The 257,205-nt window shown below is 36.6% G+C and overlaps 23 protein-coding genes and 2 long non-coding RNA genes across 51 annotated transcripts; 12 read left to right on the top strand and 13 right to left on the bottom strand.

Moving 5' to 3' along the window:
* Positions 1 to 25,492: 25,492 nt before the first annotated feature.
* Positions 25,493 to 31,494, bottom strand: LOC117236888. The gene is made up of 6 exons (XM_033500263.1): positions 30,765 to 31,494; positions 27,998 to 30,695; positions 27,751 to 27,858; positions 27,378 to 27,593; positions 26,754 to 27,074; positions 25,493 to 26,547 (listed from the first exon to the last, which is right to left on the bottom strand). Exons 1-6 carry the CDS (start codon positions 30,833 to 30,835, stop codon positions 26,392 to 26,394), a joined length of 3,570 nt encoding a protein of 1,189 aa, XP_033356154.1. The 5' UTR covers positions 30,836 to 31,494; the 3' UTR covers positions 25,493 to 26,391.
* Positions 31,495 to 31,515: 21 nt separating this feature from the next.
* On the top strand, positions 31,516 to 33,099 carry LOC117236893. Its single transcript, XM_033500285.1, has 4 exons — positions 31,516 to 32,041; positions 32,113 to 32,278; positions 32,356 to 32,559; positions 32,628 to 33,099. The coding sequence occupies exons 1-4, from the start codon at positions 31,858 to 31,860 to the stop codon at positions 32,833 to 32,835; spliced, it is 762 nt and encodes a 253-aa protein (XP_033356176.1). The 5' UTR covers positions 31,516 to 31,857; the 3' UTR covers positions 32,836 to 33,099.
* Positions 33,100 to 35,522: 2,423 nt separating this feature from the next.
* Positions 35,523 to 37,949, bottom strand: LOC117236894. The gene is made up of 2 exons (XR_004493916.1): positions 37,684 to 37,949; positions 35,523 to 36,821 (listed from the first exon to the last, which is right to left on the bottom strand). It is a non-coding gene; the product is annotated as an uncharacterized LOC117236894 (long non-coding RNA).
* Positions 37,950 to 38,184: 235 nt separating this feature from the next.
* LOC117236891 (casein kinase I) lies at positions 38,185 to 96,872 on the bottom strand. Of its 15 annotated transcripts, none has more exons than XM_033500271.1 (11): positions 95,448 to 96,871; positions 47,013 to 47,053; positions 46,684 to 46,753; positions 46,454 to 46,602; positions 46,017 to 46,251; positions 45,160 to 45,479; positions 44,543 to 44,617; positions 43,436 to 43,510; positions 42,966 to 43,037; positions 41,037 to 41,143; positions 38,185 to 40,133 (listed from the first exon to the last, which is right to left on the bottom strand). In XM_033500271.1, exons 1-11 carry the CDS (start codon positions 95,671 to 95,673, stop codon positions 40,064 to 40,066), a joined length of 1,440 nt encoding a protein of 479 aa, XP_033356162.1. In that variant the 5' UTR covers positions 95,674 to 96,871; the 3' UTR covers positions 38,185 to 40,063. The 15 variants fall into 15 exon arrangements, with proteins under 15 accessions (XP_033356162.1, XP_033356163.1, XP_033356159.1 ...); XM_033500272.1 differs by having other exon boundaries at positions 38,185 to 40,115; positions 95,448 to 96,870; XM_033500268.1 differs by lacking the exon at positions 42,966 to 43,037 and adding an exon at positions 42,172 to 42,297 and having other exon boundaries at positions 95,448 to 96,870.
* A 215-nt stretch (positions 96,873 to 97,087) lies between these two features.
* LOC117236890 (centrosomal protein of 120 kDa) lies at positions 97,088 to 101,353 on the top strand. Of its 2 annotated transcripts, XM_033500266.1 has the most exons (11): positions 97,088 to 97,487; positions 97,794 to 97,941; positions 98,016 to 98,271; positions 98,342 to 99,016; positions 99,094 to 99,395; positions 99,493 to 99,736; positions 99,793 to 99,913; positions 100,002 to 100,105; positions 100,186 to 100,467; positions 100,531 to 100,859; positions 100,937 to 101,353. In XM_033500266.1, the coding sequence occupies exons 1-11, from the start codon at positions 97,436 to 97,438 to the stop codon at positions 101,265 to 101,267; spliced, it is 2,844 nt and encodes a 947-aa protein (XP_033356157.1). In that variant the 5' UTR covers positions 97,088 to 97,435; the 3' UTR covers positions 101,268 to 101,353. The 2 variants fall into 2 exon arrangements, with proteins under 2 accessions (XP_033356157.1, XP_033356158.1); XM_033500267.1 differs by lacking the exon at positions 98,342 to 99,016 and having other exon boundaries at positions 97,097 to 97,487; positions 100,937 to 101,267.
* A 160-nt stretch (positions 101,354 to 101,513) lies between these two features.
* LOC117236889 (nucleolar protein 6) lies at positions 101,514 to 106,147 on the bottom strand. Of its 2 annotated transcripts, none has more exons than XM_033500264.1 (12): positions 105,958 to 106,146; positions 105,385 to 105,834; positions 104,846 to 105,314; positions 104,490 to 104,774; positions 104,136 to 104,409; positions 103,771 to 104,065; positions 103,465 to 103,689; positions 102,970 to 103,404; positions 102,722 to 102,885; positions 102,400 to 102,653; positions 101,919 to 102,328; positions 101,514 to 101,821 (listed from the first exon to the last, which is right to left on the bottom strand). In XM_033500264.1, exons 1-12 carry the CDS (start codon positions 105,973 to 105,975, stop codon positions 101,576 to 101,578), a joined length of 3,525 nt encoding a protein of 1,174 aa, XP_033356155.1. In that variant the 5' UTR covers positions 105,976 to 106,146; the 3' UTR covers positions 101,514 to 101,575. The 2 variants fall into 2 exon arrangements, with proteins under 2 accessions (XP_033356155.1, XP_033356156.1); XM_033500265.1 differs by lacking the exon at positions 101,514 to 101,821 and having other exon boundaries at positions 101,950 to 102,091; positions 102,170 to 102,328; positions 105,958 to 106,147.
* Positions 106,148 to 108,261: 2,114 nt separating this feature from the next.
* LOC117236887 (putative leucine-rich repeat-containing protein DDB_G0290503) lies at positions 108,262 to 115,327 on the bottom strand. Of its 2 annotated transcripts, XM_033500262.1 has the most exons (15): positions 114,614 to 115,327; positions 114,384 to 114,537; positions 113,167 to 113,795; positions 112,912 to 113,088; positions 112,466 to 112,827; positions 112,123 to 112,389; positions 111,705 to 112,052; positions 111,375 to 111,618; positions 111,038 to 111,249; positions 110,815 to 110,953; positions 110,492 to 110,748; positions 110,264 to 110,426; positions 110,011 to 110,183; positions 109,867 to 109,918; positions 108,262 to 108,980 (listed from the first exon to the last, which is right to left on the bottom strand). In XM_033500262.1, exons 1-14 carry the CDS (start codon positions 115,115 to 115,117, stop codon positions 109,900 to 109,902), a joined length of 3,648 nt encoding a protein of 1,215 aa, XP_033356153.1. In that variant the 5' UTR covers positions 115,118 to 115,327; the 3' UTR covers positions 108,262 to 108,980; positions 109,867 to 109,899. The 2 variants fall into 2 exon arrangements, with proteins under 2 accessions (XP_033356153.1, XP_033356151.1); XM_033500260.1 differs by lacking the exon at positions 109,867 to 109,918.
* A 518-nt stretch (positions 115,328 to 115,845) lies between these two features.
* LOC117236982 (RNA polymerase-associated protein Rtf1-like) lies at positions 115,846 to 119,499 on the top strand. Its single transcript, XM_033500471.1, has 7 exons — positions 115,846 to 116,066; positions 116,485 to 116,743; positions 116,832 to 117,236; positions 117,306 to 117,546; positions 117,626 to 118,352; positions 118,438 to 118,705; positions 118,806 to 119,499. Exons 1-7 carry the CDS (start codon positions 115,986 to 115,988, stop codon positions 118,910 to 118,912), a joined length of 2,088 nt encoding a protein of 695 aa, XP_033356362.1. The 5' UTR covers positions 115,846 to 115,985; the 3' UTR covers positions 118,913 to 119,499.
* A 2,248-nt stretch (positions 119,500 to 121,747) lies between these two features.
* LOC117236984 (cofilin/actin-depolymerizing factor homolog) lies at positions 121,748 to 126,955 on the top strand. Of its 2 annotated transcripts, none has more exons than XM_033500473.1 (3): positions 121,748 to 121,980; positions 125,840 to 126,082; positions 126,170 to 126,955. In XM_033500473.1, exons 1-3 carry the CDS (start codon positions 121,978 to 121,980, stop codon positions 126,368 to 126,370), a joined length of 447 nt encoding a protein of 148 aa, XP_033356364.1. In that variant the 5' UTR covers positions 121,748 to 121,977; the 3' UTR covers positions 126,371 to 126,955. The 2 variants fall into 2 exon arrangements, with proteins under 2 accessions (XP_033356364.1, XP_033356365.1); XM_033500474.1 differs by lacking the exon at positions 121,748 to 121,980 and adding an exon at positions 125,078 to 125,102.
* Positions 126,956 to 127,989: 1,034 nt separating this feature from the next.
* Positions 127,990 to 131,938, top strand: LOC117236980 (WD repeat-containing protein CG11141). Of its 3 annotated transcripts, none has more exons than XM_033500469.1 (8): positions 127,990 to 128,259; positions 128,527 to 128,759; positions 128,832 to 129,119; positions 129,197 to 129,357; positions 129,442 to 129,881; positions 129,949 to 130,108; positions 130,196 to 131,016; positions 131,126 to 131,938. In XM_033500469.1, the coding sequence occupies exons 2-8, from the start codon at positions 128,535 to 128,537 to the stop codon at positions 131,212 to 131,214; spliced, it is 2,184 nt and encodes a 727-aa protein (XP_033356360.1). In that variant the 5' UTR covers positions 127,990 to 128,259; positions 128,527 to 128,534; the 3' UTR covers positions 131,215 to 131,938. The 3 variants fall into 3 exon arrangements, with proteins under 3 accessions (XP_033356360.1, XP_033356359.1, XP_033356361.1); XM_033500468.1 differs by having other exon boundaries at positions 130,196 to 131,052; XM_033500470.1 differs by lacking the exon at positions 127,990 to 128,259 and having other exon boundaries at positions 128,625 to 128,754; positions 130,196 to 131,052.
* A 151-nt stretch (positions 131,939 to 132,089) lies between these two features.
* LOC117236983 (ATP synthase subunit O, mitochondrial) lies at positions 132,090 to 133,398 on the bottom strand. The gene is made up of 4 exons (XM_033500472.1): positions 133,270 to 133,398; positions 133,041 to 133,085; positions 132,736 to 132,846; positions 132,090 to 132,653 (listed from the first exon to the last, which is right to left on the bottom strand). Exons 1-4 carry the CDS (start codon positions 133,396 to 133,398, stop codon positions 132,207 to 132,209), a joined length of 732 nt encoding a protein of 243 aa, XP_033356363.1. The 3' UTR covers positions 132,090 to 132,206.
* Positions 133,399 to 133,898: 500 nt separating this feature from the next.
* LOC117236871 lies at positions 133,899 to 145,700 on the bottom strand. The gene is made up of 5 exons (XM_033500237.1): positions 144,542 to 145,700; positions 144,062 to 144,228; positions 139,620 to 139,756; positions 138,784 to 138,960; positions 133,899 to 135,641 (listed from the first exon to the last, which is right to left on the bottom strand). Exons 1-5 carry the CDS (start codon positions 144,665 to 144,667, stop codon positions 135,469 to 135,471), a joined length of 780 nt encoding a protein of 259 aa, XP_033356128.1. The 5' UTR covers positions 144,668 to 145,700; the 3' UTR covers positions 133,899 to 135,468.
* Positions 145,701 to 166,713: 21,013 nt separating this feature from the next.
* LOC117236820 (limbic system-associated membrane protein-like) lies at positions 166,714 to 174,969 on the top strand. The gene is made up of 10 exons (XM_033500121.1): positions 166,714 to 166,886; positions 168,760 to 168,861; positions 170,073 to 170,291; positions 171,459 to 171,580; positions 171,693 to 171,834; positions 172,990 to 173,087; positions 173,772 to 174,074; positions 174,197 to 174,389; positions 174,480 to 174,533; positions 174,627 to 174,969. The coding sequence occupies exons 1-10, from the start codon at positions 166,847 to 166,849 to the stop codon at positions 174,767 to 174,769; spliced, it is 1,416 nt and encodes a 471-aa protein (XP_033356012.1). The 5' UTR covers positions 166,714 to 166,846; the 3' UTR covers positions 174,770 to 174,969.
* A 1,664-nt stretch (positions 174,970 to 176,633) lies between these two features.
* Positions 176,634 to 178,661, top strand: LOC117236754 (probable asparagine--tRNA ligase, mitochondrial). Its single transcript, XM_033499970.1, has 4 exons — positions 176,634 to 176,875; positions 177,040 to 177,611; positions 177,692 to 178,139; positions 178,232 to 178,661. The coding sequence occupies exons 1-4, from the start codon at positions 176,747 to 176,749 to the stop codon at positions 178,490 to 178,492; spliced, it is 1,410 nt and encodes a 469-aa protein (XP_033355861.1). The 5' UTR covers positions 176,634 to 176,746; the 3' UTR covers positions 178,493 to 178,661.
* A 363-nt stretch (positions 178,662 to 179,024) lies between these two features.
* On the bottom strand, positions 179,025 to 189,592 carry LOC117236753. 3 transcript variants are annotated; one of them, XM_033499967.1, is made up of 17 exons: positions 189,447 to 189,592; positions 188,236 to 188,462; positions 187,702 to 187,827; positions 187,204 to 187,389; positions 186,856 to 187,095; positions 186,676 to 186,780; positions 185,364 to 186,573; positions 184,865 to 184,979; positions 183,400 to 184,785; positions 183,078 to 183,320; positions 182,653 to 183,002; positions 182,266 to 182,530; positions 181,954 to 182,180; positions 181,637 to 181,878; positions 181,490 to 181,504; positions 180,494 to 180,983; positions 179,025 to 180,125 (listed from the first exon to the last, which is right to left on the bottom strand). In XM_033499967.1, exons 2-17 carry the CDS (start codon positions 188,398 to 188,400, stop codon positions 179,785 to 179,787), a joined length of 5,706 nt encoding a protein of 1,901 aa, XP_033355858.1. In that variant the 5' UTR covers positions 188,401 to 188,462; positions 189,447 to 189,592; the 3' UTR covers positions 179,025 to 179,784. The 3 variants fall into 3 exon arrangements, with proteins under 3 accessions (XP_033355858.1, XP_033355859.1, XP_033355860.1); XM_033499968.1 differs by lacking the exon at positions 189,447 to 189,592 and adding an exon at positions 189,304 to 189,440 and having other exon boundaries at positions 179,785 to 180,125; XM_033499969.1 differs by lacking the exon at positions 181,490 to 181,504 and having other exon boundaries at positions 179,785 to 180,125.
* A 575-nt stretch (positions 189,593 to 190,167) lies between these two features.
* Positions 190,168 to 192,938, top strand: LOC117236729 (ras-related protein Rab-30-like). Its single transcript, XM_033499922.1, has 5 exons — positions 190,168 to 190,602; positions 190,828 to 190,911; positions 191,014 to 191,197; positions 191,624 to 191,775; positions 191,855 to 192,938. The coding sequence occupies exons 1-5, from the start codon at positions 190,516 to 190,518 to the stop codon at positions 191,963 to 191,965; spliced, it is 618 nt and encodes a 205-aa protein (XP_033355813.1). The 5' UTR covers positions 190,168 to 190,515; the 3' UTR covers positions 191,966 to 192,938.
* A 787-nt stretch (positions 192,939 to 193,725) lies between these two features.
* LOC117236723 (retinol dehydrogenase 12) lies at positions 193,726 to 196,995 on the bottom strand. Its single transcript, XM_033499916.1, has 7 exons — positions 196,866 to 196,995; positions 195,899 to 196,074; positions 195,483 to 195,590; positions 195,219 to 195,392; positions 194,932 to 195,139; positions 194,644 to 194,842; positions 193,726 to 194,281 (listed from the first exon to the last, which is right to left on the bottom strand). The coding sequence occupies exons 1-7, from the start codon at positions 196,892 to 196,894 to the stop codon at positions 194,087 to 194,089; spliced, it is 1,089 nt and encodes a 362-aa protein (XP_033355807.1). The 5' UTR covers positions 196,895 to 196,995; the 3' UTR covers positions 193,726 to 194,086.
* Positions 196,996 to 197,067: 72 nt separating this feature from the next.
* On the top strand, positions 197,068 to 199,064 carry LOC117236726 (Krueppel homolog 2). The gene is made up of 6 exons (XM_033499918.1): positions 197,068 to 197,238; positions 197,628 to 197,795; positions 197,861 to 198,042; positions 198,146 to 198,213; positions 198,327 to 198,460; positions 198,531 to 199,064. The coding sequence occupies exons 2-6, from the start codon at positions 197,629 to 197,631 to the stop codon at positions 198,742 to 198,744; spliced, it is 765 nt and encodes a 254-aa protein (XP_033355809.1). The 5' UTR covers positions 197,068 to 197,238; position 197,628; the 3' UTR covers positions 198,745 to 199,064.
* A 479-nt stretch (positions 199,065 to 199,543) lies between these two features.
* On the bottom strand, positions 199,544 to 201,105 carry LOC117236727 (40S ribosomal protein S3-like). The gene is made up of 5 exons (XM_033499919.1): positions 201,006 to 201,105; positions 200,323 to 200,645; positions 200,063 to 200,250; positions 199,808 to 199,999; positions 199,544 to 199,725 (listed from the first exon to the last, which is right to left on the bottom strand). Exons 1-4 carry the CDS (start codon positions 201,036 to 201,038, stop codon positions 199,815 to 199,817), a joined length of 729 nt encoding a protein of 242 aa, XP_033355810.1. The 5' UTR covers positions 201,039 to 201,105; the 3' UTR covers positions 199,544 to 199,725; positions 199,808 to 199,814.
* Positions 201,106 to 201,667: 562 nt separating this feature from the next.
* On the bottom strand, positions 201,668 to 203,319 carry LOC117236728 (40S ribosomal protein S3-like). The gene is made up of 5 exons (XM_033499921.1): positions 203,216 to 203,319; positions 202,534 to 202,856; positions 202,274 to 202,461; positions 202,019 to 202,210; positions 201,668 to 201,935 (listed from the first exon to the last, which is right to left on the bottom strand). Exons 1-4 carry the CDS (start codon positions 203,246 to 203,248, stop codon positions 202,026 to 202,028), a joined length of 729 nt encoding a protein of 242 aa, XP_033355812.1. The 5' UTR covers positions 203,249 to 203,319; the 3' UTR covers positions 201,668 to 201,935; positions 202,019 to 202,025.
* Positions 203,320 to 203,978: 659 nt separating this feature from the next.
* Positions 203,979 to 206,578, top strand: LOC117236725 (cathepsin O-like). The gene is made up of 7 exons (XM_033499917.1): positions 203,979 to 204,222; positions 204,668 to 204,806; positions 204,988 to 205,223; positions 205,299 to 205,447; positions 205,531 to 205,581; positions 205,983 to 206,251; positions 206,328 to 206,578. Exons 1-7 carry the CDS (start codon positions 204,037 to 204,039, stop codon positions 206,363 to 206,365), a joined length of 1,068 nt encoding a protein of 355 aa, XP_033355808.1. The 5' UTR covers positions 203,979 to 204,036; the 3' UTR covers positions 206,366 to 206,578.
* LOC117236722 (tryptophan 2,3-dioxygenase) lies at positions 206,454 to 210,656 on the bottom strand. Its single transcript, XM_033499915.1, has 7 exons — positions 210,279 to 210,656; positions 209,831 to 210,000; positions 209,144 to 209,346; positions 207,414 to 207,773; positions 207,087 to 207,336; positions 206,918 to 207,011; positions 206,454 to 206,835 (listed from the first exon to the last, which is right to left on the bottom strand). Exons 1-7 carry the CDS (start codon positions 210,305 to 210,307, stop codon positions 206,667 to 206,669), a joined length of 1,275 nt encoding a protein of 424 aa, XP_033355806.1. The 5' UTR covers positions 210,308 to 210,656; the 3' UTR covers positions 206,454 to 206,666.
* Positions 210,657 to 211,859: 1,203 nt separating this feature from the next.
* On the top strand, positions 211,860 to 222,098 carry LOC117236837 (glutathione S-transferase 1-like). 5 transcript variants are annotated; one of them, XM_033500155.1, is made up of 8 exons: positions 212,571 to 212,587; positions 213,678 to 213,710; positions 219,376 to 219,458; positions 219,624 to 219,770; positions 219,853 to 219,911; positions 219,986 to 220,130; positions 221,523 to 221,690; positions 221,771 to 222,098. In XM_033500155.1, exons 3-8 carry the CDS (start codon positions 219,450 to 219,452, stop codon positions 221,912 to 221,914), a joined length of 672 nt encoding a protein of 223 aa, XP_033356046.1. In that variant the 5' UTR covers positions 212,571 to 212,587; positions 213,678 to 213,710; positions 219,376 to 219,449; the 3' UTR covers positions 221,915 to 222,098. The 5 variants fall into 5 exon arrangements, with proteins under 5 accessions (XP_033356049.1, XP_033356045.1, XP_033356046.1 ...); XM_033500158.1 differs by lacking the exons at positions 212,571 to 212,587; positions 213,678 to 213,710 and adding an exon at positions 211,860 to 211,976; XM_033500154.1 differs by lacking the exon at positions 213,678 to 213,710 and having other exon boundaries at positions 212,546 to 212,587.
* Positions 222,018 to 225,413, bottom strand: LOC117236838. The gene is made up of 2 exons (XR_004493910.1): positions 224,013 to 225,413; positions 222,018 to 223,847 (listed from the first exon to the last, which is right to left on the bottom strand). It is a non-coding gene; the product is annotated as an uncharacterized LOC117236838 (long non-coding RNA).
* A 5,736-nt stretch (positions 225,414 to 231,149) lies between these two features.
* LOC117236721 (ATP-binding cassette sub-family A member 13) lies at positions 231,150 to 255,913 on the top strand. The gene is made up of 49 exons (XM_033499914.1): positions 231,150 to 231,212; positions 231,311 to 231,534; positions 231,765 to 231,907; positions 231,993 to 232,123; positions 232,217 to 232,602; positions 232,715 to 233,029; positions 233,123 to 233,378; positions 233,458 to 233,655; positions 233,734 to 233,948; positions 234,047 to 234,257; positions 234,427 to 234,827; positions 234,923 to 235,205; positions 235,289 to 235,483; positions 235,553 to 235,770; positions 235,845 to 236,029; positions 236,109 to 236,653; positions 236,730 to 237,110; positions 237,190 to 237,837; positions 237,930 to 238,118; positions 238,193 to 238,275; positions 238,354 to 238,516; positions 238,607 to 238,788; positions 238,895 to 239,518; positions 239,671 to 239,801; positions 239,885 to 240,207; positions 240,277 to 240,466; positions 240,541 to 240,681; positions 240,838 to 241,161; positions 241,308 to 241,803; positions 241,883 to 242,003; positions 242,080 to 242,270; positions 242,332 to 242,470; positions 242,642 to 242,849; positions 243,668 to 243,808; positions 244,714 to 244,903; positions 245,050 to 245,244; positions 245,376 to 245,894; positions 245,968 to 246,143; positions 246,242 to 246,506; positions 246,565 to 246,664; positions 246,756 to 246,898; positions 246,976 to 247,176; positions 247,544 to 247,724; positions 247,800 to 247,912; positions 247,985 to 248,810; positions 249,137 to 249,285; positions 249,567 to 249,749; positions 251,631 to 251,874; positions 255,788 to 255,913. The coding sequence occupies exons 1-49, from the start codon at positions 231,150 to 231,152 to the stop codon at positions 255,911 to 255,913; spliced, it is 12,255 nt and encodes a 4,084-aa protein (XP_033355805.1).
* Positions 255,914 to 257,205: the final 1,292 nt, after the last annotated feature.

Genomic DNA, 257,205 nt, shown 5'->3' with positions numbered 1-257,205 from the left:
CAGCGTCGAACGTTTATTTGAATTCCTCGCATAACTATGCACGTTTATGTATCCGTTACGTTACGGAAACCGCTTGCGGCTGAAGTTCTTATCGATCGATAGCAACGCAACAGCAGCGTAAAAGAAAAAGGAAATAAAACGTGCACATGGCATAAATATCCCATATAACAACGCGTTAATCTTTCGCGTTGAACGATCGACGAACAATTTCTACTTAGTCGATTATCCTGGCATCCATCTTCCCACGCTCTCCTTCAATTTTCCTCTTCTTCTTTTTCTTCTTCTTTTTCTTCTTCTTCTTCTTCTTCTTCTTCTTCTTCTTCTTCTTCTTCTTTGTCATTCTTATTCTTCTTCCAGCTTCGCTCAACATTTCCTCGTTGTTACCTTCCTCCTCTGTTTCTCTCTCGTCGTCGGCCGAACAAAAGGTCCTTCCAAGTTTCTTATTTAATTAAACTTCGCGAAACAACCGGTAATGAATTTAGATATCCTGATGCGTTTCGTCCGCGGCAAAGAGATACGTCCTGACCGTCTCCTCGGCGGGAGTTTGCGTTTCCACTGTCCTGACATACCGTGAGACGTCGACCCCGTGATTAAACTGGTCGCAGTAGCGCGAGTCAACCATGGAACAGGCACGTTCCGTCAGATACGCACGGTTACGTAAATGGAAACGGACGATTATTTCTTTCGATTTACACGTTAAATATTATTTCTTACGGCAGAATTAAGATAATATAAATTATTAATTATCCTTAGGTCACGAATATCGTAAATAGTTTCGAATTCGAATATTCTAATCGATGGTCTTTATATAAATTAAAGTTCCTTCGGTATTCCCATATAGATGTCTCAAGTTCGACGATTGTTTTCCGCGGCACGCATGAACACGTATCGACGTCAACTCGTGTCTCGTCGCAAGTTTCAGTTTGTCTTGCGGCTGATTGCCAGGCGTATCGCAATTATTGGATGAGCAAAGAGCCGTGGGCGTAAGGCGGTATCATCGAGTTTCACGCAACACGCTGTTTCGTCTGATCTCTCAGGGCACGAATCGATCTGACCCGATTTCTGGCTTCCCCTTCGAGATACTCCAACACCTTCGATAAAGCTAAAATCGTTGTCGGTTATCGACGTGTATTTGGAAATATTTCGATGGGACAGTAATTTTAAAGTCGCGATTTCGCAATAGTGATATCTGCTAGATTTTCTTTCGAGTCTCAGGCTTTTGTATCTGTGCGTAAATATTCTCTTTGAGTTCATCGGATTATTACGTTGAAACGAATGTTACCGAGAACGGTATCGTATCGTTTTAATATTACGATGCAGAATCAGTTAAATCTTCGGCATAAAAAGGAATTTACATAATTCTATGAGAACGTTTCACGTATAATACGTCAGAAAATCGTACGGCTAAAAGAAAAGTGTCTAGACAAGCACAATTATTATAATAACGCGAGGTATTGACAGTTTATAGCTACGCTTTTATTAGCGAAATTAATTTCGCTAATATACAATTAGTACCGTAATTGAGTGATTTAATACGGTTTGATTATTGAATGCGTTAATAATGAATTTCATTTGATTATAATATCGTATCGGCGAAGATCGAAGAGATTATAACACAGATTGCAAAAAGACGGGAGGAAATAACGTCGAAAGACTTTTCGTACTCGAACTGTTCAACAAATTTTTACCAAAGTGAGAACGAGGATCGATTTCCATTTCCGGCTTCATTGCGTTTTCCAATTAAAGGTCGCGTCAAAGTTTCTTAAGCGGCGGACGTCAATTTCCTCGCACTTACTCCGCAAAGAGAGTGACTAGGGACGGAATTCTCTCTAAATTAAGTTCTCGATGACTTTGAGTATGGGCTGCGTTGGATACCGTTGACAGGGGACTAAAGGAGAAACTGCAGGACGCGAGCAGAACGTTAAATACCCGCGCTCTATTCTTCGTTGTTAATACTTTCTCGATTAATCGGAATCGCGTGTCACGTTTAACGTTGAAAAATTCCAATCACAAAGTCACCGTGTGCGGCGGACATCGCGAAAACGAACAATTTTTCCGGCAATTAACTTTCGAAGCCTCTGGAATCGCGTAACGACGAAACATTACTCTCGGATAATTATCGATTCGCGGCAGGTGGCTCGTTCGAATTCGAGTCGGTCGTTTTGGCCGAAACGCGAAACACGCCATGTTAATTTTCGTTGCTTTTGCGTAAATAGGCGTTAAGTTTAACTACCCGTGAAGGCGGCGCGACGCAGCCATCAATTCCCTCGCATCGACCGGCCGTTTTCCTGTTTTCGTGACTTCACAGAGCCTAGCGCTGATCCTGTAAACCGTTTCGCGAAAAACTCTCCGCCCAAGCAGTTAGAGATCGCTTCCGTTAAGCCCGTTAACTGAAATATCACCCCGATAACGAGAACGTACTGGAAGAATGGAAAAAGAGATGGAGCCCTGGAGAAAGGAGAAAAAAAAAACGAGAAATAGTAGGGTATACATATATACATATATATATATATATACGAGATATATATACATATACGAGAGAAAAAAGAAAAGAGAGATGCAGGAGATCGAGCAATTGTATCTATTTGTTCGAGAGTACCAGATCCTGCTAAAGCATAGAGTGGGCTGTACATAAACTGGTATATACCACCGGATACACATACAGGCGCATAGTACAGGCTACGGGTAGAGAGCTTAACGGGATCAACGGTCGTTTAGTATCATTTTATCCGTGGGCTTAAGCGCTAATTTTTGCGAATAAACTAGGTAAATTGTACACACAGTTCAACCATCGTACGTGCGGCTATTTAACGAATTTACAGCGGGTACCGATCTGTTTCGGATTTGCCCGCGAACTACGACCTCGAAAATTCGATTGCGGCTCTCTCGATGATTCATTTATAGTACCGGTCACCTGGACCGCGATCCCACGTTAATTACGAACATCCAGTGAACTATCGCGAGTTTCAAGCGCGAGAGGGAAAAAAAAGATAAAAAAGAGTGTTCGATAGGGAATTTTCGAATCGCGCTACGGCTCGTTCGTTTCCGTTTAACTTGATCGGTTGGGAATCGTCACGTTTTAAGGGTATCGTTCCGATTTGGACGCGATTCAAGGGAGTAGTACCTATTTCGGAACAACGACGGGAATACTATCGTCCATTCGGTCGATCAGCGAATCCGGGACGGCGCGTGCCGGAAACGCGGTTAATTGTTTATACGATGCAGATTGAATACTCGCTTAATGATTCATTGGATCCAATAGATCTTGAAATTGGATACAAACGATAATGGAACCGTGACAGGACAGTTCGATGCGATTGATGAAACCGTCCGCGGCCACGTTGCGCACCGTTCCGTTTAATATAAATCCGATTTCGAGCATCGATTTATACAGCTGGAAAATAGTTCTCCGCACTCTGGAGGATTATCGTCGTTCCTCGAGCGGCAACGTTATAACACCTATAAATTTCGAAACGCTTTACTCATCGCCCGGATTAAACCGTAATTAAATTGACGATCGTGGCTGGCGAAGATTTCGTAACCTCCCGGATGCAGACATCGTCGCGATCATCTTTTTAACATCTACCTTACCTCCGTGGAAGGGCTTCGTCGCGCAAACCACCATTAAGACTCTCTCTCTCTCTCTCGCTCTTTATGTCTGTCTGTCTGTCTGTCTGTCTCTCTTTCTCTCGTTGAAACCTTAAACCTTCGAATCCTCAAAGGAAGAGACCAAGAAAGCGGTTACTCGGCAAATGATACCAATTACCAGGTCCAATCGGATAACTTAATCCCGAAGCGATTTGCCGAGTTGGCGCAGGTGGTTTGCGGTTTAATCGTGACTGGTAGCAACCATGCACAAGGCAACGTCGAGACCAAAAAACACGATGCTGCACCATCCAGGCTGGCAGGCTTACCTACTCGAACGGTCAGACGAGCTTAGTATGCATTGCATGAAGGCACCGCGTATATCCATTATATTACGATCCCTTCCTCCCATGCTACCTACTCTTCCTCCCTGCAACTCCGTTCTTCCTTGCAGCTCCCCGTGCTGCTATATCCACTGGAAGAGATTTTCTGGCGGATGGTTCTCCGCTATTATCCGGGCGCTATCTGCTTCACTCCTCTCTTCATACCCCATGTACCCACTCCTTTATGTGCACCCGTTATATGGAGAGGTATTTACCTGAATACGATCCCTGCAGTGTAGCTCACGTGCGTCTGCAGCCTAGGCTCACACAGAATACCCGCGCCTATTCGCGTTACCGCCAGATATATTCGAGCAGTCTGTGCCACGAGCCAAGCACCTATGCCCTGCTTCAACCGCAATCCAATGCTAGAGAGCGTTGAAATGCACGAGCTTCGTCTGTGTGCGGCTGCGTGTACGTATACGTGTTACTGTGCATGTCCCTGCGCGTATGTAGAACGCACGGTAAAACGGGGAAGCATAGAATGCCGGTAAGAGGTGGCGGTACGCGTCAACGCGTAGACAGTATTCTACCGTGGTGCGACGAGATCAAACTACCAAGCTCGGGGTAAATCGGTCGAGCGTGGTAGAGGTGCAACAGCAGAATCAAACCTAGTTTAACGTCAAACGTCTGGCAAACGTATTTACATTGTCGTTAATACCAGGTCCACTCTGTGAACTTAGCCCAGCAATTTCGCTATTTCGCGCTGTTCAACCACATTTTCAGCCACTAACGGTATCTGCAGATGTGCACGCAGCACCACCACCACCCCTCGTTCAAGCCGCGCCACCTCCTGTAAGGACGAGATGCCGTGCCCATGGACTCGGTCGTATTGCCTTCCGGGGTGTAAAATAAAATTTTACAACATTTCGAGGCTTCGTCTCTAATTTGATCGTAACCGGTTTTCCCACGGACCGCTATCACGGCCCATTACCAAGAAATTTCATTTTTTTCTTGCTCAATTTCACTTCTCCTCCCCCCGCCCACTCTCTCTCTCTCTCCCTCTTTCTCTTTCTCTCTCTCGTTGTGTCTTTTTCCATCTCTCCGTACGTCTGGTATTAACCGTTACTACGATCACTATTTCGACCGCTTTTCGTAAACGATCCTCGTAGCGTTTCGTTGCGATCGCCAGGAGAATGAGGATTCGTGGGTCGGCCCAATGTCTGGAGATCGTTTCCCCTAAGTCCAGATATCGTTATATCGTATTCGTTGGCCGCTATCGAAACGATCTCCGGAAACTTTAATTGCGACAGAGTTTGGAATTCGACGAAAGATGGAAGGCATTAAATCGTACTGCGATTTCCTTTCTTCTCTCCATCGTTCCTCCTTTTTTGTTCTCCTTTTTTTTTTTTTCGGGATATTTCACTTAAAACCGTATAACGTTACGTCGAACGTAACAGCTCCGGAAACGGTTTCTTTTCATTACGTTAATAGACCAGGCGAGAGTTAATTCCCTTTTTCTAGCCGCAGACGCATCGTCTCGTCACGGTTCGCTTTTCCCCCGATTCCTTCATTTATCTCAGTTTCTCTCGATCGATCGGATGTGTCGGGACTGCCGGCGGCGTGTACACGATACGAAAACTTGCAAGTCCGTACAAACAGCGGCAAGTTCATTGCCTCGATCCGTATACACGGCGCGGAAGTTCCGCGAGAAATCCGCGCTCGCGGTTTTATTGCTCGTTTCGCGTCGCCATCGAATCACGAACCGCTTGTCCGATACCTGGATTCTCTTCGTTTTCGCGGCTACGACCGGGAGAAAGCGGGAGAGAAGGGAAACGTTAATGTCCGTCGAAAAAAAACCTGCGCTGCCGGTAGTTTCCCACGGCAAATTGATTTAATATACGCGCGGGCAAGTGGGTGACGCCGGCGATGAGAGCCGCGTCGCCTGTACGCATCTCGATTTTCGCATTTCATGAGCATAACAAATCCGGTAAATCCGATTTCGCCTTCGCGGATGGAACCTCTCGTATTGGACAACGTTATTTCGAACGGAAATTCGCGTCGCGTTCAGCGTTGATTTCGCGCCTTCTCCTTTTGATCCCTGTTTTCCTCTTCGCCTCTATACGCGTCTTAATTGCGAACGAACGCCTCTCGACTGTGTGTGTGTGTGTGTGCGTGTGTTATTTATCTAGACGGAAAAGAAATACGCCGTTGCAATCGACCACGGAATTCCATAGACTGAAATCAATCATTCTCTGAATTCAACGTTGATCCCGTATTCGAAAGAGACCTCAGACCGTCTTCACGGGCCTTTCACGGTTCCTTTCACGACTCTGCCAATCCCCTTTCCATCGGCAGGAAAATACGTAAACGAAGATAGACGCGCGTATTCCCAGATAGGATCGGGGAATATGTGCATCCTCGGAGGCAACGAATCGTTGGATGTTTGCCGACTGTACGATATAAGGTGAACCGCTGGATGTCGCGCCGCATCTTGTCAACGATATTTCGCCAAATGTTATTAGGGATCGTTTCTTTGAACGTTTCCACGGGAGAAAATATCCCGTGACATCTCGGCGTATTACCAAATTCGCAAACATTTGCGTGACTGAGATCGAGAAATCTCGCAAGTCCTTCGACCGTGTAAGTGGTGTGTAAACGGTCGTACGAAGTCGCGATAAAAATGACTTATATTTCGTTGCTTCACGAGGCTAGAGGATCGTCGTTAAATGGAATACGGTGTACGTTTATAAACATATCGTAGCAGGTGGGACAATTGGAAATGCAGGTTGGAAACGACGTTTTATCTCGGCGAAACTTTTTTTCCACAGAGCCCCGCGGATACGTACGTCACACGGAATATCGGGGATCTTGTTTAATTTGTTTTCGGGATCAATGAATTTTTATTAACGAACTGAAATATTTGAATTGGAAATGTAAACTGAAATAATTTATATTTACCAAAGCCGTTCGTTCGAATGACAATAATATTTGTACGAAGCGGTGGTATCTGCCGAATTAAAACATCCGTGATTTATGCACGAAACTACGTGCAACAAAACTTTCTAAATGAAATCCAATAAAGCGAGCTTTAACGAAAGGTAGATACACGCCCCTGTTCAATCGGTTTTAAAATCAGGTTCGTTTGCAAAAGCGTACCTTGTAATGGAAACATTCTCTCCACTGCTATTTTATTTTAATTCACCCTCGGCGAAAAATCGCGGCGTTTCGAACGGTATCACCATGCCGCGTGTCGTAAATAGTTTAAGACGTGAAAAATATGAAACTCGTCATATCCTCGCCAACCCTCGACGAATCTTCCTCCCCTGTATAAATCGTTCCAGCGACCGATTCGTAACGACCTCGACGCTTAAACGCGTCGTTGCATCTGCTCGCGGAAAATTAGGGGCGTCGGCGCGATCCTCCGCTTCACTCCGTTTGATTATCGATCCAAACCACCGAATCGTCCGAGTATCCAAGTATCCACGCTCCAGCCACGTCGGTGTGTACCTTTGCTCTTCCTCCGTCGTCTATTTGCCTTCGACTTTCCATTCTCTTTCCACCCCTTTCCACCCGCCTGTGCTTCCTTGTCCCCTAACCCTGCTGACTAGTGAACCATGTAAGAGGCTGCTTGCTTTTTCTAATCTAGCTGAGGGATTGACGGGCAGGATCGAGCTTTAAGCATCAATTTACATGTAAGTTTCCGGCCGGTGCCTCGTTCGTACCGTAATTACGTTCGCACCAGGGGTAATCGTTGCCTGTCTTTACCAGAAAATATAGGAGGCGCGAGTCGCGTCCGATGATCGCGTCTACATCGCCCGAGAGACGCGTCCTCCGAGCCCCTGTCGAGGGGATTTTATCGATTCTCGGTCTCGCCACCCTCTCTTCCCTTTAACGCGCGTTTCGACGCGGCCGTGTCTAAAACCTGATATAGAGCTCGTTCTTTCGCTTCGAAGAAATCGTTCGCAGTACGTAACTTATCGGCTCGATTCGTCCAACAGTCGAAGGGGAATCGAAGACGAATATTTTGATTTTAACGACCCAGCTTGAGTGCCACCGTTTCAGTGAGATCGAAGTTGCAAAATTTCAGAATGTTTACCGTTTGCGAATACGATACTAACGAATTATATACATTATCGTGACTAATCTTGTTGCTAGTTTTGTAACTAGAATATACCGATATATTGTACCGTTAGGTTCAGCTGTAATTCATGCCGATGGTTACGACGTGACCGTTGAAAGTTCCTACGTAACGCTCGTTCTTTAAAGAATCATACCGTAGGGTTAATTGATCACAAGATACAGGCGCGGTCTATTTGCTCTTCCTCTTCTATCGCTACTCTTGCGTCCACACTTCGTCCATCGCTATTACAGCTTAATAACCGAACGTCTCGAAATCGACACTGTCGTAGCTTTCGCCCCGAGCTTCTCAAGCTGTAAAAATCGATCCGAATCCATATTGCATTCCCGTCGGATTTCTCTTTCCATTCGAACGAACGTTGTAACAATCTTCTCGCATCCCTATCCACGACGAAGAACGTTAGCAAAGGTCCAACCGTGACAACGTCGAAATCTCCTCGGGATTCACATTCACCGCGATTAAAATATTCTTTTCTTGTCGCACTTTCGATGATTTCGTTCGTGATTCGCGCTCACGCATCACTCACTCGCCATCCTACGAGTAGTTCGAGTATTTCGTGCAAATATCCAGTGGTCAGAGGAGCGTTTTGTTACAAAGCGAAAATAAAGGAGAACGACAACAAACCGCCGCGTCGTGACATCGGATATCCTTGCAAATTAATTTCTATGGCGGATTTCTGGATGGTATTGGTGCAACCCGACCGATTCAAGATAATATCGGTCGAACGGAAACGGAAAAAACTGTTCACCGTGGTTCGTGGGCTGCTCTATTAGAATAGGTATCCGTTCCTTTTCATTTCGTTCTTTCCACTGTCTCTGATTTGTAGCTCGTGTTTCCATCGAACGAACTACGAGGCCAGGTTGCCTCTCACGGTGGAAATCATTCGTGCATCTCGCACGAGCCAGACCCTTCCTATCGGTTTCCAATTTTTCTACGTGCGCGTGACTCTCTATACGTCCTGTCCTTCCTTTTTTCGTCGTTTTTTTTTTTACGTATGCGCCTCGCTTCCACTTTGTTTGCTCCCGTTTGTTTCTCGCGAAAAAGACAACTCCGGCTGTCTAATCGTCGATGGCCGGCGCGACATCGGCAGCGTCATCGAGACAAATTAGACGGATCGCGGAAACGTATTACGCGAACAATGGATTCGTTAGCGAGCACGCTTTAGTTTTTTGGTCGATTCCCTTGGCCGGAACGCACGAAAATTTGACCGGAATATTGAAAAGTATCTCGGTCGTACTCCAGCGGGTACGTTCTAACGAAAACAAAAAGACGAGATAGGAAGGAAAAAAATAAACAAGAAAAAAGGAAGAAACGAACCCCGACGCTGGTACAACGAAACGTTTCGCTGGAGAGAAACGGTAACTTCGTGAAATATCATGCACGCTCAATTTCACTTTGTCGAAAGTTTCTTCGTAGTCCCGGTCATTATAACGACGCTTTGTTATCCATCGTCTCGTCGTACTATAGCTCTCTTACTCGTAGCTCGCTTGCTCGCTTGCACGCGTGCGAGTGCGTTCGCTCGACCACGCTCGAAACTCTAACTTTGTGAAACAGCTCGCGGATGCGTGGCTCTGGCTCGGCGCGACTCGGCGATCGGGCTTGCGTCGCGTCGTTTCGCAAAAAAGAAACCTGGAAACCGAAGGTAGTGTAAATTGAGCTTACAATCCAATCAGCCGCCCCTGCCACGCCGCCTCTGCCACTTCCCTCCCGCCCCCCGCCTCCCCCTCCTCCTCCCGCTGGTATCTCGGGCTCTGCTCGAGGTTCGTCAGCTCGAGAGGCGTAAAATAGAAGCAAAAGGAGGCGGGAAAAAAAAAGTGGAAGGGAAAAAAGGGAAGAACGAAGGAAGATCGCGCGATGAGGAGCTGAAGAGAAGAGAAACGACGAAAGAAGGGGGATGGTCAGGATCAAGGAAAAGGGTGGCTGAGAAAGTGGGAGCGTAGGGCCGCAGAAATAGCCCCGGAGGGTTGATACAGTGTCAGCGAGCGAAGAGAGAGAGAGAAAGAGATGGAGAGGATCGAGAGAACTCGGCAGCACACAGATATTTCCAAGTACATTTTTGATGGGATTTTTAAATGAGCCCCAATTGCGTTAAACGTTACGGTGCTCGACTTAAGGCAAGATTTCCTTAAACGATGTTTCAGATTCTGGTTGGTCTGCCTCGTTAAGGGGTGAAGATTAAGCCGGCGACGTCTTGTACTTCTTTTTTCGTCGCGGCCTGCTTGTGGATCGTATTAATCGTATCGTACGACATCCTGTACCGTATCCTGCCCATCGAGTATCGATTCACTGCCGTTGGAAAATTGGTCGACGTAGTTGCGAAACAGGAATATACAGCTTCGACACGACCGTCGCGTAATTCGCTAAGCTAGTTTCTCGTAGAAAAAATCAAGCTCGAGTAAAGCGAGAAGTGTAAAAGCGTGTAACGAGGGGACGAACAGCGTTGTTGTATGAGATTCGTAGAGGAAAGTTGCAGTGTAAATCGCTAGATGGTCAACTAGTTGATACTTGGTTGTGTGCCACGAAATCGCCGGTATACTTCGTACTTTACGCGCTGGCCGAGAGGGCAAAGGAAAACCTTGAAAAAGAGACGGAAGATAGGAGAGACGGCAGGGCGGAAGGGTGACGGGCTGTACGCGAAATGACGTAAAATAAATTACGCCGAGTTTAAATGTACTTTTACAGCTGCGATGGCGCGGGTTTTACACCGGAAACTTTGAGACCGACAGTCGTAGAAAACACGGTGATACGAAGAATGAAACGAGGAGCATCGTTTTATCCTGATGAGCGCGGAAATTGACGCGTCTCGCGGGGACTGTCGGGCTGCACGCTGATGCTTTCATCGTTAATTTAATCGCAAAATTCTGTTCCAAGTAAACACGAACAACATTTTTCCTTCCATTTCTCAAACAGAACGAACACGACGTTGTTTCTTTCGCGATGTACTACTACCGGTACGTAGTTGAATCCGTCGAGATCCATTTAAATTCGTGTCCTTATTTATTTCCGTCTCTCGATAAGCGGGATTTCCAGTTAAATTCGATTTCCATTACCAGATTCGATCCCGTTGCAACGTATACTCTCGGTATCTTCTAGAATTGCGTCAGACACTCGCTGGATCATGGTTCTTTGGCTGTGAAAACGGATTTCGTTCGACTTTACCGTATCATTCAACCGCCTGTTCTCCTCTCGGGGATAAAAGGGATACGGAAAATTTGATCCGTCGCTATGTTTTCCGTGTGATACGATAGTTCCACGTGGTAATCGATCATTCGTGGCATTTGAAACGACCACTAGATCCTATTTACTAGGCGTTATAGATTCCCCACGACTCTCGTCAATATATTATACTTGTTACCCGAGTTCGATTATCGCGTCTCTCTTTCTCCGTTGCTCGTTCTTCGGTTCCCTGTCTGGTCCGGTCGTTAATGGATACTTATCGAATTAAAAGTTCGGCGTGCCATGCAATCTCGCGGTGCTAAGAACCTAATTGGCATTTAATCCCGTTAGCGGGGACGTTAACACCCTCGGACGATCTGGCCAGTCCCCCGGCGTTCGAGTCCGATCGAGAAGCGTTCGTAACCTTTCCGGTAGGGTACGGTCGCGGCAAACTATATCTCGTTGTAGCCAGAGTATTTTACGAAGTAATTAATTCCCGGAAAACAAGTATACGTACGCGTGAACAACACATCGATGAAATTGTTTAACGATGCTTGGCGACAGCAAGCTCCGTGCTTCCGGCGTCGTGAACCAATACACCGATGAGACATAATTATGTTTGACGAACGTCAATGACATCGTGTTGCGCAATTTACGCGGCAACACACGTCCAAATATGATACATACACGTTGATGTCTAGACATGTACTCATAATTTCCCGGATGATATGCCAATATTCTATCTGTGTCAACAAGAATATCGTTAGCTTACTGTTTACGAGATAGATACAGATTATCGCTAGAGGTAGAGAGAGAGAGAGAGAGAAAGAGAGAGAAAGAGAGAGGGGGGAAGGGAGGGAGAGAGAGAGGGAGAGAGAGAGAGAGTTTCAACAGGCCAGGCTCTCTGCATTCCTCCACGAAGGCTCCGACATAATAAAATGGAAATATGTTGCACGAGTATACACGGAGAAGGCTTTTCGCTGAACGCGTTGAACTTGCCTTGTTCAGTGGAACGCAATAATTATTCGCTGCTTAACCGCTGTGCATCGTCAAACCGACCCTGCCGTATCGGATTATTTTACGGTTACAACGAGCGCGCATTGTAAGCGCCCGTTCATTGTAACCTCCCTCTCTCGTATTTTTTTTTTCTTTTTTTTCGTCTGTTTTTCATCCGTTCTACTCTTTTTCCCCCTCTCTTTTATTTTTGTTCGAAGCGGGAGGTTGCTCGATAAATATTAAATCCGACGATAGACGATTAAACGCGCGTCAAAGCCGATCGAACGGAAAAGAAGCAAGCATTCGATGGAATTGATCAACCGAACAATGTCAACTATTTTCTCTCTCGTTTATTATCTGCCGTACGTTCACGATCGAAAAAAGGTCTCACACGGCTGCGGGCGACAAAGCTCGGAATTAAAGTTTTATCCGAACGATGCCGCCGAATCTGTCGATTCCAATTTCAAACTATTCCACATCAAACGATGTGCTTGTTAATAGCGCTATCGGAAAAGATCGATATCGGGTGACCACACGCAGCTTTATGCGAAATTTCGTGTCTCTGTTATGGATATCGATAAATATTCACGCGAAAGGAGTACCATTTATTGGCAAACAAAGAGATGTTTCAATCGGCCAGATTGCAACATTCACGGTATACAAATTGTTATTTGCTTATCGAGAGAAAGCGTTCATTTACGTTCGATTGGACGACGGGCCATTACGTACTAGTGTGACTAGTTCGCGTTTATTTATAAACACCGTATCGACTTCCGTTTCCGAGACAATCGAAACAGCAAGGGCGCATGGTATCTGTTAATTCGAAGGAGTAAAAACAATCGTCAACCGAGCGTTTTCGAGTTTTCGTACTGTAATATCGTAGAATAGATTTGAATTAGAGATCGGTTGAAAATAGAAAAAATACCGTGTACGTCGTCCTTCTGTGGTTCGTTTACATTTAAGAGCGCCTATGTGACTAAAGTCACCTAGTTCTTACAGAGATATGAGAAAAACAATAAACAACGTTAGAGCAGAAGGACGGTTTCGTGTTTCAAGGGCGGACGACCGAGAGGTCAGAGTATGCGAGTCGAAAAGCGAGTGTGTTAGAGGTTTCGAGTCGTCGAAGAGTAGAGTCGTGAGAATTGATAGAGTTGTTAGAGAGAGAGAGAGAGTGTGTGTGTGTTAGATTCGTTGTGACGAGAGTGATCAAATAACTGTAAAGTTATTTGATATAGATACGAGTATTGCATTTAGTTTCCGTTAAATAAATATCGTTCTCTGTCCAATTTATATCTGTATATTCAGTTTAATATTAATAAATTGTAAGTAATCGGAAAAAATTTTCTATCCTTATTTTTCGATATTACAGTACGATGCTACTACGACCATTGTGATTCGACGAACGATTACATACTTTGGTGGTACTATCATCGACCAACTTACGTCATATCGATAATACGGAAAAGGAGAATTACCTGGTAGTGGTGTTCGTTGATCCCCCGGTGTTAGTCGTTTCGATCGGCAAGCAATTGGTCGGCAGACGTCGTCATTTGGTTGATCTTCGATCGGTCTCATCGGTTTATCGACAGTCACAGGCTGAAGTATCGCGCGTGGATTGGACCAGAAATCGGTGATGAGTAAGATACTGGCTGGTTTGCTGGATCGTGAGATGCCTTGGAGAGGTTAAGCGGAAGATGAGCAGGGTAAAGTACGCGTAGGTGGCGAGAGCGAGGGAACGGGGGAAAAAATCTGGCTGGAAGGTAGTAGGTGCGGAAGCGCGTTGAACCGAGTACGTGCTTTCCTTCGAGAGTTTGGCGCGCGACTGTGCTACTGAGGCCAACCCGGGCCACCATCAACCCTCTTATGGCTCTGTCCCTTCGTTCAAACCCCTCTTTACACCCCTCTCCCTTCGCGCCACTCGTCTGTCCCACCCCGGTTCGCGCTCCCACCAGAATTCTGAGCGTCACATACTCCTCCGTTTCCCTCTCTCAACCCCTACCGTTCACCCTCTTTCTCCTTCCGGCTGGTTCTCGCATTGCCAGCCTCTCTTTCCGTTCTACGGCCCGTCCTTCACCCCTTCTCTTCATCGACCTCTCTCCAGCGTCCACCTCTCCCGCGCAGCTTCATTATACCCTTTCCTCCATGAGCAGCTTCATCCCCCTTGTCTCTCTATACCACCGACTATCCTACTCTCTCACCTCTGGCCACTTGCTGGGTTACCTACCCCTACCAGCTAATCTCTCTTTCTTTCTACCCCACCCTTCGCTTCTCTTCCACTCTTTCCTCCTTCCCTTCCTTCCCCATTATCCTTTGTTCTTGCTCTTTTTCACCAACTCGTTATGTCTTTATTTCACTCTGTCGGCTTTCTTCTACCCCCGATGTTTCGTGTCGCGTTCGCTTCTTCTCTGGCGTTCGCCCGACGATCCTTCTCCCTCCGCGTCCTCCCACCCCCCCCCCTTTTCGTCCTTTTCGTCCGTTCGTCCTCCGTCTCGATGTCTCGATCTTCGTCCGTTCTCGCGACCTCCCCGCGTTCACCTGTCCTCTATCCTGCTTCCCTATAACTTGTCATCCTTCAGTCCCGTATACCTGTCTCCGTCGTACGAGCAACCCCTTCCTTCGACCCCATCGTGAAATCACCAGCGATGTGGACCGGCGGTTAGCGACGGTGCGCGCGCCGCAATTCAAAACTGCGGTTAGAAGGGGTCGTCGAAGATAAGGATGAGCCCTAAATATAGCGACATGGTGCTTAAAAGATCCTCATCCCAGGCCCTCGGCTGCTTACCTCGCCTTACGTGCTCCTTTTAGCGCCGCCACGAATTCTCCGCACTTCCCGCTCCAATGCCCGAAAGCCAATAACCCGTTCGACATGCGTCATACGTCGTTTAGAAACGCCGAACTCCCTTCGTACGTGTGTGCTCGTTAATTTTTCCATCGATTGCTAATGGTCCTGCGTTGACGTGCAATTTGGAAAATTCTAGCGAAACCTTCGTACAATTGGCAGACTCACAGGATCCTTGCGACTCTTTGTAAGATCGATGTTGATCCATAACGACACGAAGATCCACGTCTGCTATTACAAATATATCGACTTTACCTTTTCTAATTGCCGACGGACTTTAATAAAAATTCCAGTCCGATGATACAACCGAGTTAGTCGCGAGAAATTGCGAAAGTTGCGAGAAAGTTTGCAGATGCGTCTTTATGGAGTAGAAATCGCTTTGGAGCAAAGAATATTTCGAGGTGAATATACGATCTCGTTGCTTGATGCGTAATTTCAACGATTCATAGGCGATCTCCGTGATCAAGCAACGATTCCGTTGTAACGATTCCATCGATGAACGAACGATAAACGTTTCCGACTACGTTAGATGTGTCGACGGTGTAACGCGAATCGCAGCGTGACGCGTGTATAAATAAAGATCGGCTAAGCCTCGTCCCGCTCTGTAATTACGATGGAACTAAGCTGGGTATTCTGCGGATCGGTGATCCTTGCGTCCTGGGCGCAACGCCGCCGTGGTATCTCCGCTCGGACGAAACCAATTTGGAATTAATGTAACGTCCTGCGAAATTAGCGTGACGTCCTTTCGGATAGAAACAGCCAACCTCCCGATCTTTTGGCGCAGAGTCGAAAAATGATCATCGTTCGTTCGTCGATATCGTAGTCGATCGTGAACATATCTGCCTTTGAGACTTTGAATCGAGACTTTGAATCGTCATCGTCGTAAATTTATATCTACTGTCGTATTTCTCTATGCGATAAGTATTCGTGTCAAGTGTACAAACGCGAAGTTATTAAATCGTTGGAAATACATATTGCTACGTATTATTTAAATTTCCATTTTTTTATCGATATTTGTAAAGATCCGAATTTGTATAAAAATTCCCGATTACGTCACAAGTAATTAAAACGAATGGAAAATCGTTTCAGTAGTCGCGAACGATCTTTCAGGGACCATGACAACTGTATCCTCTCTCGTCCAAAAAATACTTTCATCCGAGTAATATCAGGGTACCGTAGAAGCGAAGCTAAGCTCTATTATTAAATCTAATCTACCATCGTCCCATTGCATTTCGAATATCAAACGGTAAATTAGGAAGAAGGTTGCCGATTATCCATTCGCGTTGCCTGCTAAAAATCTGCGAGAACCTTCGTTTCGACCAATAACACGTTAATACGATTAAGCTACCATTCTTTCCGACGAGGCTGCTAGCGAATGCGAATCACGTGAGCGGGCTGATTCAACGCGGTAGTAGTAAGGTCAAGCCCGTGTCCACGGACAGAGGGATTACTCGCGCGAGATTAGATACTGGATCGCAATGCGTTAAATGAAAGGCGACATCAGAACAATAAGTACTCGGTACTGCTTCGCGTACGTGTGCTGGACACCAAACACTCCGGCTGCTCGTTCTATCTCTTCTCGTTAGTCCCGATGGTCGGCGTGTTTCATGTGCCATGCGCGACGATACACCTATCCGCGTGCACGAATTAATAATCCGGCGAATCGAGGAAGATTTATGTTCGACTGGGCGATGTGTGTGTTTGTGCGTGTCACCTCGAAACGAAAAAAAAAAAAAAAAAGGAGAGAAATCGCGGTGAACGGGAGCAACCGGCGACCATCGTCCCCGTTGCACGATGGGAAGGTGTAAACGAAGATATCGGCGACGAACGAACGAAATAATTAAATAAGTAGCGTTACGGATTTTCTGTTTTACCGTAGCGTTTCCTGTTTTTCGTAAATCTAAAAGAAACTTGTAAATTAGCATTTCGAAAGAAGAAGAACGATCGTAACGAATAGAAGCGATCAGTGATCGTCGTCCTTGTTGCGTAATGTAAAAATGTAAACGAAGATTTCAATGACCTATCAGTGAGTAAGTAGATGGATAATATTTTTATATTCGATATTGTAATCTTTTGTGCTTCCGATTGAATCCAAATGGAGGTTTCTAGGTCCTTGGAAAAAAAGAAGAGAAACGAGAGCGAAGAGAAACAACAACAGGCTGTTATTGTCCTCGTTAGTCGATAGAAAAGCGTAAAAGAAGATACGAATAACGTATGGGCAAAATAAATCGATAAATAGATTACGGTTTAATAAAATTTCCCTCTGTTATCGTTATCTTTTATCTTTTGATCAACCGAAAAGAAAGTTGCAGTAGGACGAATCGCGACTCAGAAATCGTCAGTGGGATGTCTAACGAGATGCATTAGGGACTCGACTGGAACGTCAAACTGTACCGGATTCCGAACATCGAGCAAGCAACACGGCAGAATGAAGCCAGTTCGCGGAAACGCAAGAGGCTGGCATCCTATTTCGCATTAGATAGCTATTGTTTCGAGGACGATTGTCTGTAGCAAAGCGTCGACAGTAGGGGGATGAGAAAACGCATTTTAAATATTCACCGATATCCAACGTGCTCGCTTGGTGCTGTTCTTCGTTCCACGGAATTGCGAAGCATCGATCGGTTCGCGATGCCCGCTGCGTTTGGAAGAAGCGAGCTATCCGATTATGCGACTCGCCGATCGAACGCTCGTGTCCACCATTCAGTGGTATAGCTAGAGCGATGAATATCTGGTTCGATGCATGAATTTTAATTAAAATTGTTCGCGTTTCGCGTTAGAATCTCTTTCGATGACAAATGAAGGCTGCGGTCTGGACTACGATCAAGAATCTGACTTTCGTTTTTAATTTCCCATACCCGAGGATTATTTGCTCTAATTATATGGAATTTGGTTTATTTAATTGATCCAACGAAGACAGAATAAATTATACAGTTACGGCGTATTATCAAGGAACAGGATCGTCGACGACTACGACTGACATGAAATTAGGAATACAAAAAGGAAAAGGATGGACGCGCTAAATGGACGAGGTCGAGCGTCGATGGTCTGGGTTGGGCATGGAGAAAGAGAAGAAAGTGAGACGAAAAGAGAGCTGGCACCGGCTACACAACCCTTGCCGATAAACCGACACATACCAAACCCTTTCCCCCCGGTTGACAGTTTACTCGCGGTTCACTTGTCATCGGCAAAGATACAAAGATAATTGGTCATTGGGGTATATCGTGGCGCGGGTCGGAGCGAGATAGACGTAACCAAGTACTTTGAAGAGGACAAGCACTTTGAACAGATTTGCTTTGGCCGTTGTTTCGGCCTGGTATTTTAGTTTAGATCAAAAGACTGACGATACTAGCCAATTCAGCCGTATCTAAGCTGCCGACTCTCGCTGTCTCTCTTTCATCAACGGTGTCGCCCCGCGTCCCACTGTCTATTTATCTCTAACTACGTTTCTCGGGATTTCCACTTGCATTCGCGCCATGCCTATTCGAATCCTGTTGCATATATGGAATATGCACTTTGCGTCCCTTGGCTTTGATGCCACGTATAATACCTGGCTGGTTGCGGCTGCGAAAGAGACACATCGAAATCGAGCGAAATTAATTCCCAACCAGACCTGTTACTACCTAACCGTTAATAAGATTTTCTTGTTGTCTGATTAATAGCCTGGCTTCCGGCTAATGCCAGCATTTGTCTCGTTTTCTTGGTTCGCTGGTTGGTTGGACGAGACAACCAAAGAGAAGGGGAAACGAGTCTCGCGAAAACGTAAGTGAGATAAATTCGATTCTCTCTCGTAACCGGAGTATCAGCGAGTTGTCCTTGAATTCTACGTACGTCTGGCTTTGTACGCTTTTTCATCAGGCAAGTTCCAAAGTTCGTTCACCTTCTCGATGATATCGTCGGACGATCGAGCTCGACTTTTCAGTACCGAATATAATGCCGAGGACAGAAAAGACGCGAAGAAGTGGGAGGCAGGCAGGTAGACAGAGAGGGGAACCGATGAAAATGGTGCTACGAATGACGACGAGGTACGGGAGGCGGAGAAACGCCACTGTCGAGCCTAGGACCGACATGCATGGTTCGCAGATTTGCATCTCAATGGCAAGTAATATAAATTACACGTAATTACCACCTGGCCGTTCGAGAGAGCAGCGAATTTTATTCCGCGCTATTTCGAGCCATAGTCACTTGCTCGGAACCGTGACTGCGAGCCTCCTGGGCAAAGATCGTTTCGATTCACGCGCCAAACCAAAATTTAGTCCTTGCAAAAGACTCGCGACTTTCCGCTCTTGCTTTTCGAAAATCACGATTCGCTAATTACAAATTCTTGTCCGTGAAACGGTTTCCTCAACGGATACAAGCGAATAAGTCTGATGGTAATGCGACGTCGTCTTTATTATTTAACGCATCGATTTACGATTACAATCGCGGCGACGTCCACGCCTCTCTGAGTTACAAGAAAGTTTTTCAACGAATTAAACCATCCAATTATTGTCCCCGCTTTCCAACTCAAGTAATAAACATCGAGTGCGATAACGACCCCATTCCCAGACACCGAGTAGCTAGAGGGGTTGAACGTCTTCCGCCAGTAACGTATCTAGACTGTGCGCTACTCGTTTATCGTTCTTTCCCTTCGTGTCTTGTGCAATCCAGCGGCACGTCATTATTTATTAAATAGCAGCGATAAAGAAGGAACATCGTCCTTTAATCCCGGGCTGTTGAGACACTCGTTTGACACGGTTTATCGTTATCGGATTTCACCTATCTTAGCTCGTAGACGCTAAATTAGCTAACGAGATTTGTATCCTCGCGTCTCGTACGCTCGAATCGAAGCTTAAACGGACCTTTCTCGTAGCCTATTTCGACGCAACGTTTGGAATTAGCGAAAGAAAAGCGCCTCTCCGCAACACTGTACGTTGTTGGCCGTCCGTTTCGCGTCCTGGCGATAACATCGCGTGGCGTTTAATCTTTCAACTTTTTCCTCGAAATGCTCGACGATGGAAGTTTTCCAGTTTGCCGGGAGGAAGTAAGCCGGCTGAGCGGCCGCTAACTTCGATGCCCCGGCTCTTTTTAATGTTTATGCTTTCGAGGCGCTTAACGCGCCGCCCTCTCGCCCGCCCCCTCCCCATGAATATGGCGCTACGAACAGCTAGGCGCGCTGAGTTTTACTCGCCACGGGCCGCGACTCAGATAATTAGAGAAATATCGCTTAATAAAGTTCACTCGATGTTCGAGCAGCCCGTGTTGCTTCGAGGTAGTTGGAGAAACTCGGGGGTTGCACCTGATCCTCCACCCTCGAACGCTGTTCCAGCCGAAGCTGCCGCGGCCTGTGCGCACCTTGCCTCTCTTATTTTCCTGCTCTGCGCTTCCGAGCCCACGACGATGGGTTTACGCTGAAAACATGCACGCTGAGCACAATCGAAACTTCGCTAAGTGCCTGCCAACGGTTCGGATTAGTCGAGCCCGGTTACCTTCTCCGGCAGGAAACACTTGTAATTACACGAAACTCCAAGTTTCTCTTACTTTGATTTCAATCTAGCCCGCGTGCAGCGACGCGTAAGGTGTCGTTTAGCAACTTCCAAACGAATAATCCATTCTCGGCCTCGTTGCGAAATTATTCAGTTGCTGCTCGGATTGTTCGTTAGCTGCGTGAATCGTTCATATTTTCTCAATCCCCTCCCTCGCCCGTCGTTCTCCCTCTATCCCCATGCTGTTTCTTATTTTTTTTTTTTTTTTTTGTCTCGTTTGCCGGTTCGTCGTTTCTAGATCAACGCATAACGCGTTTAAACGACGAGATTTTAATGAGAGTTCACGATGGCGCGGAGGAGGAACAGGACGAAGAAAGGCGACGACGAAACAAGGATTTCGAATGGAGACGCTACCGATTTTAGAAGCTATAAGTCAACCCCGACGCGCAATTATCCCTCCTTCAGGCGTCAGGGACCCTTTCTATCATCGTTCGCCACGGGATTCCTGCCGTGATTCGACCCCGCAGGGTTATAACTTCTGAAAATGACAAAAAAAAAAAAAAAAAAAAAGGGCAGGGGGAAGAAAAAGACGGGGAGAAGGCAAAGGCGGAGATAGGAAGAGGAAGAGAAGCTTACCGGGACCATCGATTCACGGACTTTCAAAAAGATTATTTATCCTTTGGAACATGCGGAAATACCGCGACCATTCTACGTTCTTCAGCCGTAAATAAAAAGGCATCTACGCAGCAATAACTGTAAAAACTTCAAAATTGTTCACCGTCGACAACTTCTCGTTTCCCTATTCAACAGGTATTCAAGATTCAACATCCTATTTATCGATCATCCTTATAGCGTATTACTTGAGACGTCGGAAAGCCTTTAACCAAGCAACTTCTAAACAAACTTCTCGTACAGCGGCACGACAAACCGTTGGAAAATGAATCGCGGATGAAAATCGTGGGAAATCAAACGATGTACAGAGTAGCCTACGTATATCGTCCTCTGGAAGAGAACGATTTACGTAGCGTGGTCTAACGAACGTTCTAACAGATGATACATCCTTGCTCGCAGCTGGAAGTTCCTGCAACGTTCGCCCCTGACCATTGTCCCGGTTAAAAGCGGGGTTGCGCGACGCGAAAGGGTCATCTCCAATTCGGTCGACATCTCGACGAAAAGGGGGTATCCCGTAGACGCGTGCTAGCGTGACTCCTACGACTGATATCGGTTGGCAAAGTAAAGGCTTTGACCGAGGTTTCGTGTATGTAAATATATATATTGCGGCCTGCTCTGCGACGATGTCTACGACACCGTGCCCGGACTAGGGTTCCCTATCGATCTAGCAGCTTGTCCGAGTCGCTGCAATCCTAGAAGAAGAGGAAAGAAAGAAGCTGCCGGCTCCGTCGAGGATTGAACGCGGAACAAGGCGACGAATGTGCATCGGGGTTATCCGGATTTCCTTCCAGTGGATAACGAAATCGTTCTCCCTATATACATTTTTCTTTTCGTCTGTAATTTCTTGCGAGTGACTCGTCCGGTTGTGTTATATCTTCGTTCGTTCTCCTTTTTTCCAAGTTCGACTGGTTTACACACAGTCCAATTACGAGAGATTGCCAACTTTTCAAGTAAAATGAAACAACGTTCTGGTCGAACGGTGGAAGCGGTGCTCGATTAAAATTAAACGAGGCCGACCGATCGATCCTTGGTTTTTCGTGTAGATACAACTCGGCCTATGTGTCGATGAATCGCGTTCTATTTACGGTCAGTTTGGAGGCAACGAGGACGAGGGTCCGGCGCAAAGGGCTAAAAAAAATAGGAGATGACGATGATGATGACGACGACGACGACGACGACGACGACGGCGACAACGAGCAACTACACATTCGTCCGTGGACGAACGGAGGGGTTTGGTGTATCCATCTGGAAACACTTGGACGGCCACGCTCTACCCTGCTTGCGTCATTACGCTCGCGCACCTTTTCTTTCGCACTTCCGTCTAATTGCTTTGCTTACGTGCCAAGAGAAGGGGGACACGGTGTCACGTGCCGCGGCTGCACGACAAGCAGTTCTATTACTTAAAACCGGATCTCTGGAAAATTTTTCTCGCTCCCTTTCGAGGCGAACGCGTAATCCTACAGACGTACCTTTAATTTCGTTCCGTGCAATTCCGTTTCTTCTTCGTTCTTCGTCCGTAAACGGTCGTCGACCACGATAACCAACGTAAGAGGCGAGAATTTTGTTCGGTTCGTTCCTATCGACGAGCGAAACTTTGTACCTTCAGACCTGACACGATAGGTTCGATGCGTGAAAAGTTCAAAGTCAGAATACGAAGGGCAGGCGTGTCGCGAAGTTCTCGCAACGATTAATCGTACGATTGATCGCGGATGACCGTGTCTGCGTAGCACGAAACAGCCGATGTGTCATCGGGTCAAAGGACAACGAGAGACTGGCCGATGCAGCAGTGCTGGCCGTCGTCGACGATACGCCGTCCTTTGGCAATAAAACGTGACGCACTGTCGAAACAGAAGAAGAATCGCGTTATGCCAGCGTGCCTCGGCTCTGTAACTATGCCGGGAGTAACCGTGACGGGTGCGGCCTTCCGGGTGAAACCGGATGTTCGTTGAAGTCTATTACGCGTTACTGTTCAACATTGTGCAATGTCACCGTTCGAAGAGTTTGTTGAAATTTAACTGGAACTCGAAGAATGGAAGACACTCGAGATTCATCGAACCGTAGTTAATGCAAAATATTACTCTTGTCTAATTTTCAAGCATCGATTTCACGCTAGGCTTGTACCAGTCGTTGCGAGCAAGCATCTTCCTCTGTTTTCATCTAGCCCGACCGAATTCGCTTTCCTTCTTTTTCTTTTAGGTATATCGTGGATTTTCGTTCGCTCGGCGTGTTATCCAATCTACAGCTGGCCAATCTGTTTATTATACGAAGCCAGCACCGTCTCGCGTCTTAGCGATTCAATCAGGAAGCGTGGAAGCTGGTTTTTGCCCTGGAAATTCGTTAAACCCGTCGGAGGGTGCTCTCTCGTTACAGGTATACAGAAACTTTTGCCTACAGTAATTTCCTGATTTTCGCTGGGCGCAAGGTGTACTAATCTATCGATGTAACTTAATATACGTGATAATCCACTTGAACGCCGGTTGTAACTATTTTTTCTCGATCGTAGGGAAACGGCTGGAATTGGTCGAACGAACGAGAAAGATATCGCGATAGAGCCGGGCACACCAGTAGCCGTGCGCCACCGTTATATACACTGTCACAAACTTACTCGACAATAGATCGAACTGACTCGAACGATCAGCAGGAAGCGCTTCCCATTTCGTTTGTGAATAGCTACGCGCTCACACGTTTCGAGTTCTTGTGTTATACGTCGAATGAACGTAGCGAACCGGATCGCCCTAGAACCACGCTTCTCCGGGGCCTATGTTGCGGAACAAAAAAAAAAAAAAAAAAAAAAGAGAGAGAGAAAAGAAAAAAAAAGACGGTCGTTCGATTTGATCATCCGCCATCGGTGCGGACGCCTTTCATAATCGTAAGTGTCGCGTACCAATATAGAGTACTGCTGTCCCAGACAGCCACGAATCGAATCGACGACGAACGAGATGAAAGTGGAAATTGATCGATTTATCCCAATTTGCGGTTAAAAGTTGCAATCGCGGGGAAATCGTGGCCGCGATGTCGCGCCGCCGTAGATTTGCATAACGTCTGCTCGTACGTGCGGCGCGCGAACTGAATCTCGATCTTTCCGGGAATAGTCAGGGTTGAAAGGTACCCGTTGAAAAGTAGCGATTCGAAGTGCCGCCACGGTCGAGAGGACGGAGTTTTTAAATGCAAACTTGATAGCATGAATAAAAGATTTTGGCGAGGCATCCAAGTGCGCGAATGCCAATGCGATCTGACAGTAACCTAACCGTATTACGAACGGTAATTGCCGATGTAGAACGACGCTGATTGTCGTGTACGATTGTGTACGGGTAGCTAGAGCCAATCACCCTGAATAACGTAGGTTTGCTTCTGTCGCCTCGCAATTACTTTCTGTCTTATTTTTTTCTTCCTTTCCTTTTTCTACTTCTTAGCTTTTTTCGGTTGCGATCTGCTCCAAGAGCAACACAATGCACAGAGTTCGATCACCTTGCGGTGATCCTTTGCCGTGAGTCTGTATGACAGGAAAGCCGAAGATTTAAATTGAAGTAATTAAAACCCAGGCATAAGAGGGGGAGTGAGAAAGTTGGGTATTGTCAGTAGGGAGCGTGCGCCTTGTTAAATTTCTCGGTCGAGCGCAAGTCTCTATTCCAAGTGGAGCGAAACGGATGGCCAATGGCCAATGATGGCGCGGTGTCCTTCTTCCGCTTCCGCGGTTTCCTCCTCGTTTCCCTTCGTCGACTTTTTCGGTACCCTTTCTGCTTCTTTTTTAAGGTCTTCTTCGCTCGCTTTCTTGTCGTCGTCGTCGTCGTCGTCGTCGTCGTCGTCGTCGTTGTCGTCGTCTTTTCCTTCTCACCCCCTCTTCTTCTCCCGTGGATACTATCTCATGGGAAATCCCTTGAAAAGGAAGCATAAAGAATCACGCAACTAACGTATGAAAAGCAACGTGATACGGTAATTTCTAAAAAAAAAAATCTGGCCGGAGAGCAGTTCGAATTTTTAAGGCTCGATCGACGAGGCATTGAGAAACCAGAGACTTCGTTTCGTAGCGATTCGTCAAAGGAAAAAGCAACGACGAGGGGATAAATCGCGAAAGAGGCGACATATAGAACTTCGTAGCTTCTTTGCCGGTTTCGATTTTAAGTAGCTTCGGCGTTAAGCTGATGATTCTATGCCGTGTCCCTGCTGTCGTTGGCAGACGGCAACAGGACGCCCGGCTTCTGCGATACATTTCCAATATTCCTCGACGCCTCGTTTGTATTATGTCGCTCGCGGAACTATTGACATCGACAACGAGGACGATTCGTTCGTGGTCAAAGGAATCGGTTGGATTGACATCGGATCGTGTTATTTGCTATTTATTATCGTCGCGCTGAAAGCATCGTTCGTTTTCATTTTGCCAGCGCAAAGTAGGCGAACAGAACACCCGTTAATCATCAGTTTCTCGAATGGAAATCGCTTTCGAATCCTATTTTCATCCCTCGACATATTTTTTATCTCTCCGCCGTTCTTGTTTTTCAAAATTCTATTTGCTGTGGCAATATTTTATATTAAATACGCGAGAGTTTATTTGCAACCGTAGGAGATGATGAAAATAACCAGCCGCCCCCACCCCCTGCACCTCGCCTCCAATATTATAACTCTTCGGATATTTCATTTTCCAGTACGATTGCAATCGCTGCTCACTGCCCGATATTCGTGCAAATAATGATATCGAACGGCGCGCTGCGAAATTTCTCGCTGGACGCTACTGATCGCTCCGTAGCTTCGCAGGTTAACCCTTCGTTTCGTACGCAAAAAGGGGATAGACAGAGGTGGGGGATAGGCTTTTGACGTCGTGTCATCGGCTGGCCGTATCGGTTACACACAGACATTTCGTTCATTTATAAGCGTAACGGAGACGAGAAATTCTGAAATGCGGGCCAGTTTCGGATACTCATTTTGTATTCGCCCGACATTTACTGCCACACAATCATATGCAATTAAAATATTCATGCGTCGGTTCGATTTAAACCACCGGCGCACACAGCGACAGTTGGAAGGCTATGAAAATTTCACGGAAATTGAAATAATTCGTTTCGATGCATCGGTATAAAAGGGAAAATCCCGCACAGATACTTGTATGCATATACATCGGTAAGAGCGGTATATTTGTGTGACACAGTGAAAACGAAGAGCAGCAGCGATATAAAGAACGAGGCACACACGCGTGCACACACATATGCGCGCGCGCGCGCAGCGTTACGTCGAGACATCGTCACCGTTGATCGCCACTCTCAGACTCTTAATTTGATTAATATCCAGTTCGAGATGCGCGAACTTCTCGTCGTCTTCGATTAGTCTTAAAGAGCTAATATCCATTGATGCGATTTTCTTCAAAGCTTGCGGCCGTGGTACCTATAACGATAAGTAAGAGGATTCAGATACATCCGTTAGGAATGTTACGGTATATCCTCGTGCAAACAATGGCTTTCATTATCCGCTGTCTTTAGCACAGCGTCGTGGGTTACGGTACAAGAGTTAATTGGAGAACGAACACCTGACGACGATTTCGTTGATCTATGGAAATTTTATCGTACGATTAATAACGCGGATGCTGTTACCTCCGGATGCTGTTGTAGCCATTCCACGAATCCTCGTACGCTTCTCAAATCCAATATATCTTTCCAAACGACTTCCATCGTTTCGATATCCTTGGGCACGTTCTCGCATTGCAGCCATTTCTTTCGCACCTGATTATTAGGCGGCACGAATCGAAGCTTCCAAGGCATAGCGGTGCCAAAAGCTTTTACTTTCGCCGGTGTTTCTTCCGCTTTCGCGTCTTTCATTACATGCTTCTTCGTCATCGTGAGCTTGCTCGCACCGGGTGTGTTTCTCGTTAAAGCTACCTCTGCAGGTACCACCGGCATTTCCTGGATCGACATCTGTTTGAAAGAAAAAAGAGAACAGATGAAAACAAGGAATAAAGTGTTCAGACGCAATTAAACGAGACAGCTGAGCAAACTTCTCGCGAGATTCAAATGGAAGAGGATGCTTGCTTCCGAAACGTGCTGTTCAAAGTAATTAGAGTCTCGTTGCCGATATTTAACAGGAATTAAATATTCTCCGACTGTACGATCGTTCGTCGCTGTGAATAATCGTTTGCAGGAAGCGAGTAAATATTAGAAAGATTAAAAGCTGTCTCAAGAGCATACGTATAAAGGACATGAACGATATTTCTCTTTAACCTGCATCGCTCTGCAAGCTTCGGCGCTGAAATCGATTTCAAACATATCCCTGAGAACCTCCTCGTTGATGACGTTATCCGTCCCGCCTAAAGTTTCGACCCATTGGCAAAAATCCTTGCATATCTTTCTCATCGAGTTTTCGGCTCTCATTTCCAGCGTAGCGTCCGGATCGTAGCCTTCGAGATCGCGTTCCGTCAAAGGACGCCACGTAACCACCTGACGCGTAAAGAGATTATTTGTCTTTTTCTCTTCCCTTTCGACCGACATTTTCTATTTCATTTTCTTTCCCTTTTCTTTTTTTCCTTTTTTTTTTTTTTCTTTTTCTCCCTGGCCGTTAGGAGATTACTCTATCGCTATCAGTCCGATATCGCACCTTACGTCTTGGTTTCATCAGAAATAGAGCGTAAGGATTGTATCTACGACGACCCACTTTCTCCTTGTCAGCGAGCGATTCGGTGTCTCTCGGTGTCGGTGGATGCACCTTGATAATTATAAAAAAAAGGCTATCTTTAAAAAGACGAACCAAAGTGGAGCAACTTGTTAAACTAAAAATAGTGAGCGCACGATACGAGGACGTTTGCTTTCTGCTTTAAAAGAACAGACGGTAATATCAAACGTACTTCTAAACTATCATGCGTGGACAACGTGTCTTCGGTAATTTGCGTTTTACCGATGTCGAACGGATCTTCGAACACAGCTTCCCTCTTCTTTGGAAGCTGTTCCGGCATTCCCAGCAAAGGTGCGACGAGATTGTAAGTCTTTCGAGGTAGGACACGTCTGAGGAGACGGGAATTACACACGGGTGGCTGATTGACGGACAAGGATAAGTTAGAGGGGAATTTATCAGGATACAAATAACGTTTAGAATCGACTAATAACCTTGTCAAATTCGTAATCATCTTATTACGTTCTTTCACGTTCGAATCGGCGTTCTCGTTGTCGTTCTTTAATCGTTCCGAAAATTCTTTGCACAATATTTCCAACATATCTATCGACGAAACGTTCTCATCGAGATTTTTCAAAATTTCTACGATCTCGTGCGGTTGCGTAAGCGGCAATTTCGTCCGGGCTCTCGCGAAATCCGTAGCGGATAATGTTTTCAAAAGGCTGTCGTCACGAGTAGCGTCCAATTCTCGTAATGCGGCGTTCGACGCGTCCCGATGTATTTCCGAGCTATTGGACGCGGTATCCATTGATACAGAAAAACCAGCGAAACTGGTTTCCTTTCTGAGAACGTGTCGTTGCTTTGCCGTACTTGCTTCGCCATTTCCAAGCATCAGTTTGTCCAGCACGGATTTTGCTTTCGTTAAAGGAGGCGGAGGTGGCTTCTCGTCCTCGCCTGTTTCGCCCTTCTCAAGGACTTCTCCAGGCACGGCTCTTGATCTTGCCGAAATGTCGCCGTAAATATCGATAGAAACGCTTTTCTTCAATGGCATCGACTCGAGCAAGGCAATTCGATCTTGCAAAGTCGTCGGTTTTCTGCTTCTTAAAGCTCGCAGGGGCTCTAAGCTCGGCCTGAAATTCGTGGGGGCATGACAGGGTACTAAGTATTTCGGCTTAGGTAGATCGTCGCTGACCGAAACTACAATCGAATCGTCTTCGTCGGAGCTTATGCTGCGAGACGAAGAGGGAACCTTCGTTCGTTCCAGAGACGTAACACGCGTAACATCTATCGTAGCTTCGTTTAAATTCGTCAAAGTCGTGTCATCGTCTTGTCGATCCTCTTTGGCTTCCTTCGCGATCACATTAGACGAAGGCTCTGACTCTGAGATACTTTTTCCCTCCTCTTCGTCCGTTAGTCCTTTCCCTACTTGGTCTTCTTCGAGAGAGTAAGTGGCATCCGCAATCTCGACCACGTTTTCAAAGTCATCAGATTCGACGAATGCAACGTCGCATTCAAATCCAAGGTCCGCCTTATCAACTTGGTCGGTCAAAACTCTTTCCACTTGGTCCTCGAAGTTTGGTATGTTCAGAGAACTCGAGTCGCTATCTTCTAACGAATCCGTGGGTGATACCACTTTCGTGTCTTCTGCGATGATTCGTCGCAAAGCGGTTCTAGGTAGAGATACTTTTCGTTGCACCGGAGTTTCGAACAATTTATACATACACGGTAGACATCTGTCGCGATTCCTCCTTGGGAAACTGGATAATTTTGGAATTGACGAAAGAATACGACTCGATGGATTTTCCCGGTCCTCCGGGTAGACGAATTCTGGACTTGGCCCCGATGTGTAACGCGATCCCGTAGAAATGGTTCTTGAAATTGTCTCGTCGGATTTCAAAGATGGACATTGGACGTCGGTGCGCGTGAATTCTGAATCCTCGAGCGACTTCTCTTCAGAAATCGTCTGCAAATCGTGAACATTTGAAGATTCTTCGCTTTGCTTATCTTTCTCGATGCGTTTAATCCTTGGGAGCTCTCGTTTTCCATCGTCACTCGCGAAAGAACCGTCTCCTAATTTCAAAACTTGTTCTTCTTGCAGATTGTCGAAAGGTTTGAATTTGAAATCCAGATCTTTGTTCTTCGTTAAACGCTTCAACGCCTTGTAGGCAAAACGAGCGGAATACTTTAAGTAATCTTCATCCGTTAATGTGTCTTCATTTTCTTCTTTGATTTGATTCGTCGTAGATCGAAAATCTGCCACAAGTTTCTTATCTTCTGCTTTGACAATTTTGTGGCGTGTTCGATCCCTCGTCTCGCGGTCTTCTTCGTCCAGTAATCTTAAATGTTTCTGTAATTTTTTCAGTTTCAATCGGAGATCAGACGTCGTGGGGTATGCACCGAGAATTGGTAGAGTCGGGAAATTTTCTCCTTGTACCTTCCGTTCATTTTGGACACTGAAAGAAGTCCGAATATGATCCATTTTACCTGGGCGAATTTTCCGGAAACTAGGTTGAGGATCGTGGCTATCTAATTTTGGAATTCGTACAACTTTAGACGATGTGGTAAGGCGAGCCGTTGTATCCAAACTTTTTGGAGCAGCTCGAAACGATCCCTTTAGTATCGATTTTGGATACGATTTCGTGGCGTCGCAATTCCAATATCTATTCGACTTAAAGTTTGACCTTATGGGAAGCAATTTGTGCAAAGAATTATCGGATGTATCGCAATCGTCTGAATAAGAGTTAGAAAAAAAATTCCGATTAGATATTTTATCCTGAATATCCGAATTAAGATCAATAAGTTGTGAATCGTTTTTGGAAAAGGTACGATAGGATAATTGAAGGGAAGGGTTTCTTACTGTGATCAGTCTCTTCTCTTCGTCGTCGCAGAATTTCTCCCAGTATTCCTTCGATTTTGCAATCGGATATTCCCATCTGCCAATAAATGAAATTTTTGTCAAATCTATTCACACTAACGTAGAAGTAGTTCCGTAAGTTACGCACCTTTTTCCAGTGATCTTCTTACTTCTGCAATCGTTCTGCTTCTTAGATTCCCGTCTGCACGAGCCACTCATGTTGCGAAAATCTCGAATATATTTAAACGTGTACACGTTCACTATCTATTTACAAGGAATATTTTTAAACCTAACCATTAACCTTACGTCTACGAAGTTTCTTCAAATATTTGATTTCAACTATCGATCAAACAAATTTTGACCAAATTCAGGACATACATACACATGTCGAGAATGTGACGATGTTCTACAGGGTTTACATTGTATACTAATTGTATAGAGAATACCGTACGAAGATATGTCATCGAGTTTCTAACCGATCGACAGTCGTAGAGTATTGTTAGACGTAGTAACAGCAGTTTTCTTCTTTTAATTCGTTACCTCTTAACGTGGCCTTTTCTGATTGTGACAGGGTCAGCACCGTCACAAATTCCATGTGGATCATACATATATTTATACTTATTATACTACGTGCATATGGTTTGAGATTCTATCTATTTCAGTCACTGATTGTATCATACAATAACCTGATAAAAGACTTAATTCAAATCGGTACTATACTCAATCGATAATATCGCATGTGACATGAAAATGATAAGGATGTCAGGCGACACCCGACACATGAGACACGAGAAAGTATTGCAGGTCACATCTATTCTGTGTCGCGTTTGTCATTCTGTCAGTGATTCTAGTACTCTACTGGATCGATAACATCGCATGTGACACGAAAATGGTAAGTTCAGGTAAACCCCAAAACGTCGTACTCGAAAAAGCATTGCATGTCACGTTTATTCTGTACCTCGTCTATTATATTACAAAAAAATAACTATGTAGACCAAATTTTTCATAATTCTATCCTTTTATATATTAGGCCATAGTAATGTAGAAATAACTTTTTTTTTAAATAAATGTAACTCTTCTTAGAAACCCTGTCTTATTACAAACTAAAACTTACCAGTTACAGAAATCTAGGAACTTTTTGATATTTGATGGTTGTGGCAGAATGGTTGTAACCATAAAGAAATGCTCATTACAAACTAATATGTAATAATAATTACCTTGTTTTTTATTTATATTACAAAATGTCAGAATTCCGTGATTTAATAAATGCTGTTGCATGCTTGAATAAAAGTGTTTCCAATTTTCCAATTGGAGCGATATCGATAGAAGATTTTAAACCAATTGAAGAAAAAATTACAGCCACACGAGAATTATTGAAGTGTCTAAATGCCAAGTTATTGATACTTAAAGCACAACATGATTTTTGTATGCCATAAAATTATTACATACCAACCAGACCTTGATGGTGTAAACATTATGTCCTACCATAATTTTAGATACAGCAACTGAAGAACCAGTGGAAGATCTAAGAGACACAGTAACAAATTTGCACGAAGCAACAGCAAGTTCTCTTATAACTAATACAGCGATTAAACTATGTCTTCATTCCCATAGCATTCAAGCTATTTTGGAAGGCAAAGAAGGTAACAGTGATATGCAAAGGTATAAAGAATCAAACAATCTAAACTTGAAAATTTAAAATTGAAAGAAAATATTTAACTGTTCTAATATGTTTCTAGAAAAATTTATGCATATATGCGTAAGCTTTTTAGTTTGAACGACAATATTTTAATAATACAAAAGGAAATAGACAATGCGATAAAGGAGCAGTTAGAATTAAAAATTCAATGTCGCAATGCATTGTTTGAGCACAAACAATTTTTGAAGGAACAGGAGGAAATATGCAACAAAAAACTAAAAGAAATGAACCCTGAGTTAGCAATGTAAGTACATATGCGCTTAATAATACATTAGTGAGATTTTTAACTCAAATTTTACTAAATGTTTTCAGAAATAAGGAAAAAATAAATAGAACTATAAGAAATATTAATATAATGCAAAAATTAATTGTAAATTTTATTGCTGCTTCTAATCATATGTTATATAAAGATCCATTTTTTGTACAAATGCTAGAAGAACACAGAGAGCTAATTAATATTGAAACAGTGCTAAAAATGTCTCAAAATAATTTTAAGAGCAAAGAAGATAAAAGCAGCTAAATATTTAAAAGAATAATATTTATGTAACATTTTATATCATTTATTACTTTTGTACTTTAGCTTGTACTATATTTTTTATGCAACAATATTTCAATTAAGAACAAGATTTCAAATAAAACATACTACAGTACTTTTTAAATAAAACACTTTTGCTATTATTAGGTACAAACTTTTTTGTTAATGTAATGTAAATACTAAGATCATTGTAAAGGATGAAGAAACTTTAAAGCACATCATGTATCATTTTCTTTTGTTTTATAGAAGAAATGTATATGAAATGAAAATTCTTAAAACAAAATAAAAAAAACTTAAAAATTAGATCTTTTGTATTCTCTCTATTTACCGCATACTAATATAACTTGAAGCTTTGGAAACAAGTTCTTTTTCTACAATATGCGTTGAAAAAGAGAATAAAAGAAGCTCCAAATGTATAGTCAAGTAGTCAATTTGCATAGTCAAAATAAAAACATACAAGAAATCCAGTAAGAACTTCTTTTGTTTGACTAAGTGCGCAGGCACAACGCTTATTTACAGGAAAAAATTTTCGCGCAATTTCAATGTCTTTTTCAAATTCTATTAAAGCGATTTTTATCAGACGGTTTTATGTGTACATATATATATATATATATATATACACACACATATACATATACATATATATATACATAAATATATATGGTATATATATATATTAATCGATAAATAACAATTCGTAAGCCAGTGATTACGAATTAAAAGATAGGATTTCAATCACAGCTTACAAGTACGATAGAAATGTATTATGTAGGGGAGAGAGGTGCACATTTGTTGACAAAACTAATGAGGACATGATCCATCTTGTAAATTACATTATATCATCTATATTACGTGAATTTAACGCGTGAAATTTTTATGGTCCGGTGTGTCTTTCAGTCTCGTGTTTTTTCACCATTAGGATGCAAACCGCTCTCCACCCCTCGTATTCCAACGCTTGCTGGCGTAAACACAGAATCCATCGGAATAGTACTCAAACAATTTAATTTCTATGTACATTAATCTTCTTTTTTTTTTTTATCTTTAATAGATTATTAGTTTCGTAAGTGGAAAGAAAACGAATCCACTAATAGAATAACAAAAGCACGTTAAAAGTGAACAATGTCGTTCCATTAATATAATAGAATATTCTCGCTCAAAAACTTCAGACGTCATTGTCTTTGTGTTTGTAGACATGTACGAAATGGACAAAATATCTTCGAAAAGCATCTTCGATACTTTTAAATTGTCTCTATAAATTAGAAAATGGAATAATTCATTAGCAATTTCCATACTCTTCTTCGTTCGATTTCGTCACAAAGAACACATTCACTTCTCACTGGCATCATTTATGATTACGCGGTAATAAAATTAGTCGATCACTGCCGTTGCGAGACAGTGGTAATTACTGTAGTAACAATACAGCTTAGTAATCGCCATTATTGATATTGTTTATGCATATATGTATATGTATATATAATCTGAAGCTGATACATGTCCGGATATCCGACATTTCACATATTTTAACTTTTCGTGTTTCCGTGTGCGTACTTCTATATCCATTCCAATAATTCTTATTTACAAAAATGAATCGTCGCCCGATTTTTATTTTTTCTTTCCATAGCATAACGTCTCCTCACTATATCGATAAACTTCTCAAAATTTCTATAACGTCATCAATCACACTCATTACATGGGCATACTATCATAATGCACATGAGCTGCCAATTCCATATAAATGGCAAATAATCATCGAACACAAGCTGCAGAATGCTTTAACAACGAATACATGCTACACAAACTTTTATAATAATAATTAAAACGCACACTGACCGTACATTATCTAGATCATGTTCGCAGAGCGAAATGTATCACGTGAAAAATTCACTAAAAAAAAAAAAAAAAAAAAAAACGCGACACATTGATTAACATATTAGCTAGAATTGAATGCGCTTTTTTTTCTTTTTAAATAAATGTTACTAACATTCCAAGGCAAATATTTTAAAGACAGATCAAAATTTAATAATAGCTTTACAAACTTTAGCCCTTGCCTTACAATGAAAACGAATTGGAAATACATGTAATGGAACAATTAAAGAAGATACCAGTTCCATGCACAGAATGCACGCAAAAAATAGTCAGGATTAAAGAAATAATTAAGGAACAGGTCTTGTATAATCGATACAAGAAAAGAAAATATCAAGTAAATTTTTCAACACATGAATAAAATTAATAAATTTCACTTTGTATTAATTACAAAACAAACGATTGAAAAAAGAAACGCAACGGAAATCACGTATCCTCTACGGATTGATTTGCGATCAGCTCGAGTCTTGCTGGAACATGACCGCCTGTCGTTCTCATAATTGAAAAACAAACGATAAGTCGCGAGTTGTAGCAACTCATTAAAAGCGAGGAAATGAAAGACACATACATACATTGATCTCGGTCCGATCTATTCGCACCATTTTACAAATATACAAATAATCGTTTTCAAACTCAATCATTGTTCTATCATTAGTAATGGACGATCGGATTCGTCATTGGGACGAGCATAACAACCTTTTCTATACGAAGTACAAGAATGAATAAGAAAACAAAAATATCGTTAAGAAAAGGGGACATATATCCCGAATAAGATAAGGAAACATTTTCTTAATCGCTCACAACCATACTTAACCAGCAGTCAGTCGTGTTGTATTTAAAAACTGGTGACACATGAAAAATCGACTAAAAAAAAGACTACAAGCTAAATTGCAACATAGTTGCAGCATAATCACGCCAACGATATGTGGCTGGATAGCGATATAAATACGGAGACTCTCTCGTTTCCACAAGATTCACTCGCGCAGTTTTCTTTCTTTCTTTCTTTCTTTCTTTCACACGTTCTCACTTTCATTCTCTTGCGTGTGCTCCCTTCCTCTCTCCTCTCACGGAGATAACTCCGTTCCTTAATTTTGGAATTCATTACTAATATATACCCTAATCGCGAAATTTGGTGTGTGTGCATATGTTTGTATGTGTATGTTTGTGTCGTATATGTTCCATCGAGAGATCATGCTTACAAACGATACTAGTAACGAAAAAGTAAGAAAACGTAAGAGGCATTAGCTTCTTAAGCGTTCGAGTAACACGAAGATTCGTTCTCTTTCCACATGAAAGCATACACACTGGAGGACAACGGGATCTCCTTCCTCTTCTCTTTGTCTTTCCATCACTCTGGTACTCTGAATTTGTTCTCTTTCATTCCGCCAATCGATACCTCTTTTCTATGTTTTCTCTAGGTCTTACATTACCGCGCTCATTCTCTCCTCTCTTCCGTCGTAGCATTTGCATTCGCACTCTTTCGCTGTATACAAATCTACCGTCCGATTGTTCGACATTTACTTGCGCTGGCAAGCTTATAAAAGGAACAATATTCTCGGTACATACTCAGTGGGAAGATACAGATAATAACGAGAAAGGAAATCCACAAAGTTAATAGGTTTAGTTCTCATCTCCATTTAAGCGTATTACTTCAAGACATCCGACGGCCAATAACAGCGTAATACATACAGGTGTGAAGAAGCTAGCGACATAACGTTTCTTTGTTAGTTTCTCTTTTTTTTTTTTTTTGTTTTTTCGTTTTTACATAAATCGTGATACATTCTCTCCTTTCCTTTAGTTTGCAATCTCTCTCTCTCTCTCTCTCTCTCTCTCTCTCTCTCTCTCTCTAGTGCACCGCGCTCTCGCTTTCGTTCTAAGTACATCGAACGTTTCGTCGTCGGATGTGCTTGGCCAATAATTAATGGATACAACGTGTACGGGCACTCACGGTACGCTAACACGGTACATCGGTATGGCTCGGCAGTGGTACGCAATCGTTGGCCAGACTAGTAGAAGTTCGGACCTTCAGACACGGTAAAGTTAGTACTCGCCGTCTTCACGCGCAGACAAGTGACAGTCTGTCGATTACATCGCCTCTTAAAATATTCCTGTAAGAAGAAAAACATCTTTGCTAGTCAGCCGATTAAACAACTGTCGATGTTGTTTAACAATTCTCTCTAGTTGATCAATCGATTGCGTTTTGTTACAAATTCATTTGGCGAAGTACTGCCCGAATAGACAAGATTTTACTGTGGAAGAAAATTATGGAAAAGACACGTCACAAAGACATCTAATCTGCCCTTTCTTTACTTTCTTTATCAGTCAACAATTATCTAACGAGATGTAATGACATTACAGCAATAGTTTCATTTTTCACTATCATTATTGCCTTTATCAGTTAAATGGTGTATTTGCTTCTGCCTTTACTACTATACTTATAACGATACATGTGTTTACTTTCAAATAGCAATCTTTTGTACATCTATGAAGTAATACTAAGTTATTGGGAATATTTATAGATAATAATATTTTTAGAAAATCTATCGCTCCTTATATAACTTCTTTGTATAACTCCACTTTGTCATACAAACAATTAGTAAAAAATAAAAGGACATATTTTTCCGCGACCACGGTACATACTTTTCGAGAATTTTATAACTTCTCAAAAAGGATTTTATTATCTTAATATCTACGTCCCGTATGTCGTAACATGTATCGTCAGGGAATCCTCCAGGAAAATTTAATATCAAGATATACAGAAAACTCGAGACCAAGAAGTAATTCAATTTTTTATTATTAATCAGCCTGCAAATAAACGAACAATACAAGTTTCTCAATTCATAATATGGTCTGCTCGAGTAAAACGAATAAATTCGTTAGAAACGTATAATTTCCTTCAACGACGTACTTAACGATGTTGAAAATTTGTAACAAAACAACCGGTACTATCAACACATCAAATGTTCTTACTTGCTCGTTTAATCGGCAAGGCTGACAAGATCCTTTTCCCCTTCGCCATCGCGCGCATATTTTCACGTTAAGTAATCTCTTCACTGCTTGGGTGCATTTTCAGAACATCCACGAGAATTTGCATATATCACATCGTAACGCTCTTCTTCTCGTAACTTCGTGGCACAAACATATTAAATAAGCTCTCGAGAAAGTTTTCCACAAAGTAAGTGCACAGTACTGTATAACTATGTCACGTACAGTTTTATATTCCTTTTTCTGTCTCTCTCTCTCTCTCTCCCTCCCTCTCTCTCTCTCTCTCTCTCCCTCTCTCTTTATTTTCTTTTGGTTTTAAATCCAGTTGTGTTCGCGTTGATCTAGCAGACAACGATTCGTTCCAAGGAAATTCTGTTTTATTTTCTTTTGTAGAGTTAAACAGAGACGGTAAAAGTTTGTATTTTTATTGCTTTAAAATCAAACCTATATTGATGTATATTCAATTACAAGCATACTTTGGTTCTCTTTTTTTTGTTACATTTCTAATAATTATCTTTGTTTAAACACGTGTGTTTCAAGAATAAAAAAATTACTCCGAAATGAACGAGTCCTTTTATAGACGCTAAGATACGATTCAAGAAAGTTTCCCGAATCTTCGTGTTTTGGGTAGAACACGGATCAACTGTGTCGAATACATGTGTATAATTTGTTGATCTACGTCCTATTCAATTTTCACGGTAGATATTAGAATCTACAGAGGAAAATTTGTAATTTCTCTTTTCTTTGTGTTTCGATATGTTATGTAAAATGTAATTTGAATGATTTCTGCGACGTATAGCTTTTACGTGATAAATTCACGGAAGGCATGAAACCGAAATCGAACTGCTTTGAATTACGATCACTTTTATATCGCTCCATTTCCAGGATATATATTGATAATTTGAACAGTCACTTTGTTATACGAAGCTCGGTAAATGATATGCGACTAACTAAAACAATCGATATAAAGCATATGCAGCTCCGTAGCAAAATAGTTCTCGATATATTTTATGTACAGTCAGTGTAATGTTTTCACGTATAATCGTGTACTTATATAGAATAACGACAGGCAGTGTAGGCGTAAAATAAAATTAGTTAAAAATTGTTAACTAAAATACGGTGAGTGCAATTTAGCACGTATCCGTTGCTACCTACAGATAGCGTTAATACTGTTATACCTCGTGTACCGTACAAGATGAACTTAAAAGGATATAATCTTCCATTAAACAAGAAACTACTTGTCAAACTCTCAGCGTCGGCGAAAAGACAGAACGTTCGGAAGATTCGAATGTGAAACGATGAAATCGAAAGATACGCGCGAAAATGATACGTGAATTTCAATCCTACTCGATCGTCTGCTTCTCGTGATCGTTGAAGGGAAAATAAGAAAAAGTTAACTGAAACGATCACGAACTTGAAAAACGTTGTCCTACTGAACGTGCTCGTAACTGATCGGAGTTAAGCATACGCGAACGCGTTTACCTTTTCAGTTTCATGCCTTTCCAGTCGATCAGACTTCACAAGTAATTTGTTTATAAAGTTCGATACAAGCAGGAGTACGCTACGCTCGTTATCCGGGACTTTGAGTAAAATGAGATCTCAGCTTCAATTTTTTTTTTTTTTTTTTTTTTACGATTTAATACACGTATCGTAACACATTTTTGCAATGACGGCGTGTTGAAAAGTGCGCCACCGCGGTACAAGATGAAGGAGTCGTAGGCACAAAACGCGTTCTTTCACCATCGGCACGTCAATTCCTTACTGTTATACGCGTAGAGTAACGTAGGTGGAGCGATTTACCAGTACTAAACGGTTGGGATCGACGGTTAAAATTATCCTCAGTCAGCAGTGACAAGTTTACAGTGTATTCGGTAACATCGACATTAATAAACGATGTTTGATTCGTTTTAAACGATGATCGTAGACGAAGTGACAATAATAATCAGCTAAACGATAATAATAATAAAATAATAAAATAATATAATAATAATATAATATTAATAATAATCGTAATAATAATTGTAAGAACGAAAAGAAGAAGAGCAAAGTTAATCGTGGTAATAATAACGATAATAATAGCAATAATAATAGCAGTAATAATGATGGCTGTGTGGTGGTTTTAATTTGATAACAACGGCGGCATGACATCGTGACGATGGTGTGCAGCACCGAATCTTGAGAAGCGGGTCGACTTCCGGCATGTAGCAAGGTAACGGCCTCCCTCATTCCGGATCAACTGCAGCTTTTTCTTGTCCACGGGTTTCTTCGCGCACTGCCGCAACACGTTTCCCAAAAAAAAACTTTATCTGCACTTCTGTTACACGCGCACTGTATTGTCCCCCCCAAGACTGACGATAACAGACAGTCACTTTTGTCTTCCACTTTTCTTCTTCTTCCGCTTGAAGAAACAACAGCATCTGCAAATAAACCAAACACTAATAGGACTTAGAGTCGTCTTCTTTTGATCGCCTTACTCTATGACACCAACATGCAGCACGACAAGGCATTCTAAAGCGGCGACAAACCGAGTTCTTTTCTCAAATCAATTTGCTACAGTATTAAATTCCAAACGAACAATCGACACACAGGCCACTCGTCAAATAAAAGAACATACAAGAACAAAAAGGCAAACAATGGATCTAGGATTACGGTTACGGCTGGTCATAGAGTTTGATTAGAATCGAAATCGTCATGTGTAAAGTCCGTATTCTCTTCTTGACTTTAAAGTACATCCGTTACATCGTATATTATTATGAAACAAAGCAAAGATCATCGAAGTAAAAAAGAAATGAATATTGCAAATAACGTATAACAAGATTAGATAGATAAGGAAAGTCATCGAATATTATATTTTGCCTTTATGTTGCACAAAAGAAAATTCTTTAATGGCCACTTATATCGTGATATTGAAGCAAGTTCAGGAATCGGTCTAGGATCGGCAGTGGACGTAGGAGGGTATAAACTTCGACGTATCATCTTTCCGCATCCACGACAATGCATTTTTGTCGTCGAACATTTCTTTCTGAAATAGGACAGAGAGGACATTTAACACGTATCATGCAAAAAATACTGGTAATACCAAGATTAAAACTGTACAACGAGACAAGGATGTAACTTTTCTATTAATTATCTATCGTATTAGTGTACTCTGTTCAACGTTGGCTTATATTTTTTTTTTCTAATACAGTCTTATGCTTCTAATACGTCACATATTCATGCACTAGTTATAGAAGCGTTATTGCCTCAATCGTAATTTATCTTTCGCTTATCAAGGAGAGTTAGCAATCTACTAGTCATACAAAAAGAAAGAAAATATATAAAGCAATCGCAATACTAACTTGGTTTCGTCGACCATGTCCACTTCTTGAGGTGCTGTGATTGGCGTATTAGAATGTCCTGCAGTAGGATCATCATTGGCTAGTTCTCCATTCGTCGAGGACACCACCTAAATACATAACAACGTTATCACCCGAAAGATCGGTTCTACATACATAGACTACTAAAGGATAATCAATTAGTTAAAACAAAAATCTATATCCTCGATATCGATATCTCAAATATGAAATCTTACGATTCCTACCATAAGTTTGAAATATAAAATGCACAGAAAAATACTCTACCAAGCTAATACGAAATACGTGACAAAGATATCTTTATAAACATATACACGTGTATAGATAAAGTTCTACGTCGAAGGTCCAAGCCCATCATTTACATCAATCAACAAATATTTGTAAGGCGTCGTTAATTAAACTCTAAAAATATGGTATAGCTGATCAACTTGGTTAACAAATTACTTGTTTTTACTCGCGTCAATTATGTTCTCTCGAACTTCGGGAAAACATGGGAATAAAGAACAAGAGAAAGAGAAGACACGATTATGGAAATGAAGTGAAGACTGGATTAGTGAAGTAGTAACTGAATTAGAAGTGAATCGATCAACGAAACAAACGTTCGCATGCGGCAACAAACCAATTTGCATAAACTTCTAACTGACCATAATCCGGCGTTGCTTTGTCTAGAAATAGAGCGAACGGTTTACTTCGTGGACGCGTCTGCACGTCACCTTCTCGGGCTAAGAAAATGGGGGAACAAAGGCGACAGATGGATAACACGGGCAGGAGGTGCGCTGTCTCTTCCTATTCAAACGTAAACTTACGCTTAAGAGTTCATCGCACGAGATGAATGACATTACAGACACAAGGCGTGATGTTACTTTCTTTTTTTACTGCTACAAAATCAACACACTTTTGTTTGGCTAAAAATATTGCGCAAAAAGACAAAGTCATGTTCGAATAACTGTAATAACATTACTAAAATTATTTATCAATGAAATGGAAATTATAGATCAAACGGATGAAAAACACATAACAGAAGGGAAGAAGAAGAAAGAAAAAGAAAGTGGCTTTTGGATAGGTAAGTGAAATAGATGGGCACAATGGATTGTACAAAGGATTGGCAGGGTTCACTCACCTGTACAGAACCGTGCCTATCAGCGGGTGTCAATGTACCACCAGCTCCTGATTGCTTCGCAGTATCTGTCCTCGAGGTTCCCACCCATTTACCGCCCCCGCCTCCCACCCCTGGCTCTGTCACATCCTAAAGGAATAAGCACTAAAGACCACTTTTCAACGGCAATAAAAAAAAAAAAATTAATAAACTTTATGCCACTCGAAGCTGCACCCAAATGTGAAGATCATCAATGACGTGAGTTTTATCGTTGCCTGTCGCCCGTTTAGCATGGTATAATTTTCACGATTGTTTGATATTTATAACTAAGATACTAATAGAATACTATGCGAAATTTATTGATAGAATTTTGTGAATGAGATTAAGTGATCTTTAATTTACTCGATACTCGCCAACTAAATACGTGACTAACTACGTTTAAATTTATCGTCGATAATAGAAACAATACTAGAAGGATTGCCAACAGGGATTTCAGATACGGCATGTCCTAAGTCGCTTCTTCACACATGTATTTAAATGTGAAATATAAAAGTTTGCATATTTAACGAAAAAATTAATGAAATTCAAATTGCTCTTAGTACCGTTACTTCAAATCAAGCTGTGTCATTGGAAATCGTCATGACTGCTTCGAAGCAGAAGAAAGAAAGAAAGAAAAAAAAAAACGCTGGTTTATCTGATATGATAACCGGCCATTGCATACATTCACGTAACTACAATTTTATCCCGAATCATCTACGATAAGATAGAACATGCATGAAGAAGTAAGACCAGCGCATTACAAGATTTTGGTGGCTTACGTAGTTGCCTTGCATTTCGATGTGAACCTCATCCAACGTGAGGACTACATTTTCCTCAAAATCATCGCATTCCTACACATCGATGATTTCCATGTTTCGCAAAGAAACAAAATCGTATATGTAATACTTTTTTTTTTTTTTTAGAAAGTCCAACTATCTTCGAATATGCTTCGAACGTTTTCGGCAAAAGTCCTAACTCAAATTTCTACTTTTGTATCTTAACATTTATTATCTCAAGAACGTTCCCTTTTCGACAACTCAATTGCAAACAGCTTTCGTGAAATTTGTTTAAAAATATATGTATATATATATATTTGTATTTTTATTTACTTATATATATATATATACTGACGAGGTGTATACTCATGCTGTTATTTAAGATAGGTAAGCTTCACACAACCATGCTTGTTTCTTGTTTCAAAAGAAAAAAAAAAGAAAAATAGAATATCGAAATGAAAGCGTATACGTACCTTGTACGGGTGCCGATCACGATTCGGAGATACAATAATCTCTTGTCCAGTCTGCAGGGATCCAACAGGTGTGGACTGAAAACGAAACACAAATATTACATTCAGTGGAGTGTATTGTTTATCAGACGATGTTTACAGATAGATCAATTTCGTATAACATACTTGAAGACAGAAATGAAATAATAATTGACGGTAACATTGGACATTATTATTTCGTACATTGCTCTTCGAACTGGAGAAGATAAAACGGACATCCATATTCAAATAAAAATACGACATTACCATGACTAATATTATCTGCAAACGTGAAGCATTCTAAATTAACTGGTAGAAACATGCTATACCATTCATTCACTGTAAGGATGAAAAGAGTATTACCATAGAGAAGATAGTTCCCATACAGATTAGAAATCTAATCTACGTTACAGTACTGGCATTCAATGTTCTACAAAGGAATAAAAAGTTTTTTAACCTGTTTACCGGTTCGTTTATTAATACGAAACTATATTCTACAATTATATGCTCTATAATTATAAAATTCTAAAATTAAAGATCGATGGTAAAGACAAATCAATTTCAATCGGATTATTTTCCCCTGTAGATGTAAATATAATTTCCTCGGTTAACAAATTAAAGAAAAATGGCAAGGTAAACGACGCACTTACCATACTATTTAAATATAAATACTATATGTATATAAATATTGCGAAAGAATCTTGGTACAAGCATAAAATAAATAATTGAACATAGGGGCAGGGAAGGAAATATGCATGCTTAAGTGGTGAATGCAACTCTTGCGGACGTAAATGCGAATCTCGGTCAGAACGAGATATCGTGTCTCTAAGGAGGAATAACATTTTCATGCTCAACGAAATAAAAGTCGATAAGCTCCCAGTATCGTTCCATGCGCTTTACGAGCGATTCTCTCCGAGCAGGAATACACGCTTCTTTGACAAACTATCTTGGTACAGCGTCGTCCTTTTTGCATACATTAATAGAAAGTCGGTGTACTTTTTTCAAATAATTTCGATATTCAAGCTGTCGAACACGCACACGTCTGCGTACAGGTAATAAAAACGTGAACTTCGCGTACAGTTTATCACCCACCTTATCAGATTTAGTCTTTCCAATGTGAGAGGGAGGAGCCGTCCTCAGAGCTCTAAGTTGATCGAAGTTGTGTGGCTAGAGGTTTATTGGGAGCAGCATGCAAACGTTAAAAATCAGTGAAACATGTTTTTCACCAAAAATAAAGACGTAGGGCCGATGTAAAGAAGGAATTCCTCAGGACGACCTACTTACCCAGAAGAGACGATATCTCGAAGTTTCTACGCGATTATCGCTAAAACTACTATGTACAATATAATAAATACGCTCGACGAGCCGCACGAATGAAACAGATATAATCAAGAGGTATCATTGATAAAAAGATCTTTTAATTTACGTAATCAAATAAATAAATGTGAACATTATTGTACATTGCGTTAATCGTAAATTGGCAATCGTTCGAATATGTAAACAGAAAGAAAAAAAGAAGGAAAAGAAAAAAAGAGAACTCCACTATAGGTTTTGATATCGACTCTTGCGATACGTGCTTCGTCCCTGGACATAATCGACCATCATGTAACTCTCCTGTTATTCTGTCTTCCTTTCTTGCATGCATTGCGAAGGGGTAAAAGAGAAAGTGACGTATACAGGGATCACTTGTTCGTCAATGGATCACGTACCATCGTCTTGCCAGTCCAGTCGAATTCTCCGTCGTCGACAAAACCTCGTTTCTCATACAGGTCGTGGAAAAGGTTTCTCAGGTACTCGTAGTCGGGCGTCTCGAAGAAATCCAATCTACGCACATACCGCAAGTACGTAGCCATTTCCTCGGGATGTCCATCGCAGAGAACCTCGATCGGCGTGTTCCGCTTCGTATCGCCGATCTTTTGATATCGTTCTTTCAACGTGTCCGCTTTCAGCCCTTGCCACGGAAGGCTACCGCGCAGGAAGTACATCAGCATGTTCCCTAACGCTTCTAGGTCGTCTCTTCTACTCTGCTCTAATTACAAAAATACGAAAATTAAAAATTTTGCATCGGTGGTGTTCGTATAAATTTTTGCCTCGGTCTATGGTTACAGCGAAGGCGTTTTCTGACGAGCTGGCGTTCTAAAAGATACGTCAAAACAATTTTATGAGAATACAACATATATATTCTATCGTATATGATGTACATTGTTCTTCAAATGTTTCATTCGTCCGAGCATATATCCGCTATAACCATAGTATAATACCAAAAGTCTATATGACGCACGAGAACCAGGACTCATTTTTTTCTCGAAATATAATCAAGAGATATAAACGACGTAACAATTGTCCGCGAGCAAAGCAGAAACGTTGCCGCGAACGTTGCGAAGAAACATTCTTGGTGGATTTAATATAGCGTAGCGCGGCGCGTGCTCGCTTACAAACTTTCTCCGGGTCTGTGAAGAACGAGCAAGCGGCGAAGTTTGAAAAGTTTGTGCAGATGGGCCGGCGGCCAGGTTGTTGTTGTAGCCGTCGTCTTATGCACGGATATCTAAACCGAGGTAAAAGTTACCTTTTCCAAGATGCGTGTTGATGCTCATATAACGCGCTGTGCCCGTCAGACTCTTGTGTTCCCGGTACGGTATGTGTTTGTTCGTCTCCAGGTCTATGTACTCTTTGGCCAGTCCGAAATCGATGATGTGGATAATCTTTTCTCGTTTGGTTGTGCATCGTCCTATCAGGAAGTTTTCCGGCTTGATATCACGGTAGATCAAATGCCGACTATGAACGTATTCTATCCTATGAAGCTGTGGAGAAGCAATATTTCAATTAATACAAACAAACTTATTATCTAGTATACCTATATCAAAATTAATTATCGCTTTAAACGGGAAATCTACGTTAGCAACGTCATAACGTAGCAAAATCGTTGATTTAATTTAGACGAGACGATTCTTCGACAATTTAAAATTCGAACAAACATAAAATTGATACATTAATATCACTTACGATCTGTGTGGCGATTTTGAGAACGGTCTTTAGGGTAAACCTCCTACCGCAGAGGTCGAATAGGTCCTCTAGACTCGGTCCGAGAAGTTCCATTACCAGAGCGTTGTACTTCCCACAAGGACCGAAGTAGTATACTTCTGGTATACCCTCTGTGCACGATTAATCACATTGATCGATCAGAATATTAATTATTTCAATAGAACTTCAACGTTTAGATTACAGATACTCACCATGTGTACCTAATAATTTGTAAAACCTATATTCTAAATGTAGCTGCGGCGCCTTTGACCTCATTGGTTCCTGAAAAGTCCAAAAGAGACGTCGTTTTAAAATAAAAGTTCACGACCAGAAAATCGTATGAAGTTAATGGGTTCTTATTTTTATATATCCACGAACTGAACGAGATTTCTCTCGGAGGTTGTTAGAATCGACGGAAAGACAAATTGTTAAAAGCAATTAAGCAACTTCCACGTATCTTTCTCTATCGTTAAAATGGAATTACACTAACGGGAGGACTCTAGACAAAAGTCGTGACTGTCTCAAATTTTAATGAACTCACCAATTTAATCGCTACATGCTCGTTATTGTAGAGGTTCTTCCCTGAAACAAAACCAAAGGTAAAAGGTTTACGTATGCATTCTACGATTGTACCAATTACACGGATTATGCACGCGCTATCGATTTCATTAATACCTTTTTAGCGTCGTAAATACATACTGTTACAATATTTCATGGATTGCGCGGACTTATATATGTATATGCATATAAGTATAATGCATACGTATATGTATATATTAATTATGCTCGTTTTACGCAATAAGAAATATCAATTCGAGTGTATCTCATTCGTGTTTATTAACTTTTTGCTTTATCTGTGTATTAATAAATATGAAACTGATAGACATGAGCTGCGATTAATTACGAGAAAAAAGAAGCGCGAGAAACAGCATCGTACACGTCGTATTAATTCTGTCACGTTCGTCTCCGCCTCCATTTCGACAGCACCGTAATCGCGCAATAATTCTCCATCGAGGGACGACCTCCTCCGTTGATTGCACCTCGCGTGAGAAATTGGATTGACCAGATTTGTGGGCTAACGTGTGCGGTTGTTGTGGTATCATGGTTACTGGATTATTAATGCACACAAAGCTTTCTCGCTGCTTTTGAATTTATAATAATTCAATTTACACGCAAACAAAACGAAATTCATTAGACTGTATCTACAGTGAATCCGTGTTTTAACCAATTATCGTCCTGGCGAGTGAAATATTTTAGTACGAAGTGCACCTATCCTATGTTTTAAAATCCAATCGTGGACTTTGCATAGAATAGCGAAATCCGATGGATATTACGAGGCACAATTAGTCTCTGATATAATAACGAAAGAAAGAGAAAATACCTGAGAGCTAGTAAGAACAAATCTAAGAAACGAGTTATTTGAATCAGCGCAGATGTATTGTGTAAGAAGTAATACAATAAGGAACAAATAACTCTCAGAGATAGCGTAATATGTATGAATTGCGATTGAATTGAATTGACAATACCAACACTGAACATACTTCTTTTGTTTTGACGAGTGCAAGTTATTTCACTGTCTATCGCGATTAAAAACTGATGAAATAGTTTTGTTTCTAAACGTAGATCGCTTAAAATTTTGGCCAATTACAAAACAAATGACCTATCTAGATTTAAATAAGCCTACCTTACCCTACCCATAGGAATCTATATTTTTCACTGTCCTGGCATATTCGTTGAAACGACAACTCGTCAGAACACATTGCGATCGTAGCCTTACGCGAACAAAATTCTGTCGATGCATCAACGAGGATCGTGACACGAAAGTGGTTTCCAAAACATTCACCAACGAATAAAATCTCGTCGTCCGTCGAATTCGTATGCGCCAGGACAAAGATACTCCCTCGGTGACCTTATGAACGCCAACTTCGTGACGAGAATCTTTGTACGGCGAGGCAAAGTCTCCAACAACTTCGCTTTGCAAACTATTGTTCAGTTATATCGTCGGGGAATAAGGAAACGGAGACGTTCGAGAACGAAAGTACTTTTCCTACTTCTGAATAGCGATTGAGAAGTTGTTTGGTAGTTAAACAAGCGTATATCAAGCCACGACAGTCGGTAACACGCGTTTCATCAACACACGAGCATTTGACATTGCAAAGAGATTCTTCGGTATACGGGACGACTTCACAGGGGAACGTAATTTTGTGAGCTCTCCAATTATTCACTGACATTAACCGCTAAAGTCGTTTAGTCGAGGACCTATACAGTTCGAAATTCGAACCATTGTACTGATTCGAACGACGCAGAGTTTCCAGGCGCCACTCTAATCGCAGTCGATACAACTCGCAACGACAGCATGAAAATCGATCGTAAGCGGACCAAGTCGTTGGTTAAGACCTTCGTTTTTTCAGACTCCAAGTGTAAATCTACATATATATATATATATATATTCAACAAATTTGTACAAGATTTGAAAATTTAAATAGAAAAGATCTTTGTTCGTGCCAGGTATTTTCTCTACCGATCCACGTTAAGTAGCGTCGATCGTTTGTGCTTGATTCTTAGAATCTACGATTTAAAGAGTCTTACGTGAGATCACGATATCTACAAGTCACGAACCTCGACATACTGTCGGTCAAAAGTTTTAAAGAAGCCCCACATGTATTTTATACGTGTAGAATCTGCGAATTTATTTGTTGAACTATTTCAATTTAATATCCCAGAAGGATCCTTCGGAAGTAATTCTCCCGTACAAGATTGCTCTAGGTGAACTTGAATGCTCAATGGCGAGCCAGATTTGCAAAAGTGTATTTTTCTCGTGGCTCTACAACGACCAATTATATGTTCAGCGATAATACATTGTAATTATTGTAATCGTGTTATTCGTTTAGCTGCTTTCGTCGTGCATGAAATCAAAGACTCGATGTATCTTAATATACAAATAAATAAATTTTATTGAAAGATAACTGTAGGATTAGCTATCACCGTGTACAATTCTTTATTCGAAAATCTATCGATGTGAAGGAAATTACTATCGATATCCACAGTTTTAATTTTTCAATTGAAAATTGTACTGGCAGAAAATGCAGACAGATAGGAGCAAGTTAAGTATAAGAGTCAGGATTAAACATTTGTTATCGTGTTATTAACAGTCACCTAGTCTGACGTAGACCTACATATTATATCTATTTATTGCTCTTATCAAATATTATTCCGTTTTATAAAATTGTAATTTTTTAACCTTTCCTCTGTCCACCATTAATTTCAGATACAACTGGAACTTAGATACAAAGTAGACCCAAATTTTTGACCGATAATGTATGCGATAAGTCGCGTAAGCCTACTCAAGAAACCGACACGGTTCAACTTCGCCAAAAGAGGAACTTAGACTAAACCTGCGATTCTTACGATAGCACCATCAGGCTCACGCGAATCCGGCCGATTAAGGAGGACAATTGGAATCTCGATCTGGAATCAGAGTCTCGCGGATCGCGAATGAATTACACGCGAATGTAATTGACGAGTATGTCACGACGTTGAATCAGTACCGGATCTCACGTGCCGACCGAGACGAGCTTAATTCATGCGCGTGAACACGAATAGACGTGTGGTTCTCATCTAGCATTAGCACGTGACGATTCTAACAGAGTGAATACGCGGTAAGGATTCTCGATTACCAGCTACAAATCGTACCGATTGAAAAGAAAATATACTCAGCTGATTAATGCTATCGAAGATCTAACGACACGTAGAATATATTTCCTAACGCGTATCCATCCGGTCGAGCTTCCGTTCTGATTTGTGTCGATCCATTGAGTGAAGACGCTGAAACGTGCATGGTCATACGAAATGCAACGACTAGAGAGATTTCTCTCGTTGCGAAAACGTGGCCATAATCACAGACAAGGAAACCGGATGCAAACGGACAGTCACGTATGCTTAATTAAACAATTAATCGAACCGAGACGTTATCTCGGGATTTCATACAGTAGATAATCTCTCGTTGAATTATCGGCAATGATTAAGTTTGATAGTTTGATCGGAATGTAAACGATGATCGATGAGTTTCCGGAGCAGATTGTTACGAAATAAACGAGATTAGAACGAGCGTACAGCAACCTTGGTCAAGTCTTGGTCTACGACAAATCACCGACCAAAGTAAAATAAAGAAAGATAAATGTTCATCCAGCTGAAAAAGACATGCTCTTGTTTCCGCCAAAGCTTTTCCTACACAGAGCAGCTACACATTGATCCAATTTCACTAAGAAGATAGTCGACAATGGAAAATATGTCACCAGGAAACCGCAAGACCCGCGGAAATTATTACAGCTCCGAATACCGTGGAAAAATTGATTTGTCCTCAAAAATAGGCCGACTCCCGCAGAGCCGCCGCGATAAACTCTCCGAAATATTCCGAGCGTCTTTATAACTAAAACGATGTCTACGATGTCTGAACGAACGTTCTTCTATTCGAAGCTCTCCTCTCCTAATTTTCTCTTTGATTAACCAATTAATTATGAATCATACTTTTACGGTGTAAACACATATAGCTAGAAAACTCGATGCTGGTAAGGTCAATAAAATTAATTCAATTAAATAAAATCTTAAATATACGAATAGAAGATCTGTGCATTAAAAAATGCAATAAAATGATCTTTGAAAAATACACTCATGCTCTAATTAATGAAAACTACGCACATAATTAATTTTAGATTCTCCTTTGGAAAACGAAAAAAAAAAAAAAGTGAAAGCGTGTATAAACGCGAAATGCACGATAGGTTTTCGAAACGAAACGCGACTCGCGAGATGGTTCAACACCGAGGAGGTACGACTGCCGTGTTGTGCTCGTCTCAAAACCGAATCGCCGTAACTCGCGATCGCTTTCTCCCGCTTTCATTCCGAGCTTCCACGATCGATGCCAATTACATAAAGCAGAAATTACGAAACGATCCCGGCCCGTACAGTTTGTTTTTCGCAAGGTTTAGTGATCGGTCGCGTATAATGCGTGGAACTCGCTTAAAATTCGCGCCTACGACCGACCGCGCGTTTTACATGCCGACAATTAACGCGTCCGTAGCTCGTGCTCACTCGCATGCCTACTAATTGCAAATTAATATTCGGATATTATCGACAGCAGCTGTATTTTACAACGCGGCTCTCGTTCTTTCCCTGCTCGTCTATACGTGTGATTCAATTTAACCATTTACTCGCGTGAAAACCTGCCGACCCCGAGGGCGAAACTCGATTAACGATAATAATGAAACGGTTCCAGGGCAAAGAGAGCATATTTTATTTTTCGCTTTTAAACATTTTTTTCATTTTCTTTTTAACGGCAGCGATCTCTCGGACCAGCAGCCTTTTACTTGTCGCACGATCGAGCAACGATGAAACACACGGTTACAACGGGTCACCATACTGCCTCTGGTCGACGTTTCGAAATTTTCTCGACGATCGATCAATTACGATGCAAGATTCAATCGCTGCAGGCCACAAAATCGATTCCGTGATGTCCACGATGTCGTGATTATCGAGTTTTCAGGCTTCCGCAACCTTGATGACGGAGTAGTAGTTCATTCCGGGGGAACAGCTTTTTGGCTTGAAAATGATGACGCCATTGAATTGCATCGAGATATTGGTAAGAAAATTGGATGAGAAGGGTGCTTGTCAACAAATCTTAATTCGAAGAGTTAACTAGGAATTTAATCTCTCGTTTCGATCGAATTTGAACCGGATGAAATCAGAAAGCTCTTGCGCAATCTTACTAATACAGCCAACCCACCTATAACACATTAAACAGAAGCAAAACAGTACGATGGAAACATATACGTACTATATGAATCACCAATTGACAATGATCGTTCAAGTTTATTAAGTCGTGCTATATAGAACCGTATCGCAATTTTTGCACCGTGTATCGAAACCATGCTTTTTGAGTATCGTGTTATAAGAGGGTTGAATGTATATATCCGAGTACAAAATTGTTTCTAAAGTTCAATTTCTTTTATTACCAAATTTATTAGTGCGATAGAAAGGACTCTATCTGTCAGTATTGGTAACGTGCAATTTGCAACTTGTATAATATATATTTTATACTTTACAAGCGATATTTTACAATTTAAAAAAATATATATTTTATACTTTACAAGTGATATTTTACAAGTTACAAATTACACGTTACCAATACCGACAGAGTCCCTTCTATCGCACTAATAAATTTGGTAATAAAAGAAATTGAATTTTAGAAACAATTTTTACACAGAAACAATTTTAAGTAACCGTCACTTGATTATTCTAAGTGATGTAAAATTGCAGAATTACAGAGAAGCCCGCGACATACAACATGCAACTTGTCAATTTGCTAATATTACCGGTTAGTAAATTATCATGCGACAGAGGCCAGGTTGGTTTATTCTCACCATTTAACATTATTCACAAAAGAGGATGACCAATGATTCGGGAATGAGCAAACGTTTGTGGCAGAGTATCGATAACGAGTTAGAAACCATTCGGAGAATAGCTCGTATATCGCTTTAAACACATTAGAAAATAACGTGAAAAAAATAAGTTTTTCTAAAAGCTAGTAAAATACATGGCAAATTTGTAGACACTGTGTAGCAAATATAATAATACATAAAAGAGAACGAATTTATATTGCAGTTCAATATCTGCACCATCTACTACGGCATTATCTTTGCGATGCCAATCTCAATTTTGTCGATATTTCAATTAATAACAAGTACCAATAACATTCACTAATAACGATTCGTATAAAGATATCGGCGAGAAAACAATCGAAAAAACAGTGGAACAGTCACAACACAAGCAACAGATATGTAGATACGAAACGAAGGATCGAACAATCCGTGTCAACAAACAAGAATGGTGTATAGCCTCGACTTCGTTCATCAAGCAAGCATTTGAAATTAATACGCGCTTACGTAAAGCATCGAGGTCAAGTAATAACGCTGAAAGAGCTATTGTTTCTAGTGTTTTAGCAACGAACCGAGATTTTTAGCCGCAGACACTCTGTCTATCCTAAGTTTGATAGCCAGTAGCAACGACTCTGGGACCCTGTCCTGGGTCTACGTATAGGAAATGCCACTCGTAGATTTGTATGGTATGCACTTGACGCCTTTGACCCAATCCGTATAAACGGAGAACGTGCATACACCGAACCCTCTTTGTGACGTTTACCAGACCGATAATTAGAGCCAGAGTTAAGTGTACACGCTTGATAATTAGACTCCGAGTAAGCCTATTACGCGCTTTGCGTCTTCGATTGTACCAGCGAACCACAATCGACGAATTACTCCGCAGCATTAAGGTGTACGATATCTCGGCCTGGGAAATTCCCATGACGTGGCAATATCACGAAAACTTGTAATTTCAAGGGTTGGAAGCCTGTTTATTTTTATTTCATATATAATAGCTTAAGAAAGTATTTGGTCATCTATAGAAACTTTTTTTGGTGCTTAATATAGAAATAAAATACGATGACCTTGATATCCGTTAATCGCGTGTGTTATGAGGAAAAATAAATTACACTCTATTTTTAAGATTCCATTAAAGCTTGCGTTTGAAGATTAGCAAGTATCAACTTATGAACGGAAGTACACACTTGTACTATCTGGAATCTATGAAAATCAAATGCAAGAAAAAATGAAAAGCAAATGAGTTTATTAGATTGTTGAATTACCTTCCTTTCGTGTACGTAAGGTATTAATTTCATAATAAATATAACATTGCTGAATAAACCGTACTTCTACAATTTAAAGAAGATAGAAGTAAGACATTTTCATTAATTCTTTATAATCAGGTATCGAGAAAGGTTTTTATAACGACGAATCCGATACCGATAAATTTCCATTTCTTTCGAGCAAAACAGTTTTACGAATCCTTTTTTGTACTGGACGCTTTTTATGCATAAAGAATTTAAAAAAAAAAGACGATATCCGAAGAGATACGGACGTGAAGAAACGTGGAGAGCAGTAGAATTAAAATTGTCTGTTAAAATCGGCCGTAAAGTGTTCGAGATCCTTCCTTAGATTCAGAAGTAGCAATATTTAAATTAAATTTATTTTGGTGGTGTTCAACCTGTTGCGTTTATCTTGTTTCGCATGATTCTTGTTTGGCAACAAGATTTTTCTCTGGAATAATCTGTTTACCCGAGTGAAGGCAAGGGCGGAAGCGATAATACGACGACGAAATCTCAAGATCCAATTACGGAGAGAGTGGATATCGCGGAAAGGATTCGGCGGAAAATCGAATCCAGTTTGGCCGGTTCGCAACAAGCGATTCTTGACGGAAACGACGACCGACCAATTTGTTCGACTGGGTAATTTTGCATGATCGGCCCACGACCGGATTCCCCACTGACTTTGACGACTCTTCTTTTCTTCGCCTCGACACTGGGTGATAACAGAAAGTATAAAAGGAGCAGCGAAGCGTCGAATAAATGCTCGAGGCGAGAAAATTTCCTTACGCTCTCGTCTGCTTGAACTGCTCGTGCGAGAAAACTGATCGATCCAGTGCCCCTTGTAAATAACGACACAATCTCGAGACCCGCCTTGCAACGACAATTTTTCTCAAGAATCTCATTCACAATGAAATACTTTTCCTCGCGGTGCTTCTCTCGAAGATCGTTTCCATCGAGAAAAGGAAAATCAATGATATAAATTATCGTAGCCTGGTATCGTGACTTCTTTGAGAATTACCTCAACTAAATCCTATTTTTATACAGTTTATACGTGTGCTATATATGGTAGTGCAGCATTAAAATTATTAACTAGGCAGAATGAGTTGATCCATCATTCGAATTGTCAATCTCTTGGACACGATAATCTTTTTTATTTAGAAATTTCCTATAGGTACTGATTTAAGTAAAATATCAAGTTTTATCATTTCCTTTGTACCATGTTTATTTCTTTTCTCGTTTAATTTAAAACATATAGTTGTTTGTTCCGTAATTATTGTATAATGTGATTTTATTTGATGCGATAAACTTCATATAACACTGCTGTTCTCGTTTATCTTTCACGTTTGTATTACTAACGACAACCTTCCTCCAAACTTAGAAATGAAAGATATAGAATACACAAATAAAATTTGTACGTCTATATAAAACGTTTAACGAAAACCAAATATTTAAGTAAGGTTAAACATTTAAACGCTACTGGTAGCTTAATGATATGTATTAAAACGTAACTTTTATTTTCGGTTATATCGATCCGAGAACAGCGAAGTTGAAGGACACAGAAAAATGCAAATGTTTCAACGTATCTTAAGAATTGCAAAAATTCCAGACAGAACGTTTTGATGAAAGAGAACAGTATAGATAAATAAAGTTCCAACTCATAGTCAATTAGAGAAGCATCGCCGTGTTTCTAAAGCAGACGCGATTTAGAAGTTTCACGCGAAATCACGCAGATTCAAACAAAACTTGCGCCACGTACGTTCGTGTTTTCGTCCCTCTTTTCGAGCGAATTTATTTTTTCCTTGCTTTATTCCTGGCTATATTTTCGGAGAAGTTCCTGGGTGCGTTAGTTCGCGGCATTCTCCGCATACCAGACACATGAGTTGTGACGAAATGTCGGACAAACTGGACCACCGTGAACAACACAGAAGCCGGATAACATATAAAGCCTTGTGTTTGGTTCGTTTGCAAAAGGTTTCCCAGTCGCACGCGGAAAATCTAATAAATCGACCACCAGAGGTAACAAATAGTTCCTTTCCTAGCCTGTTGATTTTTATCTTCGTCATCGTGTAAGTGCCTTAAGGAATCGGCGAAGAAAATGGTCGAGTTCTATATTATTATAGAATAACAATTATTCGATTATACTCGTTACGACGGCGATTCAATTAAACAGACGGTACTTTCTATGACTGCATTTATCACGGGGATGTTTTTCCCCGGCGAGAAAATATACCAAGTACGAAATCAAATAAAAAATTTTACCGTATCACTGCCAATTCATAAAATATAGTATCTCAAGCAGATGTTCCCTTTCGTACGATTCTGTTTGCCGGAAAAATTGAAATCTCTCTTTCTCCATCGTCGTTTGTGTCTATCTCCGGGTTTAACAAGATACGATTACGATCTGTGAATAGAGGTGGAACAAAGAATACCCCGATTAACAGTCAGATCATCTTTACGTTTATCTATCATCATCAACTAACGTGTTGCAAATGTTGAAATTCTTATTCATCGGTTCGTTCGCGTTAAGAACGACGAACAGAAATTTTCCCGAAAGCGGTGCGCTTCCATAATAACTGATTTCCTTCTAGGAGTTCTTGATCGCTCAAAGATTCCACGGAAAGTTTGTAAATGTATATACAGCGGAATACTCGATAATTCTATTACGATATTAACATTTCCACGGAATACTCGAACACGATGCGCTAAGATATCGGTGTTACGGACGAAAGTGAACGCGTCACCGGAAGTTTGAAAGAAGTTCTGGCGTTCGGCCAGGAAGTTCTGAATAAGATATTCCCTACGATCGAAGTCGTTATTCGGCGACCGCTTCGTTGGGTCGAGAAGCGAGAAAAATTGGCGAAGTGATGAAAAAAAGGAAAAAAGAAAAAAAGATTTCGAAGAGAGACAACGCGCAGAGAGGCACATCGTGACATACATATGGATATTAAAGTTGAAAATGACAGCGCGAAATCGCGTGAACTTTGAAATTTTCAGCGATTCGCGATATGGAACTCGATATGGCATGAAACCTGTGCCATGTTCTATATCGTTTGCAAAACGTTTTTTCGTGCATCAAATCGTTTCTGTATGGCCGTGCATGCTATCTAACGGGAATCCGAGTTGAAATGAATCGGCGGTTAACGAAGACGAATGCGCCGGAGCAGAAATCAAAAGACGGATGCACACACGGCAGGAGAATTTTTCTACGCGCGAGAACATCCGGAACGGAGACATTAGATGCGTTAGAGACGTTCGAATCATTAAGGCGAACTTTCATTTCGTCATTTCGTATTCACAATGAAAGGTCATTGGGGGGGTCAATGATATGCACGGTGCAAAGAGATAATTTGAAATATTGGGGGAAGGCTGTTGCAAAGCGGCAGGCAAAGATATTCGACGGGTGTAGAACGTATCGTACGGTCGTGTGCGTGACGTGATCGTGCGCACAAAATGCAGTCATGGTTTAACGTTATATTCTGCTCAAAACGCTGTATCGATCGTAACTCTTCCGCTCGCGTAGATCTCCATCAGCGAGATATCGTACACGACTCTCTCACGCGATCGCTGTGCCGCTCAGAAATCGTGTCTGTAATTCCATGTAATTTCCTCGCGACGATTACCAATATTTCGTCCTCTTCATCCGACTTTTATCAAGGAAACGTATTGAATCTAGCGGAAATATTATCCACGACAGTCTTTTTTTCTTCCGCTTCCTCTCCTCGTCCTCTATTCCGGAGGGGGCTTTGACAAAACGCTTTGAACACAGTTCCGTGCTGCAAGAGGTAAAAAAAGAGAAAAAAAAAGAGGTAGACATCGACGATGCCTCTTTTTCATCTTTCATCGTTATTCGTCTTTTTACCAGGCAGACATATTTTCCACGGTCATGACAAGACTTTGTAAAACGTGACAAATTTTATATTTATATTTCGCTGCAAGTGCCTTTAGTCGCGCCGACTACGGATCATTCAACGATCGGAAGAGGTGTCCATTTTCAAGTTCTTAGAACGACGAATGCGATGCGGGTCGGTTGCACCGTGATTGCGCAAAGCCGAAGCTCTAATTCGTCGAAAGTATCATCGGCACGACGACTGCTTGACGCCGTAAGTGCGCATTCCTGCATTCACTCGCGACACTTAACAGTGCCACAAAACCAGATTCACCGAATGACTCGGACGTCTTCCAGAGGCGAAGGTCATTGACTCGGGCCCGCAATTAATCAGTGCTTTCGCATAATTAATCCGGCGCCTCGCCATGTCGCCTGCAATTTGCGACAAGACAACGATTTCTAATAAAGAAGCCACGCCCTTGTCGGATCATCGGTTCCTCCGCGACCTTAACGGAGATTTTATCGCGTCGTTTATACGTCAGCATGTTATTTTTCGCTGGCCGTTTCGTGCAAAATCCAACACGTGTCGTGTTGTATTTTTTTAAGTATTTGAATTACAAAATTTCCGAGTTTGAAATAAATATCATTAGCTTCGATTGTGCAGTAGCAAATAGTAATATATGGATCGTGGATTTGCATGAATTTGATTATCTAGATTTTAACGCTGATCTTACCAAGCCCGGTCAAATGACCGGTTTCAAAATTTAACTTAAAGTTGCACATTCATTGTTATCTCTTTCGTCCATCTAGCTTTACGTAAATTCTTATATTATCTGATCAATCGATTTCTCAATTTTTGTTAATATAAGAATTAATATAAGCGAGTTAAATAAATTTCGATAATATTACCACGTAGTAATAGTTAATGTGTAAATTATGAATCTTCGCGAACTTGATTCAACGCGATAAGTCATATTTCTTATTCTTTATCGGGAAGTAGCTTTAGAAATGTAGTACGTTATCCGATCAACCCAGAAAATAGTTGTTGAAAGCAATCCTTTCGATGCAACATCACCTTTTATTATTTCATATTAGTGAGATATCATAAGCGAGGATGTTTGCAACGCATTGAACATAATGAAGCGAAATGACGTTATCAAGGATTCAGTGAAATGTGAAAATACATGCATTCCGTATGTGAAAATAGTAATTTGAGACGATTTTAGACAGCTTGTATGGAGTTAGCTGAATGAGCCTGATTTCGGTGACATGAATCGGCATAGATATCGGTATTAATGCGATAATTTTCGAGTACTATTATCGTCTCAAGTTACTTTGATATACGGAACGCATGTTTTTTCATGCTTGACTTCCGAGATAACGCTATTTCCATTTTTATGACACCGAATACTAATAAATAATAAAAGTTGATTTTACATCGAAAGAATTACTTTTACGATCTATGTTGATTAGCCCCTTGTTATTAGACCTACGTCTATTTGGCTATACATTTACTCTTATCTTACTTCTTTCGGCGAATACTACAAGGTTTTTAGTTCAAGTAAAAACATAAAACCAGAAGGAGAAAAACGTTGAAACTGAATCATTCTACGTTTATTATTAGATGCAAAGAAAAACTACGTTTTTACATCTAATTCCCCAGTATTAAAATCATAATCATAATCTCATTAATCTAGGAAAATACATCAATATTCATAAACTCATACAACTTTACACTTTAATGATTGCATAATTTGACGCGTATATAGCCACAGAGTCGCAATCAATCAATAACATAATATGCTAATCAAGATCCGTGTCAAAGATCGCGTAGACGAACAGAGAAAAAGGAGGAATAAAAAACAGATGATAAGTGTGTTTTTCTAACTTGAAAACGTGGCAACGAAACTGGATCGAAAATTTCCGTGCTCTTAACGTGGTTCTTCGTGCGCAATCCACGAATTACGTAGACATAACGAGATTGCGGGTCGATGGTTTGTTACAGAGCGTTGACTGTGTCGTTACGGGCTTGAAAGCGAAATATCCGGAAAACTCGCACGCGTTACACACTAGGAAAACCTCGATGAATTGTATCGCGCGTAGCTTGAACAAGCTGGGTTAATTACGCGAATGGATAAAAGCATTAGCCAAAGTGGAAAGTGTCGCAGGTTAAACGTCGCCGTTGCTCTTGGCGACGATGCGGCTATTAAATGGAACACGTGAAATCGATGTGAAGGAAGAGAAGGATAGAGAAAAAGAGAAGAAGAGAGGAAAAATTTTCTCGATTCACGGTGAATCGATGAAGAAATACGAGGTGACCGAGACTACAGCGTTAGGAACCGGCATATTCCATGTGCGAGCACGTTATTCTATTCGCATCGAAGAAATGACCGATCGAAGCAGAAAGCTACTGGGAAGATTTTATCAAGCCGCTGCTCTGAGTAGATATAACCTGTCTTACCGGTGCAAACGAGACTCCGGGAAGACAAAAATCACGACGACAAGCTGGAAGAGTATCGAGCTGACGTTGCACAGCCAGCCAGTTCTAAAGTGGGAAGAGCAACGTGGCGGTTTTGCATTTAACTATTCAGAACGCAGCTCTACTTATTTACCTGTTTCGTTGAAAAACAAGATCACGGCGCATAACAATGACGCGGATGGTATCGAGATTATACAGAAGAAAAGGGTAGCCGGCGCGGGGCAAAAGTAGGCCACTCGAGAGTCTAACAGTCGCGTATACGATTCCCATTCTAAAGGTGTGCGCGCTGTCCTCGTTAAGAGGTAGAGGGTTGCGTCGTTAAACGCAAGAAATATATTCCCAATGCGAGATAACGGTATGGAGAAGGAAGAATGGAAAGAGAAGGGAAGGAAATAATCGACAAGGAGTCGATGTTTTCGATTACGATCGTCCGACTGACGTCGTTGAAACGAAAGAGTGCCGCTGCTTCATTTCGAATTTCAAGCTGACCGTGTTCCAGAAAATCGATATCCCGAGCCCTCGACGACAGTAATGCTATTTTAAAGCGCAACGCGAAAGCGTAATAATAACAACGAGAGTTGCGAAGAGGCCGTGATACGGTGCGCCACCAGCCGATCGAGGGATAATTAAGAGAAGCCAAACGAACGATATCGAGAGAAACCGGATGAACAAAGCGGAACGCGACGGCGCTGCGAGACGGAGACACGACATCGCTGATGGTATATGTACCTTGTACATAGAGCACACAAGTAGGCGGTGAAAGGGAAAATTATGCTCTGGCGTGACTCGACGCGGCCAAAGCAAAGATGCACGTGTTAGAGATACATTCGATTTTCCAGGCGCCCGATAACCTCGTCGAACGAAACGTCAACGGAGAATCGCGCGCACAGTTTGCACGATAGACCGTTTGCAATGCAGAGTAGGTGGTCGAACGTAAGTAGAAGTAGGTAGGTAGATATTGGTAGATAATGTTAGAATAGGGTGGTGGCACGGGCGGACGATAAAAAGTGGGCCGCAACGCATGTTCACCATGGAGAAAAGGAAAAGCATCTCTAGGTCCACGTGTTGAGAACTCGTGCGCGGACACTTTTAACCCTCTAACCTAGTCGAGGAGAGCTGCTTTATACAAGCCATCAACCAACCAGCGTACCGACTGGTCGACCGAGCAACCGAGTCGGCCCAGCCTTCCGACGACTAGAAAATCGAAGCAGAACGTACGAGAAGCGGAGGCAACATCGCTCCCATCGATCGTGACCTACCAGAGAGAGCCTATTCCACCCTCGGTGCCCCTCTCTTTCACCCTATTTCTCGATCCTTACCCTTCTTTTTTCCTCCCCACCCTTCTTTTAATCTCATCTTTCTCCTCGTATCACCCTTACCCCGTTCTTTAACCTTACCTGTGCGTGAATATATCTATCTTCTTTCTATGCAACATCTCCCTCTCTCTATTATCATCCCTTTGCTTCTGCATCTCTTTTCAACGTGTCTTCGCTCGTTCTCCATCGCATCGATAGCCCCTCCGTGCGTTTCGAGTCGCCTCTCTATCGGGCTGTTCCCGCAATAACGACGCACGCGTGCCACTCCATATCGGACGTTGGTCACACTTCGGCCGTACTGTCTCTGTTTCGCCGGCCTCCTCTTTCCGGCTCTTTTCTCCCCTTTTTTCATAACCCACTCCCTTTCCCCCTATCAGCGCTTTTTCTCCGCTGCCATCAGCCACGAGCGCGTGCCGTTTATTCCGTTGCGTTACACAACGAGTTGGGAACTGTATACACCATGCAAATCGAATTCCCTCTTCACAGTCATCCAACGATGAGCTACCCTTTGTATTCGGATGTCGCCACTGTTGGCGGTATTTGAAATTTATTTTCCAAATCGATCGGTACGGTAAATATTCATTAAGTCAAAGTCGCATCGACTAGTCGGCTGCGCCATCAGAAAAATATGTCGACCGCGAAGGGTTAAATCTTGGTCGAATTTTGTCGAGTATGTTGTTAAAAAAAAGAGTATTTTTCCCCCTTTCGTTCTGTACGATTTTGAGGCAAATATCTACGCGATACAGGAGTTCGCGAAATGAATTCACACAGATGACCATCGACCGTGAAACACTGCGATGCTTTCATTTCGAGTTCCGTAGAGTAAGACACAGTCGACGTGTTTTCCTTTTGCAAATTTCAGAGCAAGATATCCTGTGACAGTCTAATTATTTTGGGGCTATAGGTTGGTTATTAGGTCGGGTAAAAAATTTTCTCGTTCATTTTAGAGAACTTCGGATCCAATTTTCGCGGAAGCGAAACTTCATTAAGCAAATGGAGGGCTTGTAAGAAAACGAGCCACGTTACATCTTTTGGCTTCTTTCGTAATATCATTTAGTCATCGTTTTGTTAAAAAACGAGACTCGCAACATGGAGGAATCGATAATACAAAAAATGATCGGTATTTTGACTTATTCGTAAATATGTACTCGGGAATTACGTAATACTCGTGAATTGACACAAGAAATTCTCGCGTTTCGCTTGTTATCAGCTATCGACAACGATACGCGTACATGTGTGATATAAGTATGTACTCTCTTGAAAAATAATTGAAGTTGAGAAAGCCTGGCGCAACGCAACGATGCGTACCAAGTTCGTTTCAAGGTGCCAACAAGTTCTCCCTTTGACATTACATCCCCTAAGAAACTAACACGATTTCATTCGTCGGTTTTTTTTTAACTAAAGAAAAATTAACAAGACCTCGGGTTGACCCAATAACATTCGAATCCTCCCACTAACGTTATTCAGCATTGCAGAAAAAGGTCATTCGAAGGAAAAGTATAGGAGATCTACGAGTATTTCATTTATTTAATAAAGTTATCTGTAATTTATTTTACAAGCTTACGTCGCCTGACAAAGGGATTTATCACTATTTTCGAGTAGAATTAAAAGAAAGGCTTCCCCACGAACTCGATAGTTTAGAGGGAAAAATCCTAAACAGTTCGATTGCAAATCTATCGTACAATTGAACTTTGCTTCATTGTGTTACGAACAGTTAGCGGTAAAAAAAAAAAAAAAAAAACAAATATCCCGCGACTATTCTATTCGTTACTAGGAAAAACTCGATACGAGTGAAACGAGCAGTCTTCCGTCAAATTTGTGACGAATGTTAATCCAATTTCGAGCGAACGTCACTGTTGAACGATTAACGCGGTATGTGTTTAATCGAATTCGCGATTAGGTGCATGGATACTTCTATTGAAAATAGCTTCGTTCGATTGTTTCAAATTCAATTAACGTATATATACGTCATTACATAGTTGACTGCGATAATTCGTGGAATCACGTGAAATTAATTTTCGTCGTTCAAACTATTCAAAGTATCATATATTGAAAAAGTGTATGCTGGATTTTCTTGAAATATTAAAATGACAGAAAATAACGTGATATTTTATTTATGAGACAAATTAACATGAATAATTTAAAGAAGGCGCGTTAGCTAGGACATTTTAATTAAAGAGTATCGTATAGCACTGTGTCATCATCAAACGTAACGCCTGTTGGCAACTAGCAAAGGTTATTCAAAGTAATAGCACGAAAACCAATTCGTAAATTGATTCATTGCAAAGTTAACGTCGACTGATAAAATAATACCGGCGCGTCTATGCACAAAATAATTAAAAATCGTTTATTCACCTCAGATCTCAAATGCCGAGCGTTCGATGGAAAGAGCTACTCGCAATCGCCAATATGCGTAAATATATCCGCTATTATACTTATTTCCTGACAATTGAGTGAAAGCGAAACTGTTTACTAACTATGAACAACTCGATTCGTAAAATAATTAAAAATTATCTACTCACAGAACGCAGATACTGCAACTAAAAAGTCTTAACAACGGCCTATACTCCACAATCGATATACAAAATACAATCGTTTGATTTCTCAATGTTTCTCAAACATCAGCTACGAAACAAAAACTGTCTGCACATGGTAGCAGCGGGCCTGCGCGTTTCCATAGTTCGTTGCACGAAGCGGGAGAAAATCGGTTCCTAGAATCTATCTCACAACGACGACGCCAAGACTACGCGAACGAAAGGAGGAATTTCGAAAGTGTGGCAGCCGACGAAGGACCTTGAGGATCCCTCGTCGAGGATCCCTTCGACCGTTACCAGGGACAGCTGTCTGCGAGCAATGCCGCGAACCAGCATAAAGTGCGGCTTGGCCGACGATTCACGACGCGGATGGTAACAAATGAACGAAAGAACCGACGACAGAGAGCAAGGAGGAAGGAGAGAGAAGGTGGAAAGCCGCGCAGGTGTCACGATCGAGACGAGTCTCCGGTGCACGTTGTAGCCTGGCTTGCACTTTGTGCGTTGCACATTTCCCCTTCTCTCTCTTCTATATTCTCTCTTTCTTTCTCTTTCTCTTTACCTCAGTGGTCTTTTTCACTGTATCGCGTTGTCTTGTTTTAGACGCCATTCCCTACCTTCTAGCGTTTCTTCCTACACCACATGAAGCCCCGTTCACACGGTACCTCGACCTCCAGGCTTCCTAGGCTGCATCCTCCCGAACCAATTGCCACCGGGTCAGGGATGAAAAGAACGTTCCCCGAGTTTAAATCCCCTAAGGATTCTACAGTTTGATTTTCCGAGTTTTCCTGGATATAAACGTCTGAAGTAAAAATGATATTTAATACTGTTTTTGTGTTGTTGGATGGCAAGGACTATCAGCGTGAAGACAGAAAGATCTAATAATAGAATGCACGAATGGCAAACACAAAGCGAAGATAGTCGCTAGAGACTAGATTTTGTTGCAGAAGCGTCTAAAGTTTGATAACTGGAATTGATATATAAGTTATTCGGGAATTAAACTCATCAACTTTGTTTTATGGAACGCTCGTTAACTTTACTGCCAATGTACACGAGTAGTGTTTACCGTTTGGATAGAAATAGCCTTTGTTATAACTGGAGTATAGATTTCTATGCATTTATGGGAAATTCGAAGATGCAGAAAAATGCATAGAGCGCAAACAATACACAGGAATATGTAAAGTAACCAAAGTACGTAAAACGAATCGCTTCTCAGGTCCTGCTCTTTCAATATCATTTTCATACAATTTGCCTAAATATTTACATTTTCTAGATAGAAGCTCGTTCGTTTATCCCACCAGTCGTATAGAATATCTAGCAATTCTGACTATAGTCACTCACAGGCCACAGGATGTGATCTTAGAAAGGAAACTGGCAATCATTGGACGACGGGACACCGAACGAGCTCTCATACCGAAAAATATGCCAGAACACGTGTTGGCGAAGCCCCAGAACATCTTCGAACCGAATCCTTAGGATATTGTAGTTCAATGCGCCTCGAATGCGTCACGATATGTTGCGCGTGAAAAGTTTCTCGGACGCGAGTTGCCGGTCGTGAAACAGGTAGAAATTCACGATCTTCATTGAGCATCGAGTGAAAAACGTCCTGACGTTTTCCGCGAATAACGGGCTCGGCAGTTCGCGCGGAAGCTGTTTCTGTCGCGACGTGAATTCGAATGATCTGACTGTCCTCGTGCAAATCTGGAATGCGCAATAACGCTGGAGACGACGTTAGCTATCCGTGACGGAAACGAATTCCAGCCGAATCGCGCAGCGAATCATCGCGAACCGAAGCGCCGAATGGAAAAGCACCGAGACGATAATAAAATTTCATTAGGGATATCGCGCTGATAGGATCTAAGCATCGATATGCCAGTACGCGGTAATGATCTTAAAATTTTGTTTAACGTCATCTTGTCCTAATCGCGTTTTGCATCAAGCTAACAAGATCTGCGGAGCTGAGTAAAGACTTTTTGCTCGATATAATCTCATTGATGACGAAGCACTTGCTAGAGTGTCTCTTTATGACTATATGACAAATTCGGACTGATGACTTGTAGGATGGATTGTTCAAAGACTAATAAATTGAGAAGGAATCGTGAAAAACAGAAGATTTGCAAGGGTTTTGTCGTTTAAATTTTAATTTAATTTAATTTATATTAGAGAAGCGCGGCGAAAACAGACTGTGGCCTATGCCAATCGAAATAAGTTAAGACAATCGAATTACAAATTAGCTTGATGAAGGCAGTACCCGGTTTAAATAGAAACGAATTTAATTCGATGACCGAAACCATGCAAGTCGTTAGGTTAACTAATTTAGTAGAAAGTTGCGAGACTTTATCCCGCTAAGCAGATATCTATAGATAATACCATGGCGCGATAATTGAAATGGTCTGATGCAAGTTACGCGCAGATTCTGAGTTGAAACAGAGGGATACATAATCGCGTACGAGGCCATTACAAAGATCAAAATACAAAGCGCGCTTTGTGAAACGCGCTCCTAGATAGTATGGAATCACTAACACGTGGCCGGTTAATTAAACCGATCCAATTAGCAATAGTAGTAACTTGTTTATACTAAGGCAATTAGTCGTTGATATCACGTATCCAACTATATTTTATCACGAGACGAGACGAACGAGAACGAGAGACGAACAACACGACGGAATTGCAGACATGTAATTTCCACTTAATCCAACGAGAAGGGGGAAAAAGCAATCTTCGTTTCGTGTTAATTGATATCGAAACTGAGTAACGAACCTGTCGGTTGATGAAGTTCGTCGTTCAGTCCGCAGCAGTTAAGAAGAAACAACGTTCATCGGTTACATATCGAACGAAAACGTCCAACTACCGAGCTTTCATCCCCAAGTTTTAGTTGAAACGTAATTTACCCACTAAATTTCCGCGCAACCCTAAACTAAATCCGCAACGAAACTCGTCAAAGTCTCTAGCTATCAATGCACAATGGATAACTAACTAAATTTCCTAACATCCACGTATCGTGATAGAGAAAGGGACAGCCGATATTTCTTTCCCCTAACGTACAAGATACTACACGATCAACGAGATTATGCTTAACTACGGATGATGCACCCTACGAGATCGAGTTCGTCGTTAATGCACATGGGGCGGACCCGAGGTGCTAATTAAGCCCAATCTGTGCCCATTCTGCCGATACTACTACGGTGAACGACGTGTCAGTTTAATGTTTGGCGCCATCCAGGCTGATGTACTATCACGGAATCTACGTTCCTGGTTCTACAAATTTACAATTGAGTCGAATCAGTTGAGTTAAATTATAAACGCAGCAAGGGGGATTTCAAGATCAAAGCTAAATAGAGGTCGGATCAACGTTAGATCAAGGTTAAATTGAAACTAAATAGAAGCAACAAAGGAGGCATAAACCTAGAGGAAACTATTTTTTTCTAACCACTACCTTCGATTTTCTTTGTATTACATAGTTTACTGAGATGATTATTGAAAATAATCAAGTTAAATTTTATTACTAAACCCAGCATACTTATACATTTATGGCAAATTTAAACGTATAGAAATGAACAAAATGCAGAGATATTTAAAATAAGACATATACATATAGACATTAGGTATAACATATCAAAATATGAATCTGTAACAATATACGCAATGTATTTATTACCATGCAACCTGTCTTTGTTAAATCGAAACCATTACGTATCAATATCGTGATCGTGTTACTTGATCAAAAGTTATCTTGATCAAAAGGCAGATAAATCAAAATGAAAATACGCGATTGAAGGTAATAAAGATATATAAAAATGAACATAAAAAATAGACGTATTATTTGCGATATCATGCTCGTTTCGGTCGAAAAACGCGAAGAGCATAAAAGTTTCAATCGGTCTGTGTCGTCAAAACGATAATCGATGTCTGAAAGATGGGAAATATACATACGTGGAAACATGTATCGCAGCATAATCTAAACCACAAAACGAACGCCTCAATGAATACAGCATTACTTTAATTATTCGTTGCATCAACAAAGCCTGCAACCTGAGGGCTCGACGATACACGAGGGCTTCTCGAGGTTCGATTTATCGATCTTCCATGGCCTCTTTTAACGTTCAAAAGTCAATTTCAATGTCGCGATGTGACGTTGCTGGGACGATGCGACAGAGCCTATCCACGAATTTTTTTTGTCGAACGAAATGGGTAGTAATTATGAAATGTCGAGACTTTAAAGGAGGAACCAGTGTGTAATTAAATTCGAGATAATTACATTTTTCAAATTTATGATCAGACAATGAATAATCAAGAAGAAAAGTTTCAGCGTTTCACAATTCTGTGGCAATAACGAGACCTATATTCTCATTTTTCATGCCTTTTTCCCTTCTCTCTTCTCCCTGATACGTTTCAAGAAAATATGCTTGGAAAACATACGGAAGCGCAATGTTAAAACATCTCAGATATTCCAGCGGTTTCCGTTGGTAACTGTATTAATTGAAACGCGTATTTTAATGATGCTGTTATTGTCGGTCGACACGAGCGAAGATAAAAGACGACAAACTGGAAAGAGGAGGTGCGTTATCGATTTACCTTCTCCCCTTTTTCTTTACGGTCACTCTTTGCATCGCAAGCCTTTGATCTACACCACGGATCTGCGCTAGCTTGACGTAATTAATGAGAATAATGGTGGAGTAGAGAGGTGCAAGTATAGTTCCGTGTCCAGTTCGAATAATGATTAGCAATTACAAAGTAGAGCTACTTCCGGTTAAGATACTATCGGAACGTCATATCGAAGAACAATCGTCTCAAAATTGTCGAGAAACTTCAAAGAGTACCAAAACGAATGCTTCCGACAGTTAAAAAAATTCTACTCGATCTAAACTGATCCGGACGACGAATCCAGACGAAACACGTCTACAGTAACGTGAATGTAACAGCGAACAGGAATAAAAACGCGAGCGACTCGACCTGGATATAGACTCAAGTGTGAAACACACTCCTCTATAAATGGCTAATGAAACAGTTAATTAAAAAAGACGGAACGTCTGACCACGATTTAACGGCTATCTTCTTCCTCCTACACCAAACGTAGCTTAATGTCTAGCAACACGGAAAGTTGCCGCCGCTAAATGAAAACTCGGAAGCGAGTAGAAAATATATCGTTTCATCGAGACTATTAGCGCTTAAGCAGGAAAAAAGTCCTTCTGAAAACGCGGTCGCGAACTCGCTGCTTTTTTACGTGCAGATAATAAAAAAAATCGCTGCTATCTCCGCAACTTATCAACGAGTAACGAATCGACCCGCAAACAAATTTTCAGTCGTGACGTAAAATCACGGTGATCGCGTATAACTTGGTCGTCAGTTCATTCCATCAATATAATCCCGATCGTCCATTGTCCTACTCTCTTTCGATCTCTCTTCTATTCTTTATTTTTATTATCATTATTATCGTTGTTGTTTTCACTGATTTTCCTTTTTTTATTCGTTTTCACCGTTGATATAACGGAAGCAACAGGTTCGACACTACGAACTGCGGCGTAAACTGCACCGACGACAGAAATACGCTTTTTCAAGGGGGAGGGGGCCGGTAGGTTCGCGTCGGTTCGCAACGCGCGCGCCACACGGAGCCGAGAATGTAGGCCAGAGTGCGGAGGTAATTTCGAAAATATTAAATCAGACCGGCCAGTTGCCAGGCAATCGGCGCGGGACGGTCAGACGATCGACCGCCGTAGACATAGGTTTAGACGTAGGATGTGTGAATGTAGGTCAGGGTACCAGCACGTGCAGCCGGCCCGCGAACAAGCAAAAGAATACACGTCATAAATGGGAAGTTCGTTCACGAGAGCCACTTTCGGCCCACCTCCTGCCGCCTTCTCACCACCCTCAGCTGCCCTCGAGTGTTTTCCCTTCGACCTCGGAGAATTTCGCGGTGCCGTCCGCGTCGAAACCTTGATGAAATTCACGCTTCATTTCAAGGACCTCACCGACAGCGCTCTTGGATTGCAAAACTAATCCCACCCTTGCGGGAACAACAGGGATCGATAATACCTAGCGGCACAGGGATAAAACGTAATTCGACGTTTCGATCAACCAACAGCTTGTTTTGTTACTAGGGAGAGCTGTACGTGTGTTTAAGTCTATCCCAAAATCTCTCCTCTCCTAGCTATCCTGCTCGATAAAGGCTGACGTGTATCCGGAAGGGTTCCCCAGGGGTCTGACTGTTGCGAATTCTCAACTAGGTGACGATCAATCAGGTTGCGACTGATCGGCTAATATCGCGAACTTGTGAACGCTATTAACGCTCAAGGTGCAGGTAGATTAAGGATACCGAATAATGTTATGTTTAGTTGATTTATTTGCACATTGTAGCATACACAAGGAATATGACGGTCCGATGAAGACTCTTTGAAGGCTGGTTAAAGAAGCCGCGCCTGGTCCTTATACGCTAACTCTCCGTTCCGGGGTTGTTCTTTTCACCATGGTTTTTATGGGGGTGGGAAACTATTCCTTCCAATCTTGTAATTGTGTACCCTCATGGCCGCGTCCCCTCTAGTGTTGCTGATTGATACCAAATGTTTACTTCAGAGTGGGATCATCGTGTACTGAGGCTGCTAATTACCCTCTCGATGAGATCCGCATCGTAAAGTTTACAATTTACGAGGTAGGAAATTCGGATTTTCCCAAAAAAGTCAGATGAGCTGTCCGTATCATACACTGACGACATATTAACAACTTTATTTAAGTATTTTCAGAAATCGTAGGTGGTTAAGGTGTTTGGGTATTTTAAGAACATAATACTGCCGAAGAAATTAATTGCCATTGAAGACTTGATCGATAAATTGTTCAACAAAAATGGAGCATATTGTACGAAGTACTTTATTAGGGTCTTCTCAACGAAGAGAACTTTCAATACTAAACATCAAACTTACAAAGGCAATAGAAGAATATTTTAATAATAAAAATGAAGAACCTTTTCCAGATAGGCGGAAGATAATTATAAGCAGAAATGGATATTGTATCGATATTTAATTGAAATTGCAGTTACAAAACGGTCGATCTCTTTCTTTTTAAAAGATAATAGCAAAAGAATCTTTCGAATAACCCAATAATTTATGCTCGATGAAACGTAAAGGGCAAGAAAGGTGACGTTAAAATACGAGGTAACTGTGGCCACGCAGTTTAACAGAAATTGCAAATTGTAGATCCGCGTAAATCTATTCGTTTACGAGTAATTGAAAAGGGTCTGCGAGATTAAGAAATACGACTCTATGATTATTATACCGATTAACGACATATACTCCTGGTAACCTACAATATTATTTTTCTCATAAATTTCAGGAAGGAAGGTTTAGATGTCGTTAGAAAGAAAATTTGAAGCTACCACGATTATACTTAAATGTCAGACGCTGCTGCAATCCAGGCGCCACGTTCAATTATCAAATGAAATTACCAACCCAGCGTAAACCTTTTTAACGAGTAATCTTCTTTCGTCAACTCTTTCCTCGTACAATCTACGACCAAGGCTAATTCAAATATCTCGAACTTCATAATTGGCAATTTTCTCTGGAAAAAGTTATAACCGATTTCCTATCTCTGTTTTCATTTATATTTCGGATTTTACACTAACAACTGTAAATCGCAAGGACAACCATAAATCAGCAGATCTAATATCGCGGATACAGTGGCTGACGAAAATATTACAATTGATCAACGAGGCTTCTTTTAGCCTCGGTTAAAAATCGAATCGTTTGGGTCATTGTCCTCGATAGCTTATTCGCAGACGGAAATCGGTTCAGATAAAATTAACAGCGAACCAATACGTCGTTTCCCGATCGAATATGCTAAGAAAGTTTCTTAACGTCAACGTGATCGACATACAACTCCAAAATAACAGCGTAATTCACGATGGAACGGTTATCGATCGTTCGGTAATTTTTCTTCTTAAACTTCCCGTGATAATGTTGCTAGGTCACAGCCATTACTCTAAATAAAAATATATGCTAAAAACATAGCGTTCGATGGAATAATCGATGCGCCTACAGGATTTTCACCTTTCCTCGACTCTGGGCCAGTTAAATTTTCATAAACTTCACCGAAGAGCTAGAAACACGATTGTTCTCAGTATCTTCGACTCGCAATGTGGAATACATACATCTTTCAAAAGCCAGTATTGAATTCCACAGGGCTTAAGATCCTGTTAGACGATCGTATTTGTTACTCGACCATCGTCGGATTGGCATGCCAGCGAAACGCCTTCGTGGTAATGTAACCTTCGAATGTACGTGAATCAAATTTCGAAGGGACCTGTATCTGCTTTTTCATCTTCGTCGTTGTAACCAAGACGAATTGAAATTTCTCCCATCGATTCATCTTCCTAGCTTAGCAACTGTTAGATCGTCACTCGTAGGTACATATAAAACGTAGCTATTGAATTTGACTGATTAAATTTTGCCACGTCGTTGATTATCAGGCCGATTTAAGAATAAAAGTAAAAATACATACGAATAAAAGATGAAAGAAAAAGAAGAAATTTGCTATACGTAACATATTGAATGTTAAGAAGATTTACGATCAAAAATAAGAAGAAATATCAAAACCTCGTTGAAAGACATCGTGAAGAATTTCGAATGAGGAAAGTGATGTAAATGTTGCTGGAAATATAAATTCAGCAAAGTTTAAAGGCGTCGTCTATTTCAGCCAGACAACCTTTCGATGTATGAATTATTCTGAAAGAAACTGTGAACAAGGAAATGATAACGGCTGCGTTCTATAAATTTTGAATTCTAGAACTGATAATCCTTAGAAATCTCGAACAATGAAGCTGCAGACGTGTACTGAATCATGAGCAAGCTCCTTTGATTAAATACAATATTCTCTGAACAAGCTACATACAGTCAAAGTCTTATCTAAGAAAACGACGTTTCGTATTCGACATTCACCTCGATCTACCAACAATCAGATGTCGTTTACGCGATCTGAATTATTCCGGTTATGAATGTTGTAAGAATTCGATTTTTCAATTTGAAAATCCAAAAACGATACGTAGTCGATGTGGACGATCGCGTTGCACGGAAACAAAATCGTCATTCCCTTTCTAACAGGCGGTTCACTTCGTTAAGTTAAATTGTCCACGGGACGAATTTAAGCGGTGTTTTTTCTCAGATACTTTTAATTATGTTTACGATGGAACGGCAGTGACGCTAATTAAATGCAGATTGATAAGACGAATGGATATTCGAATAACAGGATGAGATCCAATTAGAGAGAAGTCTCCAGGCCGTTCAATTGCACGTGAATCTGCGAGAAGCAACTCTTATTCGACGATAGCTAATGTTTGACGTTATAATATCATCTGACGTATTAAATTAACAGCAATTATTAGCCACGAAACAATTGCTTCAAGCTACACGTTTCCACGTTAATTGAACCGAGGTTCATCACGTTCACCTTTTATCAACCATCGATAAATTTCCCTTTTTCTTTTTCGATGTCGAAACGATGAACTTTAAGCCGTCAAGGTTTAATGTTGCGTTAACGCAATATTTCATTCTTTAAATTTCGTAATTATAGAAATTTTCACTTAAGGGATGCGCCAGTTAGCAAGTTAACAGCGCGAGCAATTATAGAGAATTACAGGAGAATTTTTATTCGCGAAAACATACCAGAGAACGTACGGGAAAGCGGATTATACGGACACTTATGATACTTCACATTTTTCCTTGGTCGACAAAGCGTAGCGTGATGCTAGCACGAAAAATATCTTTCTCGTGTTGACATTTTGATCTCGAATGCACGGTGCGCGCAGGGCCGACCCTCTTTCTCGAGATAAAATTTCAGTGGAAGAACCAGCTCTTGCAACAAACGTTAGGTTCGTGAAGTGGCTCTCGATGTTACGTTTTAGGGAATAAAAATGTTGTACGTTTTCATCGTTTTAACTTGTCGCGTGTAACAAAGAAAAATACGAGGGAAGGAGAAACGAAGGCAAGATAAAGGTAAAAATAAATAATACAGACAGTCGGATTTTATTTCGTCGAAATACTTAGGTAACCGAAGTAATAAAATTAGGAGAAACGAGGCAGAAGGAAATTGTATAAAGTTTCCTGTACGCGCCCTTAATAAATTTCCATGAAAATTAGTTTCTAAGTGGCGAAGGAAACTTGGCCGTGTTCAACTGACCCTGTTAGAGGCGAAGGCAATGAGGTACAATGAGAAAGAAGGTGCTAAAAAGAAACCCGGTTTTATTCGGTCCAACATTATTAGTTCCCGGAAGAAAAACAATAGGAAAGAAAAAATGAATTTTAGAATCTTAACGAGGTACGGATAGATGGTCGAGTTCGTTCCACTCGAAAGTGAGAGAAGAAAAAAAAAACGGTTCGACGTTGATGAATTTAACGACCGAACGATACAGCGAAAGTAAGAGCAGAGAAAACGGAGGATTTTCAGGATGGAGAATTAACAAAAGAGAAAGTATAAGGTAGATATTAATTCCATAGACTTCTAACTGCTGCTATAATCTAATCGGAAGGAAGTGATCAACGTGTCCTCGTTTTCTAGATACGTACACTTTTTTCCACTTCCTGTATTTCTATCTTGTCTATCGAAACTAAAACTCGAATAAAACCAAACGAATCACAGTCTAGAGTTCACGTATTATCGATCCCCGAACAAGACTCGTAGAATGGCAATTGTTCTGCAAGAAGATTCCAACATTTCCAACGGAATTTAGCTGCCGAGACATTTGCTCGAGTAATAAGGCGAGATACAGAGAGTACCGGGAAATGAGACACAGCGTGAAAAGCGTCGAAGCGAAAACGCCGCCAGTTGAAAGGAAAATAAAATTCAACGTCGTTGTTCGTAAACAGCGAGGTAGCCGAGAAACGACAGAAATCCGTCGAACTCGTGAAAATTAGAACACCGACAACGAGATCGTAAACACAATAGCATGCTTGACCTTACGCTAGAACCGTACGCTGCGTCTTTCTAACGAAGTTCTTGACCTCGATGGACCTTCAAGAATCGATACAAGTAGAATTTGCATTGAATTTGAAAAAGAAGAAGATAAGACGATCTATAGTTAAATCCTAGCGACTTGCAAATGACTGATACGATATTGTAATGTGTACGTATTTTGCGTTAGCCAAGGACATATGCAATTTCTCTGTCCATCGAATTCGAACCACTTAAAACTTTCAATGGTTTCCATTTTTATGATAATATTGAGAAGCATAAGCGGATTTTACTAACAAAGTTTATCTTTCCATTCTTTCTCCTCGTTTCGCCTCTCATATCCATCCACGATATTTCGTATGCGCTACTTTCATATCCTCGTTATTTTACTAAATGTTCTGAATTTTAGTCTCGAAATCGGCTAACGAGATGATCAAGGATAAACAGATTCGAGACGCTTTCAATAACATTCGAGTACTAATTATAGAAATACGGAGATATGATGTACGTGGTGATCATTTCTACTAGTATTATATAATATCTAATATCTAATAATAATTTGGATAACCAAGGACAATTTGCAATTCATGTAAAATAATATAGCGTGTTATAATCGGAGGAGCAATATTTCTGTGATTCTAATTCGATAATCGGAAACTGTATAAGCTCCGATGGCCATGGAAACGATCGAATATCGTTTATTTAGTTTAATTCGATTGGATATACGGTGGATTGAAGAATTTAATAATAGCAAAGGGGATCGCGCTATCGTCGAGTCATCGACGGCTTCTTCGCATTTCACCAAGGATTCTACTTCCATGACATTAATCGAAGGTCACGAGATGCGTACAACATGCCTGAATCAACGAAAGGTAAAGTTTACATCGCGTACACCGGTCTGTATATCCTCGTCTCACATTAAGCATCAGCTGGATAGTGTAAACTACTCGTAACGACCTGTGTACAGGACGTTCCAGTGACTCTGTCACCAACCAGCTGTGCTCGCCTCTATTCATAATACAAGCGTCCATTTCTTCTTCTCTTTTTTTTTTCCAATTCCATTGTTCGACGACGCGTGCCTCGACATATGTATGTATTATGATTCGTTTGTATACAGATTTTAAAGCTTTCTTGATCCGTGTAAACCGTATTCGAAGCTATACGCGGATCAATCGCTGCAACAGCGTTGGGGTTACAAAGATCGATGGAACATGAACGAGAAAAATTTGAAGAAATATTCGCAGACTCGTCGAATGAAACGAAGTTCCAACGAAAAAATTTATATTAATTTAGTAGGCTCTAATTAATAGACTCTTCGCAAATACGATACTACGTAGATATTTCTAAATACATACTTGTGATTCTAAAGTCATATTCATAAAATCTTCCATTCTAGCTAAGGATTGAAACTCTCGTCCCATTTAACCTTTTCGTGGGCGCAGCATTTTTTTGTGAAAAAGCAAAAATTTCAACGCAATGCATATTAAGTAGAATATATTTTTATTTCACTAAGATAAACCGTTCTATGACTTGCACCATCCGCGTTGAGAATATTTTATGAAACTAATTTGTAATATAAATTAAACTTTACTTAGATAAAATTCGATAGATAACAATAAATTTACGTTTTTAATCTAATCTTTCTCTCTTATGGCTACCTATACATGTATATGGGCACACTCTAGAAATAGGAATATATTTCCACGTTAATTAACAGGAGGCATAATTCCCACCACCTATGAAGGGGCTAAAATTCACCCTGTCGTATTTGTTTTGCATATCGTCTGTATTCTACTATACCAAAATTGCACGAACATTTCCTTCACGCAATTATCCCTGCAGAAGTTTATCGCTCGAACCCGGAACTATGAATAGCCCTTTACACCGTGATAAAGTTCGAAACACAAGCGCTACCAGTGTCACGACATCATAATCAGCGTAAGGGAACACGAGTGGAACACCCTGTATGCAGTTAGCAACTTCGACAGCCAGAATTCTGTGCGTGCGCGTTCACGTTTAGAAGCCGAGGCCGACTTTGGCTAAAGAGGCCATCGACGAAGACCTCGGTATTATGTACTCTCCGAGACGTGTGCGTGCGCGTGCAAAAAGCTATTCGCTCGTTGACAAAGCGAGTACAACGGGGCCCCAACGAAAGAGTGAACGAACCAGTCGAGCAACGATACGCTTTGTTCGCTTGGCTTTTCCCTCGAAATCTCTGCCTCTTCGAGCGAAAGTACTTGCTACGAACGCGTGAGTTTAATTCTTCTATCGAAACCCATGGTGTTTATTTCACGAGAGAATGAAATTTAATAATGCCAGAATTGAATCGTTGGTTCGATGGTGTATTCAAATGAAGATCACTGGCGACGAATTTGATAAATCATATTTTAAAAGTTAGTTAGGTCGATATGATATCTCATCTTGCGAAAACTGTCGTTTTATTTAAATTCGGGATAAAATACGTACATTTTTGCCACTCTCTTCACTATTAATTGTGCAGAATTGGTTATATATTTATACATATTTAAAAGACGTATCTTTGGACCTGAAGTAATCCAATAGTGAGATAGTTTCTTTTAATAAAAGTGAAAAAATCAAGATGAAGAAATTCTCGTGCAGTTTCGAAACGATAAAATGTTCTCTTAGAAACGGATCTTTTTCTATCCCATCTAGTTTAAGCCTGTTTTATCAAGCACGAATGACGAAATAGTCATTGTAGCGACAAATTAAATGCAAGGTGTATCCGGAACGGTACAAGAAAGGAAGAATAAAAGACAAAGAACGCGAAGATGCCTCTGTTATTGCGACCCAATAATAGCGACGGTTGGTTTGTAGTTTCGCGACGCGGAATACGAAAATATTTCAAATCGCGTGATATTTTTAGATCGTGGCTAGCTTCTGCATATACGCACAGGTGCATCGAGCGAGTGCAACAAAAATCAGGAGGAAATTGCTTCTCATGAGTCAGAGGGGCGTTAAAAATATCGCTGCTCTTTTTCCTTTCTTTTTGCTCCTTTTTCTTCTCCCCTCTTTTTTAAAAGGTCGTTTCGCAACATATAAAAGAAGGAATAAGCGAGGAATTGTGTTGAACTTTTAATTCGAAACACTCGTTCCGAATGGTAAAAGTACCTGTGAGAATCGACTAAACAAGCTCCGCATCGAATAAGAAGGAAAAGGTTCGATAAAACATTTAAGTAACGGCTACACTTTATTAACAAGCTTTACAATGTGCCTGCTTGAAAATATTTAGAGAAGTACTTCCCATGTAACTGATAAAAATAATTAACACAGGAACATTGTAAAGATATTTGATATTTGAAACAGTTCCTTTCCTTCTCTTTCTTTTGTTTTTTCTACTTCGTCCGTTCCTTTCTTCCTTTCCTTCAATATTCTCTCCTATTCTTCCTTTCTTATTCTGTATTCTCATTTCCCATTCATCGTTCTTCTTTTCTTCTCCCTCTCTCCCTCTCTCTCTCTTATTCCTGTTGCAAAATATAAGAATTCCTCCCATTCGCAAAAATATGCACGATATTATGCCCGGCATTGCATATATCGAATATCCACCGAAAACTTACAAGAATTATAAATATATTTAATATATGTTTAAAATATATTTAAATATATTTAAAAAAAGTATCAGTCGTTTAAAGTCGTCGCGAATGTTGCCGATCCACTGTATGTGACCAATGAAGATAGCTTTACCACAAGTCTATTAAAAATTATTTATAGTAAAATCTCGCGTATATCTGTTAATTCAACCTTAATCTCTTAAACGAGGCGCCATCCCTAAACGTTTTTGCAATATCCCTTTTGCTTCCTTACTAAGCTCCAAGAACCACCGGCCGTAGAAAACCGATATCACCGTGCCAAGGATCTTAGAGTGGCGCCAAGATAACGATCGTTTCATCGTATCATCTTATGAATTATTCTACAAAAATTCCATGACCTACGTTCATCAATATCCGATACTTTATATGCATACATATATTATCAGAGAATCACGAGAAAGAGGTCACGATAATCCGATGCAACAAATGAAAGAACAGCGTAACAAGCGCATAGGAGCAACGAACATTTTTTTCTCCCTCAATTTCTTCCTTTTCTTTCTTTGTTTTTCTTTCTTTTCGCTTTTTTTTCTCGTTTGAAACGCGATAGTCCCGTTAATCAGAGCTAAACGCACGAACGACCTAGTTTTTTTCCTCTGCGATCAAACGTTTTACCACGATGCTTGGGTAGAAATTTAAACAATAGAGGGAATATCAAAGCCGTCTGGCGGACACAGATAACCGACCTCGAACGCGGCTCTACCCGATACACGTAAGAGGATAAACCGATCTTAATTTTTCGTAACAATAAATCCGCCAGGCTTAATTGTTTTCCTATCTGTACGTTCCACATAGTGCGATTATTTGTTTTTTTTTTTTTTGCAAAACATCGCAATAGATAGATCGACAGATAGAAAGAAAGCATATTGTTACTAGGATCGACGACTCTTTCCTTCGTTCTTTGAGCGTTCTGTTTCTCCGTAACGCACACCTTCTCCGCGAAACGCATTCCCATCACGTTCCGCCACTTGGCTTCCCGAGATGATTACGGATGTAATCGTTTCTATAACGTTATGTATTTGCAACGACCTCTGCACAATAAATCCACCGACGACGCGCATTCTCCCCCGATTATGTCATAAAGTAGAAGACTCGGTGTGCCAAGTAGTCTGCGGTAATAGCGAGAATTCTTGGAATGTATTTAAACATAACCAACTGACGAGAACAAACGATTAGCTTAAACAAGATTTTATGCCTTCCGGTTGCTGTTTGTATAATTTCTTTATTCCATAAATCGCGAAATAAGAGTGAAATTAACAAGCGCCGACTTCCGCTTGTTTCTTCGCTCTTTTATGATTCATCGAAAACCTGGTCTTTCCAAAAAAAACCAAACATTCGAGAGAATTACCGAAAATACCGAAAATCACATCCTTGCGGATTAATTAGAAAAAAATAAGTGCGAATTTTACGTGACAATCGTGAAACGGACCTACGTTATACGTAGGTATATGTGGTACATGTACACATGGTAGGTACATGTATAATGATACATGTAAAACCACGTTCAGAGATATTAATAAAGCTAAGAGACGTTAATAAAATCTTTATAAGTCCAATCCGCTTTCTTTTTCATAACGCCTTGTATGATATATCTGACGGTAGAGTGGGGATGCGTTAAACAGAGAAACGTTGGTGCTCGAAGAATAACATTTTCGTATAGAAGCAACTTGCCTCGGTGAAACTGTGGAATCTCTGCCAGTACGCACGGCCAGACGTAAATCATTGTCAGCAGCATAACTCGATAAAGGGGCACAAGTTAACATCGGCGGAACCAAACGACGACGAGCAAAAGGGAAAGAACTGATCGCCGCGCGGTTCCACCGCATAGCTTCTGACGCCACGCGATGTTTGCTGACGCCTTTCGTTTCACACGTGCACGATAATACGCAACCAGGATTCGAAGAAAATATGGAAGGCCGCGATAGTCGCGAAGGAAAACAGGAATGGATGGTTCGATGCCTGGTCAATATCGACCGCGATCTCCTCGAGTTTTCCGCCAGAAAGCATTTTCTATCGCGAACCTATGCTCTCTGCTAGTCATTCGATCGATTTGCGTACGTATTATCGTAAATTTTACATAACATTCCTCTCTTTCTTATAGCGGTTTCTTTAGCTTTATAGTATAAATAGCGACTCACGAGTGAAAAAGAACAGATTTCTTAGACTGTTTATAGTTGTTGTTTAGCAAGATGAAAACCGGTGAAACAAATAACTAAAAAATATACTGGAGATCTGATCGTGTTTTAATATATTTGCATTTCTGCACATTGTAAGATATCGTTATCTTCTTTTCTTTCTTCTGCAAAAATCAAATGTGGACATTTCACAGTCAGTTTAATTGTATTCATTATACGAATTATTATTAACAAATTAAGAGCTAACATTGCTATAACGCAACATTTCATTTGCAATTTTCTTTCATCCAAATTGCACAATGGAATTCTATCTTTTTAACATCGTGGCTGTGAAAAGGAATTTCACAATTACATATCATTATTTCTTCCACTTAGATTTTATAATTTTATGAAATTTAAAAAGAACGAAATATACGTAACATTCTGATAAACAATCGTTTGGTACTTAAAGCTTCAAGCCAAGCCTTTCTTATCGATTTGAATTTGCTATCAATTCCAATATTTATACGCGATAAATAATTGATCGATTCGTTATATAAATGTATAAAAAAATAAAAGCTTCAAATAAATAAAACACTGGTATTTTCATTATCTCGTCGTTTAGCGAATGATGAAGTGCTTTCAAGGAAAGGGTGGCTGAGAGGGCGTCGAACGGAATATAAATAAGGTAGGTAATATCATCGCGATCCTCGAATTGCTTTGATGCTTCTAAAGAGGCAGTTAATTAACAGAAGATGATTCGTCGCGTCGAGAACAGCGTCTTCGAGCCTCGCCACCAATTACCAACCTGAATCTCCTGAACAATACAACCGGGCAAGTGCGTAATCGTGGCAAACCACGAGACATATCAGGCCAGACGAAGTAAATACGAACGCGTTTGAAGAGCACGAGAACGTTAATCCACTAATCGAGCTGACCAAATACAGTGTAACCGATCGTTGTTTGTGAAATCGTCCGCCTCGAAATGCTTCATAAACAAGCGTTTCTCTTCTTTCTGAATTTTTCCTCGAACATATACACACATCTAGCATGAAAAAGAGAAGCAAATACATGGCAAAACGCAATAGCATCGCGTGTCGTTGAACCTTGAAGTAGCAACGAATAGCCTGATGAATCAACGATAACTTTGATTCGTTGTTTAACCCTGCTACTACTCAATTCTCTTATTTTTACATTACGAGCATTTACATTCACTCTTGTTTCAATAAACAAAAGTTCTTTCAATGTTTCAAGAACAATGTTACCATAAAATTGAGGCGATATATTATGCTATCGACAAACACTCTGTCGTATTTTTCTCAAAGCCAAAGAATAGATGGGTACTTTTAATAATACAAAAACACGATCGGCTCGTGTATAATCCAAAGTATATGCTACAGGGTTAACAATACGATACTTGCCAGTCCCGTTTCAACCGTCCTATCGGTTACGTAACGATCAGCCAAGCATCGACTATCATCCGGTACTTTATCGCCTGTTTCGCGCTTCCTATATCCCCTAGCCAAAGAACGTCTTGGCTGATCACGAGGCAATTAACGAGCTGCAACAGCGAACAGGTAGACGATTCGAGCCACGGACACGCGTGTGACACTGTTAACATCTCGCGTGGGTCAAGTCCGAGTAGTAGCCGAAGAAGTGGCTGTCTAAAAATATATCGCGTTTCCGTTGCCGAGTTGGCGAAGAACACAGCCAACCCACACGGGCGTAAAGAGAAGGGAGAAACAGAAAAGAGAGGAGAGACAGCCAGGCAGGCAGGCAGCGACAAGGCAGCGTTAAAAGGACGTTACACGGTGTGCGGCTAGTCTAGCCGGATCCGGGGCCGAGTTCATTTCACTTTGCAGTCATCAGGTTCTCCTGAGTCACTCGAGCCAGCGAGTCGGCCAACCAGACAGGTTGCTACCTGCCCTCCAACGTTTCGTACGGCAGTGTGCGTGCTATTCGAGTTTGTGAACGTGTGCGTTTCCTTTGGCACACGGCTGCAAGAATTCATCGATGCCACCGGCCGATCAGGACCGGTCGTTCGACCGAACGGACACTAGAAAATTGCAACCGTGACGACACGACGCGAAACGAAACGACACGAACCAACGAGACACGACACGACACGACACGAAGCGACGAGGCGACGAAGCAGCGCTCCTTGTTCGCCGACGCCATAAGGGAAATTAAGAGTCAGCTGTGTCGCCGGTGTGAATCAGCTGACCGAGATGACTCGGGAATGTTACCGTGTTCGGAAAGTGGATCGCCGGAGGATCGGTTCGTCTCGATATCCCCCTCCTTCCCCGACGTACTTCCTTGTCACTCGAAACTGCCTAAAGACACGGTCTATACCGTAGAGAAGCTTCAAGGAGAACCGACCGAGTTTCCTTTGGCTTCTATTTACCGGTTTCGAGATAAACACTCGCTCTACTCCGCACAGAAGTTTCGGAGAGTTACGTAATTATAACGTCATGCGCCGTAATTGCTAGAGCGTCGGGTAAATCGAAGAGAGTTCGTGTAAAACAGCTTTGTCAAATGAAAAGAAAATATGAAATGAAAAATATGTATATACAGCGTGTCCTATAACATATATAGGATCTACTTAGACAATTGATTATACATCTGAAAAATAGAATGTATATTTACATGTCGCATTTGTACATTAACGTGTATAGTAATATGTATATTAGTAAAATTAAGAAATTAAGAAAAAGAGAAGCCGATCAGTTTGGCTTCTCAGAGTATATCGTATTATTATCAAAAGAAAGATACGTATTCTAATCTCAAGCCCGAATCAAGCTCTTTGTGCTTCTAACACGAAAAGTAAAGGTGGCAGGGTGTGGATTTACGCAAATGTCGCACCCTCGAGAGCGATCGATCAATTTTTCGAGAACATGACCGTGGGAACAACAGGCACGATCGACCCCCTCAGGTATAACCGGAAGGTCGGTTTTACGTACACCGCTCTGTAGTCTACAGTTTGGAATTTCGTACTTCCTGTCCCCGAACGAGCACCAAGGTTCCGGCCAAATAAAGGACAACCAGCTTGTTCAACGAACGCGAGAAGCCTATTTGAAACGCTTCGTACGAACTCTCGTTCGACCGGTTTCACATTGACGTTTCGTGAACCAAGGAAAATGGAGTATCGTAACGAGCAATTAATGCGATACGCGTTCACTAGGAAAATTAAAAATAAGAATCGAGGCTAAATGATTTGTTCGCAGGAACGTGTGTATATACGAATATATGGGTCAAGTCATAACTAAAAATTATGGAAGATACAGAAAACTTTCATTAGTCAAAATTAAATGGTTTCGAATAGCGCAGCACGTAGTGTATTACGTCTAAGATATATGATACACAATATGATAGATATAAGAGATATAATGGAAGAGATATTTCAAAGGTTTTAAGGTCACTTCTACGATACACTTTTAAATAGGTCTGGATGTTCTAACTTTAGATATTTTAATTTTAGTTTAACTTAATTCTGTAAGGTATAATAAACGAAGAGAGACGAAGGTAAATCATGTTTTCCATTCTTTGTACAAGAACAGTTGTGAAATTCAATACACCTACGTTGTCGAATAATTCCACCGTCGTCATAACTTTAAAAATATTACTCGTCATAATATTAAGATATTGTACGTCTCAGCGGTTATATCTTTGGCTTCTACAAAACTTCATCAACTACGTCGTTAGATCTAACAGATTCTTTCCACTCTTAGCTACGTACTTTATACATTAAGATAATTCTTTTTTTTTTTTTTTCAAAAAGAGTGACATTCTTGTAATCTTCGTATAATTAGACTCGATGTTTCTCCTACCTCTTGTACGATAAATTTTACAAAATTAATATCAAAGTATCTTTTAACCTGATTCGTCCTCCAACATAGATACCTTTCTTTCATCTTGATAAAACAACAAGTTACTTTATTTGAATCTACCAACGCTACCGCATCTATGCAACTTCGACGAATTATTTCTCTGCTCGATCCTTGCTGGATTAATCCAAATACAAGGGATATCCTGTATAACGGTTCGTCGATTGCATTCTATATAATAGTTGTGATAAAATTGGCAAACAAAGTTTCCAAGAAGAAGTTAAGAAACGATAGCAGCTCGTTCGACTTTGCTAAGATTTCGAAAGCTTCCCGAGATATACACCGTGATCGTTTCAACGGCTTTACACCGCAATGACGTCAGCGCATCAGCTGATCGAGTTTTCCAACAGCGGTATATTATTACGACGAAAAGAAAGAAACAAGTTTCGTCGGGTCGTGCGCTTCTGTAAGTTCAGAGGTAGAGAGTGATTACCACGGCTGTACGACTGTTACGACACGTATAACACGAACACACATGCGGAGCCCGCAAATAACTGCCGTTATAGCTGGCTCTCGTTTCTCCGACACGCCGAAAGCGGAAATCAATTCAACGGTCGTGTTAAAGAGAACCACATGGCGCCTGAAAAAAGTAGTAGGACTTCCTATTCTAAACGGGCCGAATCTTCAAGAAACTGTAAACGTTCTCCGATAACAGCAGAAACCAAAAGTATTCGTTTTATGAGTATCTATCAACGTCGCTCATATATTCGTAATGTTACGTGAGAACGATAGAATTCGTATGGATAACGAGTGAATGAGAAGAATGTTTATGTTAGAATATTAACAACGAGTGAAAAGATATTTGGAGAAGACGCGTGGGAAGAATGTATTTTGTGCTTGCGAAAGCACGCTTAAGCTCTTTAGATATGAATTTTTCTTTCATCAAGGAAGACGTTAATATAACAGGTTGTTCGCGTATCTGGTAGAAAGTTTGAATAAAATTTCGTACAATTTGAATGAATTTGAATAATACGGGTGGAGAATTCTCAACTTTTTCATAACATCGAAATAGACATGAAAATATTTCTGTACCGCTAAGAAAGACCGTGTCTCGTACGTAGGAATTTAAGACTATACATTTAATTAGGTTACCGTCATATGATCTCTAGCATCGGTTACTCAGAATTGAGACGACCGCACACGTTAACATCGACAATACTCGAACTATCGGATGATGAAATTGTTATAGTACCTATACATTGTACAAATTATCCACGTACCATTGGTTGAGAACTACCAATACAGATCATAGGTCAAGCAAAATAGTAATAAAGCAGTGCAATATATGAAAAAAGCTAGACATTCTTAGAACGATGTATAAATCTACTTATAATAGAAGAACGATCCTATGTCCCAATATATAATATGTATATCTCATCGAAAGTAACATCAAAAAAGTTATATAATCATCGAGCGATCTTTCTAAAAGTAAAGCACCTTGGGATGTAGCTATAGTTCCGTTAGTTTCGAAAGGATTAAAGATTGCAGAGAAAACTAGCAGAGAGTTGCAAAGTTGTTAGAATCAGCGCGAAGCAGCATAACCGATTATACACTTATTTATTCATTTAAGTGTGTACTTCGCCAAGAATCGCTTTTCATATTAACCAACATCGAAAACGTCACAGGCTAAGATCACTAGCGAATACACCAGGGCCGAGCGTTAACAGAAATTTCTTTCCTGTCGCGCATCGCCTCTTGAATCAATAAACGCCATTCTCGACGAGTTATTCCACGCGAACAGTCCACTGAGCGATGTGGAAGCCAATGCGGCAGAATATACATCGCGGAAGATAGCTCGAGGCAGTGTGCACGTTCTCGCGAACAACCGCAAGCCAGTTTCCCTGGTCGTAGCATAGGCAACACGCTCCTGGATCACTTTGGAAAGCAATTTACCGCGGCGTACACGACCGATACGCCTCTTGGCCGAACTCTGCACGGGCCACGCGATACGAGAAACGTCAGCGAAGGCACAATGACCACATCGTAGACCAATCATGATCCCTCGCTAAATGCATTTACGGCTTGTCCATACCGACGAGCTACGGTACTGACTACTAAAGCAAGATAATAAACTGATAATCGCTGTATAAGGGACAGAGAGAACACGCCAACTACGCCACGTGGCATATGGTTTTTCAAGACGGTCGTTCTTGCGTGTAATAACAACTAGACTGCGAACTTTTTGTCCATTTATTATTTCGAATATATATAAAAATATATAAAATATCCAAAGTATGCTTAAAGTATACAGAATTAGTCAAAATGTCTTATCTATTATTTAGCGTTTTTCCGTTTTCCCAAACACGTTGAAATATTTCAAGTTAGTCGTGTACTTTGTATCTTTCGTGTAAAAGTACATAATAAAAGCTGTTATCAAATAATAGTTAAATATTTTTTATTGAACAGAGAAAGCGATAAAACTTGGGTTTTCTTCAGTTTTGAATCGATAGATAGGACATTTTAACCAGAAGGGACATCGTAGTATTCGTTATAATATTTAGTACATGAAACAGAACTGTCTTAGATCCGAATCTTTTAATCGTATTTGTAAAAATTTACGTTTGTATAAATGTCCGCATAATATAGTGATAAAAGAAACGAAAACAGAAAGGTTGCTGGAGATTTTATAATCATTGGAAGTTACGTAAATTGCTGATAGGATGATCGTATCCTAACGATATAAGTGTTTGTCGTATAACTGATAAAACGTAGTCGAGTTTCGCACTTCCTTTTTGATACACGTTCTACGCTTGAAGATTAAAAACCGTTGCCTCATTGAGTAGATTATAAATCTCTTTCTTTCACGAATAAATCAATCATTGAGCAATCATTGAGAAATTAGAAGGATACAATCGGCGTGGAGGATCATTTCAGTGAGATTATGACGACAGACGATAAAAAGAGGTGTAGTTAATTATTCTGCAAATTCGAAACATCGGATTGGAGAATGACTATTGTTGGGAAATAAAAAAAAACAAATGATCGGTAAAAGTAATCGGTATTCGATAAGATCGAATACTGTACCGATGTTGGCCAATCTATCGTTCCAGCTAGTTACGTTTTCGTTGATGGATTTTCAAATAAACTCGTATAACGAATGGATATAAGATATGAGAACGAACGTTTCGCGTAAAGTGGTAGACTCGTTCTTTTAAATTGCGTTAAATCTTGTGCGAAGTAGCACGATATAGCTTTTCATAAATACACGTAGTGCTAGCCAATTAATCTTTATCGAGCATTGCATCGCGATAAAGCAATCTGGTTCTTCGAAGAACGATATGATCGAACATCATTCGATGCGTCGAGTATCCGACAGGTAACAGTGGAATTAACAAATTTTTGGTTTCGCCAAAAGAATTTTAACGACGACGTGATAATCACAACGGCAAACTTTTTATGGTCACGCGACTGCATCGTGCTTATTAGCTAACTTTGTTCCTGCTCGAATGAAACGGGCAACGAACTAATCTCCGAAGAATACCCGATGGTTCGATGCATCAATGGAAGGCGGAACATGCAACGCTGAATTCAAAGTACGAATCTACGATTAGTATCAATGGGCTAGAGGAAAAGCTGATGGCGTGCTCCTCGGCACGACCATTGCATTAAGATAATGGACGATATCGTTCGTCAACCGTTTGTGATTTAAGTACAACAGAGCGAGATTAATTTCGCAGAAAATGTATTAACACATTCGAGAACTGTATAAGAATTCTAACGCAAAACAAATGACAAGTTGCTGCGATTAAGGCAAAGACGAGGACTTCTGATAATTTCCATTTAGTTTGTATTTATTCCTCTTTTCATTTCCACGTTCCAACGGTAACAATATATTTGTCTTTCACTTGTAAACAAAGTCTAAAGTTAAGAAGAGAAAATTAAAACAGAGATAGAGAAGAACAGCTACACCGAAAAATAGAGCTACTGCCGGTATAAATCGAACGATCGCTATGTGACGGCGCGATTGTTAGACACGTTCGATAATATCGACGGGAAAGGAACGCTTCACACTTCGATGACTTAATCGGACGATGAATGTCCGCGAATAATACCGACGGTATTAATGTACCTTTATCGCTACCTATGAAATCAGTCAAATGTAAAGCAACGCCGACTCCAGACGGTTAACCCGATCGATGCAATTGACGATTTTACGATACTGCAAAATATCTTCTGGTATAATGGTATTATTCAGAACGCTGGAACGAAAAGCCTTTTCAATCGGCCAAGTACATAGATCCTAAGACGAATCGACTAGGGAATCAAGCGGAGACTCGACTTTGCGAACTCGGTATTCGCGTCTGCGAGGACGATGATACTTTCCTCGGGACGTTATTAAGGTCACCGTTTGAATCCGTACAAGACTATAAATTATGGAAGTTCTAAATCACGGATTATTTATATCGGCCACTTGGCCCGTGCACAAATCGATACGAAGTTTCACCAGCGGAAGGGAAACGAATCGGAATGTCAGACCCTGGCAAAAAAAAGCGTCGACGACAAACACACAGGGAACGCGTAGTTACGATGCGTTCGGTAAAGTGCAACCGTCGAACGAGAACGCAACCACGCGACAAACGCTTTAATATTAAGAATGAGTCATACGCCTTCGACAAGCATCGTTTTAAATGCAACCGAACCGAATCGAATCGAGCCGAGCCGAACCGAACCGAACGTGCTTATATACTAGCGCTAACTTATCAAAAGATAATGTCGCTAAATCGTTACTATAGCGTGTTTACGAGTTTGATTGATAACAATCAGGATCGCTTTTTTAATGCTTAAATATCGCTAACCAATACGTTCGACGTCATTCTATTATCATATTACCATGCGTGTATAATAGATACTGTAATTGTGGTCGATCATTCATGAATCAACTTTAATTTCTTCGTAAATTACTTACTGGGTTATAAGGCAAAAGCATGTACGTTAATACCGCTTTTGTAAACAGCGGAAAAATACGGAGTGTGATTGAAACAGTGAATGAAGGTCTATTTAAAACCAGCTGCGCTTGCACTTTTTTCAGTCCGTTCAACTAATTTCACGATATAATTTATTCGAAACTCATATCTCATTTCTCATATTATCAGCTGATCGGTCAGAAAAAAAGAAAAAAGAAGCTACTGATTCCCAAGAGGAGGATCGAATAACGCCAACGAGACGCACAAATGATTTTTTCAAAAGGGAGAACTACTGAAAACCGGAATCTTCGGACAGTAATAACCGCAACAAGAGACCGAGCAAGCAATCGAGTACAAGGCGAGGGACTTGAGGGAACCATCCAGGCAGAAGAACTAAATGGGGAATTCACACGCGGCTGATCTTTCAGGGATGAATCACAGGAAGAGCCTAAAATTTTTCAGCCCCGATAACACTCGCACATTGTGTTCTCGATACAAGATACATATACTTGTGGGACACGTTTCGAAATTACAGCGTTACTCGGGGAAAGGCGCGCTAACGAGAAGCTCATCGTGCGTCCATAGAAAAATAATATCTTCGAATAGGCGACTATTCGCTAATTCGTAACGCCGACGAAGGAACGTTTGCTCTAAACATTCTTGTCTATTCGCGATGTCGCGTCAGCGGTTCTCGAATGCAGGCTTCGACCATTTCACGCGATTACACGGTATGCTTGAATCATACTTTGTAACGAAACCTTACAACGCGCGCTCTATTTTTCCTTTCTTTCCCTCTTCTGTTCTCGTAAGAACACGAGCAAAACAATTCCTGAAAATCACCTACTAACTTCTAACGTTGGAGATTCGTAGTTCGAGTCCTTGTCACGAGAAATCTACGATGTTTCGTAACAAACGAATAATATTACTTTAGTTAGTTATGTTAGTTTAACTTATTTAGCGTTAGTCTATATACAGATATGTATAAGTAACGTTATTAAATATTTTATAAACGACAAGAATTTAATTCCGAAATCGAGTGAAAAGACAAGTTTAACGTGAAATTGATCGACAACGTATATCGAATCCTTAAATTGCTCTTGCATAGAGAACGAGAAACGTGACTTATCAAGTTCTTCACCTATGGCCTTCGTATTCAAAAGTGAACTATGAATTTATAGCACGTCGCAAAAGGTGATTTGACTTTGATTGATTTCGAATTGCTTTCTGTTGTGCTTTACTCGAATTACTAGAAATTGGAGCCACCGCCTGATCGCGGCAGTCCCTTTAATTATAAAAACGACTCGTAAACTGAAATTTCATATTGGAATCTCTGAGAGATATCGAAACAGCGCACGAAACTTAAACGATACGATGGAATTGTAAATTCCATATACATCGAATAACTGTGCACGATACGGCGATAAGGCCAGCGCGAGGGACCACTTCCAGCTGAGCAATAATTCAGCTGATAATGCGTAAACACGTCCTAATGCAACGCAAGAGAAGACGGTTATTTGTCGAAGCGCTTAGTGATTTCCGAAAGACAACAGGAAAAGAGTCAGGAAGACGCCCTTTTGTCTCTGTTCCCTGAACACGCAATATCCCCTTTGAAGTTTCGAGAAGCGTATACTTTGATGACACAGACCCTATTCCTTTTGCAATATTTACACAGTTAATATCGTCTAAGTTTTATAGGCGTAAGTCACGTCTTTTACAAATCCCGTTGAAGAACGACCGGATATTCCTATCGAGACACAATCAGTAAGTAGATCTATTTATCTAAATTACATTTATATCTACCGCAACTCGTGAAAATATTTGAACATTTCCCATAAACTTTGCACGCATCGCATACAACATTTATATATATATGTATATATGTATATGTATATGTTTAGCAAAAACTTACATTAGTATCTTAAACATATAATGAGTATGAAAGATGACCTCACTGATTATCGAGGTTTATTAATATACTAGATAATTGACTGTTTAAATATTTTTCTTATGCCAAATATCTTGCAATTCTTATATTACATTCCCAGATTTGTTTCCAACTTTACCAATATAATCATGATAGTCGGGTCTCATAAGAGTGCTAATGAAATTTCAAAATGTTTTGTACGATACATATAATAATTTGTACGTATATCATAAAAGATTTCTACAAGTGTTCGAATACTTTTGTGAACTGTCGTATATATTACGATAGTTCATAAAGTACATGTAAGAAAAATAGAAAGTGCACAACGTTCTTATCGATTTGAAACTCTAATCAGAATTGATAGATAGCAAAGAAGCAAAGAAGAGTGCATTTTCGCATGATGAATCACGATTTTAATTATTGTTCGTGCGATCCTATTGTGTTTGAACACCGATCCTCGAAGCTCAATATTCCTAATCTCTCAGGTTAGTAGCTTAGAGGTTTACCTAATTCGTTCTCTTTGAAAACACGAAGCTTTGTGCCAACCAGGGCCACGTGTGTTTCCATTAGAGCAAAGGATATTCGATTTGCCCGTAGAATTTGTGGAACACTCAATTCTTTCCACTTTTTAAACACAATCCTCTTTCCAATTCAAAACTAACTCGCCACTCATATACATAACATGTTCTAAAAAAAGATCTATCATTTTGTGACTTTATAACTGATGCAATATTTAGTAGATGAAACAAATGTCTACCTAGGTTCCGTTTCTTTAACACGTTGAATGCCATGGGGGTCACCTATGACCAGCGCATCAAGATTAGTAGAAATACATAATTTGAACAAATGTTAATAGTTATAAATTTGTTATTATTGCCATCGTTATTACAATGGTGAGACGAAATTAACGCAGTATAAAACATATAAAAATAATATTATTTATACATGCAATATAGATCCATTATGTGCGTTCTTCACCAATGGCTGTCGAACATGGGAAAAACCCGCTTTTTCCGTGTCTTATCTTAGTGAACGACAACCCTAAGGAACGTTTTGACCTAAAAGATGTTTAATGGCAGTTAAGGGCCTTGACGGTAAAATAAAACTAAATTTTGTAACAGTTCCTTAGGATTATTGCGGGTCCGAATAAGTATGACCGAGAGATGGATTATGGTGTATGGTAGGTTCCGGAACGCGAAGAAACACTATGAAATAATTGATAATCGCAAAAAATAAGTGAATCGAGCGAAATTGCACTACAGCGCCGTGAGGGTCACCTCAGTTAAATAAATTCATTAATGATGATTATACACCGTAACATATCTCTTGTAGGTAATATTTCAACATTATATGTATCGCATAATAAAAAATTCATCGTGGCGCCACGGCCAAATCTTGTAAAACTGGCGTGGCACTCAACGTGTTAATTGTATCCGTACAAATGTAGATTTACATAAACATTCACGATATGTAGAATAATATCAACATGGACTGCCTCTTTGTATATAATTATTCACGTGAGATCCGAATCAAATCTAATTCTCAAAATTCGTTCGCTATATCATTTGTCAAATATGTATTTGATCTTCACAAGTGGGTTTCAAATTGCAGAACAAGTAGTCACAAGTTTGGAAAATCTACTTCGAACTATGTACGTACTTCGACATTTGAACGAGTCGAACGCCTTAGAAATTGCAATCGAATCGCATGAGTCAGAAAGGTATTGGCATTCCGTTGAATTCTTCTAGCAAATTTTAAAAAATCAGATAGAACAGAATTCCTAGAAATTCTATTTTTATGTTTGCGTTCGTCACTGGATAATTAAAACCCATAGCCGTGAAAAAGGATTCTAACGGAGAAGGGAGGATTTGTAGTAAAACGCTCGAACCTATTTGACCTCTGTACACATAACTGCATAGGTACATTTCCTTCTCATTTCCCAAAGTACTGATAGAAAATTCAAGATTTAGGTCCTAATTTACTTGAAAGTGCCTCTTCTTTCTTTGTTTCAAGATATTTATAGAAGCTACGAATTTGATTCGACCGACCGATTTAATTCAATTGGGTAAATTTTCGTACCTGCTTGCGACGTATTTCAGTCCATCACTAGCGGTAGCTATCATGAATGCGTGCGAAACGAAAGACAATGAGCAAAAAGTTTATACAAGTTGTTGGAGTTGCAAGCATCGCGACGCACAGTTGGCTCGTCGCGAGGTTATACATAAAACATTTGTACCTGGTAAAATTCAATGTTTATCGAAGGAGCTCGTTTAACCCGAGTCACGTGGCGGAATAGCAAACAAATCGACAAGTCGATTGTTTAACTTCGCACCATCGATAATACTCGATATTTTTTTATAGTTAAAAGCGTGCGAAGATGCATATGCGCATGGTGCGTTAATTGGTATGTTAAAGTTCGACCGTTTCGCGGAACGTGCGAGCCGAGCACGTAATAAAATCGTCAGGGAAGCCATGGCGGACATAAACATCTTTATATTCGATGCACACTCTCTTTTAGCATAGATAAAAGATATAAATTTATCGTCGGAGAATTACGTCACGCAGTAAGACCTGAACTTCGGACGATACCGATGCAAGTCGACATTGTCATTGTTGTTAACGCGTTCGCGATAATTTTACGAAAATAAAGTATTGTATAGAAGATGGCAAGTCTGCGCGATTGAGACAAAAATTTGGTGAATTTGCTTTCGAACGTCATGTTTCGTATTATGTGTTATTTGTAATTCACACAAGCGGGAATATTTGTGTTTTCGTTGAAATTATTGGTAAGTGGCTAACCTGGGCATTCTTGTACAATTAAATTATTACATTATTAACAAAAATTTTATAAATTACGAGTTATAAAATTTGATATTGTATTGATAAATTAATAAATTGTTTTGCTTGATGATAATACATTTGACAATAAAGCGAATGGAATTTTAGAAATAAATTTTATAAATTACAAGATATTCTATTACAAAAGAAAAATCTATCGAGCAAAAGGCCCTTGGTCATACTTTAGTTATAAAAAAACATATTATTACGTTAGAGACTCTGAATGTGTTACTGAAGTAAACAAAATGGAAGATATACGGAAAATGACGTAATAAGGGAAGAAAGCAAATCTACGTCTATATATTTTGTAAAAAAAAAATGATCATTAAAAAGTCCTGAAAAATGTAATTTTATATTTATTTTCTCTGTAACTTTATAAAACTTCTGTGAAAAATTGCAAATTGGACAGTTTAACCGCTGCAAAATAATTCTAGTATTAATTTAAACGATGGCTTTGCACTCGTGGCGTACGCGATTTTTCGAGAACGTAAATATCGAAAAGATAGAAAGAATACGCGGCGATAGTGCACCGAACAGGATGAAAGATCTCGCGGGCGAGTCGAAGCGAGATCAGCTGAAACGAATTCCATTAAGATCGATCGGAATGAAATGTTGCTTCAAGGTTCCGTTCATTCCCGTAACGCGAACCGCTCCGGAAAGGTTAGGAAGGATTTCTTTCTTGCTTACTAACGACAGCACACGGGGTGTTCTTTTACGTGGCTCCATTTTGTTCGATGCCATTGAAAAAGTCACTTTCACGCGCGAATATTATCATTGACGGAGACGAACGTTTTAACATGACGTGTATTATTTATGATCATATATGTAGAACGTACATCGAAAAATAAACGAAAAAAATACATATAGAAAGATATGTAATAATAAAGAATATAAAAAAAGAAGAAAGGAAAAGACAATCAAACTCACCGAGTCGAAGTTCTCCAAAGTTGCCAGATCCAATTTTCTTGCCGACACGGAAGTTGGGACCGACCATGAGTACATTAGAGGAGGAGGTGACACTATACCTTGAGGAATACGCGTTGAATCTGGTAGCATTACCGCTACCACGAGAGATCCTCTTGGTCGTTTCCTGTTCGCGTTCAGAGCTACGCGCGAGCTGTAGCTGTGTGTCTCTACCGTCTCTTTTCTGCATGGTGCGAGTGTCCTCTGTCGTGGCAGAGTAATCTGCGACAGTCTGTTTAAACGTGACAGAAAAGGTCGATTGTACGGTAAAAAAAAAAAACGTTGCCGATGTTAGTCTTGTATTAGTCGAATTAATTATGTAAACGATGCACGGCGTTTAATCGTCGGGGATCGATCCCCATTCTTGACATATTTTCTTCTTTGGTCGTCCCGTTGGATGGCCGCCGATGGAAAATAATAACTCCCAGCGGTTTCCTAAGGAGGAATACACACACGCACGCACACACAAAAGCACACACCGCGTACACGACGCGAGTCGCAGGTGTCACGGTTCGTCGGTCGATGCCTTCAGGGGATCAATCCCCATGCTATCCTAACCTCGAAACGGATTTCGAGAAATGTTTACACTTAAAGACGTAATGAAGAGGGCAGACGAGGAGAACACACACGCGCAAAATACACAACAGCTTTCTATCTCTCTTTCTTTCCTTTTTCTCCCTTCTTCTATCTCTTTCTAAGCGGCTAGTGGTTATCACAGACGGGAGCGAGTGTTCGTCGTGTCGAGGACCCTGGACGATTCCATACCAATTTCGACCTGCCTCTCTTGCCCGGCCGGTCGGGGGGAATAGTCAACGATAAATATCGCGTCTCAGTCAATACGGCGTGCATCGCCGTGACTGTTCTGTCGCACAGGAATACACTCGGAAACCTCCTCCATTACAAACGGCCCTGCCGCGTGCGATCGTGATCGTACTCAATCGTGGCCCGATAGTACCGCGGCCTCACCACCACAGACTCAATTCTGCAGTTAGATTTGGGAGCGCCGCCGAAGCGGCTCTGAACTCTTTTATAGTGACACGCACACTAGCACATGCACTTTGCGAGCTTCGTATGTTCCTTCCTTCTTGCCGAAGGAAAAATCCGCAGCCGTGTCACCAGTATGCCCGATCGGCTATTATATGCCCACACACAAGCCCCGTATTAACTGCAGTCCCCTCCGCAGTCCTTTCGCTCCCCAGGCCTTCCAACAAACTTTTATTTCGAAACTGGTTATACGAATACAATTTATATCCCTACGCTCTACCGTCCACCGATTACACGCACGCTATTTGAAAGACCTGTCGAACGCGGACAAACGATCGCGGACAAGCTTACGCTCCTGTCTCTCGCGCTCGACTCGACATAGGTGAGATTTGTTACGAGGCTGACAGTGCTGCCAACTTGAAACGAAATAACGCCGCGTTCCCAACAGTATCGACGCCAACGCCCTCTTTTCCAAACTATCTCCATTCTTATACGTCAATAATTTTTTAGCTTTTTCTTTACATCTTGCAACTCTTTCACGATTATGACTAATTTTTCTATGTTATGTATTTTTCTGTATGATTTTGATAAAACAAATTAAAAATTAATATTTAGTCGGTGTTCAATTTTGTTACCAGACCAATTTGGGCGACTAATTATTTATCTATATTCATATTCAGTGATACTTATATGGCGTTTATTTGAATTTTGAAATAAATTCAAGAGAGCTTTAGCGAATCTAATTTTATGAAGATTTCAATGTTGTTAATTGTGTAAATAATACATATTATATAGTCCTGTGTAATTTATAAGCCGTCCGTGAAACATTGACATGATAAATAAAATGTTATGCCATTAAATACCTACGTATCCATAGTAACCAATTCGAATTTTACGGATTCCATTAATTTTCATTAAATATTTGCTCACTTTATACTAATTATTTTTATTTATTATATTATGATGCAATGGAGGAATTAGCAAATTCTGATGTTCGAGTTGTACTGAATATAAAAGAAGGTAAATCTTACGACTGATTACTTGTTAACCTTTTATTTATAAAATCTTTCTTGTGCGAAATAATGTAACATAAAATAATATACAAATATAGTAGAAAAACTAATTGTTTAATATATTTACTTAAGAATGACTTGTAGTGGATAAAATTCTATAATTTCGCATTATATATCTGCTTTTTTAATATTAATAAATGTATTTCTCTCTGAATTTCAACTTTGTTTTAATTTCAATAATTCCATGATATGACCTAAGCACGTTACTTAATAAAAGTTAGAGGAACTTAACGTTTAATGTTAATAATCTTAGGTAAAGGTTTTGAACAAATTCTGCTACCTACATTAATTGTTGCAACTCTAAATGGACATTCCTTGGAAACTGATATAATAGAGCCAAATTCAAATCCTGAATATGATCATGATTTAGTTTGGGAAGTAGATAAAAACAGACTACGAAAGTATGTATCATATATGATGTTTATTACAAAATACTTTGTAATGTTTGTTATTAAAACAATTTTTAACTTTATAGGATGAGGTCAGGACAAGTTCCATTAAAAATAGAATGCTTTGCTGTTAAAAGTAATAATATCAAAGAAAAATTAGGGTATCTTCTACTTAGTTTAAGATCTGCCCAAGTTTTTGCTAAAAGTGGTATTGATAATGTAAAAGCTAATTGGCATAAACTATTAGGATTAAAAAGTGAACTCAAAATACATAAACCTGAGTTACTTCTTGCTTTAAGTATCCACGATCTAGAAGCCACATCAGTAAATGCTCAATTAGAGGTAAATCATTTGTTACTTTTAAATAAATGCTTAATAATGATAATACAAAAATTATGGTATGAAATTACAGTTAAAAAATTTGGAAGAATGTCAGCAAGCAAATGTTCAATCTAATAAAGTAACACCAATTTTGTTACGTGATGAACGTCTTATACAATTAGGTCCATTAGATATTTGTCATGAATTCTTTTTAATGAATATCACTGCTATATCTGCAGCATATGTAGATTCTTTGCTACCAATGAGATATTATACAGATATGAAAAACAATTTATATTTTTGGTGTAAGATATTAGAAAATGATGTATATTTTAATCAAAGTAAAAAAGAGTATGGAGATATTTGGACACTTAATGAAAAAATTGTTATAAGGATCAGAAGTTCATTAAAAGTTTTCAAAGAATATTTACAACTAAAGCCATTTCTGTTTATATATTTAAAATATAAAGATCATATATTAGGTCAATCGGAAGTAAATTTGCAACCATTAATCCCTACTGATAATATTGAAGAATTTCTTAAAATCACTGAAAATAATAGTAGTATTTTAAATCAGCGGTGTTGTTTATGTAAAGCAGATTTCAATGAAAATAATAAAATAGAATGTAGAGACTCGTATCTCGATTTACAGCTAAAATTGCAATATGTAGGTAAAACAAGTGTAGCAATGGATACTTCAAATGTAATGATCAATGATTTCATCACTCCTAATTCTGTGGAATTAAAGAATATCTTAAGACAAGTAGTAAGCTTTGTTTGGAATAGATGGTAAAGTAGCAACATTTAGAACTAATATTCATTGTATTTAATTGTAATTTTCAGAATTATAGTGAAATAGATTGTCATAGAAATCCTGCTGGTGATTTTAGAAAATATGGAATTCAAATGTTCAATCCCCCAAATGGATGCAATAATATAAATAAACACACTTTAAATTCTGATCTTGTAAGAGATCAACTTGTTAAGGCTACTTATTCACATTCAGTTGACACACTGCTGTGTCAGTCTAATATTGATAATTCCTCTAAAAGTGTAGAGGCTTATCACTGTTATTATTTAAATATTTTGTTGATAGCAATAAAGGCAATATCTTCAAAATTAATTATTCCAAATATGGAAATTCGGTACTAATTACTAATTACTAATGTAACAGTTAAAATTAATATTTTATACTATGAAGGGGATTTTTTTATTTAAATATATATCTTTTCTTTAATATAGGTTCCATCATCCAAAAACTGAAGTTACTTCAGCATTTCATCCAAAAATACTAGCTTCATTAGGAGAAAAAGTAAAATTACAAAATATAGGGTGCAAATTACAATTTATATCAGCAACAGATGAAATTAAACAATTATTGCTAAATTTCCCACCAAAAATTAGTATATATAAAGTGGAAGGAAGTACTAAGACTTGTATATCTGAAAGTAAAATTAATACAAAAGAATTATTTTGTCAAAATAAGGTAATATATTAGAAATTATATTTTACGCTTACATACATTAAATAAATGTATTTTAGATGGAGTACCAATACAATATACCATTGTATGATATAGAACATAATAATATTGGCAACTTGGATGTTATGCTAAATTTACAAGATTATGGTCCATATTATAAGATTAAAAAAACCATTCCTAGTAAGTCTTTAATGTACATGATTTTTTATTTATTTGTTTCATCTATACATGAGGATATAACATTACAAAATATTTGGTTTGGAATTAGATGAAAACTTAGGGCCACCAATCTTAGATGACAGTTTAGCATATAAAATAGTGGATGAGTTAGAGACTTGGAAAGAACGACAGATGGAAATATTTAAAGTTGAGGTAAAATTACATCTAACTATAGAAAAGAAGGTACTTTTATTTTAGATATATATGATCTATCATTCATTTTTATAATTTAGTTAAAAAGGAAGGAAGATCGTCATTTAAATTTACTAAGTCAAGAATGGCAAAAACATAGAGAAAATTTAGAAACAAAACTTGCGTGTAGCGTTGAACAATGTAAAATGCTAGCAAATAGTTTAAATAATGCTACAGAAGACTTAAGAACACGAAGATTGAAAAGCCTCGAAAAAGAAACTAGGTTAATTAAAGCAAATGAAGATTTGCAATGGAGATATGATACAAAATTACACGAGCTTAAAGAATCATTTCAAATGGTTCAAGAAGAACTTATGACGAAGGTTTATAAACACACTTGCGCCCTTATAAATAAGAATTAAATTATACAATCTTAATATTTTTAGATTGATGCTCTTGAAAAGAGGAAAACAGCTTTAGAAACACAAACTGAACAATTAAGTACTGAAAATGAAAAATTACAATTGCTTGTATCAAAACAGTCTGAAGAGTTGGAAACTTATCAAAAAGGTTCTTTGACGCAGGATCAAACAGCAAATTTATTGCAAGAGTTAAAGACACTTGAAAAAAAATTACAAAATGCACAGGAAAGTAAATCTTTTTTCAAAGAACAATGGGCAAAAGCAGTTCGTGAGATACATCGTATGAAAATGGAACATCAACAAGCTATACAAGTTCAAATTAAAAATAGTAAAGAAGAATTACAAAACTTAGAGTATGTGCAATATGTATATTGGTACAACATGAGTGACATTTAATATGTTCTAAAAATATCTTATTTTTTTTCTTTAGCCTAGAAGAAATATTATCTGCAGATTCTACTGCCTTGACAAATGATCAAATATTGTTAAATGAAATTCAGAAAGAAATTGATGTAATCAAGCCAAAAGCATATCTCATTGAAAAAGACGTTTATTCTCAAGTATTTACACCAAGTTCTGTAGGCTCTAAAATTTCGCAAAATGCTAATAAAGGCATATTAAAAAGATCAGATGAACAGGATGAAAGATTGCAAGCATTAGTTGAAGAACGTGATTCCCTATTAAAAACAGGGAGTTATACAATTGACGATACAGTTATTATGAAATTAAATAATGAAATCAGATCTTTAATGATGAAGTAATTCTTTTATATAAACTATACCTTAAAATATTTCAATATCATAGTACAATATAAAATACTTTATAATCATTTTTATATGTATATATATACACATATATATTTATTGAAATAAATGTATTTTATATAATTGGTTTTTATCTATATTCATGTTTAATTATGGTTTCATAATTAAATTATTTTGTACGCAAAATAGTTATTTTTATACAAGATAAGAAAGTTGATACTAGACAATTATATCATAAAACAATAATATAAAAAACAAAGTTTTACTTTAAAATGTATATTACAATTTATTTATACTAGAAGAAATCAAGTTAAAGAAAACTTTTTAGATCGAACATCTATCGCTTCTACAAGACCCTTTCCAAGAACATAAAAATCTTGTATGATTGCCGAAATATTTAAAGCTAGTTCATTATTATTATTACATTTTCTGCCACTTATATTTGAAACCTTGAGATCCTTAATTTCTAGCGCAGAGGGTCTCAATAAAACTCCAATTACTGTGCCACCATAGGTATCATGGAAAAATAAGGCAAATTCATCATAACCATTCTAAAAAAAAAAATATGAAAAGAAAAATATTGATGATTAAAAAATCAAACTATATAGTAAATATTAATATTATATGAAATATCACTTAAAAACTTACCCTAAGATCTTCTAGAAAATGTTGTACAGGATCAAAACCTACAATTGGTACCTTTTGGGCTGAATGATGTTTATATGGGTGCCATTCAACAATTGGACATGCATCATCAACATCAATTGCTTGTAACCTTCTAGGTACCATACACGGTTTTAGGTAAATCAAACAATCATATTCTGTAAGTGGTGGCCTAAATAAGGGCTTGAAATCTAACAGAACTTTTGTAAAATATTGTTGTTCATATAACTTTATACATTGTCTAGCCAGCATTGTAATACGATTTAAAATTAAAGTAGATGGTGCTTTTTTAGTCCATAATGATCTCTGATGATCATAAGGAGTAGAGATAAATAGTGGTGGTAAAGAATCACGAGATGATCCAAAAAGCGTTTCCACGGCAATTATTTCGTCTTCTATATTTAAAAATGATATTATAAGCAGGGATAATACATTGACAATTTTTAGTATCAAAATAAGTACTTACTAGACATTTCATTGTTGAAATTTACTATAACAGGATCTGTATTCCAATGACCTCTTGCAAAACTTTCTAAGAGTCTCAAGAATGCTATTTGAGGCATTTGAGGAGGTCTGTATGGTGCAGGCATTAAATACATTGAAGCTACAAGTAGTTCAACTACTATATCTGGCATATGAGAATTATCTAATAGCTGAGCGGATAACCAACGTTTTGCCAAACAACATGCGAGTCCAAAGGATGGTTGTTGATTATGTAAGCTACCATATAAATAATATCATATTACTAAATTAAAGCATAATAATTTTTTAAGATAAATTAACCTTACCCATGTAAAGCACTAGTTAGCTTTGGTAATTCAAATAGCTTATTTTCTAATTCGATTGATTTTTCGTTATCTTTATATTGTATAACTCCATTCTCAGTTATTTGCTGTTTCAAGCAACTAACTTCTTTTGAATGTGCCACTCTTAACCGAAACACAAATCCATCCTAACAGAAAATTACTTTTTAATGAATCATCTATGTTTAATATTACTTTTCTTTGTTGAAGAAATAATATTTAAAAATAATAACCTTATATACATTGATATGTGAAAAGTTTGCTTCTGTCGTTAACTTATATTGTTTTCTGAGGCATTCTGCAATTTGTATGTGAAAAGCAGCTTTTGTATTTCTAAGAGCTTCTAACTCATCTGGCCACTTTCCACTAGTTGATAATTGCAAGCTCACATCAAGTGGACAAACATATTTAGGTGCTGCAGTTATATTTCTTGATAGTGTCAAACCCTTTTTAGATTTCTTAATAAGTTGATTATCAGGTTGATAAACCGTTGCAAGTGGTGGGAAAACGTCCGTATATCGAAAAACTGCGCTAGATCCTTGTACCCCATGTATTGATAAGGGAATGTCTGTAAGAGACATTAAATCTTTCTCAAGTTGATTGAATACGTTTATTGCTCTCAGTGCTGCTTCTTCTCCCGTTCCATAAGCGAAATGCGTTATTTTTACCTAAATGAAACAAAATATTTAATATATTTTTATAAATAAAAATGTACTGAAAATGATTACCTTTTGCAATTGTAAAAGTTCTTCCATTTCACTCGCAATATATATAAATTTTTTTTTAAATATACCTAATTTTTTTTTTAGTAAAAATGTTACGATTTTTTTACATATTAATCTTTTTCCTGATAATGTTTTGCCTTTCGACCAAACTACTGCTTCACGAGTAGTTCCATCTTGAAATCGCCGTAACTCTGATTTTTCACCCCAAAAATTTCTAAATTCAATGGCCTAGAATATGAAACTTATCATATCATACACACATAGAAAAAGAAGTGATAATATCCATTAATATTTAAAAAGCTTACATACTTCTGGTAAATTTGCTTCAGGTCCTTTGTCAACAATATTAAAACAATACTCTGGGTTTAATTCTAACCCAATAAAAATCTTCCCAATATTATCATGATTATTCTCTGTACATTCCCATTCTGAACTTTCATTTGGTAATACACAAATTTGATGTACTCTATTTGCCAGTCCTTCTTTAAGAGTATTACAAAGAATTTTTATTGCTTGGGCTCGATAATTGGGACCATAATCTAGTTTATCTTTATCACTTGAATTAACATTTACTAGATTTCTTAACATTTTATCATCTTTAAACCTATACATTTTTTTAATTTTATTGTTTAATTAATCAATTACATATTTTGATAAGCTGTAAAAATAATTACCATATAAAATGATCAAATGCCATATAAAATGGTACTTTTCTCATGAAAAGTGATTGAAAACTGTTTGCATGTGCATTGTCCAAATGATTTAAGGAAAGTTCTGCTTCTTTTTGTACCCATCTATATGTAGCTTTAGACAGATCTGTAGTAATATTGTAATAACCAGTGCTATCCAAAAATACACAATCATAATACTCATGATATTTCAAAATTCTATCTTTACTCTCTTCATTTTGATTCATACTTACTCCAGATTCACACCAATCAATGTGTACTGATAAAATAAGTGATGTCAGTTAATAACAATAAAAGTATCAAACCTACCAATATTTATACTTAAAGAATGTTACATACTTAAATAATTCCACACATTTCTGACTATTTGATAACTGCTCATAAATGTGTTTAACTTTTTTATGGATAACAAATATAGAATAAGCATTGTTATGATATGTCCATTAAAAGCTGCATAGCCTTTTAATAATTCACGTTGAGTTAACCATATTTTCAATAAAATAATGCCATCTCTTATATTTGGATATTCTCTTATTACTTTCATATTCTCTGCATGTATTTTCATAATTACATCATGAAGAATTATTGAATTATAATGTGGTGTTGGCACAAAATTCTCTGCAACTATAATTATAAAAATATGATTATTGTCCAGTATAAGTAAAAAAAGTAAGAAAAGAAAATCAGAAACATACTATTTTTGGTCTCTTCAAAAAACCATTGAGGTCTAACATTATTCTTTTCTGGTAAAAATCTACTTAGTCTAAAACTTCCTTCTTGAGCTGATATATGTATCAATACATTAATTTTGGTACCTAATTTTCCACTTGGTACAATTTTTAAAACTGGCTTTAAAGTGTCATTCATAAATCTCTTGCTTTCTGCAATATCATCAGTAATATTAGATGCTATGTATGCTAAATATATCATTTTCTTTTTTATATATCTGTAGTTTAGGTAATCTTGTTTTTGGAACATCTTGGCAGGCATTTCAATCATTATATCTACAGTGATATTTGAACCAACTGCAGCTTCAAATACATAAGATCCTATAATAGAAATATCTGTTGGCTTAAGAAATTTAAAGATTCCTTTTGCTACTTTTGGTACATTAAGCTTTGAAATATGCATGTTCAATTTTTTCCCTAGTTCCTCATCTGAAAGCTACAAATATAAATTATAAATTACATAAAAGCTCTGTTTCAAAGTTTTCTGGTTAAATAGATCTACATACTTCATATTCTTCTGTTTCCTTTATGGATTCAATAGTCCCTTTAAACTTTTTAAACCAAATATCAAACAAATTTTTATATTTATCCTTAAGTCTAACTGCATTTAACATTTCGTCTATTTGTAGTCTAAATAAATTGGAATGAAATAAATTTTCTGTCTCCCTAAGTTGATTTAGTTCTTCAGCAGTTGGTGGTTTATATAAATCATTGTCTAATTTTCTTTTCTTTTTCAATAAAATGTCTGCAGAATCATTGGTAACCTTCGTTCTTTTTCTGCCAGATACCAAGAGAAAATTTCCTCCTTTATTAATATCTTTGATCTTTTCCACTTCTTCATTTTCTTCACTTTCTTCATTTTCATAGTCTTTGTCTTCATCAATTTCATCATTAGAATGATGATCATTTTCAAACGCCAAATTGCCAGAATGATTTAAAAAATCATTTATATTTGCCTAAGATACATAAGTTTATATATTTTATTCAGTTGCTTAATGTTCTTGAAATGTTATGACGTTAAATGTATATATATTTTAGGTTATATGGATATTGCTACATTTCTTTTCATAAATACTTACCTTGTAAGGTATTTTCATGTTTATCTTCCAATTTTTTAATAACTGTTATTGCAATATAATGTATAATATAATATTAATATAATATAAAAGATTAATCCAAAATGTTTAAGAAAATATTTCACACGCTCACTTGGTAGTTTCAAACCTCGTTGGTCCACGTGAGTGGATTTACGTTTGTTACTATTAGCACCATCTTTGATTCACCGTACGTGCTAAATAGCCAATATTGTAATATCGACGTTTTTAAATTTCCAAATTAGATACAAACAACGATATATATTTATAACTAATCATTCCATTAAGTGAAATGTAGATTTATATCAATTATTAACAATAATCTTTATAAAAAAATAAATGACTAAAATGCCTTTTCATGAATAGATTAATACGTTATTCTTCTGGTATTTATTTTTATATACTTATCAAACATGTCAGGATATAATACATTTTAAGTTACTAATTATTATTGTTGTTACATCATGGGCAACGCGCACATTACAAAAAACAAATAATACATATTTTAAAAATTATACAAAATAATTAACAATCAGATCAAACTCATATTCATTGTTGATTAATAACTATAGAAAAATATATCATATTTGCTATATTATACGAATATATATGTATACATGTGTTGTGTCGACAAAATACTCTGGAAATAGTCATTATAAATTTGAACATGAAATTAGCAAAATGCAGATTTACTGAAATGTACCTATACATTATATATATGACATACTAGATATACAAATTGTATTGCCATTAGAAAAGAGAGAACTTTACCACAGATCTTTTTTATTTGCCAAAAAGTTAATAACAAGAGAAATTATTATTCAATTATGAAGTAACAAAATATTATTCTTGTTCCTTGAATTATAAAATCAAATAACAGAAGACTGATCATTAATTTTGTATAAGAAATAATGTAATATTTTCGTGGAATAACAATGATCTTCACTATGGAAGCCCACTTTTATTTAAAGGAAGAACATGCGTGAAAGAAGATATTTGTCTTAAAACAAGATGTCATGATACTATGCACATGCATCACTATACATATCTATAATAACATGTTATTAAAAATTTGTATGTAAACATATAATTTCGTAACGTAAAAGTTATTTTGCACCATTTTTGGAAGAGTTGATCGTGCACGAAGATTTAACGCCATTACATACGTAGATACGTATATGAAAGATGTACTGCTGAATTCAATTATATTTACTCCATATTTGTTTGCGCTATGAATTATTTAACATTTTATGATTGAGTAGATAGGTGAGATTTTGAAACTGAATGAGACAAATCTCATACAATTAGCACCTTGTTAGATTATTACATAAAATATACAACAATCATAATCATAATAATGTGCAGAGATACAATTATTATTAATGAAATCATTTAAATATTAATTTTCGATAAAAATAAATATTACATTTTGTTGAACAATGATTTGCTTGCTCTAAATCAATCATAAGTTTTAATATGTTTTACTGCATAATTTTTATGAAAATATACAATATGCAATTTTCAGGAAATTGGAACAATTTGACATTTTTCCAAATGCCGGAATACATATATTTTAAATGAAAAAAATTACATTTGTTTAAAAAAATTATGCAGTAAAAATATAATACAATTAATAATAACTAAAAAAATTATGCAAAAGCTAATTTTCTTTTAATATTGTAAAAATCTGACATAGCTAGTAAATTTATAATAAAGCTGCATAATCAAATAATATAAACTTTTGAACAAGTACATATTAAAAATTTCTTAGACAGTGTTACCAATATACATTAATGAGCTTAATGCCATTTCTAGATTATACAGATCAATATCAGTGCATTGATCGCATTAATTTTATTAAGCGAATATGCATGATATATTTGTTTCAGCAATAAGTTCAAACAATTTCCTAATATATATATACAATTAATACAAGAGCATACAATTAAATTAGTCAATAACAAAACATAATACTTTAATAGATGTATACTATTATCTTAAAGCATATTCTGATCACATTAATTGTTAAATTATCGAATGTAAAAATTATAATAATTCATTGCACCTTTTCAGAGCAAATAGTATTGTTTTCTTTTCATGTATATCAATATTTTTACTGAAACACAGAGAGAGCTTATATATATTAATTAATAATATATGGAAGTCTTTTCCTATTTTTCAAGCAGTACGTATAATTTTATATTTATTAGAAACTAATAATTTAGCAGTATTTGTAACGATGATTCCAATAACACATAAGAGGATATTTATAGTAAACTAGAGAGCACGCAATATTACTAAAAATTTGTTTAGAAATTCAACAGGATACTTAATACAATAAAACATAGTTAACATATTGAATACTAAAATGCAAAGATATCAATCTTTATACCATTATGTGATTGGTCCAATTATATACATGATCTTTTCCTATTTAGTATTTATCATTTTTAGGCCCTAAGATTGGAACTACAATATTTTCCATACCACAAATTCCAGAGGATTTCAGCATATTAATTTTTTATCCATAGAGTATTTGCCTTTTAAACACAAAATCAAAATTTATATTACGACAAAAAAACTAAAGCATGAGAATGTTGGCATATAAATATTATGCAGGTATGCATCAATTTTGTTGAACATTAATACTTCAACTTAGAATAGTACTGATAGCCATATAGATCTATAGATTCTTAAGGTTAAAAGTTGCAAAAAATAGAATCTTTTAATATAGAAAAGATTTTTTTAACATTCTCCTTCAGATAATATAATTTCAAATGTATAGAACTATTCATAGAGCAATTCTGTAAGAACCGATCCTCTCTTCTTAGTCTTTATATACATTAATATAGTTGGAGGTTTTATAATTACGTTCATTTATATATTATTAATAACTTGACCTCTAATAGAGTGTAGCTTCATCTGCAGATATAGCCAATTCTTCATCACTCCAATCACTAACTCCAAATCCTGAAGATCCATGAAAACTGCGTGATCTTGCAACATTGCTAAAAACAAAGCAAATGGTGTTTTTCCTATCTCTAATATATGAAGAAAGAACCAGTAAATTATATTATTGTATACAGCAATGTTTTAACATGCTAGTGCTTTATAACCTATATAATGCGAAACACTGTAGAAACTGTAATTTTCCACAGAAATTTCTATAAAAGTTCATAGATGTAATTAATTTCATTAATTTAATTCTTTCATAGTTATTTTTTCTTTTAATTTTTTCATTCAGAAATTTTTGAACAAATACTTGAAATATTGAACAAATATTAGGAGAAATATTGGATATGAAGAAATTGTGCATAGATAAAAATTTTTCAATACATTTGGTTCTTTCTTGAATCATGCAAGTAAAACAAATTAATAAATAACACACTAATCTAGCTGTATTGCATTAATAAGCCACAACAAACTATTCTGAAATTTCTCATTTGCACACTCATAAAAATGATACATATGTATGTATATTGGTTTACTTTCTAGCAATCTTGTATACAAATAACATTATTTTAGTAAAAATAACCACTTTTTGCAGCTTCCACTAAAAAAAAACAATTATGAAATGATCTTACAAAGTAAACAATGAATAATATGGATTTTTCTAATGTATACAAGATTAAAACTTTATATAATGTATATAATAAAAATAATATATGTATATCTCGTGTAAGTTTTATATTAAATTATAACATATCCATAGTATTCACATATTAATGGTGTATTGTAGATGAACTGATGTAAACAATAAACAATACAAAAAAGCAGCATTATTGCAATAGGATTTTCTTAAGAGGTTATGAAAAAAAACATTGAATGTCACATTTTTTTAGTATATCCCTTAAAAAAATCTACATTGCAAAATCAAACAAGTCATTTCCGTACCACTTGCTTGTATCGATGGTCTCTATCATTAGATTATCGATCGCTATCAGTCCTACCAACATAGTGAAATAATTACTTCTTACATTAACTGAATAAAATGTTTTCATATGAATTTTAATTTAAAAATGATAAACAATTGCTTACCTTGGAGAAAGATTGGGATTTGTATTTTTCTTAACCAAACCTGCTTTCCTTCTCCCTTCCATTGCCGCTTTCATAGGATCATAACTTTTACGACGTTTCCAATTTTGCATTTCAACTTCTCTTGCATTTGGCATGGCAGGCTTCTTTGTTTCTTTTGGTTTTATCTTAGATCCCTGTGATAAAAGGAATACTCAAGACCATGTGAAGATTACATACTACACATACGTACATGTTTTGTGTAAAAGATACATACAGTATTCGTAGTTCTATTTGATCTCATACTAAAACGTCCAGAATCAGTCCTACTTATGTTTGAAACAGATTCAGATTTTCGAGTATCTGATGTAACTGGTTTATTTTTATTTATATTTCCTGGTAACTTTGTTGGTTGCAGGTCTAATCTTGCTCTGCGTAAACTGTAAAGAATTTTTTAAAATATGTGTAATAATAATATCCATGAATTATATTTATAGATTTTTACCTAAATGCTCGATTATATTTAGTGTTTGAAATAGCACTTTGTGCATTTGGATGACGATCATCGCTGCTCTCTGTGTCACTAGGTTGGTGTAATGTTTTTGATATACTTTTATGTAAACTATGACTAGTATCTTCATCGCTATCATTATCTGAGTCTACTAAAGGTGAATGGCAGACTGTGATACGAGCAGACATAGCTGACATTACATTTTGTGTTGTTTGTAAATAATATGATGTTTCTACATCACTATCACTTTCCTGTGTATAAAAAATTTAGTTATTATTTATAAAATTTCGTAAAAAAGTATGTTTATATATATTTACCAATTGTGGACTGCATGGTGGAGGTACTTGATTGTCATTCTGAGCAATGCTTAATTCGTTGTCAGACCATTCATTAGCTAATGAAAGAGCACCACCTGTCCCATGAAAACTTGCTGATCGTAATACAGAATTGTCATGACTAAAAATATATTAGACAAATCAGAATAGAACAGAATTACATTCTGTAAATATTTGTGATATTATATCTTCAATATATACGTACTTTCCCGAACTATCTTCTGTACTGTGATGTTTCTTTGAATTGTCTATTAATTTTTTTCTACCTTCAGCAGCTGCTTTCATTGGATCATAGCTTTTTCTTCTTTTCCAATTTTGGAATTCTACTTCCTTTGATGTCAATGTTGAATTACTTCTACCAGATTTCTTCTGATCTTTACTTGTTTTTTGTATAGGTCGTTGTGTAGTAGAGGCATGCTATAAAATATTTTAAGTTACTACTAATTATATAATTACATGTAACTTCAATAATTTTTAAAAATTTAGAAGAACTAAGATATAGTATATGAAAAGTAAAACATTGACAAATCTGAAACACTTACCTGAGATGATTTTGGTGCTCTCATACTAAGTCTTGTACTATCAGTTCTTGATATCGATGCAGCTCTTGGTTTTATAGGTTCTGATTTCTTTACAGATTCTTTATTGTGTACATTCACGATACTTGTACGACTTCGATGATAATTTTGCTGTTTATTTATAGGTGTTGGTTTTACTTCACTTTGTGCTCGTCTACGTCTTTCTTCGGGAGTTGTATTTGGAGTTGTATCAGATTCACAACTTAATCTATGCATTGTACAGCATAATAATAAATACATTATGTCAATGTTAGATTTATTACTTATATTATATTGCATATGTTTTTTAAATACCTTGCTCTTCTTATACTAAAAGCTCGATTTAATTTAATTCCAGAAGAAACTGAGCCTAATGAAGATTTTGCTTGCTGTTCGCCAGTTTCACTGCTACTGTCAGAAGCAGCAAGATATCTTCCTGCTAAAGATGCTCTATCAATATCACTACTATTAAAGCTACTGCGACGGGATGACTGGCTTTGTGATTTTATATTTCTAATATTTGCATTGCTACATGATCTTTGGATATTTAAATTACGTTTAAGATTTGGACTATTTTGGAGAACACTATCTGTTGTTGTATTAAAGCCAACATTTCCTTCATGATAATTTGCAGTACTATTTGATTTTCTTAACATATATGGACTAAAAATATAAAAACAATATAATTAATACATATTAATATATAAATATATAAATGAATTTTTATGCATACCTATTTTCGACACATGTAAAATATCCAATATTTTTGGCTTGTGGAGAAGATTTTGTCAAATGCTTGGTTCTTTCCAATACTGGAGAGTTTACAATTTGAGTGACAGTTTTGCGAGTTACAATTGGACTGTTTGTTAATTTTGGTGTAGATGGTCTTAGGCGATTTAAAATTGTATTATTTGAGTATTTAATTTCATCATCTTGATAATATTTTGTAGTACTTCTTTTGGACGTATTACTGTCTGTTATATTAGATGTATAATCCCTCCTACATTACAAAAGATCAAATTACAAGAATTATTTAAATTACATTTTTTACATATAAATGATTTCTTTATTTTTACCTGTCCAAGGAACTACTTCGTCTTCCTATATGAAGGGAAGTAAACTCTTTGGACGGACTACTTAATTCAGCATTTGTATCTTCAGTCTTTGATTTACTTGAACTTATATATTTGCGGATACTTCTCCTACTTTCGTTGGTATTAATTCTTCTAAAAAGAGATTCAGATAAACTTCCTCTTCTGGCCAAAACCCCATGTACTGGTGTTCTTTGTGAACTTTGTGGAGGTGTATTATAACTGTTACTGGTATCATCGTCTGACTCTCCACCAGAATCAATAAGTATATGTTGATTTGAAATTAAACCAATTCTTTCTTTTATTCGTAAATATGATTCTGCATCTAAACTACTGTCACTTTGTTCCTAAAAATATTTATCATTATGTATGCTTGTATGTACATCACATGTACAGTCTAAATATTAATACAGTTAATGAATATTTTATACATTGCGGCTACGAGCAAGTCGTTGCGATCTGCTATGAATAGGAGATGGTATTTTGGAAGGACTTAGTGGAGGAGTACGACCGGTTGGCCCACCAATTGCTGGCGGTAGCGAATTATGTTCTGCTACCTGAGTGGCCCATTCAGATATCCATGTATTATTATCTCTTGAAATACTCATCTTTAAAATAAAAAATATTTTATATACTATCATAGAACAATTATCATAATTATAATAAACAATGTACAATTGACATACTTTAAAACTATGAATACATGCTTCATTGCTGTCTTCTTCAGTTAAAACACCAACACTAAATATCTTATCAATATCCATTCTTGCTTTTTCCTCATCTGTATAATCTTTATGAATTGTATATGTTCCTGCTTCACTAACTGCTTCATCTGATCCTCCATCAACGTTACTAACATTGAAAACATCTATATCTGTTTCAGCTAGATCATCTGGGTTTACTTCCATTGTATAGCTGACACTAGATAAATTGGATCCCTTAACGCTTATGGTTTTATTTCTAACATAATTTATGTTAGACACTTTTTCAGATACATTGTCAGATGAATGTTCATATTCATCATCTTGATCAATATTCTTTGTATATAATTTTTCAGCATCATCATCATAATTGTTTACTTGAATTCTACTTAAATCATTTATAGTAGCAGACTTTTGTGGTACCCAATATGATGTTGCATTTGTTTTCTCTGTATAACCAAGTTCCAGTGAGAGATTCTTATAAGGAAGTTTAGGTTGTTTTGACTGTTCAAAAGATTTACTCATTGTATCTTGTTTATTTTGAAAATTAGATACTTTTACATTAGATTCAGACTTTTTTAAAGCATGTGATGGTTTTAAAAATGATTTTGAACCTAAAAATAAGGTGATATAATTACAAAAAAATATAAAACTCAGTAATAAATTACAACTGTGAAACAGTAAAAATATAAAAAACAATATTAATATTATAGACAACTAAAATCTTTTAATCTAGTATAATATAACATTTTAATATCATATGTGATATTATAATCATTAATGTTGCCAGCCTATATACTATGAACATATCGAAAGTACTTGAGAAGAATATTAAAAAGCATAGTAAAGATGACTTCATCATGACTCATACATTACAAATATAGTCTTCCATTATATTCAGTTTGCTATTCAAAAGGAATTGTTTTCCAATCATGATAAAAATTTAAACACTTTAGACATTATATAATAAATACATGTTTATATTATACAAAATAATTAAATTATGCTAATAGTTAATGATACTCCCCTATATATTATTATTAAAGCATAAAATATATATTTGTAAAGAAAATTAATTACTCATTTTCACAATTATTACCATATATTATATTAAAAAACATTTTTCAAAGATAAAATTTATAAAACTTGCTACAAATTTAATTTTCCAATATTTAAATATCACTTTAACATAATGAAATTACCTAATTGTTTCAGTTTCTCTGATAATTGATCTGTTTTTCGCTTTGTGTCATCCTCACTACTGAAATAGCCTTCAGAATGTGTACTAGAAACTTTTTGTTTTTGCATTAAGTTTGAAGAAACTAAAGTGCCAGGCTTTTTTGTATTTATTTCTACCTAAAAATTAAATTTACTTTATGCATATTTTAAGATACTTTAATTTTTTATATGTTTTTATGCAGAATATACTTACCTTAGATGTAGACAAATTTCTTTTATGTCTAGCATTATATCTTTCAAATAAATTTTGATATTTAGTTGTATCAATTTCCTTATTGCCAAAATCAATTGTGAAAGCTAATGGAGCTTGAGATACATAACCATCAGTAGAGTTTTCTGATGTTACTTCTACTTGTTCAGTCTTACAATCATCTTTTAGAACCTTCTCATCTTGTAATAATTCTTTTTCTTTATCTTCATCGCTTTTTTCTTCTTCCTCTTCATTTGTGGACACTAGGTTATCTCCTAAATTTTTCGCGTAAATTTGAGAATTTTCAAATTGTGCGTATATAATAGTATCATCACGTTTCTCGCTATCAATCGTTATATTTTTAAGGGAAGACAATGAATCTTCGACATCTTTAATATTTTCGTTGCCTTTTTGAATATCGTCATTAAATTCCATTGAATTGTTTGCCGAAAGTTGAGTGTCAACCTCTTTGGATGTGTTCTTTTCTACTTCCATATTCACAGCCATTGAACATTCCAGTTTTAAACATCCGTAATTAGAATGGTCACGTTCTCTACGACACTACTATCTATTACAATTAATTTATAAATGCCACTCCTATAATTACATCTCACTGCTTGACTGTAACGTCATATAAAATCCAATATAGTATAAAATTTTTCTGACACATCGACACAGGTGCATCTATTATACGCCATTGACGGCAAAAAGTGTCAACATTCATAATTACCAATGTACGAAAGGAAATGTTACCAAAATGAAACTATTATGTGACTTCTCGTAGTGGAAGTTTTGGCGCGGTACATATGAATTGTAAGCAGTGCAAAATAATTAATTAATCTATTAATTAAGTAAAATTTACATTTATTCATAACATTTTTTTTAAATTATTCAAAACTGATTAATTTATTAAGATTTAATTATTTGAACGTTTTTATTTATTTTAAATGCTTAAGGTATAATTACGCGGGCATGAACAATGTGTTTTAGTACTCCAAGGATAACAACCCCGTTCAAATTTCCAATTGACTATACAAGAAAACTATACCATCTCTGAAATCATTACAGAGATTTATATTATCCTTAATTATATAAAAGAAATATCACGATAGCGATACTTTATTTTTCTGTATAAATAAATAATGTATATTAATTCCATACAATATGGCATAATATTATTGGTTCGGTATAAAACCAGGTTGATGAAATGACGTGCTGCGTGCTATACACTATACGCTACTATATCAGTGTTAATGTATAACGACTTTGGTTCTACGCGGTCTTCCTAGTTTATTGTATCTTGCATGACGTTAGATTTATCCTTGTTAGGAGGGCGTGCAATTTTCACGATCTCCATTTGCATATTTTCGTGATAATGCCAAAAAGGAAGAATCAGGCTCTTATAGATTCTGATAGTAGTGGCAGTGCATCAGAAAGTGGCTCGGACTTGGATAATGTAAATGATATAACCTTACATAAAAATCTCATATTGTATATCTTCTGTTTTACACATATAATTAACTTCTAACATATCGAAAATTGATCAAATCAAGTTTAATAGTAATATATACTGTCTTAAAATACCTTCTGTACCTTTGAGACATATTATAAAAAGAATAAACAAGCAAAATTTACTTTATATAACCTGTTAGCTACTCAAATAGTTCATTTTTAATTTATAAAAATTTACACTATTTTAAGCTTAAATAGGAAAGAATGTATATACATTCTAGTTTTTATAGTAATCATAAATATTTTGTATGTCATATATTTAACAAATTATTCTTTTTATGAAAAACAATTGAATTCTAATTTTGAACTTTTATATATATATATACATATATATATATGTGTGTGTGTGTGATTTGAATCAGGACTTATTATCTCTCGCCAAAAAAAAGAAAGGCAAAGCCCAAGATGATTCTCAGTCTAATGAAGAAACTAGCACTACTAGAAAAGATAATAAACATGATTCAGACACATCAGATTCAGATGATGATTGGGGTGCAAAAACTGGTAAAAATAAAAAGAAGAAAGTGCCAACTAAAAGAAGTAAACGTAAAATGACAAAGTCTAGTAGTGAAGAAAGTGCCAGTGAAATAGAGCCCGAAAAGATCTCTGAACCAGAAGAAGGTAATTAGCTGAAATCAGCACCAATATAAATATTTTGTTAAATTATTGTATAATTCTATAGCATTATAGAATAACTTTATATTTTCAGGTGAGGTTTCAGATTCGGATGCCAGTGTTTCTGACTCTAGCCAAGAAGAATTTAACGATGGTTATGATGATAAATTAATGGGAGATGCTGAGGATCAAGCAAGACTTGCCCAAATGACAGAAAAAGAACGTGAACAAGAAATTTTTAAACGTATTGAACAACGTGAAATTATGAAAACAAGATTTGAGATTGAAAAAAAATTGAGAATGGCTAAAAAACAAGAATTAAAAAAACAAAAGGAATCAAGGAAGAAAGAAAAGAGTGCAGAGGAAAAGAAAGTTGACAGAGCCCCAGATCCTAAAGAACGAAGCAAAGATCGTAAAAAGACAATAGAAGAAAAACAAGATAAAAAGTTCCATGCAATGTCTCTTCTAAAAGCAAGACGAGAAGAGAAAAAAGAAAGAGGTAAAATATTAAATAAAAAATTATTGTTTATTAAGCTTAGATATATTTTATCTCTTTTCTCTTATTTAGAGGAGAAAGAAAAACAAAGGATAGAACAGCAGCAACAGCAATCAAAGGATATTGAAGAAGAAGAATTAGAAGACGACCATAAAGGAGGAGCAAACAAAACAAAACTTAAAGCATCTGATATTTATTCTGATGATAGTGGTTCATCAGATAGTGGTGAAGAAGAAGAAACTACTAAACCATCGTCTCATCGCAGATCATCTTCAAGTGATAGTAGGGATACTGATTCTGATACTGATAAAAAGTTGGTGACACTAAATCTTTTTTTCAAAAGCATTAGTTGAAGGTTAATGATATTAATAATCAAATGTATCACTTTACAGATCTATTACCAGTAATAAAGCCAAACCGAAGAAACCAATATATGTCAGTACCAAGGAAGATCTCAACAAAATTAGATTGTCTCGTCATAAAATGGAAAGATTTGTACATCTACCTTTCTTTGATAGAGTGGTACAAGGTTGTTTTGTTAGAATTGGCATTGGAAACAATAATGGAAAACCAGTATATAGGGTAGCTGAAATTAGTGGTGTATGTGAAACAGGAAAAATCTATCAACTTGGTGGAACTAGAACAAATAAAGGATTGAAACTAAGACATGGAGCTCAAGAACGGGTATTTAGATTAGAGTTTGTGTCAAACCAAGAGTTTACTGAATCTGAATTTTTCAAATGGAAAGAAACTTGTGCTTTGCAAGGAATATCAATGCCAACTTTTGAAGAAGTTGAACAAAAATTAAAAGACATTAAAGAAGCTTTAGTATACGAATTCAAAGAAGAAGATATAGAAAAAATAGTCCGGGAAAAGGAAAGATTTAAACAAACTCCATATAACTATGCAATGAAGAAAGCGCAACTTATGCGTGAAAGAGATGCAGCTAATTGTAGAGGGGATGACGAAACTGCCAGTCGGCTTAACCAAGAATTGAGTGAACTTGAAGAACGTGCTTCCGAACTTGATAAAATGCGCACTGCAACAATATCTAGCATATCTTACATTAATGATCGTAATCGAAAAAAGAATGTTGAAGAAGCTGAAAAAGCAATCATGGTAAATTAATAACACAAATTGTAGAATATAAAATTATTAAAGTATAATAATTTTATTAATCTAGTATGTATTTTTTATATAATAGGAAGAAATTAAAGCCAATAAAGGTAAAAAAGTTGATGATCCATTCACTAGGAGAAGTACTAAACCAAGAATGGTTTTTAAACCAGAAGATGAAGAAATATCGTCTACCGCTCTAGTAAATGATAAAGCAAGTCCTCAACAAACTGAAGTAGTAGCAGTATCTAACGAAAAAGAAAATAGTCAAGAAACAAAGAAGAAACAAAGTACTGAAGATTTATTTAATGCTCACGACTTTGATATCACAATAGATTTAGAGGTACCAATTCCAAGTAAGTCCTACAAAAAATTCGTTTTATGTCTTTTTATCAGTAAAAATTTAAGGTAGTTTAGTGTAAAATATAAGTACGTGTTATTTCTGCTTTTTTTTAGATAATCCCGTTAGTGTATTGCCGAAACCTATTAGTAATATCAAAGATACTGGACCTCGACGATCTTTAAATTTGGAAGATTATAAGAAAAAACGAGGACTAATCTAACGTTTTATTAGCTTTAGAAGTAAAAAAAATGAGTCCTTGATGATCTGATTAATTCTGAAAACAAGGATGAAGTTTTGTAACAGTTGACTGAGAAACTAGCTTATGTATAGTTCTCGTATAACATTATTTTTTTGTTATAAATAATGATTCCTCTTTTATAGAAAGAATATAGATGGTTTGTACCATATTATTCTATTTAGAAAGACATAATTATTGTATTCTTTACTAAAGAATGCATTTCATTGTTCGTTAAAACATTTTTTTTTTTTAACATTATTAATAAGTACTTAACAAAAAAGTATTACAATTTGAATCATTTAAGGACCTCATAACTGCATTTGTTTTCCTCTCTCAATAATACATCATTTTTTACCTTTTAACTAAAGTAATTTGACTCGTTCTCTTTTAGAGAGGAAATAAACTCAATATTGAACATTAATAATTAATACTTTTCTAATACAAATATTGAATAGATAATTTTAATAACAAAAATCGCTATGGGTCATAAATATATCAATCATGATTTGCGTATATTAATATGTGACATTTTCCTATGTTCTGTATGTTAAAATAAACATTAATAAGCGGCCACCTGGCGATAAAAAAAATACAAAAATTTATACGAATTTGAATTGGTTTCTAATTATGTTTATGATGATCAATTGCTATATATGAGAACATTATAAAGACTATCATACGTATAGATATTTTTTTATTCTCTGCAGTGTTCTAATACTGAAACTGTAAACTACTGCCAATATAATTTGGCTACACAAGCTTCAAAATATGGTTTACTACAAAAATTTGTAAATATTCTCTAAACGATTCAAATAATTTAAATTGCTAAATTCTTATATATATATATATATATATTTCTGTACGAAATAAGGATAAAAGAATATTTTTAGATGTATACTTTTCTTATGTCTAGTTAATCTGATTATTGTTAACTTTAATCTATTAAATTTGATAGATACATAACAAATGTATTATCGTATAATATGATTTTTATTGATACTAGAATGATTAGGTATCTTGCTGCATCTTCTGTCCATAATATTGCTCGTTAGACTAACGATAAAAGTTGATATCTTGAGTAAATAAAAATTTGATATTTTGTGTTAAAGAATATCCATTTTTTTGTAATTATGCACTATTAATTAAGGAAATAGATTAATTGAAAGAAAACTAATTTTAAGGGACAAATTTTTATATTTCATGTATTTATTTCAAAATAAATGTTACTATACAAAATTTTATTTATCCAAGATGTCAAAAATTATTTGATATAATTTATCAAATTCAAAAATAATTATATAATCTGATAAACTATAACATATATGAATATCAAGTATTAATTAGAATTATTACTCTACTATCCAACCAGAGCATGTTTGCTTTTATCCAAAAATCTGCCAAAATTGTACATATATGTACCTAAACAGTACTATTAAAAAATTTTAGAAAAATTTTCATTTTTATTTATGTAAGGAAAATCATACAATTTACATTTTTGGAAACAATCACAACTTACTTAAATTATGTGTCAAGTAGAACAAATTTTAAAAACTTATGTTTGCTTACCCAAAGTATATTAAAAATTAAACTGAGATACTATGTTCATAAAAAAATACTCAGTTTTTATATTAGACACAATAAGTTATAAATTAAATTTTTATATACAATTAATGACTAGACTAAATTAAGATATATTTCAATTATCCCTATATGAAATGTTTAATTCAATATAGACTGCTTCAGTATTCCTTTATTTATAATTTGTTATGTTTATATATCATAATCTTGTTTATTATTTTAATTATATTATATATTATAAATTATAATAATCTAAGATTTTTTAATTATATCAAAAACAATCCTTAAATGTATTTCATATGCTTTTAAACTGTATGATTGGCAACAATATTGTAATAACATACATGTATATGTATAAATGTACGTACATTTCTTCAACCAGATACTTCATATAATATTTAATTGTATTTTTGGTGTATCAAGACATATATACTATCTAAGAAAAGTATATTTATGTCAATATCATAATTTATTAATTACTGTGCTTCAAATAATCAAATAATGTCATTTCTTAAACATAAATATAGCACAACACTAATATATCTGCCATATACATTATTTGAAGCACCCTTATCAAATCTGGTTTACTTAATTTAAAAGAGATAATATATTTTTCTTATGTTAGTAATATTTTTAACAGAAAAATTCATTATGTTGATGATTTAATTTTTACCGATAATTACTCGAGGTTATCGGCAAATTGATGTGCTGTACGGTTCGGAGTGTTTTGAAACTGTCAACTACATTGCGCGTCGTGCGCACGCAAAGCAAGCGGCATGCGCACAGAACGACGCGCGACGTCTATATGCGATCGCTTGCATGCCGCTGCCCATATAAGGTAATTTCCCCACGTCCCATACTATGATTGGTTGGTATGACCGGCAGGTCACATCGATGATTATTTTCCACAGATTACCTATTATTGGTCCTTAGATGGTCTGTATAGTTGTTCTACGACACCAAAGAACTTATCAATTGTTCTTATTCATAAGATAGTCCGAGAAAAAATCGTATTCTAGACAAAATGGAATGCTATATAAGCGACCGGCATGACCGCATCACTCAACGCTTGCGCACTGGAACAATCCTACCGGTTCCAAAACAAAGTATACGCTTGTATGTATTTAATTCGTTGATTTACCATGGAAAAGGATAGACTGTTCAAAATATACGATTTGTTAATCAATTTTCATAAAAAAGGTATCGGTCTAATCAATTATGAATTTTTGTTAACCAGTGATCGGCCAATCAAGACAAAGTTAATCAGAGTGCGCGCGCGCAGGCGTAGGGATACAGGATTCGCAGAAAGCTAGCTAAGAGAGGAGCCTCCCTTCCCGTTCGTTCGTGAGCCGCGACCCCCGCGACTGGACACTGCGCCTATCCAGTTCCACCAGACCGAGGCTCTCGTGAAAGTGTAGGTTAAAAGTGCTTGTTTACGTGATTCTTCTCACCGGCTACTACATCACGAAATGGTAAATATCATACTGTGCATGTATCCAACTTCCAAAAAATGTCAGCGATCCTTCGGAAACCGGTACATGACTTACTTTGTGGTTATGGCCGAAGCAGACGCGCCGGTCGCCATTTCTGTCCCGGCAATACGCCGCGAGAACAACTGCTTTCTTCTTTTGGCCATACCAATCAACCGATATCATTTAGTCTCAATTATTTGTTCGAAATCGTTTGTGCGGTTGATTTTCATACCTCTAACAACAAACCAAACATAATTAAAATCTCTCACGTAGGTGCATTTTTATGTGCCAATCGCGATTCCTTGCTTCCAGGAAACGGATGATTCATTTCCAGTTTCACGATACGATAGTCAAACACTCGAAGACCAACTGTGATCGGTGACGGAAAAATGATCGTATATCATTGACGAGTAAAAGCTCGCGGTTGTGTTGTAACGTTTGTCGCATGGCAATCGTCTCGGTGAATTCCTTTTCAGTTGTGTTTAATTACAAGAAACGAAGAATTGTTTGCTCCTCTAATAGAAAGATGTTTTCGCGCTAATGTAGCATTTTTTATGGCTAGTCTTATTTTTTTTTTTATCTCATGCTTCAGTTTTATGTAAACTGATAAAATATTTTAGTCTATTATAATTTTTTCGACCAAAACAAAATATAATAAAAACGCAAAAATAACATTTTTTTTTTGCTTGATTTTAATAGTGCCGATCATACAAGGACTTGTTCCTTTCTGTTCCCGTATATTTGACATCGATCTTATTGAACGCTATAAAATATATTTAAGTATTGTTATCGGTATGTAATTTCGCTCTCACTTCAAACATTTCTTGAATTTTGTCGTAATTGCCAAAAATTTATATAACGAATAGGTTATGCCAGATTGAAAATTTGTACCAATTTTCTCATGTGATGTCGAAATATTGAACTTATTATCGATCAGCAACCGTCTATTTTCACTTGCATCGGTGTATATATTTTAACTGTTTAATTTTGAATCCACGTTATCTCATTTTGTTTATTGTACTCTGTTACTACACGTTTGCAAAAAAGGACATTCCCATAAAAATTGTATGCAATGTAAATTTCGTATTTCTATGAGCGTGGATTAAACACATAGGAACGAAATATGCAATCCATGACTTATGCAAAGATAAACTTCTCGTATTGTAGAATAGTTTCATTTTGGCATTTTCGTTCAAATAAAGTATTATTTATTAATTGCAATTATATTCCATATATGAAAGCTGTTGTGAAAGTCGCAGTTAATAAAACTGTCAGTGTTTTTTTTTTTCAAATATCTTTAAGCTTTCTTTAGCAATTAAAGATTCATGTTCATAGAACGATTAGTCATGTGTGCGATGCATCTATCGAAGTTCCGGAAGAATTCATTAAGTAGTCGCGTTCCGTTTCCGGCAAATTGGCGACAGAAAATTAACCATGTGAAACTGGCACAAGTAGTAACTACCGTTCTCCGAATACATTTTAAATATTTATGCTAGCTACCGATAGACGCTGTATCCTTGGTAATGAAGAGCTGAGTTTCCTTGCGAAACTAACCCTCTCCCACTCTTTTGCTTCGAGGATGACAGTGAACTACAAGAGTTCTGGTAGAGAGGGAAAAATTCAATGAGCCCGTAAGGAGGTCGGTTCTTGCAGGCCAGTGACTCTCAAAGTTCACTGACGCCTTCATAAACGTGATGAATAAGCTGATTATCCTTAGCAATGCGATGATTAATTTTACTCGGTATTCCTTATTCATAATCGTCTAACCTTTTCTCTTTCGTATTACCATTTAAAATGTAGCTATTAATCTTCTTTAATTAATTTATTTCATTGCACTTTTCATCATGCATTTGAGATCCTCGTGAAGAAAACGCCTACCATTAGAAATCAAGGGAATTGGGGTAATTAGAATCTAAAGCGAGTGAAGATGGCTGAATTTAAACATGTAAACGAACCAGATTTGTCGACAGATTTTATACAATTTACACGTCTTCGAGTGATATCCTACCTTTTTTGTAGTAAGGATTGAATATTTACTGTCCTTTTAGTACAGTTAAATCATTAAATAATATAAAGTTGTACATGTAAACGATTAGTATACTCAACAGTTAAACAATCGACCATGTCGCTCCTCATCGGTGAATCATCTTCCGTTTGACCTTGTGCCACACACAAGAGACGTTTACAACAACGCCCTAGAGGGAGCCAAGTCTGGCCCTAACCGGCATCCCCTGTCGTGCCAGAATATCGACCGAGGAATTGCATCCTCCATCCACTGGCTATCCTCCAACCACGTTACACTTTTCGTCGAACCCTTTTGCACCCCATTCGACCCTTACGTTCATTATGCCGAAATAGACAAAAGCTTTGACCACTCGTAAAGGATGTATTTACAATGAAACGTGGTCACCAATCGGAAGAGACGAATTAATCTTACATTATTTCTTATGTATATTTTTATTTCTATTTGATTATTAACGACTTCCGCGTGTATAGTAATCGTTATAAATAATAATATGAAATAAATTTAGTCGAATCGTCATTCTGCATAGTCAAGATTGTTTATTTTAGTGAATAACAACGTTTTAGCAGGTACGTAGAAACTATATAGTTGATCTGGCAAAGTGTCTGTTTTATCTTCAAATATCAAATTACGTTTTACCCGACTAATTTTAGCGATCTTGCAATTTCTTGTTTATACCCGTGAAACTGTTTGTTTTGTCACGATTCCCTGCATTCATTGCAAGATAACCAAAGATTTTTTCACAATTACAGATAGATAGACTATTAAATTGAAAGCGTTGATCCTAGACGAAAGGCTGTTTCAAAAATAACTATCCCACTTCGAACTTTTTACTCTGTGCATGTCGCCCATCTGTGAATCTCTCTTTCTGCTCTCCCTCTCTCCTTCCTACTTTTCCCTATTCTGCTGTCTTCGTCAGAATCTCTATCCGGGTGTCATGTCATGGTCGTATTTCACAAATTTCCACAGAGTGGAAGAAACATGCAGTCGGGCGGACCTCCGTACCGTGTGGCACGTGCCCGAGAGCAAGGGATAACTTTAGAAATGGACGTCGGATCTCTTTTAGCATCGAATTCGTGCGTGGGAAGACTTTATTTCGGTACGTCCCCTACGTTTGTCCGCGAAATAAGCTTAAACGGCCAGACTAACATGACGTGCGTAATACTGATAGTACCGATACTGGCACAATCTCATCGTCAGTCAACCACTTCGTCATAACATCGCAAATGCAGAAAGATGTCCGACGCTCGTAATCTCTGTTCGCACTAATGCCGAAGGAAAAAATATTACTTATCTAAAGGAATGATGTGGTAGAGTTAGGTGGGAGGTTGTTGGATGATAAATCAGCGATAGCTTGTAATAGACGGAACGCGTAGCGAATGCATTATTAATTTCCATTAATTTCTAATTATGGATATTTCAATTACGATTGGAATATTTAAACGAAAGAATTTCGCAAACTTCAGAATTCGAATGAAATTTCATATTGTTATGTATACAGTAGAAATACATCTCATAAGTCGTAAAAAGTCTTACAAGTTTCTTGTCACCGATATCAATTTCAACGAGTATGATTCAATCTTATAAACAAACTTTTTTATCGGTCTCTTGTATGCAATCTTGTGACTCCATATTACACCTGATTCGTTTATACGATATTGAAGATTATATATTAGAATTTTTGACAAATTTTCTATCTATGAATAATCGGTTACTTTAATTAGCAATCCTAGTTTTTGAGAAAAGAAAATGTGCTATGTAAATATGTTGTGAAAAACAAATAATTAAATATTAAATATTAATAATTGTTTGTTTCTTGTTTGTATGTTTATTTAGGCATCTGGAGTAACAGTGGCCGATGTTTGTAAGACAACGTACGAGGAGATTAAAAAAGACAAAAAGCATCGATATGTAATCTTTTACATTAAGGACGAAAAGCAAATTGATGTTGAAGTCATCGGACCTCGCGACGCAGCTTACGACGCCTTCCTTGAAGATTTGCAGAAATGTGGTAGCGGAGAATGTCGCTATGGCCTCTTCGATTTTGAATACACTCATCAGTGTCAGGGTACTTCTGAGGTAGTATTCTTAATACATAAATGGTAACGAATTGAAAATTATTAGTCGAAAATAGAGATTATTCAATTGGATTTTATTATTTTTCAGGCTTCCAAGAAACAAAAATTGTTCTTGATGTCGTGGTGTCCTGACACGGCCAAAGTTAAGAAGAAGATGTTGTACTCCAGTTCTTTTGATGCTTTGAAAAAATCCTTAGTTGGTGTGCAAAAGTATATACAGGCAACAGACCTTTCAGAGGCTTCTGAAGAAGCTGTTGAAGAAAAGCTCCGAGCCACTGACAGGAATTAGGAGTATTTCAGCAAATCCAAAATTATTAATATTATTGAGAGAAATCAAGTGAAAAACAGTACGCAAAATCCCTTCCCCAAAATAATGCTCTGTACCGTCGTCGCATTAAACGTTCACGTTTTTACACATTTTTCACGTTTAAACGAAAACGATTACTAAGTATTTGTGCTACATGTATTAGTCATTGGGGAGCGTAAACATTAGCAGAAAGGAACGTAAAAGGAACAAAAAAATATATAAAGAAAAAAACACTTTTCATACTGCGAACGTTGTGTGAATCTGTCTGATATAATATTAATATTATACTATTATTATAATTATAAGATAATTGTAAAAGAATAACAGTTTACAACCAGTCAGGCAGTAAGAATGAAAGCATTACACTTTTGTCATCGGCTGTATAATGTTTAAATTAAATTCATTTCATAATGACTTTTCGTGAAATCCCGTTAGTAAGTCCCATGTTTTCCTAATGTTGTGTCAATTGTTTGGTTTGTTATAAAAGTAAAGGTAATTAGTGTAATATCGTTTGTATATGATAAGTCCTTCATCGTTTTATATATGAAATAAAATTTGCTTCTATTATTTTCTATAATTCTTTATACTGAATTGGAATGTAAAAAGCTTGTGTCTTGAATAATTTGATATACCATGTGATCATTATAATCTCTGGATTATATAATTAAATTCACCATTTTTAGTTATTAAAATTTTGTAAGTAATATATATATATATATCAGTTCTTATTTTTTAGCATGTTTCATTATACAATTTGACGTGAAAGTATAGGAAAATTTATTAACTTCTTTCGTGTATGTTATATATATTTACAAGAAAAATATAAACAAAAAGATCCAATGTTTTTAACTTTGATATTTATTAGTCATGCGAAAGTAAATTATGTTATCAACTTTTTAATCTGCCGACCTTGAAATGTGGTGTTGGAACGTAAAACGTTTTTTTTGTACATTGGTATAGTAAATAAATACATATAGGGGCTTTATACAACATATTAGTTCCTTAAATGCTTAATTAAAAAATAAATGTTCCGGATTTATCACTTTTCTATGTAGGAGATTTATTTTTTAGTTACAGAGTATATTATAGCAATATCACATTTGTAATAGTCAATAAAATTGAATTTTGAATTATTGTTTCTAAAAACTATTTTTTAAATATACATATTAAAATCGGAGAAATATTTATGTGTTTTTTTTCCTGTTCTATAAAGTGGTGAGCGCACCTTATACTAAATAGACATTAATAATGATAACAAAATGCACACATCCTGAGTGCTGCGATTTTATAGTAAATTTACTTAATAAGTATGTATGTTTATAAATATGTCAATTTTTGTTCAATATCATTATATATAGAGCTAAAATTAAAAAAAATTTTTAAAAGAACGTTTTGGTAAATATATGTGTGTGTTTGTGAACTATGTATTATTACATTTGTATTTCAAAAACATTATTTTTTGATAATATTTTTAGAATATATCAATACCATATTATATATAGTACTATATAAATATCAATATCCTATATATATATACGATATATATATTTGCTTTTCTGCTATAAATATATTAAATCAATTTTATGTACATATTTCTATTTGATAATATGGATCGTTAAGATAAATCTAGAAAATGCAAGCTTCATTTTTGTCATAATCATATATATGGTATTCTATTCTATACATGACGTAGTTTATGGTACTAACTTGAAGGCGTGCACTGCAATCTTGACAGAATTTGCCGAACCATGAAATATTAAATGAAACATAAAAATGTTCGGTAAAGTATTATTATTTCGTGCGGTATGATAAAAGAAATGTGATTTAATTACTTTGATATTTTCTGCGAATCAAATTAATTCTATAAGAAGGTAATTTTATATATCACATAATAAATTTATTATGTCATAATAAAATACTGATTTCATATGTGTTACTTTTAGATTAACAATACTGTAGTGTAGTTCATCATTGATAATTTATGTACATAATATTAAATGTCATACGAGAAAAGGGCATTTTAGTTTATGTACGAATTATTTACGTCATTCTTATTAATTTGTTATTACTTATGTCGCTATTCATTTATTAAATGTATGGTTAATGATATGAATTATAATATAATTTTATGGATATAGCACTTACAATGACATCACCTATGTGTGAAGATGGTGGTACTTTACGAGAATGGGCACCTCTTGCTATGCTTCTTCAACAAATACCTGCGAAAATTCAAACTGGGCTCTTTACACACAACATTAATTTTACCTGTATTGATGCAGTGCCTGAATTTATAGCCATTGGAACTAACTATGGTTTAGTATATTGGTTTGACAGAGAAAAGCAAGACTTGCAAAGGCTTCGATGTGAGGTATCATACATAATATATACTTAATTTACGATGATTTTATATTTACACATGAGGTGCTATTTATTTTTTCAGAATGTCAATTCGAAAATTACATGTATTCAAGTGATATCAACAGTAGACTATATGGTTGCTGCTGGTAATGAACATGGTGTAGTAACTGTATTTCAAATACCTAAAAATCCACCAGATTCATTACCAGATAGTTTAAAACCAAAACAGAAAAAACAGGTTGAAAGGTATAGCATAAGTGGTTTACATAACAGTGCAGTAACTACAGTTGAGTGGTCTAAGAATGGTATGAAATTATTTAGTGGAGATCAAGATGGTTTAGTTGTACTTACTGAAATTGATTTTTATATGGTACGTAGTGCAAATTAAATAACAGCATAATTCCATTATCCAAAAATTTTTATGTTTTTTTATACATGTTCCTATAGCATTTGTCAAAATCATCAGAATTGTTAAATGAGAAGTATGCAGTAGTGCAATTAAGTTATCAACAAGGTTTATTGTTAGTTTCTACAACATTACGTACGATACTGGTAAATAGAAATGAGAATGGAAAGGTAACACAAGTTGGTCAGAAAGAACGCAAAACGTTAGTGGTTAATTGAATTAACATCCAATTTTTAATAAACAGTAATGTTATAAATTAAAATATAACAATGAACATATATTTTAGATTGGGAAGATTAGGTGCTGTATTTGGTTGTAGACAAAATTATGTACAAGACTTAGTAATATATGCTAGTAGACCTGGATTACGTTTATGGCAAGCTGATAAAACAGGGACTGTGTTAAAAACACTTATTTTTAAGGATGCTGTTCGATCTGGGCATACAGAAGTGGAACTTTTAAATCCAGCACCAGAAAGTTGTAAAAAGAATCGCGGGGAACCTACATTTGGTGTCATTTTACCTTTTTGCGACGACTTACTAATTACATACAGCGATGATATTATATATGTAGTAAATCCACAGACCATTGCTATAACATCCATTGTAACAGATTTACGTCGTGTTACTAATGTTGCTTGTACTAAAGATGAAATATTTGTGCTGGAAGGGGAAAGGAACATAATACGTATTGCATATTATCCTGAAACTAACATGTTCTCATCAGGTAGATATTTTTATTGAATACTTTTCTAATATCTTATTCGAATTTTAACAACCGATTTTATTTGTAGAAGCAAAAAGTGCATCAGATCCATTATTGTCATTTGCTGAAATTAGTAAACCAGTTACCAATGGTATATTAGAGTTAACTTCAAAATTAATGGAAAGTACGATAGTGCCAGCTATTCCTTTTCACAAAATCAATCCAAGTAATATTATTCAATCTGTAGGGTAAAGTATCCCAGTGAAAAAGAAATGTATTTATTTTTTATTAATAAATAATATATAAATTGTTTAAAAGTATATATCACTTTTTAGAATTGTACCAATTGTTACTATTGGCACTGATGTAACATCAATTACAAGTGCGGAAGAAGCTGTAGAAGTACCAGTGATGCCAGATAATTTAAATTCTTCATTAATAACAGACAGTAGCAAAATAACAGAACATAATGATATTTCCAAAAGAAAAAGTAGTGAACAAAATGAAAAACATAATGATAGAAGGCAAATATTCGAAAAAATTAGTCAACAAGAATTTGAAGATGTTGTATTTACTCCAGAAAGGAAAATTAAAAAATCACATAATAGGCTATTAAATGGAAATGGAAATTGTTCATCATTATCTGACATTAATTTTGATTTATCTGCTTTCAATAAGGACAAAATAAATGCCAATGATGCAAAGACGATGCATTCTTCTTTATTAACACTCTGTGTCGATGATGATTTTATATCAAAAACTGAAAGAAATCTTGAATCAATCCAACGTGATGTAGAAAATAAAGAAAAACTTTTGGCTGATGTTTTGGATTTTGATTTGTCAAAGTATATGACGAGCAGTCAAATTAATACTACTAATTCAAATATGTCCCAATCTATTGATACAATTACATATATAGGTTGTGCAGTACATTCCAATAATTCTTTCACAGAGGAAAAAATTGAGCAAAATGAATATAATGATCACAGTGACCATACAGAAACGGAATCTGGAGATGAAGATGTCAGTTACCGTACGGAATTAAGGAAGTTAGAAGATTTAGGTGAATGTAGAAAAAAGCTTTTACAAGATAAATTAAACGAACCTTTACAAAAAGGTAGTTATGTTGATGGGAGGAAAATGTCACATTCAACAGGTATGGGTAAACATGAATTAGAAGTTGAATTCCATAGTAAGTATAATAAAATTAGTTCCCAACATATGATTACACTTTTGCAATATAAATGGAAAATATTTATTTCCAGTTGTACCGAATGAGTTTATGATATCAACTACAATTGAGGAAGAAGATTGGGTTTTAGTAAAAAATGATATACCTCCAGTTGCAATATAGAGCATAATTAAAGTATGAAACTACTTTAAATAGAAATTACTTCAATTTTGATGAATGTTTTCTTTTTCAAGCTTTATGCAGATGTGCCTTCAATTTTTTCTGCACATCCATCCAATGAAGTTATCTCACAATTAGGGTAAAAATGTGCGTGTACACTTTCTCATACTACATTCAAACTTTGATTAGACAATGTATTTTCTAGTCTTACTTTAGTGCGATTTATGTTATTTTTATCATAAAAAAAAAGATTACAAAATGCCCAATGATTACTGAGTATTTAGGTAAATATGCATAATATTTTATCAACTATTGTTTTATTTTTTAACTCTGAATTTTTTAAAATCTATTGTAAATTTGTAGGAAGAAAATTTATGATAATCAATTTTTTTGAAGGTTTATTGTTACATAGTGCTATAAATGTGCGGTTACACATTTTTAGATATATTGTAAAATGATATGTAAGCACATTTTTTTTGCATAATCAATGTCATTTATAACATTCCATTTTAAATTTTTACGAAAAGTAGTCCACTTTTTGCCATTTGAAACTAGCAATAGGCATGATGATTATATTAAAACACAATGTTCTTACAATATATATTAATTTATAAAATGTAGCAATGTTTAAAAGTTGAACGTTTGTAAACTTCTCTGTAAATGCATATACAAATTCAAAACATTGTAAGTACTTAATTTTTCAAATATAAATACTTTTTAAATGGCACTCAAATTTTTGTTAGCATAAGAATAAATATGATTATATCTTACTATTATACAAGTAAGATCTTGTTTTTTTATCTTGATTGATTTTACTTACAAAAAAAATAAAGGTTACTTATATATAAAATGGTTTAATATAATAAAAAACAGATTTCCTTAATAGCAATAAGTAGATTCTGAATATTTTATTGTTTAATGACATACAGAATACTCATGAATTGTTCTATATGAGTACTTTATCTTTGCTCATTTCACTGAATGTTAGAAAGTGATCACACTGTGTTAGCAATAACGTCAGAATATTTTTTTATTTTACTGGCCACGCTCATGTCTACATATTTATCACCTATTGCTATAATCATACCTCCAATAATAGAAGGATCGACTTTCGAAGTAAGTAAAATAGATTGACCTTTACTTAAGAAGCCCTTTAGAGCTGTTTGAAGCTTAGATGTCATCTCAGCATCAAGTGGTTTAGCAGTTATAACTTCACAAGGGACCTCACCTCTATTGGCAGCCATAAATAATTTAAATGTATTAATTACATTATTTACATCCGAAAGTCTGCCATTTTCTGCCAGTAAGCCCAACAGATTTACAGTTTCATTACTTAGACTAACTTTTCCACCAATTGTCTGAAGTGCTTTTACTTTATCTTTTCGTTTTATCGATGGATTCTTCACAAATTCTGCTAATTGTTTATCTTTCTTCAGAAGATCCTAACATATGTATGTTTTTATTAATAGTGAAATTATTTTTAGTTATAAATTAAGAATAAGATGTAGTATTTATCATACATACTTGAAATTTAAGCACATCTTTTTCAACATTATTTAATACTTTTTGTTTTGAAGCTGCAGAATAAAGTGCTGTAGCATATCGTCCTTCTATTCCATATACTTGAATTGGAGGCTAAAAACAAAAAGACAGTGAAGTAACATTTTCATTACTGGAAATGAAATTAATAGAAAATATTCTAAAGTTTTTAAAAGTAACTCGCACAATTGTGACTTATTAAAACATATGATTACGAAATACTATCTGAAGTATTAAATATATATTTTAAAGTTATGTAATTTTATATTTAATATATGTTTGAAAAGTACCTTAACCATTTGTTGAGCAGCAGAACTGCTAGAAAGTGACCGCACCTAAAAAATAGTAATGTGTTTTGTTAATTTTGTGTAATATTCTTTGGTCTTAGAATGTTTTTATTCAATCAGTATCGTAATTAAATTGTCGGAATATTTCATTTCATTATCAACAATTCAATTTTTATACATTTTATTTGAATATTAACGAGTGTAATAAATTATATATTAAAATAATACTTACAATTATCCTACTGAAGGACATTGTCATATATTTCGAACAGCAAGTATCCAAATTCGAGAACGACAAATGTGGTTCTACTGATCTACCATTATATAATGTGAACTGTTTCACATAGATATGTAAGTGCATACACTTTTCGACTTAATAGCGACATCTCTAGAAGTAGTTTTAGAGTTACAAAGTTTTATTTAAGCAATAATTAACGTAAGATTATTTACTGTAATTGCACTTTTATTTATTATTAGCGGAACTTTTATTTATTACATGACTTCAATTACATTCATTACAGATTTATGTTCATACGTTCTCACATCTCCTTCGAAAATAGGTCGCCATTTTGTAATTGCGCGCTATACAGTTTCTTCCGATATTTGTAGGAGGGCAGTAGTGTATTATAATTTTGAAAACACAAACGTCAGATCAGTTTGAACAAAAATTCGATAAAAGTAAGTGGGAGATGCCAGATTAAAATTTATTAATTTTAGTAATTCGATATGATATTAGTAATTCGATATAACTACTACATTTAAGGTATATCATGCATTTGTCTTATTCTCTCATATTTTCATTTTCTTATATATGTATCAATTGAAAGGCAATGAAAATTTTCCTATATCAGAACCAAATACAAAGTTTTAATATATAGTGATTTATTTATTATTCTTCAAATATGATGTAACGTACAATAAAATTTTTTGCCGATAGAGAATTTGGATGAAGGATTTAACGTTCAAGTTTCTTTGCACCGTCAAATGAAAAAGACATCTAAGAATTCACCAAAGTGACGAGATCCTTATGAATATAATATCGATGACATGAACGTTAACTTTTATGCTTTACATACAATGTCATACAACGTTTTATACTTTCTTTTACATATTTATGTTCTTATTTAGATCTCTACTCAATACCCAGATTGATTCGTTTTTAAATAAAAAAAACGATAATTTGCGTCATACACTAATATTCTCCGTGTCGATAATTGAAGTCGAACGTAAATAGTAATACAAAAGATGTCGAAGCGTCACTAGCGGAAGGAGTCAATTACGTTTAATACCGTGAACAATGAAACGATAATAATTAATAATTATTATCGTTTATTGATACGTGGCCGTAAAACCAACATTATATATACTTTTATACGGTTCAATGTAACGTGTATACATATAGATGTATGTGTGTATATATAGATTTCACATATACATATATCTTTTTTCAATTTCATATAATAATACATTTAACATTAAAATGAACCGTTTATAGAACCGTATCGCCAATTTGTTATAAAAAATGACACGAGTTAAAAGCGTGAAATGTTTCATTTTTATTAACTTATGTATAAATAACGACCTTATATATATGACAATAATGAAAAGATACGAACGTATCATGATTTTTATGAAATATAATTAGATAAAGATGGAATACTGTCAGAGACTAATACGATTAAATTCTCAAAGTATAAATTCTTTTTAATTGCGTTACTCTTATTGTGCATATGGGCGATACGTGGTTCACATTGGTCCACTATTGGAATGATCAACGTCCAATTCAGTTGGCATTTATTTTCCTACTTTCCAACGTGATGCATAGTTTCTTATATGCTATCCGATCAGCGATAAATTTGAGCTCGTTCATCACAGTTCGGATTTCGAGTAGTAAATACACAAATAAACGACAATGTCACATCTATAATGATTGTTTTTACATTGACTCTTTTTTCCTTTAAATGCTAGATGCTATTATGCCGTTGGTGTTGATCGATGGACGAGAGAAAGTCTAATTAAATTTTATCAAGAAATCGATCTGTCTTCATAATTTTGTGGATCCGAGTGGTCGATCAACAATGCAACAACTCACTTGCACCGTAAGTTTAAGTCAGATTTTTCAATATATTTAAACGATTCCGCAGTAAATGAAACTTTTTTTATAAAAATACCGAATATGTTTCTATATTTAGAGATCCGTACTTATGAACTAAATAAAGCTTCAGTATCAGGTTTCTTATCGACTAATCGACTAGAGTTGAATATCCTTTTGATTTAAAAATATAGCGAAAATTTGTTCTCCCTTTATCACTTATTCTTAAAATTTACAGATAGAAAATTAAAAACGAAAGGAAATTAGGCACATAAATTATTAAAAACTTTTGTGAAACGATTTCTTTAAGAGAAAGGTGGGCAAATACGTTTAGTTCGATTAAACATAGTTGGCTCTTGCGGCGCAACAAAAGAGATTCAAAGCTCCGCGAAAGTAGGACGATTGTCTGGTAGGCCTGCTAGGCCTTTCGTGGCTTTGGTTCCATCGATGCATCCGTCTGCCGTTGGGACGGTTACCCCTACTTCCGGCACTCTGTAAAGCCGAGTACTTTTCTGGAAACAAAGCGTAGAAGAAATTTTCTTAGCTTTGAAAATTTCATAAACCAAATATATAGTCGAGTCAATATTTCTTGAACGAACAATTATTTAATGAAGGAAAGGAAGGGATGATTTTATTCGCTGGAAGATCGAGTCAATATACTCCTAATCGAAGAAATTCTTCATAAGATTTTTTTTTAAATTAAAAATGCAAACATCACTGTATATAACGAATTTTCTTACGTGATACCTAAGAAACATTTCTCTCTACTCCTTTTCATTTGATATCTTTCTTTAACTTATTGACATACTAATCTTTTCGGATTAAATGTGCAGATATAAATATCTGGATAGCATAGGTTTCACTGCAATTTTTATTCAGATGGTTCACAATTGGGGCAATTTTTCCAAGTCCGCGATTCTCACTTATCTGGCGAGCTGAAAACCATAGTGGGGTAAGTCAAGATTTTGAAAATTTGAATTTAGTCACATATTTCAATTCTCACAAGTCCTCTCTGCAACGATACATTTTCATGACTTAAAAATATAGTGAGTTATGTATAACAATATATGTAAGGCATTATTTTATAAAAAAAGAAAATAGCTGCGAACTGACTTAACATCGCTATGACTAAGCATTTGTGAAGTACATAGAAAAATGAATAATACTCAACTAGCAAACCAGTTAAGTTAAAGAGAATAGCCACAATGTTTCGAATCACTTAGCAGATAGACTGTCCGGTTGTATCGATTTTCATAATGTACGGCTCTCGATGCCATTTTTTAATATCCAGTACTTTTCAAAGGAGCTTTCTTCTCTGAAAGAATATCATCTTCAGCGATTATACCCTGGGAACGTATTTTAGAGTGGCGAGAAATGAAAACGCGAAAGGGAGAAAGATTGCCGAATAAATTATAGCGAAATGTGATGTAAGCCTTCTTAAGCGGGACATATCATCGCCATTAGTCCGACAACGATCGGAAGCGGTGCTATTTCATACGATGCCAGGCAATACGGAAAAATCGTACGAGCTCGTATCGTACTACGATGAAAAGACGACTTAACTCTACCATTGCTATGGCCGCAATAAATTGCGATGCCTGCTCGCCGAGATCTCTTCGCGTTCGACTTTGCATTATCGTAAAATCACGAGTGGTTTCATCGACTCCGAGAATCTCAGCGATAAAATATGTTTCGTGAAATTTAAGAGTGAAAAATATCACGCGAACCTTTGTTCGCTTTGTTATTTCGCGAATTGTAACTTAAATTTACTTTATCAAGGGACAGTCTTCGTAACTCATTCTCATATTTTTCTTTTCCCGTTCTTTTTCTCTTCCATTCGACACGCAACAAAACTTATTTCCAGTTACCGCAGGTGGCCTTTTTTTTTTCTCGGAAAATCGTAGTTGAAAGTGAATTCCTCGCGTCCTTGACCCCGAAAATTGCACTCCACGCTTGATGGCATGCGACAGACGATACATATTAATTTTATCAGCAGAAATGGAGAATCCTGGTCTAGCTACGGGTCACCATAGGTAAACCATACCGGTAAACCATACAAAGGTTTACACGATCTTGTCTATCCAGATTGTTTCGCAAATCGTGACTCAAATTGCTTTATCGGTTCGCAGTCGAGCATATTTCCCTCTCTACCTTTGATTTTCCCACCCTATTCCCGCGCCTAGCGAATTCTCGTTTCCGTGGAGAACGGAGGGAACGCAGGAACGAACTTCCACGTTTCCATCTATCCTTGACCCGAAAGCTCTGTTTAATGTTGAATAATACTCTCGCGTTCTCCGTAGCTTTTATGTATTTCTGTGTTTTGTATTTCTTGTTTACGCGTTTCCACCGTATTACATTGACCGGGTTCCCGTGGCTCGAACATCTTTTGGAAATTTGTAAAAGCTGCGCATGTGTCTCGTTTCCACGTCGGCAAAGTCTTCCGCCCAAGTATTTCCACTCGGAAATAAACCGTGCGTTCTTTTCTATTCGCGCTCCGCTTCCTCCCATCTCGTTCCTCTCTCGTATCGTTTCGCGCCGTTTCCCCGACGAATTTTCTCGACACGCCGCGTGCACACAACACCACTCGACCTGCCCTTTTACGAAATTTCACCCGGAATCACCGACCAACCGCGGCTGTTCTCTTATTCTACTTCTGTGACCGCGCGTGATCTTCCTTAAACCTGTTCGTAACGCGCGTTAAGGGAAGTTTATGTTCTGATTCGACCTTGACCTGGTTCTTGTGCAATGTCAAATCTCTCTCTCTCTCTCTGTTTCTCTCTAGTCGTATCGTTATTCCCTTGATAAGCAGGCAAAGTCTCGAATTGACGCTTAGGGGATCGAAGATCGTACATGGTAATTTTCGTGCTATCTCTCTCGGTCCTACCCCTAGTGAGACACAGGGGCGCATCCGAATTCGCTCATTATATCGGCAGATAATTAAGGTCGTCGTGTACTATCGTGACTGAGAAGTGAATCGGTATTATAGCTTGATAATTCTATACCGAGCTTCAGCCTGTTTAGAGCTAATACGTTTGTTCCGTGGAATCAATGGGAATTGGCAGGAGCGAGGAGGTAAGACATAGCCAAAGAGACGAACAGAGAGAAAAGGGGGATTGTGTTCTCCTTTGAAATCCAGACCTTGGCCTCTGGAGTAACCCGATTAGAGGCGGTTGAATAGAGAGAAGTCGCGAGAGAGCAGTAGAATAGGAAGAAGGATGGACAGTGAAAGTAAGGTCAACAAAGCAGGAAGAGATATTAGAGTGGCAAATAGAACGACGAAGCGTTCGTAGAACAGCGTAATCGAATTAACGGACGTGGCGCGTTTACGTTTCGAAGTGAATCGAGTGAATATGCCGTTCGATTCTCTGCTGTTTGAAAAACAGTTTAACCTGCCCCTTGGAAAATATCTCTCCGGGCGACAAGGGCTTTTATCTTTCCGAAAAACGTTCTTACCGCGTGTGCGCTCTTTGTCAACCAATAGCGTTTGTAATATTATCCCCTCGAAGCGTACACTCGAGAAAAATTCGAGCAACCCGTGAAAAACGAGTGGAAATATACGCAGGGAAAGAAACGGGGGCGTTGCGAAATAAAATTCTATAAACGAGAGACAAGGGAGGAAAAGGGGAGAATGGTAAACAGAGAATACGACGGTACCTATATCGCCACCCGACTGGGGCATAAATTCTTGCAGTTCGTTCATCAAGCCTCGAATTTCCTCGGAGTCCTTTTGGATGCTGCACAATTCTTCCTCGTAGAAATCCGGTGTGATCTGCTTACAGAGGACTATCTGCGAGATCACGTTGCCGATGTTGGATGGCCCGGCTCGAGTTTCTGTAACGAGAGCAAAAATAGATCTGCGTTGGTCGTTACCATGGCTGTTTGCGAAGAAAAAAAAACGCGCGACGTACAAATAGACTGCAATTTAAGGGTGTAAAGATGCATAGAACACGCGAATATATAAGAATATACGAGATTATCCAAATTACGGTACTCGTTATAAAATTATTCTACCTACTTCAATAGGTGAGAAGAAAAATAGGTGTAGTTTCACCTACGTTAATAAGTGAAATAAATATCTTCTTGGATTCTGTTTCAGCAGTCACGCTTGTGAAATATGAATTTCTATAAAAATCCGCAGTCTGCGTTCATATAAGTGTTGGACCCTTTAACAATGGGGAGAAACTTTATATATATACACATCTTAAATGTCTTCGTATATGTACCTATGTATAATATTTATATATAGTTGAAAATATTCTTTTCTTTTTATGTGTCTGATAATAGAAACGGAGAAAATCTCGAGGATAAAGAGATAATACTTTTCTAAGTCGTTTATTCTGAATTAAATTATCTTCTTTCGGCGAATACCTTTAGATGATAGATAAAACGTATGTAACGCGTTTATCGCAAGTAAATTACGAACTGATAGGATTCTTTATTCGTTAGAATGTTTAACTCGTAGAAAAATATAGGATGCTTAGAAAAGTTACCGTAATATTCCGTCATATCCATCGGCACGATGCGGATGAGGTTCTTACTTTTGCAGAGCTCGCGCAGGAATAATTGTACAACATAAAAGAGCAGCATCAAATTTGGGCAGTCAACAGGGATCCCGATATCCGTTGTTCTGAAAGCAGAACCCATTCGTAGGCTTATTATTTTTTGTCGTCCCAAGTTTCCTCGTTAGGGATTTCGTCATCTGACCACTTTTTCCCTCTCCAATTATTACTTCTTCTTTTTCTCTTTGTTCGTCTGCGACTTATTTCGTAGCCAATAATTCCATGACCTTTCATCCTACGTTCTACCAAGCTAATTACCCGAGAAACACGATTATTAACATTTACAAAGACTCGAAACACGTCAGTCGATAGAATGCGATAAAACGTGGGACGTGGGGTAAAACCTTTACGCTATGATTGTTACATGCGAAACAAAATAAATTTGATATATTAAAAACTTAGTTAAAACACCTTTATTGCTGCAAACGTAGAATGTTTAATACCGTTTCTGTAAATGCGACATGAAACCAAGCGGTTCATTACGTAACGAGATTGTTTCGTGTTGGTTCGGGGCCAGCCACGGAATTTCTTCTTTTCATTGCGAACAGGCGAGACGTAATGTGAGATCGTAGAATTATAACGAAGTGCACCGACGTGGCGCGTTCAACAATCCTCTGACCGTAAATTTCTTTTTAAATTGTGCAATCGCCACAATGGAGCGCAAGGAGTTAAACAACAACTCCTCGACAACATCTCTCTCCTTGACAGCATGTATTTTAATTGCAAAGTAACAGATAAATTGAACTGCAGTGATTTCAGTCTTTATATCGATTTTCTAAAAGCAAATATGCGATAATAAATCATTTTTCATTGCTAATGGATAAATCTTGTACAAGTATTTTATTGCTTAATAAGTTTTTTATGGCTACGTTCTATATTTTCGAATTATAAGTTCCCGATTTTAATGCAAGCGATGGTATTTAACAGTATGATATAGATAATATATTTAATAGCGTGGTGTTTGGTATAGCAATTTAAATGTATCGTCTGATAATTTCATAAATTTGAGAAAATTCACGTACGTTTACTAATAATTAAAGTGTTCAGATATTTATGAACTTTCGTTTCCACTATTTTTATAAATAATCTGTGAAAATTCACGTACATCAAGCTGGAATTCTAAAAGCAAGTAGACCTAAATGTAAATAATATATCGTTTTGCTTCGATGTTTACGATGTTTCGTGGAAATCGTTGGAGTAATACCCTTTAAGACTTTAGTCTCACGTTTTACTCTTGAAATTGTAAATGGTTTCTGCGTGTTCTCGGCTAACTTTCAACCACAATTTTTCCAGGGCTGTAATTTTAGTATCGCAAAAATCTAATAATCCAGTTTCTTTCTTTTCAATGACCGTTTATATTATGATTTACGTCAGCGGTGCCTCGCATGCGCTTGCTATTTATCGCTTAATTCCCTGGCGGTCTGTAAGTAACGCTTAACAACAAACTTGCTTGATATCAAGAGCTATAACAGCGAGCGCGATTACCAGATGATGAACTCGATCCTCTTATGTTGCCACTCTCGTTTATCGCTATCTCGTAGGCAATTAGTAGGAATAAATTTTGAAACGAGCGCAGCGATCTGAAAGGGGAATCTACGAATGATACGTGATTTAAGTTGAAACCCGCAATTTATGCGTACACTGTGATCTGCATCGATTAGTGGTATCAAACGGAATTATGCATAAGCGTTCCGATGTAATATCGTTCATTGACGAAAATGAATACACGTGCCAAATTTCATTGAAAGAAGGAGCAAAGAAAAAGAAAAAAAGAAAGAGGAAAAAGAAAAACGAATGAAAAAGAAGGTAAAAAAGGTGAACGTTTCCGTGTTTCGCGTAATCGATACAGAAGTCGCGTGATTTCGTAAGATAAGGTACGAGATAGGCCTATTACATGGCACGGAAGTATTGGAAAAGTTGTTTGCATGATAAATTAGACGTTCGGTATGTTGCTAAGTGCTTCATTGTGAATCAATCATGCTTTCAGCCAGGCTTGATATAATTTTTAATTCCTTTTCTTTTTCTCCCTTTTCTCAGTGTACGCAACTTTCTGATAATTGTATTGCGTTTCATTTTCGCGGAATAATTATTTAAGTAACACTTGATCGCGATTAGTGTGCGTTTGACGTTTAAAATGTAGCAGAGTTTACGCAGCAATGTGTTACGCGAATGGAAATGGGGGAAACGGAGGGCGAATATTGTGTACACGATGTGTCGCGCCATAATTAAGCAATTATGTAACGAGAAACGTATAATAAACGAATATGTAATATCCGATAATCTAACTGCAGGTAAGGAGTTGTTAAAGCCAGGTGAAAATTGATTACGAATACAATTTAACGGGAATAACAGTTTCTATTAAAACCAACAAGGATTGTCGAGCAATGCATCGTGCTTCTATCGAAGAAATTACCAGATAGATGACTTTTCGGACGTTTGTAATTTTGCAAAATTTATTCGACGAGTCGGAAATTCCGGCTGTTTCATTCGTCTCCTTGTAAATCAGATAAGAGGAGAATTAATGAGAATGCAGAAGAGGAAGAAATTTGTGAAACATTTAACTTTTCATTAAAACAGGCAAACTCGCGGAAGAGAATTGTTCAAAGGTGACGTCTGAGAATGTTTGGAGATTGGACGTTGGTCATCGTTCTTTATATCTTCTTTTCTCTCTCTTCTTCTTAGGAAAACCAATCCCGTGGAATCGATAACATTCTTTGCAGCACAGTTCAAAGTAATAGGAACTTTCGTGACGCTATTATTTCACCCTTTCCCTTATTTGATTGTAGAACGCGATATTTCCTTGTGATGCGCGGTTTGATTACAGCAACGAAAGGAATTTTGATATAAAAATACCAAATGGATAGCTTTCACTAGTATAGAGTCGATGACCCTCGGTTATACTTGTTTCAGGAATTCCGGTTGTCACACTAGGTCACCCAGAGCCTATTCGATTTTCAACTACCTGCTGTCCAAAAAATAGCAGTGATATTGAATCGAAAAAATTTGGGGATATAGTTTGAACATCCTAGAATATGCTTTGACAGAAAGAGGTTAATAAACGAAGTGACATCATTCTTAAAAAAAAAATCTTTCTAGCTGTAAGCTTAGAAAAAAAAAGATATTTTTATGAAAAAAAAATGTCAATATTTTTACGTTTTGACATTTCTGGCTGAAGATTTAAGATGATGCTTTTAAGATACTCGAAGGGAAAAAAGTAGTTTTTTAATACACGTTTCAAAAAATATATTTACTTGACACATCGAGGATGCATACTTATTGGATATATATCGAGCAATTTTTGAACAAGAAAGGCGATGCAGTTATTTGAAAAAATTAGTTTATTCACACACACACTCGTATGAAAATTTTTTACTTCAGTTACATATGTAGATTCAGGTGTAAAAAAATATATAATAATGATTGACGAATGTACGTGAGATTTGTACAGAAATCAAATATGTTCCACTGTAATAAAAAATACGCTTGAGTCAGCACGACGCTAAGACGTAACTAACTTTGGAGAGTTGCCACAAACTTACGGAATTCTTAGCAGATCAAAATACTTCAAATTGATAGCAGATTGTAGACATAGCGCCATTATAAGCGACGTCTTGTAGATATTTCTTTACAACGTGTAACTGTGGGTCACCAGAATCCATAATGATAACCGAGGGTTAAGAATGATTCGGAAGCGCGATAAGATTATCAGGGTAATGACGAAAATGCGAGCGACTAATTTGACTTTAAAAAGCCGTTTAGCGTCGTGCTTAAGAGATGTAATTTGGCGAATAAAACACAACGATAAGTGCGATAAATGGCAGATTTTTTGGATTTCCTTGAAATGATACATTTCCGAGTCTCGCCGAGGAAAATCTTCGGTCATATTGCATCGCTGCATCAGAAGCGGTGAGTACCAACGTACCAAACCACAAACGTGGTAGCAACTGTACGTACATATACGTATTGACTATCGTGGCTGGTTCGCTTCTGTTATAGCAATCTATTTATCCCGTTAATTGGAATCTCATTAACCGGAAGCAATTCGAGTTCGCTCCGCGCGATGTCTTCGTTTAATGCTCGTTTCGGAGTAATTGACATAAACTAGTTAATCAATCGTTCTCGGTTTCCCCCTTTCTTTTTATTTCTCTCGACTTATCTTCCAATTTCTGACCTCCCTTCTCTACCTGCTAATTAGCAAGTTTAACGGCTTGTTGACACGGTAATTCTTCCGTGAGAATTTCGTACGATTCGAAATATCGTGTCAAGGACGTAAATCGTTTTACTTTTTCCATTAAATATTTCTTTTATTACTACCCGTTCTGGGAAGCAAGCGAGAGAGAAAAAAAAGAAGATTGTGAAAAGGTTTACCATACCTTCGTACTTGTGGCAGTATGAGCTGGGACGTGTTTCTACACGCTTCTACGCAATGTCGTCGTAATCTCCGAATTTTCTCTCGAAGTTCCGGACAGTCTCGTGGTTGGCCGATGTTTATCAGCAGATCGCGGAATTGCGCCACTTGGTTGTTGATCTCTTGAATTTGCTGCGAAATAAAACCGAAACTCGCAATTAACTCCGTTTCCCTGGCATTCGTCGCGAGATTCGCGAAGTATCGGTACCTAAGTTTCTTAGAATCGTAAACCGAGCATTTTGTTACACGACCGATGATTATTCCACGATACATCAAGTAACACGGTGTTACTGTCCGTTCGAACGATCGTTTTCTCATCACGGTCTACGCAAAACGAGAATACGTGCAACTTCGCGACGAGAAAGAAACGTATTATCGTCGGCTTTAATCCAAATAACATGGTAGACTCGGTGTTCTAATAGTAAAATAAATAGCAATAAATTACCAAAAGAACAGCCTTCTCCGTTTTCTCGTTCTTGTCATCTTGAATTTGCGTTTGAACTTGAGACTGGCTTGCGGTATGAGTGCGACTCTGAATGTTGCTGACCGACGGTATTGGCGAATCCGTCATTATTTCGCTCTAATGAGTACCGTTTGATTGCTAATTGCCACAAGGCAATTAACAATATAGCCGTACGATATCTGCGAATGCTGCAAGTTGTTTTCTACGTAAACACTAAGGGAACACCGTAAATACTGTGCGTTTTATAATATAAATATTTTATAATATCCGTCTGGGTAACAAGGATCAGCTTTACATCGATACGAGATTCCATCGGCTTTTCCTTTGACTTTGAAGGAATGACTTAATCCGACGTTGGTTTGGAACAAAGAGTATTGGAGAACGATCAAACACGCGAACAACATTTTATACTGAACGCCACGACGAACGAGATTTTCTTCTTTCATCAGGATTTTCATAGGAGATGGATCGAAGATATTCTTATCGTTAAATTAGGAATATCGAGCGAACGATATTCACACGATCTGTATTAGTCGAAATACAACCGCACGAACCGCTGACTGTGAGCTGCGAACACAATGTCTCTTCATATTCGGGGTAATTGCGGTTGGCTTTTGTCTTGTTTCCAGGAAAATTATCGAAAATACTGCTTCTGATTGGCCACATTCCACCGTAACACGAATTATGATGAATGATACCGATGCAGCCGATGGCAATAGATTAAAACGATTCACGACGCAACCAAACGGTCGCCGATTGATACAGAGTTCCGAATCATTCGTGTTTGCGACGGCAGATTGTACGGGAATGTGACATAATACGTCAATTAATCGAACGAAGCTTATTCTCAGATTATGAACCTGATAGATGTGATCGTGCTTCTGTATTTTCACGAATTCGTATCGATATCGCGATTGTATCGTGTTCGATTTTTGTTTCCCCTCGATGATAGCTTTGTCTTCTCTCCGCGAAAATTCACGTGAAACGAAACGCATGAGACACGTACTTGTCGGTCGAAACGATCGCGTTGCACGCGTTTTTTTTCGTCGAAACGATCCACATATTTCTCGACATCGTTTACCGAGATTCGCGGAACGATATGCGCGCCGTGCCAGCACACGCGACAAACTGAAACGTGGGTTTTGCTCTCGAGCTCTTTCACTGCCGCGATTCCCTCTTTAAGAGCGCATGTCTGACTTGGCTTGTCAGTCTACTACTGTAGTATACCTATTACATATCTTTTCTCTTTTTCTGTCTGTCTGTTTGTCTGTCTCTCGTTACATTTATCCACGCACATACGTACGTACGTATGTGTGTCGTATGGAATTTTTAGTTATTTAACGTAAAATATTTTTACTACGCGTAAAAGATTCCTCCACTATGACTTACGGAAAATTTTAACTTTACGTGATTAACATGTTTCGCTATTTGCCCTTTGTATTGAACGACAGTTTGATAATGATCGGTTTTCTCTGTTCTTATGTAACTTGCCTCGGCTTTGCTCTTATACGGCTGTGTATGTATAGCAGGAGTGAAAAATAAATACAATACAGCAGGAAACGATAACGCGATGCAAAAAAATTACGCCGTACCATATTGTACGGTAAGAAAGGAGCAGAGAGACGGCCTTTATGCAGAAAGATTAGGTCTTCGGTCAAAGAAAAAGTTAATACAACATCCGCTGTACCCGAACAAAATCATAAAACGTGAGTGGAAGACAGTAATAATGCTTCAGTCCCTTTCATCTCTCTCTCTCTCTCTCTCTCTCTCTTTGTGTAAATGCGTATTCTTTGGAAATATCATTAAAATGTGTACGGATTTACGGTTCTCGAAAATATCTAATTTTTGCTCTATTATTCGCTAACACTTGTAGCAAAGATGAATTTCCGCTGTTCTAAGCGAATTTTTAATTAAAACGCGCTACGAATTGTTCATTCAAGATCCTGTTTTATATAGGAAGTAATTACCCAGAGAATTCGTATTATTAGCGAAAGGAGTCTCGCGTGCCATAGTAAATACAGTACAGGGAACGTCGAGATAAAAGCAGACATTTGTGCGCTAGCAAACATTGCGCTAAACACTGCCATACTGTTACAAACACCATTTATGCTAATAGCGTTGACATTAAATCGGATAGAAAAGTATTTGCGAAAATGTATTGAATTACGTTCTGTCTACTTCTTCGTTTGAGCAATTCGGATTGACAATCATGTATATCCGATATATCACGTATACGATAATTATCACGATGATATAGAAACAGTAAATTAACATAATTTTCGATTTCGAAATGACCCGTACGTTGTTATCCATTTCGTATGACATTCAATTTCTTCAATCTCTGTTAGAACAAACGATGAGAATATCGAAGGTGGCAGGTAGATTATAACAAACGGAATATATCAGATATAAAATGATTTCGAATGAAGATGATATACCTTATACAGACTATTGGTAATCGAAAATCAGACCCTTTACCTTTTATATCACTTCATTTCGTTATTATTGAAAAAGCTAATTGGAAAACTGATTGAAACAGCTTGCACTGATCAGCAGAAACAATTAGTATTAATTAATTGTAAATAATTTATGTAATTATAATTATAATATTATTTATAATTATTTTTTAATTATTATTTATAATTATAGTATTATTATAATTATAATTAATTTAAAGTATATTTTTTATTGAATCACTTTTTCTGTACAATCTGTGCTTAAACTGAAAGCAATCTGCATGTCGAGAGTTGGTCACATTCCAATTATTAGGAAATTACCAAAATTTGGGAGTCTAGATAACAACAACTTTTTAATTTATTTCCTGTCGATAAAATATAGCGTGAAAATTTGTAAATCCGTTTAATTTAAACGGAAAATAAAATAAAGGAAGTTCGATGTAAATGTACGAATTTATTGTTAATCGTATCGCAAATAAAACTAGCATCCAGAGTTTCGTTGATAAAATGTTACGCTCCAGAGACCAGTGCATAAGCTTTGCCACAGGTTGGTTGCCTGACTCGTTTCGCATTATACTACTGTACGCCAAACTCGTTTCGTTAGTACACTTATAACTTGTTACCCTGCACAAATATCAAAATCATTTTAAAGCCGAGATTAGAACATCAAGTTTTAGTATAATCTAGACTCTGCGATGTTCCTGTTCTGAATTTAAAAAATTGTACTGTAAGTTGGAAATACTTTATCCTATTAAATTTTCGTTTCATTCAGAGCACGAATAATAGGTTCTTACAAGACGTCACGTAACGGTCAGTGAATCTATTGATAACTCGACAATAGGATCTTCACTAAATTGTCACATGAAAAACAAAATAGGACAAGGACGCTTTCAGCTCTTTCTTAAGGATCGTTTCTCTACGGCTGACTTGTTCGGCACTATGCTACTACAGCCTTTACACTCGTTAAAGATGCACAGATTGTACGAAAGGGAAGCGACGATACGATAAAAATATAGCAATATAAATATAGCGAACAACACAACGAGGTAAAAACTATATGTCATGATCAAGCTTCGAAAACGTAGAATGACTCTAATATATCGATCGGTTCCATAATTTTTATCAGCTTCTTAACGATCTACTATGGATCCTCAAATTCTATCGCTCTCTTCCTTCCTTCTCTTTTTTCTTTTTATCTCTAAGCGAACGAAATAAAGCCAAGTATCAAATACAATTACGAAAGTAAATGGACGATGATGAGCATGAAACAAAGTTTGTGCGATTCGTATGTAATGTTAACACTATTTATATGTTTTACGAAGTCTATGTACGTGAGGTCTAGAGGACCACGTAACGAATTAAGACGTAGATACGATAGATAACATAGATCAGGTATAGCACTAAGAGGTAAATGCTATACATGGTAACTAAGAATATTCACTTGCGATCGTGTCCTTTTAAAAAAAACCAACACCCTCTGCTCTTCCGATCCAAGACGCTGATCGAAAGCAACTAAACGGTTGCTCTTCGGAGTAACAGGCATACCTGCGTACGGAATGGAGGGGGCGAAACTGTGTCGTTAGCAACAGGCGCGATGAACTGACAGGCCAATTTCGCGTTAGAGCAGCATCACCGGGTGCATGCGCGATTAAAAGCACATATCAAATCATATAGCTCCGCGCTATACTGATAAAGTGAAGGATTCTCTTATCGATCGACCCGATCGCTGTACGACTACCACGGGATCATCGACACGAAATTTAAGGACTTTGTGTTACCGGAACACAGTGTAACACGTATTAACGCGCATTTGCGAGAGATCTCTTTTTACATTTTGTAGTATCGAGTGATCGACTTAATGGCTACTGAAATATCCTACGTGGATCCTTAAAAGCAGAGATCCTTGGTATAAAGGAAATTTCTAACGTGATTTTTTATTTTAAATTTAAAAGGTTTTTTTAATCGAATTATGATTTTACTCTTTGATATTTATAATCTGTATTGAATCGACCTAATGAATTAGAAATGTATTTTTAAAGTAGAGGAAATTTCTAATATAATTTTTATTTCATTTAAGTGTTTAATTGTGAACACTGGCCAGTCAAATTTTATTCTTTTCTAGTATATTATCCAAGTAGTAATTGATATCGATTAAATATCTGTTAAGATAGAGTTCCTCAATTGCGTACATGGTTGCGTAAATGTTAACTTCGGACAAACTGTATGAAGGATTGGTCGGTCGGCACAGCATTAAATATAGGCTCCAGTTAAATGTACCAATCGCATCGTACTACGTAAATACAGCAGGAAGATTGATTTTACCGCGATGCAGCTAACTAACCAGTAAATTTAGCATAATGTCTACGAATCGGGCAAGTAAATATTTTTCTGGCGATTTCCATGATATCAAGCGATAGAGGTGTATCGATCGCGTTTGTCGATAAAGTTATTACGCGAACGAGCTTGATACCCGTTTAACGCGGCGGATCATTCCGAAAACGTTTAATTAATTTATCAAAGTGGAACAATTAACTTTAAAATGGAATGAAACACGTTCAACTTCTAATCGAGGTGTTAATTAATATTTTCTGATCGCTCGTCGTTAGACGGTTCACTATTTGATTTGCTTAACAACTCTCTGTCTTTTTCCTTTTTCCTTCCCTCTCGAAACGATATTTGTACCATTTTTCCTGCGTTTATTCACACGATGGTAAACCACGACGCTTTCTACGGCTGTCAGAACAGCCCCGATAACGAGCGAAATCTGCAACGCGGTTATAGAATTTATGAGAGCCCTTGACATCAATCATCGCTAAGTTTCGCGGGCGAAAGTACGCGCGGCAAGAATTTTCTTCCTTATTTCCGTCGCTTCGTTCTGTCGGCGTCAAACGAGGCTTCTCTTTTTACCTTGCTAGAAAAGAAGGTTATCTCTCTTAACGAGTTAAAGAGGTTTTCTCTCTTATCTGAAATATCGAGATTTTCCTAGCTCTGCGATGAGATAAGGAACAGGACGTTAGTCGTTCGCAATGAAACGGAGGTTGGACTTTATCGCATTACATGTACACATATATGTAAGTCGGTCTATATGTACGTATTATACTCGTACAGGAAATTAGAGTGAACCACGTTGTACATTACGTTCGCGTACTCCGAAAAAAGCAAAGTGCGTGACCCATTCTTTCTTCGTTATTAAAATGTTTCCATTTACTCACTCTATGCCAGTGATTTTTAATCTCCGAGAGTATGAAAACATAAATTCTACCAGGCCGCGGGTGAGATTCATTTCTAAAATAGGTCCGGTCGAAGGAGCGTTGGTCTTCCCTTTTCCTTGGTTAAACTACTTGATCTCAGAAGTAATTTCATTTACATGGAGAGAAGCAATAAAAAGTAACGAAATTTTTCGTGTCTTTTTCTAAATACTGATTACCCGACAGAGCGGATTTTCACGTGAAATTTATGAGAATTTTAAAGCTGCAAAAATATAGAGGACACTGTTGTATATTTGCAAGGATACATACACATAAAATATCCAATGTAGAGAATGCTCGTTATGATATTTATTACGCGAAATAAATCTCCGTTTAGATTCTATATTTCTTAGTTACGCGTGTAAAAATATGAATTTGCATAAACATGCATAATCTGCTAATTACGTTTCTTCGTGATTAATGCGCATTAATCATACACCCAACATAAATATAAAAACTGCTAGATTTCATATTCTATAAACGTGATGAGGTTTTATTGCTCCATCAATACGAGATGGCTTTCCATTTCACGGTCATAACAGAGATGAAGGCTTAGAGACAAACGCTGCCGTTCTACGACCCTCAGGAAAACGGATATCTGCAGCAAATTTCGTGTCGTAAACGTCGGGCGCAGAATAGAGACTCTCAACCTGTAGAGTGCTAGTTGCGCCACGGTATCTGCCCCCTTCAAATATTAATCTGGCCTGGTGGGCGGGTCGCACATTCTTCGTGGCATTTCAATCTTTTATCTTTCAATAACGAGATACATGCATCGATTCGAGATTAAATTATAAGCTTCGGACGTATATGGTCGTGGTGGAAAGAAAGGAAGAGAACGCTCGGGGAGGAAGGAAACGAGCGGAGTTACGAGGGCGCGAATGATTGTCGTTTATTGCTTAAAGTCGAGGAAAAGAGCTGCTTAGGTAAGACCAATTCTTGGATATGGACATTAACCCTTAAAATTCGAAATGGCTCTGCTCTGGAAGTGAACACGTTTCTGGAGGACATGTCGTGCATTAAAAAAATTTATATTATTAGTGGAATATTCAATATGCCGCTACTTTTATCGAACTAAATTCAAATTTTAATCAGTGCGCTGTTTTGGCAGAGGCGCGCGTCTAATGTGTATTTTTTAATATATGAAATTCTATATTTTCATTCTATTTTTAATTTCTCTACGATTCAAGGTACATTGGATTTGTAATAAGTTAACTACGATTAACGATATAAAAATGGAACGAGCAGTTTAATCGAGCAAGCTTTATCAGTAAGTCGGTAAGAAGTGTTTCTGACGCGAATTTGTCAGTGAAATTCAGACTTTGGTATCGTATGAACGCTCGCTCTGACCCTGCGTAGCATATACATATAACAGGAATAAACGGGACAGTAATAATTCATTCTGAGTGTATTAACATCAGTCCTAATTTTCGGTGCTGGCGTTGTTTCGTTGACGCATGATACATTGACGCCAGATGTCAATTTACATTTACATAGACCGATGCGTCTTGAGGTTGTGAGCATTTACGACGCCTGACAAACAGAAACCGATAAAAGGGGCGATCGTTGATGTCCATCGGTTCACTTGCTCGTCGATACGTCGATAATTAGCAGACAGAAAGCGAGAAAGAAACGCGACACCTCTGATAAAATGAAGATTCTCGCACGAGAAATTTGTCCCGATAACGAGGAAATCCCGTTTAAGTGGCATCAAATTTTCACCGAGATATCCCGGTTTTCGTTCTTCCTCGATCTAGTCGCTCAGTCGTTCAGCTCACACACGCTGAGCGAAACGTGACAACTGCGTTGTATTCCGTGATTTGCATGCCGCTTTGCATGTATATATGCATTCGTTTTGCATCCATTAAAAATCAGAACGGTGGTCAACGATAATAGAGAATTCCAGACTACATGATGGAAATGTAAATCGAAGAACGTCTCGACCGAGTGTTTCGAGAACACGAGCTCGTTTACCACTTTAACTTATTATAATTTTAATCATACCTTCCCCCCAAAGGAAGCCACGTCAGTTTAAAATAGCGTAGAACTAACGTAGGCTAGTATGCTCGCCTTTAAATTCCGAAGTAGAAATCGAAGTGCGTGTTTAAGAAACGCGAATATATAAAATGAGATATTCCGTGAATTCCTAGGAATTGATAACAAGCGAAACACGCGTTTATTTTTATCGTTTCGAACTTTCATGCTTCGTGAGTCGTAGAAAAACTGTACTTGCGTATTTCAGGTGTATCGGTATATTAACAAATGCTCTCACAATGAATTCATTGCGCGATATTAATTCCCCAATTAATTTTTTCAATAGGTTTCCATGAACAGAAGTTATTCGTGATCACGTACAATGAATAAAACTCGTGCATAAAGAACGAATATATTGTCACAATTTTATTGGACCTCTACTGCGAAATATGCATTCGTAAAATTCTTTTTTCAACGCTGGTACCAGCCTTCTATTTGAATATTTTACCATCGATCATACGTATGCAAATGCGGACGAATTTCCACAGTACCGATATTCAAGTATCTACGAGTACATGGAGGTGGATGGAGCTGGAAATCAAGATCGGACACACAGATGACGTGTTACTTGAAATTTTTAAGCAAATCTCTGTCTATCGCAAAATTCTCTTCAACTCGCGTGTATTTTTTTTTTTGTATTTATTTATTAAAATTACAATCAATTCACGCGTTGAGAATTTTCAGTAATTTTTCTGGCGTGGCGCAGTGACATGGCTGATTATTTATAATAAGTTAATACTTATTATAGATAAGTATAATTTATAAGCGTGTATTTTCACAAAGTAAGTTATCGTATCGTAATCAAAATCTTGAATACCAACAGATGTAAGACTAAGTATAATTGAAGAAAAAAGTAGGGGAAAAACGCTGTCGAATGAGGAGTGCGAGTGAACAATGAACGATAGGGAGAACGAGGTTCGTGCCTAAAAACGATAGCGTGAGGAGGTTAATGGTTAAGTTATATATCTCGTGAAAAGAAACATGAGAAAAACTGACTGAAAGTGGGCTATGGAATCAGGACTATGACGCGTAGAGTCAGAAATGCCAACTTAGCTCCTAGGTATATGTAAAAAATGATCTAAGGAGTTTTAATGATCTTAAGTGATCTAGCATTGCAGATACCACGTTGCATACTCCTGTATGCCATCTTATTGTACATTACTATACAGGGTGCCTTATATAATTGAACGGATTATATCTCGAAGTCAGTAAGAAGAATAGAAAAGAACTGTCGAGGGAAAAGTTAAATGATACGGTAAGATTTATGTTCGTAGGTGCTCATTTGTTTTTAGTATGCAACGATGCACCGCGAAAGTGCAATTGTACTCTTTTCTTAAATGGAGCTGTATGATTTTATCAAGCTAATTAAGTCGAAAAATGCTTGCTTCGAAAGATGTTTTAATTTTAATTTCATATATGTATAAAATTGTGTTGTTTCTCGTATGCAAAGTTTTACAAAATTAAAATTGAAATATCTTTTGATTTTTTCGACCTACGTATCCTCATACTTTCTCCTAGAAAATTGAAAAATGCGTCGAACAGTTAACGAAAGCTTATAGAGTTCCATTTAAAAAAAACAGTACGGTTACAATTTCTCGGTATATAAAAATATGTGAATACCTACGAACATAGATCTTATTATACTATTCAACCTCTACAGTTTTTTTTCTGTCTTTTACCGACATCGAGATGTAACCTGGCCCAATTGCGTAACGCACCCTATATATACGATGTAATACTACTCCACAGAATACTACTATACTGTATGTGACATCTAAAACAGGCCATCTGAACAATTCGCCTGATCAATCTTGTCTGCTTTCAAGGAATACATAATCTGATGTCAATAGGGTCTTTGTAGGCGGAGACGTCGAGGAAATACGAAGGTTAACATCGTTTTCTTCGATAGAATGATACATAGTAATGTATTTTGACTCTTCTACATATAATAAAGTGTTCTTACACTAGAAATATCGAACTACTTAAAATAGTTGGTATTAGATTTGTTGTTCCTGTAATGACCAAGAAATATGCAAATGTGTTTCTAGAAATATTAATGTATATTAATTTTATATATACGCTTATTTTCGTCACATTATTTTAATTCTACTTAACTGTGTATAATATATTTCGACACATATCAAGACATACAATAACCTGTAATTAAGTTATTTAAGTTCGTTGAAGGTCTACCAAAATTGAAAATGATTTTCTTACTTCGAGAAACCGATTAAACACTTCGGTAACTTAAGTATTTAAATACGTATGCTCCAGCAGCGTAAATCTTCAAAATTTGTATCTTGTGCATCGATGAATTTCATTCGTTAGTTCCTTAGTTTGGTAATCCTTAGTTTCGCGTTATATCCGAAAGATTAAACTTTCCTAGGAAGAGCAGAATGAAATTTGGATTCGGTTGTAAAATTCAGTCTCTGTGGAATAGTGTGCAGTTAACCGAACGAACGAGTTAAAAGAAAGAGCGGAAGTTTAAATTTGTGTGTCAGTGGGTCAATCGAGGGTAAGAGGAAAGGATCATGGTCGTTGCACAACGTTTTACTTTTCGAAATGAAAGGAAGTAGGTGGAAGCATGCGAGACAAAGCGCTTGGCTTAGTAAAAATAACAGAAAGGCAAGGCTAATAAGGCAAGATGTAGATGAAGCGGGTGGAAGGAGAACAATGTAAGGAGTTGAGGATGCGATGATCGACAATGATAATTAGAAAGCGAATGAAAAATGCTACCGCATTGTCGCCAATAATATCAAGATAAAACAACGAAGACAAACTCTTTGAAATCGAATAATTACGGATATCTTTGCAATACATTAAGCTGTGCTTATGAACTTTGCGTCATTCGCGATTTTATTTTCTCTTGCCTCCACTTTAAACTTTTCCCTCGAGCGCTTAACAAGCCACTCGAAATGTTGCGCGATCTCTGTGTTCTTCTTTATTCAACTTTTTTTCCCTTGTATCTTCTCCCGTGATCCTTCTTTTATTCTCATTTTAATTTCTTTCGCTGGCGTAGAATATAAAGTACATATAAATCACTCGAAGGATTGCACGACTTGTGTGTTCTGTCTCATTCAACATCTCCTCCCTTGTGTTTCCTTTTCTGATTCCTGTCTTATTCTCCTTTTAATTTCTTTCCTTTGCTATGGAATCCAAGGTGTAAATATCATACTAGCGATTTTCTTACTAAAATACTAAACGCACAGAAACAAATTGAAGATACGTTCCTGAACTCATTTTTCAGTTTTCAATGAAATAAGCGTAAAACCAAATAAACGTGATACATGTGTATAAGACTTCTATCATGTCGATCAAAACACGTCAAATAAAATAATAATTAATAATAAGGAAAACGACGAAGAATGTTCTTGAAACGTTCAAATCTGCTGTTATTTCGGATCTAGACCGAGACGACGACTCTCCTGGGAAGAAGTTTTTCATTATTGCAGGCAGAAACGTCTGAGAATGACATTAAATTATTTCGAAGGGCCCGAGAGTCGCGGCTAACTGTGACCAACGTTTCGTTGCTTGCCGTAGCAATTTTCATCGTCCGAAAGCACGGATATACAGGGTAGGACTGTATTCGTGGCACAACCGGCGAGGGGGTGATTCTACGTGAAAAAAAATAAGAAAAACGATGGTACAACATTTTTTCATTCCAAGCTTCGTTTTCGAGAAAAGCTTCGACTTTAAAGATTTGACGAGCAAACTTCAAACTACATTTGAGAATAAGTGAAAGACGTAGAATCAAATTTTTCCCAAAGATGCTTCATTTTTGAGAAAAATATATTTGGAAATGTATCATGCCAGATCAGTTTGTAATTAAACACGTTCAAACTTTATTTTCTTCGATACGAAGCCTTAAACAACAAAATTCTATTTTACAATTTTTATTTATTTTCACGGGTATAATAATCTCCTAGTGATTATTTACTCGTATCTAGTAGATAATTTAAGCCAAGTTTTCAGAAATTTTTAAACTCAATTCTCTCAGAGACGGAGCGTCATACGAAAAAATTGTTTTCCATATTTTCGACTCGCATTTTCTCATAGAGTCACCCTCTGCCCGATTGTGCTCTGCTACGATTACCGCTCCATCCTGTATAGTTAACTTCTGCCCATCTGATCGCAATTAAATCGACATCTACGATTGTACATTCGATGGCCGTGTTAAATTGGGAAAAACAAGTAATTAACAATTTAGAAACTCACGCGCCAGATTATTGGAGCGAGAATATTCTCGTAATCGGTGGAGATTGGTGCTTGCAGTTCAAGACGCGAACGGAAAGTTCCGTCGTTAAGTTTATGCCGTGTCAGTAAGGAACTTCCACCGAGGATCTTTCAACGAGCTGAAACAAATTCGTTAGAGAGATGTCTCGTTAACGGATTAGCTGTACAAAGACAATTCACGGCTGTTGGCCTGTAACTACGCATAAACTTCGTTTACCGATTCGTCCTGCCAGTGAAATTGCCGATTTACGGAACAAGGTACCGGAAACATATTGTTATTTCTGTCATTGGTTTGTTTTAGATTACCAGAGTTTCTTTCGCCTCTATATAAACCATGACGTCGCGTTAATTGGATTTTCGTCGTCTCGTTAATCTGCAAATTTTCATCCCACGTGTGTCACGATTTTTCAGTCAATGATATTTCTCATCGTGGTTCTACGTTCTAACGCGACATCGTAATAATTGAAAGATTTGCAGCAATGAGAACGTAACTTCAATGGAGTAAGGTGAAGTTATTCGAGTTAGAGGGATATTTGAGACAAGTTGAGTAATTTGTCTTGTAATTCACCGAATTGGTCGAAACTTAAGTGATTCGAATAACCTTATTATATTTAAATTGTATAGTTGTGTGGAAAATTCATAGCGTGTTTAACAGACGATGTTTAATCAATGGTATTCAATTCTTGCATTCCTGTGGATTTTCTTATGGGAAAATGTAGACAGGATCTGAAGCAATCTCCTAGGCAGTTTACGAAAAACCATGAATAGTACGAGAATCTACGAGATTACAGAGAAAGATACTTTAGTTGATAAAGGAACAGGTCTCTCTGGAGAATCTCTACGACAGTCTTGTCCTTCTTAGCGCGATCGATAGTGGCTCTTCGTTACTTCCCGACAATACCATTTAGCCTCAAACGATCATCGAAGATTTTGTTTATCATCGCGATACCCGTGAAAGAATCATCAGGGAAGAGTGAATGATGTAACGATCAGTCGGCTGAAAATAAAGGATGTCTGATTATTCTTCATTACTTCCACATCTTCACGAATGAAAGATGATCAAAGTAATTGAAGAGATAAGACTTTTGATAAGATATATAATATTGAGATTTCTAATATACTCGTTGTGTTACTTCAATCACAATTGGATATTACGGAAGGAACCACCGTGTTTACATTGTTCTTTGACGATTACAGTACAGCGGCCTGCATTTGCCATAATAATCTTGCCTTTATTATGCCGTAAGCCTCTTGCTCTGGTAAACTTGAACATCGCAAAGAGTCGGATTAATCATCAGCCACCGTGACTTGAATGCATTGTTGAGTTATTCAGGAACGACAATAAGTTCGAAGGCTTTCAAAACTCTGCTCACTTCTACTCTTTTTTTCCTACTCTATTCTCAATTCGACAAGAGAATGCATCTCAAAAGTACATTCACTGAAATCCTCGTTCAACGTTTAATAGATTTATTGCGTGTTCCAAAGTAGGATAATTAGAGAATTCGTGAAACCGTTGCTTTGAAACTTTTGCAAACTTTCGAAAACGCATTAGACGGTATCAAGCAGAAAAATCGCAGGACAAACCGCACCGCACTCGTTATGTTCCGCGTGAAAACGAAACTTTCCTGCGCTTTCTGTTCAAATCGGATTTCATCTCGAATCTCATTAGTCGATTGGCTTATAAGTCGAGTTCACAGGACCGTGCTAATGGCTTTTACAAGCAAACTCGCAACGATCCCGAAGCTCCCATAGAGCCCAATACTCTGACACGAGGTCACGCACATCGCCCACTTAACTGTTTTAGACATTCTCTTTGCCAGAATTAATACCAAGCGAGCATTAGAATAAATATCACGAACTGGTAATTATACAAAATATGGCATACTTTACAAATTTCGATTACTCTGAAATATGTACATTTACCGTTAAGGTCAAGGTAAGGTATCCGTATGGTCTCCTAATTAATTTCACCAATACATATAAACCACTGCTCGATCTTACAATTAGTAGACAGACAGACGCATTAATTTCAGAGATATACGCTAAAGTATCTTCGATACTATGTACGAGCTAACTTATCTACGTGTAACTGATGCCTGTAACTCTGAATTACGCGTAGTATCGAAAATACTTTTGCGAATATCTAGCGGGGTTTACACGTATCGGTGAAATTATACACCGTGGACATCGATCTTGGCAAAATATCTCAAGATTATTTCAACGAGGTATACTCTGTTCCGTGCAATTATACACGAGCCACTCCGTCTCCTGTATTTTTCTTTAATTTATGACGTAATACGCGGAATATACCCGTTGATGAGTAAATAGGACGAGTGACATGTTCTGTCACGTAGACCAACATGTGAGCTACGATGTATTCGATAATGACATCGTCAAAATTTCATCCAATACCTCTATACTCTACTCTGTATTGCGATAGTGACGTAATCCATGAGAATCTCAATATAAATAAAATATTACTAAGTACAAATGGAATTTCGATACCGATCAATACTATCATTGATTAATATGTCGGCTCCGTATTGCGTTCTAACATCGGTGGATTAATAGAAGTCCAATAATAGAGGTACGCTGTGACCGCCTATCGCTCGTGCATGTAATTTTTACAAGTACTTTGAGAACTTTAGAACTGCGGTCTGATTGAAATCTGTCCATTGGGAGTACTTTTAAAGTATTTTAAATTTTGTAATATGTTCTTCAGGATTTTAAAATCGTTTTCGATATAGCTGCTAGTGACACATACATTGCATTTCGCCAATGGTTTCAATAATGTTCTTGTCATTTAACACTTCGTATTTAAAAGTGTCATACGTATATTAGTTTATATTGTGTCGCACTGATAATTATCTCGTGTCGTTACTCATTAATTGGTGTAATCTGATTTGTCCAAATAACGGTTAATAAGGAAGTTAAGTGCAAAGATACTTTGATAAAATAAAGTATGTTGTTGCTCACAAGTATGTGATATTTGTTTTGTTTTTTTTTCTTTTTTGTCTTCTTGATAAAGTGTAATTTGGTTACGAAATTACAAATAGAAAAATCCCAGACGATGACATTTATTTTTAGAAGTCAATGTACAATAGAAGAAGTTTGCATCTGTACGTGTGAAACGTTGCAACAGCGAAAGCTTTGAACGTGTCATCGATCCCTTGTCCACTAAATAAATGATGAAGTAGTGGATCCAGGATTACGACGATTGCGCCGATATCGAAGATCGTAAACAGGAAGATCCCGCAGATAACTACAAAGATAGATTAATCAAGGCAAGTACAAAGCAGACAATTGAGAACTTCGTAAAGGCCGTTTCGAGATATTAGCCGGTATCACGAGTAATCAAATCTCGAGAACAATATCACGACGTCGTTGACGATTCATTAACGTCCATCGCATATTCTAGTGGCAGTGGCTTTGCGCGAGAAATTATGCACTTCGCGTTGATGTGATGCACTCGAGACATCGCGATGCCCTGTACACGAGCTTTAATGCACTCACGTCGTATCTTGCGCTGATTTCTGTTCGACAGTCTCGAATTTACGGTCACCGTGCATCAAAGCGACATTTTGTTGCGGTAGGAAGATTAAAATGTCAAAAGCGCACGGTAATTCATGAAAATATTCTGCTACTTTCTATAGAAACCTTTTACGAATATAATTAGGTGATTTGTACGAAACTTTTTGGAATTTCATTAGCACTGTAACGAGACTGTCATGATCATAGTAGTATAATTTGAAAACAATATGGAAATTAATATAAAAGTTACAAAACGTTGCAACCATACCATAAATATATAATTAATGTTTAATGATTCTGTTTAAATAATTTAATTATAAACGAGTTATAATTTAACAAACTGCTTCCCATGTATTTGTTTTCGTCGACTAAAGTCTTTTATCGCGTTCCAAAGATGATTCAATGCTTTTTCATATTTTCAAGCAGAATTAATTTTCCGATAACATCAACGCGACAACTACGAAGACAAACAGCTAACGAGTTAATTAATATTCCATTGACAGTGCGTCGCATCTTCGAAATCACGTTCGTTAAATTCCCACTGCCCATTCGACAAAAGTTCGCTTTGCCCAAGCGCTTAACAATTGTTTCGTCAGTATAAGCGTCAGTATAATATACCTACGTTGATCTTCAAATCGTTTGCAGCTGTGTATCGTGACATAAGACAGCAATTTCTTTGTACTGACCCCTTTGCTCGCTGATTTTCCTGTATTTTCTTCGTGTTTCGAAGTTTCACCCTGAAAAGTGTGCCAACCTTCCTTCGTTCTCCTTATCTTGATTCACCGTTGCATTTTCCACCTTGAGCCAAATAATTCGATCAGTATGCTCTGCTTAAAATCTGTACCAATAGATAACGTACATATGCGCCGTATAAAGGAAGAAATGCATACTTAAAAAATGGAAAGTACTCAAGTTGAATAATTTTATTAAACCGAAGAATGCTAGAAATTTTATTACATTCATAATGCGATAACTAGACTGTGGATATCATGCAAATTCATATGTTTATGGATATAATTGGAAAGATGGAGCATAGTTGGAAAAATGTTACACTCGCTTAATATTACAGAGGGTATTATACTTCGAATCTTTTCTATATTTATTTATGCATTATGTGCATTATTGCACCTTTAAATACCTTATAAATATATTATACAGCGATGACTTTACGCCAGGAAAGAAGATTTTAATAGATAAGACTATCAGTCGAGAGTCTGTAGGTTTGTTTTAAATCACCGTCAATTAAAGTTAGGAAGATTGCATTATTCATGGGTGTGCAACATTTCTGGAAATATGTCGAGGTTATTCATTTGGTACGCAGTTTTATTTACGCGTTTGCGTGTGCTTTCGGAATTGCGGTCGACGAAACAAACGATGCATCGCGTACACGTAGTACAACTCGAAATATCGTTCGTGTTGCCACACGTACCAAGTCGACCATTTAGCGTGGAACGTTGATAAAATCTAGCTACACAGGATTGCGTTAATTCACGGCAGGAAATTAATTGGTTCGTTTTCCTCAAATATTTCATGTGACCTGCTAGGAAACAGCGTTGGTCTCTTCGACCAGCTCGAACATCCTCCTCTTTTCCTCTCAATTTAAATTAATATTGTTTGCAGTAGATACGATATCATATCACGCAAATATAACGATGCTCGTCGAGATACAAATTGAAAAAAAAAATGATAACTATACGGGTATCATTTATTTCATGTATTCCCAATTCGCGTCGTGCTTAATGGAAAATCTAGTTATAGGCTATCCGATCGATCAAAATTAAACGCGTTTCATTTGCGTTTTAAATATTTTTCACTTAGTGAGAGTTTTTCATACTCGTGGACGTATTTTTGTTTTATTTGATATTTGTAACATTCGAAAATGCTTGTTGAGGAATCGGCGCGTAAAAAATTTCCGGTGTGCCAACATGACCTGCGCAATTAATCCCATTTCCGACCCTAACTAGCAGATATTCCTTTGAGCCCTCTGTAAACACGCTTCAGCCGACGATGGCTCGCTTGGGGTTACCGCTTCGGTAAATTAGCGTTAATTAAACCATGAGTTTTTAGTCACTGTCTGGTCTCGCACGTATACTCGATGACAACATACAACTTTCTGTGCAACTGTCAACCGCGAAACGAAACGCACCAGGGTCAGAGAGCAGTCTGCGAATAAAGTATTTTCCAAGACGACTACGACAACCGAAGCTTTAACCGATATTTTTAAACCGTACGAAATGCAAATTTCAACATTATTTAAATTATCGTTGGATTTCAAAAAATGCGAAAATGTACAGAATATTACACAACGTATGAGACTATACGATAAAATATCTAAAGTGGAGTACTCGTTGTAGTATTCAATAGACGAAACAAATTTCTGCATAAATTCTATTTCTTGTGTTGACAAAAATATGCTTTGTTTGCAAAAAATATTTATCGCTGTTCTTAAATGATAACCATTAGAATAAATCTCTATCTCTTGTATTTATCAACAATCCCTCAACGTCTCGTTAAAAATACGCAACTTCGAATTCATTGACCTCTCAGCGAATTTCTCAATCAACTTAACAGGCCTTCTATGTCACTTTAGTGAACGTATCAGATAATTGAGAACCGCTCTAAAGTGTCTTCTTCACGTTGGATTAAGCATATTCACATGGATTCGTACGAACACGCGTGCAATCATCCCAAGCCAAGAGGGGAGGATTATTCTCGCCCTACGTTTCACCTTCTCGTATCTCTCTTCCTCCAACGAGGCCAAACATTGAATCGAAAACAACTGCATACAGTCTACAGGGTCCAAGATATTTCCTTACAACCCTTCCGCCGGAAATATCGAATATACGCGGGATTATTTAAACGTGCATAAGTAATCAAAGAACCCTAGTCGAGCGAATATTTCATATGGGTGCACAAAAGAAATTAAAAGGATAAACGTTTCGAAAATTTGGACGGAAGAGGCGAACAACGTGTGCAGCGTTCGAGGATTGATTTAAAAAGCCATGAAACGACGAATTATCGAGCGAACTACAAACCGATTTTCGTGTACACCGCGTGCATTATTCATGAGGTCAGATTGCACGAGCCACTTATTACGTGAAAGTACTTCGACCAGTTTTTAATACTTAGACGAGATACGTGGAAACTAACTCCGACTGGACGAGTTATTTCGATTATTACAATGATAAGCGCGGCACAATAAAGCGGTTAAAGTGCACGACACACGTAATTCTGTTAAAGGTCTATTAAAGCACGAAGAGACCTATTCAAATTCGAAGTTAAAAAAAGCATCGTTGAAGGAAGATGCGGAAGAAACTTTTTAACATTCTCGTCCATCTATTCGACGATAAATCCGCCGATGCCATCAAAAACGATAAAAACGCGCGATTACGGGTCACGTTATGGATAGTGGACAATTGAAAAAATGATCGACAGCGTGTCAGTAAATCGCGTGCGAAGGAGAAACGCGTTGGTTTTCGGGGCGAGAAAAAAGCGAGAACGCGTGTCGCTGTAGGCGATTTGCGCAATTTGTCAGTGGCAACTGGATGGTACGTCGAAGAAAAGGAAAGGCGGCGACGTCGCGTCGTCTGACGGTATTTGTTCAGCTACGTTTTGTGGCAACGAATTTCATTGAGACTATGAATATTTATCAGCGAGGAACGCCTCGGGATGTTTCGCGACAAGTATCTTTGAAACAATGTCTTACCCGGAATATTCGTTGTTTATAGAGGTACAATTTATAGTGGCTCGTGAAAGTATATATGTTACAGTAGAAGCGTCAGTTGGGTAAATGTATACAGCTACTACCTATATAAATTATACACAAAAGACAAGGATTAGGTTGGTTTGTATAACATATATAATAATATGAGTAAAGTAATATAAATGTCTCACTGAATATCGAGACTTGTTAATATAGTGGATAATCAATTATTTATGTACATTTTCAGATTTATTTCAAACTTTATCAATATAACCATGATAGTCGAGTCCGTTATAGCGATAATGAAGTATCAAAATGTTTCGTATAACATACGCGATATATTCATAAAAGAATCTGACTATTTTCCAAAGTTACTGTATATCGTAACTTCCAAGAAAAAGTCGTGGAAATTCGTTAAGATCCTAGAAAGTTTCGACCTCTGTGGAAGATTTAAATTGAAATGTCCTAAACGAGTCTTTTTAAATTATCCAGATGCGAGAATAGTTCCGAATAACAATATATGGTGGAAAGATGGTCATATCAAATTTTATTGTATTTACATGAAAAGGTTAAGGCACATAAAGCATCGGGGAAAATGAGCGTAAAAACTTACCTAAAGAACTTTCATGTCTGTGCATAAAATATCGCTCACGAGTTTTGAATTGTAAATTAAGATCGATGTCTAACGACGTTTTAATAAAATGTAGGTTACCGTTGAAAATCTGTTATCCCTCTCCGTGTACTGTACCGATTTATCATGCTATTTACTTGTTCATTGTTTTTCTTTTTTTTCTTTTTTTTCTTTTTTTGATAATACGCGTTTTCAATATCAATGTATGTCCGTCAGAATGTGAAAAAAGGATCAGAGACTTTTCGCCAGCGTTTGCGAACGACAAACTCTATGCTATTAAACCATTATTCGGAATTAATCTCGCGTTGCACAGTTAAAACGTATGGCCAATTTAAATCTGTCACTGGAGCGCGACGTGTTTGCACAGATCTGTTCAAAACGTTCTGAACGCATTGAGTGACGTTTATCAAAATCTTCCGTTAATTTTGCGTTATTTGTAGAAGTCGACTGGCCATCGTGAACGGATTGCCCCGTTTACCGATAACGTCAATGCCTGAATGAAATTCATTCTGCCTAACATAATATTATCAACGCATCATACTGAGCGTTGGTTAGCTTATTACCCGGTCTATAATGCGTGAACAATGCGATGCGGTGGCATTATCTGCGTCGACGATGCCCATTAAACCAACCACTTTTATATCTTCGATAGGTACATACAATCCCCTGCCTTTTGTCCTTATATTCTTTATTATCATTTCAATGGTAGAAAAATATCACAGAAACTGGCAGACTTCAATGAATACGAGTAAATGGTACAAAAGATACAGATAAACTTTGGAACATCCAATTTTAATGGACGATATGAAAACAACGAAGCGTTTAATACGATTTTCGTGGAAATTATATACCGACCTGTTATTTGGATAGAAACGGAAGATCTACAGGATTGCTGTCAGATGCGGGAGAAACCGTCACTCATAATCAATTATAGAAACAAATATCGTTTCAGTGAATTTCGTTGTCAGATATATTTCGAGCGAACAATGAATTAATGTATCTCGAGATCAAGGAAGATATGATAGTTAATAAAATAATAAAGATATGACAATTTTCTTGTGTTCGTTCTATTTTGTTCCGATGCGTAAATGTTACGTGCTCGTTTTATGATAGAGAACAGCGTTAAATAATTAAGAACGTTCTATGCAGGTCCCGGTGAGGCAATAAGTCGTCAAAGCAAGAATAGAGGAAGATTAAAATGCAATTAGACATAATCTCTATGCAAAAGTTTCGTTGTTAATTCTTTATGATTCCGCTTCAAAGTGCCTCGAAATGGTCGATTTCCTGCTTCCTTTTTTTTCTTTTTTTTTTTTCGTTGTTCACTTCAACTTCTTTTTGTTACTCCTTCCATCAGGGGAAAGTAAAATCAGCCTCGCCGATTTATTGGATTACGTCGGTCACGTTCCCAACTTACGCAGTTCAAAGTGCACTTGTGAACGACTTTTTGACAACCAACAAAAAAAAAAAAAAGAAAAAAATAGAAAAGAAAGAAAGAAGAAAAGAAAATAAAGGGAAAAAATGTTATTACGTTGAAAGCAGAGAGCTCATTTGTTCTGTGAATACTCGCAAAAGACAAATCATCCCTTTTACCCTCAACTGGAGGGTTAATTTCGTCCCTGCTTAAGACTATTTCATTGTCTCTGGGATTAAGGCGTAACAGTGACGATGACATTTTCATTTGTTTACGATCATGACAGAGTACACGGTTTGTCGCTTCCTTTTAAAACGGGCCGTCGATTCACATATTAGATTAACGATTTAATGGATAACTCGATGAATGACTCTATGTATGGTACGTGTCGGTGCGTAAATTGAACAAATTATAGAAGAATGCCTTTGGTGTTGGTAAATGGACACCCTATGCATGTGTGCACATAGTGGCAGCGTTGCAATAGGGTGTGACGGTTCTCAGTCAGAATAGAATCCCTTGTTCTAACTTCACGCGCATTACCAAGCGATTTCATTTTCTTATAAAAAAAAAAAATCGATGCTTTGAAGGTATAAAATAATCTTCAGTACAAGACACTCGTTAACCATTTAGGAAGAAAAGTATCATTATGCCAATTTCTATAAAATGATAAAATGTAATTTTAAAACGATGATTTTAATATTTCGACGATTCCTTCCAAAGGTTTCGTCCGAACATCGTTGCTTGAAACGCTTCTAAACGGTCAAGCGGAGAAGACAAATTATTTTATGGGTGACGATATGAGCATCCCTGAATCGCAGAATGGCCCACTGGTCATAATTACGTTGAACGACAAGTGTGCGTGAGCGTGCGTGTGTATGCGTTAAGATCGTAGGAACACGATCATCATCTTAGTACAAGATCAGTGTCTCGTGAAAAGTCGAAGAGTTCGCGCATATACCACGGACATCATTCCGAATCGTTTCCTGTTCTCCGTATATCTCGCGGTTCGAGGGTGGTGGAACGTATATGCATGTTTTTATAACATGGTGGTCTTTGGCTGGATGTTTTGCATTTTTATCATAGGTGAGCAGTAAATTTCACGAAACACACGTATTTTTCCTTCCGAGTTGCGCTTCCACCTTTCTGTAAATCTATATACACGCGTCCATGTTGTTTGTAAAAACCGGTACGTAGATTTAGTTCGAAATAACTGAATAATTTCTTTCATTGGTTTTATTACGTAATCGGCTATTTGAAAACTGTTTGCGTTTAAGCATAATTCTCAAACTACAGTATTTATCTTCTGTTTGTTCTTTGACGATCGTTCATGCACAAATCGAAGAAACCATCGTCGAAACGTGAAAATGCACCTGAAAAAGATTAAATTTCCATCTTTCGCTACCACTGACGTTGTTTTAATTGAAATCAACAATAATAGAGATCAAGCAACTGGCTGTGAAAAAACTTTGACACGCGTAACTCCGACAGTACATGGATTTTTCTATCAGTGGGCACATCGAGCACAATCGTACGTATTCACATATACACGGTGCTCAAAACTTATTTTGATTTATTATTCTGATTCTACATCCTCGGATCGATAAAGATTTGTTTAAAAAAGCGATCGCAGAACTGATCTTGAACATGATCTTCAACTTGAAATTCTTTTTTTAAATCGCGCAGTATTCGTCGGTATTCGTCTACGACCCATGGTTCCTCTGAGACTTTTGTTCCTCGTGATGAATACTACGCGTCGCAATAGAAAAAAGAATTCGACCTTGAAAATCATGCTCAAGTACAATTTTTCGGCCACCTTTTTAAACAGATCTCCACTGATCCGAAGGGATAGAATTATTTCTCAAAGCCATAGCAAATAATTTTTGAACACCCTGTTGTTATCCTCGGGAAAATAGATCAAAATGACAGACAATTTCATGAGGTGCGTGCAATTCGTAATTTTTGTTTCGTACAATGCATGGTGACGGGCTAAAATTTTCACCCTGTAAATTGAATATAATTCAAAATTTAAAGCTTTGTTCAATTTTCGGGCAACTTGCTCAATCTCCTTGCTGGTTCCCCGATTAAATTTATTAAAATTAATTCACCGTCGAACTGATTGTTTCCACGTTTATTTTCGGTTCACTTCGAGGCAATGGGATTATTTGTTATTCGCGAACGCGGCCATGTGATAGCTACAGAAATGAGTTTACAATAACTGCTGTAATTTTCGCGAAATTGTTTCTGCTCTGTTTATTTCATTTCCATACTGTTTCTACCCTCCCGTTTTCGCTCTTTACTAATATTCTCTCTTTTTTTTATGAGAGCGGGGTGCGATTTTAATTAAAAAAATAAATAATCTGCCACGTTTGCCGGAAATCCAGCCCGTTTGAACAAGAAAGTGAATTGTACTCACGTTCGGTTACCTGATAGCCCGACGGCGTGCCGTTGCACGCAGCGCGAAAATTGCGCATACATAATGCATAGGAAATCTGCATTTAACTTTCCAACGTGCCGCGCGAAAACACGGTTGCGCCACTGCCTTTATAGAACCTACGAAGCAAATTTTATAACGTCACCCTGCAGTTAGAGTTTGACAAAGTTGTTAAGGATTAATAAAAAGTGAAAATTGCAACTGAAGTTAATCATAAAAATATTTGTTTCGATATACTATAGTTGCTGCAATTTTTTATCGATCAACAGAAGCTTCACTTTCCAATAATTTAAGTAAACCAACAAAAATCTACTCAATATCGATCAAAATCAAATGACTTCTTGAAATGTGCTGTAAATTCATAGTCAACTAATGTTCGTGGTAATGAACTTTTACACTTTTGGATGTAAAATCTACGTCTTTCTTCGCCCTTCCGATAAATACAATTTAAGTATTGCTGGTGTCTTCTTATTGTTGCAAATCCTCCAATCGTTAAGTACGAATTTGTTAAATTTATTATTACAGGTAGTCGGGCAGCAGCAAACAATGGCTTCAAAAGTTATCCTACAACGGTGAAGACCTTTGAAAATGACACGGTCCTGCTTCCCTGTTACGTCGAAGATCTTGGTAAGTCGCTTCGATATATTTTCCACCCTTAAGTGTCTTTCATTAAAGTCACAGAAGAATATTTGCCACGCGAAGACGATCACAAGTGCGATCGATTGTTTTATGTATTAACAAGCTGGAAAAATCGAGCGAATTAAAAACGGTCGAGGCGTGCACAAAAAGATTATGAAGAACTTAACTCTCCCGGTGCGACAGTTGCAAACAATTATCACCTGTTGCATCTCGTAAACCATAACAACGGTGTAACTATAGATTCGTTAAATCACGACTGTCCTCTTTTCGTATGCAGAGGAGGGAAAACAAGAACCTTTCCTTCGTGATAAAATAAAATAATCAACGTAAATAAATGAATCTCTTATCAACCAATAATTTGATCAAATTCAATAGTGAGACTTACGAAAAGTATCTACATGTTATAATATTTATTCCTATTTATTTAATGGCAAATGTAATTATCAACATGGCTGTTTTAATAATAGCGAACGCTCGGAAGATACTTTTAACAGGAAATAGATCGCGTGTTTAGACCTTCGTTTTAACCAATATGGTACTATATGGTACATTTACTATTAACTCGATCGAGAATCGAGGGTAAAGAGACGGTGCCGCAATTTCGGACAACGATCGATGTTAATTTCCCTAAGCAGGAACGCGTCCACTCGCGACACTCGTGTACGGGTATAGAACGCAAACAATTTACTGTACAATCGATCGACCTGTCATCGATGGTTTCGCTTAACGGGATTGCCTGTCAGACATTCACTTTACCCTGCCGCGAGTTAGACAGAAGGCCACGAACGTTAAAACGACCGTAAGATCGCCACGGATTAAGGACTTGTTTCGGATTATACGCCTCGCTCCTCCGGTTTCTAGCATAACTACGGGACCACCGTTGCCGAACTATGCCCTCGATATTCTATCGAGCTAGGATTTATGGCAAATTGGGTCAGAGAAAAGGTATTTGGTTTGCCCGTTTGGTTACTTATCGGTTGAGAGTTCACCAAACTGCATAGAGTCGTGTCAGTATACGTTGTCCCTATTTTTAGACGATTGAATATCGTACAAACCGAGTTGCCAAGTAACTTTATAACTTCGTTATACGCGAACGCATATAGTAATAAATTTATCCAGAAAGTTAACAGAAAGTTTTTCATATTGAATTTAAGATAGATTGAACCGCTTTCGTGCATACAACAAACTCATATGCCTAGATAACGTACAGACGAGAGTGAGGTGGTGGAGGGATGGCATCCTTCTGGCTGACAGCGGTGAACCACGACACGAACCACCTGAAAGAGTTAAAATGTACTCAAACAGAAGCTTGGAGGTTTCTCACGTGAAACGGAACGATACCGGAGAATATGTATGCCAAGCGTCTCGACCAGCTCCCTGGGGACATGCCACGCAAGTACACGAGATTGAAGTAATGTGTGAGTAAATCCAGCAAAGATTTCTACTTCACAGACGCAAATCTATCGGTGATACGCCACAATTCGCTTCAAAGAATTGTTCCAAATTCTCTACAAAAGATCTCGTTCGATCTCAATGTTGAAAATTGTTTAACAACGTTCCTTCTCCTCTATCGCTAATTGGTTCGGTAGAATCAGTAAGACGTACGGTGCCAATTAATCGAAATCGATAACTTAAGAGTTGAGAAGATTCAAAGAAAGCCGCGTGCGTTTCGTAGATAACTTAAACACAGATATCGATTCTGTCGCGTATCGTCGTTGGCGTGAAATTATGGATGACCCGAAAGTACATTCGAGCTCTACGTCGTTCTGCAAACAAATTCGGGAAAGTTTCCTCAGCCTCGGAATCCTCCACGGAGTTTTCCCAGCCATAAGGATTTCGGTTCCATTTCGCGGAATCCAACATGTAAAAATAGAAAGAACCCTACCAATTCGACTGCTCCGCGAATCGAATTTTCCAATTTTTTTTTCTTTTTTTTTATGTCCCATGAGATCGGGAACGCCCGTGCCTTGTCGTCCAACGATACACACGTTTACATGTACATTCGAACATGTTTCGATCGCTAGAACTCACTTGGGTATAATTAATATTATTGGATGTCCCATTAGGAATGCCGATGGTATTGGAATACTACGGAGACTAATTCCAAGGAAATATACATATATTTTGTAGATGGTTTTCCTGAATATTTCGATTCTTTTAATAGTTTTCGATCGGAAGCCTTCAACGGTCGATGTTGCCACAAATGTTGAAATAAAAGTCATTTTTATGAAACAATTTGTAAGGCCACAGTTTCTAACCCTTTAGTTTATACATCGTGCTAAACTCTTGGCGAGAATTATAGTCTTAATCCAATAGAGACTTTATCCAATAAATGCTTTATTCCTAACCAAGCTTACATTAAATTGTGCGTTTTGAGTTTCAATTCTTGTAAAATTATACATATTATAGCGAATAACTAACGCTCATTTAAATACATACGTAGTTATGAATGAAATTATAAAACAAGGAGTGAAAGTAAATGTGAAAACACGAAAGCATAGAGAACGATGCTCGAGTCTAGAATATAAAATACAGAGAATGATGTGCGTCTTTGAACGTTGATCGGACTATATCGTTACTTGCAGATCCACCCAGCGTCCATCCGATACCAGAATCTGGCAAGCTGGAAGTGAATTTAGGAGAGGAAGTGGACATGGCCTGTGTGGCAAAGGGTGTTCCAGTTCCAATCATATCTTGGAGGAACAAGGTAAACAATATCTTTTCGAATCACAAAAATAGAAAACGAGATATCTTCCGATAGACACAATTGCCACGAATATTAAACATAAAAAATAATGAAAATATTTATCTATTGACAGGACGGGGAAATACCATTTTTATATGATAGATCACGTCTGCGATTCCACGCTGAAAGCCCCAGCGACGCTGGACGGTACACTTGCGTGGCAAATAACGACGTTGGTGAACCTGCCATGGCCACTATAGATCTATACATTAGATGTAGGTACCGCTTTATCAAATTCGAGTAATTTTCTTCGACCACGTCACAACAGTTTATAAATAACATTCGATTATGATTGCGCGGATGTAACTCAAATTCGTGGCCCGCCTACGTTCGAGTTAATTGACTTTATGTACGCCTATATGCACAGAAGTAACGGCGTACACCATTCTGCATACGTTGTTAAACGGCCGTAATTATATTAGGAAATTGCATTCCTCTCTTTAGTATTCCAATCAAACGCCGGCACGATCTAATTGTAATCCCGCGATGCATGTATGCGTTAAATCGTTTATGCGCAGTAATCGTTCTACGTGACAATCATAATTGTAATCGAAAATCACAGTGCGTCGTTTCGTGCATATTTTGCTTCCAATAAAACGTACAGGTTACTTTGATAAACGTTCAACCTATAATTAAATGATTCATCGGGTTAAATGATTTGATAACTAGAAGCGACGATAACTAAAAGGGCCGCTGATGTAAGCACCGATGTCAGTGAACTGTTTCAGAAAAGCTAGTGTTTTGTATACGTACATTTCCTATTCCGAGAATTTGCTGGCAAGAATTATTATTAGATAGAGATGTTCAATGAACTTCTTGCGAAATATTTAATTCTTCAAACTATGTCTCTTTCGTACAATGTTCGATATCGTCCGAATATCAGAGAAAATACAATACGCCCGTTTTTGTTGATTTTGCGACTTTTATGTTGCTGAATGAAAAGATTAAAGCTGAGCTGGAAAGAACTATTCCAAAATAATTGAGATAATTGAAAAGAGCATAACCCGATAAATTGGGAGATATGTGTCTTTTGAAAAGAAATGTTTTATAAGGAACGAATTGTATTAGATCGATCGTTATGTTAGACTAACTTAATTAATATTAGTCTGCATAACTAATGATATTCGCATGCTTCGAATGTTTTCAAAAGAGCAACGAAAACACATATTTAATGCTAAAACCAAATATAAAGACGGTTTTAATATAGAATTGGTTGAGCATGTATCGAATAAGTTTATTTAATTTTAATTGACTAAAAGGGAGGAAATGTGACTTATATTTTCCATCTGTGGCGTTCGTTGATTAGAAAGTATAACAAAATTTTTTTATCTGTTTTAATGCATCTGATGTTACGATCGAAAACAACGCAGACAAACCCAGGATCGAGATGACGAAAACATGGATGCACGCACCCGCTGGGATAAGAGTGCAGCTACATTGCGGGGTGACTGCCTGGCCGGAGGCAACGGTGAGCAGTTTTGCGAGACTGCAAACGATATAATTACAACGCTAGTAATTAACAGCCCGTGCAACAATGGGTGTAGCTTGGAGTCAAGCCCGTTTTCACCTTGGCTGGGAATATCTTCGTTATCGGACGTTTAATTACTTCCCAGTTCCGCGCTTGTATTTGTTTTGACTAGATGCCATTGTTGATAAAGAAAAAAGAATCTGTATTCTTCGTTTAACTTTCATCTCGATGTCATCGCTTAACGAGTCTTTTCTCGATATGTAGAAAGAAATCTAGCGCGAGAAGTAATGGTTAGAAATATATAATTCGCACGACAAATACATAAACCTTCGACTGACTCTGCCTGTAGAGCAATTTCTTTGAACCTATCCCTTGAAGTTAATAACGCGTGACGAATCGATTGACGGGAAACGTGACTCGCGATACTTCTTCTTGCAAAGAAAAAAAAAAAAAAATAGCTACTACGGTTAAATTCTTTGCTGACGCGGCATTTCATCCACACTTGTCTCGAACGGAAAAGATCGCCGTGGTGCATTCTGGCGAACGATTTTCTCAGTTACATCATCATACTCTCGATAAATCTACTTGAACCGATGGAAAAAGTTTAATGACATTGATGATTTAACAAAAAGATATAACTTCTTTTTCTTTTTATGTCATCGGATCTATAAATCCGATCTACAGGTGGAATGGTATTTCAACAATAGAAGCGTGAAATATTCATCGAGGATAGTGAAGCACAACGCAGGCAGTGATCACAGTTTAGTGATAAGAAACGTTAGGACGACGGATTATGGTTTCTACCTCTGCAGAGCTTCTAATTCCTTGGGAATTACCGAGGCAGCGGTCGAATTATCGGGTGTCGCGAATCCGCCCGTCTTTAAAAAGACTTCGCACAGCCTCTCTAAGACCTCGTACAATTTCGTCTGGGAGGTTCACAGTTACAGTCCAATAGTTCAGTACGAATTCAGATTTCGTAAATACGTGGTAAGATTCAATGCTTTCAATACTGGTTAATTTATAATTAATATAGGTATATTTTATCTATCAGTTTGTATTCTATCATATCATTGTATTATTTGTACCGTCGTGAATTTTTCAATCTTTAGAACGGCGTTCCTGGTCAATGGTGTAAATTGTACATACCCAGCGGCAACGATGGAAACAGTTTCATACACACATACTCGTTCAAATTGACGGGATTGCAAGAAGCATCGCATTATGAGGCGCTTGTTTTATCGAAAAATCGTTATGGCTGGAGTAAGTCATCGGAAATAATACGATTCGCAACGGAAGGTGCTCGTAAGTACTGCAAATAATTTCTTTCTTGACATAAAAATGATTTCATTTCATTTACGTGATTTCATTAATCTGTATAATTTCTTTTTTCAGTGGACAAAGATAATTACATAACGAACGCGATACAAGAGGATAAAATCGCACCAGGTAACTTTATATTTCATGTTAGTTATTTAGAATAATTATAATTGAAGATACTATAATAAAATATCGTACGTAAAAAATCATTTCTTTCCGTAGCTGTACAACTTGCATCGATGTCCCAACATCCCCCTCTGGATACTGATAACGGCGAATCCTCTGTTACACAAGCAAAAGCAATGACAAATATAATAATGATATTTATATTATATGTTTTCAACATTAATTTTTGTAAGTTGTAAGATACTTGTATAAATTACTAACGTCGCATTAAATTAGGTTTTATTGATTAATGAAGTAGAAACAGAAGAAAGAAAGATTAGTTCTGTCCTATATTAGGATAAAATTTCACGAACATTAAGCTGTTTGAACTTTAAGATTGTAAATAGATTTAACTTACACGTTTAATGATAATCATACATATACATATGTTTTGACTACAGGGAAAATGTTTATTTGCGAAGAAGAGAAACTTTTTAAATAGATTATAAAACTATATGTAAAATAAATCATTAAAAATATAATTCGTTGTGATTTACTTTCGAAAAATATTAATCAAACAGTCTTGTAGTCAATCCTTTTCATATCATGACTACGTAATTGTAAATATATACAATATACGAAGTAGACATGACATTATATGGGATATTGACTAAGGACGCAGACGAAACATTGGTCTATGTCCGTACTTTGCCTGTAATAATGGCATCGACTAAATACAGGAATCATATGACAACATTATCTAAATACAGGATAGACCCGCTATTATATGAGATTTCGTGCTTCACGTTCTAAAATACTGGTCTTGAAACAAAATCTGAGTGTTTCTATCAAACTAAAACTCTTGTAAAAGAATTGCTAAATATCTGTAATTAATACAAATTGAAATATTATATAAATTTTGTTCAACTTTATGTTTGGCTATTATAATAGAATTATTCTTATCAGCAACTGGCCTCTAATATAAAATAGTACCATAGAAGTGCAAATTTAATTTTACTTGATAAGAAATATAAAAATTATAAAAATAATTATTGTAATAAATCGTTGATGGCGTCAATTTACAATAAAGATTTTAAAATTATTAAATTTTATTTTATTATAAAGGAAACATCACTTTTCATAACATCGATAAAAATTGTCACCTTTCAACCTTAGGAAAAAGTCACCTTGTAATAGATAAAAACATAGACGAGTTATGCTGGTAAATTGGCCCTGAACTAATAGATACAACTCTAAATTCCTAGATAAACTCCTAGTGTAAAAATTAAAAAAAAGCGAAGTACACGAGCTCAGTTTTGCTTCAACTCCTGTATCGTGATAATTAAAAAAAGGCAAAAGCCTACAAAAAAAGTATAAACTTGCACTTATTGACAATTTAATTTATAACATCTAAAATTTATTGTAGTACAATATAAAAATCATTTTTCATGTCGTCGGCAAAAATCATTAATATTTGATCAATTTTGTGTAAGAAGCTGCTGAAAATGGCTATGTCCCATCTCTTATTTGCTCATCTTGGAATAATAAATTGAAAATAATAAGAATACGTATTCTCAATTGAAATTTCTAGAAAATCAGTTCTTCAAAATATTCAAATACAAATATTATATTAAGTTTTCCTATTTAATTAAAAACTTAAAAATTAAGAAAGGATTAAAAAATATTTTATAAAACAACAGTAGAACGTATCGACTTAGACCAAGTTGAAGTAACAGACTTCCTTTCGAGAATTTAACAAATATAGATCTTTCTATAGGTATATACACGGTACATACGATTCTGCTATAATGTATTATCTTTATCGCTTCCGATGATTGAGTTCAATATATCTAATTTCTACCTTCGCTGTAACAAATCGCAGAGGGCATAAGAAACACTCTGATTTTTTTTAGGTCGGTATTTCAGAATCTGAGAGTTTCTGTTCTTACAATTAATCAATACGTATATCAATTCTGATTACTAATTATATCGAAAATAATTAACTGCCACTAGATTTAATTATCATTCCTACCATACCAATAACGATGATTTCATATTTTATTCTGAACCGATAATGTCGTATCTGACATGAAAATAGTAACCTGGGCTACGTAGTCCCCGGATCGCGGAACACAAATTTATATTGTATGTTAGGTCTATCTTATATCTTGTTTGTGGTAATAACTTTGTGATTTTGTTATCATTAATTGCACAAATTTCGCAAAAACAAAAGAAAGATGTCACTTCTTAAGTTTAACAGGAATTTATTTGCTATCCTTAAAGTCCAAAGATGTCATGTCCACAGTATGTTGCAAATATGTAATGATAATTCTGAAACTATTGTTGGAAAACATGTAAAAGTACAGGTTAGCTGTATCTTATAGTTTTTTAATATTTTGATATTTAATTGCGGATTCATTCATGTTCTTTCTTTGTATTGAATATTATAAATATTTTTTTATATAGTGTTGATTATTAATATCTCTTGTTATTTGTGATATTAACCTTTGAAACAATTTATTAAAAATAGGGTTGGGTTTATGCACTGAGAAAGATGAAAAATAGTATTTTTATTGATATTATGGATGGATCAACTCCTAATATGTTCCAACTTGTTGTATCAAAATCAAATAAACCAGACAAATTAAGTTTTGGAAGTAGTATTAAGGCAGAAGGAAAATTAGCCTTAAATCCAAATGGTAAAGTTGAACTACATACAGATAATATTGTTGTAATTGGTATGTGTGATGTTATGGATGGATATCCTTTTGCTCCAAGAAAACTGTATCATGTGGATTATGTTAGACAGTTTCTTCATTTAAGACCAAGAATTAGAACATTTTCATCTTTATTAAGGATACGTGATATGACATCTGCAACTATTGAAAATTATTTGAGAAGTAAAGGTTATATTCATATACATACACCAATTTTAACTTCAAATGACTGTGAAGGAGCTGGTAAATTATTTTTAGTTAAGCCAGATTGTAAAGATCTATTAAAATCAATGAAAAGGGAAGGTATAGGGGAAGAAGAATCATTTTTTAATACTAAATCTTTTTTAACAGTATCAGGACAATTACATTTAGAAGCTGCTGCCAGGTGAATAGATTATAGGATTTTATGAATAATATTTAAGCAAAGAAAAATTATATACCTAAAGTATGCATAAAACATTTTAGAGCATTTACAAAAGTATATACCTTTGGACCAGTATTCAGAGCTGAAAATTGTAAAGCAAGATTACATTTAGCTGAATTTTATATGTTAGAAACTGAATTAGCATTTATTAATAGTATTGATAATATAATGATTGAAGTTGAATCATTAATAAAATATGTGGTTAAAGATATACTCGTAAAATGTGCTTCAGATATACATGCAATAGGTGGTTGTGAGGTACAGTGGTTGGATAAAAAATTTGCATGTATAACGTATGATGAAGCAATTAATATTTTACAAAATAATACAAGTTGCTTAGAGATTCCTATTAAATACGGAGCAAACCTATCTAAAGAGCATGAATTGTTTCTAGTGAAACATAACGATAATATTCCCATATTTATTACAAATTGGCCAAAAGAAATGAAACCTTTTTATATGAAAGAATGTAAAGATAATCCTTCAAAGGTGAGTATAGTGAATTTAATAAATTTTGAATTTGATAAATATCTTTTCAAATAATAGTCATTGTAAAGGTATATATGATCCTTTTTTTTAAGGTTGATGCAATAGATCTTTTAGTACCTACTGTAGGGGAGTTAGTAGGAGGCAGTATACGTGAAGATGATTATGAAAAGTTAAAGTCAAAGTTACCCTTAATGTCTAATCTTTCTTGGTACTTAGAACTTCGAAAATATGGTAATGTTCCAACTGGGGGTTTTGGAATGGGGTTTGAAAGATTTTTACAATTTATTTTTAATATACCAAATATTAAGGATACAATCCCTTTCCCAAGGTGGCCCCATAATTGTAGCTTATAAATAGAAATCTCAAGACCTATTGTCTACATGGTTATCCCATAACAAAATATATAAATATACATATAATTATTGTATGCAATTAAAGTATTTAAAAATAAATTTTCTTTTAGGGAAAACGTAAACAAACATTTATATGGAATAATCAGTGTAGAAAACTATTTTAGAAATTTATTAGTTTTTTATTATGCTCTCAACGTCAAATATTACAAAATTATTAGATTAAGTATAAGGAGAAAACAGTAACATCAAATCAGTTTTTTTTTTCTAAAAATAAGATTTATTGAATGCCGAAACAGATCTCAACTAAAGAGTAACTTTTTATTAATACTTGTTTATTTCTTCAAATATTTTTATAGTTAAAAATTTAAATTTCTAAAGTTCTTCAGCAATAGCGATTATCATAAGGGATATTTTAGACAGGTAAATTTAGTAGGATCATAAATAAGCAACCAAAGGACGTCAGACCCCGAATGATTAACAAGATTTTTTTTTATACAACAAAATAATTCTTCTCTAGTAGTAACTGTTCTTCTTTACCCAATATCGTCGGGATTAATTTTATGTTGGTATTATGTACATTATAATCAACAATTTTATATCACACAATTTGTACACCTAACTAAATTGGGTAATCTTCCATCATTTCTACGGGACCTCGTTTTCGTGCTTTGTAAAATCAAATTGGGGATGATGCTTCTAGAAAACAATATATCGAATACCATTCAAATGTTTTTACAAAGTACAAACGGTATGAAATTCTCAGTTAGTCTTGTGCATATCAGTATTACATTCCTGACACTTCTCTGTCACGAAACACGATTGCACTCGATATTATTGGGAATGCTACTATATCATATCTCGCTTCTAGTTAGACTGTTTCGATTACATTAAATATGTACAGTTTTTGTTCTCTTTTCACCTTAATTAAAATTTAAAAACTAAATACACGCATACACTTATACAATCACACATTATAACACGTACTTTTAGCTTATACGACGTGATATTTGAAAATAGATGTGATTAATTCCTTTTACTACATTAGCAGTTCAAAGAAATGTTCAGATAAAAATTGTGCATATGAAATGCAAAAAATAGAAAAGTAAAATACAGAAAAATGAATAATACAATAAAAAAAGAAAGCAAAAATTCTGTAATCACACTACATCACGTCGTACAAGCTGCACAAATATGATATACAATGCAACAAAACTTAATTTTAAGTAGTGCTAAACATGAATTCATTCTCACACTCCCATACATACATATTTCAAATACATTACATCTACTATTTACATAATTGAGCAGAGTCCTGATAACTCTTGCCCTCTTTCCACAGGAGGTAAATTTGAAAGTTTTCTACCTTGCAAAGTAGGTTTGATAGAAGCAGGCACCAAAGGTTCTATTATTTCTTCAGTAGGTGTCTCAACTATAGGTTTTTCTTTTTCCTTTGAATCTTCTGGCTCTTTATTGATACACAATGGTTTCGTAATATTGATTTTAATTCGAGATGGAGCCGCTGGCATCGCCGCAGGCGTAGAATCCAATTCTACATTCCCGTCTATAGAACTCTTCACAGCTGCGTATGTTGTATCAACCGTTGCAGGTTCGGTTATTATACTTTCTTCAGGATCTACATGTAAAATTATCGCACAAATTTTTAAAAAATTAATTGTATTAAAGTATATATACAGGGTGGTTGGTAACTAGTGGTACAAGCGGAAAGGGAGTGATTTTACGCAAAGAAGTCGAAAATATAGAATAAAAATTTTTTTTAATTTTTTTTTTAATTTTTCCATTGAGACAACGTCCTACAGTGAGATCCGTTATAACGTACCGCACGCGCACGAGCGAAAATTTAAAGTCGATTTTCTCGAAAACAAAGCCTCAGATGAAAAATTTTTATTCTATATTTTCGACTTCTTTTTTCGCGTAGAATCACCCCCTTTCCGCTTGTACCACCAGTTACCAACCACCCAGTATATAGCATACAATACGTACCTGGTTCCTGCTCAATAGGTTCTTCTTTAATTTCTATGTTAGTAAAATCGAAATGTTCCACTTCTAATTGTTCCTCAGGTTCGTCAATTGGTTCTTCTTTAATTTTAATATTTTCAAAGGATTTATCCACATTTTCTGTTTCTGGTATTTCTGTTTCGACTGAATCTTCTTTTTCTATACTTTCCATATCAACATCCTCCTTATTACTACATTCTAATTCTTGTTCTTCCATTTTTTCATTTTGTTCAATATCTGCATTATCTTCAATTATAGTTTCCTCCTCTTTAGTCTCCATTTCAGTAGATTCTTCCGGTACCTTATCTTCTATTATTTCATCCGACGGCTCTACTGTTTCAAATTCAGTTTTTAATGCTTCCATACTTAATTCATCAGTCTTATTTTCTTCAGCGAATGTTTCATCTGAGCTCTCCTTTTTTTCATCCTCCATTTCCTCTATTGTTTCTTCAAGCGCAGATTTTTCCAAAGCTCTCTAATGGCGTAAAGAAAGCAATATATTAATAAATTAATATACAATATATACAATACAATAAAATATATAATGATACAAATATACAATGGTAAGAACTATAAACGTGCAACAAAATTTTATGTAAATGAACATTTCTTATTACCTTACTTCCTAACATATATATGTGAATTAGAAATTACTTTAAATTAATCATCCAAATTATTTATGTCATAAGATGATGTATGTATTCAATAAAATTTGAATCTTACTAAATAATAAATGTAATCATGACTTTCATTCTTATTTATGCACAAAATGTTAAAAATCAATTCATAACAAAAAGAAATTATATGTTATATACATTTCTATAAAAGGAATCTATAAAATTAAAAAGTTAAATAAAATAAAATATATATTGCAGAGTGTACATTACATCTTTCATTGCCTAATTACTTCCACTATATCTATAAGTGCGGAAACTTTCTGCAAGTGCAATATGAAAATATGGATTATAAAGAAGCACATACCACGAGACTCTTTTCCTATTTTTTGCAAGAATGCAACAAATGAAGAATTCATTAATATATTTATATCGATATTATATTCCGATTGACTGATCGGAAATATGATAAAATGTTAACAGAAAATATAGGAAGATATAAGATAAAACCAACCTTGTAATCATCAAGACACAATGGATGATAATTCTTTCCTTCAAAGTTAATTGCTGGTCTTAGATGCCACTCCTCCTTTTCTTCATTATAAAACTGTTCAAATGCATCATGACATACTTGACATCTAGAATCCTCATCAGTTCCAGTGGGAACACTAGGCTGTGAGGCTTCTTGAGGAGAATCCTCGGCCGTAATACCTTCCGTATCAGCCGTCTGTTTTTCCGTTTCAAACCAACTTTGTACTAAACAATGTAAATAAGATATTAGGTCTCCCATTACAAAATAGATTATAAATAATAAAAAAAAAAAGTGTTTACCTCTATCTTCTAAATCTTCAATTTCTTCAAACTGTATCCAATCACTAACATCATAATACCAAGGTCGTGAATGAGCCTTCCTTGCAGAATCTCTTTCTCGTCTGTTTTGCCTAAAGTGCCAATCTAAATGATGACTATACCGAGTTGCTAATTCTGGTGCAAATCTGGCACCACAAGAACTACACTGCATGCCACTGTACAATGCTGCCGCAATAGCCGGTTGCTTACTAAAATAAGGAATATTTCCAATTCAAAATTAATGCAAAATACAATAATTAATTTAAAATAGTGTTTTATTAAAATTATACTTACACTTTAAGTGTTTCTGGTTTATCAAATGAAACCGGAATAATTTCTGGTTCCTTCTTTTCTTCCTCTTCTTGTTTCTTTTGTTCAGAAAGATTCGATACAATACCAGTCTCTACTAATCTCTGAAACAGTTCATTCATATTCAGCGGTAATGATAATGGTGGAGCAGTTGTAGGTGGATTTTCAGCTGGTTCAGCTTGATAAGATAATCCAGACGATGGTGCCATTGCAGATGGTAAAGCTGAAGATAACACGTCTAATTGCAAATCTGAAACAAAGCAAATTTTCGCTACAAGTCTAATGCAATATTACACAGAAAAATATACTATATTTCGGTCCACATACTATTTTACATATTACATGATGTGTTGTTACAAATATAATATTTACCCGGTTTAGGAGTAGATCTAAGATCCGAACCATCTTGTGACGTTGATTCATGTTCAACAGCAGAGAACTGCGTTGGTGTAGAAGCTGCATCCACTTTCGGCTTTTGTGTCAATAGAGGCGGGGTAGGTGGTGCTTCGATAGGTTCTTCACCTTTCATACCTGCTATCTTAACATATCCTGGTCGGACACCTCTAGGCAGTACCGAAAATCTTATAAAATGCTTTTTATCCCTAACAATAATTGGTTTAGGCAGTCCACCAAATTCCACTTTAAATGGCCGCCCATTTAAAAGAACTGTTTGTAACGAGTCTATAAATTCAAGTGTATGAGGTTTCCCTTCAATTTCAAATCTGTAAATATTTAAATTTGTATTATAATTTATACATCTTTAGTCTAAAGTTTGTAATAATATGAACACAACTAACATTTGAGGTTTTGCATCTAAAAATACAGGAACCATATTTCGGGCATTAATAATAAGATTAATTTTGGCAACTACTAAGTCTGTTCTCTTTACAGTACCAATCTTAACAAGGGGTGGAGGTCCTTCCAATTTTACGCTAACCTTTTTACCACCAAGATCTACTGTTATTGGCATACCACCGAAATAACACTCATACCACCTATCATCAATATATAACTCTCTCGTTGGTGCACCTAATTTAATTCTGAAAACATAAACAGGTCGATAATATCTTAGATTATATATAAATCTGTTAGTCGAGTGCACGACATTAGGATACATACCTATGAACTTCACCTTCATAAATAAATTCTTTGTAATTATCATTAAATGCACAGGTTATAGTGATTTTATCATCAATTAAAATCCGCCGTATACCATCTTGAAATCCGATTTCTCTTGGATCATCCCAATTCATAAAAACTACTCCAGTTTGACCGTAGTACCTGATTTCACGTGGTATATGCTGTATGTCTATATCTATAGATTTCATAGTATCTCTTGCAATTTCATCTAATAATTTTGAGTCTGGTGGCGGTAATTCACGACTATGAGGATTTGGATTCTTTATCATCGTTGTAGTATAATTTTGATCGCCATCTTCGATATCATACTTCGAAGACGAACTTGGCGATACGTTTCTTGAAGCATTCAATGATGACATATTTGTATTTGATATAAGACTTGTCATTGGTCCATTGTTTATCATCATTCCAGGTCCGTTCATTCCCGGTAATGATATAGGTGGATTAGGCATGCCCATTGGCCCAATTGGACCATTAGGTAATAAATTTGACATGAGCGGACCATTAGGTCCCATAGGTCCCATCATTCCAGGTCCTAATCGTGGATTTGGACCAATAGAATGATTGAAGCCACCGTGATATTGATAGTCGGGTCGCATTGGTCCGAAGTGTCTTGGATTTTGCCATGGACCAACTGGTCTAAAATCTGAATTAAAATGTCCTTGCGGTCCACCGTAAGGAGGTCCCGGCGGATGAGCCCATGGTCCTGGTTGTTGCCATGGTTGATTTTGCCACCTAGGGCCGTTTGGATTTCTTGCAATAGGATGATCTTTGTTTCTCATCATTTCCTTATCACCAGAAGGACTAAATGTAGAAGTACGCTCACCTGGACCCGCTATATCCAAATTTACACCCTTTTCCCATACAATAGAACCTACTTCTTTTTCCTTTCGTTGTGCAGCTCTTAATTTCCGATCTTCGCTCATATGTAAAACTTCTTGAATGAGAGTATTGTATTGAGTTTTAGTAATGGATCCTTGATTCAATTGTTCTGCAGCTTGTTTCATTATTATTTCTATATTTCTGTCTTCATTCTTTTCAGGTTTATCATTTTCTCGACCTCTTCGACCTGATCTGTTATCTTGATCTTCGTTCGATAATGTTCTTCTTCTTTCTTTAGGATCATCCGGAAGTTTGTTGTAAAGCCTCAGTCTACCCAATCTATCTCTGTTACGATCTCTAGCATCACGCTTATCATCAGTATTATTAGCTTGCTTTTCTCTGTCATTCTTTGATGGTGTCTTTAGTTTTGCCCACCCATCTTTGCCATCTTCACCAGATATTACGGGTGGGGGCGGTGTAGGTGGTCGTCCAGCTTTGGGATGAGTTAATGTTCGCAGATCAACGTCTTCATTTCCAAATAATCTATAAAATTAGAGGAGTTACATTAACTGTGCACTATATATTTTGTATAGCCAAGGAAGAAAGAAATAAAAATACATACGCATCGAACTTTTCAGCTTTTGTTTTCTTTACTAATGTAGATTCCATGTGTTCTGTAGTTTGTCGTTTATTAGTATTAACTGCTGGTGGTAATACACGCAAATCTAAGTCCTCTTCTGAAAAAGATTTCGAAGCAAAGTGAAATAACTCGTATATTATGCAAGAATTATATGCGTATTTAATTTTACCAACATATAGGATCATTGCATCCTCTTTTGCATGCTAGTTTTATATCTTGAGAAATAAAAAATGTTTGTTCGAAACAGAGAAATAAAGAATATATTATTCATGAATAAAATATATTTTAATGTTTCGCCTTTGAAGATTTAAAGTAATATTACAGCTGAAATTGTTCTGACGCAAATCTTTAGAGCTAGGGACATCGTTATAACCACATATCATAAAAAATTAACTCACCATTAAATAATGCAAAGTATATGATGCATGTGTGTTTATAAATAATTTATATTTATGTTGAAAAACGTAAAATATTAACTCACTCTTTTCTAATACAGAAGCGGCTGCACCTGGAAGAGGTAGTGTCGCTCTCAAGTCTTCATCTTTGCTGGATGATTCCAAAGTTGGTTCCACAGCAGTTTGAACGTTTCCAGCATTTGCTGGAGAGCGCTCGGGACTAAGACTGCCATCCTTATTACGTCTTACGTAATTTCTTTGTCTAGCATTCGGTCTGATTTCTTTAAATGTAGGTGGATGAGGAGGAGAGACTATCAATGAACCAGATTGCTCCTCCTCAGTAACACCACTAGAATTGCTTAGACTTAAATTGGATTTTGCATCATTACGCCTAGGAATTCTATATGGAGGGCTTGGACTGCGTTTTCTCGATTTTGTATTCTTTTTTCGATTTTTAGAGTTTTGGAAGGATTGGGGAGAGGTACGCGAGGATGGTGAACTGTCTCCACTATCTTTTTCACGAGATTTGGACCTAACAGGACTGGCATCTCTGTCGACTTTCGGTATTTTACACGGAGATGTTTGAGGTTGTTTAGATCGCGATTTGTTACCTAGTTTTCTATGCGAGGATTTTGAGGAAGCAGACTTGTCGATTGCCGAAGATGAAGAAGTTCGAGAATTCGAACTCTTCGAGTCTTTCGACTTGGAATCGTTATTTCCACCTCCTCTATTACTCGCAGATAAAGAACTATTAGTACCCATAGATAAACTTTGAGAACCTTTGGAATTATTACTGTTTAGGTTACCACTACTATTACTAGACAATCGAGGGTCTTTCTTTTGACTTGTTCGATGCGACACAGCATCTTTATTTGCGTTACCACTGAAATTTTTATTGTTATTATTATTGTTGAGGTTCGTATTAGCATTATTGTTATTACTAGCGTTTAACGTCGCAGTATCGGAGCCGGCAAGATTTGTCGGAGACTTGTTGATAGTGCTAGTCACAGCCTGTTTCGAAAGTAACTGCTGTTTTAATTGATCTGAAAGTACAGTGTTTGTATGTGCCGCTAACTGCGCTTGGCCTTCACCCCGCGAATCCTTCTGAGTTGGTGTACTTATTCGCTGACGAGGATCCACGCTTGAAACTGGTACATCTTGAGCCGAGGTAGTTTTTAGTCTTGGATCACGAGATACCGGTTTAGCTGATGCTACTGCTATACTACTAGCTGGTGCAATTCGTGGGCCATTGTTCGTTCCTGCATTTTTCAGAAGTGAAGCGGCTGCTGCTGGAAACTTCAAATAGGAAAACTACTGTTAAAAAATAATACATAACGCAATAATTTTGCTTCATAGCATTTTGTGGCACAATGATGAAAATATAATTTAAATAACTACCTGTTTTGCTACTTGCTTTGATGCTTGACTTGGCACAGTGGTTGCAACAGGTTTCCCTTGCGTGACAGTTTCTGTGCTTGGCGTAATATGTGTTGTAACTGCAACCTATTCAAAGAAAAAATAATAAAGTTTGGTTAAAATTAAAAAATGCAGTTAAAAAAAAATTATTTTTTAACTCACCAGTTCAGCTTTTAAATTTCCAGCTTGTTTATCAAGTTGCCGCTGTTGTTGTTCTAAATTAGCTTTAGCTTGAAGTAATTCTAATTCAATCTTTTTTTTCTGTAGTTCTATCAGTTCTCGCTGTTTCTTTAATAATTGCTCTCGCATTGCTGCTTCCGTTGGTGTCACAGGATCACCTGGTGGAAGCTTAACGGGTGCTACAATTGGTTGTGAGACAATAGATGTTGCTGATTGTTGGGGCTAGAAATAAAATTGTATGAATTACATTTCAAGTATGAAAATATATTATCTAATCACATATTCATTATTTATATATATATTTCAAGCAAATAAGTTTATTAAACTAACCATTGAAAAAAAACGAGGATTAACATGGATAGATCCAGAAGAAACACTAGTAGGAGAGGCAGTGATTGGCCAAGCAGGATCAATACTTTGCACTCGTACATCCAAAGAAAATAATTTCTTTGCTGGAAATACATCATTCCATGTTTGCCTCAATTTCCACATGCTGGCTCTTGTATTTTCATCCACCTAATTATTTATACAAATAATACTGAGTTTTATGTTTCTCCTGTCTTTAGAAAATTTTAAGCTTTACAGTATAGATACACAAAGTACAATGACCTGATATTGACTAAATGATTATCTTATAGATCTACGGAATGTAAGTCTTATAATTGCAATACACTTGTTTTTTTTTTCAAATATAAATATAGTATAAGACCAAGCAAATTACTTTAAAATAAAACAAGACTATACATATTTTAAACAAAAAAAAATAGAAATGATTAATATATATTTTTAGATAATATGCATTTTTCAAATAGTAGTTAGTAAACATACCTTTTCAAACACTCCACAAAAAGTATTTACAATATTTTGAGTGAAGAGATTTAAATATGCTCCATTAACATTCTTCACAATCGAATCAATCAAGTAAAGGACAGGTAATTTGATATCACTTCTCACCTAAAAGGACATAATATAATGTATATGTATTTAAATTTATATCAATAAACTTAAGCTATTATTTCACACCATAATGTATACACGAAGGTGACATAAATACAATTGAAAAACAAAGAAGAAAAGGTGATTATACAAATTTCATTTATCTTTATTTGTTTTATTTACTTTTGTTATATTTTAAATAAACAACGGTATGAAATACAGCTTTGCTAGTTTTAACACTTATAATGTATAATTCATAAATATTTAAAAAAAATGAGACATGTAAATTTCCAAAACACCAATCTCTTATAGATAGTAAAAAAATAATATTAAATAAGCATGTAACAATGTAAACATAATATATTTTATAATGTACAAAACAACTTATATACTATTTGAACTAATATATTACAAGAGATAAATAACCTTTTGTAGATGATTCTCAACAGCTTGTACAATTGCTGGTGCATGTTCTATGTTATCTTCAGCCAACATAGTAAGCATATTAATTAATGGTTTACTGTTAATAGTCAAATCAGACAGCGATGAGATATACTCATCCGCTATTTCCTTAGACTTTGTTGATGTCATGATGTTGTGTTGCCAGTTGATAAATGCAACAAATCTTGGTCAAATTGACAATGGTAATTATACTGTGAAATACAAAGAAACAGGTATTAGGAACAACAACATATTTTTTAATATATGAAGGCAATAACATAAACACATAACTCTTATTGATCTTTTATTAAAATAACATATTTAGTGACAAGAATTTATTAATTCTTTATTATGCAACTTTAATAATTGTTTTAAAATATTCATAATGTGCAATATATCATACAAAAGTTTGCTAAATTTAAAAAATATTTTATAAAAAGAACTAAATATAAAAACTACAAAATTATAGAAACATTAATATATCCATACATTGAATAGTTACAAATTCACATGTACGCATTCTACAACTTTGGAAAGTAATAACAAATTATTAACATTATAATTCAATGGACAGTTAAATAATTATTGTTTGTTACATATTTGTGAGATTACAATAAAATTGGAAAATTTTAATATACAAAAAAATATGGAATATTCTAATCAAAATTATTTGTTATATAAATAAGAATGTAATGCACAACAAAATCTTTATTTGATATTAATTCTTGACTTTTTATGGTTAGACCACTCCATTTTTACTGAATTGCGATATATATAAGACAGAAAAATTGGACATGTATACAATGTCTTAAAATTCAGCTTGTATTAAACAAATTAATATAATCAATCTTAAAGCATTAACCTGAACAAGAATTAATACGTTATGATCTCTATTTATGTAATATTATCTGAAATCTTTTTACAAAAGATTGATAGACGTCATATACACATATCGATTTTTTCACTGTTTTAGCAATTATGCACTTTCCAAAAGTTTTTTTTAACACTACTATTGCAATATCCATGCACGTTCTAGAAGATCAGCACAAATACCTAAGTGTACACGAATAACTAACACGCATCTGGATTTCCTTAACGCCTGACTCGAGCAAGCTTGAACGACATTGATACTATAACTTCACGATCTATAATGAGTTTTACCGAGAACACTATAAGCGACACTGGTTAACATTTACCTTTTTAACGCATTTCGAAAAAACAGAAATATTCCGAAACACGATTATTTTGACTTTTCGCGATAATCACGCGGACACTACTGCTACGCCAAACGGGATATCCACGTAAAATGGCTACCATTCCTTTGTACCTTCTAACGGGATTACAAATATATAACGCTCATCGTGATTGGATAAATTTCTTACTCTGTCGGTTGAATTTCTGTAAAGAACCAATCACATATTCCGTTGCAAAATACAACCAGTTTGCTTAGTATACTAGAAGTTCACAATTTTCCGCACGTGTCGCTAGTGTGCAAAATGGAAGCATATAGATGCGTTTTCATTGAGACGATTCTTATGAGTAATTTATATTGAGACAAAACGACAAAATGAAATTACGAAGTCTATTGAAATTTATTTAATGAATTATTAGAAATACTTTAAATGTTTTCTAGAATTTAACTGTTAATTATTTAATTGTAATAGATAAGTAAAATAATTTTTTTATTTCATAAATATATTATCTATAACATTATTACCTATGATATTGCAAATAGCTATTATTAATTATTATTTTTAATTTTACAATTATTTAAATATTATCTATACAATTGTAACATACAAAAAAACGAAATGGAGTAAAATTATTTAAGAATAAAATAAGAAATGATAGGGAATTTTGAAGTTTATACATATATATGTATGTACAATAGGCAACTTCAAAATTGTATTTTTTCTAAATCATGATAACGTCATAATTGAATGGCGGGGACGAGAGAAAACGTCATTTTGACAGAATGGCAGAAAGTCTGGAAAGTTAGTCACGATTTCTGTTAAGTACTTGTTTCTGTGTTTATTTTATCAAAATGAAACATTGTGTATTCGGTAAATCGTAAAAATAGAAAATACCGAATAGTGTCACGAACATTAAAGTTAATGAAAAAAAGTGAATTTCATTAAAAAGAAGTACATTATAAAATTTCGGTCCATCGTTACAGTGAACGCTTGCGGAAATTGTACGTGTCGTGCTTGCAGATGCTTCGTTAGTTTTGCATAGGGTTTCTGACCGTAATACGGTACGAATGTGATGGAGGATTACAAATTTCTCTTTAAAGTTGTGCTCGTAGGAAATGCGGGTGTCGGCAAGACTTGCCTCGTGCGCAGATTTACCCAGGTATATATGCATACACATTTATATGATTAATTAAATCATATTAGTTATTAACAAAAGCATAAAAAAATTTGTCATAATAAATAAATTCGATTAATTTACATACTTTCTATGTAAACTGTTCCATCTGTTTTTGTGATATGATAATGCCTTATATGGATGGTCCAGTTAGAAAATAATACTCTAAATATGCATTCTTATTTATTAATATATACATTTGTCTTATAGGGATTATTTCCCCCAGGCCAGGGTGCAACAATAGGTGTTGATTTTATGATTAAGACTGTAGAAGTAGAAAATGAGAAAGTTAAGGTATGCATGTGATGTAATGCATTATGATTCATCCAATATATACAGATATACTTTTTCAGAATAATTTTGTGCTGTGCATACTTAATATTGTTCTTCTTTTAGCTTCAAATCTGGGATACTGCCGGTCAAGAAAGGTTTCGTTCAATAACACAAAGTTATTATAGGTCAGCTCATGCTTTGATTTTGGTTTATGATATTTCCTGTCAACCTACATTTGATTGTTTACCAGATTGGTTAAGAGAAATTGAAGAATATGCAAGTAATAAAGTTCTTAGGATATTAGTAGGTAAATAATATATGTTATTTTTCATCAAATTTCTCTGTTTAAGGCTTTATTCTGAAGTAAATAGAGTTTGAACATGTTTAGTTAAGAATCAGTCTAGCACACATATATGATAAATTTTCAAACTTATTTTTCTCTGAAACAAAGCATCTTTAAAAGAGTTTTGTTCTACATTTCTGACTTATTTTCACATATAGAGTAACTTCTTGTCAATTATTTAGTCTTGTCTAGTCCAGAATTACCCATGTCTAAGTAATCATAATAAGTATATTATATTGATAAATTTTCAATCTCTACTTTCTTGAAATCTAAACAGCAAATCAAAAAGCTTTATTCTATATTTTCATCCACAAGGAATCATATTGTGTCTATTTTTACACATTATTTAGCCAGACTCTGTATATTATATATATTTAATTATTTCTTTAGGTAATAAAATTGATCGAGAAGACAGAGAAATACCAACACATGTAGGAGAAGATTTTGCACAAAGACATGGGATGTACTTTTTAGAAACTTCTGCTAAAGAAGCAGAGAATGTAGAACGGCTATTCATGGAAATAGCAGCTGAACTTATGGAGGTAATAAGATGACAAATCTCTTTCATAAATAATTTTTATTTGAAGAGTTAACTGTAATCAAATTGATATATTATTGTAGCAAGCACGCAGTAAAGAACTACCTAGATATGAAACAAATGCAACTTCTATAAATGGAAAAACAACATCAATTGGTGATACAAGTAACTGTGGTTGTAGTCGACTTTCTTAACTAGCTTTTATATCTATTATTAAGTCATTCAGAAAATGCATAATTTCAGTTGCTAAATATGTACGTAGAACACTATCATATAATTTTTATAGAGTACAGGGATTGAATGCAATATTAGTCAATCTTCTGCCACTAAATAAAAAAAATTCTAATATTAGAACATCTTTGATATTATATGTTAGCATCTAGTGTTATATCATGCAGATTATATTGACAATTTTGTTGCAAAAAATATATAATATTTAAGATTAAAACGAAGTTTAAGTATGTTGATAAATATTTGTTCTCATATGTGTTCTTATAGATATTAACTAAAGTCTTTTTGTTATAATTTTATGATTGCATTATTTGAATAATAAATAAGTTGGACGCCTGTTTTTTGACATTTAATGTTGTGCCCATAAATGGAAGTTTATTATATGTTCTATAATATTCTTATTATGTCAGAAAGTACAAATAAGTATTTCATATTTGGTGACTGAATATGAAGTCATTACAAATATAAGATTTCTACTAAAAAATGTAAGCCTAATATCGTCCAAGATTTTTCCAAATCCGCAGTATACACAAAAATGTTTGCTGCTTTAAAAGTCAAGTGAAACTTAAAATGAAAGCAAAGTTCCATATATGTACTATTTATTATAAATAGTAAAAATTATTATGAATAATTTTTTACTTGATCATTGCTTATTATAATAAGTGTGATTATGATTATGTTAGCAGCATTTACACAACCAAAGTTTTGTTGTATCTTTTAAGATTTTATTTATAATTCTGGCGGAATTAATGCTTGTCCCGTCTATGCATTGTTCGACGTTGTATTTTATAGATTTTTATTAGTATTTATGTTTATAAATAAGACATTTGTTGTTCGTACTATTATATCAATAACACAATTTTTTAGCACATCACTCTAGTCTTTATACCTTTTTATATTTTAAATACAAAAAACGAATAATAACATACCATCTCATGTTTTTTATGATTACATTATTACATAATGGGTCACCTCCACTCTTTATAAGTTTTCATTAAGAAAATTAAATATATGTACATTATGTATTTATTTTCTATATTTCACACAATTTAAAAGTTGAATACTTATAAAATAAAATCATGTATGGATATTCTTCACGAACATATTTGAAATTGTTTATCTGTATTTGTATTGATAGCTGCACATCATATAGTTTGTATTAATATTAGATTACAATGTGTAGGGAAATAATAAAACATTTCATGTAATTTTTCAAAAAGTTTTATTTAGTGTATTTAACTTATTTCAAATATATAACGACATTGTATATTGTATTACTTAAAGTTGTTGTGATTTTTATATAATTATGTTGTTTTAACAGCATAAAGTTTGTAAGTAGATTTTCAAATTACTGTCTACTCGCAACTACTGTGCAATAATATTTATAGTTTTAAATAATATAAAACATGCATAAAAATTTACAATAAAATTATACTGATAAGAACATATCAGTTTGTGTACAGATAAAAGATAATTATAATAAGCCTGATTTTTAATTTGATTAAACAAAACTCGACAAGAAGATGTCTTATAACAAAAATATTGAACCTGTGTATTGTTTGAAACGTAGTCTAAAATATAGAGATAATATATATTCTATGTTATACAAACTGATCGATAATAGACTTAAAAGGTACTATAACAAATGACAAACGATTTTGTTTCGTTTTATAACATTTTTTATTTATAAAACTATTTTATATGAAATGTGTTCACATTTTATATCTAATATACACATAATGTAAATTAAAATATATTGCAATTGGGTATCAGAATGAATTATGTTATAGAAAGTATACTCCATATTATTCTTAATTGGCAAGATTTGCAACGCTCTCCTGCCATATAAATTTGTTGTAAAAGCTTCAAAATTTCACTTAATAATGTTCTACATAAATAAATAAATCAGAAATATATGTACATTCATTTAAAAGGTTATTCCTTCCAAATGAATATGATTATTATACTATTAAGTTATATATATATTTATATATGTATAATTGTAACTTTACTATTTACTTCGTACTATAAAATTCATTTAAGTACAAAGTGAATAAGATTAGTATCTATAATTTAAATTTTCACTATACATACTGAAAAAAATTATTTAGCTGTACTTGCTGAAGAGATAATTCAAATAATTTTTTTTGTATAGATAAATTCAAAGCATCTGGATGACCTTCACTGCGACAACAATTATCTATATATATACCACCACAATTCTCAACTGCTTCATTTACAGCTGCATAGACAATTGGAGTAGCCCCTTGTCTGGGAGTCTAAAAAAAAAATTTATTATTCTAATTATAATTATAATACAGTAGAACTTCGTTTATCCGAACCGCTTGAGGGACAAAGTAGAATTTGAATAAGAGCTACTGCTATGAGCTTCAATAATAGAAGTTGACGTTCAAACTGAAGTTGAACAACAATTTTAACCCAAATTGTGTTAAATTATATATCAATTTAAACAAAACAGATGGATATGTTGACTTCAGAATACGCGTATGTATAATTGAAACTACACTTGAGCATAGTTTAAATGATAGAGACTCAGTTACGAGTTCATATAACTGACGGTATATAAAAACTTGTTCCTATAAACGGGCTTCGAAGTTTTACTGCATTTGGATACATTTACCTTAAAAAAATATTGAGTAATTGATTTCAATTTCCAAATAAAAGAATGTATAAAAAGTTCTGTATATACTACTCCAGGATGTACAGAATAAACTTGTATGTAATACTGCTTTTCTTCTAGAAGATGCTGTAATCCTTTTGTAAATATTTCTTGTGCCAATTTGCTTTGTGCATATGCAAATTTAGTAAGGAACTTTCTCCTAATTAATGAAAAGAATTTACATCAATGAATCTATGAATTGTAAAAGAGAACCAATATGAAGTGCAAAATAGAATGATAATATAGTACTTGTTGTTAACATCATTGAAATTAACTTCCCCCAAGAGGTGAGCACAGGAAGTAACATTAACAATTCTACTACATCGTTCAGGATGTCCACCAATTTTCAATAATGGCAATAGTAGTGCTGTTAATAAAAAATGTGATAAATAGTTTACAGACCACTGTTTTTCAAAGCCATCTATTGTTTCTTCATAAGGACTAAACATGACACCAGCTACAAATAGTAAAATTATACTAATTTTGATTTAATAACCTTTTACATATTTATGTTATTTACTTATTAATTAAGTTACCATTATTAATTAAGACATGAATCTGTTTATAGTCTCTTTTTATCTCCATAGCAAATTGCTTTACAGACTTCAAAGAAGTATTATCAAGTTTATATACTTTTGCTTGTCCACTCTTGACACCAGATTCTCTAATTTGAAGAATAGCATTCTCACCTGCAGAAGGTGTCCTACAAGCTGAAAAATTTTTTATTTTAAAATTTATATAAAATATTGAAAGAAATAAATTTCATAAATAAATGGAACTTAGTTAGTTTTTAAACTTACCAATTATCACTTCCATATCAAGTTCTAAAAACATTTTTACTACTTCAACTCCAATCCCCCTAGACCCTCCTGTTACAATTGCAACTCTTCCTGGTTGAGGTAAACAATCTTGAGAAAGGAAAGGAAATATATATACATCAAAATATCATAATTTCTTATTAATTATAAACATTTCATTAATACATTTCATATTATTTTAATATTTATCGACTTTGTATTAATATATACTAATAGTTTTTTATTTTTTTCTTAAAAAATACATTTAGTTACATAATGTTAACAGATTATTGTAATTTTTATTGCCAGCAGTTTCTTTTTATAAAGACATAAATTCTAATATACTGCTTCCACGTCATACCCTAAATTTTAAACCTATAGAAAATTTTACAAATGCACCAAACATATTTAACACTTACCATTTTTATTTCTTTTGCTCTTTATCCATGTATTTATGAGGTCTTTGATAGCTAGTAAATTATATTTTACGTTCCATAACAATTCTTCGACTATCGAAGGGCGATTTTGTCGTAACTTATGATACACGAAACCACTTGCAACTATAGTACAAATCGTGCCGATGAGCAGCATTCTTCTAAATTTACTTTTAGCAATTTAAAAAGATTTATTTTCTTTTTACAATTTTGAAGACAAATTAAATCTTGTGCTAAAGTAACGATTACGGGTAAAGCAAAGAATCGAGTTAAAATAAAAGTCGAGTGTTTTCTTGCTTCGCTCCTTTATACTTCCGTATGTAGATTAAAAATATTTGTACCGTTATTTTCATACTTCCAGTGTATACTTTGCATTTGTTAAGTGTAAATGAAGAATGTTTTTCAGATGTGTTCATGAGCGTGTATATTACATCATATAATTCGATTTTTCAATAAAAACATTAATTTCAATTTTATATTAATTATAAAGGAAATATATCTTCATTAGGTATTACTTTAATATTTATTTAATTTAAACGATAACTGTAATATCACAATTTACGATTATGATATTACGGTTATTGCTTATTAAAAAATGATTAAAAAGCGTTTTACAAATCATATTTCCTTACTTAAATCGAATTTACTAATAAATAAGAGTCAAATGCTCTTTTTATTATCGTTCCCACGAATAATGTGTTGTAAAGTATTCATTTTTAATTAAAATATCTCATAACCTTCTAATTCTCAAAAATATCCTTCAATCTATAATACATCTTCATTAATAAAGATTGATTAAAAATGCATATCTATAGATCGCAATAATTTTTTTGAATTATTAAAACACAAGTGCATATAACATCAATGCGTGTAGTTAAAAATCAAAATTAATTACAAATTAAGATAAATGATTACTTATGCTATAATAATATACTAATAAATATGTATTTACGTTGCAGATAATGTACGTAATGAATGCATCGGTAAAAGTTATTATTTCTAAAATGTAAAGAATGTTAAAATAAAAACACCGTTTACATAGCGTATTTTTTTTCTTCAAAAACCAATTGTTTTATAATTCAATAAAATACCAGTAGAGTGCGGTAGGTAACGGATAACCACATCCACACCATCTATCAGAGAAGTTAGAAATCTTTAACTCGAAACTCAAAGTAATTATTAAGATATCTGAGGAAATTATACATATGTAGGTAGCAAATTTACGCAGATGCACTACGTTATTGTATTCATTGCAATTTTCGTTTATGCAAGTGTTTGTAGAAATTGAAGTTTTTCTATTTAGTGAACAAGCGTTTAATTACAAAGTAAGTACCATTTAAATGATTACAACTGAAAAATAATTCATTGATACAGAATATAGTTTGTAAATAGGATTTTGATACCTAATAAAAAAATTGGGTTAAATATTTCCTAAAAGCATTCACTTTTGTTTATACCTTATAGGATTTAAAACTTTTCCTAGTAATAGTAAAACTAATAAATTTTTAACCTATATATGAGGTATTCTATATTTAACATTTTATTCAAATTAGTTGCTTTCACTTTAGAAAATAGGACGCGATTTACATATTTTTGCCATATTTTTGAATGTGTTTTTCAATAATTATTTTAAATGTAATGAAAATGTGAAAGATTTCATATAAATGATACAGAATCTAGAAATTGTAACGTTTGAATTATTTTTAATATACAGAATGGCAGATACTACAAGTGCAACACCAGAAGATACTTCAGTACACATGGAGAAAGGCTGGTTTGCTTTGAAGCAACACATCATTGATAATAAGATTAAAGTTGGATTATGGGTTACAAGACTTTTCACTCTTATATTTACTATTGGTTATATCATTCCAATATTTGGGTATGTTGTTACAAATTATTTTATCATATGAATCAGAAAATTAAATTTTGTATTTTATATTTCAGTAATTCTTATAATATTTATTATAAAGTATTAATGAGTAATGCAGCAACTAGTGCACTACGCCTGCACCAGAGAGTGCCACATGTTCAATTGAATCGACAATTTTTGGAACATTTATTTATTGAAGATTCCTGCCATTATTTATTTTATTCTTTAATATTCCTCTATACTGCTCCTGTTACATGTATCCTTTTTATATGATAATAGATATAAAGTAAGACACTTCTTGGCTTAGATAGATTTGTCACAAAATGTAATAGAATTATTTTTCCTCAATTATTAATTAGTGGTGTTAACTCCTATATTTTTATTTGCATTGATGCATTTTGCTAGTGGTTCTCTTACATTGCTTGATGTAAGTAAAAAGATTTTATTTTTCAATGCTGAGTCATATCATGCTAACATAACTCTATGATGCACAGTCATCATTGTGGTAACTAGTAGTTATTTTGTTCTTTTTTAATTAAGTGTTTAGGACAAAATAGCTGGTGGGGAGCACGCCTGTTAATATCTCTGGTGGAGTTTCAATCACGAAATATTTTGCGACTTTGTGCATTATCTGAGATAATCATCTTACCTTTCACAGTACTTCTTGTATTTACGTACGTATTAACATTTATTAATTTTCTGAAATTAGATATACAAATAATTTATAAAAGCAACTACTTACAGGGGACGTGCCGGTTTATTGACACCATTTATTTATTTCCAATTCTTAAAATTCCGTCTCGCGTCACAAAGAAATCCTTTCACCCGTAATGTTTTCTATGAAATCAGAAATGGGCTAAGTTCAGTCTCAAGGAAACCAACAATGCCAGTTATAGTGCGACGAATAATTGAAGGTCTATTATCACTTACACAACAAATGGCTCCTGTGCGTCAGTAATTTTTCAGTTAAAACAAGTGTATTAAATTATAAAAACAAATTTCCTAGGGTTCTAGGGTCCATGTAATAATAATTTCATATAAATGAATGACAAATTGAGTGCAAATGTAAAAAACAACAAACTTATGATCTGTTATTCAAAATGAATATGAGAAATACCAAATATTTAAAAATTTTAATTAATATTTGTGCCCCTTTTTGATCGTAAATGATAACAGGTTTTTGGGGACTGTTTCATACAGTTTATTAAGGAATTAGATTTAGGATTTATTTACTAAACACCAAACTAAGTATATAAATAAATAATTATAATAATTGAATTTTTAATATTTCATGATCTCTAATATCGATCTGCAATAAGATTATAATTATGTACTTTTAAATCATATAGAATTTAAATGAGTGCATAGTACAATGTGTTCCATACAGTGAATATATTTAAAATTTAATCTAATGTATTGTATTTTTCAGTTCTTATAATTCCAATATTGTTACTTAGTTATTAAACAATAATTAAATTTGCATTATAATATATGGAGAGAACTATGAAAATATTCATTAACGTGTATTAAGTTGTAACATATAAAATGTTAAATTTCGTGGTTTCAATTTTTTAAATTTTTCTTTCTAACAGTTATTCTTATCTTTGTAACTTATTTCATATAACATTTTCATTTTTACGTGTATAAATGCATCTATTTTAAAACTCAGTGGATTAAAAATAGACACCTTATATGTTATAACATAATACGTAATATTTCATATTACTAGATATATTTTCGCATCTTTTTAAAGCGTCTTTGATAGTTTACACTGACCTCCTCCACTTTATTCGGGAAAGAATCAATTAGTATCAAAAGCATATTAACTAAATAATTTTTTCATTATTTCACACAAATATGGGTCATTCCAAGGATTTCCTGGTAAAGCGATATTTAGCAGTGGATAATTGTCTCAGTCATAGTTATTCTTCAAAGATAGTTTAAAATAATTTTATTACAAATGAATGTCATTTAAAAATTATCCTCAAAAGCTATTTAGAATAAAGTTTATTAACATTTGTATATAAATTACACCGCAAGTGGTATTGGTTGTGGCAAATCCTTCGATGCTTTCACTTCAGATGTTGGTTGTGAAGGAAACACCTCATCTTTTGGTTCAACAATCGACACAGAATCTGGGAGAGGTTTTTTAGGGCCTGTCTTGCCATGAGGATCATAAGGCAGCATAATCTTCACTTTGATACCAAGTACACCTAACAAGAAATAACAAATTAAGTTAGAACCTGTTTTTATCATTAATTTTTTGCCAAACATACCTTGTCGAAGCAGGACATGACGGGTTGCTGTATTTACATATTCGTTGGTTGGTTCTCCAGAATGAATCATCAAACCATCAACAAATTTCATGGACTTTGCTCTCTGTCCACGCAATTTGCCACTAACAACCACTTCGCAACCCTTTGCTCCTGATTCCATAATGAAGCGGAGAACTCCATAGCAGGCTCTGTAATTGCATAGAAATAGTACAATTTATGTACGAGAAGTTTACATAAATTATATAAATGTTTAAACTAACCTTCGTACAGCTAAACCTCCAATTAACTTGAAACGCAGAGATTCAGCTTGCGCGATAGCGCAAAGACCTCGAGTCGCAACTTTCTCCGCATACAACTCGATGTTCTGTGCTTCTTTAAAGTTAAATCGCTTCTGAACCACAGAAGTTAATTCTCTTATTCTTCTGCCCTTTTCCCCGAGAACGCTCTGCGTATGCGTTGCTAGCAATATTATCTCTGTTCGATGAGGAGTAACACGTACCTCTACCCCTGAGTAGCCATCCTCCGAAAGTTCACGAGTTAAAAACTCGTTTAATTCTGCTTTGAAGACACCGTCTCCGACAAACTAAGAAACAGAGGTAATTACATTTAATATACACGATTCTAAAAGGTTGTAAATTAACAAGTAAGTACGCGTCTATAAATATAAACGTAATTTAACCGAATGTAAAGTAGAACATTGGCTAACATATTTCGTTTAATATGATAATGCACATAAATTATTTCAATGTCCAAGGAATATTAAAAATGTTTGAGACATATGGTGTAGGTTACGTGTATCAAACGAAAACACCGCGAATGTATTCATTTCATACGTCATTTATGTTTGTTTTTGGACAAAATATTCCTTATATAATTTTAATTATCATAACGAACATCATATCTTCACAAATCATTAAACATAAATTATGAAAATATAACAAACCTTTCTTTTTTTCGAGATAGAACGGCCGTCCATGTTTGACGCTGAGAATACGATAGGAGTCGAAGACGGAAAAGGCACAACTGGAAGCGGAAATAATACTTTATCACGTTGTACATGATATCATGCGAGCTTTAAATTAATGTTCCTGGTAAAAAGACATTGGTTATAAATATCTACAACAGGTGTCCCTTTTTCACAAAAAAATGTTAACATTTTTTTACAATATAAGAAAATTAAAATCGGAATAGTTTAATATTATTAGTAGATTCATGAGAATAGAAGGAAGTTAAGAAAAACACTAGATTTTTCAAACGTGCTTTTTGTATACAATATACAGCGAAATATCTAAACGCATTCTTTGGAATAATTATCTTATAAGAAATATGCATGTCGTTAAACGATAAGTTCACTGGATAACGCTTACCCCTAACGTGCTACTTGTTTGTATGTAAAAAAGGGACAAACATATCGTTGAGCACAATTTTACATAAAACAGTAATGTAACAACATAAATGTAATAAAAGAACACTTTGGAATAACATGATATATAAAGAACTATTGTAAAAGAATAAATATCTTTTTTATGTGAGTTACAATAGAAGACAGATCATTTTATATATTTTAATTTTTACATGTATAAATGTATTTACTTTAAAACTCTGTGAATTAAAAACAGGGGACACTTTATATGTTATAACATAATATGTAATATTTTGTATCACCAGATATATCTTCATATTTTTTAAAGCGTCTTTGATAGTTTACACTGACCCCCTCCACTTTATTCGGGAAAGAATCAATTAGTATCAAAAGCATATTAACTAATTTTTTCATTAATTCACACAAATATGGGTCATTCCAAGGATTTCCTGATAAAGCGATATTTAGCAGTGGATAATTGTCTCAGTCATAGTTATTCTTCAAAGATAGTTTAAAATAATTTTATTACAAATGAATGTCATTTAAAAATTATCCTCAAAAGCTATTTAGAATAAAGTTTATTTAACATTTGTATATAAATTACACCGCAAGTGGTATTGGTTGTGGCAAATCCTTCGATGCTTTCACTTCAGATGTTGGTTGTGAAGGAAACACTTCATCTTTTGGTTCAACAATCGACACAGAATCTGGGAGAGGTTTTTTAGGGCCTGTCTTGCCATGAGGATCATAAGGCAGCATAATCTTCACTTTGATACCAAGTACACCTAACAAGAAATAACAAATTAAGTTAGAACCTGTTTTTATCATTAATTTTTTGCCAAACATACCTTGTCGAAGCAGGACATGACGGGTTGCTGTATTTACATATTCGTTGGTTGGTTCTCCAGAATGAATCATCAAACCATCAACAAATTTCATGGACTTTGCTCTCTGTCCACGCAATTTGCCACTAACAACCACTTCGCAACCCTTTGCTCCTGATTCCATAATGAAGCGGAGAACTCCATAGCAGGCTCTGTAATTGCATAGAAATAGTACAATTTATGTACGAGAAGTTTACATAAATTATATAAATGTTTAAACTAACCTTCGTACAGCTAAACCTCCAATTAACTTGAAACGCAGAGATTCAGCTTGCGCGATAGCGCAAAGACCACGAGTCGCAACTTTCTCCGCATACAACTCGATGTTCTGTGCTTCTTTAAAGTTAAATCGCTTCTGAACCACAGAAGTTAATTCTCTTATTCTTCGACCCTTTTCCCCGAGAACGCTCTGCGTATGCGTTGCCAGCAATATTATCTCTGTTCGATGGGGAGTAACACGTACCTCTACCCCTGAGTAGCCATCCTCCGAAAGTTCACGAGTTAAAAACTCGTTTAATTCTGCTTTGAAGACACCGTCTCCGACAAACTAAGAAACAGAGGTAATTACATTTAATATACACGATTCTAAAAGGTTGTAAATTAACAAGTAAGTACGCGTCTATTAATATAAACGTAATTTAACCGAATGTAAAGTAGAACATTGGCTAACATATTTCGTTTAATATGATAATGCACATAAATTATTTCAATGTCCAAGGAATATTAAAAATGTTTGAGACACATGGTGTAGGTTACGTGTATCAAACGAAAACACCACGATGTATTCATTTCATACGTCATTTATGTTTGTTTTTGGACAAAATATTCCATATATAATTTTAATTATCATAACGGACATCATATCTTCACAAATCATTAAACATAAATTATGAAAATATAACAAACCTTTCTTTTTTTCGAGATAGAACGGCCGTCCATGTTTGACACTGAGAACACGATAGGAGTCGAAGACGGAAAAGGCACAACTGGAAGCGGAAATAATACTTTAGCACGTTGTACATGATATCATGCGAGCTTTAAATTAATGTTCCTGGTAAAAAGACATTGGTTATAAATATCTACAACAGGTGTCCCTTTTTCACAAAAAAATGTTAACATTTTTTTACAATATAAGAAAATTAAAATCGGAATAGTTTAATATTATTAGTAGATTCATGAGAATAGAAGGAAGTTAAGAAAAACACTAGATTTTTCAAACGTACTTTTTGTATACAATATACAGCGAAATATCTAAACGCATTCTTTGGAATAATTATCTTATAAGAAATATGCATGTCGTTAAACGATAAGTTCACTGGATAACGCTTACCCCTAACGTGTTACTTGTTTGTATGTAAAAAAGGGACAAACATATTGTTGAGCACAATTTTACGTAAAACAGTAATGTAACAGCATAAATGTAATGAAAGAACACTTTGGAATAACATGATATATAAATAACTATTGCAAATGTATAAATATTGTATTTGTCAGTTACTCTTCTTCATTCGGAAATTATGAAGATATTGACCACCATTATGATACTAATTAAATTTATTTCTTACGGTCCTGGTGTTATCGACATACTCATACATATTGTGATACACCTTTATATGAACGTTATATACGTACATTATATTGAGTGATGCAATAAAGATATACATGTGTATAGGTTTTGTTGCTTTGTCGTGAAGTACCTTGCTTCGTAATTATCTTGTACCCTCGATATGGAGTGGAGGACAGTGGCAGTTATAGTGTTGGTAGTGAGTTTATGCTTTTTGGCGATACCCATTAGGGTGAGCCCTGATACTAGCAACGGAGATCTTAAGCTTTTTCAGAATTATGTCATGCGCTATAATAAATCTTATAGAAACGATCCAACGGAATACGAGGAACGGTTTAAGCGATTTCTGGTAAGCTACTAGAGATTACTGTTTGTGAAACTACTATATAATCGGTAAAATAATTCGCATGATTGTAAGTATTGGCTATGTCACATTCGTTACTGGGTGTAGGTTTTGAAAATTTCCCGCGTCCTTACGGATCATTTCTGTTTTATTTTTATCTATTTTTTTATCTATTTTTTTTTGTCTATAAATTTTCGAAATGATGATATTCATTTAGATAAAAAATGGACCAGTTTGATAACGTAATATTAAGTATGTTTACAGAATTGAGAATCAATTATAAAATTCAGAAGTTATTATCAAGCAACATCATGTTTGATCAAACTAAAAGTTATCCAGTGCTCATAATAGAACGCACGTGTATGACAAAATAAAGGAAACAATAAATTATCTTTTCAAACTAAACTGAAACTGAAAAAAGCACATTAAGTTAATTATGTTTCTATTACAGAAGTCGTTGCGGCATATAGAAAAGATGAATGGTCTTCGACCATCACAAGAAAGCGCTTATTATGGACTTACTGAATTTTCTGATATGTCAGAAGATGAATTTCTGTCGCTAACTCTCTTACCTGACTTACCAGCACGGGGTGAGCAATAAAATCTTTTGAAAGTAACGCGATTTTTTAAAAGCAATCTTGAAACACGAAATTCAAATTAAAACAAGCTCATACTAAAAATTTTGTGATATTGATTTCATTACATTGATATAAACAAACAAGTCATGATACGGCATAGATATTTAATGTGAATAAATAAATAATTCATTAGGAGAGAAGCACGTGAATGAATCTTATCATCGCCGACATCATTTGTTACAATCTACTAACCGGGTGAAAAAATCGGTTAGTATACCTTTGAGATTCGATTGGAGAGATAAAGGAGTAATTACGCCAGTACGAAATCAAGGATCTTGTGGTGCTTGTTGGGCTTTCAGTACCGTTGAAGTGGTTGAATCGATGTATGCAATCAAAAATGGAACTTTGCATATGCTGAGCGTACAAGAAGTAGGATATTTAATATATGTTCTTAATTGAGGTAAAAAATGAAGGTAAAAATCTTTTTTCTGATTTCTTTGACAGATGATTGACTGTGCGAAAAACAGTAATTTTGGATGCGAAGGTGGGGACATATGTAGCTTGCTCTCGTGGTTGTTAGCGTTTAAAGTTCAAATATTTCAAGAATCAACTTATCCGCTTGTAGGAAAGACGAGTATGTGTAAACTCGGGAAGTAAGTATATTGAAATAAATAAAAATATATTTAAAGGATATGGAATACGGACAACAATTAATTTTAAGATACTGTTGTTGCAGAATGATAGACAAGGCATCCGGTGTAAAAATACGGGATTTTAATTGTGATAAGTAAGAAAATTGCATTATATACTGCATGACATTAACAATTTCAAATGAAAGATTATATTTAAGTATTAGACATTCTCAATCGATAAAAAAATGAGACGTAACGTATTATGGCATAAATGTGTGTTGTTTTGTACATGTATAATTAGCTATAAATGTCTTTCTTACATAAGCTAACCGGTTAGTGTTATTTGTATGACATGTATGCGAATCATAGCTTCTTCTTACGAATCTAATTGAATGAAAAGTTATTTGAAAAGTTAATCAAATTTTGCTAAATTAAAATTTGGATAAAAAGTTTTCATTTATTTGTTAACTAAATAGCTGTTATCTAGAATCTATAACGAATAATATTCGCTTGAAGCGTTTGCCGTTAAGAAGATTAAAGGTTTAACGGATTTTAGTTTTGTAGATGCAGAAGATGAGCTGTTGATAACAGTGGCCACTCATGGACCAGTGGCGGCAGCAGTAAACGCTTTATCTTGGCAAAATTATTTAGGCGGTGTAATACAATATCACTGTGATAGTTCCTTTGATAATCTGAATCACGCTGTGCAGATAGTAGGATACGACAAATCAGCTGCCATACCACATTATATTATAAAAAATTCATGGGGAACAAACTTCGGCGATAAAGGTTATATGTACATAGGAATAGGCAATAATTTATGCGGTATGGGTTTTTTATCTTGTATTTACACATAATGTAAACTTATTAATTTTATATCGAATTTTTTTTTTGTTAACAGGCATAGCGAATCAAGTTTCGTCATTAGATATTCTTTAAGGTGATCGATATAAATGGAGATGTTTGAAAAAAGTATTTTATATATCGATCCTAAGATGTATAAATGTGTTAGAAAGCGACTATAATATTAATAACAATAACATTCGTAAGATTGTATTTCCAATATTTGTTATACAATTGCGGCCATTTGTATATTTTTTACAAATATTCTAATATATATGTTAAAGTAAAATAAAATAAAATAGAGATTTATGTCGTCGTTTCTATATTTATGCGTTTGATACTTCATTACCCATCCTACTTACGTATCTTAACATTCATGGTATCGAGTCTTATTTTTCTATGTATCATCCACTGTACATCCAGAGTTTTGATTATCATCAGGATTCCATCCGTTACAGTCAATGGATAATTTTGTCTTCATTTGTTTCGTTAACGGCGGAATCATATGGCGAGGGATCAAAAATGTGGACAAATTAAATAAGTCTAAAAATACTTTGTACCGGTCACTATCAACGAAAAATATAAGTTATTAATGAAACACGCCATTTAGAATATTTTTCATAAAAACATATAAATAAATATACCAACCTTAGAGTAGATTTTAAGTATTGATATCCCGAAGATCCTCCGGTTCCAAGTTGTTGGGAACCAATCATTCTTTGAACCATCAGAACGTGATTATCTGGCGGGCAAAAAAGAAATTCAAGTATTTTACCCACTTATAAAAGGCTTAGATCAAGTAAATACTTTTTCTTACACCTCCATTTGGTAATTAGAGAATCGATATCCATTAATGCGGTCAAAATTTGATGAGGTTGACTAAACCTTGGTTCATCGCGGTATAACGTAATCATCACCGCACCTTGAAGAGCGCCGAACACGAATTTTCTCTCTCCTCGAGATACGAGCGCATTATGAAGAGATTCGTTGAAGATCGTCTCGAATACTGCTTTCCGAGAACGTACATTTGCCAAATGATAATTTCTGACTTGTTCCTTTGTATGTTTCTATGAAAACAACGAGGAGTATTAGCGCTTCTCCAAAATAAAGTTATTTGCATACCACACGTAAAGCAAATGATTACTTGAGCAAGTTGCTCCTGCTCGACGAGGAGTTCCTCGACAGATTTTTTGTATTTTCCCCAGAAATCAAAGTCATGAGGTTCTAGACCTGGTGTCCTTGCTAACCATTTCTGAACAAGGCAACTGAGACTAGGTTCATCTTCCGAACGTTTAATCGCTTCGATAGCTTTTGGATCCCTTCCGAACGCTCTGGCGTAACTTTGATTATACTTGACTCTGTGCTCCTGTTTCACACCCAACTTATTCTCCAATAAACGAAACTGTAGCGATTGAAAACCCGAAGCTGGGCATAGGTAGTCTCTAAATGCCATAAAATCCAGCGGCGTCATGGTTTCCAAAATTGTTACTTGGTCCACTAGCAACTGGAAGATACATGTTCGTATGAATATCGAAGAATGTCATCTTTTGAATATTAGACATTTTCAATATCGAAAATATGTACACCTTTAAGGTCTATTTATTGTCTTTGTATACAGACGTTCAATCGATCTTACCGAGTCTACGTCTAAGCAACCGTACTTGCATTTATATGGTTTCCGCGTTTACGCTCCTATCGTACGAGGAAGAAGTAATCATTAAGATGGGTAGTGATAACTTTTTTACAGTTATTCTAATAATCAAATTTAAAAACAGAGACATGAAAGAGAAATAAAAAATCAATAACATTGAATATGGTCGTAACCCAAATACTAATCTTGTTATGGTTTCTGGTGGAAACATCATTTTGAATAGCAGCTTTGAAAGGACACGATTGTATCCCGTATTAAATCCCACTTACTTAACCCTGCTACATAATTTTTCAATAGAACGAGAAAAAAAACGTGGTAACCACACCTGTATTCTGTGGTATGGAAAGAGCGCCAATGCGCTTGTTACCTAACTGATCTATGCGTGTCAGTGCGGGGTGTCGCATATCGTCCAGCGGTATTAACTTACTTAGATCCTACTGTTATTTCTACAGTTCCCACAGTCTTTCTTATTCCGGCATGAAAGAGGAGGAGAAAAGTGATAGTAATGAAAAAGTGTCGCATTGCTAAGAACCTTGATCCGCTTAGCAAACTTCCATATGATTTTGATTATACGACAATCGTAAAAAGCGTACAATATTTTAAAGAATATTGTTTTTAAAACAGACGAGCTTGTGTGACTTATAAAAAGGAAACAAATATGAGTTTACAGAGAACAAATCCTATTAGCGCAAGTCGAACTTGATTTTTCATTTTTTCCTTGATTATTTGAATTTATTTGATAAATATAAAAGTTTTCGTTATTTAATTAATTGAAAATGCAAATGTCGCGTGAGAATGGAACGATATGTCTGTTTCTGCAAATGCGTGTTGCCATCTGCGTATTATCGTATCTTGAAAGTTTCAAATATTTTTTGTAGTATTTTCTACTTGCGATTTGTAAAGTAGCACGTATGCCAATTTTGAAGGGTAACGTTTGAAATGTGATTAGATGTAACGTTGAAGCACCCTTTGTCATAAATATCAATGCTCTAATTGGCTTCCGATTAAGGGTCGTTCACATTCCTTCCATCACTGTCATTGTCAACATATGGCCACTGGCCTTCTTTTCCTAGAGTATAGGATTACTCGACGATGTGCGCGTTGCGCGGGAAACCTATTTACCGTTATTTTCCTCTTTATTTAAACAATCTTTTATCGTTCAACCGTTTTCATCGTAACATCCATGAGATAGGATTATCTCAAGGACTTCCGACTTTGCTTACTTTTAATATGAGAACGATGCGGTTTAATCTCTTCAAGATTTCCAGCGTTCTTGATTCGTTCAGAACTTGGGAAATTCGAGTCTTCTGGAGAGCAGTGAGATTGTTAGAGGTACCATTGAAATCATAGCTGCTTGGTTCGGAGTTGAAAAGTACTCTGACCGAGTCCAATTCGTAGATAATTTGTTTGAACCAGAGTTCATACGCTATGGATTAAAGGTAGAAAAATATAATTCCTTTGGTAGTCATTCTTTTTATCAAATTAAATTTCGTGTATTGCCCTTTTTACTTAAAAAGAATATACCAATTATTATTATTATTTGAAACACTGTTTCGAAATTGAAGAAAACTGATCTTTCATCATTTTTCTTGTGCTATCTTTATCCTTTTTCATTCAATTGCAAGTATCTAATTTCTATTATCTATAAAGTTATTAAAAAAAGACGAATATCATGAAATATTGGAACATATATTGAAAAACGATAAAGAAGCTAGATAAGATATTTTAACTAAGAATGACAGTATAGTACCTGAAATAATTTTTAATGGCATGAGTAATATATTTATGCTACATATATTACTATAGAAGAACAGGAAATTGATTTTTGATTCAAATGGATAAAATCAAACCTCTGTTGCATAATATAGTCCATAATTTGTTACGAATGTTGCAACGATAAAAATTATTACCCTGATGAGTGATGATAAAAAGATGTTCATCATGCACTTCCTTGTTATATTCGACGCTCAGTAACCTTTGTGCGGTTAAGATTTTATCCAATCGAAGGTATTCACCGTAAAGCATACCCGAACCTTCGGCCAACTGATCAGTCTCTTGATGATCAGTCTCATGATCTTCTCTAAAAACAAATAATTCAATTTTATCGTTAAATTTAAATTCATTAATTTATACGTTATTTAAAGCACTGCATATTCAATTCAAAATGTAAAGCAAATTATTTGATTCAAAATGACAGATATCATTTCGTATAACGATTAATTTTGATGATTATTTATTTTTAAATCGAAAAAATGATTATTGTCGGAGGAATGTACAATTTCATCATTTAAATCAAGAATTAGCAAGCATTACATAGATTTCGATATAACAAGAAAATATTTTTAAAAGATTACTTACGCAATACCACCTGATAAGGGACACGCCATCTTTTATTCTACCAAAAGTATCACGCGCGCTTCAAATTCTGTTTGTCGAATTATACTATAGTTATATATGGAGATAATGTGTCACTTTGAAACAACAATTAAAAGTTGAACAATAAATAAATGTCACGATAAATTGCAATGCTAACAATTCACTTTAGGCAAGCTCTCAGTTCAGGATGACATTTTGTCAAGTTTCAACGAGTACCACTCAGTTGCAAATAACATAAAGGAATACATGTTGTCAGCTAGGTGGTTGAGCCACAACTGAACAAACTGAATGACCACCGACTCGCGAAACTATCCCTCTTATATTTCCAAGTTGGACGGCACGTGAATGAACGATTGTTGATTAAGCTTCTTTGCTTGTCTTTCTATATTAGAAATCTATCTATAAACATTCTAGTATCTGCGAAGAATGTTATTACATTACTTCGTTTGATTATTGACAAAAGAATTTTATTTTCTATGGGTTATCATATATGTATATATGACTATATATATGAAGGAATAGAGTCTTTTAATCGATAAGTCGATCCTTCTATTACACGTGTTTTTATTTCCGCGATTACAGAATATCGATCATCGAAATATCAAATATATAAAAATTAGAAGTTTCATCATTGATAAGTGGTCTCTAATCATATTAAAGATGGCATAATAACTAAAATGATTCAGAATTATAAGCGATTTCATAAATTGTGAAATTCATCTTAAGTTATCCTACGATATGCTTATATATATCTTGATCGATAATGCAAAATCTACCTGTACGACTGTTAGAAACAAAAATGGTATTCGTTTACCTGCTCCGAAATTAATAGTCATAAATAGACATGTGAATGCTAGGTGTCGCGAGAATGAACTTTTTAAATCAGCATAGTTGCATGATCTAGACGATAGATCTCGCAAATTGTGTAATTGAGTGGCAAATTTATAAAATTAATTTTTTCACATTTCTTTATTGTTAACGAGTTTAGCAAATTATAGGAATCGAAGATATTTTTCCGAGTAGATATTTCTACATATATTTCTACAGAGTATTGAAATATTCTTAATTCATGGGATCGTTAATCTTTCGTAATATATTAATTGCTTTTTCTTTCGCTATTTATCAACGCGTTATCATAAACGGTTAGAACATCGATTGTTTTCGTATTGCGTAACATTGCGTAACATTGACCCTGTCCTCATCTATCAGATTATTTTGTGCTACGAATCCGTGACGCTTTTGAAATTATGCTCGGTTATATTCGTTGTCGATATATAATCCAGTGCAATACCAAGAATAATGTATCGTTGAATTTGTTTCCTTATCAGTTACAAGACTGTTGTAATGCAAATATGTAGTATCATTTTCAAGATTTGAAATCTCGAAAAAAAGTGGCCCCGAGAAAATATTTTTGACTATCACCATATTTGCCCCTTCGTACCGAATATTCTTTTCTATTAATGGACCGAGAACGATCAGTTATAGTAACTATTTACGAGCGTGTATCTCGTGAGAAAGTTAGTGAACCATAGTTGGTAAAACGTTATTGAAATAAGCTCTATCGCGTGTAACGATTACATACATTTGATTTCCATTGACACGATGAATTTGGTCTGTCTGCGTAATGTACATTGTCGGCCATAAACGCAAGCGCATCAATCGTTACATTTGTTTAGAAAGGTAGGAGATCTTTGTATTACGAGATTTACATATTAAACGTCAAATTTTTATACTTGTATTAAAATTAAGAAAAAAGAAAGAAATGTTTAATATGCAAAAAATTGTCATCAACGAAATAATGTAAGTGCGTCGAAGATGATCAAATTAAATTATAATAGAGGATAAATAAATAACTCGTCCTTGAATATTTATAGTTGGTAATTTACTTCTGAAAGGAGTACAAAGATAAATAAATAACTCGTCCTTTAATATTTACAGCTGGTAATTTAAGGAGTACAATCCGATAAACAGAATAGGTAACTTGAAGTGTTGAACGTTACTATGTTACTCATATATACATGTAGTACAATTATAATAGAAGCAAATAAATAACTTGTTCTTGAATATTTACAGTTGGTAGTTTACTTCTAAAAAGAGTACAAAGATAAATAAATAACTCGTTCTTTAACATTTACAGTTGGTAGTTTACTTCTGAGAGGAGTACAATCCGATAAACAGGATAGGTAACTTGAAGTGTTGAACGTTACTATGTTACTCATATATACACGTAGTACAATTATTTATTATAGACAGTCTGTAGCTCTCGACGACGCTGTTCATATATTTCTTAGGTAAGTATTATTACTAAATCATCACGTGGTAATATCGAATTATCTACTATAACGACTATATAACGCTGGTAAGTTGATAGGTTCGCTTATTAGAAATACGTTTTCTTAAATATGATAATTAAATATATGTTGAAAATGATAACGTGAGTTCGTGCTCGCCATTCATATGCAGATGCGTTAGTTATAAGAAATAGTAATTATAAGATAGATCTAGTTACAGTTAAGATGTTTTTTTGTTTTTTTATCCCTAATCCATGTAAGAATGTGCGAAAAAGGTTTTTTTTGGCTCAGAACGGTATGATACATTTATCCAAGGTATAAAATAAAAGCTATTGTGATCCTACCTCTGAATATAGAAAAGAACAAGTTATAGACCCAGGTTCAATAATTAATTATTATTTTTATTGAAAATATTATTAATAGTAATAATATTGAGGAGTGCAGAAGATAACCTAAAAAAAAAAAAAAGGAAAAAAAAGCATGATCGATGATTCAGTGTTGAACATCATAAGGGCGCTTTATCGAATATATAATAATTGCTTACGTGATAATAGTTATCAAAAGAACATAAAAAAAGTCGAGCGGGGCGAGTTTAAGTATTGAAAAACCGAACAAAGAAAATTACGACACGTGGAAATTGCAAATGGAGGCAACGCTAGGCCTACCGGCATTTGAAACGTAGTTACCTCTACCAAAGTCGGTCGAAATGGCCGGTCTTTAAAAAATACGTAATAGTAGAATATTTTTATATTTATTGATCTATTATTATCTTACAAAAGAAACTCCATATTCTGAGATCATAAAAACTATATAATAACAATAAGTGCAATAAGTACGAAGAATATTCAGTACTAAAACCTTTGGTAATAAGAATGTTAAAATAAATTTCCATTGGTAAATATAAGAAGTATAATATAAGAATATAATAATAAGCATAATAGAATAAATAAAATACAAATATAATTTAAATTATTAGGTACAAAATTTATCATTCATCACGTTTCTTACAAACATAAGCTTTCTTCTGCGTGCATTTTTTACATATTTTTTACAAAGATTGTAAATGGTGGTGGTCTTATTATTATTACAGTACCGTGTCTGACACCATTTGCGAGAATAAAAGGTGAGTTCTTTGACGTACTTCGGATCTCAGATGCGCTATGTTCTATCCGTGATTTTTCATTGTCAGCGGCAAGTTCATCTACTAATTGAAACATAAAATCTTTTCTGGATATCTACTCACCTGTGGTTTTCTTATATAAAATCCAGGAAATTATGCCAGCTAAATCTAAAATATTAAAAAATACTTGAAGTGGCTATCTTCTTGATCCCGATTTCATGCTATATTTTTTTGCCATTTGTCTTTGAATATATTGTGCAAGAGTAATCTCCCAGAAGCTGACCCTTCTTGAATTCTTTCCCACTTAGTTCCGTTTATGGCAATTTCATTTGAACTAGCTTGTATACTTTCAGTTTCACTTTCAGAACTTGAAAGCACCCGAGCACATCTTTTGCGTAAATTCAAAATGTTCTCTTACTCATTTTCTGAGGACTCATTTTCTTTGTCACTAATGTCACTATTACTGTTATCACTACAAATTTCAATTTCTTTTTCCCCTGGTTCACTTCCTTCACACTCAGAGAATTCACTATCCTCGATATCAGAGCATTCCATTGGTATCCTTTTCAGTTTTTGCAACAATTCGAATGCTTCCAATTGTTTATATTTTCAAGACTTGTAAAATATTGCTTTATAAAACGAGAAATCAGGTCTTATTCCAATGACTTTTTGGATCCATAGAGACAATCAGAAATCAAAAAGTAAAATTAGCGAATGACAAATTAGCTGAAATCAAAAGTAAAGGTACTGCAATATTATTTAGTTATATAAAAAACAAACTTGAGAAATTTCGATTGGAAAACGCATTATACGTACCAGAATTAAAAGCAAATTTGATCTCAGTATCAAAAGTTACAGCAAATGGAAAAAGGATTATATTTACAAATAAAATGGCTACAATATTTGGAAAGAAGGATGAAATCGTTATTACTGCTATTTGTAAAAGGGATTTATATATTGTAGATACAAAATCTGAATATATTGGTATGGTATATGAAAACAGAAATATACTTATGGATTGGCACTATCAATATGGACACTTAAATGAATCTGATCTTCGGAGATTAATAAATAAAAATATGGTAAATGGTCTACCTAACGTAAGATTGAGTAAAATGAATACTTGCGAAATATGTTTGAAAGGCAAACAACATTAAAAATGTTGGAAATATTAGAACTGATACATTTTGATGTATGTGGCCCTATAAGACAAACATCTTTGGATGGAGCAAAGTATTTTGCCACCTTTATTGATGACACATTAAGGTTTGTATATGTGTATATCCTTAAGACAAAAGATGAGGTTAAAAAGGCATTTTGGAAATTTAAAGCTTTAGTTGAAAGACAAACGGGTAAAAAGATAAAAACCCTCAGAACTGATAATGGTTTGGAATATTTAGGAAAGGATTTCACAAATGAATTGGAAAATTGTGGTATTTGCAAGGAATTTACAACTTCCCATACACCTCAGAAAAATGGAGTAGCTGAGCGAATGAATAGAATACTCATGGAGATGGCATTATGTATGTTGATCCAGTCAAAGTTACCTATCCAATTTTGGGTGAAAGCTGTTAATACAGTGTCATATATTAGGAATAGGTGCCCAACAGTTCATGGTAAAACACCATATGAAATTTGGCACAAAAGGAAACCAAATGTGAATCATCTTAAAATTTTTGGTACCGAAGCTTATGTATTAACTAAGCGGCCCGATAAAAGTAAATTTGAAGCAAGATCAACAAAGTGTATTTTTATTGGATATTCCGATGAATCAAAAGCGTTTTGATTATGGGATCCAAGTAAAAGAAAAGTCATAATAAGTAGAGATGTTTCTTTCTTAAGAAATATTGAGTACCACAATGATGAAACTGAAAATGAACTTGAATAATTTAAATATGAACTGATAAATCAAGAATTTGACAAAGACATCTCAGAAGAGATTCATGAAGAACATGATGATGGTGAAAACATGAATCAAAATGAAAATTGTGTTCAAGATAGATTTGTGGTCAAGAGGGGGCAAGAAAGGCTAAACAATGCGAACAGGAAATGTTGGTAGACCAAGGAAAATTCATAAAACTGTCCCTATAAAACTATAAAATCAAGGAACTGTACAATTAGTCAATGATAATTTGACTGAGTCAATAGATGAATTATTATCTGGACCTCATGCAGAAAAATGGAAAGAAGCTATGAAAAAGGAATATGACTGCTTGATCAAAAATAACGTTTGGGAATTAGTAAAATGTCCAGTGAATAGATCTCCAATTGAATCAAAATGGGTTTTAATGACCAAATATAAAGAAAATGGAAAAGTTAAACGCAGAAAAGCTAGATTAGTAGCAAGAGGTTTTGCTCAAAAATCAGGTATTGAATACAATGAAACCTTCGCTCCCGTGGCACGATTAACTTCCATTAGAGTTATAATGGCCTTAGCTGCTAAATTAAAATTGGATTTATGTCAATTGGATATAACCATGGCATATGCTTATGGTGATTTGAATGAAGATATTTACATGCATCAAGTCAAATATTTTGAAGTACCGGGCAAGGAAGATTATGTATACTATTTAAAGAAATCTTTATATGATTGAAGCACTTCGATAAACAATGGTTTGATAAATTAAATGATTACTTGAAAGAACTTAACCTTAAACAAATTGAAGAAGATCCTTGTGTTTATTCAATAACTGATAGAGATAAAATCCTCATACTGGCAGTTTATGTGGATGATCTAATAATACCCACTAACGACCATAAATTGTTTACTTACTTTAAAGAGAACTTAATGAAAAAGTTCGAAATAAGGGATCTTGGAAAATTAAATTTTTGTTTAGAACTGCAATTTTATCAAAATGAGGAGACCAAAGAAGGATATTGGTGATGATCTAACAGGATATGTCGACTCCGACTGGGGAGGTGATATTGATGATATAAAATCTAGAACTGGCTTCATATTCAAACTATCGAACGGTGCTATATCATGGAAATCTAGAAAGCAAAAAAGTGTGGCAATTTCCAGCACCGAGGCCGCTACATACATGGCGCTAACAGAAGCCACTAGAGAAGCCGTATACTTGCGACGATTTCTAAGCAAGTTTGATATATTGGTTGAAGAAAGAGCAATCGAAATATATTGTGACAACCAGAGTGCAGCTAAGTTTGTTCAAAATCCAGTGTTTCACGGTCGCACGAAACATATAGATATCCGCCATCATTATATTCGTGAGATTTTCCAAAAGGGAATCATTGGAATTTGCATCCATATGCAGATGCGTTAGTTACAAGAAATAGTAACTAGAAGATAGTTCTAGTTACAATCGATAGATTTAATCGATAAGTTTAAGATGTTCTTTTGTTTTTTTTATCCCTAGTCCATGTAAGAATGTGCAAAAAAGATTTTTTTTGGCTCAGAACGGTGTGATAGATTTATCCAAGGAATAAAATAATAGCTATTGTGATCCTGCCTCTGAATATAGAAAAGACAACAATATATATATATATATATATATATATATAATATTCATGTATGATATATACATATTTATTTATATTTATATGTCGGAGATGAAAGGACGTCGAAGCCTCCCTTTTGGAACTTCGGGATAATCCCATAACACCGTAATCTAGATTCTATCATAGGCGTAATTAAACAATTGTCGTCTTTCGATCCGATTGTATTTGTTCGAAATTTGTGATAATGAGCTTGGGCTCGAGGCGACAAAGGTACGGAGTAATTCTATAGCTCTCCTTAAAAGAAATATTTGTAGCGGCACGCGACAGTAAACATTTCAACGGTTTCTGTCCCGTGGCTCGCCACACGCAGATCCTATTCTTCGAGTATGATGGTTATCAGATACCGACGCGTCTCCGCAGTACATGTTCAGTTAGCCTGAGGACCCGTTATAAATCTTAAGATTTAGCTAACTAAAGTCCTTCAAACAAACAGTCTTTGTCCCAACTACGAGAAGATAGAGGAGACCTATTTTTCAACGAACGACGTCTCCCACTAGCAACTTTCCCTCGAGGGCGGCTAGCATCTTTTTCTAACCACCGATGTGGAGATTGACCAATTAGCGGCAACGCCAATTTTCCTTACTTTCTGAACGAAGGCTATCCTCAACGAATCTGATGATCTCGTGTCCTTAGACACACCCCATTATAGTTTTCCTCTGTGGCATCATCGGGACGGAAATTCATTCCTTCTTGCGATCTCATCGACGAAAAGAGTAACACCTTACGACCCGTGAATATTACGCGTCCGACTTAGATTTTGTGAGCACGTTCATCTTATCATCCCGTCGACCGCGGTTTCGTTATTGAACCCAAGATCATTGTCATTAGTTTCTCGAGTATCTAATTACCACTGTTACTTGTCCAGTTCTATGATAATCGTATTTGCACTAGTCAATGTCTTCTCTATTGCATAACGACACGTGTAATCCAAACGAAGATTTTATTTAATTTCAAGAAGAATAAGTCATTTGCGTTATTTTTGTTTTGCCATGGAGACTGCAAAGGGTAGAGGTCTGATCCGGCAAATAACACATACATACGTGCTTTTATTTTATTTCGTCAAATTTCCTAACTCAATTTTCTAAAACTTTCGTGTGAAACATGGAACTCTCGTCGAATAAAAGTGAAAAGACAGGAAAGAAAATAAAGAAACTTTCCAAATTCATTTTGGTACTCGGTTAATTTTAACTGTATATCATATGACTTAATATGGAAATAATATAACTCAACTTTCGTTGACAATTAGTATCTAATTTATTAGTTACGGATAAAGAGAACATCAAACTTGAATATACGTGTATATTTTTCTAATTAGAACAGAATAGATAATGTTTCTTGTTTTATGAATCGCAGCATACATCCATACAACGCCATATATGCATTTACGATCAATTTACAGACACAGTGGAGTATTCGTCATAATTCTTAGTACGTAGATTCTATTCTGTACTATATAGATAAATTAATGCGTATGTACCATTTCTTTAATTTCCTGCGTAGAGATATGAAATTATATAGAAATTCGCAGTCTAATTAACGGATGGAATTATCAATCTCTCGAGAATTAATGCTCGTTCGCGGCAGTGACTTTCACCTATTTATTTCCTTGCCATGGTTTTGAATGGGCAAAGATGATTATTTGAATAACATCTTGCGCGACTGTAATGCAGAAGGACAAAGATATAATATTAAAGGAAATTTGAAATTATAAAAAGATTTAGAAAAATTAGAAAAAGTAATTTGTTAGCACATAGCAACGTAGGAGGTAAAAATCGGAACCGCAGTGAAGGCTGTTAACGTATACTTGTATAGTGTAGAAATCGATGAAACGAATAGAATCGTGATTATTATTGCTGTGGTTAGGTGTATGTCTAACAATATGTGAAAAAGGATAGCAGGAGGTGAGGAACGAGGTGAGGAAAGAGGTACATATATACCAGATACGTACGTATTACGTTACGTTACAGAAATCGGACCAACACTAATGGATTACACACAGATACCTGGTTCCCGTTATTTACATATATCGTATATGGCCGATAAGACACGGAAACTTGTCTCGAGAACTCGTGTCAGGTATCGGTGTCGCGGCGAACCGAGCGCCGTTGATCAAAATATTAACCAATGTCGAATCATCGATTATCTGTTTTAGCCAGTCGCTGAAAAAACATCAAGAGGTCTACATCTTCTGGTAGTACATCAGGTGTACATCAGACATTTAAGAAAATGTGTGATGTAAGTCATTCTTTAAAATAACAATTTAGCCCTCTCCTTGTACGTATTTAAAATTACATTACGTTACACGATCATTACTTTATGTAAAATCGATGTAAAGATATTATTTTCTCTTGAAAGTATACTGATGTATCAGGATGTGTAAAAGATGAATTATTTTTACAGGAGTGGATGGATATTTCCATATACGTAAATGACATTACTCCACAGTGTCGTACCGTTCTAATGGTGATTAGTGAACTTCAGCTGAAGTTCGATGTTCGTCAGGTTAACCTGGAGAAGAAGGAACATCTATCGGAGACATTTTTAAAAGTAAAAAATTCAATGCTTCCCAGTAAACGAAACGCGTTAAAATGGAATTAAAATTTTTACTTGTTTCTAACTTTTTTACTAGATAAATCCTTTGCACACGATTCCGGTGTTAAAAGAGCACGACTTTGTTCTTACGGATAGGTAAAACATTTTTATATCTTCTACTTTGAATTCTTGATGTATTCATTTAATAATTAACATCGATTTCTTTTCAGTCACGCTATCGCTTGTTATGTGATTGATGATTTGTCAAATTATGATTATTCTCTATACCCGAAAGATCTGCAGATGCGAGCTCAGATTCATCAGTATCTCATATTCGAAGCGGCGACAATGTTCCCTCTTGTGAAACACACCTTGGTGAGTAATTCGTTGTTCGAGTGAAGTTTATTTGGTGTATGTCAGATTTTTCACATCTTATTGTCATCTTATCCATTTGTGTCATCGGCTTACGTTTTTCCCATCGTTGGGAAATCCGTTGCACGTATAAAACAATGGTGATTGCTAATACTTGTATAGTCAAGCATCCAAAGGCCAGTTTTCCAAATTCACTTTCACCACGACTCGTATAGTAAGATAAAAGAATTTCATCACGCTACAGATTTTCAAACAAACAGGAAGGAAACGTTTGTGTTGCGCATTTACATAGGTTAGTTCGTGCACTCCTATTGATGATGCTGTACTAGACAAAGGCGGTCATCGGGGAGGCCGATTAAGTCGCGCGAAAGGAGGTTAATGCGATTCGCTTTTCCGCGCGTATGTACACGCAGGAGCATTATGTGATACCGGCAGGAAGTTCTTGAGCATCCTATGTACCTTTTACGGCGCCTAATAAAGTCGGCTAACTGTACATTTTTGTCCGTGATGGGCCAACTACGAGCGACTCGTTTCCAGACGTGTACTTCTATACATATACACTTTTAACTAGTAGCAGGGCCAAATTAATGTTACTAATGTTGTAATATGTAATTAATGTAATTAAGCAAGTTTTAAGCTTTCCGAACAGGAGAAAGAAGCGCGTTTTTGGTTAAGTTTATGCGAATTGGAGAAAAAGATGAAAGATTTTGTTCGGCAAGAAATTGAAAAAAGAGGGTTATATTAATTCTGCTATGGCCTTCGAATTTTTTTACGACTCAATCTTGCTTCGGTTTCGAGCAAGTAAAAAAGACTTTTAATGTTTTAAGAGAATCATTGATATATATTTGAAAGAATCACGAGAGAGAAACGAGAGTCATGTATATCAATAATGATTTTTTTTATGTTTTTCTCGAATTCAAGCAAATTTTCGAACGATTACTATATGACGTTTCTAGTTAGGAATCCAGGTGATTAATAAGCTAACGTGAAAGCAACATATGAGAATAAATTTAAGAAAATATACAGATTCTTTCTAGAAATTGAGAATCCACACTAAAAACCTAAATCTAACCCATAGCGTTGATGTTGTAAGCATACGATACGGTTGATTATAGTAGAACACGTACGTTGTACATAGACTTAGAAGTTATACGAATTAACTTTGACCCTTGGAAATAAATGTGTGTCCGGAAGTTTGGTCTTGTGCAGACTATAACGCAGTTGCTCATGACGCAAACCTTCTGCAGTGACAGATAATTTCATAGGCTGATGATATCCACATCATTAATTCGGAATATTTACAATTCTATTATATCCTCGTTCATTTAAATTTACATTTTCTACACTTTATGTATTTTTCCTTTTTATGTTATTTGTAATTTTTCACTGTCATAGCTACCGATAATATTGGGACAAGAGTCTACTATCACCGAAGAAAAGTTGAACGGATGTAAAGAAGCGTTCTCGTACTTGGATAAGGTTCTGGAAGGCAAGAAGTGGTTGGTCGGCAAATCTTACACTGTCGCGGATATTAGTTGCGTAACTCTGGCCAGCAGTATCTCTGTAAGTTGTTTAATTTTTATTAAAACGAATATCACAACGTTTCGAGAATCAGATGACATCTTTCCGAATGTTTTCTCTAGATTCTGGTGGATATGGATCAATATCCGAATGCAAAGGCTTGGCTAAAAAGGTGCGAGGAAGAAATATTGAGCTACAAAGAATGGAATGTACCAGGGCTTAAAAAATTACATCCACTTCTTACTTCCGCACTCCCCAAATCCTAAATATATAAAATATACCTATATATGTATATATATATATATATATATCTATATCTATAGATAAATAAGTATCATATATACATATATAGATATATAGATATAATAAATATATCTATAATCAGAGTGGAAGAGTGAGGTGATTGCTCTGATAATATGTGTGAAGTTCTAACAATTTTTTCTTCTTTTTTATATATCATTTTTTAAATTTGTAATTTTGCTATAATTTGTTATATACACAGTTGTATGACAAATACTAATAAAAATACATATATACTTATATCAGATTCACTTTAAACTCTCTCTCTCTCTCTCTCTCTTAGCTTCACTTAAAAACGTAAACAAAATGTCGTTTAATTAGCGACGCATTATTCGTCGAATGGCGTGCAGTAACGCTCGAGCGAAGGTCTCATTTCATTATTGTCAACATGCAGTGCATATCATTCACCGGACACGATGTTTCCCGGAAGGGTAGATAACTCGTATTCTGATTAATATGTCTTTTTTTCGCGTATTTTCACTTTTGTCTTTTTGCGATATTCCTTTTGTATCTTTTTCTCTGATTTCTAGTGTTATCAAAGATATCTGTATGGTCACATGATCGACATTCGACCGTGAAGACCACACAAGGAGCAACGATTGTGAGCCATAGAATTTCTCCATTGTTATCAATGTGACATAGGTCGATAAATAAACAAAAGAATGCTAGAGGATTCGTACAATTATACTCCACCGCATTTTTTGGTCTTGCTGGATCTAAAGTACACACGATATTTTCTACACCTACACTCTTTCATTATTATATTAAAGACTAGTCGTGTCTCATAATATTCAACTAGATTAATCATATTATGAAAAGTTCAATTATATTATAAAAAGTTCAAGATTGAATTTCGAGATGTTAGGCGATTCAAACAACTCTATCTTACCATGTCAAAGAGTCAGTATGGCTCAAGATACGATTACTTGGCGTTGAGGGTCAAAGAAGAGGTGTTGTCAGAAGCCAAATATTACACGTTGTCGTCACCACCATCGCCGAGACAATATCATCGACGGCCTGACGCCCTTTAATTCGCGTATCTATGATTATTACGACATGTCCTGTTTGCTCTGGACTCTGGATACGTTTACACAGAGGATCTATAAATTGCAAGCCTTCATTAGATTTTGCTATGCCTCTACGCCGTTTCGTAACCGTGTAAATCGTGGCTGATATCCATTTTCTCGATTAGTATTCGAGACGCTTCATTTTCATCTGTTTCATAATTATTTGTATGGCAGACGAAAAATCAACTTGGGAGTTTTGAGTTTCACGAAATTGTGTGCCGTTATGACGTATGCGGAAATGGAAACGAGGAAGGTTGGTTTAATTGGTAATCAAGAAAATTCATGGTCTACAGTGACAGGTCAAAACTGTGTTGCCAACGGTTTGATGGAACCTACGCAATCGCTGACATTGAACCTGTTTATGGCACGGACAAACGTCTTTTTGCCTACTTTTTTGTTACTCCATTGAAACTGGTTGCGACTATATTTGTAATAGTTCATCATTACACCGCGGTGTATCATATGTTTGATAGAAAATTGCAAGAAATAACACCAATAATAGTAACTTGGCATACATCGTTAGCTTTTCTGTTTAGCATTATTTGATTTTATATATTGATTCGTTTTGTAGATTTGCACAGATTTAAGATCAATCTCGTATATGGCACAGTAGATGCGCACGAGACTTTTTGTTTCTCGTTGTTTCGTCCAAAGATAGATGCGAATCAACGTGATCTCTCTGCAAATCGGAATCTACGTTTCGTCTAGAAGATTATTGCACTCGGTAGGTGGTTTCGAGGAATCGAACTGAACGAGTTCCAAGTTTCGCAAGAATCGTCCAATCTCGTTTGGAAGAACCACCGACGAGAATTTGATTGTTTCCAGTTGGTTTCTAAAATTTCGATAATCACGAAGTATTGAAAATTGACGGAGACACACCGATTTGAAATAGATTGATTTTAATCTTTTCAAATATAAAATATTATGTAATCTATTTTCAGTAGCAATGAAACGATGTATTCAGGTATGGGAGATCGATAAGTAAAGAAATTATTACCTTGTTCGGTTAACACGCTCGACTACTGCACGTTTTGTAATATCGTCGATCTGTCTAAACGACCACTTTCATTGTCTTCTATGCGTGGATATTGTATGGAAAACAACGTGATTACGGGAAATGCACGCGTTGCACGAGAAGTCGATTAATTAGCCACCACTTCTTCCTTTACCGTGTTTAGTCGTCTCGCAAATGCGTCATACTTTACCTATTTCTTCCTCCTTGCCTCTCTCTGTATTTATTAGGTAACTGTCGATATAACGACGGAGACAGGTTTTTCACTCTTTCTTTTCAGTGGGATCTCCCCTTGGCATGAATTCATGCAACCATTTCTTTACTTTCTGATATAGTCACCGCATCGGCCGGTACTACGTCGGTATAATGCAACGCATATGCAGCCCCAGCATTCTCGATTTCTACGAAATAAGACGCGGAGGGCGAGCTCTGGTCGGACAGGTTCTCTCGCTTTTTGGTTCTCGTTTTTTAAATACCACGTGCTTCGTATTTTTAGATTCAGCTATGCGGCTTAAAAAATACAGATAAATAGGATTGTCGATTCGGTTACGTGGAAATCCGCTATCCTCTTTCGTGTCCGCTAATAGGATTACCACCCGTGACTGATAAAGAGTAGAAAAAAGAAGAGAATCTCATTTCAGTCAACCAGAACGGACCTACCGTTTTCGAAAAGAAAAAGAAAAAAAAGGAAAAGAAAGAAGATGAAGGAAAGGATCAAGCATCTTCAGTTTCCCTTCCACGTAGCGTTCTTTATATTCGAGACGCGAGAATATTTACGAACCACGGAGGAATCGCCTTTGAGCCATTTATTTCTCTTCACGCTTTGAGGATATTAACGAGGAGATGCGGTTGTTCGTTTTTCTTTCTTCTGTGATGTCTATCTCCCTTAAAGTCATCTCTACATACCTGAACCATCCCGCGGCAAAAACACTTTCAATTACGCACTCCAAGTATTCTCGAATCTATTTAGTTCCTACCTGGACAACCTTCGATTCGCTTCGATCGAATATTTCCCCGTCGATCAATATTTTTCTTCTTATATACTGCTTCAGAAAATACGATAAACGAACGATCGTTTAAATCGTTCTACGAAGAAGATCGTATCAACTTCTTGGCGAAGTCCCCACACGAAAATCCTCGATCCATCTGCTCCTGTCGAACGAAGAAATTCTTTGAAACGCTGTCTGGAACTGGTTCACACAGTTTTTCACTGATATTTGTAACGAAGAGGGGTTCTTTTTTCGTATATTCGTTACGATAGGTGTTGATTTATACGATGTTAATGGCAATTGTTAACGAAACACTGGCAGACCTTAGGTACATTGTGATGAAAGTGAAAGAGAAAATGATGAGAAATTCGCCATTGAGAATGTAAGAAGGATCGCGATTAGGTGTATTCTTAAGATCTTACTTCTATGTTTGGTTATAACGCATAAAACTTGAATCAAAGAAGCCACCATGAAAGTATCGACCATAAGTATCAAGATATTATCTACTAGTATGCTACTAGATGTATTAATATGTATTTGGTACAAATTGAAATTTTTACTGGTTTTACTCGCCAGTTATTTTAGTAAAAATCTGTCATTTTATTCGCATCATACATGCCATATAATGTAAAATTTTAAATACAGTAAAATTTGTTAAGATTTTTCAATAAATATAACGATTAGAAGATGCTCCAATGCTTATGGTTAATAGTGTGTATAAAAAAATAGATAATGCGAGAAGAACAACTTTTATTCATTTACTGCAAAAGAAATTAATCAAATTCTCAGAGATGCACCATTGGAAATTTCTAAAATTTCTATGAAAAATCGCAAACCGACCATTTTAAGTATATTCTGGAAATTAGTATTATGTAACTAAGTCGTGACGTAGTTAATCGGCGAAAAACGTGGTTTGATGTATCGCGCAACGCAAAGTGTTTATTCTGTCTGACGATAATGTATAAATTTCGGTCTGATACTTTCCTTCTTTCGAACGATAATTAATTTCATCATTTTACAATTTTGGCGCTCATTTATTTTCCTCCGTCTAGATACCATTAATTAATATTAATTAATAACCGAAGCAATCGTTTGACCGATGAGAGGATGAGTTTCGATAATGGAAATGATAGGCAACTGCGTATGATTGGTCTCAGTTGAACGTTTCAATACAACAAGAGGTCAGTCGATCGACCTATTCGTCTTAAATCCCGCATGCGTCTATTTGCTAAACAAATCGGGTCGTCAAAAGTCGCTTTGACGCTCCTTCTGCGCAAGTAAATAAATTTAAGCATTGGTAACAATTCACTAGATGACAATTCACTGGAATTAACGAATTGTACGATCGATAGGATCTGCGATAGGATTAATAATACAAAATTGTTGTTTTAAATTGCAACGTTAAAAACCACTGATTACGCGAGGTTATTCAATTTTAACAGGCTCGAATGTCAATGATCCTCGCAACAAAATAAATGGGTGGACAATAGTTCGACGATATAACGCTGAAAATAAAGTTAGGGATTATTTATAAAATTGTTGTAATTTTTAATCGTCCGAATTTCAATACACTTTAGATCGTCATGTTAATCGTGTATGAGTTTGAATCACTATATATTATGTATCGTTATATATTATACATTATACCTTTTGTATCAAGATATTTATATATACAACATATAATATTTCGATTTCTACCAAAGAGTTCCTGAATCACTATACAAGAACTCCTGTGGCGAATCCTCGTCTCAGTGTCTTGTTCTTTTTAAAATATACCTACATATATGTAAATCCTATTTTCTGAACGTCCGATGAGCAAATGAATATCAATAGCTGTACAAGATTTTCCACACGGCTTACTATCCCTTTCTCCTCTTTCATTTTCTCAGGAAACAAATCCGAGTAAACAGTACCGCTCCACTGATTCTCCCAGAGGAATTCGATTACCTTTTTCAAGAGCGATGCAACGAATAGGACAAAATAAAGGAAGTAAGGAAAGGGAACCATAGGGCGCTCTAGGTAAAAAACAAATCACACCTCAGGCGTCCATGGTTTATCCCGTGTCTCTGAATACCATAGCGAGAACGATTGCTTTTATTTCGTTGAAAGGTCGGAGCCGAAATCGCGAAAGAAAGGATAGAAAAAAAAAAAAAAAAGAAACAGAAAGAAAGGAAAAGGAAGAGATGAAGTTGAAGGATATCAGGTCCACGGGGATCATTTAGGCGAGAAACATTCGCGTACAACCATGTTGTTGTATACGAACCTATAAATACATATTCACGAGCGGATGTTGAGGCATTGCTAAGGTCCACGTGGTCGTGGATCACGGTGGTGGCAACAGTCGGCCCCCGACCGTCGTCCAAGTGTGCATAAACGCGAGTCGGTGTGTTTCTCTTTTGCGAGACGAACAGTAAGAGCAAGGAAGATCGTGAACCGACGGAACAGGTCGGGGCGAGTTCCCTTTCGACTGGTGTTTTCGTTCGAACGCGCCTCGTGGAGGAGATAGCGGTTGTCCGTTTAAACGTAACATTTGCCAAAAATTTGCGCAAAGGAACGCTTCGTCCGCTACTGAACTGTATCGCATATCGTCGCTTGGACGCAATAACGATCAGTTCTTGACGCGATCGACGCTCGACATCACGAAGTTGCTCGTTTCAATCGACGTAATCGTAAGACCAACGATCGGTGCAACGTTCTTCCGTGTTTTTCCTTTTTCCCGCGCCCGACGACGGTGTGTTGACAACACGCGCTATTGGCGACTGCATTTTCACGAATTTGAAAACCGTCAGATCGATGAGGTTCGAACGATATTGAAGCCTCGGGCTTGTGCTTTGTTCGACGATCAAGCAACGAAGGTTAATATATCGAACTGCGCGATTCGGAGGAAATTACCGAGCAAGTAAACGTAAGTACTACAACGTGATTGCATTGTTACGCAAGGAGAACCGCGTTGTTTACCGATTCATGTTTCCCTGGATCTTTGGGGGCCCTGGTTGCCTCGTTCTCGGAACGCTTCAGAAATTATGTGCCAGCATGAAATGTAAAACGTTCGATTGAAATTCAAAACGATCGGGCCTGAGGTTCGCGTCAAAGCGGTTTGTTTTGATGGCGTCGACAGCGTTTTCTCTTTGTTGAATGTCTCTCTTTCTTTTTGTTCTGCGCAAACGCTTCATATTCCGATATATCCGGCTTCCTGTTCGTAACTCGATCGTTGTTGCCCTTTCAGCAAATATCTTTCGGTTCGCATACGGTCAGAATTTTCGAGAGCGATGCTCGAAGAGCGCTTTGCAAATTCAACCAATCAGTTTTTCGATTCGGCTCGTCCGTCTATCAATGTAAAACAAGCTTCCAACTTGTTGTTCTCGTTGCGGTGTACACGTTGAGGAATGTAAGTAATACAGTGTCGTTCCCTTCCGAGATTCCTTTATTCTTCTTTTCCCATTGGCAAGGTCTACGCGCTGTTATGACATCGGGAAACTTGTTCGACCAGCTACGCTCCGCTGCAATCTGTTTAGGCTTCTGAGAAAAACGATGCTGCTGTTTCTTCCTATTGCCTTTTGTTATCGATCATTGATCAAAACATGCTTTCAACGCTTCATGATGCACCACGTTTAAATTATCTTAAAGGAAGCAAGCATCTCTCATAAAGTTGTGAAACGCGTTTCGTATTCAAAGATTTCCTTCTGTTACTTGTACGTGTGATATTACTATGTATGGACTTTTGAAAATTAGCACGCAAGGATTTTGACGTATCGTGAAAAGTGTTAATCATTGTCTTTTCGATCGTTCCGCGTCGGCTCGTCGACTTTGAACCGTGCAACTCGTGATCCTTAATGATCGAGAACATCTTGATAATAAAGAATCGATTTTGCTAGCAATACTCTACTATTTAGAACTTTAAATTACACTGTGAGGTAAATTCTAGGTTGTCAGGTGTCTGAAACGGAAGAGGTTAAGGAAACGATTATGATAGAATTACGTTCATTAATCGCGTATCTTTAGATTCTCCTTCAAAGATTCCTTGAATTTTTTTCTCTTCATTAATCCTACTGAATCTTATTGAATCTTACCGAAACAATGCCTTTGTTTTATCGAAGATCGTTTTATCGATTATCTAATATCGAAGAAGGTAAATTGCGATTTCTTTGTTCAAGTTTGGTCTTCCTTTCCTACGTCAGGTGTCTCTTCAATCTTCTGCAAATACGTTATCCTCTTTGCTATTATCGTTACCTCTCGAAGGAGGAGATCAAACTAGAACTTCATCAATATTCTAATCAATACTGTAAAAAATATTCTCCAGAGCCTACATGATCTATCACGCGTTTCGCTTGTGCAACGTAGCTGAGAGACATAATTTACAAACGCAGTGAAAGTGCACACAATCTGTGACGTGCTAATGAATGAAACCATCCACCGACCGGAATGTTTCCCTTCAAACAAGTTTCTTTATAATCACTGATTTAACAAACAACGAGCATCAAGTGAAACAGCAGAATGTAAATTTATAGTTACGCGCAGCTGCATTGGATTACATCATGAAAATTTGTATTCTACTTATCGGAGGATTGTTATTTGTATTTACATTTTTATTACGCTTTCACGGACACACGAGTACTTTGATTTTGCTTCAGTGTCTTGCATTAGACATTAATCGTTTTATAATTTCACGCGAAAGAATTTGTTTTTTTCTTCTTCTTATCTTTCCCATTGTTATGACATTCGAGAAGCTCCCGACAATTTTCGTAAATGCATCCGCGAATGCCAGCGATTATACAAATGACAGAGTGAAGATGGTACGTATTTCCAAATCAATAATTACTTCGCATCTTTGTAATCTTGAATTGGAATAATGATAAGTGTGCGGAAGAGCTGGAGAATTCGTGTGCGTGTGTATGTGTGACTATGCTACTCAATTTGGAGGTCAACCATCGTAATTGCCAACACGCCATTTAAAATATTTATTTTCGATTGTCATTAATCGGTTTTTGTCTATCGTAAATCGATGATTTCCTGAAATGTTATTTAACTACATTGTACAGTATAAATCTGTAATCATCGATATCTTTCCACTATGTCAAGATCCAACAGTAGTTATAAATAGTCGACGACCTTCGTCTAGCATTTTAATTTCATATCAATTTGCGATAAAGTAGCGCGCTGGTCGATCCATACATTAATTTCGTAATTGAAACGACGCTTTGAACAAAATACGGTGAAATTAAGAGAAAATTGACAAATAAATTAGCCGCTCTTTTTACATTCTACATATTCCGATACCATGCACCTATTATGTACCTACAAAATGAACAGCGTACAAACGAGAACACGCTGGCGCGTACATATTAATGATAATAACGGGTTCAAATCAAATTTAGAAGCTTCGATGTCAAAGCTGGAGATTATTTCGTGCGTTTCCAAGCGACACGCATTAAATTCTCATTTAATATTCAGCCATAATTTATTCACTGGAAATTAGAATACATCAAACGCTCCAAGCTTGTTCACTTTCAATTGGTTACTTCGGCCAGAAATAAAGGTGCAACTATGATATCCATACGTTGATACGACACGTACGAATGATCGACTTCGTTTTTCGTACGAAAAGCAATCCGCACGGTTCATTGTTCCGTTTCTCCGCAATGGATCCCGGAGCAGCACGCGACAGAGTGAAGCGCATTTCCGGTTGTCGATGTATCGACAGACGCGCTTGTTACGCTCTTCAAATATTTGTTCTGCCCTACGCGATATATCAGCGATCGGTTTCGCCTGTTCAATCTTGATTTATGGATCGCGACTCGCTTTTCCAATGTATCCAACCATCGATCCTTCTCCACCGACATTTTCGAAATCTCCACGAAAGTCAACTACGTAACCGAAAGAGCTGTTTGACGAATCTCGGTTTTCTTGTTAGGCGAACAAAGCGAGTAGCGTCGAATTCCGGAACGAAACACTCGTGCAAGTGTTATAGATAATAGAGCTACGAATACTTCGGTGTGTGGCTGTGTAAGACTCCGCAGCGGAGAAGATAAAAACCGGAGTCATCCGAGGGACAAAATATTCCGAAGAATTGAAAGCATTGATAAACAGTAAAGTATTTTGACGATTCATTTTGCAGATCTAAACTGCTCTCGCGATGAGGGTCGACCAAATTGGGCTTCTCTTGTGGAAGAATTACATCGTACGAAAACGTCAACCGGTAATTATAATTATAAAGTTACATAATTTGAGATTTACACGAAGTTACAAGCAGCGAAACGATATGTAAAATACATGCACAAACTTCAATGTTTATAGGGTATATTGGCTCTGGTATTCGTATGGCCTGTGGTCGTGTTCATGATCCTATACACGATTCGCGACAATGTAGATCCGAAGTATTATCCAACTTGCCAATTTCCTGCGAGGTCTATGCCGCAGGATGGGTTGCTGCCATTCGTTCAAAGTTTCATTTGCAGCGTGGGAAATCCCTGTGATCCTCTATCGGAATACGAAGAAGTTCCTTCTTACAAAAATGCCACGTTAGTTCAGCGAGTTGCAGAATTTTCTTTCCTAAACATTTTCTCTTTTTAATCATTGTAACCGTTTATAACGTCTAACGACTCGATACTATTTTAAACATTGATTTAAATAACTCTGTGAATCGTTAAAGTAAAATAGCGAAAGTCGAAGCGGCACCAAATGATTCTTAAGTCCGTTCACTTATTTCATTTCGATAGAAGCATGTAAAGAAGATTTATTTTTACAACAGTCTAGGTCCGTTAGTGGTAGAATTGCAGCCGATGCTCGGCAACGAAACGATTCTTTCCGCTATCAGCACGTTACCGAACAGCATCCAGCTTCTAAAATCAATGGCGCAGATACTCACTAGACCAGAAATCAAAGCGCTGTTCGGTACGTATGCACGAGTTGCTCAACACCTCATTTACTATCGTGGGTATTCAGGAATTTGCATCGAGTATTGAATTTGTCAAACTAGATCGTGGTATTCGATTGGGCGATCTGTTCAACAACCACGAGGAAATCAAGAATCTTCTTAGGGTTCAGATGCCGTACGCGCGAAGCGGATTGATCGACGAACTGTTTAACTCGTCCATAAAGTTACTATACGTCAGTATCGTATTATTAAGCCAGACAAACTGAACTCATCGATCAATTCATCCCGATGCAATTGTTTTCAACTTTTATTGGACCGATTTTCAGCTTATCGAGGCGTTCGGTTCGTCTAATATCGACGGCGCGATTTGTTCTCCGGAAATTTTGAAGAAGTATCTGATTCTACCTAACGAGCAGAACTACTTGGAGATTTCCAAGATTCTCTGTGACATCGATTCGGCGATGATACCCAACATGCTCGAGAGTCTGTCCAAGCACCTTGATTTCTCCGGTTTGCTGGAAATGATAGACCGTGTAATGGCCAAGTTTCGCGATTATGATTTTTTCGACGATCTAAGGAAAGCGGTCGAAACGATTCTGGACCTCCAAACCACGAAGAAGTTCGTTCCGCAGTACCTAAAGTTACGTCAATGGGTACCAAAGATGATAATGGTGTTCAAGAACGTCACATTCAAAGAAATTGACCTAACTTTGTGAGTAGCTTCGGTCGAATTTTAATTTCAAATGAATCTTTTTCGAACGAGAAAAGATTACAAAATAAATAAATAGGAAGTAAAAGAAATATATTCTCGAATCTAATCGCAGCGTGAATAAATCGCTGCAAGTTTTGGATCCGGTGTTCTCGATGGAGCGTGATTGGGCGACCGTCCGTCGAACGTTCTTGAGATTGCAAAAGTTACTGGATCTAGCGAAACGGATGGTGGAGGATCAAACTATCGACTCCTCCGACAGCCTTTTCGCGATAGTGCAACGTTTGTCCAGCACAGCACGATTTGTGTACGGAAACATGGCGAATCCCGACAATCTTACTCAAATTCTAGATCTGAGTATCGCCATTCTGCACGATGGCGCGAAATTGATGCAAAAGATTTTGGACGGCCACCAGGACGAAATTCAGCTGTGAGATTTTTCCATTACTTACACAGTATTTTTCTTTTTAATGTATCTACGTATGTGTTGTGAAATGATTTTTTTTTTTTTTTTTTTTAATAGACCAGCTGAAATTCTAGACGGACTCAGAGATTTTTTATCGGATAACATCCTAGCCACGTTGAGTTACATTTTGTCCTTCATGCAAACGATCGTCAGAATGTTACACCATGCTGCCATTATTCACGAGGACGTTCAGTACAGAATTTACGATATTTCCATAAATCACAAAGACACGGTGCAAAAATTGCTAACGAACGTCGATCCAAATTTTTATCGAAAACTCGTTAAATCATTCTCCAGACTGGACTTCGTTGAGGTTGGCAAGCGTTTTAATTATTTTTGTATAACCTTCCACGCTTGTAGAACGCACGAAACGATTGTTGCGTATGTTGCAGAAATTCGTGGATGCAGTTGAACGCACAAGTCCCGACGACTTCTTTTGTCAGGAGGGGACTCTGAACGAAATTTTTGAGCTTTTCATAGACGGCAAAAACGAAGCTAGACACGTCAAGGAACTATTGTGCAGCGATGCCGGAAAGAAGTTTATCTGGGACGTGTACGAAAGTTTCGAGTTTCGGAACTTTGAAAGCATAGTAAGCATTGTGTTTCGCTTGTATTGACGTGGACGATTCTCGAAACGTGTTCTCATAATCCGGGGGTGACGTTGTTAGGTGAGCGACTCTTTATTCACGGTGTTCAATATGGCATTGCACAAGGTGGTCAGCGTCGAGAAATCGAATCTAACTTCGCTAGTCGGCAACACAAAGGAGTTGATATCGTACTTGACATCGCCAAAAAGGCCAGACCCCGACTGGTCCGTATTCAAATTTGACGAAAAATGGTATGAAGCTTTCGGAGAAACTCGATCTCAAGGAAGATTGAACCTGTGAGTGGCGCCATTAGATATTTCTTCGACCTCTTACACCCGAGAAGAGAACATCCTGTAAAAATTATTTACTCGACTTTTACTTTGTTTCTCTTTAGTCTGGCGATCCATTTGAGCATAGCGAAAATGGTCGGCTCTCGTAGCGTGACTTATATTATTATCGAGCCTGATCTGAAGAAGATGAACATACTCGCGAAGATAATTTTGTATAACTTGAAGAAGGATCCTACGAGCTGGATCGATGAATTTAGGCAGAGGAAAATGGAGCTGGTCGAATCGTTCTACTTGACCGTAACGGATAAGGATAAGGTTGGTAAACAATCGCGTAACTCTTTCATAAAATCGACATTTCTTCCGGTAGCGAGGAAATGTTGCGGAAGAACGGTTACAGCGAGACCTACCATTCACACGCAAAAGTATACACGCTATATCAGCATAGTTTGTTTACAGAAAAAGGAACTATTCTTCTATTTTACAGGCTTTACAAATTCTAGAATATGACAATTTTACCGATATCTACTGTACGAATCCAGATCCGCCGGATTTACTAAATTTTCCAAAAGACTCGAACGAGACAGTGCTGAAGGCGTTGATTTGTCATATCTCGAAATCCGTACAAATGGACTTGGAAATTGACATGTCGAATATCGAGCAAATGGACGAAGTTCGTTATAACAATACTATTCATTTCAATTCAATGAAAGAACCGTTCAATTGGACAGACTTTAACATGCAAACGATCGAGATTTATCGATACATCGATACTCTGGTCCATCAAGAAGATCCAGATTACGACATGACTAGATTAGAAAAGGCGAGGAAGGCTTTTGAAACATCCTGGAGCATCGATATTGGCGCCAAAGATGTTTTCGAGATGAGGTACGCAAGCAACAAAAATAACGTTCTCTTTCCTTTTTCATTACCTTTTTAAATGGCAGATATTTACTTTGGTGACACGTTACATCTTTCTGCAGCGTAGGTTTGATCTGCAAGTTCTTCAAATTGATGGAGAGCTCTCTTTTCTCGTCGAAAGGAGTATGGAAGGAGACGCACGCGATTGCCTGGGCGTCCTCGGTGATCTTTGAGTATATCGAGAAGATCGTTGATCAAATTCAGAAGAACGAGTATAGAGCGAAGCTCTCCGAGCTGTTGCAGGACATGCCGCAGACGGAAATTCTTTTAAACGCCATTCTACGAAATTTATCTCCTTTAATCCTCGATGTCGTTGACATCATAACTATGAAACCGATTCATCTTGTAAGCTATATAATTCGAGCATTTTATATTTCGAACCGAAATTTCGTTTAAAAATTCTTGAAAATACGTGTTCTTTCCGCCAGATATCCGTTCTCGATGATTACAAATCGCGAGAAGAACATTGGCCTTGCGTACGAAACGAGAGCGCCGGATCTGCCATGGAGATGCGAGAAGGCACTCGCGAAATAATCAGAGAGATCGAGAGAATATCATGTAATCCAGCTTTGTTTATTCAGGAATGGAACGAGCATCCCGTGTTCGCGAAGACAAGGAAGATCGTATGTTATTTATTTAGAATTTATTCTTTTCACTTAACGTTTGGTGATACTCAACGAAATATATGCCAGTTGCAGCACGATAAAATTGTTCAATCTCCGCCTTTCAATTGGACCTTGGGTTACATAACATTCCGCCGGCAGGCTAAGAAGCTCGATGATTTGGTTAACGACGCCACACAGGTTATCTTGGCGGAACAACCGCATTTCTGGGAGCATTGGACGTCTCTCGTGCCGGAAGTTAAAAACATATTTGATAAGAGGTGGCCGGATATGAAGAACGATGCCAAGTGAGAGTCATTATTGCCGATTAGTATCAAAGAAGCTCGCAGGAGAATATATTTTTTATGTATTTATGATTTAGAAACACCCTTGAATACGTTGATTACGAATTAGACAAGACAGTGATGGCCTTTCAAAGTAATCTTTCGGCTAGCAATCTCTGGAATCCGACAATCTCCATCGAGAATCGCATTCTCGTCCTAGTAAAATTTGTCTCACATTCTGTTCAGAAAATGATACAGACCGCAACTAACATTCTGCGCAATGGTAAGTAGCAAATAGTCTGTAAAATTGTTGCGAGTCTTTTGTTTTCACAAAGTTACTAAAACTTGTTCTTGGTTTCCAGCTGTATTGTTAGAGCCTTCGAAAAATTCTATAAAACTGAATTTATTTCCGTTGTTGGGATTCGACGATAAATCACCCATCTCGATTTATTACAATAAGCTATCGTACGTTATGGTCACATTGGTCAATGGATTGATGAATTCAAATGTCGGTGATCGCATATTCAATTCACCAGATACTGATATCACTTGTTCTCGATTATTCGAATGGTGGTCAGATTCTGTTGTTGGCTTTACTCCCGAGGAATATAGAACCTTGAAGAATTTCACCTGTGACCTTGATCCTGATAACTTCAACGCTTACACTGACCTGTACATGGTCGAGGCTAATGTATGGACGCAACCTGTTAACAGATATCGATCTTCCATGATCACGGTAATAGGTGACATATACGATTTCGCGTTTGAAGTTTTGAGGTTGATGGAGGATATAAAGGAGAAGAAGATAGAAATCGAGGTGCCATTTTCCATGTCTTATGTTTCAACTACTCTTCAGAAGTTCAAGTATGTTCTCGAATTTTATGATACGGAGACCAATAGCCAGAAGGTGAATCAATTGTTTCGTTAAGTATTCAAGTTTTTAGAAGTTCGTTAATATTTTTCTGATTAATATGACGTTTTAGAAGTTGGAAAGGAGCAACTACAGAATCTTTATAGAGGGTGTTGCCGAAGGTTTGAATCATATCACGAACGCGATAAAAAATATCAAGACACAAAATAACCATTTAAATATTTGGGATTTCGTTGAAAATGGCGATGCACGCCAGTTGTTGAAGATCCTCGACAATCATCCTGAAGAAACGATCGCTTTAGTGGTTACGCTTAGTACGCTCAATTCGCCGACAAATGTTTTCATGTCGTACGAGGATGTAAGGAAGACCATGTGCAGCTTTCGGTTTAACTCGAACTATTGGTCCACTCCGAACAGAACTCGATTTATAAAAGAAATATGTTCTTTCGATCCCGACCAATTACTGAAAGGTGTCACCAGTGCAGAATACTACGTAAGTAGGGCCAAATCATAGAAATAGCACTGAATATATCGTTTTTGTTATTACCTCTAATACCATGAATGTTCAACAGTCTTTTGTGACCGGTCAAACAACTACCATGTCAAAATCAACACACTTAAGCGCCTCCGTTACCAAACTGTTGGATACAGCGTTACGATTTCACGCAGAGCAAAAGTCTAATTACGTTATAAACTCGAAAATTTTCAATGCGACGACCTGGAGGAATTTATCGAACGACACCTGGTCTGTCATTGGCAAAGCTGGTCAAATCTGGATAGAGAGGTACATGAAATATGCGAAAAACGAAAATCCTACGAAATTAAACGGATCGACAGATTCGCTGGCGAAATTGGCCCGAGGGTATCAGCTTCTAGACGCTACGATCGAGCTACTGGCCGGCGGGGATATTTGGCAAAAGCTTCGGATCCTCTACGAGAATTCAAGGGTGAAACCTATCTTAACTCTAATAGAAGACCTGCCGAATCTCATCGTCACCGGTGTTGACACTTTCGTGAAGTCAGAGAGATTGAACGATTTCGTGGAGAAACTCTCGTTTGGCAAGCTACATCCTTGCGACATCGACAAATATTTGATTGTGCCCAGCTTCGTGCGGAAGAAGGTCCTCTTGTCAAGCATTACCAACTTTTGCCAAAAGATCGTTCTCGCCGATGGACGACTGACTTTGATCGATATATTGCCCCTTGATGTCAAGTACGAGGTACAACGTTCGACTAGACTATACAACTTTCACAACGTTGATGATGACGTTGTTAGCCGTGTGACGTTGTTAAAACTTGCGGACGTTTACAGGAAGGTCGAAAAGCAAGAAATTGGTCGGGGAACTACGACGAGATTTATCTTTTGGAAAAATTGCAACATATCGAATCGACGATAATTCGAGCTGCTTCGGAAGGTTTCAAGGACCCGAAGGTTCCAGCATGGTGGATTTCCTTCAAGGAAGGCACCTTCGAGGATTTTTTGACGCTTTATAAAAAGGAGGTAAGCGCTAAAATTTCAATGAAATTGTCGTTTATCTAAGCGTCAGGGATTTTACGAAGAAAATTATCCTTCAGGACCTGAAAGCGCTCGCTCACTTGGTGGTGAAAAAGCTCTTCACGACCGCTAGGAACATTTTAAATTCCGCTGGGAATACCGAGTAAGCTACGGTTCCTTGTTAGCATTTGCGGAATTTGTTTATAACGCTGCAGCCGCTTATTAGGAAACTTTCTTTCAGAGACTGCTCCTGGTGCGTCACGTTCCCCCTTGAAATTCTGAATTCTCAGCTGCTGAACCATCAACTCTACGCGAAACTCTTATGTCAGTTGACTCAATTGAACATATCGCAGATTCACGATATATTAATGCATGATTTCTATTGGAATAAAACTGCTAGTATGGTAATGCTTTATTTTATTTATAACTCTACGATCACGATTCAACTAATTAATTTCAAACATATCCATATAATTTGAAATTTCTCTTATTAGATAAAGAATTACAAGTATCTAAACGTCAAACGAAATAGAAACGAATTTCTGACAACTTTGGAAGGCACATTCTATCATATCGCCGAGATTCTAATGAATTTTCAAAACAAGACTTACAGCGACGAGATCAACGAGTGTTTTCATAGATTCGTAGGACGTCCCGCTTATTCTAGACCCGGACTGTAAGCATTCGAGATATATCTGTATCCCTTAGATTAATTGATAAGTGTCTTACGCATCGATCGTTCTTTTTACACGACGTGATAATAAAAACAAGTTTCATTTAAGGTATGTGACCATGGTTCTCGGTGTGTTGGACTCCCTGCAGAAAAACGTGTTCATCCTGGACACGGGCCGGAATCACAAGAACATCGAAACGTTGTCCAAAATGGCGGAGAAGTACGTTCCGATCTGGAAGCCCGTGCGCGACGTGGTAAAGGCGTCGGACGTCGATGACGTAGAGGCGTTTTTGCCAGGGGCGATGATTAACGTGAACGCGTTGCTGAACGACAGAAACGGGTCTCTTTGTCGGACTAAGTTAGAATGTCGGAATCGGACGGTTTTGTACAACTACCTGAGCTCAAAGAAAGCAGGAAAAGTGTTCCAGTATGATCAAAAAGCGTTAGGTTACCACACGTTGATGGAGATCGCCGATCGATTGTCCGTAAGTCTGGATCTAGATCGGATCTATCGCGAGCTGAAACAGTGGCAAATGGACGCCACGTGGAATTTAACGTGGCTGAAGGAGATCCTGAGGCACTTGTCCATCGTTATCGGAGAGAGCGGCAATCTGCTCGACGTCGCCAGTAAAATAGACTTCCAGGATGTCTCGAGCGTCTTAGGAGTTCCTGATATCGTCGACGGGGTGGTTAATATCCTGAAGGATAAGACGGTGGACAAGCTTTTCGACGGGTAAGAATGTCTTGATCGTAGAAATGAGATTGGACGCGAGACATTGAGTGACCGAAGTTGTTTGAAACTTGCTTCAGTTTTCGAATATTGACGTTCACTTTTAATCCGACATCGTATAAAGATTCTGTTATGTCGTTTCCTTTTTTTTTTAGAATGAAGGAGATAGCGGAAGATATTAAGCCGTTCATCGAGGATCAATACGTGATGGACGACGTTTATCGAATAATCGTGGCGTTTCAGTCGATGGATATCTTCAAGAATTTAGGGTTGCTCGATATGAAATGTATGATCTCATTGCGTGTCTCCTCTCGAAAGAAATACCTTGTGACGTTCGATTCGGTGGTGCGACGATATTTTTATTTTCAGACGTTATCAGAGATATGTTCGACAACTGGGATGTGGTAAAGTCATATTTGGTGGATAAGATTGGAATTTCCAATAATGTAGCGTTGATGCTGAGCCAAGCAAAGATAGATATGATTTCTGTTTTCATGAAAGAAAGAAGAGCTCTCAGTTTGAAGGAAATCATTTGCTCCCCGACGAAACTCAGTGAAATGTTGAATTTTAATAGCAGTCGAATCACCGCCGAAGAAGTCAGCTCCGCTATCTGCCAGTTCGAGGATTCGCAGACACAGAACGTGACCATAACGTTGATTAAAAATTTAAATTTCGATTATATTTTTAAGACTGTGAGTATAATCGTATGAATAAACATTGACGATAAAAAATTTCGAGTTTAATCTAGTTCGTTATTTTAGCTTATGAGCGCGAACGTGAAAAATATATTGGCCAACGCAAATTTGACGGAAACAGAGGGAAAAATGGTACTGAATAATCTTGGAGTGGCCGCAGAGTTATTGCCATTCTTCAAAGACAAACTTTCCTCTCGAATGCCAACGGCGCAAGCCTTGGAAACAGATGCGCAAGAACCGGATCAGACAGTCTCCAGTAAGTTATGCAAAATTTTGGAATTAAATTAACGCAATTTGCGTATTTAATAAATATTCAAATGCATTTCGTAGCTTCCAAGTTCCTTCAAGATTCTAGCGAGATGCTGTGCGGGCAACCGATGGTCTCTGATAACGGTGATTTGTACAAAATTATCTCGAAGATCGAGGATAATAGCAAAGATTTCGATAAGGCTGAGCTCGATTCTTTACCCAGTATGTGTAATCGATCAAACGACAGATATTAATTTTGAATTTGAAATTTTTCACCAGTTAACTGAAAATTTGTACCTCTGAATTTTTGCACTTTCGAACTTGAAAATTGACAATTATAAATTAAAACATTGAAATTTCGAATTTTGTTCTGTTCAGCTGAATTTTGCAGAAACACCTACAAAGGTGTTGTGGCCATGGGAGGCGGGAAAATTATATGGTCTTACGTGAAACCTCTACTACGTGGTAAAATACTTTATGCTCCCAATACCACAGTAATCAACAATGTAATGACATTAGCAAATAAAACATTCGTGGAAATGGAACACTTCGGCGTATTGATGAACAGTTTCGAGAAAACTTTAATCTCATTGGCGAATCTTACCGAAATGAGCGACAGTTTAAGGGAGCTTCGAGACATAATGTCCTCAGATGTTATAAAAATCGCCATTAGATCATTTGGCGGAAGCAATTTCGAAGGCGGTAAGTTGTCCTAGGAAAAGGTGAAACAAACAACTATGTATTCTTGGATTATTCAGATTTCTTTAATAGAATAGATCGGTTCACTCCATCTTTTTCAAAACAAAGACGCGAACGTGCCTTTTCTAAAATGTTTCATCCTCTTCCAGGGGATTTCACCGATATGGATCTCAGCGAGGTTTCGTGGCGACTTAAGAGATCCAAACGTTTGATAACGATGGTTGGTATGTTGAATGATTTATTGGAGTGCGTGCTCGTAGATCGAATAAGAGGATTTCGGTCCGAGGAGGAAATGGAAGCGAAAGCACGGGTTCTGATGGAAACGCGAGAATTTTTAGCCGGTGTTGTCTTTTTGGATAAAGCCCCAAAGAGATCTAGCAGATCTTTGCAGCATGAATTGTCCGATAATATAGTGTACAAAATTCGAATGGATGTGGACTACGTGCAGTCCACGAAGAGATTAAAAAATCAATTTTGGATTCCTGGTCCGGAGAGCAGTTTTATAGAACACCTGAGATATATGAGAGGATTCGTACAGCTCCAGGACTCTATCGATCGAGCAATTATAAGAACGAAAACTCAGAAAGATCAGGATTGGAAAACTATGACGCAACAGATGCCATATCCTTGTTGGGAAGACGTACCGTGTGTATAATCTCTTGCCCTTCTTTTATACTTACAAACAATTTTAATAATAATAATAATCATTTTATGTATCACGTAGCTTTCAAACAACTCTCTACGAGTCTCAAGGTATTCAAGTTTGTTTCTTTTTTGCGCTAATGATGTGTGTTGGAGCAGCTGTCAGGCATGTTGTGTGGGAAAGGGAATCTCAAAATGCAATGGTAACAGGGGAAATATCGCAACATTAACATTTCAGTTAACTAATGGCATTAGTTAATTCCATAGTTCCGTTTCTAGGTAATGAGCGTAATGGGATTGAAACCTTGGAGAAACACTGTCGCCTGGTTCATTACGACATTTATAGAACTCTTAATCGTGTTGTTCTCTATCGCAACAGTTCTGCTTGCCGGAAAAATTTTACCAAAATCTGATGCTTCTTTAATTTTAATCATGATGGTCGATTACGCGTTCTCTATCGTAACCTTCTGGTAAGTTTTATCAAATTAATTGATCATCAACGTACTTTATTCTACTAAAACAAATTTTCAGTTACATGATTTCAACGATGTGCAGCTCAGCGAGTCTAGCCGCGATCACTACCGTGGTTATGTTCTTGCTGACATTCATGCCATACGTCATTGTCATTGCTATGGAGGCCGTTATTGGTCTCGGGTATAAGCTTCTCATCGTAAGTTATCGCCACCTAGCGTAGCAATAGCATTTCCGTGACAAATAACACGTTCGAACGATGCGTCCGTGTTAGGTTTCACGATAAAACCACCATTTCCTATAAAATTATGTTAATGCCGTGCACATTCTGCGAGCAAAGAGAACGATTTATCAACGCCTTTCTCCTTAGTGTCTCAGCATGTCGACCAGCTTTTGTTACGGTTGCTTATACGCGGCCAGGAAGGAAGTTCAAGGCATCGGACTAACTTGGAGCGCGATGTGGGAGGAATCTAGCCCCGGCGATTCGATGTCTTTGGGTTGGGTGCTCCTAATGATCGCCTTCGACGGCTGCCTTTATGCCTTAATCGGTTATCTCGTCGCCAGATATACGAATTCAGGTAGAAACTTGTTAAACTTCTTCGCCTCTCTAAACGGAACTCACGTGAACTTTTAGAACTTTGTAGAATCGATCTTTCATCGTTCGGTGGAGGTGTCACCAGCTTAGAGTCTACTACAACTTGTTCTACTTTCTTACATTTATTTATTTCCTTTTTTTTTTTTATCGCATTGAAAAATTCGTTGGATCTATACAACTACACGCAACAACGTTATCCAAATAACTTTCTAACATGATATTTGTTCCGAAGATTTCGAGAGACCACTTGGGATCTCTGGTGCATGCAATGTCGCGAATTTATTCAATATTTCTATGTATCCTGTCTGTGTACCCCTTTTATTTATTACTCTATTGTCTATAACCATTACTAAACATAGAAGAAGAAAACATGGAAAAAGAACACAAGGATGGTATCATTAAGGTTAAACATAACATCGTTATAATATTATTCGATGTTATTAGATGTAATAGAATATTTTTGAAAATATCTATTCAACATTCACGATGCTACTTCGTTTCGTTAGTGACATCCTCCATGTGTTCACAATGAAACGACGAAAAGAATATTGTTACGAATTCTACACGTTTACACGCACCTCTCGTTCGCATCGTCGCAACTTTGCGCACAGATTTCACCAAAACCTTCCCTCCTCCCCCATATAATCGCCACTGATGCTGCAAAGAGAAACGCCAGGAGGGCGGTCTCGAGATGCGGTAAACATTCGCAAAGAAAAGAAAAGACGGTGCGTGTCTCCGAGAGAAGTTCGATGACCTGGTGAGTTTCTGGAAACGGACGAGCATTGGCGAATAATTTTCCAGGCAGGGGCTTTCACGATTTGAGGTCCCGTAGCTTATGGTGGGCCGATAAACGTTCTCTCTATGGCAGACCAAGTTACCTCGCCTTCGTCAACAACCTCTATTTCACTAACGACGTTCTCCACCCTTCAGCCACTTACCAAGGTATCGCACTTGCTCGCTCTTTCGCTCTTGCACGATATTTCAGCTTTTCTTTTTCTTTCTCGCTTTTGCTATGTTACGTTGTGCTCTTACATTCTACTCGAGCTTCGTTCGCATTATTCAAATATTCAGTTGTGTATATTTAGATTGTCATTTATCTCATGGCTTTGTCTTATTCTTGCATACCTTTTTATCCCACTCGAGAATATTCGCTCGATACGGATATTTGGGAAAATTACTAAATCGTTTGATATCGCGAGAACACCAAAGGTGAAGCGTAATCTAATCTGCATAAACGCGGTACCATCCGTCTATTTCGCAAAATTTGCACGGGAAAGAGCTATTCGAATATTTGGTTTGCACTGAATATGTAAATGTTTGTTGCTACTTCCATGAGAGTGGGAATTCACACGTGAATGCTTAATCTATTCAATGTTGCAGTTCGGATGCATCATGGAACGGGTGTTTCGGTAGGAATTCTTCTTGATAGTTTACCTATGCACATGTTTGCTTGAGTTCCACGCAAACCGTCCGACTATGCAACGATATCAGATATTCGCGTCTTGTACAAGTTTCGCGTTTCTGTATATACTTCTTCGGTGACTGACGTATAGATTGCATGCTGATACTGCATGCGATGCATGAGTTAGAGAATTCGCTTCTATTCACGATAGGTAATATGATTTGTTTTCTTTTTCTTTTTTCTTTTTTTTTTTTAAATAATAGAAATCTAAAGAAGTCGAGAGAAAAGTTATATTTTGCGGGAAGCATCTGCTTTATTCGATGAATATTTTAATCTGCTTTTCCTAGGATTAGGTAAAGCTGTATAAAAGATAAGAGAGCTTGCTTAAGAAACCACTGTCGATTCCTATTAAAAATACGTGTTCTTTATATTGCATGGAATACAGACGAAGAGAGCGACGCGAGTAACTTGACTGTCAGCGAGAAACAAACAGGAGTAAGATTTGAAAATGTCAAGAAGATCTACAACACAGACCAGGGCGAGGTCTTAGCAGTGGATGACTTTAATTTGAAACTTAACGAGGGTGAGGTGACGAGCCTCCTTGGAAGAAATGGCGCTGGAAAAACCACCATTATGTACGTGAATAACACGATTTCTTCTAACAAAAATCTTTTCTGCTTTATCTTCTTTAACATCGACTAAAGGGATTTTGATAATTTCATTCGTAAGCGGCGGGTATTTGAATTCATTCTCGTTATTCAAGGGTGTACTTTCTTTTCAGTAAGATGCTGACGGGGATGCTGGCTCCGACCACGGGTGAGATCTGTTTGAACGGTGAAGAGGGTTGCAAGCCTGACATAGGGGTCTGCCCTCAAGATAACGTACTTATCGGTACTTTGACACCCAGAGAACATTTAATGTTTTACGCGAAACTAAAACATCCTGACGATGTAGATATGCAACGAAGCGTGAACGAGTTAGTATATACATTATTAATAAATCCTCATTCACCGTCGACTCTTTCGAGATGCTAACTCCTTTTCCGTTTCGATTATCTTTAATCTCCTTGGATTTCAACTGTTGTTATCAAGCCATGTGTTCTCGTAGGATGTTGACCTCTTTGGAACTAGGCAGACAAGAGCACGAACCAGTATACCGGCTCTCTGGCGGCACAAAGAGACGGCTTTGCGTGGCTTTAGCATTTCTAGGCTCACCGAAGCTGGTGATCCTCGATGAACCAGGCGCCGGAGTGGATCCAGCCGCGAGACGTAGGATCTGGCGTCTAATCGATCAACACAGGATCGGCAGAACCGTCATTCTATCGACTCATCATCTGGACGAAGCTGACATACTCAGTGACACCGTCGTCGTGATGCATAAGGGAAGGATACTTTGCACGGGATCTCCGTTATCCCTGAAAATGATGCACGGTCGTGGATACAGACTTCTCGTAACGTTCCCTTCTGCCGATCGTGAAGAAAATGTTAATTCGATCGAAAGAAGAAAGGTGGAAGCTTTAAAGAGCGTGATCGAAGAAGTGGTGCCTAATGCGGTGACCAATGAAGTTTCTAGTACAGAGGTGGTCGTCACGTTGCCTTTCCAAGGGAAGAATGGTTTAAATAATAAGTAGGTTGATTGTTCGAAACTTTATCGGTCGATGCTATCTGTTATTAGATTTTAGAAACAAATTATATTTCAGTATCGCACAAGCTGCGAAGATTTTGGAAGACAGTCGCAGAAATCTGGGTTACTCCCACTTTTCCTTGGAATGTGATACTTTGGAAAGGGTTTTTCTAGATCTGTGTTCTAGGGCAGAGAGCGGTTCGTCCATTATAACACCTATTCAAGATAGTGTTATTAGTATGGGTAACGTTGGTACGTGACACGATGTCAACTATAGGATGATATTTTTTATTGATATTTGCTAATTAGTTAATTTTGTTAGTTTAATTCTTAAATGTAATTCGTAACAGGTCCTACGGTATCCAAAAACGTTGATCTAATTGACATCGAACCATCCTTGAATCCCTGCCCTATTAGGCAAATCAAAGCTCTGCTGAAGAAACGAATATGGCACTTCAGAAAGGATTGGTTGACATTCTTAGCCGGTCTCCTCTTGCCAACCATGTTCGTTGCGGTTGCTATGGGATTCTCTTTGATCAGGCCTCCATCAGAGGATGAACCACCGCTGGTTCTTACGCCGAAATTATATGACACACATCCGACCTATTTCTACAGGTATGCAAAGTGCTTGCTGATACGTGGAGTTAATATTAACCGTGAAATTTATTCCTAGCATCGATAACGGTGACGATTCGTTTTTACAACACGTATCACTTCAGCTTCACGATCGATTCGGGGATGACTATGCTGGCGCATGGCAAACATTGCCTAATGTATGACCTTTACAGAATTACGCTAAAAACATGTGTATACTGGCAAAGTGAATATTTAAACTTCAACGGCAAATATTTTTTGTTTCATTAGGACACTGGTACTTGTAAATGTCAGGACGGCCAACAGGTTTGTCACGGCGTGTCCCAAGCCGTTGAAGGTCTTTTACAAGTATTACCTGGCAGGCCCACTCTAGATTGGATAGTGTCGACTCATCAAGAATACATAGAGAAGAGGTACCGCAGAAAGAAAAATAAATTCACTATCGAAGAATTTAATTTTATGAATTGAAATTTGCTTAATTATTTCGCAGATATGGAGGATGGTCATTGTTCCATTCTAACGACAAACCACTCTTTGTTGTATGGTACAACAATAAAGGTCACCATGCGTTGCCATCTTATTTAAGCGCATTGAACGAGGCAATCTTAAGAGCATCAGGTGTTCAAGGTCGTCTAACAACCTTGAACCATCCCTTAAAGCTATCCAGCGATCAACTGAACCGAACCACATTGTAAGTTCCAATTTCCATATATTAATGAAAAAAAAAAGAAATAACACTCGTATTCTCACTTACTGTTATATTTTGATAAACCAAACGCAATTAAGGTCAAAAGATTAGCATGCCACGCTGATCTTACCATGTTGGTAAAATGAAGCGGAAAATGTGCATAATAAAATTGCGCGTGTTGCGTTTACTTTTAATTAACTCCTGGCGCCTATACAATCGCGTCGCTGAACATTTCAACCGGATTTCGTGGCTTTCATTATTCGAATCCTATTTCTGTCTGTTAATCTCCTTAACGATTTCGCGTTGAGTTTCTCGCCTGAACTAATTCAATATTAACGATCCGAAACGTACGAAATTTACGTCGATTCAGATTGCAGCATGTGGCTGATGTTGGCGTGGCGCTCGTACTTTTGCTCGCGTTCAATTTGGTAGCTGCTCAAGGGTCGAAAGAATTGGTGAGGGAAAGATTATCGGAAGAAAAGAGAATTCTGTTTCTTGCTGGCGTTCATCCTGTCACTTACTGGATCACCGTATTAATTTGGGATTTCTTCGTGAGTGATCAACGAAACATTCGTGAGAATGAGAAGAAGAAAAATTGCAAGGCAATTTGAATTCGAATCTTTTAGGTGTTTGGCTGCTCCATTGCTTTGGCTGTCGTGGTTTTCGAAATTTTCGGACTTCCTGCGTACGTTGCTAGGGACAATTTGCCTGGCATTTGTTTATTATTGTTCCTCTTTGCGTAAGTTTGTATCGTATACAATTTACTGCTGTGTTCATTCAATTTTAATTAATCGAATTTATTAAATTGTAGGTGGGCAGCGTTACCATTTTCACATTTGACTGAAAAAGCCTTCGACGATTCAAGCATGTCGAACATGGTCCTTTTTTGCGTCAACACGTTTATAGGTGTAGCTTCCCTGGCCACTATTTTGGTACTCGACATTCTAGGGAAAACGAAAACTACAGAAGATGTACGAGATATCCTGCACTACGTCTTACTCATCTTTCCCCAATATGTACTGGGTGATGCTCTAGTACAAATATCACGGAATGATATCACGGCGCAATTATTAGAAAAATTCCACATGGATACTTATCAGTCGCCCTTAGGTTGGGAGTTATTGGGTCTTCATTATGTTTTCCTGACTGTCGTCGGTGCTGTTCTGTTCTCTTTGAATTTAATGATCGAGTGCCGATTTCTTCCCAATTGGAATAGACAGAGGTGCCCGTACGAAGCGTTTCAAGAGGACGACGACGTGTCGAAGGAAAGAATGAGGGTGGAGGGTGGCATGTCAGACGATATCTTGCAGACAGTGAAACTTCGCAAGGAGTATAGAAGTGTTTATGGTACGAATGTAGCCGTTCAAAACTTAAGCATTGGAGTGCAAGCAGGGAAGTGCTTTGGTCTTTTGGGAACGAATGGTGCCGGGAAAAGTACCACTTTTCGCATGTTAACAACGGAGATTATACCGACAGCGGGCAGAATAATACTGAGAGGCAAGGAAATCGGTTCAGGACCATTGTGCAACGGTGAAATCGGTTATTGTCCTCAGAGCGACGGTTTGGATGGTTTTCTTAGTCCGCATCAGTGTCTAACGATTCACGGGGAAGTTTGTGGGTTGAGCAACGTTCCCAAGGTAAGGGTTGATTTATGTTCAAACTCTCGGCCAATTCTCGCACTCTGAGTTTTCTCGGAGACCTTTGAATAACTTCCATCGTCACTTCACTGGCGCAAGGATCTTGTTTTTAATTATTTTCCGTTCTAACTTCCGGCTGATAGCGTAAAGACGATACAGAGGCAAACAGATGAAAATTCAACGTGTTCCTGCCTTTTTTCCACCTTGTTTTAAGACAAATAATTCCACGCGGATGAATTTTAGAACTTGCTCTTTTAAGAACCTTTTTTAAGCCACTCCCTTTTGCAGGAATTTAATATTATCCCGTGAAAAATTGTTTGTTTCAGGCGGTCGAGTCAGCGCTGAAGAGACTCGATCTTCTGAAATACGCGCACAAGAGAGTGAGCAGTCTCAGCGGAGGTAATAAAAGGAAACTATGTACTGCCCTGAGCGTAATGGCTCCGGTGCCCGTAGTTCTTATGGACGAACCAACGAGGTATTTCGTAAAACGGTTTATTAAGAGCACCTTTTTAATAAGCACAAAATTCATATTCCACTTATTTCCTTACTTTTCTATGTTTAGTGGAATGTATACGTTTATTACAATTTGCCTTCCGGCTACCAGGGGCTTTCGATTTTATACATAATCTTATTTTTTAGAATTAAACATAATCATTATAAATTCTATGTATTCTGCTTTCCTTATATTTACCTATTCTAATCTTACTCTCTTCTAATTCTACCTAGTCTAATTCTACTTATATAAATTATGCTTAGTGGAATGGATCCTGCAACGAAAGATCTGGTAGCCAAAACAATTAGGCATATGACGAAGAATCAAAGTTGCGTAATTCTAACTTCGCACAGCGTGGCAGAGTGTGAAAATCTGTGCAATAGAGTCGGTATTCTTGCCAAGGCTGGTCTCAGATGTATAGGGACGCCACAGCATTTAAAGCACAAGTAAGTACACACATAAATACTTGCACTAATCGAATAATGCTTTTCGTTTCGTTGCTCACATATTCGTGTCCCTGTACATACAGCAAGATTTAAAAGTTCCATTCGACATTAATATACTATTAACAGTTACAGCAGAATGTTCAATCATTCCGGACGAATATGCAAGTTCGAATATCCGGATAGGATTTATTTCGATCGACGTATTTTAATGATGTTGTTCCAACTAATGGATCGTTCGTGTTGGTTTCATCTCACGGATAGCTTTCTGACAAAATCCGTAACGCGACAATTTATTTGCCATTCCCTCTCGCCTTCTCCCTTTTGGTCAATTGATTTTTAATTTCGTCCATCATTTTCCGCGCATTCGATTCCCTCCGCCGGGAATTTCATAAAATTTCATTTCCGTTCGACGAAACCGGTCGGAGATTACGTTTCGGTTACAATGATACTGCGCCGTATTACCAACCGTGCCACGAACTCCCAACCACCTCTCTCTGTTTCGCTTGTAACGCGTGCGCCACCCCTTTAACTTCCTTTTCGGAATATAACATAGCACGCCATAAATATTTAGCTCTGGCTGCACCTTTCGCCTCCGGAAGTAACTCGGCGAAAATGTCCCTCTTATATCCCCTTCCTATTTTCTCTTTGCGCCGCGCCATCGAGCGCCAAAGAATTTACGATATCTCGCGTGCACGTGTGCACACCACGTTTATACAGTATTCCCCGGTGTGGTAATCCATCCACATTCTCCGGAGAACGTCGGATGGCAAGAAACGAACCTGTCCCCGTCGGATTTTTTGCCCATCGCATAAACAGTAGGATATTCTCGTGTACCCCTATGAAATACCGTGTGCAATATATACTTACCGCAGGACATTATAAACTTCTGTTTGCAACCAGCTTCTTCTTGCCGAAATTTCGTTCAGATTTTCGGCTTTTATATCGTTGCTCGTACGTTGTAACTTTTTTTATCGTATTCAGTTTATATATGGTTATCGTATTCAAACTGCCGTTTAATCGCCATACTTTTCAGATACGTTCGAAGATAAGAGCTAATGGCTGATGGTAATTGTTGAGAATTGTGGATCTTAATCGCCGAAATAAAAGTAAAGCAACACTAAGGTTACACTTAGAATTCGTATTAAAATAGTTTTGGATTTATTTAACGAACGATTTCCAGGATCTTCGTCGATATACATTTGCACGCGTCTCAGCACTTTCTTCGTCTCGCCATCTTCCATACCAGACTGCCAACGGAACAGTTACATTTATCTGGTTTTCGAGACGCCGCGCACACACATACTTCCACACATTCATACTCACATACGTGTGTCACTACTACGCGGCTAATCTAGTCTAGTACATAAAATTATACATATCTCAATAATAATAAGAGAAGATTGTTTGTTTGAGAAAATTACGATTAGAGTCGAATCGGTTCTACGATGCACATCGAGTTCTTCCAGCAATTCTCGCTCTTTTTACTTACTCGGAAACGGTTATTGTACAGAGAAACAGTCGACGTGCAAGCTATCCTTTCTCACGGCATAATTTACCGATGCTGATATACGTATAGCGATATAAATGAATACAAATAGACGGACTTGCCGGTGAACTCGCATAGTGCAATAAATATTTGTTACGGCGCTTTTCCTGACTATTTCCATCTCGCCCGTGTACATTCCTCTTGGTCTCATTTACTTCTTGTCTTTATTCCTGTTTGTTAAAGACAAGCTTGAGTATTTCAATCTCGTTGCCGTCAATGGCATCTTTGGTATCGGTGATCGATGTGCGTTTCGTTCGAACAACGTCTTTCGAATATTTAATCATTTACTTTAGCCTCGGATTTATCGTCTTGTTCGTTTGCACTTTTGTTCATAGATTTGGCGAAGGTTACGTAGCGTTTCTACGATTCCGGCAACCGATTTCATCCGCGGATCTAAGGAAAGCCGTTCTAAAGTATTTCCCGCGGGCTGTGGTCTCTTCGAGACAAGCCAGCGCAGCTCGTCTGCTGGTACCACGAAGCCAGGACATGCTGGTGAGCAGCAGCTTTAACAAGCTGAAACTGTTGGCCGAGGAACTGAAAGCCACGGACTACACGTTGACACAAAGTTCGCTGGATCAGGTACGTATCATAAAAGTTTCAAGCGTATCCAGAGAAATATAGTTTCGTGTTTCAAGGATTATGTTTTACTTTGCCGTTTTAAATTACACTTCCAGCTAAAAGGTAATACCGACATTAATTATAAAGGTTAATACCAAAGTTAAAGCCCGAGCTTAAGATTAAAAGGAGCATCAACGTTTAAACTAATTCGATTTGGAATTCTATTACTAGAATAGCAGTTGATAAATACTTTCAAGTTCGCGGAACAAGTTGCTTATCGATGTTTCGAATCGAACGCGTATCGATGAAATACTGGGAGAATGTTGAGCGCACTATACAATAGTCTTGTCTCGAGCAGATGATGCACAGCCTGCACGCTGCCTGCCATCAGGCTGTTCGATCAAGGACGATCCTCGTTTACGTTACCACGTAGCCTGAGGAATATTAATGGATTTGTCGCCTTACGGTTCACGTTGGTGCACAACGTGCACCAACCTTCCTTCGTGGTTTCTAACAGGCTAAGAGCCAATTTTCTTGTATCATTGTTTGCCTCTGCATACAATGTAAGCTTGTTTATACATTTTCTGATATATTTTATTACGCCTTTAAGTCGGTGACTGTACCAATGTGTCCGAGATCGTACGGAATTATTCATAATTAATTATTCTCCGCAGAAACAATTTCATTCACGCGCAACGAAGCAACTTTCCAGCCGTTTAATCTTCCTCGCGAGCTGGGAGAATTTTAATGCCGCAACACCGATGCTCCTCTGCGAGCTTCTATCAACCTTTGGCCATTTTTTCTCGCCGGGTGGCAACAGAGGAATTTTTCATTTAAGCGAAGAATTGTGTTGAAAGTAACGGCAAGCAGCGGCGTGTAATCGACTCTTCTGATCGATCGACGTTCACTTTCCACGTCGTGCGAAACAATGTTTCCGTCCTTCGAGATGAATTACATGTTCTCGACTCGTGATTGTCTTTTTCATTTCCCGAGGTATTACGCAACCACCGCGGTTAGTGTACCGCGTGAAATATAATTAAAAGTTGGGAACGCGTATCACGGTGGAAATACAGGAAGGGCAAAGAAAAAAAAGAAGAAAATTTGCATTCTACCTTTGTCTGTTTCCCGACGTCGGATTCTGTCGATTAGAGGGCCAGTGATATTTGCTTAAAATTCCCTGGCAGATTCATGCAAAGTGTCGAGAATTTGCATGCGCCTGTTAATAAAGGAAGCGCAATTTGAACGCTAATTAAAAAAGTTACATCTCGGAAGTTCGTGGACATAGCCAGCGTTCGCTGTGATTAACGCCGTTTAGGAATTTATTCTGGCCTATTCAGCCGGGTCTTTTGTGTTTCGAGTTTCATTGAACTCGTAGCTCGTTTTACCTGCTTGACTAAAAATTTTTATTCCATCGCCGCGATTATTTTGGTATACGGCCAAACTGGCTCAAATTCCATACGGTCGTCCGACGCCTCGAATTCGCAAGAGAAAAACGATCTAAAGTTTTTCTCGCCGCTTGGGGATCCACGTTACGCCTAAATAATTCATAGCTGAGCGATTACGAGGTTGGCGCCGGAATAAGCGGAGATTCCACGGCCCTCGTACCACCATTCAATGGAATCACGTTCGCATCGTTTGTCCGCGTCTTGCGCCACAGCGTCCTGTCTCCTTAATGGAGATAAGATTCCAAGGACCGTCTATATACGTGGCTATGACGGGATTTGTTGATCCGGTTATGTTTACCCGTACACAAAGCTCATCCCTGGAGATTAACTCGGTTGAGAGACTGCTCCTTCTTAGTCTGAAACGGTTGCCCCTGGTGCCAACCCCAAAATTCACCCTGAATAACTAATTTCAAACACCTTCTGGCTTAATTAATCGTTATCTGTGCAACCGGTTGCACGATCCACCTATTCTTCAAAGACCTTTCTATTCGGACCATTGAACCACTTAATTAATTGCTTCACACGCGAAAGAAGCGACTACTTTTCATCTTTTTGTTGCAACAATTTTCTCACAGAGTTACCTAATCGACGATCAGCAGGAGATAACTAAAAGAAACAGGTACTCCGAGTGTGACTCGACTCGATGTTGATCCAACGAGAGAATATTAATTAAACAACCATCGATACGAACCGCTTGAATAATAAATTCGGTATCGTAGAGAGATTATTATCGTTAATAATCAGGGGGTCGTGCATTATTTTGTATAGTGTTCTGCGTGAACCGTTTATTCATTCATATATCATTGCCCCATTCTTCTTCGGAATACCGTTTAACTGTAATTACCAGTTTCTCTTTATTTTCGTAAATTGAGAAGGACGCAACTTGAAATTGCTTGAATTAAACAATAATCGGAATAACAGGGAAGTTCATGGACGAACAATGGAATTTGAATACGAGATAATTACGACGACGTTTTATAAGCGATAGAAAGATAGGATCGTAAATCACGAGGCTGATCTCCGACATGACGAGATCGTAGAGATAAATATACATAGAGTTCGTGGTCCCTGAAAGTACGTGGCTCCTATTCTAACCGATTTTTCTATGTTCGTGGCTGGCGTTCACATCTGAAAACGAATTTCTCCCTTTGGTAAAAAGAAGAAATTGAAAAGGAATCTCTTTGGAGACCAGAATTGACCAGATCCACAGCAAGGTAAATTCATTCTGGTCTGGAAACGAAGAATCGCACGCTATCAAAGGCGACCGAACGGCGGCAATTTAATTGCTGGCGACGCGGAAAGTAAGCGTCGACCGTGTTTATCGCGTTTCGAGAACTCGAGCAACGATCGTTTCGACAGTCAGGAACACACCGCCCGCATAATTTAGTCGGCGAAATTGTACCATTGCCAAAGGCGTTTGCGAAACAGCGGGATTTCCCAGCGCCCTTTAATATAGTGTCTTGGAAAACTAACTGAATTAAGATCGCTACATGCACCGATCGTTCGAATATTCAGGACTTGTTCGTTAATTAAAACGTTCTATATAATCGTGAGATATTTCAGCTTCTTAAATAATTTACACGTCGTGTATATTGATTTTTTATCTGCGCGTACATATACCGTTCTTGCAGTAAAAACACATTAGAAGTTACGTTTTCCAGATTTTAATGAATGCACATTTTTCCATTCTTTTCGAGATAAAACAAAAAGATACTCCTGTCCCTTCAGATTTTAGTGCTGCGATTTTCAAACGTTGAAGATGGTCAAAAATAAGGAATCGATGATATCAGGTTACCCCCGATGGCGACGTCATGTTTCACGAAGCAACCGGTAACGCGAGACAAATTCTAGCCGCAAAAAAGTTGAAACCGGCATGCAGTTCTTGCTTCTCCAGGGTGAACTTGTATGTAAACCGCGAAGACTCGGCTCGTTCCGCGAGACTTTCCAGATTTTTATGGTTCCTCGTTGAAGGGAAAGCGTCCTGTCCTCGATTCCTCTATTCCATACCAGTCCCTTGTCTTCCTGTTTTATTCCCCTTCACTCGCGCGCGGTATCTCGACGCGGAGGACGCGATAAACGATCGCAGCAACGATACCGACGCAACGATCGAAAGTTTAAGCATTTTCATTGGGAGCAGCGTGCACAGACTTGTGAAACTTTCACGGTTCTCATTCGCAGTAATTGTCAATTTACTCGTTACGATACATTTGACACAATCAGGTTGCCGGCATCGAATAGCCGATAAATTTTCAGCAAAAGTTCTCTTCCAATAAATGTCACGATAATTCACATGACAACGAGGAAATTGAGAAATAGTGGCTATATATGAACGTACGCTATAGCGTCTACGTACTGTGTCTATTATTTTATTCACCAATCAATTTATGTTTCGATTTTTTTCCGGCAATTGCCTTTTTTTGCGATACAACGCAAAAAGGGAAAGAAGGGAGAGAGAGAAAGAGAAATTAATTAAAGTTTTGCTTCCACAGGTGCTCGTGAGTTTTTCGGAGGACGTGGACAATGAAATCGATGGATCAGTTTACGCGCAGAGCAGTACCAACAATATCTCAAATATTTATACCAACATGGATACCATACATATGGAAACATTTTGATAGATTTTTAGTTCATTCGTGTCTACAATCGATACATCGTTATTGATTTTAAATTTCTGTTTAATGCGCGTTTTTACACAATTTAGTAGTTCATTTATCGACGCGTGAATCTCGTGGAGACTTCTGTGATAGCTTTACTTCTGTTGAATAGCGCTATGTTGGACGTATTGTAAGGGCTTTCAACTGTCGCATCAACAAACAAGTGCACACGATTGATTAGTTACGATATATATAGATATATATACAACTCGCGTATGATACAAATTTTTATATACATTTGACATTTTACAAAGTTACTCCATTCGAAATGTTTACGCGAAATTTATTATTCCGGTTATGCGTTACCTATAATTAATAGATGTTTAATCGACGTTATATGCGTTAATATTATTCTATAAGCCGTTAATTGATCGCCGCGTGTACGATAATCGTAGCTTTAATTTTAGTACATATGTATATCATCTTCTTGTTCGAATACAGAGGCATTCACGGATAAGTGTTTACTTCATCCGAGATAAAGTTGGATCACGTTGCATAAAGTGAAGAAATCAGGTCAACTATTGAAAAATTTCCACACGACCCGACAGATACATAATATTTGTCAGCACTCTTCCACTGTATGCCAATACAGATTAATTAATGCAACGATTAATTGTATTATAGATAAATATTATATAATATGTGTATAAGATTTTACTATTTTCCATGTTATTAAGTGTACAAGTTTAGAGTTCCTTATTAAATGTAAAGAGAGAGAGAGAGAGAGAGAAAAGAAAAACGTCGTTGTTAAGCAAGTTTCACAATATTCGATTAATAGAAATTATCCGACGCGGCGTCAAACATAAGGAGCGAAAAAAATGAAATTAAAGTTAAACAACGATATCTTTCGAGTACATAAATTGATTCTTATCGCTCTTAAGTACACGTTCTTTTTATTACGCTAGATATAATTGAAAAATTCGCGAAAACCGATAAAACAAGGTGAAACTGTTTCGTAATTATTACGTTAACCCAAAGCGATTCGAGTATTTATCGATTATACCAGTAAAAATCGGCACGTACGGAAACGATACGCTACATTTTATACGTTGCAAATGAAATCTCTATCCTTATCGCACCACGTAATTGATCGAACCACTGATAGTGGTCGTTATCGATAACGCGGGGCTATAACCATACAGTCGCGAAAAAATTCGAACACGTCAAATCAAAACGTGTACCGGTAACACTTGCGATTGCAGAAAAGAAGAGAAAGAGCCTTTAACAATGGCGAACGATGCATTTCATCGATG

This window comes from Bombus vosnesenskii, unplaced genomic scaffold (assembly GCF_011952255.1).
Source record: "Bombus vosnesenskii isolate JDL3184/JDL3185 unplaced genomic scaffold, Bvos_JDL3184-5_v1.1 scf7180000013352, whole genome shotgun sequence".
NCBI classification, from domain to species: domain Eukaryota; kingdom Metazoa; phylum Arthropoda; class Insecta; order Hymenoptera; family Apidae; genus Bombus; species Bombus vosnesenskii.
The sequence above is the reverse complement of the archived record's forward strand: the minus strand, read 5'-3'. Positions and strand labels throughout refer to the sequence as shown.

What these genes read in the sequence shown, in the direction of transcription:
- LOC117236889 (XM_033500264.1), bottom strand. An exon ending in AAATGTGTGGAATTATTTAA is followed by an intron (nt 104,410 to 104,489) that starts GTATGTAACATT and finishes TTATTTTATCAG; the next exon opens with TACACATTGATTGGTGTGAA. An exon ending in AACTTTTACAATTGCAAAAG is followed by an intron (nt 103,405 to 103,464) that starts GTAATCATTTTC and finishes TGTTTCATTTAG; the next exon opens with GTAAAAATAACGCATTTCGC.
- LOC117236723 (XM_033499916.1), bottom strand. Translation starts at nt 196,894, where the DNA reads ATGCATTCATTACGTACATTATCTGCAAC. An exon ending in TTACGTACATTATCTGCAAC is followed by an intron (nt 196,075 to 196,865) that starts GTAAATACATAT and finishes AAGTAAATTTAG; the next exon opens with AAGAATGCTGCTCATCGGCA. An exon ending in TTCAATGATGTTAACAACAA is followed by an intron (nt 194,843 to 194,931) that starts GTACTATATTAT and finishes TTCATTAATTAG; the next exon opens with GAGAAAGTTCCTTACTAAAT.
- LOC117236727 (XM_033499919.1), bottom strand. Translation starts at nt 201,038, where the DNA reads ATGGACGGCCGTTCTATCTCGAAAAAAAGAAAG. An exon ending in GGAGGTTTAGCTGTACGAAG is followed by an intron (nt 200,251 to 200,322) that starts GTTAGTTTAAAC and finishes ATGCAATTACAG; the next exon opens with AGCCTGCTATGGAGTTCTCC. An exon ending in TCATGTCCTGCTTCGACAAG is followed by an intron (nt 200,000 to 200,062) that starts GTATGTTTGGCA and finishes ATTTCTTGTTAG; the next exon opens with GTGTACTTGGTATCAAAGTG.
- LOC117236721 (XM_033499914.1), top strand. Translation starts at nt 231,150, where the DNA reads ATGAGGGTCGACCAAATTGGGCTTCTCTTGTGGAAGAATTACATCGTA. An exon ending in ACCGGATCAGACAGTCTCCA is followed by an intron (nt 240,467 to 240,540) that starts GTAAGTTATGCA and finishes TGCATTTCGTAG; the next exon opens with CTTCCAAGTTCCTTCAAGAT. An exon ending in GGGAATCTCAAAATGCAATG is followed by an intron (nt 242,004 to 242,079) that starts GTAACAGGGGAA and finishes TTCCGTTTCTAG; the next exon opens with GTAATGAGCGTAATGGGATT.
- LOC117236887 (XM_033500260.1), bottom strand. Translation starts at nt 115,117, where the DNA reads ATGGCTGTGAATATGGAAGTAGAAAAGAACACATCCAAAGAGGTTGAC. An exon ending in CACCATGCAGTCCACAATTG is followed by an intron (nt 110,749 to 110,814) that starts GTAAATATATAT and finishes TTTTATACACAG; the next exon opens with GAAAGTGATAGTGATGTAGA. An exon ending in AATCCCAATCTTTCTCCAAG is followed by an intron (nt 108,981 to 110,010) that starts GTAAGCAATTGT and finishes CTTTGTTTTTAG; the next exon opens with CAATGTTGCAAGATCACGCA.
- LOC117236984 (XM_033500473.1), top strand. An exon ending in AGTGTCAGGGTACTTCTGAG is followed by an intron (nt 126,083 to 126,169) that starts GTAGTATTCTTA and finishes ATTATTTTTCAG; the next exon opens with GCTTCCAAGAAACAAAAATT.
- LOC117236753 (XM_033499967.1), bottom strand. Translation starts at nt 188,400, where the DNA reads ATGACATCAACAAAGTCTAAGGAAATAGCGGATGAGTATATCTCATCG. An exon ending in TATGAAGGTGAAGTTCATAG is followed by an intron (nt 183,321 to 183,399) that starts GTATGTATCCTA and finishes TTATGTTTTCAG; the next exon opens with AATTAAATTAGGTGCACCAA. An exon ending in AAACCAGAAACACTTAAAGT is followed by an intron (nt 182,181 to 182,265) that starts GTAAGTATAATT and finishes TCCTTATTTTAG; the next exon opens with TAAGCAACCGGCTATTGCGG.
- LOC117236729 (XM_033499922.1), top strand. Translation starts at nt 190,516, where the DNA reads ATGGAGGATTACAAATTTCTCTTTAAAGTTGTGCTCGTAGGAAATGCG. An exon ending in TCGTGCGCAGATTTACCCAG is followed by an intron (nt 190,603 to 190,827) that starts GTATATATGCAT and finishes TTTGTCTTATAG; the next exon opens with GGATTATTTCCCCCAGGCCA. An exon ending in TAGCAGCTGAACTTATGGAG is followed by an intron (nt 191,776 to 191,854) that starts GTAATAAGATGA and finishes ATATTATTGTAG; the next exon opens with CAAGCACGCAGTAAAGAACT.
- LOC117236726 (XM_033499918.1), top strand. Translation starts at nt 197,629, where the DNA reads ATGGCAGATACTACAAGTGCAACACCAGAAGATACTTCAGTACACATG. An exon ending in TATATCATTCCAATATTTGG is followed by an intron (nt 197,796 to 197,860) that starts GTATGTTGTTAC and finishes TTTATATTTCAG; the next exon opens with TAATTCTTATAATATTTATT. An exon ending in ACAGTACTTCTTGTATTTAC is followed by an intron (nt 198,461 to 198,530) that starts GTACGTATTAAC and finishes AACTACTTACAG; the next exon opens with GGGACGTGCCGGTTTATTGA.
- LOC117236893 (XM_033500285.1), top strand. Translation starts at nt 31,858, where the DNA reads ATGTCAGAATTCCGTGATTTAATAAATGCTGTTGCATGCTTGAATAAA. An exon ending in TAAAGCACAACATGATTTTT is followed by an intron (nt 32,042 to 32,112) that starts GTATGCCATAAA and finishes CCATAATTTTAG; the next exon opens with ATACAGCAACTGAAGAACCA. An exon ending in ATGAACCCTGAGTTAGCAAT is followed by an intron (nt 32,560 to 32,627) that starts GTAAGTACATAT and finishes AAATGTTTTCAG; the next exon opens with AAATAAGGAAAAAATAAATA.
- LOC117236888 (XM_033500263.1), bottom strand. Translation starts at nt 30,835, where the DNA reads ATGAGTGGCTCGTGCAGACGGGAATCTAAGAAGCAGAACGATTGCAGA. An exon ending in CCACGCATGATAGTTTAGAA is followed by an intron (nt 27,859 to 27,997) that starts GTACGTTTGATA and finishes ATAATTATCAAG; the next exon opens with GTGCATCCACCGACACCGAG. An exon ending in GGCTACAACAGCATCCGGAG is followed by an intron (nt 26,548 to 26,753) that starts GTAACAGCATCC and finishes TTATCGTTATAG; the next exon opens with GTACCACGGCCGCAAGCTTT.
- LOC117236837 (XM_033500158.1), top strand. An exon ending in CTCTTGTGAAACACACCTTG is followed by an intron (nt 220,131 to 221,522) that starts GTGAGTAATTCG and finishes TCACTGTCATAG; the next exon opens with CTACCGATAATATTGGGACA. An exon ending in CTCTGGCCAGCAGTATCTCT is followed by an intron (nt 221,691 to 221,770) that starts GTAAGTTGTTTA and finishes TGTTTTCTCTAG; the next exon opens with ATTCTGGTGGATATGGATCA.
- LOC117236982 (XM_033500471.1), top strand. Translation starts at nt 115,986, where the DNA reads ATGCCAAAAAGGAAGAATCAGGCTCTTATAGATTCTGATAGTAGTGGC. An exon ending in GTGGCTCGGACTTGGATAAT is followed by an intron (nt 116,067 to 116,484) that starts GTAAATGATATA and finishes GATTTGAATCAG; the next exon opens with GACTTATTATCTCTCGCCAA. An exon ending in AAGCTGAAAAAGCAATCATG is followed by an intron (nt 118,353 to 118,437) that starts GTAAATTAATAA and finishes TTTATATAATAG; the next exon opens with GAAGAAATTAAAGCCAATAA.
- LOC117236725 (XM_033499917.1), top strand. Translation starts at nt 204,037, where the DNA reads ATGGAGTGGAGGACAGTGGCAGTTATAGTGTTGGTAGTGAGTTTATGC. An exon ending in AACGGTTTAAGCGATTTCTG is followed by an intron (nt 204,223 to 204,667) that starts GTAAGCTACTAG and finishes TTTCTATTACAG; the next exon opens with AAGTCGTTGCGGCATATAGA. An exon ending in ACCTGACTTACCAGCACGGG is followed by an intron (nt 204,807 to 204,987) that starts GTGAGCAATAAA and finishes ATAATTCATTAG; the next exon opens with GAGAGAAGCACGTGAATGAA.
- LOC117236722 (XM_033499915.1), bottom strand. Translation starts at nt 210,307, where the DNA reads ATGGCGTGTCCCTTATCAGGTGGTATTGC. An exon ending in CCCTTATCAGGTGGTATTGC is followed by an intron (nt 210,001 to 210,278) that starts GTAAGTAATCTT and finishes ATTTGTTTTTAG; the next exon opens with AGAAGATCATGAGACTGATC. An exon ending in TCTAATTACCAAATGGAGGT is followed by an intron (nt 207,012 to 207,086) that starts GTAAGAAAAAGT and finishes TTTGCCCGCCAG; the next exon opens with ATAATCACGTTCTGATGGTT.
- LOC117236820 (XM_033500121.1), top strand. Translation starts at nt 166,847, where the DNA reads ATGGTGGTCTTTGGCTGGATGTTTTGCATTTTTATCATAG. An exon ending in GTTTTGCATTTTTATCATAG is followed by an intron (nt 166,887 to 168,759) that starts GTGAGCAGTAAA and finishes TTATTATTACAG; the next exon opens with GTAGTCGGGCAGCAGCAAAC. An exon ending in CTGTTACGTCGAAGATCTTG is followed by an intron (nt 168,862 to 170,072) that starts GTAAGTCGCTTC and finishes TCATATGCCTAG; the next exon opens with ATAACGTACAGACGAGAGTG.
- LOC117236983 (XM_033500472.1), bottom strand. Translation starts at nt 133,398, where the DNA reads ATGCACTTACATATCTATGTGAAACAGTTCACATTATATAATGGTAGA. An exon ending in TGTCCTTCAGTAGGATAATT is followed by an intron (nt 133,086 to 133,269) that starts GTAAGTATTATT and finishes ACTATTTTTTAG; the next exon opens with GTGCGGTCACTTTCTAGCAG. An exon ending in AAGATGTGCTTAAATTTCAA is followed by an intron (nt 132,654 to 132,735) that starts GTATGTATGATA and finishes TACATATGTTAG; the next exon opens with GATCTTCTGAAGAAAGATAA.
- LOC117236890 (XM_033500266.1), top strand. Translation starts at nt 97,436, where the DNA reads ATGGAGGAATTAGCAAATTCTGATGTTCGAGTTGTACTGAATATAAAA. An exon ending in GATAAAAACAGACTACGAAA is followed by an intron (nt 97,942 to 98,015) that starts GTATGTATCATA and finishes TTAACTTTATAG; the next exon opens with GATGAGGTCAGGACAAGTTC. An exon ending in AATTATTTTGTCAAAATAAG is followed by an intron (nt 99,737 to 99,792) that starts GTAATATATTAG and finishes AATGTATTTTAG; the next exon opens with ATGGAGTACCAATACAATAT.
- LOC117236980 (XM_033500468.1), top strand. Translation starts at nt 128,535, where the DNA reads ATGACATCACCTATGTGTGAAGATGGTGGTACTTTACGAGAATGGGCA. An exon ending in AACTAACATGTTCTCATCAG is followed by an intron (nt 129,882 to 129,948) that starts GTAGATATTTTT and finishes TTTTATTTGTAG; the next exon opens with AAGCAAAAAGTGCATCAGAT. An exon ending in AATATTATTCAATCTGTAGG is followed by an intron (nt 130,109 to 130,195) that starts GTAAAGTATCCC and finishes ATCACTTTTTAG; the next exon opens with AATTGTACCAATTGTTACTA.
- LOC117236754 (XM_033499970.1), top strand. Translation starts at nt 176,747, where the DNA reads ATGTCACTTCTTAAGTTTAACAGGAATTTATTTGCTATCCTTAAAGTC. An exon ending in CATTTAGAAGCTGCTGCCAG is followed by an intron (nt 177,612 to 177,691) that starts GTGAATAGATTA and finishes AAAACATTTTAG; the next exon opens with AGCATTTACAAAAGTATATA. An exon ending in GTAAAGATAATCCTTCAAAG is followed by an intron (nt 178,140 to 178,231) that starts GTGAGTATAGTG and finishes CTTTTTTTTAAG; the next exon opens with GTTGATGCAATAGATCTTTT.
- LOC117236891 (XM_033500282.1), bottom strand. Translation starts at nt 95,673, where the DNA reads ATGCAGAAAAGAGACGGTAGAGACACACAGCTACAGCTCGCGCGTAGC. An exon ending in TCAAAATCGCCACACAGATC is followed by an intron (nt 46,252 to 46,453) that starts GTAAGTGATATT and finishes GCTTCTCCACAG; the next exon opens with CTTCATAGGATAGAATACGT. An exon ending in GTGATCGGCACCCGTACAAG is followed by an intron (nt 42,298 to 43,435) that starts GTACGTATACGC and finishes TTATTCCTTTAG; the next exon opens with GATGTGACAGAGCCAGGGGT.
- LOC117236871 (XM_033500237.1), bottom strand. Translation starts at nt 144,667, where the DNA reads ATGACGGATTCGCCAATACCGTCGGTCAGCAACATTCAGAGTCGCACT. An exon ending in CGGAGAAGGCTGTTCTTTTG is followed by an intron (nt 144,229 to 144,541) that starts GTAATTTATTGC and finishes TTTATTTCGCAG; the next exon opens with CAAATTCAAGAGATCAACAA. An exon ending in GGATATGACGGAATATTACG is followed by an intron (nt 138,961 to 139,619) that starts GTAACTTTTCTA and finishes CTCTCGTTACAG; the next exon opens with AAACTCGAGCCGGGCCATCC.
- LOC117236728 (XM_033499921.1), bottom strand. Translation starts at nt 203,248, where the DNA reads ATGGACGGCCGTTCTATCTCGAAAAAAAGAAAG. An exon ending in GGAGGTTTAGCTGTACGAAG is followed by an intron (nt 202,462 to 202,533) that starts GTTAGTTTAAAC and finishes ATGCAATTACAG; the next exon opens with AGCCTGCTATGGAGTTCTCC. An exon ending in TCATGTCCTGCTTCGACAAG is followed by an intron (nt 202,211 to 202,273) that starts GTATGTTTGGCA and finishes ATTTCTTGTTAG; the next exon opens with GTGTACTTGGTATCAAAGTG.